At 43.8% G+C, this 260,786-nt stretch overlaps 3 protein-coding genes across 7 annotated transcripts; 1 reads left to right on the top strand and 2 right to left on the bottom strand.

Moving 5' to 3' along the window:
- Nucleotides 1-19,123: 19,123 nt before the first annotated feature.
- On the bottom strand, nucleotides 19,124-123,226 carry STK10 (serine/threonine kinase 10). Its single transcript, XM_084838680.1, has 19 exons — nucleotides 122,380-123,226; nucleotides 87,393-87,557; nucleotides 61,830-61,878; nucleotides 57,970-58,119; nucleotides 50,629-50,701; nucleotides 48,437-48,631; nucleotides 46,018-46,099; nucleotides 44,887-45,021; nucleotides 39,897-40,481; nucleotides 39,391-39,521; nucleotides 32,238-32,361; nucleotides 30,233-30,412; nucleotides 27,365-27,457; nucleotides 27,102-27,231; nucleotides 26,160-26,284; nucleotides 24,454-24,642; nucleotides 23,620-23,745; nucleotides 22,879-22,992; nucleotides 19,124-22,501 (listed from the first exon to the last, which is right to left on the bottom strand). Exons 1-19 carry the CDS (start codon nucleotides 122,533-122,535, stop codon nucleotides 22,361-22,363), a joined length of 2,943 nt encoding a protein of 980 aa, XP_084694806.1. The 5' UTR covers nucleotides 122,536-123,226; the 3' UTR covers nucleotides 19,124-22,360.
- An 18-nt stretch (nucleotides 123,227-123,244) lies between these two features.
- Nucleotides 123,245-135,176, top strand: EFCAB9 (EF-hand calcium binding domain 9). Of its 5 annotated transcripts, none has more exons than XM_084838688.1 (5): nucleotides 123,245-123,809; nucleotides 126,744-127,029; nucleotides 128,052-128,200; nucleotides 131,423-131,599; nucleotides 133,930-134,237. In XM_084838688.1, exons 2-5 carry the CDS (start codon nucleotides 126,894-126,896, stop codon nucleotides 134,068-134,070), a joined length of 603 nt encoding a protein of 200 aa, XP_084694814.1. In that variant the 5' UTR covers nucleotides 123,245-123,809; nucleotides 126,744-126,893; the 3' UTR covers nucleotides 134,071-134,237. The 5 variants fall into 5 exon arrangements, with proteins under 5 accessions (XP_084694814.1, XP_084694818.1, XP_084694817.1 ...); XM_084838689.1 differs by having other exon boundaries at nucleotides 123,276-123,553; XM_084838690.1 differs by lacking the exon at nucleotides 133,930-134,237 and adding an exon at nucleotides 134,265-135,176 and having other exon boundaries at nucleotides 123,625-123,809.
- Nucleotides 135,177-139,274: 4,098 nt separating this feature from the next.
- Nucleotides 139,275-220,623, bottom strand: UBTD2 (ubiquitin domain containing 2). Its single transcript, XM_084838687.1, has 3 exons — nucleotides 220,384-220,623; nucleotides 172,953-173,189; nucleotides 139,275-146,840 (listed from the first exon to the last, which is right to left on the bottom strand). The coding sequence occupies exons 1-3, from the start codon at nucleotides 220,451-220,453 to the stop codon at nucleotides 146,443-146,445; spliced, it is 705 nt and encodes a 234-aa protein (XP_084694813.1). The 5' UTR covers nucleotides 220,454-220,623; the 3' UTR covers nucleotides 139,275-146,442.
- Between the last annotated feature and the right edge of the window lie 40,163 nt (nucleotides 220,624-260,786).

Genomic DNA, 260,786 nt, shown 5'->3' with positions numbered 1-260,786 from the left:
AACCCACGCATTGAGTGTTTGCCTTCCTTTCTGCTTGTCCCATAACCGCTATGGGAACCGCTGTGTGTGTGTGGGGGGTTAAACTAAATACTAAGAGCAACGGCAAATGTAGGTCCAGTACAGCCTTCCTCCAAACTGGCGCTCTCCAGATGTGCTGGACCACAACTCCTAGCATGGTTGGCTGGGGGATGCTGGGAGTTGTAGTCCAGCACAGCTAGAGGGCACCAGCTTGGGGAAGGCTGGTCTAGTTGACTAATATCAGATATTACATTAACCTCCATTTGACCCCAGTCGCTTCGGGGGGGGGCCCCGCCCCCCGGGAAGGAAGAGATCTTGAATTTTCAGCAGCTCTCCTCAGCCGAGGCCAAACCCCGACGTCGCCTTTCCCCCAACGAGGAAAGGCGCTAATTTGAAATATGAAGTGCAAAACTTAAAACACGCCTCTTGAATCTGCCGCGTGAAAGGAGGCGGCGCGCTTTGCTTCCAGCTTTCAGGGAAATGTAGTAAGCACTTTGAGCTCTTCTGCCGCAACACTTTGCGCCCTTTCTCTCCCGCTCCCCTCTCTCTGGAAAAAAAAAGGCGGGGTGGGTTGCCAACTGCAAACTCCAGCCCTCGCGTTCAATACTGAGCCTGAGCCTCTGAAAATGACCCCCGCAGAGGCCTGAAACAAGAAATAGGCTCTTCGCTTTCCTACACAGCCACTTCAGGCGTTACGCATTCAAAGTGCTCACGCGGCTGCCTACAGAGTTTGAAGTTGCTGTGGGCCTTTGGCAGACGTTGTACATTCCCTGGAAAGGTGGTGTCCAGCAACCCCCCCACCAGCGCTCCTTCTCCACAACTAAAGAGGCATGTACAGGGCCAGCGGGAGGGGAGGAGCCTGTCTCTGAATGTTCAGCTTCCATCAAAAGAGTGCAAGTGGGGCCCTGCAACAAAATGCTGCAGTGTGGAGTGCTTCTCTCCGGGGTTCCTGCTGCTCCATTCCACCTCTCTTGTTTTCTTTTGTTTCTCCCCAAAAGTCTGTCCAGCATGCCTTGACCTGAGCATGCTCAGTGCTCATTAGTCTGGTTGGGGGTTTCTTCATTTGGGTCCCCCCTCCATTTGTTGGGGAGTGGATACACTTATCCCAAACCCAGCTACATTAAAATATTGGATTTTTCCATGATGTTTATAAACAGTTCTCAATTCCTTCCCTGACCATATTTAAAAATAGCTTCTCAGGAGGAACCAGGACATGATCTATCCAAACAATGTAAAAGTTCTACCCTTTTTAGATCTATGGGCCTCCTCTTACTACTGCTTTTCCAGCCACTCCACCCCTTTCCCCCCTCCCATGCTGTTGTCAGGTCCCCCCTCCCCTCATAGTCTCTCAACATTCTATATCAGGATGGGCAGAAAGTAGATCTCCAGGTGGTTTGGATTTTAACTCCTGACCATTGGCCATGCTGGCATGGGAGTTGAAGTCTAAAACATCTGGAGATCTACCTTCTGCCCACCCTGTTCTGTACCATTGAGTTCTTATGTATCTGCATTTCCCCCCAAAAGGCTGTTTGAGCATCTGCAAACTTCAGGATTACCCTGAGTCTGCTGCTATCTCCCTCTTGTGTGTGACTGGTATGGTTTTGGCTACATCAGCACAAGCACAGAAAACTGGAATCGGTATTAGAAGAACTTACTAATCACATTAGGGAGAATGCTTGAACAGGGCTTTGGTGAGTTGTTTATCTGTATTGGGCCAAAACTACAGAGGAACTGCGATAAGTGACAAAATGTCTTAAAATATTTTGTAACATTCAACTTTATTTTATTAACATTCAGTACAATTCAGGTGCAATCCTATGCACAGTTATTTAGACAGAAAAAAGTCCTCCAACTCCCAACATTCCCCAGCCAGTATGGGAGTTGTAGGAAGAAACACTCTGCAAAACATCTCTTGTTGTTCTTGATCACCATAGCCAGAAGTTGTAACTCCTTGTCCTACAATTTACTAACGCATTGAGAGTGTTCTCCTAACAGCTCAGATGTATTGTTTATAACCTTGTCACCAGTGGAGGCTGGTGGCTCTGATTTAGGTGGGGCTGTAAAGCCATTCTGGGTTTCAGTCAGAACCAGCCAGAATGCTTAAGGAGCTATCAAAGGTGCTGAACACATTTTGAAGATAGGGTTCAGCACTTTTGGTAGCTCCTTTAGAGTTCTGGCTGGTTCTGACTGAAACCCAGAATGGCTTTACAGCCCCACCAAAGTCAGAGCCACCAGCCTCAACTGGTTGTCACACTATATAACAGGGGGTAACTATAACAAACCTGTATTGTACTGGTTTACAACTTGTGACCTATCAAGCTGAATGTTTCCCACCTTCCCCAGCATCTCTACACAGGGCTGGGGAAGACCCCTGTCTGAAACCCGGGAGAGTCAGTATAAGTGGCAGTACTGAGCTAGTTGGACAAACTCAATATAAGGCAGCTTCCTATGTACTGTTGCCCATCAGATACTTGACAAACCCGTGTTTTTGCAGATCAGGAAGTATCAAGCCCTGGTGGGTTGCGTTATGTGGCTGGTAGGCTGTTTGCTTGGTGAATCACAAGTTATTATGACATCATCATCCAATTAGCTAATTTTGGCATCTCCTCTTTGAAGAGGAAAAACAGAATACACATCTTTAAAGTAAAATAAATAAAATAATATGTTTCTGGAAGGAGGCAGATCAGCAGCACGCGCATAAGGGAGCTCCGCCAACCTGTCTCCTAGAAATGTTTCTGCTTGTTTCAGGGCTTCCCCTAGGAAGTGCTAAATCTTCCTTGTGTAGGTGGTGGGTCCTGCCTGTGCAACAGAATTAGTGGTACCACCGCTTGCGGAAGGGAATTGGTGGGGCAGAATGGAATTAGCAGGGGCATAAGCACACTGTTGGATTCTCCCCGTAGTAAGTTCGGTCTGACCAAGCTTGAGACAAAAGACAACTGCAAGCTTTAAACAGGAACTTTACTTAATATTAACAGGCATCTTCTTACAACCAATGCAGGCAAAATAAGATGGGAAAAGTGAAGCCAAAACCAGCACTCAACTCCCTACATCTATTAATCATTTTGAGGCTTTTCAACCAGTTATTTCTCCCTCCATACAGTGGGCTTAACTAATAGCTGTTGCTTGTTCCAACAATAAGATATTCTAATAACATTTCACTAAACTAGATCACTAAACAAGATGGCCAAAGCCTACACTACTTGAGGACACCACATACAAGGCTAGCATCAGAGCTGTGGAAGAGTCAGAGTATTTTGATTTATATGTCTGCTGTTTGTCTATTGGGCAGAAACACAAGCCCTAGAGACCCAAGCTGTGCACTGCAACTTCTTCCCCTTCCTGCCGTCCTTTCTTACTGCTGTCATCATCTTGAGGACTGCATTATGTATGTGCACACATGCTCAGATGTGTAACAGCTGCTTCACATAAACAGACAGGATGGCACAGTGAAATCCCCAATATGGCAGTGATGGTACACAGCACAAGACACAGACAAGTACTAGAAAAAGCAGCTGGCAGAGCAATACTGGAAACTTAGTAGATAAGCTACATTTGCTGTCACTGAAGAGTTTTAATATTCAAGCTTACTAAAACCTTTTTCTCTTGTTCCTCATTCAAATTTTAGTTAATTGCTCTTCTATGTTAGGGAGTTTAGATGCTATTTATTGCCCAGGAATTTTGTCATTAATCTAAGTAAAGTTTGGCATAATTGTTAATTATCCTGCAGTTCCCTTTACTAAGGGCACAGTCCTATGTGTGTTTAGACAGAAAAAAGTTCTGCAACTCCCAGCATTGGGAGTTGTAGGACTTTTTTCCTGTCTAAATATGCATAAGATTGCACCCTAAATTGTTCATTCTCTGGACAGAACCATTTTTTCATCTCTTACCGATTGGGAACTGAGGTATATAATTTGGGTATTGATCACCTGCAATTTCTCATTGGTACAGATTTTCTTTTAATTGTATTTGCATTATATCTTCAACCTATATTTTTCTTATTTTTAGTTTGTTTGTGGCTCAGTTCATAAAATAACCTTTAAGAGACAGTGCAGCTACTTGAAATAGAGATATTTATAGAGATATAAATAGAGAAGAGGTATTCTGAGGATGTGTCATGTGAAATAACCTGCAATTTTTCTTGGTTTAGGGCACAATCCTATTCAGCCTCCAAACTCGAAGGTGACCACCTATCCAATACAGGGCAAGAGAAGCATGGAGGGGATCATTCCCTCCGTGCTTCTCCTGCCCTGCATTTCCAGCTAGACAGCCGATTGCAGCTGTCTAGTCAAGGGAAGGCAGAGCGAGGGAGGAGGCTGCCGAATGACACATTGGATGTATTGTACAAACATTTCCGCCCTCCCCACCCTGGAATGCCCTCCGGGAACACCCCTTTTCAGCCGCTTTGCAGTCCTCTTGCGAACACAGAGTATAGGGCTGTTCCACGCTGCCTCCGAGGCAGCGTAGAAGTGGGGGAAAGTTGGTTCCCGGAAAACCAGATATCCTATGGCTGTCTAGCAGCCATAGGATTGCTCCCTTAGTTGGGAAATAAAGTATTCTATTTTAATATTTTCCAAAAATGACATGGAATTATCTGACCCTTTTGCCATTTCACATTTGAACTATTTTATCATGTTACATCTGGCTTGTGAGGCTATGTTCTTTCCCTGTCTGTCCAGTTAATTGTCAGTGATGGCCTGAATTTCTATAAACTAGTAATTAAGTCTTCTTTAGACTTCATTTCAGCCCTACCCAACCTGGCACCCTCTGGACATGTTGGACTACAGTTCCCATCATCCTCACCAGCATGGCATTTGGGATGATGGGATTTGTAGTTGCCCAACACATCTGGAGGGTGCTAGGTTTGGGAAGGATGCCTTATTTTATCACACACACACACACACACACACACCTTTAGCAATTTTCTGGTCACTTCCTGATTCATGTTTTCAGATTGGGGGTAAGGAAAAGCAGCTCTTATCCACCAAGAGACACACATACACATTTTTCATGTATTAAGTTCACTGTAAGAGCCATGGCCTTACAGGAATATACAAGAAAAATGTAGTATGGGAACTAGAGCTTAGCTAAGGGATTGCTTAGTTGCAGTTTAAAGTGAACTTGGATTTAGTGCTGGCACATCACTGTTTTTGAAATTAATTGGATTCCCTTATAAACATCTCATCTGTGTCCTTGGCAGCAGCTTCAACATACCATCTCTTTTGTTCACCAGCAACAGCACTCAGTACAAAACAATATAATTTAATATACAGCAGGGCAGATCTCTCTAGCTTCTTTATTTTCAAAGACAGGCTTTGTCTCCATTTACACATAGGCTGGGTAGTGTAATTGCCATTTCCTTTGTAGTTGCTTCCATATCAACTGAGGTCCTTGTAAAGGCTTCTGATTATGTCTAACAGCATGTGTAGCATACCACAGGTGAGACCTGCAACAAAACATCACAGTGTGGACTGCTCCTGTCCAGCAGTTACCCAGTTATGCCCTCTTCCATGACATTCTATTCCATTCCCCCTTTTCCAGTTTTCCCAAAAATGTCAGTTAGCATTCTGTGGCCATTAAGCACACTCAGTCCTCATTGGATTGTTTGGGATTTCCCCTTCCTGCCTTAAGGTTTAAAAAACAAAACACTTTTGTTCTTCTGAAAACCTTAGGGTTCCCCCAGGCCTGCTGTTACCAGCCTCTTCTTCATGGATGGCACCACTTTGGCTACATAAGGATTGACGCTGACCTCTAAACTTGAGAAATAGAGGGAGTGATATAAATTACAAACCTCCTGAAAGGATCAGGAATCACTGCATGGTATGCTACACACAGTATTAGAGGGACCACATGGGTAGAACTTCATACAGTCCCCAACTGGCATGGGAGCCAACAGGGAGATGACAGCAACAACACTGTTTGGGGATACATGTAAAGGAGTCAAGCTAAATGCAGTCACTGTGCATCTGCATTGTTCCACAATCTTGCTGTGTAGCAGATGGAGAAGGAAGATTGCCAGAACCCTGGTGTGCATGAGGCACTCTGATTGCATCATCTCCGAGCAGGAAGATTTAGAAGTATGGGCGCTGCGATGAACTTAACTTATATTGGCCTTGATCTTTAAAATTTGGCCAGCTTGAGATTATGGGCTTCCATTTGAAAGGAAACAAGCTAACTTCAGATAGCAAGCAAAGCAGTCATTCCAAAGGGTTATGCATATTACTGTATCTGTCACATAGGCAACAACTGGAGGAAACTGATCAGACACCCCCAGCGAGGTGTCAGGCAGAAATTCTATTCTTCCTGGAGTTTCCAATTCCAATGCCAATATGTTGGTTATTGGGTAGAAATGTAGTTACCCAACCCAGATGTTTAATGTAATCCATGACATATCCAGTTCTAATTACGTACGGACCTGGAGGCATGATGGAGGTATGATATTTTCTTTACCAAGGTGGGACTTCGAAGATTGACAAAAATTGAGGTTCTCTCTTTTGTGCTCATTCTACCAGATGGCTGCATAGGAGACAAATGGCCAGCACCAAGGCCTAGAGAACTAAGAAGCCATGCAGCCAGAGCTATCCTGGGGCCTGTCTTCATGGGTGATTTGCTGTGGATTGGGATTGTTTGGAGGTTCTTTGCAGCACATGACATTGTGACCAGTACATGGCCAGTCCGCAGCCACCCCGGAATTTAATTGGGGGGGCATTTTTACAGAGTACTTTTACTCCGTTGTTTTTCTTTAATTTGGCTCCCCTGCAGTTCAGCTGCTGCATGCCCATCCCCCCACTTTAAATTCGGGTGTGTCTTTCACCTGGTCATGCCCTCGATAACCTAGCTAACTAACATAACTAGCCTGCCTTTCCAACAGATCAAAGCACTGCAATGCTCTTTCAAACCTTCAGAGTCGCGCTGCGCTTCCTTTTTCACCAGTGGGAGTAATTAGCCTCCATAATTATGCACTTCTCTGATGTTGTGTTAAATCACTTCTCCAATGTCTTGTAAAGTCACTTCTTTGCTGTTGTGTAAAGTTACTTCTGTGATGTTGTGTAAAGTCTCTTCTTTGATGCGAATATGGGCTTTATCACTGTAGAGATCTAGCATGGTCTCGGGAATATGAGAATAGAGAAGCCTGTCCTTGCGAGCAGGGAGAAGTGCCCAGGGAAGGAGAAAGGGGGGTTGGAAGCTATAACTCAGCAACATTGTGCTGGAATGGGATGAAATTGTGTGTGTGTGTGGGGGGGTGTTTTCATAGGGAGCCTTCAGATGCTGCACTGGAGAATCGGGGATCTTGGTTTCTTCATGCCCATTGGGGAAATGGGGGTGGGAGCAATATCTCTGTGACAGTTTGTTGGAATGGAATTGTGAATTAATTACTCTCCATTCATAATAACGTAGTAGAAGGGGGCAGCCTGGACAGGGGCAGGAAACAAGCCTCTCTCACTGGTTGAGCAGCCCCTGCCGGGTTGATAACATTCAGTTCTACTTCCCTCAGCCCACCTGGAAATATGTTCCTTTCAAGCACTGTGTGACCCATGCAAACCAGATTTTAAAGGTATGGTACGCTTGGCTTTTGTTGCGTCATGTGTCCCTGATGGACCAAAGCCAATTCCATGAAAATCCAGGTAATACTCCAATGCGCTTCTAATTCTGTTGTCATGAAGATCCCTCCCCCCCAACTCTTTGAAATGGCCTAAGCAAGAGACTTTTGGAACATGTATGTGAGTCTTTAGCCCTGCTGTGTACTCCCACTGAAAGCAAGCCGTGAAGACAGGCATCTGCCTAAGTCATATTTTATTTTGCTAATTGTACCTGCTTCTTCTCGGTGACCAGTTAACTTTATATAAGAGTTGTATAAAGGAGGTTTTAAGGCTGCCTGCAAGTTAAAGGGACTGCCTTCATTGCTGGGGTACACACTTTCTCAAAAGAGGCTTCATGCTTGGATAGTAAGTGAAAACCAGAAACATTTCTCCCTCCATGCCTTTGCTTCTTTTGAGGTGTCCAGAAAACTCTAGAGCTCTGGCAATGGCAATTATGAAAAACACAGTCCTTGGTAATGCTTAAAATCAGCACAGGATTGGACTGAGTACACTGGAAGGAGAAATCCAAACCCTTGATCCAATAATGGAACTCAATTCTCCACCCCTCCTTCAAATTTGTGCTTTTTAGACATGACCAGAGTGAAAGGGCATATCTGGATATCTGGCCCACTTTTACTCACACGTATGTTGTATGATTAATAAAGCAACATCAATCCTCCTCCTCATCCCAGGCCCATTTCAAGGCACTGTGCCCTATCCCCCCTCCCCACATTTTCCTTCCCCTTTTTGTATATTGTTACTTATTGTATGTCAAAAGAGAAGACTTGGAATAAAAAACAACACAATATACATTGGACTGAATGCTTTTCTCCCATGCAAATGCTGCAACCAGGATTTTAACAGCATAATATTATGCATGTTTGCTCAGAAGTCAGTACCAATGATTTCGTGCATAGGATTGCAGCATAAAAAGCAGTAAAAATAAAAATAAGCCCTATTATATCAGCCGATAATGCTGTAAAATAAATCCTTGCATCCTACAGCATTTTGTACAAGATACAGCAGCTATTATAAAGGAAAATATGATTTCCATTAAATTTGAAAAAAAAAACACAACCACATACATTTGGATTACAGGCCTGGTTGAGAATTAAGGATGTTAATAATACATAACCTTTAATTCTTGTGAAACAAAATATGCACCAGTCATTTTGTTCAACCTGTTTTCAATTACTTTGCCATTACTCAACTTTCATACAACTTGCACAAACTCATCAGTAAACACTGTCTGTAGAGAGAATATATATATTATTTATTGACATAATGTGTTAATTGCAAGTAGGTAGAAGTGTCTGAAATGCAAAATAACTCTTAAGAACATGAGAAGAGCCATGCTGGATCAAACCAAGGGCCCATCTAGTCCAACATTCTGTTCACACGTGGCCAAGCAGCTGCCCACAGGAAATCCACAAGCAAGACATGAGTGCAACAGCACCCTCCAGCTCATGTTCCCCAGCAACTCGTGAACATAGGCATGTAGCCATATTGAGATGTGCTTGTCACACTCACTCCATCTAACTAATTTATCACATCTGAGGCAGGTGCATCGGTGCTTCACCTGACTAGGAGAGAAATTGCAGCTATTGTGGATGGTCCCCAGTCAGATAACAGATGTATAAATCTTATCTCATTGTTCTGGGCATCAAGAAATATAGTAATTTATGGGTGGTGTTCCCTGAAGCACCTCTCAAGCCAGACTATACAAAAGCAGTACCAAAGAATATATGAACAATAATCTAAGAGAGTAACATACTCTTATCATTATTTACTAGTAATACTTATGGAGTGCTTAATATAATAAAATCCCTAAGCAGTTCACACATAAATATTAAAAATCACATTTAAAATACGCGATTAAAAACAATTCCAATTACAATAACAATACAAAACAATACAAGGAGCAGTTATATGGAGCAGCGTATGATTAACTGCAATTCATTACAAGCCAGAGAAAGCCTGGGTGAACCAGTGCGTTTTTAGGTGTTTGAAAGATGCCACATATTCTGCCTCCTGAACTGCACGGGGGAGGGTTTTCCAGAGGGTGAGAGCTGACACCGAGAAGGCCTGCCTTTGAAATATCATGTAACGACATTATGTTGGTCGCAGAATGACCAGCAAGGCCGCCTCTGTTTATCTCGAAGGTCAGCTGGATATATATATATATATATATATATATATATATATATATATATATATATATGAAGGCGGTCTACTAATATCCTGGTCCCAAGTTTTTTAGGGCTTTTTATATTAATAACATAACCTTGAACATGGATCAGTAGCTCATAGGCAGCCAGTGCAGTCCTTTTAACACGAGTGTGTTATGTGAACACAGCTGGGTGTCCCAGTGAGCCCCCTAGCTGCTGCATTCTGCACTAGCCCCAGCTTTTGAACCAGGCCCAATGGGAGACTGAAACAGGGCGCATTTCTGTAGTGTAATCGTGAGGCAGATCACAAACATCCCTACGTAGATGCAGGTTATAATCACCAAAAGTATAATAGAAATAGTAGCAAGCAGTTAATAACCAACAGTTAATAGCAAAATGTTGTATTTACCTAAATAGAAAGCATGGTTGACAGAATTAGCATAAGCATGTTTGGAGGGATTCTCGCTCTCCCAGGATGTCTCTGCTCATCCAGGTCAAAGTTTTACCTTTTATAACATTCTACCTAACATTAGCTCTAGTTTCTTACATCTATGTAGCTTGACTCAAACAGGAGGTTCAGACCTAGTCATAGCTCCTGCACCTACCTCCTGCACGTAACCTAAAGAGGGCTTTCTTCATAACTCAGCCAGGCTTACAACTGACTTAAGAAGCATCCTTATGAAGGTCCATCTCCTAAGTCAAGGAATGTTTTGCTTCCAAGGATTAACCAACCCACCTGTGGCAAGCTCCTTTGCCACAGTTCTAAAAACAATTTTTGTCACTTAATGCTAGGTCATAACACGCATAGAACGAATCACTTGTACAAAATACAAATACATTCTTGTCAACGTCACACATTACAATGCATATTCCATCACAGTCTGACTAGTAGCCATTGACAGCGTTATTCTCCATGAATTTGTCTAATCCCTTTTTAAAGCAATTCAAATTGGTAGCCATCAGTACATCTTGTGGTAGTGAATTCCATAGTTTAACTATGTGCTGTGTGAAAAAGAACAACTTCCTTTTATATGTCCTGGGTTCTAGTATTATGAAAGAGGTAGACAAATGTCTCCCTAGGCACTTTCTCCATATCATAAAAATAGACAGACAGACAGATAGATCATACATAATTTTGTATACTACTGTCATGTCTCCTCTTACTTGCCCTTTTACTAAGCAAAAGAGTCCCAGCTGTTGTAACTTTTCCTTGAAGGGGTGTTGCTTCATTCCCTTGATCATTTTGAATGTCTTTCTCTGCACCTTTTCCAACTCTATAATATCCTTTTCAAGATGCAGTGATCAGAACTATACAAGTGTGATCACACTATAGTTTTGTACAAGGGCAGTATGATACTCACAGATTCTATTTTTTATTCCTTTCCTAATTATGCCTAACATAGAATTTGCCTTTTTCACTGCAGCCTCACACTAGGTTGACATTTTTGTGGAGCTGTCCACCATAGCTTCAAGATCTCTTTCTTGGTCAGTCACTGCTAGCACAGATCCCATCAGCATATATGTGAAGTTGGGATTTTTGCCCCAACATGCATCACTTTACACTTACTTAAATTGAACTGATTTGCCATTTTAATGTCCATTCTCCCAGTTTGGAGAGATCCTTTTGGAGCTTTTTGTTTTAACCATACTAAATAATTTGGTACAATCAGCAAACTTGGCCACCTCACTATTCACTCCTAATTCCAGAAAATTTATGAATAAATTAAAAAGCACTGGTCCTAATACAGATCCTTGTGGGATTCCACTGTTTACATCCCTTGATGGTGAGAATTGGCCATTAATTCCTACTCTGTGCTTTCTGTTCTTTAACCAGTTATTGTTCCATAAGAGGACCTCTCCTCTTATTCCATGACTGTTAAGTCCGGATCACCCCGTCCGCATGTTTATTAACACTCCCAAAGAACTCGAAAAAGTTATTGAGGACTTGCTTTTTCAGAAGCCATGCTGATTCTTTTTCAGCTGGACATCCTTTTATTAATTTTATCTTTAATAACGCTTTCCACCAATTTACCCAGGCTGAGCTTAGGAACATATATTTTTTGTTAGATGATCAGCATTTTTTACATTTGATTTCTTTAAGAAGTCTAGGATAGATACCATATGGACTTGCTGATTTGTTAGCTTTCAATTTGTAAAGAAGCTCTAGATTCAAGTTCTAGACTCTAGAACATCATCTCGTCACCATTATCTGCCTCAGTTCCTCAGACTTTTCCTGAAAACATCAATTCAGGTGTGGGTATCTGACATATATCTTCTGCAGTGAAGATAGTTGAACATTCATTCAGCTTCTCTGCAATTTCCTTATCCTCCTTTAGTACTCTTTATCCTCCTTAGTTCAACCAACTGTCCAACTGCCTCCCTAGCCGATTTAGTGTTTGCCTTGATGTTATTTGCAATATACTCATCAAAATACTTCTTTGCATCTCTTATTGTTTTCTTACATTTCCTTTGTGCAAGTTTGTGCTCCACTTTGTTCTCCTCATTTGAAGAAGACTTCCAGTTTCTGAAGGAAGCCTTCTTTTCTCTAATAGCTTCTTTCACACTGCTCATTAACCATACTGGTGACCTCTTGGTGCTGCTTTCCTATCCTGCAGTATAGATTCTTGCTGAGTGTGATGTTCTTGACTCCAGGTTATTCTCCCTCCTGTTCCCAGACGCTCGAAACTGAAAAATAACCCCAGGATGTCTGTTATGCTTTGTTATACTTGCTTGGCTGGAAGACCATAACCTTATCTCCTATATCAAAGCTGCTTTTGTTTTTGTTGAGCAGTGGCTAAATTTGCCTGTGCCAGTTCCATCATTTCTTTCAACTTTTGTTGGAACTCCATAATATATTGAACTATCAACACCTTCTCCTCTGATAAAAGACCTCCCCAACTTTCTCTCATGATATCCAAAGGCCCCCTCACTTTTCTGCCAAACATCAACTCAAAAGGCAAAAAATCAGTTGAATCCTGGGGCACTTCACGATATGCAAAAAGCATTCAAGGAGGTTTCTTTTCTCAATCATAAGGATGATTGGTTACATATGATTTAATCATATTCTCAAGAGTCCCATTATATTTTTCAACTAACCCATTTGTTTTGGGTGGTAAGCTATTGATGACAGGTGTTTAATATTACAACACCTCCACAAACATTGAATAACTTCTGACAAGAATATGGTTCCCCTATCCGATACCAGTTCATAGGGAAAACCCAAACATGAAAAAACTTTTAACAATGCCTCCACCACTGACATGGCATCTACATTCCTAAGAGCCTCTGTGTCTGGAAAACATGTTGCAAAATCAACCACTGTCACAACATATTTTTTCCCAGACTGTGTAGGTTTGAGAAATGGTCCTACAATATCAACAGCCATCCTATAAAAGTCTTTCCTTACTAAGGAGACTGGCTGTAAAGGAACTTTGATCTTCTCACCTTTCTCTCTCTCTTTCTGTCTTAATGTTTCCAGTTCAATCTCTCTGTTTTGCTCTTTCTGTTGCATCTCTGCTCTCAGTTTCTCTCTTTCAAATTCTAAATACTGAGGTGACATTTCTATATGTGCAAGTCTTAATGGATTTACTTCATCCTCTCCAACACCTCTGCCTCAGAGGTGATCTATTAACATTATTTTTAATTCATCTACAGACTTCCCCTCATAAGAGAGATTCAGACTCTTACATCTCTCCAACAGTCCTTCCTTTTTCATACTTAAAAACTCCATTTTCCTCAGAGTTTTCTCACCCAAACAATGTTGCAACTTGGGTTTCCCTGAGATAGGTTTAAGGATTGATATCCTGTAACACTAGTGTACTCTCTCTTTCCTGTCACTACATAAGTCTCTGTCCCTTTATTATCCAGTGGTTTATGACAAAATAAAACCCCTTTATTTCAGATTCCACTGTTCTGCTACCATTTGTGACATTCCTGACTCCAGGTTATTCCCCCTCCGGTTTCCACATGCTCAAAACTGAAAAATAACCCCAGGAAGTCTGCCTCAGCTTTGGCCAGTTGTCCTCACTGAATCCCAAAGCTTCAGCCTTTTTACCTTGTGTCAAGGAGACAAGCATTAGGTTAACCGGTTTCCTTTAACCGATATAGAAGTAGTAACAGGAAAATTGCTTTTTCTAATTTGGTAGCATTAACAAATCAAGCCGAGAAATGGAATTATATAAATAATAAAATAAATAAAATGTATTTATTGTTTATAAAGGATATTATTTAATAATCTTATATGTATTCCTAATGTACCTACCCCTTCTAAACCCATCACCCAAACCAATCTCACTTAGATGTACTGGATCACTTAGACTGGATACCTAAGCCCTATTTGACTGTTAAACTGTCTTAGAAAGGACTCCCTCTTTAAACTCCTTAGTTTTAAATTCCCCTTGCTCACACACCCTTCCCACCTGTCACGCACTCACACCAATTAACTCTATCTTACCCGGATAACATTCTACAACTCAGACATTTATATTACCATGAATATGTTACCATGAATATGCTTCTATTAATGTGGTTTTGACCTCCAAACACTTTGGAGAGAATTAACCCTCTTAGCTTCCCATTTCAAATCATCATAATCACCACCACCACCACCACCACCGCTAATTTTAAAGTTTCTTCTTTTGAAGTCAAATGTGACTGTGTTGGACTTTTTGGACAATTTTCCACTTAAGATATGAATTACATTTGATAGCATTGTGGCCACAGTTTCCAATTAATTTGTCAACTCTCACAGCTTGCCCTAAGCCCTGGGTAGCACCAGTTAGGATTGAGTACAGGGTCATCTCCCCTCTGGACAGTTCTACGACCAATTGTTGCAACTGGTAAATATACAGACTTGAGTTAACATATACAGACATGTTTCTGTTGACTGTGAAAAAGTAACTGATTTTACATTAATTTCTATGAAGCTCCACCTGGAAATGTGGCAAGCAATATGGGCTGCAGCCCTTGGAGAACCCACAACCTCTTTAGGCAGTATATCCCATTTGTGAACTGCTTTTAAGGATTAGGAAATCCCAACTGTAAACTAAATCTACTTCCCTCTATATAGTTTAATTCTACAACACATATATCTCCCCTACAGGCACCTCTTTAGCCTTCCTTTGGTGACCAACATCTAGTCAGCAGAACCTCAGTTTATTCTAATATTAATTGAGATTAGTCATGTTTAGCCTCACAGCTGCTTGTTAAAATAAACTCCCCTTGCATATCTCTGTGCGCCATCACAAAGCCACTCCAGTTCACCACTTACAAGGAAACTGGCATGAGGCCAAGGCGAAAGGCAAAGATCAATGGGAAGCACTTAAGTATCAGAATGCGTCACAATACTGATTATTTTGGATGAGATTTTCTTTGTCAGACCAGCATCCAACAGTAATGGAAAGCACCAGTGTTTACTGGTACATCTCATGCCTGCTGCATTTACGCTGACAAGAACCTAGACTCCAGGGTATGGTACAGTAAGGAGGGTATTCCCTATAAATACATACATACATGTGTGTGGATTTTCTTACGATCACTTAATGCACTTCACTTGCTGATTTGTGTGTTTATTCAAGAGGTTCACTAGAGGCTTATGTCACGCTGACAACAAAGTACCTTGGATGACTAGTGCTCTGGTCTTGACTCAGGATAAATTACTGGTGCTCTGGTCTTGACTCAGGATAAATTATTGCATCATAACAAGTCAACAGTGGCTGCAGAATGACCCCAGGCAGGAATCAAGATGGTGTGGCTAGCTCCCCCCCCCCAGGACTTCCCCATAAATATGAGTTTATTCAAGATGGCAACTTTGCAAGGGGTTTGGGTATGCTTGGTTCAGTAAACAAACGGCCTCCTGAAATTGCCACTCCACTCACTTCCTGCTAAGTACATTACTTGGCATCACCCCCTATCTGCCAGCAACCAAGACAGCTTTACAGGGGCAAAAAGCGGCAGGGGTGGGGGGAGGGGTTACACACACACCTATGGGATTGTTGCTCTTCAGGTTAAGAACAAAGTAAAAGTTAAGATTACTTAGAGCTCTATGGGCCTGCTTGAATTATTTTTTTCCCCCTGGGTCCTCTTGAATAATCTACATTTCCATTTCTGTCTCCTTTACTTTTCCCTGGTGGTTTTCTTTGAGCCTCAAGGGTGTGCTGTCAAGTACCAGCTCTGACTGCGGTGCTGGTAAGAGTTTCATCCCATACTTAATAATTGGAATGACCTCACTGTTGACTCCATAATGCTGGGCTTTGAGGGGATGGGATTATGCCACAATACAGAGTTAGGATGCCAGTATTTAACACTCCTGCTGCAAAACAGCAAACTGTGTCCTCCTGCTATGTCCCCGTTCAGTTCTTCAGATCAGGCCATCCTATCTAGATAAATGCCTCAAAATATCAAAAACCCTCATTCTCCCATGAAAAATCTGTTTATGGCAAGGCGAGGGATTAAAACTAAAACTAGTGTTTTAATGCAGTGCCATCTAGTGGAGAAGCTGGGAAAGTGCATGGTATGAACTCAGCCATTTAAATTCTTCCATAACAACTATAGGAGGAGCAGCAGAACTGGTCTTTTCAACTGACGGTGTCAGGGCCCGGCTTCAGCACTGCAGTGGCCCTTGTAGGTCATAGCTAAGATCTGAGTGGAAGCAGCCTGGGAGGGCGTGGGCCTGCTCAGCCTCCAGAATGTCAGAGTCTGTGTGAGCTTCCCTCTGTCAGCGTTCTCAGAGCAGAGCCAGGGGGAGCCACCCAACTCCCTGCCCACCTGCTGGCCTGGCCTTGGCAGGCAGGGAGGCTGGAAGCCGTCCACGAGAACCTGGCAGAGGTGGGGTGGGGTTTGCAGAAGGGCGTGTATGTGTGTTTGAAAGACCGAGAAACCTGAGAGGCAGTGTGTGAGAGGGGGATGTGCAGGTCTGCTAGCGAGTGCTCTCATAATTTCCAGTAGGGGTTAGCCCCTCCATGCGACTACAACTTAAGTCACTTTAAAATGCAGCTTTATACTATATGGTAGCCTTCCCCAACCTGGTGCCCTCCAGATGTTTTAGACTTCCAACTACCAGCATTCCTGGCCATTGGCCGTGCTGGCTGGGGCTGATGGGAGTTGAAGTTTGAAACATCTGGAGGGAACCAGGTTGGGGATGGCCATCATAGGCGTTAGGAGTGCTCACCATCAAGAATTCCCCTCTGATCACTTGTGATGTATGAATCCATTCCTCTCCTTCTGTTATTATATTGTGGAGGAAAGTTTACTCCCCAGAGCAGGCTACTATACATTGCCAGAAATGGCAGCAATAGAGAAGAATGCATTCACAGCACTTATTTTTAGTTCTGCATCCCATTCCCAGTCTCCTCCACAAGCCTCAAAACTTTGTTTTAATTTTAATCAAAAAAATAACATGAAAACAGTGTTTGGCACAGGAACACCTGAATGAGAAGGTGTGCACAGATTGGCCACTCTCACACTAAATGAAAATCCACTGAATTCAGAGTTTATAATTCAGTTTGAGGGATTTGTAGGGGTGGAAGAGAAAAGTATTGCTAGGGAAATGCTATGGATTCACAATGCAATATTAAAGTAAAACTATACCTTTGCACTTCCCATTAAGGGCAATCAGGAGTTAAATTCTCTCAAAGAGTAGAATTCGCAATGGGTGAATTGATCCTGTTACATGTAGTTTTTAACTTGATTGTTCAGTTACAAATCCAACATTCTAAACTTGAACAAAAGTTTCCAGTGCTACAAGCTTTAGAAGTATCCTTTAATTTTTGCACATCCATGTCATCAAAGTGCATCTTGGGACTGTAGTGTGTAATTTCGTGTTCTTTTTCCACCATGTGGATCACAACATCATGAATCATGACACATCCTTCTCCAGTTGGCTGTTATCACATGTGATTTGTTTACAATAGTAGATTGTTAGACAAGTTCAGCAAATGACTGAACACACAGAGAAAAAATAAGGCTTTCTCCATATCCTTCCCAATGCCACCCAAACCAAGCCAAATCTTTTACTTATCGATGTCTGATAATACGCAGGAGAAACACTGGCTAAGAAATGAATGCCCAGCCATGAGCAAGAAGGAAATGTTCAACAAAGGATGGATACAAAGACTGTTTTTTCCAGTGCAATTGGTTGTTATAGTATGTTTCAGGCCCAGACTTTTAAACTGATTAGCTCCTTTGGCAAAAACAGTAATTAAAGAGCAAATGTAAAATCATCCCACACATGTGCATTTGCAAAATGGACATTTTAATTTCCTTAAGTAACTGAAGGGTTGCAGCAAGCAACATCTGAATATGTGCAAAGACAGCGATGTTTGGCTGCATAATCATGCCAAGCACACAAACTGCAAAAAAATATATAAATTAACAATCTAGAGCAACATTTAACAATATAAATTAACAATCTGTGGGTAGTATCCAATGGTGTCATTCCACAAACTCAAATGGCGCTAGCAGAGCTTCACTGAATCTGTCCATTGTACAAGCAGCTGCACAACGGGTTGCACAAGCATAATGCATACACTTGCGCAACTGCACTTGTGCAAATGTAACTTGAGTTACATTCTCCTCTTGCGCATAATTCAGAGCCTAGTTTCCGCTAGTGTAATATGATTTGCATTAGCAGAATGACACCGTTGGATATTGTCGTATAAATTAACAGCAGAAAATATATGATCTCAAGAGATGGAGAGAAGTGCTATCCAGATTTGATTTGCAGCCCCTGGCTTATCTCACATGGTGTCCCCAACCTGCAGAGGAAGAAGATTGGAGCTCCAAAACCAAGGGATAGTGTGAGTGCATGGAGACTAAGTTGTAAGCTAGCACAATGTGTGAGACTCTTGAAAGTGCTAACTTCTACACTACATAAGGATTAAGGAAAGGCACAGTAATTTACATGCTATTTTATGAATGTTGAAAATAATGCCAGCAACTCCAATGCATTGTGGGAATTGCTGGAAACCCTACTCAGGGAGGATAACTTACCTGCCGAAGATAATCTATCAACAGGAATTCTCACATGAAAACATTATTCATCCACTTAATGATAAATGGCTGGGTGACTTTAAAATAAAGAGGCCCTTTATCCCAGGACTTCAAATATGTAAGCTAGCATAGTTCTGTGACTGGATTATGGCCAAATCAAATGTATCGGGGGGGGGGGGGGAGTTCAGCGCCAACCACACTGTTGGTGCTAAATAACTGCTAATATAAAAAATGCTAATATCAAAACAATAGAATTGCGCTAAGAAATAGAATGGGAGTTGATGAGAAGTGCAGCTACCAAACCGTGTCATCCTTTAGCTATTTTTGGATGTCTATCAGCAGAGAATTAAAAATGGCTCCAACTGGTTGCAGTTAGTTTCAAGAATTAATAGTTTATTACCAACACATTTCAATACAGATGTTCTCAAATGAAACAATATATATTTTAAGAACAGTTTGGTTCAGAGCCCAAAAACTGTTGACTGGGATGCTTTAATTTCTAAGAAGCAGGATTCTAGTATCAAATTCCATTACAACGAAGCCATGTTTTCTGTACAAATACAAGTCAAGTCAGCACTGCTGACCTAAAGCCATATGCAATAGTTACACAGAGTTCTGGACACACATGCAGGGGGTCACTGTGGTAATGTTATTAGATTATTTACACCATAGTGGTTACCCAAAAAGAGAAAACCTTTTAGAAAAATAATGATTTTCAAAACCCTTATTTAATTCCCCCCCCACCACCACCACTTTATTTCAACAGTCAAAATTAAGTTCGTATTATTTCGGTTAGGGAACAGTTACTTGAAAGAGAGCAAGTGACACTTCCTTGCCTTAAAGGTGTGTGTATGTGCGGGGAAGGGATGGGGGGTGGGAGCTTCCTTGAAACACTGTATGAGGTAAATATTGCACCTTTGTGAAGTTACAGCACCTCTTGGTAGCAGCCAAGACCGGACTGGGAAAGAAAGATAGAAAGGCACAAAAACTTTCAACAGAAGTAGTTATCAATAATGGTTTGATTCCTTGGCCAAGGGATGGAACCATGCATGTGCACACAAACACACAGGCATGTGTGAGACATAGATATGAAGTGTCAACCAGTTGCAACATAAATGTAGAATAGAAACTGCCTGTTAAGATTTGGAGAAAGCTTGGCTTCTCCTTGAATTCTGAGAACACAACAATGTGCAGGCTTTTAAAATAGTACAATAAGGGATTAAAGGGCTTTTCTGGATGCACATTTTCTAGACTCCAAAATTTCTAAAATCCAGAGTCCCTTAAATAGGCATTTTGGTCAGACAGGATTCTGGTTCTGACACTTCTAATGCATTCTTGCTCTTTACTCAATACTGCAGTGAGGCTGTAGCCTGCCAGTAGCCATGTATTTGCTGGACCTCCATTTTCATTCCAGCAAGTTAACCGTGAGCACAGAAATCACGTCATCAGAAACATCACTTTGTAGGGTGATACATCAGAAAGGGAAAACAAAAGCACAGAGGGCAATAAGCAATTGCTGGAAAGGTCCTGAGTTGTACCAAAATGAAACATTGGACCATGTTACCACTGGAACGCATAGTGCCTTGAGATGGCATAATGAATAGTTTGGGACTTCATTCAAATATAAATACAAATTAAGCATTTAATGGCTGGCTGCTCAGATGGAAGGCTGTGTGAACTGTACTGTGCAAAGTAACAAAACAATTATATTTAATTGACAGGAGAATGCAAGCAGGCCAAGTGGACAAAGTCTTCTAACTTCTGAAATATATATTTTACTAAATCAAAACAGGGCAGAAAAATCACACCTCTTTGGTTAAAAACAGTCTTTGCCAGACTTAAGGACTGTGAAATGCTGAACAGCTTCAATATCTGAAATATGTAATATTCTATTCTACTATATATGGCTCCTTTTATGAGGCCCCTACTGGCTCACTGTAGAGCAATGGCAAAGACATACACAATGACTAAAAATATCACATTTGTGTTGAAATCATGTCTTCCAATCACAGCACACCCAATAAGTTTAGCGATAGACTAAGAACTCCCAAAGCAGGCAGTTGCTGTTATGTGAAAGTCACACACATGAGATGTCGCAGAACAAAGTGCCTTCCACCTTACTTATACCAGCCCCAAACTTGCCGCCTCAGACATTCGTGCTTTTCTTGCTATTTGATTTATTGGAAGAGAAATCATTAGCTCTTACCATAACCTCAGCACAGGATTCTCCCTAGACCAATAATACTGGAGCAAGAAATGGAGCTAGGAGAGAGAAAGCTCTGTTCACCACCACAGGATAAGGAACACACTGCATTAGAACTGAAAAGAAGGGCAATCAGCATCAAAGATTATTGTGAAGAGCAGAGAAAGACCATTCTGCCCCTTTCTAGATTGTAATGCCATAGGTAAGCTACTCTTACTTTGAGTAGACCCATTGAAATGAATGGAGTTGAAGTTAGTGATGACTCATTTAAGTCCTGGACACTTCAGTAGGTCTACTCTAAGTAGGGCTTACCTTGGATTTTACCCCATGTTCCCAACAGAACATCAGGAGAACTGATCTTGGAAATTCTGTGCAACAAGAATGGGAAGCCATCGCTTAGCTGGCTGCATCTTTACATTTCCCATCTCTTTAGGATCTGAAATGTGTGGATCTTTGCCAGGCTTATTCATTTAAAATCATTTTGTTTGGAGCAAGGGTGTTAATCTAAAACCTCCCTAAATTGGACAGCCATTTCCACAGCCCTGAAGTACATGCAGCCTTCACGGTGGTGGAAATCTCCTCCGGCCTGTCTACAAGAATCTGACAGGTTTATTTGTCAGACCTGGCCTTGGGGCTGCTTTCAGTTGAAACACTTCTCTTCTGTATTTCAGGCTTTGGTATCTCTATCCCACATTCGAAAAAGGACAGAAGTTGTGTCACAAGTCACCAGGAGAAGTGCTGCGTCACTTCAAAACAAGCTGAGGAGCAGATGCGTTCCGAAGGGGAGGCCCAGAAGGAGAAGGAGTCCTCTGTTTAATTGACAGAGATGGGGGCCACAATAAAGACAGGTAATTTTTTCATTGTCTTCTGTAAGGCTGTCACAACTGAACCTCTTGTGCTTGGAGCTGGCCAAGAGTCCAGCCATTAAGGCAAAGGTCATGATGTGAAGTGAAACCACTGACTCATTACACTGAGCCTAACAGGAGAGCTAGTTAGGAAAACTTAAACAGGCAAGTTTAACAGCAGCACTTAACAGCCACTGAATATCTCTTAGGTCCCTAACATTTTCCCCTTCAGTAGGCAGTAAAAGAGAAAACTACTGAGTGGCTGGGCAACGGGTTCAGCAAGAAGCATGAACTCTGCACACGGCCCCATTCAGTCTTCTACTTGAAGCTCATTCACAGCTCTCCTAGTGCAACTGGTCAACACCCACCAGGCCCTTCACATCACCTAAATGTGAAACTGTCTCATCACTAGAGGAGCAGACCTCAGGCCTCATTGGTAGCCTCACACATAACTGAAGAGGAAACACTGACCAGAGTTGGCAAAGAAAGAAAGGGAGCCCCTGGCAGTCCTTTGTCAACTTTCTCCCAGTATTACTAGCACCTTGTCTGCTAATGCAAGGGTTATGAAGCCTCTGCAGAGCTGAATGGGAGAAATTTGGCTGGCTTGTTTGGTGATGCTGGGGACTGGCTGTCAGCTTCCTCACTGAGTTTGAAGAACATCTCCTGCTCCCGCTTCTTCTGATTCAGCTCATCTTCCAATGCCTGAAGCACAAAGAGAGAAGAAGAGCTGCTCATTTAAAGATAATGCTTCAAGTTGTAATAACTTGGCTTCTCTCAGCTACCTGAATCTCTGCCAGTTTACATGCAGGAGTTGTTAAAAGGAAAATGAAACTGGAAAGGAGAAAACCAATCCAAATACCTTACTCAAACTCACTTGCAAACATTCAGGTACAGGTTTTCCCAATTCAACCCCTCTCCCCATTCCAAATTATAGATATAAGTCAGCAGCTTATAAAGAACATGAAGTGTAAATACTTAATTTGGCAAATTGATCTGAAATTCAGAAGTTCAGAATTAATTCTTGACATTTTGCCATATTTCAAATGTGTGTGAAGTTTTATTTCAGCTTTACTTGTCACCTTTTTTCGTGGCCTCAGCCTATCTCGCCAGTCCTTCAGGTTCAGATTGTGGTTTTCATCCAAGGCCTTCAGTTTCTGGGTCTCATGCTCAACCAAGAGATGACACTTCTCATTCTATATTGATTTAAAGCAGCATGAGAGAGAGAGAGAGAGAGAGAGAGAGAGAGAGAGAGAGAGAGAGAGATGAGAAGAGAAAGCTTTTGCAGGGCAAAAAGGTCGATACCAAACCTACCATCCCGGCTGGCTTGACTGTAAACCCAGCATGTCTTTCCAGGACCAGGAAGGAATAAGATGGAGACTCATCTTTCAAACACAACAAAGGCCCTTCTCATTCTATGCTCATTCCTGAGATTTTGTGTGTCTGCTTAAGTCAGAGTTAGCAAGTGTTGTGATCAGAATGCTGGACCAGGGAGATCAAGGTTCAAATCCTTGGTCAGCCATGAAGCTCATTGGGTGGCTTTTGGAAAGACACTTTCTTTCAGACTAACATATCCCACAGGTTATTGGGAGTTATCCCATTTAATCCTCACATGTACACCACCTTTTGCTCCCTGGAGGAAGGATGAGTTACAAATATCAACACATGCCAATGTTTTTTTAAAAGATTATTTTTCATTTTTGTTCTAGGCTTTACTGTAGTGTAACCCAACTTTTCAGACTGGACGAAAGACCTCTGCATATGTCAAGCTAGTAGCATGCCATACTCCTTCCTCAGATGAACATACACATCTATAAAGTTACCTGTAACTGCTGGAGCTCATTCGTGTTGCTCTCACACTGGGCACTCATGTCCTTCATCTGCATCTCATGTTTATGCTGCTGTTGCAGCCGCTCGGCTTTCTGCCTCTTATCTTCCTGCTGTGCAAACTGTGACGGAAGGGAGCACCCATCATTATCAGACTATGTTCATAGGTGTTTAAAAATGGCTTCCTACAGGATATGTGTATTGGGTGATTATTTATGGAATGTTTTAATATGATTAAATAAAGTTTTTTTAAATGGCTTCCTTCCATCTTTAGCCATAGCAGAACTCGGAACACCGCATAGCAACACATGGAGGGACACTGGTGTGGGAAATAATTTATTTTCATTGGTAACTGCCCTAAGTCAGCTTCTGCACTAGCAGCCCTCAAATCCACGTACTCCTTCGCTATTTGTTTGTATGAACACCACTGACCTATCAGCGTTGATTCCACTATACCTTGTATTAGTTGCACCACAGGTGATGGGGGACTGGAGCTATGACCTTCTCCACCCTTTCAGAAAAACATAAAAGCTGTTACAGAAAGGTTGCTTGAGCCTCCCACTGTTGGAAAACACCTGGTGGTACTAAATTGCACTTTATTTAGCACTGGCACTTAAACGTCAGTGATATGAGATGGAGCTAAATAAATATATTTCAACAGCCTGGGTCTAGTGGCTTCTGGCAGTGCAACCTATTGAGTAAGAGTACATTTTATAGTCTTCCTTTCCATCAACAGTCATATCTTACAGGGATCCTAGTCAATGCAATGCGAACTCCACAAGCAAATATCTTCAGCGAGGTTGCTACCTTGCCCGCTCAGCAAGCTTCACCTGTTTGATCTTCTCTCTCTGTTCTGAGGCACTTCCACTGGAGTTGATGTGGAGGCTCTTCTTATACATGGCCATGCGTGTCTTCCCTTCGCTCCTCTGGATTTTGGGGAGACGAGCTTTCTCTTGCTGCTGCCGAATTTTCAGCTGCTCTATCATTCGCTGGTTATACCGTTGCATTTGCTCACGCTCCTGGAATGGCAATGGCCACAGGGAAAAAAGATTTGTCAATAAAAAGAGATGATATGTTACACTAGGAAGATGATTCTGGTCATTTGCCCAGGATATTGTTCAACAGGTCACAAAGGTAGGGATGGAGAAACAGGTACAGAAGAACAGAAAAATGTAGAGATAGCTAGAGTAGGTTTGTTCGAAGGCTAGCGTAGGTTTGTTTGAAGGCAACAACTCCAACGCAACCAGTTACATGAAGGCTCCTCATATAGTCACAGAGAGCAATGACAACCAAGAGCCAATTTAAGCACAGTGGCCACCAAATAACAGTTCCACGAGGTGGTAGCTCTGCACGGAGGTCACCATCTTTAAGCTACTTATTGCCACAGATATTGACTCAACCATGTAATGGGGCCCACACCTATGTCAGTGGCCGTTAGGAATGTGCATTGATGGCTTCAAAACTGTGCACACAGTCATGATGTTATTTCCTTCCTGGAAGCCTGAGGCCAGAGTTCTATGGGTCTCCAAGACCGTCCTTTAGCAAACTTGTTCACTGTTACCTTCCTAGAGTTTTGAGTTATTAAACAAAGAGGTCTTACACAAAATGTAGCTTCCCTACAATAATACTACGTTGGTTATTTTCTGGAAGGGACTGACTGTGCCCATTGCCTTAAAGTACACATTACGCCTCCTATTAATGCAAAGTATACACACAGTACAGAGAAGGGGCCCTGAATGACAGCAGCAAAGCAACCCGATAATCCTTCATGATATCCAAGGTACAGATATGAATGAGATCAAGTATTACAATCAGATTTTCCTTGCCTTGTGGCTTACCTGCTGCAAATCCATCCTTTCGTCTTTTAACAAATTCCATTTTGCCTCTAAGCATCTGTTTAAAATGCCACTGATGAAACCATTTTTTTCGAGTTCCTCACTTTAACAAATGTTAGTTTTGCTTTGTTGATTCTCAAATAATGGAGTGGCTCCCTTCCGAAAGCCTATTTTGTTACAAGAACAAGGCCTGCTTCTCCTCTTTCTGCCCTCATATTAAGTTTGTAGAGAAGTACTTCAAAGATGATAATGGATGCTGCCCCTTTGTTGCCTATTTGTTTCCAAGCACTGCTTCAGCCTAGAGCAGCCTTCCCCAGCCTGGTGCCCTCCAGAAGTTTTGGACTACAGTTCACAGCATTCCTGATAATTTGTCAGGATAGCTAGAAGTGATGGGAATTGAAGTCCAAAACAACTGGAGTGCAACAGCTTAGCCTAGAGCAGTAATCTCTTCTCCCCAAATTCATAGTAAGTCAATTACTATGTCTGACTGCACAATATTTACCACAGTATTCTGTCACTTGGGCTCTTAGGAACTACTCGTTAGAGTTTCAAGTCTTCACCACGTCTCATAACCACATCAAATTAACATACATGCATGCCAGCAGACCACTTCATGTAGATCTGCTAAAGACAGTTCTTTTGCAGCAATTCTGCTCATCACTAGGAAGCAATAAGAGATAGAAAAACTTAAGATCTGCTACCTTCTCATGTTTCCGGAGCAGCTCATGTCTCTGGAGAAAATACTGATCTTTTAACTGCTGTTTAATAAGCTGGTGTTTCTCCTGTAGGTGGTGCTCTTCTAGCTCCCAGATAGCAGCTTCCCGGTCTGTGGAAGGCAAGACATAAACGATATATGGTTACACATTTCTCTAGAAAGGTGGCCGGGGTGGGGGAGAATAGGCAAAATGTTCCAATCTCAATATGCCAGGAGAAGAAAGACAAAGAGGCACAGAATAAATAATGCTTGCCCTAAGGCTCAACTTCTTCCCCATCTCCCTTCTCTTTATATCTTTTGTAGTCATGGCACTACTGGTTTGTACCTAAGAAGTGAAATAATGAGAAGGGCAGGGTTTTGGGGGGGCTGGGGCAGGTGCTGCAGGAGGCAAGAAAGAAGGATAGGTAAGGGGAGGAAAGTAGATTGAAGAATCCTTATAGTTGTAGCAGAGGTGGGGAACCTTTGGCCTGCCAGATGTTATTGGACTCCAACTAAGATCAGCGCCAGCCAGCATAGCCAGCAGTCAGGGTGGTTGCAGTTGTAGCCCAGCCACGGCTGGAGCACCACCGCTTCCCCACCCCTGAGTTACAGAAGAGCTCTGTACTTCTTTGGTTTCAAGGCTGTATTGTGGGTTGCAAGCTGCTGGAAAACTGTAACTCGGGACTGCTTGGCCACTTTCCCTAAAATCACTTTCAAGATTAAAACATTGATAAGTAATATTACTACTACTGAACACTTGAACAAGACATGGCATGCTTTTCATCACCGCTAGGCACTTCGTAATCTATTCACTTATAAGTATGCCAGCGCTCTCTTGGAGGGAAATGCTAGTTTCAAAGGAAAGCAGGTTCTTCCATGTTTGCTTTCTCTCGATCCACTTACTTCTAGTGCACTGTAAACAAACAAACAAAACCCCCAATCCTCTCACCTCTCATAAGTTGCTGTTTTTTGTTGAGGCACTCTCGTTCCTTGTCACAGATCTCCTTCCGATTTTGGGCTGTAATATTCTTTATGGCCTGTTCCATATCCTCAGTCTGTTTGGCTAAAAACTCATGCTCCTGGAAGGAGACAGTAGCAAAGTGAATGCTCTTCTCAGTATATCATGGCCTGTGCCTCCTTTTGAGGAGAAGGGAATCAGAACAGTCACATGAGTCTTTGCCATACCATAGACTAATTATCACTAGAGCTCACCATGACTTGCTTCCTTTGTGCAAACTCTTCCATCTTCATCTTCATGGTCCCCTTGCGCTGTTGTCGTGGGAGCTTTTCAGTGTCAGTCTTGAGCTTAAAAAGAATAACAGACAAAAGATCTTACTTTTTAGAAATTCAGTATGGTCCAATTTCTTGAAATGGCTGGGCAGAAGAGACCTCTCAAGTTGACTGCATCACCTAGTACTTTGAAGTACTAGGACTAAGACTTAGAATACATTCACCATAAAACTGGAGAATTCAGTCACTTCCTTCATTCTTTTCTGTCTTGCCCTCAACTGTCTTTCTGTCATGGATGCTTGTTCTTTTATTTCTTGTTTGCAGTTTGGTTTTTTACTGTTATTATCTTGAACACCCTTCTCTTACCATGTGATCCTATACATGTTCACTCCAGGCTGGTCTCTAAGTATTTTAGCACCCTAGGCAAGGTGACATTTTGGTGCCCCGGTGGACATGCTGCCACCCTCTCTCTTCTCTCCCCACACGCTCCCTGATCATGCCCCTCTCTTCTCTCCTGCCACTTCTCTGGCCACCACTGCCACCCTCCTCATCCTCACTCCAACCTCCTCTTCTTCTCCAGCCTCTGCCATCTGCCTCCTCCTCCTCTTTATTCTCCCCACCATTTGCCTCTCCTTCTGTCCCAACCATCTAGGGTTCCTTCCTTAAAGTGAGGCAATCCGGCTGAGGTGGCCCTGGGGATTGTCTGTGCCTTGGCAGCATATGTAGTTTTCATAGCCATCTCACCCAGAAACCCTCACTTTAAGGAAGGACCCCTCAAATTAGAACATTTGGGCCTGGTCAGCTTTCCAAAGAGCCTACCCAACTGATCTCACTCTGGGGAGCGAGCGAGAGATGGGGGGCGGGGGGGAGAGATGTAGGCTCTCTGGGCAGCATGGATGGGTGGGTGACTAGCATGGGGGAGGGTTGTTTTGGTACCCCCAGAATTTGGTGCCAAAGGCAGCCACCCTGTTTGCCCCCCTGCCCCGCCCAGCAAGAAATGACCCTGGTTCATTCAGAAATATGCCCCATTAAATTCTGTGGGGATTACTCCCAGATTAAGTGGGTATCAGATTTCAGCCTTAATTTTCCTGTTTTTCTTACTTGTATTCCCTCTTTTCTATTCCTTACTCATACTTACTACTCTCTCCAGTCCTTCTGCATTATGCCCCCTTCCTCTTCCACATAGTCCTTCCCCTCAAATTTAACAACTGAATATTTGTGTCCAGAACAGACAGTGACAGCAGAAGGATAATTCTTAAATTGGACGACTGTTTCATACATTTCCAAGAAGTAGGTAATGTGTCAACAAATTATCTCTGACTGCTTCTCAGTAACAAGTGAAATGATCTTAAGACTTGGAATAGCAGAAGTTGTGCACTGGCCTGCCATCTTATGTTAATATTTATCTTGCATGTGTGCTGAGTGTTAAAATAATTGCATTTAGGTCACTATGGGTCAAAAACAACTCAAACCTTCCACGATCTGAAGTACAGTGGCTGGAAGACAGGAGAGGGTTTCAGTTGTGAGAGATCCTCCCCAGAGGGCCCCAGCTGGCTACTTTGGTTCTTGCCTTTCAGCAACAAAGACATGGCTTTACAAGCAGGGGCTTGGACTGGGGTAGCTGGCCAATCCCCCCCCCCCCACACACACACTTCTTGTTGTTCGATGTGTGACTGTATTTTGAACAATTCTGTTATAATGATTTGTATTCTGGACAATGTTTGCTGTCTTGCGGAACTTTTGACAAAGAGGCAAGATAGAAATGTTTTAGTGAAAAGGAAATCATAAGACTCGAGGACACTGCTGGAATACTAGAGGCCTGAAGCTACCATTGCATCAAATTGCAATTGCCCTCTTAATAATCCTTAAGCATTTGTACAGAGCTTTCAAGCATTCAGAATGGTTCTTTTGCCTTACAACAAGCCTGTCAGGTTAAGTTGGTATTATTATCTCTCATATTGGGGAAGGGAGGACCGAGACCATGAGTGGCTTGCCTATGGCCATCTAGTGAGTCCATAACGGAGCCGAGATTCAAACCAGGGACCTCCTGATTCACAGTGTAGTCTCTTAGCCACTACCAGGCTCAGCACAAGGTCCCTTGTCACCTGAGGCGAGACAGAAGGTACGGTGGCAGTGCCACCACTGCTGCTGCTCCCATCCCCCATCCCATGCCCCCTTGCCTTTGCTGCCACTGCCACATCAGCTCTATGGATTGCTGTGCAGCCGGAGAAGTGGTTGTGGGGCTCTTGCAGAAGTTCACGTGGGGCTCTCACAGGAGCTCCATGGCTGCTTAGACCGGCCATGCATGAAAAGGGAAGGAGAGGGCGGCAGCTACTCCGGAGAGCCCCACCAGCTGCTGTCACGCTGCAGCAAATGCCATGGTGGGAGAGCAGCTGGTGGGGCTCTCCAGAGCAGGAGAATGGCACAGGTCACTGCTCCACTGCCTGATGCAGGCACCTCACCCTGCTTCGTGGGTGAGCTGCCTCTGGCTACTACACTGAACAAGCGTGTCAAACTTTTTCTTCTGGTCTTCTCTTCCCTTGATTTCGGTGCCCCATGCTTACTCTTTTTGGCGTTTCCTAACATGTCACTTCTCAGTGTCCTTTCCTCCTTAAGCCCTCTTTCCTCTTCACCACAGGCCTTTGTTTTACTGTTCACTGTCTGCTCCGCTTCCTTTCTTCAGCAACCCGAGATCTGAACTCTCTTTCCTTAACCTCCTCTCTCCTGAATGGCTTATGACATAACACTATCTCAGCCAGCAGAAGGATTGAGGGGTTTCAAATAAGTCAGAGCCCTAAATTAATCCCAGAATGTCATTGTGCAAGAATTTGGCCCACCACCAGCCTTTACCTCCTTCTTCATTTGCTTCAACTGCTCTTGAAACTTTACAAGATCTCGTTCTTGCTCAGCACGGATACGCTTTGTCTCTTCACGCCGGCGCAGTGAATGATCTTGCTCCATCTTTTCAATTTGCTGCTTCTGCTGACGTTCTAGATTTTCTAGTTCTGTGTCATAGAATTTCTTCTTTGCCTATATGAGACCAAACCAGACTTATCACGCTCAGCCAAGAGACTTAAATAAATTAGCATTTATCATTGGGTAATAAAAATGAAGTCTGAAGAAACCATTATAGACCAAAAAAATGGTTTTGCCTTAAAGCTCTTTTGAATACATTCAAATCTGAATCTGAAGTGCTCCTCTTATTCCATCTCTGAGCATTACCAGTTCTAAACACTGAGGTCATATTGCCAGGGCCTTCTCTAAGTTAGGAGTACCTCTTCCTGTATGAACCCTCCCATCTGTTACAGTAATCAGAAGGGACTCTGCTTAGGACCCCTACAATATATGAGGTTAAGACTAGGGGGGGGGGGGGGATATATGACAGAGCTGTCTTAGAAGTGGCCTCTACCTTTGGAACTCATTGCCTAGGGAAACCTGCCTAGCTTCTCTGGAAGCAGTACTTTCCAAGAATTATGAACAATTGGAAGAACGTCAGAGATGTTTTAAGAAATGATATTGTGGTTTTTATGAAGCGTGTACACTGGAATTTGTATGAATGTTCTTATCTTTGTAAAATGCTAATTTCTGAAGAATTAATTGCATCTGTAATCAACATTGTTTATTTGGATTCCACGCTTTTTGATGTGTTCTTATTCCACATAAGCTGCTTCTGACAACCAGGTGGTTATGCGGCCTAGAAATGGAAAAGGAACAACACACAAGCTGGAATGGCCTTCTAGTCTCCCATACACAGGACAGAAAGAAAGCAGATTGGGAAATTTATGTGTGTCGGCAATTGCTTCCTGCCACACACCTGGATTTCCAAACCAGTATTGCCTTCTTTCTGACATTTAAGCACAGAGATGCCTGGAGGACTTTAGCTGGTCTGAGGCAAGCAGATGTGATGGCTGCATCTGCTTTACATGCTGGGGCTAAAGAAACAGAATGGGGGTAAACTGTCTCCTGTGTGTCGGTCATGGCAGCAGACAAATCTGCCACTGGCAGCACTGGAACCAGTGTACAGAATTTTACTACTATATTTGGTGGGCCTAACTGATTCAGTGAACCACTGGCTGAAGGAACACCCAGTAATGGAACATCCTGCCTTTTAATAAACACTTCTACTGAAGAAACTCTGCACCACTCAGTCTGGTTAAAAGAAATATTTTTCCTTTCCATATTATGGTGTCTGTGTAGCTATTTACACTCCCTACAGAACCAGTCACACCTTCAGACAGCCTTCTTGCAAAGAGAGCTTAACTTATAGAGGGGCTAAAAATGGAAACATTTTTGAAATGCTTTAAGTACAATAGGGGTCAATTAGCAGAACGAAAATGCATTGTATAGGTTGTGCACTGAATAGCAGTAGCTACTGACATACTGAACTCCACTTCAAAGGCATGTTGGCTACTGTCTGCAGTTCCCTTAAACAGAGTGCAATATGCTGTTGTTAGGGATGTTTTTGAGTTCTGTGGGGGGTCTGGCAGGCAGAGGCACTGCCAGATTTTATGGGGAGGTGCTTTCTGGGGGTCCTTTGCTAACCTGGCCACCCCATTTTTATTTTTACCTTCTGTTGGGTGGCAGGCCTGCTCTTCTCGCTCCCTCCATTCCTGGCCACACAGATTTACTAACACCTATGCCCCACCGTACAGAAAAGATAGCCATTCTATCAATATTCCTTCAGGGAAGCGACAACAGTTTCGGTACTAACAGTTAGTATTTTGCCTAGCCTGGTTAACAGGCCACGCAGCACATGCCTTGCAGACTTTTCCCTCCCCACTGCCTCTGGCCTGTTCCTGGTAAGTCCATTTGAATAAAAGGGAGGGAAGCGAATTCAGCTCCTCTTCCCACATACATTCATTTCCTGCTCGAAGCGCTTCAGCATTTGCTCCAGCTGCAGCTGATGCTTGCTAGTCAGCTGGGTCTGGTTCCGGTGCTCCTCTTTCTGAAGCAGACGCAGCTCACGCAGCTCCTGGCGCCTACGGGGTTAAAGCAAAGTATAAGTTTAGGAATGCAGGGCCAGCCTTCCTTCCACAGGCAGGTCAAGCAACATCTGAAAGCAAAAAGCAAGAATAGGTGGCGCACAATCCATGCTAATAAGGATGACTGAGCAAATGTGGCTGCCCTTCCCGTTCCAAGTGTCAGCACTCTGCTTTAGGGCAGGGGTGTAGAACCTCAAGCCCAAATATGGCCTGCCTGGGGGCCAAATCCAGCTCTCCAAGGTTGCCTAGATGGCCACACCCTCTTCCCCAGGCTCCCCACTCCTCCTCCCCTTTAGTGGTGTCCTGGCATTTGTGCAATGTTTTCCCCATTCTAAAAGGGGGAATGTCTCTCCTGAAGCTTAGTTACTGGCAGGAAGAGCTTTAAGCTACAATGTGCTGGCATTTGGGCTATTTCTGGCCCTGCCCACTTTGCCTTTGGCCCCGCCCACCAGCAGAATGCCCCCCCCCCCCCCGAGAGCTTCTCTGAAACTGAATTTAGCCCTTGCTGACTCCTTGAGTCACAGTCAGACTTCACACCACTTACTATAGGGCCACAGTTGCGGCCCTATGTTAAGGGGGAATTGGACAAGTCACCTTCCACCATTATAACCAGAAATTGGGGAGCAGTAGGTTCTATGACGTATACTCAGGAAATGGCTGAGGGGATGGATCTGAAACTTGGCAGTGTGAGAGAGGCTGGTTTGAGGATTGTCCATGCTGATTCTGAGATAGAAAGGGTAAGAAATTGTTGTGCTACTTCCAGAGTTAATGTCTGAACCTAACTTCAGGAAAGGTGAATGATGGAACTCCCTGCTACAAGGAAATCACTATAGCAAAGAATTTAGAAATTTCCAAAGAGGGAAATAGATATCAGTTGAGATATCTACATAAAATGAGCTTGAGGAAAGCTGAATTATAGAACTCCCTCATACTTAGGACTTTTTATTTATTTTATTTATTACATTTCTATACCACCCAGTAGCCAAAATATAACAATATCACACTGCATTCTTGTTGTTATACATATTTCTTATTCACCATAAATATTTTGATCTGGTTATTAGTAAAATAAACCCTATTCCTGTTCTTGAGAAAAGTTCAGAAATGCACTGTTTTTCAGACAGAACCCAGGGTAGAATAGGGATTGAATCCCCCCCCCCCCCCACGGAAATATGATACCTCCGGAGTTACTGTCTGTACTGAACTTGAGGAACAGGGAACTCCCTGATACTATGAAAAATAGGAACTGCAGTGTTAATTCTACTCTAATATATATAGGGCAGCATCCAAAAGTATCATTCCGGAAATTCAAATAGCGCTAGCAGACCTCCACCAGATCTTTCAGTTGCACAAGTGCTTACATATTGCGCTACCAGAGTGTGTACTAGCACAGCACATGCCCCACTCCTGAAAATGGTTGTGCAACCTCTTGCACAAGCAGTTGCACAAGGGGAACTTTAGCTGGATCCTCTCCTTGTGCATAGTTTGGAATCTAGTTTCTGCTAACATAGTATCATTTGTGCTAGTGGAATGACACAGTTTGATACTGCCTGTAAGTTATTTATGCTGTCATTGTTTTATTATACTGCAGGGGTGAGGAACCTAACTGTAGGCCTTTAAAAAAAATGTATAGCTGAAAAGTTAACACATTCTGAAATCTGGCTTTCCCAGAGTTTTCCTTGACACACCCTAAGACTATATATGGAACCATATTTCTTTATTTAAACTCTAGGACTTCTTGTTTGAGAGAGACAGAGTAGTGGGCCCTCCTATGAGATATGATCCCTTAAGAACTACAGGTTCCCGAGTTCCTTAGTTCATGTTGGCATTTTCTGTGTGGTTGCAAGAAGCCCTTTCTGCTGCTAGATTTACAGGCCTCAGAAGGCCTGAAAGGAAAGCCCCCAAAACTTACCGACCCCAAAAGAAGAAAAATATTATTTTCAAATCAGATGATATGTGAGTAAATAAGCTATCCTTAATTTACAAGTTTATAAGCCTATCTATGCCACTGGGATTTTGTGATCAAAGGTCTTTCAGAATTCTGGACATTTACAGAATAGTGCTAAATCCCCTGAGATAATAATTATCAGGTCATATAAATCCATGAAATTTTATTTGATGAGATTAATAATTATCAGGTCATAAATTCATGAAATTCATGAAATTTCTTTATTGGAATAAATGTTCCATTAATTCCTAGCAGCTACAGCTTTTTCATTTTTACTCTAGAATAGGGGCAGGGGGCCCAATCCAGATCAGGATCCTAGCATGGAGGATAGGGGCCTTTAACCCTTTCCCCCTCACTATGGGCCTGATGTGGATTGGAGGCCCTGTACCTGCAATTTCTATTCCAAAATACTGATTCATAAAGCAAATGGATCACTATTTTGCAATAGAAATTGCAGGTGTGCCCCTCCTCTGGATTGGGCCCATAGTAAGAGGGAAAGGGTTAACCCCCCCCCATCCCCACACTAGTGTACCAATCTGGTCTGGGCTCCCTGCCCCTACTTTAGAGTAAAAATGAAAAAGACTTAGCTGCTAGCTACATGGACTCTTCACCCTGATTTCTTATTTATAATGGTATTTCTTCCTTTCTTTTTCCCATTGAGTTTCTAATTTTCAGCTTCAAGTTTGCCTGATCACAGTTGTACGTACAGCCTTGTCAATATGTAATCAAATTAAATTAATAAAATTTCTATTACTCTATACGGATGGTATTGTTTACCAGTTGGGTACTTCTAATGTTGAATGATAGCTTCAGCTGCTTGATCGCTTCAGTTGCAAAGACTCCATGGCCAGCTTTGCACAATCGCAGGGGGAAACCATGCCATATGGGTTGTTTCCCCCACCCCCGTGCACGCTGCTCACGTGCCTGGCATTTGCTTGATTACCCGCACTGTGTCGCGGGTTGCTGAGTTATCCAAACCCGGTGCGTAGTGTGGCAGGGTTGGTGTCAGGGTTGCCTCTGAGCACAGGGAGTGGCTCAGTGGCTCAGATTCTGAAGAGGAATTGCAGGAGGAGGAGGAGGAAATTTCCCAGGCTTGTCCAGAGATAGAGACGCAGACTCCTCAGGCTTCAAAGGCCCAGCTGGATGGAGACGGCCTCTCTTCACACACCCCTATGAGAGATAGCGAACAGGGAGAGGTGGGGCTTGGAGAGCCTGAATTCTTAGACACCAGGCCAAGAGAGACGCAGAGCCAAGAGAGATATGGCGGGGCGGAGCCTAGATGGTCTGCGTGATTGGCCCGACGTGAACAGTGGTGCTTAGAGGCCTCACGAGAGAGAGAGGGAGGTCCCCCACCCCCACCCCACCCCTTATTTTAGGACAGTAGTCTGCCTTTTCTTCAAATGGTGGGCAACTTTCGTAGCTTTCCTCTGAACTCTCTTGAAGGCGTTTCTTTTGTAGACTGTGCGTCACTGACCATTTGCATCTGTATGACCCATTGAAGTAGTGAAGTAAAAGCTGAGAATTGAAGCCTCTTGTCTGTGTTTTGATTTGGGTTCTGAAGTTTACAGCAGGGGCAAAAGGGAATCCTGACAGTTGGCTTCTAAGCTACCCTACAATCCCTACTACAACCCATGGATTGTAGGGTGGTTTAGAAATACCCCTGCTGCGTGGTTTCCCCTGCTGATGGCGCAAACCCGGCCTATGTTTCGATTCCAGTGAGCAGACAAATCTGGGACTTAGGTCCACCACTCTGCCACTGACAGCCATCTCGCTCTAAGGTAGTAGTGAAGCTGGAACTAGCCACGACATAGGATAACATACCATATCCATATTGTCTAAGTAAGAACTAAAATTTCCCAGCACTTTGGAGCTTGGGTGACCATGGAAAACACTTATCACATCTTAAACCAAAAGGGGTTTTGTTAATTGAATGCCTTTCAGGCAGGATATTGGGAAGGAGCCATTTCCCTACCCTTTCTGGCTTGTGTATGTGCCTCTGGCCTTGAATTATTCACCTTCCATACACAGACACTTTGAATAAACAGAAGTATAAAATGACCCACAGTCAACTGCATCCAAGCGTGGACTGAAGCCTATCAGGCTCAGACAAATTCCACAAACTATACAGGTGTGGGTTGTTGTTGCTTAGCGTTTGGTGGCATTTTTAAATCAAGATTTGGAAAATTGGTGTCATTTGTCAGGCTTGTTTAAGCTGAAGACTGACAACAAGGTACCATTCTGAAGGGTATGTTATTGTAGCTGTAGGAAGAAAAATACCTGAATTCAATGCCAGGCATTTAGCAGAAACTGATCTACTCCTAGGCTGATGTCCCCATAAAAACCCTAATGGAGGAAGGCTAGATGTTTCCAGTCTATTCTAGATCCTGGTATATGTTTTCTCCTGCTATCCAACTGTGTTCCTGCTCTGCTTTTCTAACAGGCATAAAATTTAATGTTGAAACATAGGCTATGCAGTTTGGAGAATCAGAGAACGGGACGTCTATAGTGTTAATGTGCTACAATTTCCCTGAGTTTCAGTTGCTAAACTCTTTGCTCCTGCAGCATGAAAGGAAAAACAAGGCACCTTTGCATCTGGCCCCTTGAGATAGGTTTCGATCTCTGGTGAACAGAAAGGTCACAGATAGGCCTTTGTCCTCCCCACCCACACAAGAGCTGACGTTTTACCCTGCACCTCTTTATTTAGCTATCCCTTTTCAGGTAATCTCCCCGAGATCTCCTACACCTCCTACACACACGCATGCACACGTGTGCACGCACACACACACAGTCTTTCCACTAAGAACAACAGTTGTCAAGTCTTTCCCCTTCCTTTGCTCATTCTTATGGGAGTTGGGTGGAGGAAGACAGGGAACTGGACCTAGAAGAGCTAGGCCCAAGACTAGTCATCACCTCTATTGCCCTCTCAGAGTCACTATCTGGCCACCATTTGGTATAAGAAGAATACCAACTCTGCCTACAGTGTACTATAATAAAACTATTTCCATTTGAAATAAGGGCTGTTTCACATGTTATGTGGAAGTCCCGGTACACTTGTGTTTGGTGAGGTAAACTTATGAAGTCTGAAAGAGAGACACATATTCTCAAAGCCCTAGTGATACGTATGACAAATGGAGGATTGTTGGGTTTTATCAGGGATATATATAGTCACACACACACACACTTAGAGAAATATACAGTTATATGCTGGCTGTTATGCAAGAAGAATAGAAAGAAATATACTGTTTTGATTGGCTATGTTGATGATAGAACTTCACTTTGATTGGGCTTTAGACAGCGGGGTTCCATAGGCAGTTGACAGTTGAAGGGATTGAGCACTTATGGCAGTTAGAAGCTAAGGTTTGAGTGGAGAAAAGGAGAAGCCTGTCTATTCTGGTTTGATTATTTACTTGGCTTTGTGAGAATGATGAAAGCTGTTACTTATGCAAAGGGAAATTAAATGCAGTTTCATATCCAGTCTGGCTTGGAGTCAGTTCCCATATGATTTGAGCTGGCAGCTTTCAGAGCAGCAACAAAGTTCCCTTGCTATACTTGAGGGTACAAACATAATAGAAGAACAGTCCTCAAGTTGTGGCAGCAGGCTGGTAATACCAGCAATAGTCATCTCAGCTCTGAGTCACCTCAGCACCTTGCCACGTATCTACTTTACACATTCACTGTGGCTAACCTTGGTGAAACCCCAGTGGACTTGAACTGTTGCATAAACTGTGGAACAGCGGTAGACCAAGTTACAGCTACGGAGATTCCTCTCCATATTTGCACTGGTTGTAGCACTATCCCTTATGTATGGCCACTGCACCTTCACTTCATGGAGCATTCTAAACGTTCCTTATCAGAAGAATGAGTTCAGATTATTTTTATGAATCCTTTACTTCACAAGCAATGACAGCTGAGCACAGTCTCATTTTCTGTGAAAGGTCCTATATGCATAAAGGCTATAAAACTGAATGGTGGGTCATAAAGCTCTGAGCACGTCTTAGCACAATGAATGCAAATGTGGGACTCAGAGTTTTACAATCCCATTACACAGAATTTGGTTGTTGCCGTCAAAACTAACTGAGGAAATATATAAACCCAAGGATTTGAAAAGTACCCCAGAACATCCCTCAACCTCTTTGTTAGTTTGCAGTAATGGAACGTAAAGGTGTCAGATCAATCAAAAGCTTATTGAAAAGAACAAGGACAGTGAGTGTACCCCGCCCTCTGATGAACGCAAAATTCAATTATGAATTTTAACTATCCATAACATGGTGATTCAGGCTCACATTGAGTGCACTTGCCTTGGCCTCTACGGAATTCACAAGTACTACTGCCCACCAAGGCTATGGAGTGGCATAGCAACTATCATAAAAGCAACAAAAGACTACTAATGTCCTAAGTCCACGAAAGCTTATGCCATAATAAATCTTTTAGTCGCCACAAGAGTCTTTTTTATTTTTGCTGTAACAGACTAACATGGCTACCCCTTTGGAAGTAACTGTCATGTGTGCCCTATACACTAGTGGTAGATATCTGGAAGCTGGATGGCCCAATCTAGCCCACTGACGACTGCTTGTTGGCCCAACTTGATCCTCTCCAGTGTGACTAAAAGGCTTCTTTTGGCCTCACAAAGCCCAAATTAACTTCTCTAGGGAGGGAGGAGCATCTTTGTTAAGTGTACCTGCATGACATAATGTTTCTACACATCTGTTTGCTGCATCCATACTTTAGTTTTTAAGGTGTACGTGTAAAAATGGAATGTGTGAAGGGGGCTTGGGTTAAAACTCTATTTCTTACAACTATGTGAAGACAGTTTTCTCTTGTGGAAGGGACCACAAAATTTATCTAGCCTAACTCCCTGTCCATGCAGGAAATCCATTACTACAGCATTGCTAATAGGGGACCTTCCAGCCTCTGTTTAAAACCTCTAATGAAGGAGGCTCCACCACATTCTGAGGCGGTCTGGTCCACTGACAGCTAGCTCACCTAGAAGTTCTTCCTAATATTTAGTCCTTTCACTAATCTCCTGAGAAAGCCTGGTACATTTAAATCCACCCAAACAAAACAGATTTTTTGCTTGCCTGAGGAATCTCATCTCTTCATCTTTCTTCTCATCCTCACTGATGATTTTTGAGGTGGTGACGCTCACTTCCACTCCATCCACTACAAATCTCCTGGTTCGTTTCAGTGTCATCTTCTGCATTTTTGCATCCTATATATTCAGCAAAATAAATTGGGATAAAAGGACTAAAACAAGATAGAGTTCTGGAGATGAAATCATCATATAATGTACATTTAACTATGCTAGGGCTGTTTTATTAAAAACAAAACAAAACACATCAGTGGGGTCAGGTAGATACTGCGGGAGAAAAGAAGAAGAGGAAGGGAACTTCTCTATGAAAGAAACACAGATTCCAAGATGTAACCAGGAAATACAAATTGTATTTTCCACAAGTATGCTTCACTTGCATAATTAGCTATATTTCTAATATTTGAATTTTTGCAAATTTGAAGTAATTTTGGAAACAGCGGGGGTGGGAAACTTGGTTTCTGTGATGATTCCCAGTATTTGACCCCAATTTCTTACCTTTAGGGAGTGGGACCCACTGCCTCTGTTGAGGGATAGATCAGCAGATAAGGAGATGCTTAGGTCCATGCTCTCTGAGGCAGAGGTGCTACCAGAATCGGAGTCTCTCTTTGAGCTGCCATTCTCAAACTGAGAGGAAGAACTCAAACTCCCATTGTGGAGTCTTTCTTCTGTAGGCGTTTCAAGGACACTGCTCACTGGCCCGTTCCCTACATTTAAATCATCCTTGCTTGCTGCTTCAGTGTTTTTATTTTGGAAGTTGAGGTCCTTGTTCTCTGTTGGTTTAATGTTGTTGTTGAATCGCAGCAACTGAGGGCTGTTGCGTGATTTTTCTTGGGCACCGGACAGATCTGGGTAATCCTCTATCCCAGACAAGTTTGAACTACTGGCAGTTTTTGTCATTTGCTCATCACCAATCCCTTCATCCAAAAACTTGTCGCCCTGCCCATTTGTGGCTTCTTTGACCTGTTCCAAAGGCAACTTGGGTCCATTGGCCACAAGTGACAAGCGATTTCCTGGAGACTTCTCTCCTTCCAAACTTAGTTGGCTTGCGACAGACGAGTCTCTCTTGTGAACATCGTGAGGCTGAGTAAAGAGAAGGAGAAAAAAGAGGAAGGTCATGAAAACTGACTTTTTAATTTTTGTCAGAGGAAAAAAAACATAATCAAGAAGTGGAGAGTGAGTATACACAAGAAGAAATCTGTTTAACTTTAACAGGGTCCGATTCTCCTCCACAGCTGAATATTTATACTGTAAGGAGACCATTGAAACTTAGAGCACTAGGCAAGTCATTTGACATGGGAGTGTTCCCTGAGGGGGCTCTTCCCCAGTTAATTCTCGGGCAACTTTTAAAGCACCATGTGGATATTTTTCCCCTTACATTTTGGGGATGGGGGAAGGAGTGGAGGATAGATGTGAAAGTATTGGGAGTTAAGAGGACTAAACAATCTAGAAAAAACTTTTGACTTCAGTATATGCCTCGGTGTTTTTCATTCTTGTGCCTGATCATTTAATGAGAAATAAAGATTTGTATAAAGGTTCCGCACCCCCCTGGCGTGCCCTTTTTATCAAACAGCTAGAAATGCTGTTTGGTTACAGCTGTCCCTTTCAAAAGACAGACCATACTCTATGGTAGAAGTCAAGAGTCCTGTTTTAGGTCAACAGAATCCTGACAGCTCCCTGGCAAGGTGCTTCCAGAAGGTCATGCTTTGGCTTGTTCTCAAGAGCACTGGTACACTGTCACTTGAGGCAGCTCTCACAGCCTCGGCCACAACGCCAGTGGCTCACCCTTTCCCACGCTGTACCCCCTTCTCACTCCTGGCTTTAAGCCTCTTCGATTCCTGTATTCCGCTCTTCCTCTCCATTTGCCTCATTGTCAGGGATATGTGTCTTCTGCACTTTTAAAAAGTATGGAAAAATTCTACACTACTAAATGCGAAATTCTGACAGATCTAAATCATGGAGATTTGCATAAACTACTTGATTGATCTTGGGTTTGCTAGTCCAAGAGGGACAATGAGCGAAAATGAATTTATTATATTTTTATCCTGCCATTCCTCCAAGGAGTTCAGGCTGGCATACTGACATTTCTGCCATCCACCCAGTTTATCCTCACAACAATCCTGGAAGGTAGATTAAGGCTGAAATATAGTGACTGGCCCATGGTCACCCAGCAAACTTTGTGGGTGAGGGGGGCTTTGAACCTGGGTCTCCCTACTCCTTGTCTGACACTCTAAACCAGGGGTGCAAAAGAATAGCAGCTGCACTAAAAAAACAAAACAAACAAAACACCAAAGCAAAATAAAAAAGGAAGGAAGGAAAAAAGGAAAAAACACTTAGGAATGTGTTCTATGGTTCCTGCCATAGAAGTCTCATTCCTAGAGTGTCCCAGAACTTCCTAGAAAGCAGTGCTTCAAGGCTCCTGCCTGCTTCCTACGACATTCTAGGAATGGTGTTTCTATGCCAGGAACCATAGAGCCTGTTCCTAGAGGCTTTCTTCCTGCCAGAAAACAGATAGCATTTCCCACTTGAAATAAAACAGCAACTGGTTCCAGATGGCTGGGGTGCAGAGCAGGCTGTGGTCTCCTCCCTCCCACAGCAACCGCAGTGTGTGTGTGTGTGTGTGTGTGTTTGAGTGTTTGAGAGAGTGGTGAGTGGTGTGTATGTGCGAGTTGTATGTGAACATGCATGCCTGTATGTGTGTGTGTACGCTTACATGTGCGGTAAGTGAAGTGCCAGCCCCCAACCACTAGAACCCTTAGTATCAAACTAAACATTAAAGATGTACGTAGCAGCTATGGCTTTTTTCCTTACAAGTAAACACGGGACCCAAACCAGACCCCCCTGCATGCCACTTGCATTGCCAAAGAAAGAGAATCCATTCAAATTAGTGATATCCTTTTTTGACAAAGCAAATTGGAAGTGTGGGAGTCCTGATCCACCTCGGGACAACGGTGGAGGGGGGAAGGGTTAAAGCCTCTTTACCCCCCTCTACTTGGGCCCTGATATGAATTGGGTCCCCTACTTGTAGTTTAATCCTCCGAAATCAACAACTCTTGCTCTTAAGATTTCACCAGGTGATCACTATCACACATTTCTTCACAACCAAATGAGCTAGAAACTTTTTTTATTTGTTTGTTTGGGGAAGCTGAGGTTCTCTGGAAGCCAAATTCTGCACCCAGTACCACATTCTTGTTGTTGTTCAGTCGTTCAGTCGTGTCCGACTCTTCATGACCCCATGGACCATAGCACGCCAGACCTTCCTGTCCTGCGCTCTCTCCCGGAGCGTGCTCAAGTTCATATTCATTGCATCCGTGATGCTATCTAGCCGTCTCATCCTCTGCCGTCCCCTTCTCCTTTTGCCTTCAGTCTTTCCCAGCATCGGGGTCTTTTCCAGGGAGTTTTCTCTTAGCATTAGGTGGCCAAAATATTGGAGCTTCAGCTTCAGTATCTGTCCTTCCAATGAGCACTCAGGGTTGATTTCCTTTAGGATGGACTGATTTGACCTCCTTTTTTCACATTAGTAACCACTTTACTGGCTTGCGTTCAGAGTTGCTTCAGTACTATTAAGAATGCTCTGGGGGCTATGGAGGAGCAGAGCAAGGCCAGAATAGGAGCTGCTAGAACTATAAAAGCACTTGCCTTATTCTCTACTACAAGTGAAAAACACCCCAGCTCTGTGAATCATTGGGGTTTCCTACAAGTAAAAGAAAGAAAGCCGCTTTGGCTTTACCACACTGCAATTTTCTAGACTTCAGTGAAGGGCACTGGCTGGCAGTGTTCAGACCCACTTTGCTATCCAACCATTTCTGTATCCTGTGCCCTGGAAGAAAGGAGGCCAAAGGCGGATGGGACTGAACTTGCTGCACTTCATGACCCCATTGCAGTGGGACAAAAACCTGTCCACCAACCTGACAACAGGTGGCTAAGCCAGCATAGAAGTCCCCTGCCCCTCAGAGACAGCCTGCTAGTCTTGCTCCTTCTTAAGGCAGCTCCAGAGTTGGGGGGGGGGGCAGGGGGAAGGAAATATGTTTTACACACACTGCCACCCTTTCTCAACCTGCCTTCTCCCAGGAACTGGGCTTGCACTTCCCAAATGCAGCTTCTGAGTGAAGAGGGAGGGAATCCTTTGGGGGCCTCTTTGGTCCAGGGGAACAGTGGACTGGGGTGCAGGTGTAGAAAGCAGAGCAGACACCCCTTGCTCTGCCCCTATGAGTATAGCCACAATAACAGCCTGAGCTAAAACAATCTTTTTTCTTTTGTTTTCATTTTTGTTACCGCTGAAAACCACCTTTCTCCAGGGTTTCAACTGCCCCCTTGAAATTTTGTCTTCCCTTTTCATCCAAGTTCTAGACAATAGAAGGAAGTAGGTAAAAGCCCCCAGGGTCTGGTTTGTAAAGTTCAGCTAGCCCACACATGACAATCTACATACGATTTTCATTCCTTTCTCCACAGAAACCAAATTCCATGTACGGTAGTAGGGAACATGTAGAGACCTACCCTCCCCCGAATCCCTGCCATGGTCTGAACAGACACCTTTCGATTGTAATCCTAGCATTGGCTATCAGCTGCAGATTTAATCTTGCCTGTTGATTCAGCACTGCTTCCATGAATCTTTTTTTTTTTCCCTATCCATCAGCCTGTGCTTCTGTCTGTCTCCACCAAGCCTGACACCAGCCAGCAGAATCCAGGAAGAAACTTGCACGTTTAAGTCCCAGATAGCCCTGAGGACACTTTCCACAGGACAAAGGAGCCAGCAGTTAAAACCTTCCATTAGGGTCATTTTGACCGTGTTGTGAGTGCTACACACTGACAGCCACACACCGCATTTACTCGGAAGACGATCTGACAAGGGGAAAGGGAAGGCTGGCTTGCTGTCCAACACCTTGTTTCCATGGTTTTTGGCTGCTGAGTGAAAAGCAGCCTCTCCCCACTCAAGGAGCCATTTTCCTTGCCCACCTGCACAAAAGAAAAAAAAATAGCTCCCCTCCCAGTAGGTGCATGGGTCAAAGGTGCTCATTTGTTTGCTTTGACAAATCTAGCAAGGTTTATTTGTAGAAGCCTATCTATCTATCTATCTATCTATCTATCTATCTATCTATCTATCTATCTATCTATTATTTGTTTATTTATTGCATATATATCCCGCCTTTTTTCCTCTTGCAAGGAACCCAAAGCGGCTTACATTATCCTCCTGCTCCTATCCATTTTATCCTCACAACAACCACCCTGTGAGGTAGGTTGAGCTGAGAGTCTGTGACTGGCCCAAAGTCACCCAGTGAGCTTCCATGGCCAAGTGGGGACTAGAACCCGGATCTTCTGGCTCCCAGGCCAACACTCTCGCCGCTGCACCACACTGGCTCTTTTATAAAGCAGTCCTAGTATGTACGTGCGCATGCGCGTGTGTGTGTGTTGAGCGTGTGTATGCGTTACTTAGCCTTAGTTCTTTAAATAAATATTTCCTTAATGTAACTAGAAGAATAAAACTTACAGATGCAGATTCTGATGAGTCATCCTCTTCAACTTCCTCTCTATTGTCTTCAATTTCCTCCATCACTTCAGCCTTTGCCTCTGCCACAAGCTCACGCAGGGCTCTATTAGTAGTGACTTTGCTGACAAAGGGATGCTAAAAACCAAGAGTGCATTACCATATTAAAAGGGGTAATCCAGCAAATCAAGAGCATCATGGCTCAAAGTGGACTTGGGGATTAGGAATATAGGAAGCTTCCTTATGCTGAGTCAGACAATTGGTCCACTGTTGACACTGACTGGCAGCAGCCCTACCTGGAGATGCTGGGGATTGAACCTGGGACCTTCTGCAAACAAAGCATGTGCTCTGTCAGTGAGCTACTGCCCCTCTTGTTCAGAGACCATTTCCCTGTGAGAGAAACCCCAACTCAGGATGTTCACTGAGAGATCACTCTACCTATTGCTAACACTACTGCACATTTTCTCTCTGTACACTTTGGCTCTCAGGACACTTCTGCCAAGCCACATTGCAGACAGAACCCCTCTCCCCTCCACTAACTAGATCACTTTTCTTTCATTAGCTTATCAAAGGCATGGTTATCAAAGGTAAAACCTTATCAAAGGTAAAAAAAAAAAGCCCCCACCAACAACTAGGACAGCAACTACAACACACACACGAATGCCATGCAAAACTTAAGATAGTCCAGAATCAAAAATAGTGAGGTAACTAGGAATAGCAGCTGCAACCTTGGTATTGCTAGAAAATATTTCCCCTTCTTTTCCCAACTGTAGTCCAGGAGGAGGTGGTAGGGAAGCAGGACAGGTGAAAGCAATGGGAAGAAGGAAAATTGAAACTTACAGTGAGTCTCAAGTCACCTCAGGAATAGCAGGGCAGTCTGCACTGGATATGTCTCACCCAGGTAGCAGGGACAGCCAAATTAGCATGGTTTATATCTCTTACTGAGGGAGGCGCTCCTGTCCAGTTAGGAACTACACCTACAGCAGTGAAGCCCAACTTTTCTATACAGCAACCACCCAAAATTTGCACTGTGTTACTACAGTCCTACAAGCAGTTGCCCGTGTGTATTTCCATATCCTCAGGGAATGTTATGCATTTATTAACTGAGGGTTGCTGTCAAGAGGCTGCACTTACCTCAAGTAATTGTGCAGCACTTGGCCGTGTCTCAGGGTTCTTGTCAAGTGCAGTCTTCAAGAAGTCTTTGAATTCTGGAGACCTTTATAAATTAAAAACCAGCACAAAGGCCATTAGTGAGAACTTCAGGAGAAGGAAAACTGTTACATCTGCCTTACAGATCACACCACTTACATTCCCAATATTAATCCGAAATTATGGTCAGTACCTATAGGTTGAAAGGAAGCACTATTGAGACAGAGCAGCACAAACATTACGTCTGTCTGTCTGTCTGTCTATCAATCAATCTGAGTACACAGAAAATACTGCCTGGTTAATTACAGACTTAGCACTTCCTTTTAAGCCCAGGAGCAACAGCTGTTCAGAAGCAAGTTACATGCTGTCATTCTATTCCCAATTCATGCCAAAGCCCCAAAGTTAGCAAACTCACGTGAGGACAATTGTAAGCTTCAGCTTGTGCTAATACAAAGCCTTCTGTCAGGCAAGTGATTATACCGCCCCCCGCCCCGCCCCCCTTTTTCAATGCCGGCTTCCATGTAAGGGTAACACTAAAGCACGTACTGGCAGTTTCTGAACACGGTCACAGAAACGTATCACAAGCACATTTACCCATGGATGCTACTGTCCGGTGATTTTTCAGTGACAAATAGCATGTAAATCTACTTGCATGAAATAGATCTGGGGAGGGGAAAAGAGAGGAAATAGTTTAACTGCTGTTCACTCCTTTCTTAACAAGGAGAAGAAGGAGAAGTCTGGCTAGACATTTACTCCAAAGCAGGGTTTGTATACTGGGGCAGTGCATAGAAAATATTCTAAAGAGTGAAAACAAAAAGCTGCATAGGCTGGAGGTTGCAGGGGGTTGTGCGTGTCATTATTAAGATCAAGAAGAACACAATTTGGATGCCGGTAGGAACGTAGGAAGCTGCCTTACACCAGTCAAATTATTTGTCCACCTAAGCCCAGTATTTCCTGTTCTGGCTGGCAGTGGCTCTCCAGGGTCTCAGGAGGCAGAGCGTATTTTCCATCACCCGTGCCTGGATCCTTTCTCTTGGAGATGCCAGGAACAGAGCCTAGGATTTTCTCATTGCAAAACATATGCTCTGCCACTGAGCTTTCGTTCTTCCCATGTGATGCTTGGGCAACCACACTCCACACTGATACTGCAAAAATAATGAAGGTGTTATCACATTTTCCCCAAGTATAAACTACTGTACTCTGAGAGCTTGGAAAATGCAATATTCCTGCACGCTTGAGAATATGACGTGTCTGAGTAAGAAATGGAAAACAATTGTGCATTTCCTGCCCCCAACCTTGGTTATGCTATAAGAAAGAGGGGACCTCTATCAGGGTGGCCACGACGGCTTCAATTCAACCCTTTACCACAAAGGACCACATATGTTTTTCCTTTCTTTGATCTCACCAATAAGTAAGTAAACAATTAAGAGCCATGATAAAGCAAAATACATAGGGAAAGCAGTGGATTCATCACTCCTAGTTCACCCTAGTGCACCCTTCTGCTAAGACATGGTTGGGGAACTTGTGGATGGATGTTGATGAACTACCATGCCCATCATCCCTTACCAGGCTGGCTGGGGTGATGGGAATTGGGGTGCAACAACATCTGGAAGACCCCAGGTGCCCCAGCCCTGCTCTAAGGAGTTCAGGGTGGTGTACACTGGGTTATCTCCTCACATCCTAACACAAGCCCCTTGCGGAGGTAGGCTAGGCTGAGAAAGTGTCTTCTCAAGGTTAACCAGTGAGCTTCATCGACAAGTGAGGATTTGTATAGAATAAAGAAGAGTTTAATAATAAGAGTCATTGTTATAATCTTGATCTAGACCAGGCTTCCCTGATGTGGTGCTCTCTAGATGTTGCTGGATGACAACCCCCATCAACCCCAACCAGCATGGCTAATGGTCAAGGATGATGGGAGTTTAAATCCAAGAACATCTGGCTGGCACCACATTGGGGAAACCTGATCTCACTGAGGCGACCCACAGAGCCAGTGCTCTACAGGACAAACCTCTCTCACCAAGCCCTTCTGCATGACTTCCTCATTAGGTGAGTCCCATCCTGTGGTGGCAACATTTTAAAGCAGAGATGGGGGATCTGACGCCCTCCAGACGTTGATGGACTACAACTCCCATCACCCTTGATTATTGGCCATGTTGGCTGGGGCTGATGGGAGTCCAAACCCATCCAGTGAGCCATAGGTTCCCCATCCATGGGTTTTACAGCCTCTCACAATCTTCTCTATGAATTTTATCCAATTTCATTCCAGATCTGTTTTGACAACTATGGAAGGCTGATTGAATAATTTAGTAAGAACCCCATTTGTCACTGCCTACTCTGGGCAGCCAAAGAGAGAGACACACGCACATACCCACAAGTGCACATACACACAAACATGTCTTCTTACCACTTTGAGGGGTAGTTAAGCGTGGGAGGGTCAGATTTCGCTATTTTCAGCAGGACCCTCATGGGATTGAGCTCATGATGAGGTGGTTCTATCTCAGCCATTTCTATCAGTGTTATGCCCAAGGACCAGATGTCAGCCTTGTAGTCATAGGGGGTGTCTTTCATGGTCTCACACATCACCACTTCAGGAGCCATCCTAAAAAGAAAACAAGGAATAAGTAAGTCCTGCTACCAATACATCACCAGCAATAAGTGGTCCTGAAGAGCAGCCCCTCACCTTCCAACTCATCTATATCTTCAATTGGTCATTAGCCTGAGCTGATTATAAGCCTTGGAAATATGACTTTGCAGCTAACCTCTGAATAAAGTGGGGAGAAGCCTTTTCTTTTGCCCTTGGTATGATACAGCCAAGTTGAGCATTTTAAAATCCTACTGGTTTGGGGAGGAGAGTCAAGCACGTGTGTAACTCTCCCACTGAAATTAATAGGAAGTGAAAGTGGTTAAATGTCTTTGGCTAGAGACAGTATCCAATTCACATGCAGAGAGACATTCATCTCTCCACTCTCAACTGGCTGCGATAACAGAAAACCAGCAGGCCAATGACATCTGGCCTGGATGCTGCTTAAGACAGCAAATTAATGCTCACTGATCGCATCCCTTTAGCAATGTGGCTGATGTAGAGATTAAATTCCTTGAGTGAATTGTTGCTTTCATATACTTGGAGCTGCTTCAAAAGGACATTCCACCAAACAGTAGGGGGTGGGAGAGCGAGAGAATGGCCCAGATTTCATCAACATCCCATTTCAGCCATGGGACTTGTAGGTTTTTCACTGCCCTAAAAGAGGTGGTGGTTGAATATGACACAGAGAACATTGCTACAACTGTGAGTCTATATTCCATCTACACTTTTTCCTCAATGTCCTCCCCACACAAGGATAAAGCCCTCCAGACTCCAAGACTCCTGATAAGTGAAGTCACTTAAGAACAATAATTAAAAGTAACACTGCCTTCTGGAATGGTAGCCCTTCATATATTCTTTTATGTTTTAATTCATTTAAATATATGCAAATAGGCCATTGCATAATACTGAGATTACAGTAAAATTTCAAGCATATGCTTGCACAAACATACGTATCCATTCGTGTGGATAGTTTAAAATTCAGCCAAGTGGTAGGTAATACCTTAACACATGAGCAGGGAAACATCTACTTATATTTGGTCATGGCCTCTTCACAGGGGCAATTTCTTAATAAGGGTGGCAGTGTGGTGTCCTGCCACCAGAGCCATTTTCTCTCCCTTCCCACAGAGAGAGCAAGTCTTACTGTGCAGCAGTGGTCTCCTCCCATCCCAACCTCCATTAGTATTGGCAGTGGGTGAGATGGGGCTGGGCTGGGCTGGCTGCTCTTTGTCTCCTCCTTCCTCCTGCAGCTAAGGCACTCCCCCCCCCCCGCCCCTGATTCTCATGGATTTCTAAAGCAGCAGGCAGAGCATCCAACAGTACAGCTCTGCTGTACTTCCAAATTTGGTACTGATTGGTTCTCAAGAGCCAATCAGGACCCAGGTCTTTGTTTGTGAACAGGGCAGCCTTAGAGGGCATCCACAGCCGATGGAGGTCATTTAAAACCTTTTTACTCTTCCCTCATATGTGTAGTGGGCTCTTGAGAAGGACTGGAGGGAAGCAGCAGCAAAGCAGCGGCCAGATGGGACATTGCTTCCTTTGTGTGTTTTAACTGTGTGTGTGTGGGGGGGGGGGGAGGCGTGCATGTGTATGTACAAGAATTGGTGTGTGTGTGTGTGTGTGTGTGTGTCCTGGGTGCCCCTTGCTATTTTTATTACATTTTTAGGCACTGGAGGCCTGAGGACATGTAAGTGATCATGGGGTGGGGTCCTCAGGAGCCCCCAAACTCTTGCTATCTTTCCCCCTATTTCCCCTCCCCCATTTATTCCCAATTTTTATTTTTCTATAGTTCAGCCTGCTTTGAGCTCATGATCTTGAAATTACTTGCCTTTTCTGTGCTATGGGTTGCTGGTGGAGCAGAAAAATGTCTGCTCAAAGGAGTACTTGTATGGGTTCGAGCCCCCCCCCCCCGCCCCAACTCTCTGCTTTGCACTCATGAAGTTACTTGCCTCCTGAAGTTACATTGCCTATTGTGACCACCTGGCTACAAATTCACTTGGAATTCATTCACTAACCAGTATGGTGTGCCAATGAAGGAATCCCGCCTTTGCAAAGTCTTCATATTTTTGGCAGATACTCCAAAGTCAGCTGAAAAGAGTTTAAATTATATTAAATCCTTTAATGAAGTTGTACAGTGCTTGTGCATTAGGAAACTAAAGACAAAAACTACCCTCAGTCCCATTACCACTTATTTTAATTTATTTCATTCCATTTCTATACCGCCCAATAGCTGAAGCTCTCTGGGCAGTTTCAAGACACCCCTTCAAAACAAGCAAAAAGATCCAAGGAACCGGTAGAATGCTCAGCTGGAGTAGGCAACCTATGATCCTCCAGATGTTGTTGGACTACAACTCCATCATCCCTGACCATTAGCCATGCCGGCTAGGGGCTGATGGGAGTTGCAGTCTACCAACATCTGGAGGGCCACAAATTCCCCACCCCTGGCCTATAGCAATGTTCTGAAACATTGTTATGGCTACATATATGTGACACACTGATAATCTGCAGATGCAAGTCAGAATATGAGTCTGTCAAATTGGGAGCTCTAAGCCACCACAACACATTCATAATTATTTGAAGCAAGATCCACCTCACACTTCAGATATGTCAAGACTGAGAATACTTTCTGAACCAGGACTCAGAAACCAGACTTCTGCTTAACTGTGCCCCTCTCAAGCCAAAGTAATCATCTTTTTGACCCTGCCACAGTGACAGGGGACACTGAATGAAGCCCTTCCATTTCCCATCACATTATGGTAGCATTTTTCTTTATTATAACATTGAAACAGTTGGATAGCACAAACCTCAGCAAATTTTGAACACACCATCAATTGTTTTGCTTTTTACTCTGCTTCCTCTGTTGTCTGCAGTTTCATTTTATGTAAGGGGCTTCCCCCCTCTTCCCAGAAATTTCCTCTGGAAAGGTGATGCAAAGTAGGTAATGTCAACCCTCCACCCCACCCCTCATTCCCAAACACTACACTCTGCCCAGCTCAACAAGAAGTATGTCAGTTCCTGCCAGGGCCCCAGAAGAATGGTATGCATTGATTTATATACAATACCATACAGAGCAACAATAAAACTGCTGAATTCATCAGTCTCTCTTCCAGCATCACCTTCCATTCCTACACCTACCATCTGCAGTTCTGTCAATCTCCTTCTTTTTGACCCGAATTCCAATATTATCTGTAAACAATGGGCAGGTGTCTTCTCAAAATGATGCCACTTTGGGCCCTACGCAACCTACTGTTGTTCTAGACAACTTTCATTCTGGTGGATGCTATCATCAGAAGAACTGGCATAGTTTTAAAAGGTTGAAGGCTGATGTCTGGTATCATGGTAGTTGAAGTGGTAATGCATGACACAGCACCTGAACTTCCCTTCCACTCCTTGTTTCTTACAGCACATTGCCAGGGCAGTACCTTTTAAGATACCGGTCTACATTAAACTTGCTCCGCATACACAGGATTTATGCCCACTTTCGGAGTTAACCAGCACAATCTAAAGGAGGGACTTTGAAATGTGCTCTTCACAAAAGCGTCCAATCCCAAAGCACCGAAGCCTACTGGTTAGGGCGGAGAGTGAAAATGGCGTAATAAGACTAAGGAGAACACAACACCAACACCTGTCCTTGCACTTTATGTGGGAAAATAGAAGGATAGCTTTTAGACAAAGAGGTACTGTAAAAGCGATGGAGGCATTGCTGTACATTTGTGCATCAAGCAATAGGAGGAGAAAATTCATTGGTGGTTGTGCTTTTATCACTGTAGCCAGTGGTACATTCCTGAGAATTAATCAAATGACATAACTGAGCATGCAAACACATAAATCTCTGGGACGCATGAAGGGAGGAAAAAGTAGCAGCAGGAAGCACTGAAGATGTGCAAGCTGAGACCAGCTGCACGGGGACTCCTTGACATGATGGACCCTAGGAAGAGATAGTGTGTCTCTTTCCCCATTCCCCTCCTCTCAAAAAACTTCATTTATCCCACAATCAAAAATCTGAGCTCCAGGGATATAAAAGCCTAGATAAAACACATCAGTTCCAGCAGTCTTGACTCCAAGGCATGCAGTCTGTGGTAGAGTGTCCTTGCAGAGTTGTTATATTCACACACTGAAAGGTTTGCTTTATAAATGTTCTTTTACTTGTCCTTTTATCAGTTTGGGTTGTTGTGTTTAATCTAAGCAGTACTTCATCTACCAGCTTTCTCTCTTAGCTCAATATGCTTTCCCCATCCCATGCAACGTAAGAACATAAGAAGAGCCATGCTGGATCAGACCAAGGGTCCATCTAGTCCAGCATTCCGTTGACACAGTGGCCAACCAGCTGCCCACAGGAAACACACAAGCAGGACACGAGTGCAACAGCACCCTCCCACCCATATTTCCCAGCAACTTGTGTACATAAGCATACTGCCTCTGATACTGGATGTAGCTTATAGCCCTCAGGACTGGCAGCCATCAACAGCCTTCTCCTCCCGAAATTTGTCCAATCCCCTTTTTAAGCCATCCAAGTTGGTGGCCATCATGACATCTTGTGGAAGTGAATTCCATAGTTTAACTGTGCAGCCTGTGAAGAAACACTTCCTTTTATCTGTCCTGAATCTCCCAACAATCAGCTTCATGGGATGTTCTCGGGTTCTAGTATTATAAGAGAAGGAGATAAATGTCTCCCTATCCACTTTCTCCACACCATGCATAATTTTGTACACCTCTATCTTGTCTCCCCTTACTCACCTTTTTTCTAAACTAAACAATCCCAGATGTTGCAACTTTTCCTCATAGGGGAGTTGCTCCAACCCTTTGATCAGTTTAGTTGCCCTTTTCCGCACTTTTTCCAACTCTACAATATCCTTTTTTTTTTTTAGGTGTGGTGACCAGAACTGCACACATAAGTGTGGTTTGCCTTGTGCATCCCTGGCTAAGGGTTGGCTTTTCTGAGTCAGTTATCCAACAACTTTGGAATAAACCATGGTAAGCCTAAGAACTAAGATGGGAGTACCAGACCACCTTACCTGTCTCCTGAGAAACCTGTACGAGGGTCAAGAAGCAACAGTAAGAACCAGACATGGAACAACCGAGTGGTTCAAAATTGGGAAAGGAGTACGACAAGGCTGCATATTGTCACCCTGCTTATTTAACTTATATGCAGAGTACATCATGAGAAATGCCGGATTGGATGAATCACAGGTTGGAATTAAGATTGCCGGGAGAATTATCAACAACCTCCGATATGCAGACGATACCACCCTAAAGGCAGAAAGCGAAGAGGATCTAAAGAGCCTCTTGTTGAGGGTGAAAGTGGAGAGTGCAAAAGCTGGTTTGAAACTCAACATTAAAAAAACGAAGATCATGGCATCTGGCCCTATCACTTCCTGGCATATAGAAGGGGAAGAAATGGAAGCAGTGACAGATTTTACTTTCTTGGGCTCCACGATCACCGCAGATGGTGACTGTAGCCATGAAATTAAAAGACACTTGCTCCTTGGGAGGAAAGCTATGGCCAACCTAGACAGCATAGTAAGAAGCAGAGACATCACCTTGCCGACAAAGGTCCGTCTAATCAAAGCGATGGTTTTCCCAGTAGTAATGTATGGCTGTGAGAGCTGGACTATAAGGAAGGCTGAGTGCCGAAGAATTGATGCTTTCGAACTGTGGTGCTGGAGAAGACTCTTACGAGTCCCCTGGACTGCAAGGAGGTCAAATCAGTCCATCCTAAAGGAAATCAACCCTGAGTGCTCATTGGAAGGACAGATACTGAAGCTGAAGCTCAAATATTTTGGCCACCTAATGCAAAGAGAAAACTCTCTGGAAAAGACCCTGATGCTGGGAAAGACTGAAGGCAAAAGGAGAAGGGGACAGCAGAGGATGAGATGGCTAGATAGCATCACCGATGCAATGAATATGAACTTGAGCACGCTCTGGGAGAGAGCGCAGGACAGGAAGGCCTGGCGTGCTATGGTCCATGGGGTCACGAAAAGTCGGACACGACTGAACGACTGAACAACAACAACAAGCCTAAGAACATAAGAAAGCCCTGCTGGATCAAACTGAAGGCCTTTCTAGTCCAGCATTCTGCTCCTTCAGTGTCCACCTGGATGTCTGTAGGAAGCTCAGAAGCAGGACATGAGTGCAATAGCACCCTCCCACTCATGTTCCCCAGTGACTGGTATTCAGAGGCATACAGCTTCTGATACTAGAGGCAATCTATAGCCATCAGGACTAGAGATGTGAAGGACTGGAAAAAACCCAAAAAATTCAGAAAATGTTTTTTCCCATTTTTTTCCCTGAGGACCGTTTTTGTTTTTTTCTGAAAAATTGAACAGCTTTGGATTATGAAATATTTTCTTTTAGAATTTAAGACAAAGTATTTATATGTTGTTACCCAGACTTTATCCCTCACAAAACGATTTCTAAAAACTATGTAATAAGAACACTTTTACAGAAACACTGGTAATATAAAATGTCTGGAAATAATGAAGCCATGGGGGGAAATGTTTTTTTAATCTTCTGTGTAAGATTCCCAGCATAGTTATTTCTTTCATTCCTTATTATTGATCTAGAGTATATTTTACTGATAGACATTTATGCTCAGTTTCCAAACATGTGAGTAGAGTCACCATTGTGCATTCTTGACAGCAAATGTGCATTCTTGTCAGTTTGGGTTTTGTTCTACAGAGTCCTGTGTTTCTGGGCCTGTTCTAGTTAGATGCCGTAGCAGTCATTTAATGCAGTTCTAACCTATTTAGGCAATAATTACAAATTTTCTGAGTTGATTTTTTAAAGTTGTACAATATAATCATAATTTTATGAGCAAACTAAGTTATACATAAAATAACTTTAGGAACAGAAAGACTGCTTTATGTTCCTAAGAAGCCTTCCCCAACCTACAATGCCTAGCATTCCTTACTATTGGTCATGGTCCCTGAGGCTGATGGGTGCTGAAGTCCAAAATATCTAGAGGACACCAGGTTGGGGAAGGATGTCTTAAAGCAACAAAGTGATTTCAGATCTGTAAGGAGTGCTAAAAAAATAAGTATTACTTATAAAAAATAAGCATTACTTATTACTGTAAAAAAATAAGTATTACTTATTTCCCCCCTCAAATTTCTGTTTCCCCCCGAAAACCCCTGGAAAAACCCATTTTCCCCCCCATGTCCTCAAAGTTTCCTGAAATTTTACATCTCTAATCAGGACTAGTAGCCATTGACATCTCTTTTCTCCATGAGTTTGTCTAATCCCCTTTTAAAGCTGTCCAAGTCAGTGGCCATCACTACATCTTGTGGTAGCAAATTCCATAATTTAACTATGCACTGTGTGAAGAAGTATTTCCTTTTATCTGACCTGAATCTCCAACCATTCAGCTTCATTGGATGACCCTGGGTTCTAGTATTATGAGACAGGGAAGAAAAATCTCTCCCTGTCCACTTTCTCTGCACCACACATAATTTGACAGACTTCTAGCATGCCTCCCTTACTTGTTTTTCTAAGCTAAAATCCCCCCAGCATTGTAATTTTTCCTCATAGAAGAGTTGTTTTTCTGCACCTTCTAAACATGTACAATATCCTTTTTGAGGTGTGGTGACCAGAACGGTACACAGTATTCCAAGTGTGGTCACACCATAGATTTGTGCAAGAGTAGTATGATACTGGCAGGTCTATTAATTTCTTTCCTAATGATCCCCGACACAGCATATGCCTTTTTCACAATAGCTGCACAGTGGGTTGACATTTTCATAAAGCTATTCATCACAACCCCAAGATCCCTTTCCTGGTCAGTCACTGCCTGCTCAGACCTCATCAGTGTGTATATGACATTAGAATTTTTTACCCCAATGTGCAACACTTTACTGTTGCTTATACTGAAACAATTTACCTTTTAATGCCCATTCCCACAGCTTGCAGAGATCGCTTGGGAGCTCTTTGCTATCTGTTTTGTTTTAATCACTTATATAATTGGCTGTCATCAGTAAATTTGGCCACCTCACTTTTCACTTCTCACCCCTAAATCCCTATCATTTATGAACAAGTTAAAAAGCACTGGTCCCAATACAGGTCCTTGGGGGGCCCCACTAGTTACTCCCCTCTATTGTGAGAGCTGTCCATTTATTCCTCCTCTCTGCTTTCTGGTCTTTAATTGCAAGAAGACCTCTCACTTATCCCATGACTGCTGTGTTGGTTCAGGTGTCTTTGGTGAAGGACTTACCAAAGCTTTTGACAAAGTCCAAGTAAACAGTGTCTACCAGATCATATCTATCAACATGCTTGTTGATACTCTCAAATAACTCTAAAGGGTGAGTAAGACAGGACTTACCTATTCATAAGGCAAATTGATTCTTCTTCAGCAAGGTTTAGCCTTACATATGCTTGGCGATATTATCTTTCATAATGCTTTCCATTAATTTACCTGGAAGAGGTGTTAAGCTAACCAAGCTGTGATTTCCTGGATGCCCCTAAAACCCTTTTTAAAAGTTGGCATTACATTGGCCAGACTCCACCTCAGGTACAGAGACTGATCTTGTTATGTTACATAGTTTTGTTGGGTAAGTGATTTTACATTTGAGTTCATTAAGAACCATCTGGATCTGGTCCTTTGTTTTTAATTTTCAGGTAAGGCCTAGAGCCATCTCTTGTCCCCACTGTATGACATGGATTAAACATAGTTTGTCAAAGTCAAACCAATTTTTGGTGAGACAGCTAGTCTAAACCCAGGCCTAAGCAACAGAGGGAGCATTTTGCCCCCATTGACAACTCTGCCTTTACTAGCACCTCTCATCAAGGTGACAAAATGTACTTTACCTTTCTTGACTTATCCTGGGAAACATACTTTTAGTCAATGTTTTTTCAGTGTTTTGTCATGACCAATAAATTAAAAAAAACAAATAAATGAAGCCTGCAATCCTCTGCATACTTACCTGGGAGTAAGTCCCGCTGAGTACAGTGGGACTTACTTCTGAGTAAATATGTATAGGATTGCACTGTTAAGGTCTTCTTGAGAGCAGGCTCAAATCCCTGCTCAGCCATGGACTGAGCACTGGATGACTTTCAGCAAGTTCCTCTCTCTCAGTCCAATTGACGCTGCAAGGATGTTGCAAGGAACAATGTGGCTCCAAGTTGCTCAGAGGAAAAGGGTGGAGGGATACACATCTAACAAATGATTATTACACAACAGCCAAGCATGCATAATTGTCTCATACTTTTTTTAAAAAATACCATCCATGTGGTTACAGAATAGCCGTTACAGTTTAAAAAATATGCTGCATCTACTATTTCCAGACACCCACCCTGCTGTGTACAGAAAGCAGTTTTCCACCCATCTACAATTTCTTATGCAAGACCAAACTGGTTTGTCTCACCAAGCTTGATGTCTCCATCTAGGGTCAGCAATACATTGCCTGCCTTTAGGTCTCGATGGATAATCTTCTTGCTGTGGAGGTAGTTCAGGGCCTCTAGCATCTGGCGGCAGATCACCTGGATCTGGGGTTCCGTCAAGCCTCGATCCAGCTCTGGAAGATAGAGGCAATTTTGGAAAGGCTCCTAAGTTTAGCATTGCTGTGTTGTGACCTTGAATTAGGAATTGCATATACAAAATAGAAGGGCTGATGGCTAGTCAAAGATATTTTAGGGCGAATCCTGTGCATGTTTAGACAGAACAAGTCCATACTGGCTGAGGAATGCTGGGAATTATAGGACTTTGTTGTGTCAAAACATGCAGAGGATTCATTCATTTTGTTCATTTATTACGTTTCTATATTGCCCAATAGCCAAAGCTCTCTGGATGGTTTACAAAGATTAAAAATGATTAAAAATACATTATACATAGTGTAAAAACCATTTATATACAAACATACACAGATAGCACATACATCTAAACAATTTTAAACTATCAACAATAAGAAAAATCCAGGACCTGATTAAAACCTTGATTGCTCCCTTAGTTGATTAAATAATTCTCATTTAGACCAAATTCTCATTTAGATACTTTTGCGGTGCATATTTAAAAGCCTAGTTTGCCTTGAGTGCAAGATAATTTACATATTGTTACAGAAAAGCTGCAACATATGGTTAAAAAGGCCATCTTTAATTCCAGCTATCCCTATTATAGTAGCCTGAGCAAAAACAACTTTAAAATGTGCAAATTCATATCCCATCAGTATTGTGAAAGACCCAGATTTAAAAGAGGTATTGACATTGACTTCAACTGTGCATTGCTTGTTTCAGTTGTCAAAAAAACAAACCACTGTGCAGCATTCCCAGATGGTTTGGATTACAACTCCCATCAGCCCCAGCCAGCAGAGTCAATGGTCAGGGATGATGGGAGTCATAGTCAAAACCATATTGGAGGGGCTGCATTTCAAGGTCACAGTGGATGACCTTGAAATGCAAAATATTGGCTATCTTTCACTACAAAATGTTAGGGGAAACCATAGTTAAGTTTAACCTGCAGGTAAAACGGTCACTGGGTTGGATCCAGAATCCGCATCCCAGAAAGAAAACGGCTCTTTCCATCAGTGAAAGATTTTGATCCAGCAGAGGAATCCCACAGGCAGAATGTAGGAACAGGCCATTTTCAATAATTTCCCCTCCCCCTGCAGTCCCTCATGCTCCGCCCTGCACGAAATCTGAGGATCGGTGGACCCTCTGGAACACTGGTAGAAGCATCACTGGGGGCTGCAGAAGGAGGAGAGAATCAACTAAGTTTACCCCCCACACACCCTTTCCACCAGTGGGAACGTTCTGAGCAGAACTCTGCTCAGGGAATGCTCCAACCAGCAGAATAGAACCCAGTTCTGACCCAATGATTCCGACTAATATAATAATCAGAGCCCTACCATATAGCCCCTAATCTGCAAGTAAAATGGGACACACACATCTAACCCCCATTCTACTAGAACACAGTGAATTTGAATAAGTAGGGGTTTCAGAGAATTGGTTCTGATTGTGGGAAATTTACTGAGCAACGAACATTTTCTTTCTTTGGGAAAGCTTTATTTGTTTATTTGTTATCTCTACAAATGGTTGACTACAAAATAAAAAATTCAGTACTTCTCTTCTTTACTCACACTTTCTTATATCAAATGTGTTTTCCCTAAGGGTTTTGGTTCACAAAGACGAGAGAAGACATTGAGAACAGTTTGCATGTTTTAGGGTAAACCAGCAGTACCTAGCATGAGTGACAAGACCGGCCAGTCCAAGAAGGAGTGGTTAAGTAGGGCAGCTGTCCATCCAGGAGCAAAAGATCTTAAGAGAAGGGTCAATGAAAACTCCCATTTCAGTGTTTGGTTGCTCTCTCATCTACTTCCATTAGAGAACCCGAGATTTATTTCTGTATTAAAATGATTTTAAGCAGGCCCCAAGAGAGAAACAAAAGGCTGCCATTCCCTCGACTCTATACATCTTCAAAATGTTTCTCAAAGATAACAAAACTTGACTGAGAGAGGACTTCCATGTTCCTGATTGCTCCTGCACAACAGCTGTCTGCAATGCTAGCAGTGACTGAGAGATACATGAGAACAAAGTGCACAACTGGAATTCATTCACCACGATGAGACTGAATCTTTTCCCCATGAGTAATCAGGTACTTTATGCCTCTCTCTCTCTTTCTTGGAAGCCACAGGCTGGGTGTTTAGTCCTGTGGTTTCTGTGCCATGCCTCCTCTAACAGGGCGTAGCTTCATCACCTGCTGCCTTGAGCAGAGGAGCCAAACATTTAGGACTTTGAACTATAGCTTGGTTCCTTTCCAAACACCCCTTTCCTCTAAAAGCAAATTCTCAATCTTGGAAGGTATCTGTGAAACAGGAGATGTTGCGCCTGATCAAACTGGAGACTAAACTCCTGAGAAACTGAAAGCTCCCTTTCTCCTCTATCAGGAAGACAGCAAACCCCTGCAACCCCTGCCACAGCCACTGTTCACCTTGCAACCTCAGCCGTAGCGAATCCAAGCCACATTCCATCACTACAAGGCGCTCTTTGTATGGACTTGTTCTTCAAAAGCAGGAGCTGCTGTAACCCCTTCTTCCCTCCCAGCCCTGGCCCCCTCATTCCACAACACGAGGCCATCATGCCCAGGAGGGTCTTGGAGATAAAGCACAGCACCCACATGTTTTCTGGCTATTTTGTGTTTTAAATAAAGGTATGAAAAATAATAACCTTCCTCAATGGCAGATGTCTCCTCTTTACTTAACCCCTCATGTTTACAGAGGACCACCTTCAGGTGATTATATGCACACTTTTTGGCAAATACATGCAAACCTGTGCTCTGACTTCCTGCGAGGGTGGAGGGTGGGATGCAGACATAACCTACAATAGGCAGAGGTCAGTGCTCATTTATCTGCTGGCTAGGGATGTCAGAGAATTCTGCCACGGATCTCAGTGAGGCTGAATGCCAGTGCATTGGGCTCCCTGAAAACTGTGGCGGAATGAAGCCCCCCGGCCCAACCACCCCACAAAAGGCGCGCGAAACGGAGCACTTACATGTTGCCGTTTGCGCTGCTTTGCGAATGGCGGCTGTGTCTGCGGCCGCCATTCGTTTCCCCATTTAGTCCGTGATAGGCTACGTAAATACTTACGTAGCCTATCATGGCTAATGCAGGGATGCCATTTGCATCCCTGCAGAGGCCGTGATAGGCTACGTAAATATTTACGTAGCCTATCATGGCAAAAAAAGGGAACACAAACGGTGGCCGCTGTAGCCACCGCCATTTGCATTCCTGTTTTTTTGCCGTGATATTCGATATTAGACAGATATTAGCCATCTGTCAGGGATGCTCTGACTTGGATTCCTGCACTGAGGAGGGGTTGGACTCGATGGCCTTGTAGGCCCCTTCCAACCCTACTATTCTATGATTCTATTACGGTAAAAAAATAGGGGCACAAATGGCGTAGCAGCCGTCATTTGTGCCCCATCTTTCGCCGCGATAGGCTACGTAAATATTTACATAGCCTATCATGGCCAAAAACATGAACGCAAATGGCGGCCGCCATAGCTGCTGCCATTTGCATCTGCAGGCTCCACACGCCTGCGAATGCACCTGGCCAGCGGCTCCGTGGAGTTGCTGCGAAGTGGAGCTGGCCGGGTTAGGATTTTGGGGGGAGGTGCAGAGCGCCTCCCCCCCACCGCGAATCACCCCTGCGAAAAGGTAAGTGACTTTCGTACATCCCTACTGCTGGCAGACCTCAAAAGGGTTCCATTATTAGCATGTGTCATGGGACTTACCCAGCATAGTAGCATCCACTGCTCCACCAGGGCAAAACTCGATCATGATCTAGCAAAAGAAAAGAGAGAGACAAAGGCTTAAATGGGCAGATAGAATTTATATTTCAGAGTACAGATCATGAACGAGTGGAAAGAACAAATGGATGAAATTGGTTTCCTCTTCCCCAAAATGAAGTTGCATCCCTATTAGCTTTTTGCACAGCTGAGCTGTTCACTAGCCACTTCTGAAACATTATTAAGAAGGTATCCATCAATTAGAATTCAGGTGCTGCTCCTAAGAACGAAGAGATTACCTTCCCCACCCCACTCATTCATATATAGAGAAGGGGGAAGGGGGGAAATCACACACATATTATGGATAGAGACGGATATTTTTATATATTTACTCACACACACACACACACACACACACACACACACACAGAGAGACTGCAAGAGATCTCACACAAAATCAAGTCAGACCAACTTATAATTCTTCCCAACAGAAATAGTATGATTACTGCTTCCCTTCTATAATTTCTCAGCGTTGTTACAACAATCCTGAAGGGCAGGGGTGGACAACTTTGGGAGGTCCAGTATACGGAAGATCAGTAGTATTATCCTCATATTGGGGGGCAAAGTTAAGAGGGGATGATGGCCTGCCTAAGGTTACTAAGCAAATTCAGGTCAGGCAGTGGTGTGATGTGAAAAAGGGCTGTTCTGGTTTGCAGCAGATCCTCTTAGCTATTATGTTACGATAGCTGGCATTTGTATATCCTGAAGAACATGTCCCCTAAGACCTCCCACAGAGAAAATGCAAGAAAGCCCAGCCTTGGCTTCAGCGCACAGGAAACATCCTTTCAGTTCATTTACCCTCAGGCACAAAATAAAAACCAGCCCACCCTCTGTGTACCTGGAGGCCCATCCGAAGAGGCCTAAAGGCTCACACTCCACTTATGTATTTGTTTACAGGGTCTGATTGCAGCTTGTACTGAGGGCTGTTCCAGATACTTGAACTTGCCAACAGGATGAGATAGCTGTCATAGCTGAGAGCTGACGTGGAGACAAGGGCTCGGAAGCATCATAAAACTCAAAATACCCCTTGCTCTTTTTCTGCTTGAAGTTTAATTGGATAATTTGTGATTCTCTAGGGACTTTGCCTTTCAAAATGGAAAAAAACCCACCCAACTTCTGAAGATAAAGCCACAATCAGCTCTTAAGTTTGTGGTTGCTGTTTTAACTGTACTTTCCCCTCCACTAAAAGAAGATGCTTGCCTGTCACCATCACAGCATTCTTTGCAACAAGTCCTTAAGCCACCCCTTGATGTCACAACCAATCAACTTTGCACTTTAATAATTTGGCTTGATCACAACCAAAAGGCAAAACACGAGCTTCTGCTTACAGGAGCAATTACTCCGAGCCTGACTTTAGGGGACAACACGGATATTTTCAGCATATTTTTTATGTCACACACACACTAGCTTTTCCAAGCAGATCTAGGTTTCTGGATGCAGCTAGGAGAGCCACCTGCCCCAAGCCCAAGGAGGCAATCAAGCCTCCAGACCCCAGCACCCTATGCTCAGTCTGGCTTGATCTGTGCTAAAAATGAACTTCTATGATGAGGTAAACTTCATGCCCCAAGTTTTGACTATCAGCTACAAAAAATGTCCTGTTTTGAGATATATCTGGTAATCATTTGGGAGTATGCCCCTCGAGCGATGAGGGAGAACTGTACACGTGTTCCTTGTAGTCATGGTGTCTTGGGACGACCTGTGTATCAAATTTCGGAGCTCTAGCTAATCAGGTAAATTGTCTGTGAGCAAGTCTGAATCAGTGAGGCCGAGCATCATATGCAGCAGGGTCTGAGGGCACATGATGCAGCTGCTGGAATACTAGTGGCAGGAGATCACACCAAATAAAGGTGCAAGGTAAATTTGTGTTTAGAATTTTAAATCAGCAGGCACAATAGCAAGGGTCACTCATGGTGCATAGATAATGGATGGCTCTGGGTGCATCAGAGAGCCTTGGGTGCAAACAGAAGTCACAAGGGGGTCAGGGGGAGGGGGAACATTGCCTAACCATCAGGTGGAGTCAAAGAAGCTTCCTTTCAACCTGGGTTTCCCGTGTATGAAAAGAGTAGCATGTTCTGTACTTTCCATAGCAGAAGTGGTTTAATTCTGTTAGAAACCTGGCCAAATTTGCCCATCACTTGCTGGATTCAGCCTGCTTTATTCAACCATTTCTCCTAAAAACAAACACCTTGCTCACACTAAGCAGTTCTGGCTAGTGCCCAGAGGGAGACCACCTGGGAAACCCATGGACATTGCCTTGAACTCCACAATGGAATAAAGCTGTGATATAAATGGACTAATATATACTTGGACAGTGAAATACATACATGCAAACAGCCAGTAGGAATAGTTCTAGTGGCATTCCTTATCTATCAGGTGAATGTTCAGTAGATTTGGAGAGACTGTTTTTTTGGCATGCTTCCACTGGTAACTAGGTCTCTGGAATTAAACTAGCATTGGTATATGCACATGTCTAGCAGCACTCAGCAACCCATTTGCAGAGAGTAGCCTTAAAAGGCTGATTCTACCACTGCTTAGCCATGGCTAACCTTTTGGCAATAGCTGGACCCCAGTGGCTTGATCTTCACTCATTGTCACATGTTTCAGTTGTGGCAAACATGTTTTCTGATTCATGCATGAATCAATTTTTCATGCATTGCTCACTGCTGTTCATCTATCTATACAGCATGTTCTAGCACAAGCTAGATTGTGGCTAGAAGTAGCCTCTTGCTACAACAACATCAGGATATCACCTTGTTGGTGCTAGACAACTCACAGCACAATACCAATGTCACCATTATCAGTGTCCCCATGACAAGCCATTTTATTGCTGTCCATGCATTGGAAACTTAAATCACGAAAATAAAAATGCAGTTATTTACCACAATAAAAGATATTTGTTACAATGGGGTACTTAAAACCTTATAGGAGAAGTATTCTACCATTATGTCATTTCTAATATGGCTCCTTAGTTCACACTTTCCACAGAGTTTCCACCTGTAAAAAGGTACAACAGTTTCTTGCTTCTGAAATTTAAGTAAGTAGAAATTCTGAATAAAATTATCTTCTATAGTTTATGGCAGAGAGAGCCCTATGGCACTGTAAAGACAACTGATTTATTACGGCATAAACTTTCATGGATTAGAATCCAATTCATCAGACATAGAAATCCAGAACATCTCTGGGTGAACTGTTTGGTTTGGGGTGGAACCATCTGCTCAGAACAAGTACTTGAGAAAAGATCATGACTTAAAACAGGAGCAGACAGAATACAGTCTCTGGGTCTTGAGAGAGACAAAGAAGAAAAGAGTAATGTCAACAACACATTCCTTGCATTTCTACTTGCTTGTTTGAAAAGCAAACAGTGCTACTACCTGGCTGTTCTTTGGCCTCCTCACCCCCAACTTCCTCCCATGATTTCTTTGCTCTCGAAACTTTTTTTGCCCATAGCATAATCGGATTAATAATTGCTCTTGTGGATTTCAAAATATATAGAGAGAGACCAAGCAGTCAAAAGTTTGCCAACTACGTGTACCACTTCCTTTCTGACAGAGTCCCCTATGCCTTTAACAAATGTGTGACAGAAATTCAACATTCCTCCTGGTTGGGAAGCCCAGAGAAACAACTAAGGAGACAGCAGAACCACCAGCTGGCCACCAAGAGGACCTCAACAAGAACCTCTAGCTTCGGACTTCAGGCCACTGAATCTGGTCTTGGTGAGGGTGGCCAGAAAACTGCCAGCTTCCAGGAACCACTGGAGCAGCTGGTTCATCAGAGAAGCCCAGGGAGGTATTGTTATTACTGTCATCCTCTTTCCAGGTGCTGCTTTAGTGAAGATCAGCAGTTTTTACCTGCCAAGCACTGAGAAGACCACCTGGACATGTGTAATTGTATTTTCATGTGTTTTATAATCTTGTAAGCTGCTTTGTATGAGAGCAGTGTACCCTGAAAGGCAGGTTAAGTTTCATACGAACAACAACAACAACATCATTAATATCTAAATAAGAACTAATATTGTTCATAGACACAGCCTCTGTTATAGGCTGAGAACCCTCAAGTTCTGCTCCAGAGAAAGCCTTTGTGGAATGGGCAACACTCAAACTTATTTTAACAGATAGATTAAGTAGTGTGCTACCCATATTATGCTAGCAGATTTGAACAGATGAAATTACTGCTATGTTTGGAAGTACCCGTGGTTGTATCCATACTTTGAGTGTTCTTGGCAAAGAAGGTGGCGATGACCCAGCATCCTAGATGCTTGGACTGAGTTCCAAGGACAATTACAGCACAATCCTATGCATGCATGTTCAGAGGTAAATTTGATCGCGTTCAATGGCACTTACTCCGAAGTAAGTGTGTATAGGATTGTGCACTGTTAGAGGTAGAGCTGTATTTGGTATACTCATACAAGTATAGGATATAGCATCTGGTGAGCAAACCAGCATCCTGAGGATCACAGATTTGGAGACCTGGTGGCTGTGGAAGAGGGTCTGAAGGGATGTATACAATGCATGGAGAGATGGGCCCTAGGCAGAGCTGCCAGGGCTTCAGTGACCTGCAACATGACTCTTATGCATTGGTGCTGTACTCCTGCAAACCTGCCTATCTTCAAATCCCCCCCTCCTTCCACCGATTGCCAGCAACAACATCAACACGTATAAATATATCCTTGTCTTCGTCCACCATATTTTGCTCATTCTGCACAAGTTTCAAACACATTTTGATTAGGAAAATCAATTCGATTTCAGAATTTGGCTTTCTTTGATGCAAAACAGAGCCTCATGTGGCGCAGAGTGGTAGACGGCAGTATTGCAACCAAAACTCTCCCCACGACCTGAGTTCGATCCCAGCGGAAGCTGGGTCTCGGGTAGCCGGCTCTGGTCGACTCAGCCTTCCATCCTTCCGAGGTTGGTAAAATGAGTACCCAGCTTGCTGGGGGAAAGGTAGTCATGACTGGGGAAGGCAATGACAAACCACCCCGCTACAGTCTGCCAAGAAAATGCCAGTGCAAGCAGGCGTCCCTCTAGGGGTCAGCAATGACTCGGTGCTTGCACAGGAGGAACCTTTCCTTTTGATGCAGAACACATCCATGCCTAGAACCCATTTCCTACTCAGCACAACCAGAGAACCTCTCTCTTGCCTACAGACACACACAACTCCAATGTCCACTGCAAAACGTGCCCTCAAACATGCACAACAATTATGCCACCGACATATTTAGAGCAAGCCAGTGGGCACAGGGCAGATTGGATTGGAAGTGATGAGTGGTCCTTCTCTGCAATGACAGCCTACTGCCGCTCCACTTCCTTCACTGAAATGTTTGGCTTGCTTTAGGTCTCTCCCCACCCTCACCAGTGCTGAAATAAGAGACTGTAGATCAGGGGTAGGCAACTTGTAGCCCTCCAGATGTTTTAGCCTACAACTCCCATCATGCGTCATCTTTGGCTATACTGGCTAGGGCTGATGGAGGGTTGTAGGCCAAAACACCTAGAGGACCATGTTGCCCACTCTGGCTGTAAAGATTCAAGATTATCACATCAGTTTGGAATAAAACAACTCAAGTAGCTTTGAACCTTGCAGCCCTTCTGACATGAAGTGGCAAAACACTGTATTCTCACCTTGAGACTCCTGTCTCACACATGTGTGCACATTTGTGTTAGCATCTTCACGTTGCAGTTTGCATTTAATTATCACTTTCTACTTGCAAGGCACACAATCTCCATTATCCTTTTTACTGTGATTTGCCATTTGCCATTGCAATTACCCCCCCAAGTTTGTATAGGGGCCTAGAGAATTAGACCCAGGTTTTTTGGATCCGTTTTAGCTTTCTTAAGATATTCACATTGCCTTGTTTTAGTTTACATCACAGAGGGCTTGAAAAGTGACAGAAAGAAAGGAGAGAGCTAATAAATGTAGTACAACAAAATAAGACAGAACGGTTAGAAAAGCCAGTGCATGCAAGATGCAGTGGGTGAGACAGCCAGGCAGAGAGAACCTGGGAGATTACAAGATGCATGTGCAGTTAAGAATGGTAATGTCCCAGAATAAATAAGGGTGGAGACTGGTTCTTTTAAGCTGCTAGAATGCACATGGCCTCCTCACAGCTTGGAAATCCAGTTTAAGTTGCAGTACAAACTCAAATAGTCCCAGACGTATGAAGCCCAACAACGTTTGCCTTCTAGCACCGGACATAATGTTCTATATGTTCCACCCTGCGGAAGACAGTATTAAGCAGCATGATATTTTGTTTTGTTTTTTTAAGGGCTGACCTATCAGCAAAAATATGTGGGGTCAAATTCAAGTGGAGGAAGAAACCAAGGTCTAGTGAGTCTGCAGAAAATAGGAGTGGATCTAAAGTTAAAAGTGGGCGAGGGGCACACCATTTCCTACCCAAGGCCAAGTAGCAGTTCTGGTGGTCATGCTTAAATGAAGAGCCAGGAAAGAAAGATCTGTAGGTTACGCACACTGATTACTCTTGCAACTCATCTAAACCTTTGGAGCGCATTAACCCCATGACCTCCCTTTCCTGGCTCAACTGCACTTTGCAATTCTAAGCTTGCGGCTGAAACATCCTTCCAGTTGCCAAGTCACCAAACTGGTCCCTGTGTGTACTTGAGTCCTTTCTAAAAAGGCAGCATACCAGATGGCTTCTGTGAAGTTTAAGAACAGCGAACCTAGTCTGGCAAAGAACATAACAGCCTAACTGGGTTATACCCGTGTCCAACTGGACCAGCATCCTTTTCCCAATAGTGCTCAACTAATGCCTCTGCCTCTCACAAGGTATACTGCTTCTGAACATGGATGTTCCCTTTAGCGATCATGGCTAATGGAAGGTGACTGGGGACGAAACATATCAATAATGCATTCTGACCACCACAACCCAGTAATCATCAGCATAATCTTTCCATAAAACAAGCCTTTGGGGGCATCGAATAGATCAAGGAAGGTGTGCCAACCACTCACTCTAGAGTACATCTCTACACATCTCCATGTCCCTAGTCCCTCCTGCTTAGAAAAAAGATAAATCAGAAAATCTTCTTCATACACACAGCTACTGTTTGCACAGCCAGGATAATAATAATAATAATAATAATAATAATAATAATAATAATAATAAACCAATACTCACAACAATAAGCCTGCCAGATGCGCAGTAGCACTGATAGCTGGGCATAAGATAAAACAAGTCACAAGAACAGGTTCCAATGCACATATTTGCAACAGGGTCACTTTACAAGTCACCTCAAGCTGGAAAACAGTTTTTACATAGGTTTTGAATCAGTGCAAAGAGATTTTTCAGAGTCACAGGGCAACAGTCTTTTTTTTTTCAGATGAACAGAGTATCTGCCAATAATCTCAAAAGACTCTTGCATGTTTTGACTGTGAGGAAATGGCAACTTTAAGTACAAACTGGGTTTCGAAGAGGCAGAGGAACTAGAGATCAAATCGCCAACATTCGCTGGATCATGGAGAAAGCAAGAGAATTCCAGAAAAACGTCTATTTCTGCTTCATTGACTACGCTAAAGCCTTTGATTGTGTGGATCACAAGAAACTGTGGCAAATTCTGAAAGTGATGGGAGTACCAGACCACCTTACCTGTCTCCTGAGAAACCTGTACGAGGGTCAAGAAGCAACAGTAAGAACCAGACATGGAACAACCAAGTGGTTCAAAATTGGGAAAGGAGTACGACAAGGCTGCATATTGTCACCCTGCTTATTTAACTTATATGCAGAGTACATCATGAGAAACGCCAGGTTGGATGAATCACAGGTTGGAATTAAGATTGCCGGGAGAATTATCAACAACCTCCAATATGCAGACGATACCACCCTAATGTCAGAAAGCGAAGAGGATCTAAAGAGCCTCTTGTTGAGGGTGAAAGAGGAGAGTGCAAAAGCTGGTTTGAAACTCAACATTAAAAAAACGAAGATCATGGCATCTGGCCCTATCACTTCCTGGCATATAGAAGGGGAAGAAATGGAAGCTGTGACAGATTTTATTTTCTTGGGCTCCAAGATCACCGCAGACGGTGACTGTAGCCATGAAATTAAAAGATGCTTGCTCCTTGGGAGGAAAGCTATAGCAAACCTAGACAGCATAGTAAGAAGCAGAGACATCACCTTGCCGACAAAGGTCCGTCTAATCAAAGCGATGGTTTTCCCAGTAGTAATGTATGGCTGTGAGAGCTGGACTATAAGGAAGGCTGAGCGCCGAAGAATTGATGCTTTCGAACTGTGGTGCTTGAGAAGACTCTTACGAGTCCCCTGGACTGCAAGGAGGTCAAATGAGTCAATCCTAAAGGAAATCAACCCTGAGTGCTCATTGGAAGGACAGATACTGAAGCTGAAGCTCAAATATTTTGGCCACCTAATGCAAAGAGAAAACTCTCTGGAAAAGACCCTGATGCTGGGAAAGACTGAAGGCAAAAGGAGAAGGGGACAGCAGAGGATGAGATGGCTAGATAGCATCACCGATGCAATGAATATGAACTTGAGCACGCTCCGGGAGAGAGCGCAGGACAGGAAGGCCTGGCGTGCTATGGTCCATGGGGTCACGAAGAGTCGGACACGACTGAACAACAACCCCACCTTTCCACCAAGAAAAAGGTGCTCAAGGGAGCTAACAATAATAGGAACCAAACGTTTAAAATAAAAACTTGGTTAAAACAGTCATAAAACAAATATATTAAAACACCACAACAGAATAAAAATGGCACCTAACCCAGCAGGCTAGCTTATATACCAGCTTGAATAAAAAGGTCTTTGTCTGCTGGCGGAAGGACAGCAGAGAGGGAGCCAACCTATCCTCCCTAAGCAGGGAGTTCCACAGCTTAGGAGCCTTTAAATATATCTATTAAAAAATCAGGGTCTTGGTGTCTTAAGCCAAAACACACAAGAGAAGCTCTCTTAGTTGAGTTTGAACTGCCTGCATTACCAGGGGTCCACAAATATGGTTGTCTAGCTGGCAGCAGCAACCATGTATTTGATTTTGGTGATCGGTGGGGAAAGCCTCGCAGTGTATTCTACCAAATCCAGCCAAAAATTATAGATTCCTGCAAGTTAGGCAAACAGTTGTGTCATAATAACCGTCCAGTCACTTACATGATATGTAACAAAGCATAGAAACAGACTGCCATAGTAATCTTACTTTTGTGTCAGCCATATTGATAATTTAAGCATCACTCCAAAAGATTCACCTGGACACCTCGTTTATTTCCTCTTTTAATTCCTTTCAGTAGAAACTGGCTACTTTGTCATTTCATTTCAATGCTATTTCCTCCCCACCCAATTTTATCTTTGCAAACTGCATCACATTAATTGGGATGTTTGTATAGTGCCTCTCCCTATATATACCTGCCCAAGGTTTCAGATCTATCGGAGGGGCCCTCGTCTACGTCCCACCAGTGCGAGACATACACTATGGTGGGATGTGGGGGAAGGCCTTCTCAGCTGTGGCACCCCGGTTGTGCAACACCCTCCCCTTTGAGGCCCTAATGGCACAGATGTTGGTTTTGTTTCGGTTTCCAAGTTATAACATGGCTTTTCACCAAAGCCTTTGAGGGCTAACTGAATTCCCTAAAGTTGCACACTGTTTTAACCTTTTTATTGTTTTAGATTTTCTAATTGGTATTAGTTTGCTTAATGGTTTAATATGATTTTAGCTGTTTAAATTATTCATTGTTTTATACTGTTTAAATTGATTTTATCTGTACGCCACCCTGAGATCTTAATGATACTGGGAGATATATAAATGTTTTAAATAAATAAAAATAAATGCAAAAATAAAATGTGTGTTGTGTACATCTATGTGAGTACATAAAATGAGAGAAAGTAGTAGCATGTATGGAAACATACACAGGCTGGTACTAGAATCATGAGCAAAATGCAATCAGTGTGCTTATCTAAGCACACTTAATACAACTCTCACAATATTTGGAGTTCTTACTAAGACTACATACAGATGATTGCTGTTGCTGTTTTAAATTGCAAGTGGTCTTGCACAGACATCATTGCCCATGGTACACATGCCCATTTGTTGTTGTTCAGTCGTTCAGTCGTGTCCAACTCTTCGTGACCCCATGGACCATAGCACGCCAGGCCTTCCTGTCCTGCGCTCTCTCCTGGAGCGTGCTCAAGTCCATATTCAGCTGTACCAAATCCCTCTTGCAATAGATGTGCATATTTATGACTAGCACCACATTTCCCCTGCCTTCTGCCCCGCTCTCTTCCCTCTCACCTATCAATGCCTGGAGCTGTTTTGGAACTGTGTTCAGGGATATGAAAGGATGAATGCATATCCATCATGTAGCCTTTTGGAAGAGAAAGCTTTCCTTAGGAGGAGAAATAGACTAGACCAGAAGCTGCTATGCAAGCTGCTCCAGTCAATTTCACCACCCTACTGATTTGTATGGGAGTTGGAGAAGTGGTTGCAACTAGGAAAATGGAGCCAACAGGCTCTCCTAGCCCCATCACACTTACAGCATTTCTACACCAGGCTAAAATCCCTCAGCTTTACTGGGGCTTTCTGCTTCCATTTTCTCTGCAGGATTACAGTGGACTCCTTTAGACAGCAAGCACATGATGTGGAACTGTAAACATCCTTTCCCGATAATGCGCAATTAAGGTTTATTACAGCTTTTCTCCAATCCTTCTGAAAGCAGGATAATTGGAGAAAAGCACGGGAGACATCCTGGAGGAGGAGGATGTTGTATAAAGGACCCACAAACTTCCGTGAATGGCCAGTCACAAGCATGCAATAAATCACTCGTGTAGATAAGCTCTACGCATGTTTTCAAAAAGCTACCTATGCTGGCTTCTGGCCAGAATCATATTAATGGTCATAGTGGGAGGTCACTGTCATTGCTCTCACGAAATAAAGATCGATATAGTCTAAAAGTCATTCCATCATTCTGAATATCAGCTTTCATTCACAGGTAGGGGAGGGTGTTATATATATGTATATATAATGTAAATGATGTTCAAACATATCTCAACAATCTGTAGAATACTTTATAAATTATGTTTGAATTAACATCTTTTTGAGACAGCTTTGCAACTTCTAACCAGAGAGATAAAGCCTGTCTTTTCAGACCTTTTCACAGAATCCCCCTACCTTTCAACGAAGGGGATTTAAACTCTTCTGCATGGCAATTTAACTGCTGAGAAAGCAAAGATTAGTGTTGCAAACTTGGCACCACCCTTCCTATGTGAAGAATTCATGACCTTTGGTCGCTCCTCTTACAAACTGGCAACTCACTCAACAATTAATCCTGCAGGGAGAAAATGGAAAACACTAAAATGTAGGGGGGGGGGGGGTGTGTGTGTGTGCAGGAGAGAGAAAGAGAGAGAGTTGCATATTGCTGGGCGTGTTCTCTCTACTTCTCTAAAATTGTCCCAGAACGTGCAACTCAATTCTCTGTGTAAACTATCCTGACCTTTTGAAAATACTGTCCTGCACACTATTAACCTCCATGTAAAAAAAATTAACAAAGCAAATGGCCAAATGCAAGCATTTTGTGCAAAACTGACTATATGTTGCAGCCAAGATATTTCAGGGCAAGGAAAGAGAATCACTGATACCCTGCCTCCTTTTCTGAGAAGTGTAAACAAACAAAACAGACTGTGCTGAATAGCAGCTATCAGCCTGAAGGCCAAACCCTGGGTGAGCCTTACTGGATCAGCAGCAAACCAGATAGGACAGTTACCTCTTTTTCCTGTCTCTGGAATGTTTCATGAACACGGATGTAGGACAGAAAGTTTTCCGGTGCTTTATTTTTCCACGAAAAACATTCTGTTTCATACGTTCATTAGTAAAAATGATGTATGCCAATTGCGCACACAATATTAAGCAAGATTGGCACTTTCAAAGTTGTAATTATGTTTTTCAGGTAAATATTCCTAGCAAGTATGTGAGACAATACACATGTCATTGAAATACATATATGTCTCAGAGTGAAATGGAACTAATAAAAAGTGACAGAGAAACTGAAGATGCCCCAACAACCTTACTGGATGAGTGTTGAATTCTGTTGAAATAGATGAGTATAATAAACATGCTAAATTAGATCCCTCTAGGGTGGGGGTGGGTAACTTCTGGCTCTCCAGATGTTTTGGGCTACAGATTCCATCAGTTCTAGCCAGCATAGATGAGTGATGATGGGAGTTGGGCCCTCCAGATGGTTTGGCCTACATGTTGCCCACCCTAGGGCATCAGAACATTTTCCAAAATTTCCAAAAGTGAGTATTTTCCTATGCAAATGATCCTATGCAAATCAAACTAATTTGCACTGGAAAAGCTACATCACTGTTTATGAAGCATAGCAAATACAGATCAGCACTGCAGATCCTCAGAAATCCTAACTCTGAATACAGCCTTTCCCTGTTGCAATTATATGAACAGCTAGTTTCCACTGTGACATATAAGTCTGACACTTGCATCTCTCCTGCCTCAAGACAGAATGGAGTCAAAATGGTGACACTGAGAAACAAGAGGGAAGTATCAGCATGCTCAGGAGAAACCTGAGATTTGCAGAAGTACCTTATAAAAAAATCTTGAAGAGGCAGCACTCCCAAAGAAACAGCCCAATGATGATGGAGCATGCTCAGTGGCCACAAGGCACCATGAAATGTTCACCATCAGTTGCAAAATACAAAACAGAAAATCAAAGTTGCAGAGGGGGAAATGACTTGGCTTCCTCAAGCTCCTTACAGCTTATTATAGTATTTTAGTGGAAGGGACTGCTGGCTGGCACTCTGAACAGGAGCCAAATTAAAGGTTTTGTGGAATATGTTCAAGTTCAGACCCTCAGGCAAAGGATTATCATGAGGATGGGACCAGTGAGACTACCTCCACCTTTGTCTTTAAACCAAATACACAATGCTATAAGGGTGTTCTCAGATCATCCTTGGGGAACTGTGATGGGACTCAGAAAAAGGAATGGCCTCCATAGTATACCATGCCAATAGCCCCTTTGGATCTTTTAATGGATTGAAACTAGGACTTCAAATTGTTCCTAGAAGGAGCCAGGTCAGACCATGGAATACTGGTGCAGGTGCTTCTGGTTCTCTGTGCTGTGATCAACTACCAGCCATGTAAAGTACACAGAAACTGCTTTCAAGACCACCGCCTTCAAACGTACATTTGGTGGCAACCCAAGATAAGGCCTTTTTGGTGGTGATTCCCAGGCGATGGAACTCTGACAAGGGAGGCTTGGTTTGCTCCCTCTCTGCTGTCCTTCCACCAGCAAATAAAGGCCACTTTATTCAAGAAGGCCTTTGGACATCAGTTGGTCTGTTGGGTTGGGTGCTGTTTTTATTTTTTATTCTATCATTCTTGTTTTTATTGTATTTTGATATATTTTATTGTTTTAATCAATTTTAAATTATGCTTGTAAGTTGCCTTGAGTTCCATTTTTTGGTAGAAAGGTAGAGTAGAAATCAAATCAAAATCAATCAATAATAGAGGGGAGAGAGGAATGAAGACCATATATCTTTCCCCTTTTCTCATTCAGTTCAGTGTACTTTTTCAGGCTGAAAAGAGCAGCCTAGCAGAAGGTGAACAGGATGGAACATGGCCTGCAGTTGTTTTTTTTAAAAGACAGACAGACAGACAGAAAGAAAATGGTAAGCTTAATGGGAGGGGTGGGGAGAGTGAAGTGAAGAGGAACAACACAGCGTATTTGCATTTTTTCATTGTCTCTGTGTGCCCCACACTGCCATGTGTGTATCTGTGTGGTTTATCGTCCACTCCTTGTTCCCTCTGTGTATGTGGTTTTTCTCCCTTGCCAACCCTCTACCTCCAAATATTTTAAGTACCTAACAAGGACCCTGCTTTCTGGCTCCTATAAAAAAAACCTTGCAGTTCAAATTTACTTGCTCTAAGCAGTAAGGAGTCCTGACCTGCTCTTGCTCACTATAGAAGGCCTTCACACCAGCCGATCCTCCCTGAACACGAGCCGGGTCTGACAAGAATATATACTGTGCCTTGCATAAGTATTCCCCTCCCTTTGACTTTTCCACATTTTGTTGTATTGCAACCTGGAATTAAAATGGATTTAATTGCCACTTGTACCAGTTTACACAACATACTTAACACTTTGAAGGTGCAAAACATTTTTATTGTGGCACAAAAGTCAATTAAACAAAAACAAATTGGCATTTGTTGGCTGCATAAGTATTCACCCCTCTGGGTCAATACTTGGTAGAAGCATCTTTGGCAGGAATTACAGCTGTGAGTCTTTTTGTTAAGTCTCTACCAGTTTTGCACATCTGGATCCTGCAATTTTTGCCTATTCTTCTTGGCAAAATTGCTCAAGCTATGTCAGGTTGGATGGGGACCACTGGTGAACAGCAATTTTCAAGTCTTGCCACAGATTCTCAATTGGATTGAGGTCTGGGCTTTGACTGGGCCATTCTGCGACATTTAGGTTCTTGTTTTTAAACCACTCCAGTGTAACTGTGGCTGTATGTTTATGGTCATTGTCCTGCTGAAACGTGAACCTCCGCCCCAGTCCCAGGTCCCTTGCAGACTTAAACAGATTTTCCTCTTGAATTACCCTGTATGAGGGCTCCATACATCTTGCCCTCATTCCTGACCAGTTTCCCAGTCCCTGCTGATGAAAAGCATCCCCACAGCATGATGCTGCCACCACCATGCTTCACCATGGGGACGGTGTTCTCAGGGCGATGAGCACTGTCAGCTTTGCATCACACATAGCGTTTTGAGGTAAGGCCAAAAAGTTCAATTTTGGTCTCATCAGACCAGAGAACTTTTTTCCACGTGTTTGCTGTGTCTCCGACATGCCTTTTGGCAAAATCCAAAGGGGATCGGATACAGGTTTTTTTTTTCCAGCAATGGCTTTCTTCTCGCCACTCTTCCATAAAAGCCAGCTTTGTGGAGCCTCCAGGGGATAGTTGTCCCATGGACAGTTTCTCCCATCTCACTTGTGGTTCTCCCCAGCTCCTTCAGAGTTACCACTGGCCTCTTGGTTGCTTCTCTGACTAATGACCTCCTTACCCAGTCACGGAGTTTTCAGGGATGGCCTTCTCTAGGCAGAGTGGCGGTTATGTCCTATTCTTTCCATTTTGTAATAACAGTTAAATAACAGTGCTCCGGGGATTTTCATAGTTTGGGATATTGTTTTTTAACCCAACCCTGATTGATGATTTTCCAGAACTTTATCCCGGACTTCATTTGATAGCTCCTTAGTCTTCATGATGCTGTTTGTTTAGATATGCTCTCCAACAAAGTCTGGAGCCTTCCAGAAACAGGTGTATTTAATTTGAGATCATGTGACACTTGAATTGCACACAGGTGGACTCCATTCAACTAATTATGTGACTTCCAAAGGCAGTTGGTTGTACCAGAGCTTATTTAGGGATGTCACAGCAAAGTGGGTGAATACTTATGCAATCCAGACTTTTTAGTTTATGTGTAAATCATTTTGTAAAATATGTAGATTTTTTCCCCCCACTTCAACATTATGGACTATTTTGTGTAGATCAGTAACAAGCCATTCTAATTAAATCCATTTTAATTCCAGGTTATAACACAACAAAATGTGGAAAAGACAAATGGGTGTGTGTGAATACTTATGCAAGGCACTGTATGTATGTATACGCACCCACCCACATACCCTGAAACAGAAATATCAAGACTGAAAGCTTCACCCATACTTCCTAGGCACGCATGTGACCTCACAAAGCCATAGCAGATTTCTGGTGACTTCACAGAATACAAAACAATCCTTATTGGGAAGGGGAGCGGGAAAAAATCAAATGTCAACAGCTTGTCTGGCATGCAAGTATTCAGTAGGTGGAATTTAAATAACTAACTCTCTGTAAAACAGATTGCTTCCATTTTACCATTATTCCCTTACAACACAAGAGCACTATTCACCAGGGAGCTCAGGCATAATGCCTTATTTTTCCTAAACAAAATAGCCTACTAGGAAAAATATTTGGGAAAGTCACCCATCAACCCCTACTGCAAGTTACAAGAGGGGGAGGGGGAGAGGACAGACATCAGTTAAACAACCAAACAAAAAATACATTTTGGTATACAGTCATGAATCTTGTGTAGGGATGTCAGAGAATTCCGCCACGGATCTCGGTGAGGCCGAATGCCAGTGCATTCGGCCCCCAGAAATCCATGGCGGAATGAAGGCCCCCCCCCCCCACGAAAGGCACATGAAATGGAGCACCTACCTGCTGCTGTCCACGCTGACTAACGCAGGGACGCCATTTGCGTCCCTGCGGAGGCAGTGATAGGCTACGTAAGTATTTACGTAGCCTATCACGGAAAGCAAAAAAACCAAACGAACAGCGGACGCAAATGGGGGCGGCTACAGCGGCCGCCATTTGTGTTCCCTATTTTTTGCTGTTTTAGCCTACGTAAATATTTACGTAGGCTATTACGACGAAAAAAAAGGGGTACGCAAATGGCGTAGTGGGCGTAATCGCCGTAATTGCCGCCATTTGCGTCTGCTGTTGTTGTTGTTTTGCCGTGATAGACTATGTAAATATTTACGATGCCTATCACAGCAAAATACAGGGACGCAAACAGCGGCGGCTACAGCAGCCGCCATTTACGTCCCTGCAGGCTGCCCAGTGGCCAGATGTCCGGCTGCAGGCAGCCCCAGCTGGCGGCTCTGCGGAATCACCGTGGAGCAGAGCCGGCCGGACAGAATTTCGGGGGGAGGGACGGAGCGCCTCCCCCCCACCACTGTCACCCTTCGAAAAGGTAAGTGACTTTGTACATCCCTAATCTTGTGTTACAGGCTGATGCTGAAGAGGACTATAACCATTTCAGTGCTCAAAAGTGCCATATAAACAATCATCACAACCTTGTGAGGTAGATCACATTAGTAGTAGTAGTAGTATACACATTTCTTCCTCTTACATGGTCTTCAATCTGGATTGCTGACCCATTTCCACATCCATTTGGTCCACCCAGTGACTGGGTATTTCCAGTCCATTTACTGGGCTCAAGTTGAAAACAATCCCCATTTTACGTACAGGGAGGCAGAGGATCAGAGATCATGGATCACACAGAGACATCCAATGCGGTCCCTGAGAAAGGAAGAATTTGAATCCATCTCTCCCAGGTCCACCAACCCCTAGCTACCAAACCACATCAGCTCTTGAGTTGATGGAAAGCAAGGAGGTGATGAGGGTCACTGTAGAAACCGGTACTTATTTATTTAAAATATTTCTTGGCTACCTTTCGGGGCAGAAGCCCTCCCAAGGCGGCTTACAGCAATAAAATACTTTAAAAAGTTAAAATATTAAAAGTTATAAAAACAATAAAAATAACAATAAAAGCCAACAATAAAACCAGTAACAATGTTAACGGCAGTAACAGCAACAATAGCAGTCATATCAAGAGAAGCCCAAGGTAAAATAGTATGTTTTCAAGGCCTTCTTAAAAGTCTGCCATGACTGAGCATGGCAGACCTCCGATGGCAGCTTGTTCCAAAGGTGTGGGGCCACTGCAGAGAAGGCCCTCTCATGTGTGATCACCTGCCTGACTGCTCTCATGGGTGGGCAAATGAGAAGGGCCTCTTGTTCTGATCTTAATGTGTGGGCAGGCTGATATGGGTGAAGGTGGTCCTTCAAGTAACTTGGTCCCAAACTGTTTAAGGCTTTAAAGGTCAAAACCAGCACTTTGAATTGGGCTCGGAAACACACTGGTAACCAGTGCAACTGGTGCAGTACAGGTGTTATATGATCGAATCGCCTTGCCTCCACCAATACTCAGGCAGCCGCATTCTGCACAAGCTGGAGTTTCTGAACCATCTTCAAAGGCAGCCCCACGTATAGCACATTCTGACCAAAAACAGGTAAGAGCCCACTATCGAGCCTACTCTGTGGAGGTGGGGGTGGAAAAGAGACAGTTCTTTTCCACCAGCATTGCATCTTCTCAGTGTTGTCCAGCAGAGATTTTCCGAGTGGTTCGCGGCCTGTTACATTCTGGGCCAGGGCGAGAGACGGTGGAACCCCTGGTGGCACGCTGTGACGAGTTTGCACGGCACATTGAAGATAAAGTCGCTCAGATTTGTCATGAATTGGACATGACGATTAATGCAGTTCCATTGGTAGAGGCGTTCAGAGCACCGTCTGGTCCAGTTTTATTGGATGAGTTTCAGTTACTGAGGCCTGAGGATGCGGACAAGGTGCTTGGCCAAGTCCGATCGACCACCTGTGTGCTTGACCCTTGCCCTTCATGGCTTATTAAATCAAACAAGGAGGGGATGTCTGGCTGGGTTCAGGAGGTTGTAAATTCCTCCTTGAGAGAGGGAGTGGTGCCTGCCACTTTAAAAGAGGCGGTAATTAGACCACTCCTGAAAAAGCCTAAACTGGACCCAGAGGATGTTAATAATTATAGGCCAGTGGCCAACATCCCCTTCCTGGGCAAGGTGCTTGAGCGGGTGGTTGTAGGACAGCTCCAGGCACTGTTGAATGAAACGGATTATCTAAATCCATTTCAATCGAAATGCCTGGTTTTGGAACGGAAACTGCCTTGGTCGCCCTGTGGGATGACCTCTGCCGGGAGAGGGACAGGGGGAGTGCGACCCTGTTGATTCTTCTGGACCTCTCAGCGGCTTTCGATACCATCGACCATGGTATCCTTCTGGATAGGTTGTCTGGGTTGGGAGTTTGAGGCACTGTACTACAGTGGTTCTGCTCCTACTTGGATGGCCGATTCCAGAAGGTGGTGCTGGGGGATTATTGCTCTGTGCCATGGCAATTGTGCCATGGGGTTCCACATGGCTCTATTTTATCCCCTATGCTGTTTAACATCTACATGAAACCGCTGGGGGAGGTTATCCGGAGGTGTGGGCTGAGGTGCCATCAATATGCGGATGACACCCAGCTCTACCTCTCTTTCTCATCAAATCCAGGTGAGGCAGTGGCTGTTCTGAATCAGTGCCTGGGCACGGTAATGGACTGGATGAGGGCCAATAAACTGAAACTCAATCCAGACAAGAAGGAGGTACTGTTAATGGGTGGTTCGTCTGCCTGGCTAGGTGATATTCAACCTGTTCTGGAGGGGGTTGCACTCCCCCTAAAGGATCACGTTCGTAGTTTGGGGGTGCTCTTGGATCCAGAACTGTCACTTGAGGCACAGGTGAACTCAGTGGCACGGAGCACTTTTTATCAGCTTAGGCTGGTATACCAACTACGCCCTTATCTGGACAGAGATCGCCTAGCTACAGTTATCCATGCTCTGATAACTTCTCGTCTGGATTACTGCAATGCTTTATACGTGGGGCTGCCTTTGAAAACGGTCCGGAAACTTCAGCTCGTCCAAAATAGGGCAGCAAGATTGTTAACAGGGACTGGCCTGCGAGCTCATATTATGCCAGTACTTTTCCAGCTGCACTGGCTGCCAGTCCATTTCCGGGCCCGATTCAAAGTGCTGGTATTAACATTCAAAGCCCTTAACGGCTTGGGGCCAGGTTACCTGAAGGATCGCCTCCTCCCATATGTGCCTGCCCGGACCTTAAGATCATCGTCAGCGGCCCTCCTCCGTGAGCCCCTGCCAAATGAAGTAAGGCAGGTGGCTACTAGGAGGAGGGCTTTTTCTGCTGTGGCACCCCGGCTCTGGAATGAGCTCCCTGGTGAGGTTCGCCTGGCACCTACATTGTATTCCTTCTGGTGCCAGGTGAAGACCTTTTTATTTTCCCAGGCATTTTAGCATTTTAGCTTTCTAAACTTTTAGCGTTGCTGTTTTAAATCTGTATTTTAAACTCCTGCACTGCTGCTAGGTTTGATTGTGGTTGTATTGTTATATTGTGGTTTTAATGTTCTATATATTTTCAATTGTTTTGCTGTGTGCTGTTTGGTTTTAATTTTTGTGAACCGCGCAGAGAGCTTCGACTATTGGGCGGTATAGAAATGAAATAAATAATAATAATAATAATACAGTAGTCTAGCCTGGACGTCACTAGTGCATGGATAACTGAGGCACGGTCCGTCCTCTCCAGATAGGGCCGCAGCTGGCGTACCAGCCTAAGCTGGTAAAAGGCACTCCTGGACACCGCAGCCACCTGGGCTTCCCCAGTCAGCTCAGAGTCCAGGAGGACTCCCAGACTGCACACTTGGTCTTTCAGGGGGAGTGCAACCCCATCTAAGACCCACTGTAAACTTCAACATCTGTACAGCTCATGTTGGCAAGGGCTGCAGGCCATTTAGTGGCCTCAAGAATTATCTCTATGATTCAATCCATAGTCTTCTCTCTCTCCCCCTTCCCACCCTCCCTCCTCTCTTTTTAGCTATGTCCACACATAATGATTATCCAGAACTGTGGACAATTCTGGCTTACCGTTCATGAGCAGTGTGCACACAGCCTGATCATGCTTGCTCGGTTTCTTCTGCCAGTGGGAGCAGCTAAACCCAACAGAAACTCACCAGGAAGCAAAAGTGTACGGTTGCTTCTAAACCGGAACTCCTGGCTTGTCGCTCCCAAACAAGCTAGGAATGAGAAACCAACAACAAACTTTCAGTTCAGACTCTAGCTTGTTAGGGGAGCGGCAAACCAGGAGTCCCAGTTTGGACGTAATGATAAGCTCTTGTTTCCCGGGGGGTTTCTGGTTAGTGTAGCTGCTCCCACTGGTGGGAGCAGCCAAATGGGAGTGAACAAGAAGCCAGAGTTCTCTGCAATCCTGGCTTAGCATTATGTGTGAACACGGCCAATCTGTCCACCCACCCCTGCCCCCAGAAACACAGTACTTATTTACCATTTAATTCTTAGAAACATAGAAAAATAGGATTAGAAGGGGCCTATATAGTTATTTCTTTCCTTTCTTGGGCTTAGTTCTTATTAGCTCTTGGGGAAAATTGTAGGTCAGGGCAGGTGAGATGAGGTGTTTTTTGTATAATATAAATTTGTAAAAATTAAAATGACCAAATAAAGATGCACAGTCAGCAACTGAAACCTGCATCTCAGAAGGGGATTGGCCTGACTAGGTGCAATTTGCTTATTCTTTTACAGCATAATCCTATACCCACTTACCTGGGAGCAAGCCCTATTGAATTCAATGGGACTTACTTCTAAGTAGATGTGCCTAGGATTGCACTGTTAGTGTGCTAAACCAATTGTTCTGTTTCTTTTGTACAAATTAAATTTCTTTGACACTTAATTTATCAAGTTAGTTGCTGTACAGGTGTAACGATAACTGATGTTATTTGTGCCACATGCGTGTATTTGGATTATTATAGTTTAGGATTAAGTCAGCAATGACTGAGTGATATCTGTTCAAAATGGATGCTCAGTTAAATCCAGTTAAGTAACATTTTCATAAGGATATCAAGTCTGTATCAGAAACTGACTCACTTCCTTTAAATTACTATTTTGTATTAATAAGACAACGCACAGGGGCTTTGTTTATTCATGAGTATTTACAGGATGGTGCTTGTACAGCAGGCCTGATGTTCCATTTTGACCTTAAAATATTTTGGCAGGATTGACAGGCTCCAAAGTACTACAAAGTGCCTTCTTTCTTAGGACATGCCCACGCTGGATTTTCTAGTATTTGCAATTTCACCTGTACAGGCCAATGTGAACATAAAACCTGCATGAGCCAGAATGTACATTGAAGGTTTCTGTCCCATTAACAACAGCATTCACACATGCAGAGAAATAGCACAAGAGAGGCTGACGTGGTTCACATGCTCATTATGGGTTAAACAAGCCACAGTGACTTGTTTAAGCTGCTGTGTGCGCCAGGCGCAATTTGAATACTCACCACCCAGGTGCAGTTTGGCGGTGTGGCCCGTTGGGAGGGTTAAACAACCCTCAGATAACCCACTGTTGCTGGGTTATTTGAGGGTTACTTAACCCTCCAACAAGCCATGCTGCCTGGGTTTGGAGAACACGACAAGCCGCATCCAGGTGGTAATTATTCAAATTGCTCCTGGCACACGCCATGGCTCACAGCAAGCTTGTTTAAGCCACGGTGATGGTGCAAACTGGCCTGCTGTATGTGAAAAAGCCTCCTGTGCTAGGCAGATAAAAAGCATGAAGAAGAGCTAGCAGAGCTGAAGAGTAAAACAGCTTGTTAGTGGGAGGAAGACACAGACATTCTCAGTTTCAAAACTGACATTACGTGCATAACTGTTCCTGTGTTAGGAGTAAAATAACACCAAAATGAATGAAAAGAGAGTGGGCAAGATGTTACCTGTTCCTTCCTCTACATCCTCTTTTGAGTCATTTTTATGTAACTCCTAAGAACTGCTGAGCTCAAAAAGTCAGTCACTTAAATAAAAAAGAAAGAAAGATCTAATCCTTATGGCTTTCAAGAGATACTGAACAACAGTAGCAGATCTTTAAACAAATGGGGCTTCCTTCCAAGAAAATGTGCTTAAAATCAAGGGTGTAGGCAGCTTGGGGGGTGGAGGCGGGGTGCAGCCAGAGATGTTTTGACAAGTGCTTTTCTCCAGGTCCTATAGTCAGTATTTAAACTGCCAGCTGAGAATCTTCTTCATACTTTAAAATAACACACACACACACACACACACACTCTAAAGAAAAACTTTGAAGACTCTCTGCTGTCTTTGTAAGAGACACACATAAAACATTTCATTTTGGTCCTATGAAATGGCCACATAGCCTAGAGACAGATAGTTGCTTATTTTAGCATCTTGAAAGTAGAATAGTCTGCTGTATGTAATCTGATCCCACTATCACCTCTGGGAGGCAATGCCTTAAAAATACTGTTCTGTTAACTTGAATATGAAAAGAAGCAGCCATCAGGAGGCAGCTGGCTACAGAAATTATAAGAATGGCTTATAAATTCATAACAATGCTGACTTCTTGAAAGAAGTTAGAACTGGATCCAAAGCAGATTAAGAAGTTTGGTCTTACTGGTCAAGGAAAACAAGGCCTTTGATTTATCTAGCCAGTGTGGTCTTCCATTCATTTGTCTAATTTGTAACATGACAAACATTGAGATATTGGACATTGAGACGAACACTGGGATATTGAATGTTGAGATAGTGGGATCAAATTTGGTACACATGTTCAGGACACAGCTCTACATTTCAAGTTCAAATACCAGCTTGACCCGCAAACCCACCTTCAAAAAAAGAGAAGAAAATGCAAAATAAATCATAACACAATATTTGCTTTAAAGACTGAGATATCAGAATGAAAGGGGTTGGAACCCCACACCTGCTTTCAGTGGGGCCAAGAAAGACTATAATGTGATGTTTCTCTTGAGCACTGAGATAACGGAATGAAATCTGGTTTATATTTTAATGGCCTAATTTCTTCATTGCAGCTAACATACCTAGTCAACAAGGGGCAGGGAGAGGAGTTGCAAAATAGATTGCAACACAGTATCTGAAATGCAGCCTCTCTCAAGCACTGTGCTTAACTGTTTAATTCAAGTCATAAGAGAACACTTGACTATTCCAAGCCCAAGTTTCCCAACGCTAGTCCAAAGCATTCGCCAAAAAGCTGAGGCTTGTGTGCTGTTTCCCAGAACTACATATCCAGAAATGAGTCCTGACTTGACCTGGACTCAAAGGGTTCTATACCTGAAAGTGAAAGTTCCTTTCACATTGTACATAACATTCTATGCAACATTTTTCTAGAGAAGTTCATGAACCCCTCCCCAGAAACCAATGTGAAATAAATGCCGCCGCTTGCTGTGCCTTCCAACAGACTTTTGCCATTTTCACAGACGCTTTCTTTATACACCCATGTAGGAAAAATGTCCTGTGTGAAGTGGTTCACTTCCACAGCAGTGGCCTACTAGCCACTTTCAACAAAGCCATCCAGAAGGTTCCATTCCACCTTCTGTTTCCAGTGTTCAGACTGAGTTCCAGTATACAAGGAGCTCCATCCCACCCAAACCCCAGCAACATAAATCTGGAAGATCTGCCATTCTCTCCTACCCTTCCAATTTGGTTCATATTCTGCTCCTGACTGCATACTGAATACAGATTTTAACACAAATAGGCTAATCCTATGTTTATTCAGAAGTCAATCCCAGTAGATTGACTGATTTCAGTAGATTTTATTCCCAACTATATTGTAGACAACGTCCAGTGGATTGAGCATTATCATATAAAGATTCGCATTTTAACTTTAAAAATAATTATTACTTATATTTATTACTATAATTTATTATAATTAATAAAAATATGAGGGACAGACTACCCATCAGAAACAAGACAAATTTGACTTCCCAGTGCCTTGGCAATACGTGTGGAGCTCCTCTAGCATGAGAAAAGCATTTTCATGCTCAAGCTTTAAAATCTCAATAGATGCAACTAAACATTAATACAGGGATAGTGTTCAAGATTCAGTATCTGTTAACTCATCTTGACAAGAGCAGAGAAAAACTGCATAGATACTGGCCTGTTTCGGATGCAAACTACACCACAGTTTTGTGATATATCTAAACTTAAGCAAGTCTTGGGCTCACGTGCTCCCCACCACTCCTTCTCCGGAATCAGCTGCAAGAAGATCAGAAGCATCTGATTCCCATTTTAAATTAACTGGAGTTTATCATTATGCCTGAATTGGGGAAACTCTGATTAGTTTAAATCAATCCCTCCAGACGTTTTGGTCTACAACTGCCATCAACCCCAACCAGCATGGCCAATGGTCAGGGATGATGGGAGTTGTAGGCCAAAACCTCTCAAGAGAGGCCCAGGGTGGGGAAGGCTTCTTTAAACTATGGCTTGTCGAAACAAGCCAAGATCAAACCATAATTTACAGTCTGGGCTTCTTAGAAAATCATAGTTTAAACTAACCAGTTTGGATGTAACAATTAACTCCAGCTTGTTTAAAACAGGAAGAGGGTGCTTCTGATCTCATAGCAGTGCCTGAGGAACATAGGGGAGGGAGACCACAGCCAGCTTCTGCATGTAGTGCTAAACAATAGCTTAGTATTGCGTCCAAAATGGGTGACTGATTAAGCAACCAAAAACTGTCAACTAACTTTACTGAGGGCTTTCCAAACAAACATCACAAGACATCAGAAAAGTGCTAGCTACTAGGGAATGCAAAATCTTGCATGACCTTATTTCATTAATTTCTGAGACAAAGCTTGATGTTAATATGGAAATTGCCTTATGACACAGTGAGCACAACAGAACAGAGGATATGTAGATTTTTTTTTAACAGGAAGGAAGGTAAAGAGATCTTATCCGTCTAGACAAGTAAGGGGCCTCTGGAACAGAGATGGGGAAAAAGCAGATTGTTTTTAAAAATCCAGTTTCTTAACACAAATTAAAGATTAGGGGTAGTCAAAGAGGTCACAAGCTAATGTGAACTCCACATACAACTGTTACTGTATTTATCAAGAAAATCTCATAAGCAATAAGCAGCTCTAAGGTATCCAGTAAGTAACTTTAACAGGACTGCAGGACAAAGCTACTTGGAACCAACATCTGCCCACCTAATGACAAAATCTTAATCTCAAGCTCCCACATTTGTAGCATCCTTGAGAGGCCATTTAGACCTCAAAGGGAAGACTACTGCATTAGAGTCACCTTACCCATAGTTTGCCATCATGATAAAATGCTCCCAGCAGCTTCACGATATAAGCGTGGTCACAAGTTGCGAGGATCTCAATCTCCACCATGTAGTCCTCCAGCTCATCTTCACTCTTGGTCTCAATGACTTTGGCAGCAGCCAAGGCAGCCGTCTCTTTGTTTTTGACCTGTACCGTAAAAGCAAAGGGAGCTCTATAATCAAATACCACCACGGACAACCAAAACAGCCTAGATAGCATCTTAGACATGGTAGCCACACAGTTGTGTACTGTGCTATTTCCTTACAGATGACAGAACAAATTGTGTTATTAGGAGTTATGGTTATGCATCAACTAATCAACCCTGTCAGGAAGAACTGGTCACCACTACCATGGTGTACTAACAATGTTACAGAAATGTCAATATGCAGTTGTGAATATGGATGCTACTCAGGATAAGTTTAAGAGTTAAAATGATAAATTACTAGGGAAAATTACTAGCTTTTACTAAAATTACTAAATTACTAGCATGTGATGGCTGGGCAGCTTCAGACGTTCTTGGAGGAAATGGATTATCTGGACCCATTTCAGTCTGGTTTCAGGCCAGGGTACGGCACTGAAATGGCCTTGGTTGCTCTGACTGACAACCTACTCCAGGTGAAAGACAGGGGGAGTGCTACCCTGTCGATCTTCCTGGATCTCTCAGCGGCTTTTGATACCATTGATCATGGTATCTTACTGGATCAGCTCTGCGGGATGGGTGTTGGGGGCACTGTGCTACAGTGGTTCCACTCCTACCTGCAGGGCCGATTCTAGAGACTGGTATTGGGGGATTCCTGTTCTACCCCATGGCTATTAACCTGTGGGGTGCCATAGGGTTCTATTCTATCCCCCATGCTGTTCAACATCTATATGAAGCTGTTGGGTGAGGTCATTAGGAGTTTTGGAGTGGGGTGTCACCAGTACGCTGATGATGCTCAGCTATTTCTCCTTGTCGTCAGAGGCAGCTAGGGCGGTGAATGTGCTGGACCAGTGCCTGGAGGCTGTAATGGGCTAGATGAGGGCTAATAAACTGAAGCTGAATCATGACAAGACAGAAGCTCTGTGGATTGGTGGTTCACACGTCTGGGAATTGGGTAAGCGATCTGTCCCGGATGGGGTTGCACTCCCCCTGAAGGAGCAGGTGTGTAGCTTGGGAGTACTCCTAGATCTGTTTCTGTCACTGGAACCCCAGGTGGACTCTGTGGCCCAGAGTACTTGGGGCCAGCTTCAGCTGATCCGCCAGCTTTGGCCTTTCCTGGATAGGGATAACTTAGCTACAGTAGCGCATGTGCTGGTAACTTCCCGATTAGACTACTGCAATGCACTTTATGTGGGGTTGCCCTTGAAGTAGACTTGGAAATTGCAGCTACTGCAAAATGCAGCAGCTAGACTGCTGACCGGAACATCTCACAAAGATCACATAACACCAGGCTTAAAGGAATTGCACCGGCTGCTAATATACTTCCAATCAGAATCCAAGGTGCTAGTGATGACATTTAAAGCCCTAAGCAGCTTGGGACCTCGATATTTGAGGGAGCGCCTCCCCCTATATATGCCTGCCAGGGATTGAGATCTGTTGGAGGAGCCCTCCTCTGAGTCCCACCAGTGCAAGACATACACTACGGTAAGACATGGGAGAGGGCTTTTTCTGCTGTTGCACCCTGGTTGCGGAATGCCCTCCCCTTGGAAGCCCAACTGGTGCAGACATTGGTTTCATTTTATCACCAAGTTAAAACATGGTTTTATATCAAAGCCTTTGAGGCTAAATGCATTATCTAAAGTAGCACACTGTTTTAACAGTTTTATTGTTTTAGATTTTAAATTGGTATTAGCTTGGTTTAATATGTTTTTTGCTGTTTAAATTATTTATTGTTTTACTATCTAAATTGATTTTATCTGTATGCCGCCCTGAGATCCTAATAACATAGGGTGGGATATAATTGTTTTAAACAAAAATAAATATAATAATTTCTAACCCATCCCCAACTCAAATGCACAAAACAGGAGCCAAGGAAAGGCAAAGGCTCAAACCCAGGCCTCCAGCAACTAATATCCAGTGCTTTATTTCCTGCACCACCGGTACTCTGGTTCCTCAGCAAACTAGGCAGACTAAACCCTATAGGTCAAGGATGGGGAAGATATGGCCCTCCAGACGTTGCTGGACTGCAGTTCCCATCATCCCTGACTTTTGGTCCTGCTGGCTAAGACTGATGGGAGTTGCAGGACAACATCTGGAGGGCCACATGTTCCCCACCTCTGCTATAAGTCAAGGGTGCCCTCTAGACTTCAGTACCAGCCTGATTACAGTCAGCTGACACCATAAGCTAATCAAGACTCACCAGGCTTTCTAAAGTCTTAACAACTAAGTCTGCTCCTCAGCCTGAAGGACCTGACGTTGGGAAAAGCTGCTGAACAGCATTGCTGTTCATGACCAACAGGCCCCCTTGGACCACAGCATCTGCTTCTGCCCTCTCGGACTGGCAGACCTCTGGCTGCTCTTATGTCTTGAGTTTGACTGAAGCTTGACAAAGAAATCAACAATGTACTTCTTGTGTATTGAACATAACCAGGATGGCAATGCATAAGCCACAGCCTCAGAATGGTGAATTTTAGAAACCTGTTTGTGGACATACTGATGTCTGAACTCCCAGCTCATTGTATGCTGGGGTCTGTGCTCTTTGTCCATCTGCCAGCCCTTCTGACACAATGCAAAGACAGCCACAGTCAAGAGGGTACCTTAAGCAGAGCTCTGAAAATGCATTTGGTAATGTTGTTCCTCCAGTCAGAAAAATGGACCAGGACCTGGGATATCTAGCACAAGAATTCAAATACAAACCAATGCATGCTCTCTTGTCTGTCTGTCTGACTGTCTGTCTGTCTGTCTGTCTCTCTCTCTCTCTCTCTCTCTCTCTCACACACACACACACACACACACACACAGAGCCCAAAGTATTAAGGGCCTTATTAGGTGGCCTTGAGACCTGTTTACATAAATACAGCGCAATACCATATACTCCAGCTCATTATCTAGTACTCTGTACACCATAAACTCCCTAGGCATGCAGGCAGCCGTACTCTCCAAGCAGAATCTCACACAATGCACTCATCAGATGACAAGCAGGGGTGGGCAGTTATGTTTCTAACTGGGAGAATTCTGAGGGCCTGTTTTCATTTACATTATTGCTTTCTCTTTTTAGGTCTATGTTTAGAAAGTCTGTGCAGAGAGTTTATAAAGGAATTACTTCTCAACATAAACACCCAAGGTGTGCTTGAATCAAGCACATGCTATTAATGCGCACACCTACACAGAGCTGCTATTACAATTCTGGAGACAACGTTGAGTCAGTGCATGCATTTGCACCATCCTATTTCTTTTCGGGAGAAAGAGACAGACAGTGGATCCCCCTCCATCGCTCCTCCTCTCGTAATTTTCTTACGGGAGTACAACATGCACTAGCAAAGAGCAGAGTGAGAAGTACTTTGAAGTTCTGCAGTTTGCAGTGTGGAACTTGAAACAGAAGAGCACTGGTGAGCCATCTGATATATCCTCAGGAAGAACGGCAGCCTTTGTTGGATTTTCTGAGGTATGGACCCCCTGGCTTGGAAGGGCTCCAGCCTGGAGACTGGCAGCCCCCCCTTGCTCCAACAGATCCATTCATCATTAAGCTTTCAGGGTGCAACTCTGCCTAGCCAGCTGATCTAGTCTGGAGGAAGCAGGCCAATTCCTTGTGATGCCTGGTTAGGCATCATGAAGAACTTCTCGAGGAAATGGGTCCCTCTTGCATGAGAGTCTCACTTTCTAGCAACACCACATAGAAACAGAGTACTAAATCAGCAACTACTGCTGGGATGGATGGGTTGCAAGTGGACCAGCTTTTACTGGGTTTATGTGCTGGGACAACATCTCCCTAATGGTGAGAATTACATGATGTCCCACCTGCAACTTGTGTGTTCCAGCTACTGCTTCTAGTGCAAAGTATCAAGAAGGAGAGGGTCGCAATTGTTAGTGGAGAAGCCGCAAAGAGAGAGGAGTGTTTAAGCCTTCCTCTACCCAGCTGCTTCCCTGAGCCTTCCACATGCATCCCAGATTCATGTTTGCAACAGATCTCAGGTTCAAATTTCAGCCATAGCCTGCTGTTTTCAGGGAAAGTCATCACAGAGGGAGAATGGAGGCTGAAATCAAATGTGCTAACAGCCTGTACTTATAGGCTTGTTGAAAGAAGGATTTTTTTTTTAAAAAAGTGGTGTTTTTATACCACTTTTCAATTATCTAATTTACAAAACAGTAAATGAAGCTACTGAGGAGTGGGAGAGCTACTTTAGAACAGCTGCTCAGTCAGGGAATAAAGGGACAGAAAAAGATACATGAATTAAGTCTGCAGTAGGCAGTGTCTGTCACCTCATGAATATGCTTCAGCCATTCTAAATGTAAGAGGAACTAAGCAGAGCATTTCCATCACAGTATCGTACATTTTCTGAAACAAAGTGGCAAAAGTGGAATGTAGACCCCTGAAAATTTAGAGAAGGTCAACAAACATCAACAAAAAATTAACCAACATCAAAAGTCCCGTCTCAGGACAAAGTCTACTGGTGCTAGAGTACTCTCATTACAATGTCAGTTATGAGAGGTTTTACAAAAGGCACCAAATTATTATCTATTTTTACCTTCCAACTATCAGTGAAGTATCAGAATTTCATTATCTGACTGCACAGAAAATATGATGGAGAACGAGCAGAACAGAGATGGAAAATTATCAGTCCTGAGTTTCAACTGATAAGTGTGCCATTTTTGGCCTTATTTAAAAAAAAAAAAATTTCTAGAGGGGAGAGAGAGGGCGTATGTGTGTGGGTGTGCATTTGTGTACAACATCATATATCAGCTTTCTATCTATTGTGGAAGTCCCCTAACAAATAGTACCGGGGAGCAAGGCCTAAGCATCTTTCTGTGAATGGTACTCCCACAACCCAACAGTTTGTCTCATGTGTGGGTCAGCTTCCTTTGTGCTGGCCTCTCTTGTGAAATAAGCTCCCTGCCTTGAATTTCAAAGGGAGAGTAGTCAAAACATCCCATGTTCAGGTTTTACTAGAAAACAGAGCAGTTTGAATTACTTTGATATCCCAATCAGAGAACGAGGCTCAAGCATACAAAACAGGCTAGTGGCATTTTTATTTCAACAAGTGAGGCCTGCAATAAAATGTTGCAGTGTGGAATGCTCGTGTTCAGGGTGCCAGCCAGCCAGGCTGTCTTCCAAGGCACTCCATTCCATTTCCATCGTTCCTCATCATTGTGGCCACTGAGCATGCTCAGTCCTCATTCGACTGGGGTTTGGGGGCTGGGGGAGGGATTATTTTCCTAAAGATTTTTGTGTGCGCGCTTCTCTGAAAACCCTGGGGTGTTCTCAAGCATGCTTATACCTCCCCCTTCTGCAACTACATATTACTCTCTTCATTTTCATAAGGATCCAGAATCTGAGTATGAGCTTCCTATTAGTATACAGGATAAAAATAATGATCTGACAGTGGATGTGCAGTCAGTGGATGGGGCGTTAAGGCTGCTTGTCAAGGGTGGGGTATTTTCCTACAAATTGCTTATGGGAAATGCAGCTGCTCCCCAGGCAACACTCCCTTTGGTACCTCTGCTGACATTCTGCAGCCAACTGTTATTTTACAGAGTTTCACTTGTGAGGAACTGTGAGCCCCTTGCAAGAGCCCTGCCTTTCCTTCCGTGGTTAACACGGCTTGTTTTTAGAAGAGAGCCACTAGAAAAGGCTTCCTTTTTAATGAAGCTTGCTGGAAGTCATCCACAGCATAGCAATCCCTTCAGTTACAGGGTCACACTTGAAAGGTGGGAAAGGAAGACTGGTGTGTGTGTTAAGCTCCTTTGGAGTAGGAGCCCTTTGTGCTGCACATGGAAAGCCACACAGCCTTTGGTGAAGCCTGCAGAAAGGCCTGTTGCACACTTGATAATTGTGCAAGATGTGTGTAACAGCAAGGGGACACTACAAGGCATGCGCCTGGGTGGGGCCTCCCCACCCGTCAACTGATACTAATGGGTAGAGACTGTGTGTTTGGTCCTCAACCAAGTCAGGACAACCTCCTTCCTTCCTTCGGTCCTTAAATGATGCATTTGACCACAATCTAAGTGCTGGTTTCAACTCAAGAAGCTTATTGTAGGTCTAATCTTCCCACAACTCTTGCCACTGGTCTTCTCAGAAAGAAGTGATTCTCTTCCCCTCCCAGATACGTGCATCCATTGCCTCCCCACAGCTCCATATATATATGTATCTTGCCTGTAGCTCCCAAAATCTGGACCCTGTCCCTAGATTTGGGCACAAATATCAGTCATCCCCCAGATTCTTGGTGTGCCAGCTTTTTGGATGCTAGCAGTGCTCTGTTTTCTTGAGGCTCTAGGACAGGAAAAAGCTACTAGAATCACAGGCACACATCCGGCTTTAGTCAACAGCACTGAGGCAGCTACATTTTTGGCTTCTTTTCTTTTCCGCATTATTTTAAGAGCTCTTGGCAGGTGTTCAGAGAGAACAACGATCCAGATTCCACAAGTGATGTGAGGGGGGAAAAAAACAAGCCTCTGCCATCTCTCCAGCCCCACCCCCGCAAAACAAAAACAAAAAAACACTGCTGCAGAAATGAGGCTACATTTCATGCCACTAGAGGAAGTTACAAAAGCACATTTCACCGGAAGCTAGTATGGAGCCGGCCAGTCCTTTTGAGCCAGTTGCCCAGGCAGCCGCGCTGTTCTGTTTTCAGGGGAAGTGAAACAATGACTTGGGAAAACAAACCTGTAGTTAGAACACTGTGCTCAGCCTTACAGAATTACAGAAATGCTACTTCCGTGACCACCGAGCACCTACACAACCATCTTAACGCCTCAAAAAATGCACACCGGCAAGGAAGGTTGATGCCATGGCATGGAGAAAAGACAGGGCAGTGATTACAGAGGTCACTTGAACTTAAGGGAGTTAACACTGAATGCCTGGGCGGTGTCACATATGTGACCTTTGGAAAAATGACTCTACATCTCCTTATCTCAGGCGTAAGGCCGGGGCAGCCATAACTTCCTATGGTAACTAGCATAAACAAACAAGGCATCTGAGCCACCTACATACTAAGTTAATAGCAGTCACACGCTTAGGCACCCACATTGCTCAGCACCCACATTTGTAAAAGAGGGCCTTTCCAAGCGATTTCGCCCTAGTGCTAAACTTTTGTCAGTCCCAATCCAGTGCCAGTAGCAATATCCATCTTTTCATAAGGGGGCAGGGGTGGTATTGCTGGAGGGAGACAGCCACGTGTTTTAAAGGTTTGGGAAGATATGTGCTTCAGTGCTGGACAGGGGGAATATACAGCTTTCAAAGAGAGGAGAAAGCAACAGCACTTTATCAGGTGATGGGGAATTGCTACCGGGGGTGGCAGGGAGTATATAAAAAAAGCACTTTTAAGATGGATATTCCCACACTTCAGTGGCACAGCATTTTTATTTTTTAAAAAAATATTTATTTAAAATACTTATAGGACATCTTTAAGGCTAAAAAAAATCCTCTCAAAAACATCAATATCACAAAACTAAAAGCCAAGCCAAGAGTAAAATTAAAACCAGCCCCAAAACATTAAGACCAATAACAAGCTAAAACAAATTCCATTCAGCAGCTCAATAAAGCCCTTAAGAGAAAGTAACTGAGAATAAATGCATATTTAGGGCCTTCTAAAGGACAGTACAGATGGGGCCTGATGCATCCCAGCTGGTAATCGATTCTACAGGCATGGGGCCATTGCCAAAAAAGCCGTTTCTTGTGCCTGACAGTTTAGTTGTTCTCAAAGGTGAACCAATGGCCTTGAAGTGGGGGCTCACAAAATGGTACAGGCAAGGTGAGAGGGGCTGCTCAGTTATCACCAATGTCATCACAGGCCGTATCTAATACAGAGGTGTTGAACCCCTTTCAGCCTGAGGGCCAAATTTCATTTTGGAGCTCTCGGGACCCACATTCCAGTGGTGGGTGGGGTTTAAGGTACAAGGGGCAGGGCTGAAGGCAAAAAAAGGGGCAGGTCAAAAATAGCAGTGTATCTTAGCTTAGAGCTCTTCCTGCCATAACTAAGGAAAGGCATTGCAACCTTTTAGAATGGGGGAAAACTGCAAAAAAAGCCAGGAAGTCACCAAACAATTGGTGATTGGTGGAAAAGGGTCTGGCCATCTGCTGAATCCTGGAGGACCAGATAGGAACCCAGGATGGCTGAATGTGGCCTCTGGGCCGGAGGCTCTGCATCACTGATCTAATATGTGCCCTTGACACGTAAAAACAATACAAAAAACACCTCCTGCCAAACCGCACTCACAATCATGGACATGCTGGGAGAACAAGAAAACCAATTATTTCCAGAAACAAAATACTGCAGCTTGAGCACTCGGGGCGAGAGAAACGCTCCCTTCAACAGAAGTACTGCATTACAGATCACTTCTGGATCCCCTGCAACAAATGCATAGTAAGTGCCCTGCACACAGGCACTCCAGTGGATCCAGCCCTGTGTGTCCACTCCACACTAAGTTAGTTGCACACAGTTCCCAGGGAAATCAGTGGGACCTAACTTAGTCTAGATCCAACCCATAGTGTTTACTTCAATACCATGGAATGTTCCACACATGCTTTTCTCAATACTTTAGTGAATGACATAATTTTTGCTTGAGAGGGGATCAGTGGACCCCCTCAGAGTTCTAAACATGGCTGGCATCAAGGGTAGGCATGGCTGGGCACCTGCCGAGGGCCCACACCCCAGCAGGGGCCCACTGACAAGAGCCCCCTGGAGCTGCAACTCCTCTTTACATTGCAACCTGCTTGTTCACCTGCTTTTCACTGTCCCAAACAACGGTGGTGGTGGTAAGGAGCAACAATAGATGCCACTGCCTATTTGCTCACTGACTCTCTGCCTGCCAAGCAAGCATGTGGCAGCAATGATGAGAAAGAGGATGAGAAGCAATAGCAGCTGGTGACAATGGCAGTGATAGTGTCGACTCAATGAGGGAGGGAGCCCATTAAGGATGTCTTGCCCACAGGTCCTAAAAAATCTGGAGCCAGCCCTGGTTTTAAATCAAGGTTAGTGGACAAAAAACAAACGAACAAATAAATCCCACAATCTGGTGGGGGGAGTATTTACTGTATTTCTCCTTTCCCAGATGTCCCAATGGGTTATAGCCAATTTTGCAAATCCCTTGCTTAAACATGAGATGCTCAATCCATGTTGTGCACCATGGTTATTTCCAAAAAGGGAAGGGAAAGGAAAGAGCACACGACTCTGCAGGCACAGATCTTCTAATAAACTGTAACCTTAAGAGAGTGTTATCTCATATAATCCAATACTTTCACAAACAAGCCAGCATTTCCTACTAAACTGCTTTTCTTAAATTCAAGGCACTTTTAAAAGGTTGTAATCCAAGTCACGTTCTTTACCGTGAGTAGCTCTCTACTGCTTTTGAAAGCTGAAATGCCGTATAAGCCAAATTTAATTTAAAGCTGAGGTTAGCACAGTCTTCCCCAACCCAGTGCCCTCTAGATGTTTTGAACTACAACTCCCAGCATTCCTGACCATTGGCCATGCTGATGGGAACTGAAGTCCAAAACAACTGGATGGCACCAAGAGGTGGGACAACGAGTCCTAATGAGGAACACTATTAGAATGAGACTGGACTGCTATAGATGCAACCTAGCACAGGATCCTGTGCACAGTTGTGACTGTACACACGTTGCATTGCAATGATCAAGACTCTGGCACATCCAACTGCACAGGAATTCTATACAAGCAGAAGAAATTAGTGAAATCAAAAGCATTAGCTGTGTGCAATGAAATAGCGGAAGTGATGAACACCAAACCAACCAAGCAAGACAGAAGTACAGTTAGCTATATTACAGGGATATGGAATTGGTTTATGCCCTTTCCGAAGCTTAGAATCAATTCATGTGGAATGTTTCCAGCTGGTAATCAATCCATCTGCTCAGTTACAATGCTTCTGGGAAGCAAGGATTCACTGCTCTGCAATAACAGATCTAAGTATAGATACACCAATATCCACTTAATACCAAGGGAAGTGGGAAATACCGCAAGTCACTAAGCTCAGGGTTAGCAACTTGCAGAAGAATAGAAAAGACCAGAGAGCGTGAGCCATCTCTTAAATTACCTGCTTTTTGAAATCCTACTGCTGAAGATATGCTTGACCTAAAGTATCCCAGCACAGGTACATTTTTTTAACAAATTAATTAAATGGAAAAGAGACCCTGTAGGTCTGTAAGAAACATATAATAGATGCTGCTTTAATACAGTTGATTGAATTTTGCATAACAATTTCAACATGGCAACAAGAATTGTACAAGAAAGTTGCCAGTCTTCAAGAGACAGATGGTGTTGCACAGGGTGCAACATGGGAGGTGCATTTTTGTGACAAATGGTGCAGCTGACAGGTGGGCCCTGGAGTAACTCCAGCCAACCTCAACTCGTGTAGGAAGATCTTCTACATTTATCAAAGCCAATTCACAACACTTTGCCTACTCTCCCAACAATACTGCACCCTGGGGATGGGTAACTTTTGGCCCTTCAGATGTTTTGATCTACAGCTCCTATCATCCCACACCATTGGCTATGCTAGCTAGGGCTGATGGGAGTTGAAGGCAAAACATCTGTAGGGCCACAAGTTGCCCACCCCTGACTAGACACTATCTAAAATGGAGTCGACTTGATACTTAATTGCTGATGTCATCAGAGACAGGGAACAGGGTTAGTGCATCCCCAAATGCACCCATTTACTTATATCTATATGAAGAGTAAGTGGCTGCCATTAATTCCTATTGGGAAACTGTAAATCATGGTAGCTGGGAACACAGTTGTGGAGAAGGCAAAACTTGTCCTGCGGCCCTGATACTGGGTGACCTGGCCTCCCAAGGATGGGATCCACCAGGGTGTTTATGTGAGCAAATACAGAGATACACTGGACCCTGCTCTAGGGTCTTGCAATACACACACCTCTCTCACTTGTCATAATGACAGACATTTTGTTTGTGCAGGATATAAAAGCAGGGGTCCAATCAAGTAGAGTAGCTTCACATGCCACTAAATCAGCCCAACTCATGGCAGGTTTTGTGACATGCAATAGAGCTGTTTCTTCCAAGACAAGTTCAGTCTTCTGTTAGCTAATCACTTGGTTACCATCCTACCCCCATCATTATGTATGGATGTCAAAAGGAACGATGCACGTTGGGATGGATTCACAGCCCAGGCACACAAAATCTCACCTGACATTCAACCAAGGGCAAAAGCCCAAGCAATAAATACATGTAAGGAATGCTGGCCATTTTAAGCTGCTAACAAAAGGCCTGAGGAATAGTTAAAAGGAAAGAAAATGGGGCACCTGTCCCATGCATAATGTGGAGAAAGACACACAATGGGCAAAGGTCATGTAATATATTGATACATTATTGAAATGAACCAGATTTATCGTGTGTGTGTTTTCTTTCCAGTATGAAATAATTAGACATGTTTTCAGGGTTGTATGTTGTAAATAAAAACTAGGTATCCGCTTGCTCAGAGGTTTCATAAGGGTGCCCGTGCAGTTTTTCATTGATCCTGTGCTGGCAGCCTAACACAACAAAGCACATTTGACCATCAAGTAGAGCAGGCAAGGAAGAAATGATAGAATTGAAGTCCATCTCAGTATGGAAATGGGTAATTCCAGCACTGCAGAAACTAGTTAATTTAGTCTCTCAGGTGTGTGGCTTCTTTAAATGCAATTTATCTACATCTTACTTTTAAATGTTTTACTGCATAAGGGCTTTCTAGAATTTTTGCTCTGCAATGGGGACAATGTTTGCCTGAAGGGTTTTGAATGGGCAGAGAAAGAAAAGGGTAGCTATTGTGATTAAACTACTATAAATGGCATTTGAGATAACTTGAGGTTCCTCTTACTAATTTTTAAAAGGACAGTTTTGTCTGAAAGACTTTTTTTTTTTTTTTTTAAGCCTGGACAGTGCCCCCCCCCCCCGTTAAAAATAAAGGAGTGCTTTATTCAGAAACCCATTCTTTGCTTCATGCCCATTGTGAATAGCCAGCCAGGAAAAATGCTGACATTCAGACTGGAAGATTAAGCAACCTCCCTTTCTCTCTCATTCCTCTTCTCCCTTTTAGCCAGTAAAACTACCTTTAACAGTTTAGCACCAAATCTTGAAAATACCAGGTTTGGTTTGGGTTTTTTTTTATTGTAGTTCAAAGACCTACAGTCATATTGAGAACTCAGCAGGTGAGTGCCCAGGTGCCAAAAATATAAACTGCCCAACGCTAGTTGGATTATGAATAACAGCCGTTTCAGTTTAAGAAACCTTGGCGCGGTCGAACATATGTTCATCCATCATATCAAGCCATTTTTAATCTGGACTGCTCTTTTTGAAACAGAGGAGGGAGGGCCTACAGCACATGAGTGTAAAAGCAAGGCCTGCATCACTTCTACAATCTGAGCAGCACCAGGTATACTGAAGAGACACTTATCTAGACAGTCAAGGCTTGCCTTGTCCCCATCTCATCATGCTACAAGGGAATATGGACAGCTTCAGGTTAGGCCCTCAAAAAGGAACAAGCCAGGGTGTGTGTGTGTGTGTGTGTGTGTGTGTGTGTGTGTTTCCCTGCTGGAGAGGGAAAGAACACAGAGCCTTCAAAGGACTAAAGTAAAAATCCAAAATAAAAGCAACATTTTCAGGAATGTCCAGGCATTGCTACCAGGGCAGGGAGCACATTTAGCCTTACTAGTGACCCCCCTTTAAGTATACAGATGTTCCTGCCCTGTTAAAGCCACAGAGCACTCCATATTTAAGCAGAAATAAAACCTTGAAGTCACAGATTGATATAGGCTAATAGCATTGCTCAGCAGTGTTCTGTTGGCAATTATGAGAGTCACTCATCACAGAAAAATTTGTGGTCTATTTTCAAGAGTTCTTTACTGGTTCATAATCTTTAGCATGTGTGTTAGGGACACATGCCCACTCTCTCATGCTGTGACACCACCACAAAATGCCTAGTCAGTGGATCGCCACTTTGGCATCTACCTGATGCAGCTATGGATCTTAGGCTATGTCTTATTCAGCAAAAATGTTTGTTTCATCTCTATTGGACACTGCAATATCACTTTAATAGGGGATTGTCTAATTTGGCTAATTGCTGGCAGTGCAATACAGCTAATGCTTCTTTTAAACATATGTTTTGGCAAGGTCCAGTAGTTGCTTCTTTTGGGGAGGAGGTTATTACACAGATAAATTTTGTACTGGAACAGTCTTTAATATTCACTAATGTATATCCTCTTTTAAATTATTTGCCTGCTTCATGGGAATTAACAAATGGTCGCCACAGCTTGACAGCTAAAAGACTGATATTACAACACTGGAAGGATAAACACTCACCTCCTGTAATGCAATGGATTGAGGATCTCACAACACTTTCAATATTCGAACGGGTGGCATATAGACACCACCTTCAAATGGGTACTTATTTAGATATTTGGTCCACTTTTGTTGATACCCATGGATAATTGCTAGAAAGCTGTATGCATTTCATACAAATTCATATATATTATATTTAAAAAAATGGAAATTAAAAATAAATAAATATAATTATTTTTTTGGGTGCCCACAGGTACCATGTTGGGGATCCTCTTGCTGGTGCTGTTGTAACCCACTGGTATATTCTTCTTTAAGAACTTTGAGGACTATTCCGGCACATGCTCAGTAAAGAAGTGAGATAGGGAGTGGCCACCATTTTAGGCAATTACCAAAATGCAGTGTGGAAGAAGCTTGTTTTCTCCTCTCTGTAAGACCATGAACCCTCAAGACATGGCTGTTAACGTTGTTCCCATCTTGCTGGATCCTGATCCATATTGAGAAGATTGCTGTGAAGCTGGAGGGAACTGAGTCTTCTCAGTCTTCTCCCAAAAGAGGGTTTATGAGCCCCCTGGCAAAGGCGAAGTACAGGCTGAAGGGGCAGGATTGCAGCTTGAGATCAATAGGCATATGGTCAAGGAACACCTAATTACTTTGAATGAGTTCAAATCTCCAGGGCCAGATGAGCTGCACCCTGGAGTAATAAAGGAACTGGCAGAAGAATTCTCGGAACCGCTGTCTATTATCTTTGAGAAATCATGGAGGGCGGGGGAAGTGCCAGATGACTGGAGGAGGGCTAATGTTGTCCCTATCTTCAAAAAGGGTAAAAAGGAGGAACCTGGGAACTACAAACCAGTCAGTCTGACATCAATCCCTGGGAAAATTCTGGAACAGATCATAAAGCAATCCATCTGTAAGCACCTTGTAAACAGTGCAGTGATTACTCGAAGCCAACATGGATTTGTCAAGAACAAATCCTGCCAGACTAATCTGATCTCATTTTTTGATCAGTCCTTGCGGACTGTGGGAATGCTGTAGACATCGTATACCTCGACTTCAGCAAAGCTTTCGACAAAGTGCCCCATGATATCCTGATGAGCAAACTAGCTCAAAGTGGGCTAGATGAAACAACGATCCAGTGGATCCACAGTTGGCTACAGAATCGGACTCAAAGAGTGCTTATCAATGGGATCTTCTCAAATTGGGGAGAGGTAATTAGCGGGGTACCACAGGGCTCAGTCCTGGGCCCAGTGCTCTTCAACATTTTTATTAAAGACTTGAACAAGGAGGTGCAGAGAATGCTGATCAGATTTGCAGATGACACAAAATTGGGCGGGATAGCTAATATCTTGGAAGACAGAAACAGAATTCAAAGTGATCTTGATAGGCTGGAGTGCTGGGCTGAAAACAACAGAATGACATTTAATAGGGATAAATGCCAAGTTCTGCACCTAGGAAAAAGAAACCAAATGCACAGTTACAAGATGGGGGATACGTGGCTCAACAACACTACAAACGAGAAGGATCTTGGAATTGTTGTTGATCACAAGCTGAATATGAGCCAACAACGTGTTGTGGCTTCAAAAAAGGCAAATGCTATTTTGGGCTGCATTAATAGAAGTATAGCTTCCAAATATCAGGAAGTACTAGTTCCCCTCTACTCAGCACTGGTTAGGCCTCATCTGGAGTACTGTGTCCAGTTCTGGGCACCACACTTGAACAAGGATGCAGACAAACTGGAAAGGGTTCAGAGGAGGGCAGTGAAGATGATCAGGGGACTGGAAACAAAGCCCTACGAAGAGAGACTGAAAGAACTGGGCATGTTTAGCCTTGAGAAGAGAAGACTGAGGGGAGAGATGATAGCGCTCTTCAAGTACTTGAAGGGCTGTCACAGAGGGGAAGGCCAGGATCTCTTCTTGGTCATCCCAGAGTGCAGGACACGGAATCATGGGCTTAAGTTACAGGAAGCCAGATTCCGGCTGAATGTCAGGAAAAACTTCCTGACTGTTAGAGCAATACGACAATGGAACCAATTACCTAGGGAGGTGGTGGGCTCTCCCACACTGCAGGCATTCAAGATGAAGCTGGACAGCCATCTGTCAGGGATGCTGCGACTTAGATTCCTACATTAAGCAGGGGGTTGGACTCAGTGGTCTTATAGGCCCCTTCCAACCCTACTATTCTATGATTCTATGAGAAGAGACTGTTTTTCCTTCTTTGGCTAGCAGAAAAAAATCAAGCTTCAGAGATAAGTTTTATTTATATTTTTGTTGTGGACTCAAGTCGGAAAAAAACCCGGAACTTTGGGAGTGCTGTGCTCTGTTTTATTGTTTTGGTGAGTTATGCATGTAAAATTATTACATGTGCATTATTATTGTTTTCAATTAAGATATTAAAATATATGTTAACTGTCCCTGTACAAAGCCTTTGCTGTGAGTCCCTTTAGAGACCCTGAAGAACAGGCATTACACTGTGTTAGGGACCCCTGGCCTAGACAACGGTGTGATGCTCCTTTTTCTTTCATATACACGGTGCACGATGACATCTTGGCCCGTGATTGGTTACTGCTCTATGTTTACAAACATGGCATATGTGGCAGTGGTGGGAATAGATCCAACGGTAGCAGTGGCAGCAGCTCTGCCTGTTAGGTTCCGAAATCAAGAAAGCTTGGAGGAAGGGAATAGGAGTTCATTTGCGTGTGAAAGGACGTCTATGCAAGCTCCACTTCTGAGACTGAAAATAAATTCCTGGGCTAAGCAAATGCTCAGAGGCAGCTTATTCTGCAATTCTATGTCTACCTTCTGGAGTCGCCATTTTGCACCTGACTCTGGTTGGTGGACTTCAGGGTTCTAGTGAAAAGCAAAGTGGATCTCATAAACCTAAAGTCTGCCCAGCCCTGTTTTAGGTCACATATATCAGCATGCCATGATTGGTGCAATGACACAAATGTCAGTTGTTTGATCTTTACAATTTATTATTTTGTTATTCATGAGCCAGTGGTTTAGTTTTGACCAATGGTCAGATTTGTGACTTCCATTAGAAGTCGAATTTGCATACCTGACTCTTTCAAACTTGGACATCACCAGCCAGAGAAATGTCAGCCAGGGCTGCTGTAGTTAAATGTGCTAAGAGAAAAGTCAGAGCAACAGAATGTGGTTATGAGACGACATCCTGATGTCACAGCTTAGTAAACTGATAAGGAATAGAAACTGTCTATTAGAGGGGGAGAGAGAGGAAGAACTGTAATCCTCCACTGAGCCACCACCTCCAAATTGCCCAAGGTGACAGGCTTGTCTATATTCCAGTAAAGCAAGAAAGAATTTCAAAGAATGCAGAAGTACTGGTACTAGGTTGCACAAGGCTCCGGGTGCAAAATCAGCACCATGATAAGAGGTACAAAATTATGCATGGTGTGGAGAAAGTGGATAGGGAGACATTTTTCTCCCTCTCACATAATAGTAAAACCCAGGGTCAACGCACGAAGCTGATTGGTTGGAGCTTTAGGACAGATAAAAGGAAATCCTTCTTCACACAGCACGTAGTTAAACTATGGAATTCACTTCCACAAGATGTAGTGATGGCCACCAATTTAGATGGCTTTAAAAGGGGATTGGCCAAATTCATGGAGGAGAAGGCTATCAACAGCTACTCATCCTGAAGGCTATATGCTACCTCCAATATCAGAGGCAGCGTGCCTATTTACACCTGTTGCTGGGAAACTTGGGCGGGAGGGTGCTGTTGCACTCATGTACTGCTTGTGGGTTTCCCACAGGCAGCTAGTTGGCCACCGTGTGAACAGAATACTGGACTAGATGGACCTTTGGTCTGATGCAGCAGAGCTCTCCTTTTCTTAGATTTCCCATCCTTCCACTCCAATTCTGAATCACCACACGATTTATGGTAGGATCCAGAGGGAGGAAGGTCCATTCAAAGAGACTGTTCCTAAGATGCAGAATAATTTCCTCCTCACCCGCCAACAAAAAGCAAGATACATTTTGGATTTTAAAAAAATTGAAAAGGAAAGACTTAACAGGAAAGACACCCACTGAGGCCCTGCATGAGCTTTCACCAATGAGCTTTCACCCAAGCGAAAAGAGCCAGAGCAGAAGTCGTGAATCGGAATGTCCACAAAGCCAGAGATTGTTCAGGTCACACTGGGTTGTGTTGCACCAATTTTCTCACATTGTATTTAAATCTTTTAAAACTTATTTGAGTTCTAACATTAAGAAGCCAAGAAAATAGGCAAGGGAGGAACAAGAAATCTTGCCCTCTTTTCTCTTTACGGGGTCATTTTCTGCAAAGCAGGGGAGTAAAGCAGAACATTTGTGCTAATTAGCTAGATCAGGTTTACTTCTTTCTCAGTAATTGCTCAGAAATACAATGTGCACATTCTCCCTGATGTCTCTGCAAATAAAAGGCCTAGATGAGTTTTGTTTCTTTAAAGTGAGAGATTAAAACTCAGAGGGTGGGGCTGAAATGTTCCTGAGGGGCCTAGCCCATGTAGGCCCTGGGAGCTATCTATGGCCGTGCCTGCTCAGCTGATCCACAGAAATAAGTATCATAGAACCTTCCATCTAACCATGTTGGAATAGTGGGTTGTCTCCAATGTTAGTCCTACTTAGAGTAGACCCACTGAAATGAATGGGATTTAAATCACACTAACAGTGGATAGAATCCAATGCAAGTCTACCTTACTTTTTGTTCTTCTTATCCCCTCATAACTTTTCCACACAAGCACACACATTTTGAAAAGGCCCAAAACTGCACTGATGAGCATCTACCTATATAGTATACATTTATGTGTCGTACAGTAGCCTCCTTCCTCGCTCCGTGGTCTGTGCAATTAGCTGTCTACCCGAAAAAGCAGGGCAGAAGGAGCGCAGAGGGAACGATCCCCACTGTGCTTCTCCTTCCCTGCTTTGGATAGGCGGTTGCCTCCAAGTTTGGGGCGGCCGCCTATCTAAATAGGATTGCGCCCTTAACTGAGGAAAATAAACTGTTCTAGTCTGGCAGGTACGTATCCATCATGGGCTTGCTATCTTATTTTTGTGAGGGTGGGGGCTGGGCCAAGGCAGAGTGAAGCAGAAAGAAGAGAAGTCAAAATTGCCCAGTGCGCAGGTTCCTATATTTCCATTTCTCAACCTCACAAACTGTCATGAGTGCTGGTCATAAGAAAGACATAAAATGGGAATATTTTAAATACATTGCTTCTATAGGTAAAAAAAAGGAAATCATGCCAAACCTCCACAGCGTGACAAAGAGATGCAAGGCCTGGACAGAAGAATTAAGCAGTGCAAATAATACTATAGTTGTAAATTAACTTAGTTTAGTTGTCAGATTTGCACTGTTGTTTAGGGAAATATATGAAGCAGTAACAATGGCAAACTTGGTTTCAATCAATGATTGTTTTAAATCAATGATTAAAGCAGCCATTTTCTTGCCAATTTAAATCACCATGATTTAACTCAGAGCACCGTGCACCTTGCTTAGAAGAGATGAGCTCCTTTTCAGTGCATATAATTTATATAAACCTAATCATGGTGTCTTATCTTTAAAAAATGTTAAGAACCGTTAACAATATTACCGTTATAATAAATTCAGCTGCTGACAGCTTTGAACTGAATCACACTTTCACATGAGCCAGAGAATGCAAGGAATGCTCAGAGCCTGGAAGGGAGCTCAAAACTATAGGTAGTAATTTACCTGGTGGCTGGGAAGAAGAACCTGCAAAAGCATTCTAGAATCAATCTGCACCTTTGGGAAAAAATCATATGGTGCCGCCCTTCTGTGACTTCCACTTCAGAATGCAGGGGAGGATCCTATCACTGAATCAGCTGTTAGAAATTCAGTTGTGTGAACCCCCTACCAACATTCTGAAGTGGAACAATCCCAGGAGGGCTGCATCACAATTCTTCTGGACCCCATGTAAATATGTTAGAGCACAGCACATCCATACAAAGCTTCCCCCCACCCCAAGCATACATTGCACACATTCATTGCATATGATCCTGCACGCCTCATGCACCCCAAGCTATGTCTGTGTTGACCTGCCACTCATCTGCACAACTGCAGGGGAGTGTAGGGGGGTGCAAAGTCAGCCCAAGGTTCTCCCTCCTTGCACCGTATGCCTTCCTGCAAGGAGCTACTTCCAAATCTTCAAATTTTGTACTGAATTTTGTACTGAAGCAATACAAAGAGAAAGCCCAAGGTCAGCCTTGCCCAATCTGGCACCCTCCAGATGTGCTGGACTACAATTCCCATCAGCCCCAACCAGCATGGCCACTGGTCATAGATGATGGGAATTGCAGGCCAAAACTTGGGGTAAGGAGAGACCAAGGTTGGAGGAGGTTGACCGAGGTTGGTGTGGCTTTTAAAGAGGATGTTTTTGAAGTGGAGCCAATTCTAAAGTCTCTGCCATCACAGAGATGTTTTTTATTCAGCAGAGCATTTCCTTACACAAAGATCACCATAACATACAGCCCATGGCCAATAACCACAAGCTAGAGCAACAGAATTCAATTTCTTATTTATGTGCTACAAAACACAAACTCACACATTCATTAAAAAAAGAGACATAAAGTGGTATAGCGACAACAAGCATGCTTATTTTGTCTTTAATAAATCCCATTCCACGATGAGTAAGGGAAAGAAAAAGTCCATAAACGTGCAAGCCACTATGTAAATTCCGGCTTGTGGACTGGGCATCCCACTCGGACATTACCTAAAGTGGGTACATGTCAGGAAGCCTCCTAGGCGAGCCTTCCCCAACCTGATGCCATCCAGATGTTTTGAATTACAACTCCTAGAATTCTTGACCATCAGCCATGCTGGCTGGGGCTGATGGGAGTTGCAGTCCAAAACATCTGGAAGGCACCAGGTTGGGGAAGGCTGGGCTACTCCGACCGGCAGTGTCACTCCAGGATTCCAGGCTACCTGGTCCTTGAACTGGAGATGCCAGATACTGAACCAGGGACCTTTGTGGCATGAAAAGCATGGGCTGTACCACTAAGCTATGGGCCCTCCTTAGTAAGAAATCTGGCCTGTAGCTGTGTGTCTGTATGGAAATCTAGGGAGAATCTTTGATCTTCAAGGGCGGACCACACAGACTTGCTAGATGTGTCCTAGTGACTTATTGCAATGGATTTCTTAGAGAGGAAGTAGACTGAACGGCCAGTGTGAGTCAGCGCAAGGGAATGGGGTTTAGACAGCCAACGCTACAGCTTTTTTTGGTTTTGTTTACTCTTTAACATGCCAGAAATGTGTCACATTAAGTAGGTCCTTGCAGCAGGATTAGCTCTCCCATGTCTCCCTTTCCTATTGCAAATCTGTTCCACCATGGCCAGCTTCTTTCAGTTGTGAGCTGGTAGTGCCCAACAAAAGTAGTGATGCAGCTGGGTCATTTTAGACTTTGGATGTAATGGTCTCATAGGCTGCTCCCGTCTTTAGGTGGCCACGTGTATTATTTCACTTATGTCAAAATAAATCAGCCCTGATGCATTTGGGGGCCTTCCTGCTCATTCTGCCAAGTGGGGACCTGCAGTTCGTCCCCAAAGTCCTTCCCTGCCAGCACTAAACTGGCCTTTTTCAGTGGCTCCTATGGTGGGGAGAGTGGTAGTGGGAAGGGTCCTGTTTACAAATGCAATTCCAAATGAAATATACTCAACAATGCAGGATTTCGGAGAGGCCCTCCCATGGGTGCACTTTCAGCCAGCAACCAGACCCCATCTACTCTTGCCTCTTTGGTCAACCTAGCATTTCCCTACTATTGCGAAACTGCATTTTTGGTTCTGAAAGTTATGTTCCAAAATCAGAGGGGAATCTGTTTGCCGATATCAGTAGCCCACTGGCCACAGAAGTGATGTGATGGGTACCGGTTACTGGCTGAAAGCTCACTTGAACAGATGCTTAAGGCCCAACTGGATATGGGAGGAGAGAATGTGGTATAAGAGCAGTCAACATTTTACTATCTGGTACAGAGAGAGGAAGATACCGGTGAGCTTTTTGCTTGTCATCATATAGTTTCTAAACCTGATTTTCTTGAAATTCAGTTGGAGGTGGGGTCATGTTGCTCAGGTAGGAAGACAGCTGGAGATATTAGTAGGAATTGAAGGTGACAAATGGGATGGAGAGATGAATGTTATCTCTAGGAAAGAGGCAACAAAGAGTCTTGTGGCACCTTAGCATAGGCTTTTGCAGAGATTGTCAACTTCATCAGATGCATGAAGTGTTAACCTTAAATTGGCAGATTTATATATACATGCTGGGTGCAGCCCAGGGTGTGGGGAGCAAAAAGTACAGACAGTGATGATTACCTTAACAGCGGCCACTGACAAAACACAGGGTGATAACACAGATATCATTGCAATGATGAGCTGATTAACATATGTAGTTTGATTTAAAAAAAACAAAACAAAACACCTTTGCATTTATTCAAACTACAGGAGTTGAATCTTTTGATGAATTGTACTTCAGCAATTTCATGTTAGTATCTGTCTTTGAAATTCACCAATTTAAAATTATTCACAAGAGTGTTCTCTTGGGAGGTTGAAATATCTGCCCCACTGGTTTCGGAACACTGCCATTCCTGATGTCAGATTTCTGTCCGTTTATTCTTTTGCCTGACCTAGATGGAGGGGGAAACCAAGATAGAGAGGCCCCACTATGGAATATTGTGCGTGTGTGTGTGTGTAAAAGTAACCTACTGAGTGATGGAAGAAAGAACAGAACCAGTGACAAATTCAAAAGAAACAATTGGAGAGATAAGAGCAACCTCAAGAATGAACTGTACCATGAAAAAGCAATTATCAAAGGGAGAACTTAAGAGGATGGAATAGTCAACAGTATTCAAAACTGCAGATAAGGATAGGTGAAAGGACCTTCAGTTTTACGTAGGAAACTAAGTGCAGTTTTGGGAGAATGGATGGGATAAAACCCACAAAAAACAGATGAAAGAGGCCAAAAAGAGAACTGCAAGATTAGTGTGGCATAGACATTTTTAGAAACAGGTACATATTCCCCCAGAAAGGTTGCAATGGTTTTGTAGAAGATGGCATTTCTACCAAGGGACATTCAGAAGGAAGCCTGAAGCAGGCTAGAAAGCATGCAGTAAGTGAATGTGGAGTAGTGGGTTACTACAAACATGATACCATAAAAACACAGCAAAAATGGGGGCAGGCTGTGCACTGTGGCATTATTATTTCTCCAGCTAGCTTAGTTTGGGATACAGAAGGTGAAAGTACTAGCCATGGAACAAAGCATTGGTTACACAACACCCTTTTGTGCGAGAGATTACTAAGACTGCTTTTAAGTTAACAGAGGAGGGAAAACATGGGAGAGGCAAATATCTATTGCCTTCTGGAAAACTGCCCTTGAATTCAAGACAAGAAGAATTGCATCCCGATTCACCTCGAACAGGCCCTCTATGAGCTCCCTGGGATCCTGTATCTCACTGTGAAGTATCTCACTGTGTCCTCTCAACTGGACAGGAAAATGAGAATGAAGTTCAAGGCCTAGAGCCACACCAGGCAAGAAAGACGTGGATTAACTCAGTCAGTTAATCAAACATTGCCATTTAAGCGTTTCAGACCTCACCTAATGCACACTTTAAACTCTGGAAGATTTGAAGCACCTTTTGGTATCAGTGTCAAGTTTGCATTTTCCCCTTAGAGATATTTGCCGAAACTTTACCATAAATGTCAAAAATCTCGAGCTTTCTGTCAGGCTGCTGCAGAAACAGGCTGAAAGCCTAGCTGTTAGAGCACAGGCTGGGCAGTCTGGGATTTAATTCCCAGGGACTATCACTGGCAGCCTGATGCATCCCTCTCTGGCCCAGTTCAGACCACAGTCATCTACAAAGACAGGAGCAACTTCCCAGCACATAGGAACATAGGAAGCTGCCTTAGACTGAGCCTTGGTCCATCTAACCCAGTACTGTTGACACTGACTAGCAGTGGCTTTCCAGGGTTTCAGGCAGGAGTTTTTCCTGCCCCACCTGGAGATGCTAGGAATCAAACCTGGGACCTCCATCATGCAAAGCATGAGCTACAGCCTCTCCTCATTCATTGCCCCAGTCTAACAGCCAGCAAGCTTCTCTTAATATTCATGCCTTTTGCCCTACCTTTATTGTTCAGAATCGGAGAACATCCAGAAGAATCATTACACACTGTTGAGCAAAATGGTTTTCTTTCTCCAATACTCCAAAAGCATGATGTTCAGAATTAGCCCCTGCTATGTTTAATGGCATGCAGGATGCAATTGGTTAGCAGTGTTTCCCACAGGAATTGAAATGTGTTCATTTGTTTTTTAATTTTCAATGGGGTGAAGGCTGAGGGGCAAGAGCCTTAGCCATTAGAGAAAGGCGGTAATGGCACCACAGTGTTTCACGATCTTTCTTTCATTTCATTTCTATACCGCCCAATAGCCGAAGCTCTCTGGGCAGTTCACAACAATTAAAACCAAAGAGCACATAAAAATATAAAATATATGAAACATTAAAACCACAGTATAACAATACAACCAGAATAAAACCAGAATAAAGCCTAGCAGCAATGCAGAGATTTAAAATACAGATTTAAAACAGCAACGCTAAAAGTCTAGAAAGCTAAAATGCCTGGGAAAATAAAAATAAACCTGGCACCGGAAGGAATACAGTGTAAGTGCCAGGTGAACCTCACTAGGGAGGTCATTCCACAGCTGGGGTGCCACAGCAGAAAAAGCCCTCCTCCTAGTAGCCACCCGCCTCACTTCCTTTGGCTCACAGAGAAGAGTCGCTGAGGTTGATCTTAAGGTCCAGGCAGGCACATATGGGAGGAGGCGATCCTTCAGGTAACCTGGCCCCAAGCCATTAAGGGCTTTGAATGTTAATACCAGCACTTTGAATCGGGCCCAGAAATGGACTGGCAGCCAGCACAGCTGGAAAAGTACTGGCGTAATATGAGCTTGCTGGCCAGTCCCTGCTAACAATCTTGCTGCCCTGTTTTGGACCAGCTGAAGTTTCCGGACCATTTTCAAAGGCAGCCCCAAGTACAATGCATTGCAGTAATCCAGACAAGTTATCAGAGCATGGATAACTGTAGCTAGGCTATCTCTGTCCAGATAAGGGCGTAGTTGGTATACCAGCCTAAGCTGATAAAAAGTGTTCTGTGCCACTGAGTTCACCTGTGCCTCAAGTGACAGTTCTGGATCCAAGAGCACCCACAAACTACAAAAGTGATCCTTTAGGGGGAGTGCAAGCCCCTCCAGAACAGGTTGAATATCATGACCACTTCGTTAGAATTAAGTTTTAATTAGAGTTAGCCACATTTACATCCTTCTTGTTTTCTAGATGTATAATTTTGCACAACTCCATTAAAAAACTTCTTGAATGAAGTGTGTTCATTTTTAGTCACTTCTCATGCTTTGGGTGGTTCCAGTCCATCTGTTGGTAGTTTACTAGTTCATTCACATCATCTTGCAGAAGGTGACTTCTTCCAAAACATAAAATTCTATTCATTGATGGAAGAGAACAATTAACTGTAATTTTTATGTTTGGAAGTAGATGTTGAATTCCTACTTTGTTCAGTCCAGGAAACAGAGCACCAAGATACAGCAGAAATGATTCCCTCTCCCCCAACTAGACAACACCACATCTGATATGTTGATCTTGTGGGGTGCAGAGTGTTCAGAGAATTTGTGGGCTGTACATTCCCCTGAAAGGTGGTGTAGGGAATTCCCCGAATTGGTTGAATTATTACATACTTCAATAATTATTTCAGATGTTTGATTTGTAAGGACGATTTTGCATCAAATGGAGGAGGAAGGTAAGAGGACAGTCATAATTACAATATAGGCAAAACGCTACGTGAAATTGAAGTTAGAGAACTGCTATAGTTTTGGAGGAGATGCATTATTAATAGAACAGAGGCCTTTATCAAAAACAGAACAAAAAAAAACAAAAGCAGCAGGAAGTTACTTCAATATACATTGTTTGCTGCAGAAACTGGCAGAGTCACAGACCACAGTACCGACCGACAGCATATCCTGTCCCCATCCTGTCACAGTCAATATATCAGGGGCGTAGGTGTCCTCATCAGTAGCCTCTGGAGCACAGCGATAGCATTTCACAAGAGGCACACAGATGCAGCACGATAACCTCTGCACGCTCTCTCTCTCTCTCTCTGCAAGGGAGACAACCCTTCCATGGGACAAACTAATGTTCAAAATGTGTGTGCGTGGAGGCTGTTTAACCTGACCCCTGAAGCAAGGGCTGATGGTGTGCAATCCAGTCAATATAGCCTTTTATAAAATTTTCTGCTTCACTGTTTTACAAGTGCATTAGATTTTAGCAGGTTATCAGCAGCTTGCACATGCAAGCCATTTTGTTAGATTGTGTTGCTTTCACATCCACGCCTGCAGAATAATTCTGCATATTGGACAAGCTGCCCAAGCATTCTGAACATCAGTTGGCCCAATAAAAGCATCACTAAATCGCTTTGCATTTCACCTACACAACTTTCTCTTGCCTGTTTTACTGCTTATAAAGTCCAATCCACATAAGACTGAGAGTCGTGCTCACCTTCTTGATGTTTCAGGGCATCTATTTATTGATGGAGGAAGGAAAAATAAAATGTTGGCGGCAGCAAGCAGAGTCAACTCCTTTGCTGTGGACTGAGGACTAAACTGCACATTACAAAGAGCATGGGTTCCCCCCCCCCACCACCTAAGTCAATTTACCCTGACCTCTTGATGGGCATTTCTCTGTCCCGACCTGTGGCAGCAATGTGGAATGTGGGCAGGGAAATGCAGAAGATTGTTGGCCTAACCCAGCTAGCTTACTTTAAATGGGTACATGGTTCTATTAATCTCCCAAGTTCTACAGAACTAAGGCCAATGGTCTGCAAAGGGTGCAAATAACCTATGATAAATTTAAGAAGAGATCCTAGTCATCTGTTTATAAAGATTGCCCTTGAAATAAAAGAAGATAGAAGATAGGCTAGTCACTTTACATACATCTGAGTGCAGGCTTCAGAGATCCTCTAAATCAGGGGTCGACAGAAAGCAGATCTCCAGATGTCTGGGACTTCAATTCCCAGTATTCCTAACCATTGGCCATGCTTCCAGGGGCTTCTGGGAGTTGAAGTCCAAAACATCTGCCTTCTGCCCACCCCTTCTCTAAATTACAGTAGATTACCGATGCATAGCTACTATGTTAAGATGTACAGAACTGCAGGACCTAAAATCCTTCACAAACAGCAATTGCTTTGAGTGGAATGCTGACTAGATCAATGTAAATGCATTGCTACTTAAGCTGACTTTGTTTTAGTACCCAGGAGTCCTACTCCTTGCCACTAGGTGCTGCTCCTGTCAGTTACACACTATAAAATGTCTCGAAATATATCTGAAAATAGATCAACCTGAAAAAACCAACGCTTCCTTTGATTCTTGTGTGTATCCACAAGCTAACCAGAAAGTCTGCCTTACTCCATATTGCAAACAGGTTTTCATGGTCTAGAGATAAAACTCAATTTTAAGGAGTGCTTTTAAAAGGGCATCATGTTGATATGGCTCAAGATAACATCTGGTGCTCTTAACCAATCAAACTAGTATTATTGAGCTGAGAAAAGGAGACACCCATTAAAATGGGTTCGACATTGCAATGGTACTTGACAATGAAACCATTTCACCACAGACTCCCACTTCCTTCCCTTTGCAAAACAGCATTTCTCTTGTACCCAGTTTCCGCAATTTGTTCCCAAAATGGGAGATGTGCTTTCTTCTCAAGTTTGCACTTGACACACACATAGGAGCGGAGGAGATGATGAAGCAAGAGACCGTCATTCTAACCTAGACACAGGCTGCTCAAATCCCATTGGCAGTATACATTGGGTCATTCATATGCCATGCAAGCAAAATAGTTTTCTGGATTCAAGCCTCTCTCTCTTGGAATAATTTATGCATCTCTCCCAGGGTCAATTATTGGGGAGAACTGAATGTGTGAGAGTTTTGAGGTCTGGGGTAAAGATTGGAAATGGATTGGCTGACAGTACAGATGCCACCCTCACCATGTCACTCAGAGGGCAGGGAGGGGCCACGCTGTCCTGTGTGACTGAAGACTTACAGCTCTCTAGGCTGTGGCTCACCACCAATGACATCACTAGGCACACACTCCAGCCTAGAGGCCTCCAAGCTTGCCATGGCCTTCTCTTTTCCCAGCAGGGCACACACTGTGGACTTGGAGCTGTCAGGAACACCTGGGTCCTTTCGGACCCTTCAGCTCCATGTTGGACTTCCAGTGATTTCAACCAAATGCCCAAAATGGTGCTGAAAACCTGACTGCCCCCAATCACTTACTTTCTCTCCCTCTCTCACACTCGGTATACCTGGAATCTGCTGGCAACTCAGAAGAGTTCGTTAACTCTATGCACACAAACTCTGCAGTTTTAAAGTTTTCATTTAAAAAGATTCCTCTGCTTATAGCCAATAGGAAATATCAACAATCAATAGCAATCATAGAAGTTATGGTCCCAGGGCTTACAGTCTGAAGGGGGCTCACCCATATCCATATGGAAGTTATGTTTTTCTGAACTTTCAAAGAAGGAGCACACTGGAGCACACAGATGAATCAATCATGTTCATAAGTGCAGTCCCAATTATCGTTCCAACTATCATAAGGGGCATTTTCATGACCAAGTGCCTCAGGAAGTACTAACAGTGGCAACAACTGCAATGCACAGAAGACTTTTTTCATGACCTCAAGGTGCTCATACACCAAAAGGGTAAAGGCAATAACAGGATTGGTGCTTGGCATTTCCATCACCTGGAGGACAGCTACAACAATGTGCATTTTTGTTAATTGCTGCTGCAACAGAGTTTGATTTTACTTTTTTTCTGCAACGGAATACCTAAAAAAAACACTTGCCTCTAAGCCACCCTGGGTTTATTTTATACAAAAAGGGATATAGTAATTCCCTAAAAACAACAACAACACAAAGTGTGGATAGTGGCACCACAGCCTCCTCCGGGATTTGGCCATTCTCCACCTGGAAGATACAACTCCACAGCAACTGCCCAGTTATGCAGCCCTCTGTAGCCAGCCCTGGGCATCACAAAAACCAAACATCCCCATTTTCCTACAGTAGTCTTGCTTATAGCCCAATCCTATGCACATTTAGTCAGAAGTAAGTCCCACTGTGTTCAGTGGGGCTTACTTCCAAATAAGTGTGCACAGGATTACACCCCTAATTTGTTAATTGCTAGTTTTAGAGTTACAAATAAATCCATTTCTAACCCAATATCTTAAGAAGGAGGGCCCTGCTCAGGCTTCAGTACAGCCCATGTCACACAATCCAAACTCAGCGCATTTAAATCCCATTGTTGTAATGGGGAAATGAACTGCAGGTTTAAGACTGCAGTCCTAGGCATAGTTATCTGGGAGCAAAACCCACTGAACAAAGTGGAACTTGCTACTGAGTGGACAAAGAACAGACTGCACTGAAAATCTCTCCCACTGAAACCTTTAGAAGTGCCCACCTTTGGCTGGATTTACAAAAAAAAAAGAACAGGAAAGGAGGTATCATAAAGAGGGCAAGAAAGGAGGTGGAGGAAATGGAAAAGTTTGATGGTGTACACTGAAAAGAGTGGAGGCTGGGTTCGTTCTGTTTGAACAATGAAGCCCTGGTCTGAAGAGAAATCAGATTTAAAAGACTACAAAGAGGAATGAAAGTAAGGATAAGAACTGTATACTGAATATGAAAAGAACACTGAAGGAACTGGGAAGGGGTGGATAATGGAAAATCACAGTGGCCATTTTTGCTATTAACAGGCTATGGCTGCAATCCTATAATTGGTTGCTTGGGATTAAGCCCCACTGAACTCAGCTGGATTTAACTCCAAGTAGACATACCTAGCACTGAATCCTGTGGCATCCTAAAGGCTAAGAAATGTATTGTGGCATAAGCTTTCATGGGCAGAGCCCACCTTGTCAGATGCTTACAATTACTGAGAAAATGGATAAACCTGAAAGCAGAGGTAAATGGGAGTGAGGAAGGCCAGTGAAAAGAAGTGATAACCTAGGCAGGAAATAAATCAGAACATAGTCCTTAAAGCACATTTGAAAGCAAATGCCATTTAAATGGATGTAACATGCCAAATTGTGGAATTGTTTAGTTTAGAAATGCTTCTGGGATTGTTTAGCTTAGAAAAAAGGAGAGTAAGGGGAGACATGATAGAGGGATACAAAATTCTGTACGGTGTGGAGAAAGTGGATGGGGAGACATTTTTCTCCCTGCCATATAATGCTAGAACCTGAGGTCATCCCATGAAGGAAGTTGGTGGGAGATTTAGGATAGGTAAAAGGAAGTACTTCTTCAAACAGTGTATAGTTAAACTATTGAATTTGCTACCACAAGATATAGTGATGGCCACCAGTTTGAATGGCTTTAAAAGGGGGTTGGACAAAATAATGGAGGACAAAGCTATCATTGGCTACTAGTCCTGATGGCTATATGCTACCTTGTACACCAGTTACTGGGGAACATGGGTGGGAGGGTGCTGTTGCACTCATGTCCTGCTTGTGGGTTTCCCATGGACAGCTGGTTGGCTGCTATGTGAATAGAATGTTGGGCTAGATGGACCTTGGTCTGATCCAGCATGGCTCTTATGTTCTTAAATACATATGTTTAATATTTGCTCTCAGAGTGACATATTATTCCAGCTGGTATCAGACAGGAGGTTTGGTACCTCTCCACTCACTCTTTTCACTATCTCATTTGCTCTTTTATTGCTGGGTGCAATACTTTTACAGAACAGGAGTAACAAGCTATGCCAAAGGACATATAAGAAACCAACAGATCTGGAACAAGGGAAGCATTTTTCTCCCACTGTTGCTGTGCGTCTTTAGCACTAGCAGGAGAAAACTCTAAATACAGCCTTCCCCAGCCTAGTGCCCTCTAGAAGTGTTGGATAACAACTCCCATCATCCCCAACCTGCAGGGCTGACCATGTTTGGGGTTGATTGGAGCTGTAGCCCAACACATCTGGAGGGTGCAGGTTGGGGGAAGCTGTATCTAGAAAGAGTGTATCCTTTTCAACAAAGACATCTGTCCATACCCACCACCTTTGAAGAATACCTGAATTTATGATAGCATGGCAAAGATAAACAATTTCCAGGTAGTTGCAACAACTTCTGAGTCCTACAATGGCATCCTCTATGTTGCCTTCATTAATATGCATGTTCAGTGCTTCCCTTTGGCAGCAGCTATCCATTTATCAAACTCCTCATCTGCATCATGCTGGGAAATGCTGCTCATTACTAGAGCTAATGAGACTCCTCAACTCATCCTTCTCTAGTTCAAGCAGCCATACAAATTCTTGTCTTCTAAAGTACCTGGAACATGCATTAATCATATGGCTCCAGACAGTATACATCCCAAGTATTCTTATCATATTGTGTCTAGCCAACATAATTATTGATGAACAAAGATTAAAATGCACTGGCAGAATAACCACAGCAGCCCTCTGCAAGAGTGGACCCCTTGCACATTATTTAAACCTGCCAACACATCTAGAAGGCACCAGGTCGAGGAAGGCTGATATAAGGTTTTGGAAAAGTGCATCCATAGCTGCACTCATCCAGCGCCACCACCTCTCCTTGCCTGTGCCTGGGCTCCAGCAAACGTCATTTGTCAAAACCCTTTCCTCAACCTGGCAGGCTCCTCCCTTGTGCTGTGAGCCTAGCTGGCCTCTCATTAGTTCCTAGTCACAATTACGGATAAGATCTGCAGAGCCAACTCAGTCTCTCCAAGATGTTCTGCCTGGCAAATGTTAAATCTAGCGCTGTCTTCAACAACAGACGCCATTCAGACCCTGAACTTTAAGACAAAAAGAAGTTAGTAAATAGTACTTTAAAAGGAAGTTTACTCTTCTGTGAAGTGCCAACATTTGGGTTAGACAGCAGCTTATCTGCACAGCATCTCCCTAATTAATGTAGCTGCCGATTATCATGAATTGGACTCACTGCGTCCATTCAGCTGAGCAAGTCAATGTAGTAGAGATGATTGTCAATGCTTCTGTCTAGAAATATCTGTTAAAAGGAAGCAAAGCTTGAAGAGGCTTGCTAAAATATACGGGGCAGAGCCACATTCTGGGGGCCCTGCCCTGAGGAGCTTACAATGTAAATGGGAAAGATGATTGATCGGGGGGGGGGGGCGCGGCGAAGGTGAGACACTGAAAATGAAGGTCTTCCTTAAATCTGCACTACCCCTTTAACCCAAGATTATGCCACACCTTCCTTCAAGGTACATAAGAGCCCTGCTGGATCAGACCAAGGGTCTATCCAGTCCAGCATTCTGTTCACAGTTGCCAACCGTCGACCACGAACCCACAAGAAGGACATGAGTGCAACAGCACCCTCCTGCCCATGTTCTCCAGCAGCTGGTGTACAGGCCCACTGCTTCTGGTACTGGAGGTAGCACACAGCCATCAGGACCAGTAGCCATTGATAGCCTTCTCCTCCAGGAATTTGTCTAACCCCCTTTTAAAGCCATCCAAACTGGTGGCCATCACTACATCTTGTGGTAGAGGATTCCATGGTTTAACTATGCACTGTGTGAAGAAGTGCTTCCTTTTATCTGTCCTGAATCTCCCACCAATCAGCTTCATGGGATGACCCCGAGTTCTAGTATATTGAGAGAAGGAGAAAAATGTCTCCTATCCACATTCTCCACACCATGCATAATTTTGTAGACCTCTATGATGTCTCCCCTTACCCTCCTTTTTTCCCAAGCTAAACAATCCCAGCTGTTGTAACCTTCCCTCATAGGGGAGATAGACATTCCAGGCCCTTGATCAGTTTAGTTGCCCTTTACTGCACTTTTCCCAGCTCTACAATATATTTTTTTAGGTATGGTGAGCAGAACTGTACACAGTATTCTAAGTGTGATTGCACCACAGACTTGTATAAAGGCAGTATGATATTGGCAGTTTTATTCTCAATTCCTTTTCTACTTATGCTTAATGTGGAGTTTGCCTTTTTTACAGCAACTACACACTGGACTGACATTTTCATCAAGCTGTCCACGACAACCCCAAGATCTCTTTCTTGGTCGGTCACTGCTAGCTCAGATCCCATCAGGTTACACCTGAACTTGTGATTTTTTGCCCCAATGTGCATCACTTTACACTTGCTTACACTGAACTGCATTTGCCATTTAATGCCCATTCTCCCAGTTTCGAGAAATCCTTTTGGAGCTCCTCACAATCCCTTTTTGTTTTAACTACCCTAAATAATTTGGTGTTGTCAGCAAACGTGGCCACTTCACTACTCACTCCTAATTCCAGATCATTTATGAACAGGTTGAAAAGCACTGGTCCTAATACAAATCCCTAATACAGACCCCACGATTTGCTTCCCTCCACTGGGAGAATTTACCATTTATTCCTACTCTCTGCTTTCTGTTCTTTAACTGATCCATAAAGAGGACCTGTCTTCTTATTCCATGACTGCTAAGTCTGCTCAGGAGTCTTTGGTGAAGGACTTTGTCAAAAGCCTTTTGGAAGTCCAAGTAAACAATGTCTATTGGATCACCCTGTCTACATGCTTATTGACACTCTCAAAGAACTCTAAAAGGTTAGTGAGACAGGACTTACCTTTGTGGAAGCCATGTTGAAGCCCTTTTTCAGCAGGGCTTGTCCTTCTATATGCTTACTAATTTTACCTTTAATAATGCCTTCAACCAATTTACCCGGAACAGATGTTAAGCTAACTGGCTTGTAATTTCCTGGATCCCTTTTTAAAAATTGGTGTTACATTGGCCATCTTCCAGTCCTCTGGTATAGAGGTTGATCTTGGGGACATATTGCATATTTTGGTTAGAGGATCAGCAATTTCATATTTGAATTCTTTGAGAACTCTGGGATGGATACCATCTGGGCCCGGTGATTTATTTGCTTTCAATTTATCAACAAGGTTGAGATACAAGGAACACACAACCTACATATATGATTAACAGAGCGCTAGCATGCCCATCCAGAAAGAGGACACTTGGTCCCCAACTCCATCTCTGCTTGCTGTGGTAAGCATCATTTGCATTAGAAACATGGACAAATCCATAAACCGTACATATGTAGCAGAGGATTTTCTTTCATCCCTCACTGTCCAACGCCTCTCCCACATGGCTAGTAACCAAATGGAAGCAGGATCCCCCTTCAACTCCACCTTCTGGCCAGTATTCCAGGGTACATAAATCCAAATGCCAGCACTTGAAATGGATAGTTGCTATCAATGGCTACTAGTCTTCATGGCTACATGCTACCTCGGGGAGCAGATGCAGCACACCTATAGTTACCAGTTGCTGGGGAACAACAGCAGGAGAGGGCTTTTGCCCTCATGTCCTGTTTGTGGGCTTCCTGGGGGCATCTGGTTGGCTGTGGTGGGAAACAGGATGCTGGACCAGAAAGGTCTTCAGTCTGATGAAGACTGAAGCAGGGCTTTCCTTACGTTCTCTTTCAGCCTTCCAATGCTTTTCAGCCATATACTGTACACATATTGGTAAGTGTGACAATTCTCTACGCACTACAAGTGGGCAACTTGTGGCCCTTTGGATGTTTTGGCCCACAGCTCCCATCAGCCCTATCCAGCATAGCCAATGGTGAAAGAGGATGGGAGTTGTAGGCCAAAACATCTGGAAGGCCACAAGTTGCCCGCCTCCTGATTACATGGCTGTACCACATCCATAGGTAGCAAAGTTTGAGTTGGGCATACATACATACATCTGTATGCACAGTATATACTCAGAGGGTCCATCCACTTGCTAATAAATAAAAACGAGGCAACTGTGAAGTCAGGGGGATACCTGCACAGTCAGATGTGTAACCACGTCAAAAGTTGCCTCCCATGTCTGTGTTTGGGCCGCACCCCGCAGCTATAACTTTCACGTTTTTGAATGGGTGAATAGGCCCTCGCAGAGGAGCTAGAAGCAAGGAAGGGAGAGAAAGGCTCCTCCTCGAAGAAGAGCAGTCAGATCGGCTGGTTAGAATGAAGCACTGCTGGAATAGGTCGGACCTACTTCCTTCCCCCCAGGGTCCTTCTGTCCACCGCAAGGAAACCAAACCGGGAAGGATTTAGGGACATCTCCACCTTACTTCAGTGAATGGGACCGTCCTTTCTTGTTCGGGAGTGGGGTGGGGGGAAAGGTACTCCTGTTCTTACGGTCTGGAAGAAGGGTGCAGAACTAAGACGTACACAACATCTTTTATAAACCCATTCAGAAGTACCTGGTGCGGTTTGCTTCTGCTCCCCGTGGAACCAGGCGTCACCGACGGTAAAATCCGACAGAAGCCCTACTTAGTGTAGACCCATTGAAACGAATGGGACTTAAGTTAGCCATGACTAACTGAAGCCCCGTTATTTCTATGGGTCTACTCTGAGTAGGACTTATGTCGGATTTTACCCCGAGTCCCGTACTTTCTTCAGTTTGGCGGCGCCCCGTCAGGTTCGCGCACTAACCAGACCATGCGCGGACAAGGCGCGCCGTCCGGCCGGCCGGCCGCCAACTCCCGCTCCCCGCGCTCACCTTGTACACCTTGCCGAAGGCGCCGTCCCCCAGCTCCCCGACGATCTCCCACACTTCATTGGGGTCCAAGTCCCGGCGCACGTGCTCATACTCCTTGGATCGCCTCTTCTCAAAGGTAGAGAGGCGCAAGATGCGGCGGAAATTGGCGAAGGCCATGGCTCTGCCCCGGCTTCGAGTCTCCCACCATAAGCGCGTCCAGAGGGAGCGGGAGCAGCCGGGAAACGGGAGCGGCGCGTCCCCTGCAAGTGAAGGGGGGCCAAGAAGTCGCGGCGGTGGGCAGCCACCAAGGGGCTAGTCCGCTGGAGCCTGGCGGAAGGGGCCCAGCTAGCGGAGTGGGCGAAGGAGAGCTCTCGAAGCCAGTGCAGCGGGGGAAAGCCCCAGCCCCGCCTGGCAGATGCAGCTGCGGCGCGTCGGCCGGGAAAGCGACAGGGTCGGCTAGCGAGCTCGGGCTTCCACTGCCGCAGGCAAGACGCCCTGCCCGCCTACTTGCCGGGCTCTCAAGGCAGCTGGAAGCACAAGCACGGTCGGCGGCACTGCGAAGTGGCCACCCCGGGGCCGCGACATCGCCGGCAGGCGCGGGAGAGCGGAGTGGCCGCTCCGGCCGAGCACGTGGACCCAGCAGCAGCGCCGCCGCCTCACCTGCTGCATCGGACTTGGGCCGGCAGCTTCCCCTGCCCGCGCGGGCGGCCCCGCCCCGATCAGGCACTTTCTGGCCCCGCCCCGCAGCCGGGCGTGCTGCGGGATCCGCGGCACCCCCCGCCGCCCCATGCTCGCCTAAGCAGCCCGCCTCTCCACGACCCCTCCAGTCCCGCCGTCTCTTCTCCCCCAAGCACCCCTCGCAAGGGGCAAGGGAATGGCAGTTTCCGCTTCCTTTGGCCACTGAACTGTTTCGGATCGGGAAGAAGAGGGCTCGGTGCAGGAAGGGGGACCCCACCCCTCTCCCAGCGCGCGATCGGCTGCTTCAGCGCCCGAGAGCCCTCGCGGACGACGGAGCGCCAACCATTTTTCACTGAGGTGTACTCGTGGGCCAGCGAGCATTCGGACGAGACGGGGAGACTTAAGTTGGGCTGCAATCCCGTATGCGCTTATCCGGGCGTGAGCCCCATTGAACTCAGCGGGGCTTACTTCTGAGTAGACATGCATCAGGCTGCGCTGTTAATTACTCCTTTGGAAGGTGTTTTTTATCTTTAATTGTCAGAGGGAGCTGGGAAGGAGCGCCTGGTCCAGGTGGCTGGGAAATGCGACAAATCAGCCGAACTGTGCGAAGAGGAATGCGAAAATCCGTATTGGTGTGATATCTTTATCAGACCACAACTTAAAAATAGCAAAACAAAAGTGTGCGCAAGCTTTCGAGCTCTCCAGGTCTCTTCATCAGGGAAGATGTTACAAAAAGCAGGTTGGCGAGTAGTGGAGGCTGACGATGTACTCGGGTATGGTTGGAGTCTTAAGATGATAATGGCGGAGGAGGGGTTACAGACATTCAAATTGGTCTCTGCCTGATGATGTGATCGTTTCAGGTTTAATGCCCCAAGGACCACTGGGAAGAAGAAAGTCTCAGACAATTGTAAATCCTCGATTTTCTGTTCTCAATACAGACTGGCTACGCTAAATAACAGTGTAAATTCTAGCTGTACATTGATTAGCATAGCTGTAGGGCTTAGAATACACCCATACACCTACTACCTCCCCGCAGGGTTGAAGAACTGGGTTAATTTTATTATTATCATTTCACACTATCTGTGGCTTGGCAGCAGCAGCTTACACCAAACTAGCTCATAATAATTTAAAATACATGTAGAATAGCTTATCTTTACCTAGCTTTAAAGCAGGCAAAGTGTGCCCCATTTTAAGTCATTCAAGCTTACTTGGTAAAAGGATCAAACAAGGTGGGGGGGGGGGCACAACAGGCCACCAGGACCACTGATGCTTTGTACTAAGGGTTAAACACAGAAGCATCTAAGAGCCACCACCACTGTAGTCAACCATGGCTGTTACTGAACCTCTCTTCTAAGGCCTTGTGAAATCCGCCCTGCCTTCTGACCGTATTCCTGCAGCTTCCTAGGTCTCTGCACCAGTGCTGGCACAAGCTCTCTTGCTGCCTGAGGCGGGAGGGCGCACATGTGTGGTCACTCATCCCACGCCTCCCACTCACCCCAATTGTCCCCACCCCTCACCCCATGGTCATTGCCTGGGCTCTCTGAAGAGCTGCACTGGCCACTCTGACCAGCTCTTCAGAGAGCTAGTCATGGCCGGGTACAAATACCTGGCTCTGAGGGGTCCTGAGGCACTGGGGGGGGGGGTTTTCCAGGAGATTGCCTGTACTGCGCCCCCCAGTGCCTGGTTCTGAGGAAGGACCCCCTCTGAGCTAGGCATTTGCACTTGGCTGGCTCTCTGAAGAGCTGAGCTGGCTGACACAGTTTTACAGAGAGCCTGCCTTCCCGCCCTCTGGCTTGCTCTGAGATTCTCAGAGAAAGCCAGAGGGTGTGTGGCTGCTCTGGAGAGTCCCGTTGGCAGCTCTCCCACTACAGCATGTGCCACAGTGGGAGAGCAGGTTCGGTGGGGCTCTCCAGGGCTCTGCTCACCTGGCAGCACCACAGCGGGTGGTCCAGGTGGGTCGCAGCTCAGGAGAGTCCTGCTGGCCCCATGCTCCTGCTGCAGTGAATGCCCCAGCAGGAGAACAGCCAACAGGGCTCTCTGGAGCACCCAGCGGGGGGGGGGGGGTCCTGGTAGGTGGGAGGAGTGTGCAATTTGGAGGATTCACCTCATGAGAGGCTCAGCTCTGCTCTGTACTCTGCCTTCGCTGCCTCTTTTGATGTGATCGCTTGGTTTGCTCTGATAGCAGAGCAAGTCTTTGTTACTCTGGCATGTAGTTGTGTAGTGGTACATTTTGAAGTGCAGGCATTCATCATGACAGTCCCCATGGCCTGGCCCAAGGAGTGTCCAAAAATGAAGGCAGCAGTGCCGATCCCTATCAACAAACCAGTTCAAGCAGTTTTCACCTCTATCAGGAGCAGTCCTTTTGTAAAGCTAATGGGTCTTAATTACCCATCCAAGACCAAGCTGCCACAAAATACAAAGGCAGAGCTCACAACCTTATGTTGTTACTGGGAAAATTCATCCGCTGCCCCCCTGCCCCGCCAAGCTACTGGTAGGGTTGCAGCTAACCTCAAAGGGAACAGGGAAACCCAGATGGGTGGTGGTGGTGGCGGCAGATGATCCCTGCTAATCAAGACATCTTGGTGCTTCACCCTGTGAGGCCTGGCTCAACTGCTGGCATGTCAGTTTACAACCTGCACTGTGACCTCAAGACCTGATACAGGCCTGAAATAACACAGCTCTTTGGCTGCCATTGGCTTAGCAGCTCTGATGTCACAATGGGGCTTACGAACTAATAATCAGGCGGTTTATTGCGTAGAGGTAATACACAGAAACCTGTTTTGTATAGGGTAGGCAACGTGGTGCAGCGCCCTCCAGATGTTTTGCCCTACAATTCCCATACACCCCAGCCAGCATGGCCAATTGTCAGAGGTTATGGGAATTGTAGTCCAAAATGTGGGGGTGGGGAGGACCAGCAGGTTGTCTACTCCTTCCAGCGGCACCTTAACCAACCCTTCCTCGACCAGGTGTGCTCCAGATGTGTTGAGGATTCTGTGAGTTGTAGTCCAACACAGCTGGAGGGCACCAGGTTGGGGAAGGCTACCATATTCAGTGAAGCCTTTTGGCAGAAATAGAACTTCTGCTGCTTATTATAGGCAATAGGCCAATAGGGACATCTAGAGGAACTACGTGGAATTACAGCATTTATTTATGTTGCAAGTCATCAGCTTTGCCAATTAAAGCTTGGGGATAGGGGGATCACCTGCCATCCCTGATTATTCCCTATAAAAGGGCAGAGGTTGTAACGGTGAATGTAGAATCTGATTATTTTCTTCCATTTTCAAATTCTGACTCCTCTCCATTCTGCAATATGTGCTTTAATATGAAATTGCAGATTTAATAAATTTTGGCATCAGAAGAGTTACAGTGGAAACCTGAAAATAAACCCACTACCTCTGAAAAATTAAGCTTGGACACTTCATGGTTGTGAAGTGTGGAAACCACTTCAAGGTTTCACAGGAAACCTTGAAAACTGGACTGAATGTCTGAATAATGGAAGGGAATAAGAAAAGAAGGGAGGAAAACAGAGAATCCGTCACTATTTAGGAGAATTAAAGTGCATAGATCAATGCTTAGCCATGCTGATTTCAATATGATGTCATAACTAACCTCAGGTGGACAGCATCAGTAGTATACCAGGTAGGAATACTTACCTTTTGCCCATTTCTGTAGTGTATTAACTCCGCTCCTTGATTCCTTCATGGCAGAAAGCAACAGTTTTGAACACATTTGGTGAAAGTCCAGGAGGCCTTTGCATAACCTTGCTCTGATTCCAAGATGGGATTCTTTGGACTGTGATGTCATCACCTTGACTAACACCAAAGTTCCACAGAACCACAGTATTCATTAGCGGCAAGATGAAACTGAGGCCACAATGTTTCCTGCATTTTCTGTGCTTAGATAAAATGTACTGTTTATTATCGGTCAGAAATGCTCGAGCCCTGGCATACTACTTCAATCTACTCGATGTTCATAAAAAGAATTATTTGAATGGTAAGTGTAGTAGGAGCAGCTAACTCAGGCCACAAAGATGTGAACTTAAACCCCTGCATAACTTCCTGCAGCATTCACTCAGTTGCTGCTGGTCAGATCAGCGAGGCCGGGTTGTTTTTCAACCTCATGGATTGGAAGCAGGGGGATGGGATGAGAGTTGAAGACACCAAATTTGAAGAATGTCTTCGGACATGAAGCCCAGGGTTACCCCACAGTCGCCTTTAAAGCATCTAATACAGTTCTGCTACCATCACAACTAGTTGCACCCTGAACGCTGTAGCCCTGAATTTGTGTGCACATAATCCATCCTGGTCCAAATGTAGTAGGGATGTGTGTGTGTCTTGTGTATATTTCCCAAATCTTTCCTTACATCTCCTGACTTACATGTCTCTTAGGCCGCAATCCTATCTATGTTTAGACGGAAAGGCCTACAACTCCCAGCATGTCCAAGCCAAGATTGCACCCTTATTTGGATACTGCTGGACTACCTGAGAACTCATTAGGGCTACATCAGGCAAAGCAAAGGGCAGGCAGATCTCTTTCCAAGTAATGCAAACCAAACTTTTGTGTTTAAATTACTCCAGAAAGGGGAAGCAGATTTTCATGCAGTGGACACATTTATTTCCAGGAGAGAGAGAGAGAGAGAGAGTTTAAAGGGGTGGTTTGGTGCAACACAGCCATTTGGCCCTTCTACCCCCTCATAACTTATTTTATTCTACCTTGATGGAGAACACACTGTCATTGTTATAGTCACAGCATTATTCAGGTAGACATGTGTTTCAAAAAACAGAAGCAGCTTTCAGACAAAAGTTGGGAAAATACCTGTTTTAAGAGATTATTTTTGTTTCACTGACCTCTGCTAATAAGAACCATTTGGCTTGCCTGTTAATCAGTGTTTTTCTCTGTACTATACGGTAGGTTAGATTATATTTAGTACAACCCCGCCAGAATGGCCTTGCACAGTGAATCCTGTTAACTAGATATTTTGAATGGACCAAGCCTAACGCCACATTATTTTTCAGATCTGCAGTTTTATCACTTTCTTCACTATGTGACTGACCTGTCCAGTGCCCAGATCATGCTAGTATTTGACCTGCTGGACTGGGATGGCAAAGGGGAGGTTGGCTTCGATGAGTTCTACATGTTGGTGTGCATCATAATGTCTCATGAGGCAAGTTAACTTGGATCCCTGATGGGTGGGTTACTTGTGGTGGCAGAAAAATATCTTCCACAGTGGATTCCATCCAAAATCACACACGCAGACTTCCATGTGTGCAGTGGGACTTACCCTTGCTCTCCTCTTCCCTGGAACCTCCTGGCCCCCAGATCTGCTCTTGAGGGTCCCCTACTCCTCCAGAGCAAAGGGGCGGGTGGCATGGGGGGAGGGGGAATCCATCCCAACTGAAGTTGCTCTGATTAGCTGCTGCTGCTTGGGTTTTCTTTCTCTTTTTGCAGGGGTGGGGGACTTCTGTCCAGTTCTGAGGACTGCCAGACCCAGCCACCCTCCACAAAGCCTTCTCCATGTCCTTGCATGGGGAGGGGTCAGTTCCACGCATGTGTGGTATTTGCATGTGTGCAACAAAAATAAGGAAGCCAGCTCACTCATACACAGTGTCAGCACAGTATGCTGGCACCGAGGCAAAGACAGAGGTAATTGTTGGGAGGCGGGGCAACATCCGCCCCGCCCCGCCCCTACACTCTGCAGAGCACCGCCTCTGGTGATGTTCATTCCTCTGGCAGGGAGACAGAATTGAATGCAACCCTATCTGTCCTCTGAGTTGTATTTAAATGAACTGGTGGCCAGTTTGATTTGGAACACTAAATGGAATATGGAAGGATTTGCCTGCAGCTAGAGAGAATACAAATGCCCACCTTGCACTGAGGAGCAAAACCAACCAGCCTCAGTTCATCATAATGGGCTGATTCAGATGTAATGATCCCAGCTTAATAAACCATGGTTTATGAAGCTAGGAACAAGCATCAGGTTCGTGCTGCCCTCTGTTTCCCTCCACTCCCATGGCACACTCCCTCATGCACCAGCTTCAGCAAAGAGATCCTGTTTTGTTTAAACCAGAGTTTTTTGTTCCATCTGAAATAGAAAACTTTGGTTTAATATCAGTTTACTAATCAGGATCAGGTCCTGGCTTAAGATTCTTGTTAGTAAACTGACACTAAACCAGCTGTATCCAATGTTAGTCCTACTTAGAGTAGATCCATTGAAACGAATGGGGTTTAAGTTGGATACAACCCAGCCTCCCACACTAAAGCCAGCACAGAAATGGAGGACCAAGATCTCTGTCCCAAAACTGGGGTGCAAAGGGGAGGGAGGAGTACGCAAGCCTGATGCCCATTCCCAGCCTTATAAACCATGATTTATGAAGCTAGGAATGTTATGTCCAAACCTGTCTGTTAGGTTCGGGTACATCATTGGCTGCAGGATACCAGCATAATGAAAATGGAACCAGAAAGCCCTTCAATAGGTTGCCTCTGATTTTGTGTATGCATACATACAACTATTTTTACTAATACTTGTCTGCATTGCAAAGTGCTCTAATTTATTGGTAGCAAGAGATCAGTCCTCTTCAAAGCAAAAATGGGAGCGAAAATGAAAGTGTGTACAGATTATACAGGGTTTACCTTTTACATTTTTTCTCATCAGGAATCTGCTTCCCTGAAGGAGTCTTTACCTGGGGTCTTACAAGTTCACTCTAGGATTTAATTCTAAGTTCCTTCACTGCCTCTGGTTCCTGTATACTATTTCAGTGCCGAGATAGGAACCTACTTTGGAGAGATTGTGCAGGAGGGTATACTCGGAGCTCAAGGTCCATCACCTTGTACTCTCAGGGTGAAAGGTCTTCCCCAATCACACACTACACTTTCATGCCTATAATGTTGCAGGTCATCTAGCCAGCCTTCTTCCCACCCTGGTGCCCTCCAGATTATTTGGATTACAACTGCCAGCATTCCTGATTATTGGCCATGCTGCATGTGGCTGATGGGAGTTGAAGTCCCAAAACATCTGGAGGTCACCATGTTGGAGAAGGCTGGTCTGACTATACAGATGGGTTATTGAGCATACAGAATTGCACACGTTTAAAAGCATTTAAACCACAGAACTTTTCACTGGTAAACACAGAGGGAGAAAGGCATCAACACATACAGGAATTTAGGAAAGAAACCAGATGATAAAACAATGCTACTAACTTCTTGTCTGCTTTGGCTTTGCCTTGTTAGACATTTGCCAATCCAGCTTTACCTATTGGAAAGTTACTAAGCTAGAAAACCGGCACGTTTACATCTTATTATGAAACTTGACTGACAAATAGCATTTCATCCTGGCTGGAACCAAAGAACATAGGGTGCATTTAAGTGATCTCATGGGAGCTTGCATTCCAAGGCTTGGAAGGGCTGAGGAACTATGTCTGACACCATCGTGACCCTTTCCAAACCCTTTTGGGGTCATATCAATTTACCTTTTTCCTTTACTGTGTACTGCGTAGAAAAGGAACTATAACTAGCTTGTTACGATGGTTTCTCAGTATTTTAGACCACTGTGCAAAATCAAGCCAGCTAGAATAGCCTAGCATTCAGTTTAACTTGAGCCTAGAAGAAATGAGATTACTTCTGGTATTGACTTTTCCCTACACAGAGGCAGCTTGCTCATTCAAACTTAAGAGTTCTGAAAATGGACAAATGTCTGTCATTTATTTTCTCATTACATGGGGATGTTATGCTGATTTTTTTCATTCATCTGTTTGTTGCTCTCCCCCAACAATAAGTGTTTTCACAAAATAGTAGAAGTAGTGGAGTGTATGTGTGTGTGGGGGGCCAACACCCCCATCATAATCTGTAGTACTCTTAAAGCATTACCTGCTCCAATGTTTTGGGGCTCCCTGGACAATGCACCCTCAATTACACCTTTCATTAAACTAGGCTTCTCCAACCTGGTGCCTTCCAAATTTTTTGGATTTCAACTCCAATCAGCCCCAGCCAGCATGGCCAATGACCAGGAATGCTGGGAGGTGTAGTCCAACACATCTGGAGGGCACCAGTTTGGGGAAGGCTACCTTAGACAGACCAGGGCAAGTCTAGGTAGCACTTAGGCTCCAACAGGGCTAAGTCAGAGGAAGAGTTCTGTTTCTGAGATCTCGTTCTCATCAGTGAAGTTTACCCTTGTACAGCAATTTGATAAAATGGTCCCATTGCTCTTAATGGTAACTCAAATAAAACAGAATAGAGACCAGCATGTGTATAATGGGAGCATTAAATGTAGCACTTTCCCCCAAACATCAGGGTAACATGCATACCAATACTTAGTTGCTTTACCCTTGAAAACAAGACTGGATATTGGCAGAAAACCACATTCTGCTTTTACCTTTCTTTCTTGGACCAGAATCGCCTTGAAAAGCAGTTCATGTATCGTCATTCTCACCCTGTTTTTGAGTTGCTGGACATCGATGGAGGGCATACAGTTGGTCCAGCAGAGTTCCAAGCAACTCGCTTCCTCTTCAATATTAGGAAGAGCGAGCTGAGTCAGATATTCAAGGACTTTGACATCTCTGGTGACGAGGTAACAAAAGAAAAAGATTAACAAGTGCTTGGATCCCTGTGCCGACCTGCTTCCCATGCCATGTTTTCTCATCTTAATGGGTGGTCTTGCATGTCATGCTAAGTCACCCTGTGAAAACGCCATGATGGGTTGATTGTTCGTGGAACAACCCATGGTATGCCCGACACATAATCGGGCTTGCTGTGGCTTATTCTCCCCAGCTGGCTCCGGCACGTATCCCAGGGACTTTGTGGCAAAACCCACCTTGTCTCCCCCTCCCCGCTCCTATCACTACCCCTTTTTGTTCCTTTGCTTTTAATTTTTTTTTATTTTTCAGTGCCTCAAAAATGTACAATTCGGCTTGTAATTTGTTTTAAAAAAATTTTGTCAGTCTTTTGCAAGTGTGTACTTAGACTGTCTGATATGTATAGTCTTGCCTGGTCAATTTCCTTGTACGGTTCAGATGTCAAAGTGAATGGGGAAGTGGAGTAGGTAACATACAAGGACATTGACAAGATGAGGTTGCACATAAGCTAATTTGCACACAGTTGCAAAGGACTGGGGAGAAATACTAGCAAGATAAAGGAGGGGCCCAGTAGAGCAATTTAGAAGCACTGAAAATGGGGGTGGGGGTGGGTGGGGAAAAGCCAAAGGAGTAAATGCATCAAAAGGGTGGGGGGATAATCTCTCCCCCTTGGCAATGTGATCCTCTCACTTTTAAGTGATGAACTGACACTTCTCGGTGTCTTCCACCTTTTCAGCACTTCCCTGATTCTCCAGCTACTCCAGAAAGGGCAGATATTAACTCCCTCCCTTTTCATGGCCCCTTTTCGGAGCAGTTACTGCGGTTCCCTGTGCCCCATTTGCTCTGTCACATTCTAAGGTTTGGTTTTTTTTAACTGTCGGGAATACGTCTCTGGTTTTCATTAGCCTGAAGCACCCCTGTTAAAGATTGGGATTGTTTTTCCTCACAGGAAAAACAGCGGTATGCACTCCTTTTCTTGCTTCTGTCCTGCTCGTCCACATTGGGAAGGCACACCATCTTTTCTAACCCCATTCAGAAGTATCCAGTGTGATTTGTTTATGTTCATCAACTTGGCAGCATCCCATGAAACTGCAAGTTCCTCTGTCCACACAGCAACCAGACCACACACATGCAAGGCATGCTGGCCTTGAACTCCTTACCCATCTAAGCTTCAGGGTTAATTACAGCAGGTGTTGTAGAAACATGCCAAAGAAAGTCCACTTGTCCATTTGATAAAACATCTCATAATGTCTGTGAAAATTCAAGCCAGAATAAACACATTAGCTTATCAGACACTCCGCCACTTTTTATCTTTTTGTCATATGATTTTATGGCTGTCCACCCTCCCCACCCCCAATATACCAGAGTAGTCCCACCCATTAGGTTTAGGAGAGGACTATGGCCAGGGATTGCTTCAATACATTTACAAACAGAAAGGGGATGGATGAGGAGATAATAATGTGGAGAGGAAAAGTAGTGGGGAAAATGCTAGAGCAGCTCAGCAGAGCTTAGAAGAACTTTGTAGTAGGAAAAGAAAACTATATCCTTCTAAGAGTTCATCAACGCTCTCTGCCAATGTTTGGAGATCACTACATAAAACATAAGACACTCATTTAAAAACCTACCCCCCACAAATACCACAATTGTTCCAGGGTCGGAAGGGCACAATTCTCTTCTGAAAGTAATCTGATCATTACCTCTGTTGATGATAGATGATGATGGAATACTGATGCACCTCAGTCCCCTGGTGCCAGGAAGCATTTAGGTAGAAGTTATGGCCAGTGGCCAACATATTCTCTATAAAGATATAGGGAAAGCCTGCCTCTTTAATGACAAGGGACGGTATCTAACACACCCCAAGCACCAGCAAGGCCCACTGCTTGCTCAATGGGGATTTAGCACTTTGGATAGCAACCAGAAATGAGCAGAAATGCTAGTTTCTGGCAAGGGGCAGGCCAGCGGAGCTCGCATAATGGAAGTCTGCCAACCTGTCCTGATTCGGAAATGAGTGTTACTGCTCATTTCAGGGCTTGTTTTGTGTAGCGTTAAATCCCGGTTGTGCAAGTAGTGGGTCCCACTTGCACTACGGAATCAGCAAGAGTGCAACGGTCTTGTTGGATACCACTTAAGGTGTTTATTACTTATATTCTGGCAACTCTGATCTGGAGTTCTGAAGTTTAGTTCCAAAAGCAGTAACGGTAGTAGGAAGACTGAAACGGGGGTGGTGTTTGAAGGGTACAAGCCAGGCTCCTTCCATAGATATTACTTTATAAACCAGCCATCACTATTTTACTAAAATACTATTGTATTTCCCTTCCATTATTAGCAACTAAACTACAAGGAGTTCAAGATGTTTACGATTTTCTGCATTGATAGACAACAGAGGAAGGCAAAAGGGAAACTGAGGAAACAGATGGCTAAGGCTGCAGCTGAAGAAGAGGAAAATACTGATTTCTCCAAGCTTTAAGTACATATGGAAGAAAAGTGTAGTGTGTCCCCTGCAGCCAGAAAATAAAACACAAAAAGAAAGCACATAATAAAAAGGATGCTGATAACCCCTCCTGCAACCTGTTCAAAGTGATCACAAGAGACCAATGAGTAATAATAAAATGTGTGCTACGCTATAGAAATATTATTTTTTGTTTTATCCTTCTTTTTCAGACAATTATTATCTCCCAAAATGGCTCACATCAATAAAAGAAGAGGGAGAGGCCCTGTCATCAGACTTGCAAACTAAACCATCAAGACACACCAGGGAAGGGGAGCGGAGGGGATGGAAGCAGAGGGAGATCAGCTTTTCAAGGCCAGAACAAGGTGGTGACCTCTAAGTGGGCGTCTGGATGCACTTCCGGCCAGGCTGATCCTCCCTCACTGCTGTTCTTGCCTGAATGAGGCTCTTGTTCCTTTGGCCGATGGATGGGGCCAGAGCGTTCTTTCCTCTTCCTCCTCAGGCCCAGGGGGCAACTGGCTGTTTCTGGCAGGGACGGGGAAGCAAGCGCCCTGCAACTGCTCCTTCCCTGGCCGATGGATGGGCCAGGTTGGTCTCCCCCTTGGCTTGATGCTGTTCCTGGGAAGCAGGGGGTGTGGCCTCCCAGTGGCCCGAGGTCCCCTGGCTGAGGACAGACGCCTGAGTGTACTTCCCTGCTGCTGCCCAGTCCCAGGGCAACTGTCGGATCCAAGTGTGCTAGAATATTTTTTTTAAGGGCAGTTTGTTTCTCAAAGTGTAAAAGAAGATCTATGATAAATGTTCTAGCCTTTCTGTTTGAAAAGGGCAAAAGAGTAGCCTGGACTCTTCACTACTCGGTTTACCTGTACGTACCATATACCAAACTTGAGCACACTCCAGGAGAGAGAGGACAGGAAGGCCTGGCGTGCTATGGTCCATGGGGTCATGAAGAGTCGGACGTGACTTAACGACTGAACAACAACACCACCATATAACCATTGACCCAAAGTGTCACTGAATCTCCTGTACATTCTTGGAATTTTACCTCTTACCTCTGTAACATGATCCATGTTGCATTGTTACATGTCCTTATCTACACGTGTATATAAACATACACACGTATACTTACATGACACGTGTTGACGTCTTTAACCAAAAACCATTGTGTGCCATGGCAAGAATCAGGGCACCCAGATGGGAAAAGAGCACAGAGACAATCAGACAGACAGAGATATTCAGATATGCAGTTGATTACAAAAATAAGCAGAATACTTGCATGAACAGTGTTCAGATGGAACCCCAGATTATTTGGTTAAAGGTATAGAGGAGATAGGAGACAGGAAAAGGTCTGGGTGAGATGAAGCAGCGTGCAGGGCATATAAAGGGATGGAGGAGGGCAAGTGATGCCAAAAAAGAGGAGGGTTATAGGAGCCTAATCAGGTAGGGAAAAGAGATCAAAATGGCTGGAGGGAGTACAGGCAGTCACTTCAGGTTTAGACAGGAATGAGAGCAAACAGAATTAGAATTGAGGTTGAAACACCGATGTTAACTAGAAAAATGGGTGAACGTACCTCAAAGTAATCTGTTATTCCCTCAGAAAGTAACAAATTCATCTGTGTAATCTTGGTGTGAGTTCTCCATTTCAGAACTCATTCTGTGCAATATCAAACTGCATCTTGGGAGCTGTAGTTCGGAATTGCGGCATGTACCCCCTTCCTGATTGCTTGTTTCCATGTGGCTTTTCTACAAAACCAATTTTTGTGAACCACCCAGAGGGCTTTGGCTATTGGGCGGTATAGAAATGCAATCAATCAATCAATACGTTTACTCACCATTGCCGATCAGTATACGGAGGGGAGACATATGGATCGGTATATACAACCTACATAGTTGTTTCTTCAAACATGATTGGTTTGGCCAAAGAGTTCAAATGCCAACGTTTCCCTAAAAGGCTGAACAGACATCACATTTCCTCATGAAAGAAAAGGGTTAAACCAACCAATTCAGCGCATGTGCAGGAATCCTGTAGTTTAGATGCAGACTGTGCATGCTCTGAAGCTTGCAATCTGTTCCAGAATTAATAACGAATTTGTAAGACAGCAATCCAAGCTCTCTACAAAGGCGAGCATTATGAACACACGAGTTTCAACCAACGATCCAATTAATTACAAAATTCGGTGGCATCACTAATATTCCCCTATCCCAAAGCTGAGGTGGGTAGAAGGAGGCTCTTCCTCAGGGGTCTGCTGTGACCCAGGGGTTCATCTTTTGGACTGTAGCACTAGGGTCACATGGCTATTCCTCATGAGTTATTGGTGGGTGAAATCAGCCTGGCTTACACGTAAGTAGGTGCAGCATGGTATCTACAAACATGTAGGAAAAAGGCTTAGAAGGCTCGTTGTAGGTTCCTTTGGGCCCCATATAGCATGGAACTTAAACTCAAAGGGTTGTGCTGAAAAAGTACAAAAACAGAGTGCAGTGGCAAAACAAGTGACACTCTCTTCCTGCGCAGGTGTAAGAGCACTCTCCTAGAAACAGGTGCACCGACAAACTTGCAGGGCAGATTCTCTGCTAACTATAAAAAAACTCTTTTCAAGACCTTGAGTTTGGGAGGGCTTTTTTCCTAATACAAAAGAAAGGTAGACAATATGGCTGAGATTTGATTTTTCTGCCATAGGTGTTTAGTGCAAAAAGATGCAGGGAGGAGAGGGTACAGTGCATATTTCGGGTGTGTTTCCTAACCTTAATGGGAGCTAATGGATGGCTGAGTGTACTTGATATGGTTTTCCAGGGCTTCCTGAATAGTGCTTTTCCTCATTAGGGCTCTAGATAAACCAATCAATAGATATGCTCTGATGCTCTTGATTGCTTTAGGAGCTGAGTAGAGAATAGGACACTTACACGCGCTAGAGACCCCATGCCTCTGGAGTGAAGGAGCCACTCCTGCCATGCCGTCAGAGGAAAGCTAGCGTACACTGCAATCTCCTTTGCTCTGTGTGTTCATGCCTCAGCTTACCTTACCCTTTCAGGCAAAATGGAAATTTTCAAAGGCAAGGCTTCAGAGAAATACTTAAAATGACAGCAAGGCGCATCCTTTTGGTAACAACATGTGTAGCTCTGCCATGGCTCCTCTGGCTACTATCAGTTTACCTACGCTGATGTGCTAGAGAGAGGTTTCCCAGCCATGGCTTAAGGCAGCTTAGTGCTTATGGAGGCCTCAAAATTTGAATTTTGAGCAATGCACATGAAATAAAACCACTTCATCTATGCCAGCAGCCCACAGGCTCCTGTATTATTGTTTTTGTTTTGTTTACCCTGCCTTTTTAATAAAAAGTACAGAAGATGATTTCCATTATACAAGAGAGAGAAAATGCAACCTAAAAACAAGCAAGCACAACCAATAGCCATCAAAACAGTTTAAAACAGCAAGACTATACAATAAAATCAAGGTTAAAAGCAGGCAATGAGGGGGTCAGGAATACCTCTCTCTCTCAGGAGGATATTCCACATCCTGGGCACCATAGCTATTTCCTGGGTACCCACTCATCTTATCTGACAGTGGGGCCCAAAGAAGAGCCCCCAAAGTGAAATGAAGGTCCCAAGCAGGCTCATATGCTGGTCGGGACGGGGCGGGGCGGGGATGCAGTTCTTGAGATATGCTGGTGTTAGCAGGCTACTTGGAAGTAGGACAGGCCCTGACCCTCCCTGATACTCGTAGCAATGGGTATGGTGCCTTTAAGAAAGTTTGGCTGGAGCCGAGACAGGAGACTTTGACTCCTTTTGAGAACTCCTGGAGAACAGGTGAGGCACCAGAAGACTGGGGATGGGCAAATGTTGTCCTCATCTACAAGAAGGGGGAAAAGGTAGATACAGGAAACCACAGACAAGTTCTCAAGCAGATGATTAAGCAGTCAGTCTGTGAGCAGCTAGAAAATAATGCATTGATTTCTAGGAGTCAACATGGGTTTGTCAGGAATAAGTCATGACAGTCCAACCTTATCGGTTTTGAGTTTTTATGAGTTACTAGTTTGGTAGATCATGGGAATGCTGTGGCCATAGTATATCTTAATTTCAGCAAAGAATTTGACAAGGTTTCCCATAATATCCTTGTTGTCATGTTGGTAAAATGTGGGTTGAACAATACTACAATTAGGTGGATCCACAGCTGGCTGAGCAACCATACTCAATGAGTGCTAATTAATGTCTTGGCATCCTCCTGGAGGGAGGTCTTGAATGGAGTGCCACAGAGTTCTGTCCTAGGCCCTGTGCCGTTCAACATTTTTATAAATGTCCTGGGTGAAAGTTTAGAGGGGTTACGTATCAAACTTGCAGATAACACAAAGCCAGAAGGGATAGCCAACATGACTGAAGACATGATCAAGATTCAAACCAATCTAGACAGGCTGGATTGGGTCAGCCTGACCGAGGGAGAGGTATCTTTTAAACCTTATCCTATTTTCAGGAGGTCCTTCTATACATCACAGCCTTCTGCCGTACTCCCAATTTTCTACGGTGTGTGTGCTAGTTTGATCTATTTTGGGAGCTGGATTTGGTTAGAGCCCAAGGCAATGTGTGCAGCCTTTCCTGGTCAACTAGTGGAGAGGATTGCAGCTGGGATCCCAGTTACTTCCTCCTGTTTCTTCTTCATGCCCCACCTCACTTGTCCAAATCCTCCAGAAGATTTGGTCAAGTTGAGGGTGGTAACTTAGAGGCAGGAGAAAACTGCACAAATGACAGCCCCTGGCGTCATGCCCTCAAGGAGAGTCTATAGCCACCATTCATTGGTGTCCGTAAGGATTTTTCCAGGGAAGGCACTGTAAGGTGTTCTTAGGGCTGCTACACACATAACAAATATAAAACACTGACTGCAGATTTGGGCTATAGTTACAGCCCCACTGACAGAGATGGGTTTTCCTGGGTACTTTTTGATGCCATTTTGATTCCTCTCTCCTCTGGGGTAAGAGACAGCTGGCCATAGGAAATATTGAGAAATACAGGTCTTTAGCGTAGGTGTAATACAGTGTCCCCTGGACCCCTCCTCCTCCCAAAAGAGGCAACAGCAGGAGTTCATGGCTGAATCCAGGTCATTACCCAAAATGGTAAATCAAAATACCCAAACATTTGGGCATCATAGGAACATCCCTTCATTTCATAGGAAGACAACTTTTAGGGGGCATTTTGCTGTTTAGCTTCAGGTTAAGAGAAAAAGAACAGAGCTTGTATTTCAAGGCAAGGCATTTCCAGTACCAAATTTATTTTTAAAAGCAGAAAAATAACCAGAAGTGTTTTGTTTTTCCTTCCTGTTTAATACATGGAATTCTCTATACAGCACATTTCTGACTTTTAGGAAATCATGATGCTTCACTTATAAACCCTCACTTCATTTAAGTGTTCAAAAAGAACTGACTTGTGCTTTATTATAGATTTTTAAATGTCTGCACATACTACTGCAATGTCAGCATAACAGAGGTACAGCATAAATATACAGTGCACCTTGAGAAGGTTAACCAAATGTTCACTGAATTTCCAGACAGGATAAAGATTTGTCCTTTGGCTGAAGGAGCCTGTAAAAAAAGTTTCACACAACCCGTGTGTACAGGTAGAAGGTTCTTTAATTTCATAAAAGTTACAGGGAAAAAGTGTCACATCATGGTAATACCCATCATTTGACTTCCCGTTTTAGCTACTGAAACTGTGTTTCTCTGTATCAGTACCAAATTACCAGCCACCTACGTAACATGAATGCTTCTTTGATACATGGCACACAACAAACACTGTACAAAAAAAGTTTTACCAGAAAAGAGAAGATATTTTATTCAAGAAATACAAATTGATGGTACCAGCCATCTTTGGAAGCCACTACCATGAGGCAAATAGGACATTGAACCCAAGTCCTTTGCTCATCACATTAGAGAAGAGTGTCATTACACACCTCCAGCTGCCTAGTGCACAATTGTAGACATTGCTCAAAAGGCTGTCTCCAGTTTCTAGACATTCCCAGGACATGGAGAAGAGAGGCACCAGTAAGGCCCTTAATAGAAGGCCATTTCATTATTTCAGTTAAAGCCCCAGCAAATTGTGTTTTCAAGAAAACGAAACAATAACCCTTTAAGTTGTCTCCCATCTTTGGCTGGATTCAATTGCCAGGAAAAGGGGAATTAAATAGTCAGATGCATTCTTAGTATCCCCAATGAAATGATCATGCTTGCATTTTCTATTTGACAACATGGTTTGATCCACAGATCATCTGCACAAGATCCAGAAATATCTAATACATAGCCTCATCCATTTCTTCATGGATTGCCAGTGCCATATGGGGTCAGATCAGTGGGGTTCAAACCTCATAATGCAATGAACTGTTTTTAACAAAAACCAAACCACTAACCCACCTTCATACTATTAGTACTAATAAGCTTGCTGACATGCATCACAATATACTCCTCTCTCAAAGGGGGAGTTACAACCCTGGGGTTAGTTATCCTGGGCTCCCTATAAATGGAACCAGAGTCTACATAGCAAATAAAAGGAAGAGGAAAAAAAAAAAGGCCAAATTAAATTAAGAATACTTGGACATATAATTATTTTTAAATCAGCCAAATTAGTACTAGCCAAAATAAGTTGCAAGTGTTGTAGTTTTATATTCCCTTGCTTTGGAATAAAATGATGTTGGAAAGGCAGTTTATGTCTGTCTAAATTCAGTTCAATTTCTCCCATACATCATATTTCTTTGCACCATTTACATACTGTTAGGTACAGATTGTTGTTTTATTTAACATTTGGGGAAAAGGTTGCAAGTAAAGAACACCAAAGTTGGATTATTATTGCCAGATAGCTGAAGAAACCGCACCCCCCCATATAGTTTTAAGCAAATGCTGCCTAGGCAGACACAATCATGTAAAGAAAACCAGGGAAGTGCTCTTTGTTAGAGAACCAGATAATTTCAGACATCTGATATGCTTAACTGTAACAAACAAATTTAAAATAAGATGGAGACAAATTAAGAGATAATATGTCAATGCTTTCAATGCTAAAATGATTTCTTAAAACAGCACAGAACTGCATTAGCCTGGCAGATACATTTTTGTTATTATATTTTCTCCCTAAGGGGTAATGCACTTAATATGCAGGGCCACTTCCTCATCTTGTCAGTGACATTTATCATCTTGTTCTATCAAATATTGTGCCACAGCTGAATATATTGCTCTGTCATATCAGTAAGAATCCTGATGATTTTTGTAAAATGGATTGTGAAACTATTGTATTAAGAAAAGTGATACTATCTTTCCTATCAAGATACTCTTAAAGCCCGGTTTATAACACTGCAGTTTCACAACACAGAATTTCCCTAAAACATCCCTTTAGAGATCAAGGGAATTATAAACTCAGATTTTAACATGAACATTTTCTTAATTTCATAGACAGTTTTTTAATAGAATGGTGAAATTATGTGATGCTTATACCAATACAGTGGATTAAAATTCCAAATGTTTTGGAATTTCAGAATTCCAAAATGTGTTTCTTTTTCAGAATAGGATAAAACACAGTGAGCATTATTTGACTCCTGTTCATTCATTCACTTTCTTTTTTCTTTTTACACAGTGCAGTACAAACAGTGCTACTGTCCTTTTGCCTTTCAAGCTATTCCAGGACAAGCAGATTACAGACATTCCATTACTTCTGGGTCATGTACTAGTGACACCTTTTCAATAACAAGTGTGAAAACCAAAGCTCTCTGCTAAACAGACCTGCTGCCACCATATGTTTGCAGATATAATTCACTAGCAAAGGAAGAATGTTAATCAGAAGTGACACAGACATTCACTGTAGCTGTAATAAAAGCTGTCCTGTTACTGTTTGCTTGTTTGCTCTTGATAGCTCAGAGTCAAGTGTTCTATCTTTATAATGCACACCTCCTAACATACACTCAACTGGGGCAGGGAGAGGAGAGAGGGGGAGGCTCAGCTTCTAGACCAGGAGAGGGTGGGCTGGCAATGGGTCAGACTCCAGTCTCCATACTGATAAACGTTAAATGCACTTAACAGTGCTTGTTCAGATTGATCTTCTGTTAAAGTAATGAAGGAAATTGCTTGGGGTTGGAGATTAACAACAAGGAAAACCCACCACTGGCTTGCTCATTCTAACTCCTGGGTGAAGGTCGTGATGCACGTCCTCAGTGACAAGACATATTCATAACCTACCATCACGTTCTCCCTTAAAATGATTTTTTTCAAGAGGAGTAAAGAGGAGGAGGAAACAAGAAACTTAACAGACTCCCAGTTTGCTCTGAGATGCATGCACTTTCCATTCAAAATAAAAAAAAAACTATTCATACCTGAGGAGATATTTTTGTTTAAAGAGCCAGAGCTCCAGAGGTGACAAAATGATCACCTTGCTTATGAAAGGACAACAATCCTTGAGTGCCTACCATCAGTGCAAGAAGGAGGTATATCAGCTTATCATGTACATACATTTACACACAAGTTCAAAATTGGTCCTTCATTACTGTTAGCTGAATCTTTTCTGCCAGTATAGGCATAATTGATTTTTCCTTCCAAGCTATTCCATTCTAATTGCAAGAGTGGGAGTAGGGCTCCCTTTTTTCAGGGCAGCAGTATCTGGCAATTTGCATATTATCACCTTTAGAAGTGCGAGCTAAATGCACATTTTTATTCCTTCACACACACTGATTTATAAATATTTGTCAGAGAAGAGGAGATGATCATTGCATTAAAGAATGAGCCCAATTCTGTCACGAAGAGCTTTTCACCGCATTCATAAAAGCCATCTAGGGGGCGGGGTAGGAAAGAGAGGAGCTATTCAAATATCCTCTTGTAAATGTTCTTTAAGAACAGTCTAATTCCTCCAGAGTGTTTTACAGCTGCTTACTTTCCAATTTCTTTGCCAAATATTTAAAATACTTGTTGAAACTCAGTCAAGCGTGGCCAGCGCCACAGGTTGGTATCCTCAGGCAGCAGCTGACAGCCCATCTCTGGGCAACAGAGATGACTGGACAAATCTCCATCCTCCACACAGAGGAAGAGGACAGGTGGAAGTGGCTGTTCCTTGCTTACCTGGCCACTTGTTATGGATGAGTGAATGGCAGCAATGGCAGGGGGCAACTGCTGCCACTCACTTACCAGCCCTGTTCTTCCTGGTGGGTGGGTGACTGCCAATGACAGCAAGGACCAGCCACTGCCTGTCCCCACTCAGGCAACAGTGCTATGAGGAGTGGCTCAATGGAGGGCATCTTGCTGAGCCCCCCCACCCCCTGAGCTGTCTTTGTCATCAAGCAACATAGTTTTAAAACATTCTAAATTATCTTAGAGAACACATTCTAAACAGCTTGATTAATTCTTAGCAGCTGTAATTATTCTTGTCCCTTTCTGTAACAGTCTTAGAAAAAGAAAAAAAGCACCAGATACTTTTATTTTGCAAGACATGCTTCTGCTGATTTGTAGTGGCTGTGGCTTGCACAAAATACATTGCATGTTTCTTATTCAGAAAGACAAAGGAACTGTAGCAGGTACTGACTAAATGGATGAACATCTAGGAGACTTCCCAAATAAGATTGCTGCACAAAACTTTGAAAGCTCTCTAATACTCCTTTCACCTCCAAGGTATGTGGGCTGGCTTTGGAAAATTTTGAAACACATTTAGTTTCTGACTTAAATAAGCCATTTTTTTTTTAGTCAATATGCACCCTTAGTGACAAATGCAGGATCTGTATAATTTTGAACTTCATTAATGAAGTGTTTGCTCCTAATATTAGTGCAAGTGAACATGGTTACAAGGGAAAGTGGGAGACTTAGTCAATACCTAGAAAACAGACGTTCTTTTGCTATATGTTGCTGTCAGGGCATTTTAATTACTATCTGGCCTGAAACTACACAAAAAGGTCAGTCAGTAGTAGACAGTGCCCAGAAGCGTGCTGTGGTTCTGATACAGAATAATATACTTGTGTCCATATATGACAAGTGGTTCCAAATGTGAACTCTGGTCCCCGCCTCCCAATATATATATAAATAAAATCAGGGGTAAAGCCCATTGTTTCCCCTTTAAACCCCCTTTTAATTTAGCTGACACTGAAAACCTATAAACCTAATCTTTGTTTCATCATTCCAGTTCTTAGTTGTCATAGCAAGATAATCCATGTAAGGCTAGGTTAGTTATAGGACGCTAAGGGTGCAATCTTATTAGATCTGCCCTGGGTACTTGTAATCTTCGTTTTTGTGTGTCACTCAGAGGCTTTGGAGAGGGGGAGGGATGGAGGCTGGGGAGAGGTCATATCCCTGCTTCCCCAGTCACCTCCCCATCTATGGGAATGCCCCCTTTCCCTCCTTACAAGCTCACATTTGCGAGCTTGTACAGGCAGGTGAAGTGGTTCTCTCCACACTGGCTGCGAGGGGGTGGGGAGCCAGGAATCTGAAAAATCCTATCGCCCTCTCAGGTGCTGTCTAGGGGCCATAGGATTGCTCCCTCCAGTATTATATCTTTTCTCATTGCAAAGAGAAGATGTCCACCCTAGACTCTACTCTCAGTGGACCAGAATGGTTTACGTCAGATAAACTTGAAAAGAAGACAGCCACATGCAAATAGACCAGTAGATTTGGTGCTTGGCCAGAAGAATGTTAGTGAAAGCTGTCTGAAAAATTAATAATAGTGATGCTAACAGGAACAGGGCCACATCAAAAACAATGGGGAGAAGCAATGGTAATTAAAAGTTCAGAGACTCTAAAAAAAGAGAGATAGATGCACTTCTTTTAAAAGGGTGCACATTGCTTTGACAGATTTGATCAGTGTCAATCATCCAAATTTAAACTGGTTATTGTTCTATGGAGGACCACTAGCAATTTTGCCCAGAGCACTCTTAAAAGGATACACCTGCTCCTCTAAAGAATAGCTTGCTTTCACATTCTGAAGGGAAAATGCTGTATGATATTGCTAAGGTCACGCTGAGGCTCCACATAAATGACATGTCAGATGCATGAAAGTGAACACGTGTAACTAAGGCCATGGCAGGTAAAATAAAGACTGCCTAAAAAATGCTACCCTGCTTCAAAGTTTCTGGGATGTGCATTGCTTTTCACAAGCCAACTGAATCCACACCTTTATCAAAACGTCTAGGGATTTGGGGAAAGGAACACAAATATACATGGAATGCAGAGTTCCCCAAAATGTACTGAAAGCTCTAATGGTGAAATGGAAAGATCAAGTGATTAGACAGACTACAATATCTTCATCTGCCAGAGAGTATATTTTCAATCCTTCCTCCCATCTCTCTCTCTAATTGCATGTGTTTATGTGTGCATGTGGACTAGTTAATTGGCAAGTAAATATAAAAGTCAGTGGGAAGAAATAACAAGATGCTGTGAAGTAAGTTGCACACCTTTTACCTAAAGAAGTATATGACCCCGAGAGCTTCCTGAGCTTTTCTCCTAAAATTTGTTCATAGCTACTGCTATGGTTAAAGAGGTTTTAAAGCCACTATTTTGGGTTCAATCATTAGATAGGCTACCATACTAAGTGATAGAGATCCTGTACCTTTTTTTTCTCTCAGCCTAATGTTCCTTCAATAATTCAGTTTTTGACTAGACATAGCAGTGGCCCATTTTTTGGTGCCAGGAAATAATGGGACAAGTTTTCTTGTAGCCAGGAGCTTTACAGTACACAAGCAATTCTACACAATGCATGGATTTACTAAATTATTGCCTGTTTTGCCCAGAAGGCAGAATTTACCACACGCTGAAGCCAGCAATGACAAATCACACTCTGTTGCTAACTTGGAATGTACCATAACCTGTTTCCAAAACCTGAATTTGAGATCAATCATACTATTATCAGAGTGCACCTCCGAGCCTATCCCAGACCCTTCACCATCCCCCTTTAAGTAGCAGCCTTACTGAGCCAGTAAGCAAAACCATAACAGAAACAATCCCTCCAAATATCACAGCGCACTAGATTTACCAGTCCAGCTGCACTGACTGGCTGAACTGTAAGTGATGCTGATTTCATGAAATACTTCAATTTGGTTTAATCCTTTAAAAAAGTGCTTTTGCTGTTCATGGATCAATACTTCACTTACAGTTCAAAATACTGCTTTATCTTTATCTTCCTTAAACTGCAGGCCCAGTCTCTCTCTCTCGTACATTTTTCCCGTTGACTTTGTTAGGAGTTTTTTACTGTGGTGTTAAGAAATACTAAATTGAGCGAAGTCTTCAGGGGTAGTTTAGGAGTGTGTGTGTGTGTGTGTTTTCCCTTAAAGCTCCATCACAGATGGAATTTTTGCTGGTCATTACTTGGAACCAATCCATTAACAGGGGAGTATGAAAATAGTGAAAAACTTCCCACATGACAGAAGAGCAGGAAAAAGAAAGAAGAGGCATACAGGCAAAGTCAGTTCTCCACCGGGGTGGGGCTTGTTAAGGGCTGGCTCACAATGACTTGCACCACATAGTCCCTTGGTATTTTCAGCTCCTCCAGTTTCATTTTGTCTGCCAGTGGCCTGCCTGAAAAAAACCACCGCTGACTGCTGGGCTCCACACCCTCTACTGTGTGCAGTCTTCTCTTCATGTGATATACAGTGTCCATACTACGGACCACAAGTTTGAGGTCTTTGCCTGTTGAGAGGCGTAAACGAAGCTGGCATTCATGACCGGAGTTAGGTGGTGGATCAGGAATGTCCAGAGTCTCTAGGTCACCCTTCTCTTCTATCATGTTGATAGGTGGGGCAAGGCAGTAGACAGGAAGCTGGTATCTGTTTCCCAGTTCATCATAGCACTCTGTAAGAGCACCTTCAGAAGAGAGGGAAAAGAAACTGGGGTAAGTGAAATAAGCATTACACTCCTCGAAGGGTTTGATCTTTGATTCAGGCACAGCTTACCTTTAGGTTCCAAAACAGTCTGTAACAGCTATCCCCCACCTCTCAGCTCCTGAATGTAAGTATTATTACATCTAAACCACAGCAGGTGCCTTCCTCTCCTTGCGAGAACAGAGAGATTTTTTTAAGGACAAAAAATAAAAAATAAAATATGCTTAACTTACCAATGACAAGTTATGATTGATAAATATGAAGGGATTGCAACGAACCTCCACCTTTTTACCTGTGTTTTTTGTGTAAAGGAAGTTAGCAAATTTTGTGCTTATGCCATAATCTTATCTCAGGCTCTGCTTAGGTAAAATGCTACCTCAGGATATTTATGTTTTGCTTCTAGAATCAGGAGAGTGCATTTATGTCAACAAAATAATATTCAGAGGAGATCTGAAAAGGCATAGAATTATCTACAATAGTAAAAGGATGTAAACAGTCTAGGAAGAAGATGAAAAAGCAAGCAGATGAAAACTGAAATGGCTTCCCATATGCCTTCAACTCTCATGGCGGAAGCTGGGTCCCAGGTAGCCGGTTCAGGTCGACTCAGCCTTCCATCCTTCCAAGGTCAGTAAAATGAGTACCCAGCTTGCTGGGGGAAAGGTAGTCACGACTGGGGAAGGCGATGGCGAACCACCCCACTATAGTCTGCCATGAAAAAGTCAGCAAAAGCAGCATCCCTCTAGGAGTCAGCAATGACGCGGTGCTTGCACAGGAGGAACCTTTCCTTTTTTCCTCACAAAATGCATGGCACCCTGACATTAAGGGCAATAAGGTAGCTCATTAGGTATCACTAAAAGAAAAGCATTGCTGTATAACGTATTTAGAAGAGAAACATGACCTTGTAAATGCTCCAGATTTTGCCTATGCAAAGTGGTGTAACAACAGAAAATGTCTCAAAATGGCAGAGATAAAATTCTCTGCCTTGGGTTCAGCAGTGTTGCTGAATATTGGAAGTCTTGTGCCAAACGGCCTTTTAAACTCTGAGGAACTTAAACAGCAATTTGGCATGGGGAAGCATAGGGAATATATCAGAATAACTGCTCTGGGTATGTAAAAATATATGCTCTACCCATGCATCTATGGATCATGGCCATGGTAATTTTTTAAGCAAATCTTTTTATTACTAGAAGAATGCTGATTGCAAATTCAGACCCACAATAAGAATAGCTGTTTTTAAACTTGCAATAAAATGGCAAATATAGCATAAGTCCAATATAATCATAACTACCCATCTAGTTATTGCAAAATAGAGGTAACACACTGGTGATAATCAGGTTGTCCACACCATGCTAATAGATCTGAAACTTCCAGACCGCTGGATGCACTCTGTAACATATGCATAGTCGTGTAAATGTTTTGTATTTTGGGTTGTAGGATTTTATCCAGGTAAGTTAGGGTTAATGGAATGTTGGTACGTGAGTGACAGTGGGAGAGGTGTGAGTGAGGAGAATTCTAAGGGGTTTAAAATGAGGAGTCTTAACAGTTTAATGATCAGATAGGGTTTAGGGATTCAGCTAATAAACATCAAGGGATAAGAGATTAGGTGGTGGTTTTAGAAGGAGTAGGTAGGTAGGATAGGGCTAAGAATAAGATATTTAATAATAATGTCTATATACCTTCTTGTATATAATAAATGTTTATTTGTTTTATTATTTATATAAATTCCATATGTCACCTTGGTTTGTTAACACTACCAAATAACAAAATCTATTTTCCTGCTACTACACCTATATCAGTTGAAGGAAACCAGTTAACCCAGTGGGTGTCTCCTGGACACAAGATAAAAGGGCTGAAGCACTGGGATTCAGTGTGGGCAACTGGCCAAAGCTGAGGCAGATGAGGCAGGGTTTCCAGTTTCAAGAATGTAGAAATCGGGGAAAGAATAACCCAGAGATAGGAACGTTACACTCTCCAGCTTTAGAGATCTTTAGTAACATGCTAAACAGCTGCTTGACTGGATTAGTTTAGAGCAGGGGTGGGCAACATGCAGCCCCCCCCCCCAATTTGACAGTGGCAGAAAAAACAAATTTACAAAAAAGATTGGTGCTAAAGGTGCCAATTTTGTTGTTGTTGTTGTTGTTTAAAAAAGCTATGGAGCACTAAAAGGGCTCTTAGTGGAATGGAGTGGTTTGCTAATAAATTTCAATCCCTGAGGCAGGAAGAATGACTGGATGGCCTTTGGAGGTCATTTCCAAATGCATAACCAAGGATGCCAATCAGTGAAGAAGGAGGGTGCATTGCCTTAACAAGGCGAGTTTTGAGTAGGATTTCTGGCAGAAGACTGGATGACCACCTAGTTGGTCATTTTACATCTAGGGGAAGTCCTTTGTTTATCTTAACACAGAAATTGCTTTTCAGTGGAATTAAAAGGCATGCAACTGAAAAAGACTAGGTAAGATAGTGTCTTTCTGCCTGGGTGTTACCTACTACAAATGAATTTCCAAATTCTTGCCCCTAGGTGGGGCACACACGCTTACAGGATAAGCCATCCCTTTGCAATTACATATATCTGAAGATGAGCCAAGTCCTTCAGCAACAACATATTTTAGAAATACTGACTCAGGAACTCTGCACACACTGCTCAAACTGTTTCTCATTAAAATTTAATGATTAAAAAAACACTAGCTCTTTGTTCATGCAAACAGCAGAATTGTCCTAAACTTCAGCTGATCAGCAAAAACTGCAAGAAAAAATTGTGACTGGAGACACTGTGCTGTGGAACGTCTCTTATTTCTTGGTAGATATCATGTTTGGCACCTAAATTTGACACAGAGTATGGAGAACTGAATTCTAATCTGCAAGACTCCTTTTGGCTTCGGAAAACAGGAGTAACAGCCATGCCTAGGAACAAAGGAGGCTGCCTAGCTTATTATTACAGGTTTGTTAACTGACATTAAGGCAGATTTCCCCTGATTCAGAGGTAATGGGGAACTCTGGCTTAATGCAAGCTCTGGGCTGAAGATGGTGCGCAACAAGAGGAGAGAAGGGAAGGGATGAGTGAGGAGTATGCTGCCATGGTTTCATAAACTATGGTTTATGAAGCTATGGACTATCATCTGAATGTAGCCACTGTGTGATGAGGAAAAAGGAAACCAGATGGCCTGCTCGTGTACTTTTTTTAAGGATGCATATTAGTTTCATAAGAGACCCAATTTTCCTCTAAACCTAGACCTCATGGTCAAAGTGATGCACTATCTGGAGGTTTTCTTACACAGTAAATTGATATTTACCTTCTTTTGTGCTAATATAATATCTGCTCAGGGCTTTTCAGGGAAACTGACTTGACAACAACACAAGGAGTCATCTTTAGCCTAACCTTCCCACAATCTTTTGTAAAAGCCTGCCTTCTGTTGGGTGAGCAAGGGAAGTACCCAAGGTGCAGTGGTAGCTGGCTCCAGCAGAGAAAGACAAAAGGAAAGCATCCCCCCTAAAATGCAGAACAAAAGGAAACCCAAGTACTTCGTCCTATATTGCACATATATCAATATGGGTCCAGATAAGAGGATTTGGGTCCCTGCTCCAAATGACTCAGTCTTCTTTGATGGAAAATGGATTCTAGTATCAGATACCAACTAGAAACTAAGTTTATATTGAAAATAAATGTCATACATATATAAATGAGGACTACACGCATCTTTTGTTCATAACACAAACAGAGCTGTGCTGGGTTTTTATAATGTATTATAAGTTTCTCCTTCTTCTGGGAAAAGTGGACTACGAATTATCTGGCAATAACGTCTGTCATCTGGCCACTTCTAGATGGTTGTGTCACCAGGGACTACTCTTCATTCAAATGGCAAATCTGCATAGCAAGCTGTTGCATACAATGGGGGTTCACTATGTGGAACAGCCTCCATGCAGTGGCATTTTAAGTGGACACCAATCACAGCATACTTGTGTACATCAGCCTTTGTTTCACTGATGCAAAAAAAAGGAGGTGGCACCAAAAGAAAAGATAAAAAGACAAGGCCTCATAATGGTGCTGGATTATAGGATGCTGTTCACTGTTACTGGGGGTTTCCCCAGAGGCAGTTGGTCACTACGTGAACAGATTGCTGGACTAGATGAACCCTTGGTCTGATCCAGCATGGCTGTTCTTATGTTTTTATATGCAAAACGTTACTGTAGAATATAAAAATGCCTGATGTGTTTCAGCCAATGCGTTCTTTGGGGACAAAAAATAATTCTTAGAATATATCAAAAAGGTATATTCTGTCTCAGGAAGGACTGCTCTTGGAGCAAACTTTCCAGTCTCAAGAAGGCACTAGCTAAAACCTGTTGCACTTTTGATATTCTACAATAAAGTTTTTAATATATTCCAGCCTCATTTTTTTTCTGCTCACTTTTGTTTCATGTGCACCTGTAGATTAAAATAAACTCAAGATACACTAAATGTATTTGTAATATAAATTTGAAGCTTTGTTCTTGTTCATTTCTGGAAGATTTTGCATAGGGTAATATATTATTCAGTTCAAAACACTATCTGCCAAAGCACAACGTTTATAAAATGTTAAGATTTTCATAGAACAAATGAAAACATTACACTTTCCTTTACAAGTATTTCCTTCATAAAGGTGTCATGCGGCCTACACGAGTTAAGACAAATCCCATGAGCTACATTAAGCACAGGGCCTTCCTTAATGTTGCAAAACAAACTGAAGATTTAAAACTTATGAATGACACTGCAGTCTTTGAATTTTTCCATCATTACGGTTATTTATTCAGTGCTGACAAGACTTTGTTTATACGTTCAGACAGCTTAAAATGCCAAAATGACTGATGCAACATGTAACAGGAGACAAACAAAGTAAGGGTCTTTATTGTCTGTTAATTGAGCACCTTTTCTTTGTGAAAGAAAATTTTAAGGAAGAAGGGCTGGAGCACATGGGTCACAGTAGGAAAGGAAGGGGCTGAATAAATTGCTGCCATTCTAGAAATTATAGCACAGCAACAAGGAAATCACACAGCTCTAGTATTGCAATCCTTGGCTAGAACTGAGAATTCTGAACTCCCACATTGCTCAATTAAGGTAGAAACAATAATGAATGCTATGAAAGGGGATAAATATGGGGCAGAACAGAATTCGTACCTTCAGTCTACTGTTATTACAAGAATTTGAAATGTAAGAGGGTCAAATTGAGCCCTATTGGTTGAAATCCTCCCTGCGCCACAACCTCGATATCAGAAACTCAGAAAACCAAGTGGCAGAAGCACTTAGGAGCAGTTGATTACAGCAGGGACACCCCTTGTAGTGTATTTCACAATACTGCGTGGAAGTAGGAGCCAATGGGACAGTTCGCCTGTCAAGATAAGCCACACTGAAAACAAGCCCAGTTGGGGGGGTTAATGGCTTTAAGCCATGCTGCCGCCAACACAGGATCAGGTGCTCACTGGCTTGCCATGGGCTTGTTTCCCCCTTTCTCCTCCTGCCTGCTCCCAGCACAAATCCCAGGGGCCTTTGCAGCACAACCCATCTATAATCCTACTGTGATGAGATTCTCCCCCCCACCCCTTTCTTGCCTTGCGAAGTACCTGCATTGACATACATATGCCACATCTTTGGAGTGGAGAGTGGAGCAGAGCGGGTGGGGAGGGGTTTACTTTTTATGACAAGGTGGCTGAGGGTTGTATTTACTTTTTCTTTAACACTTTTAAAAAAAACCCTCCTTGGCTACTCCTCACAGCTGGGGACGAGCAACATTCCTCTTCCTAGCATAGATCTGTGTGTATGCGTGATAGACTTACCTCTGCATAAGCACACATGGTCCCAATTTGGGACCACGGTAATTCAGGAGGGGGGAGGATTTAAGCTTTCCTCCTCCTGTTTTCATGCCAAAATTCCCCACCACTGCATGTTTTCGGACTTTCCTCCCTTTTTAACCCACTGCTGAAGGGGGGGTCGGCATGAAGACAAGGAGGGAAAGTTTAAATCCCCCCCCCAATTGCCATGATTCCAAATTGGGGAGGATCTTGCTTACCCAGAGGTAAGTCAATCATACATACACACGTAGCTCCGCTAGGAAGAAGCGCATCTCCTCTGGTGTCTCCAGGGGGAAAAGCCGCTTACTGTCATTTGAAGTGTGGAACTGGAGGAGGAGGAGCAGGCAAAGGGCACTGACAAAAGAAGAGGGAGCAGGGTGGCAGTAGCCAGAGGTAAGTCAATCACGCATACACACATAGCTCCGCTAGCCAGAGGGACCTTGCTCGTCCCGGCTGGGAGGGGCAGCCAAGGAGGCTTTTTTTAAGAACTGAAGGGCACCCAAAAGCTTAAAAAGAGAGAGAAATCACATGCTTGGGGGGTGGAGAGGCTTCTACTCTTACCGCTCAGAAAACTCTTTGCAGGTGGAGGACAGAGAAAGAGAAGGAGGAGGAAGGTGAACGAAAGCCACTTCTCCAGCAGGTGCAGCAAAAGGCTTTTAAAACACACACATGATTGGTTTAAGTCTTATTTCTCATAAAAGTCTTTGCAGGTAGCAATCTGACAGAGGGGGGACGGGGCGGAAAAGTTTCCCTCTGGAGCCAGCAAAAGCAAAACAAGTCCAGCACACACAGCGTACCAATAGTAAAAAGGACGCTGACGTAGCGAAGCTGCTGCTAGGGCTCCTGGGATACGTGCTGGGAGCAGGTGGGAGGAATAAGGGGAAAAAACCATGGCAATCTGCAGAGCACCTGATTGCCTGTCGGGAGTAATGTGGGTTGGTGAGTGAACAACCAACCCACTGTGGCTTATTCTCAGCATGGCTTAATGTGATGTGCAAACCAGCCCTATGTGAATCTTTGTCATCTATCTACATACACAGCATGATCAAAGGCTGTCACAGAGAGGAAGGACAGGATCTCTTCTCGATCATCCCAGAGTGCAGGACACGGAATAGTGGGCTCAAGTGACAGGAAGCCAGATTCCAGCTGAACATCAGGGAAAACTTCCTGACTGTTAGAGCAATACGACAATGGAACCAATTACCTAGGGCTCTTACCTAGGGAGGTAAGGGTGGGCTCTCCCACACTGGAAGCATCCAAGATGACGCTGGACAGCCATTTGGTCAGGGATGCTTTGACTTGGATTTTGCATTGAGCAGGGGTTGGACTCAATGGTCTTATAGGCCCCTTCCAACCCTACTGTTTTATGATTCTATGAACTTAGAATTGGGCTCAGAAAAAAAGAGCTGTTTCCAAAGAGCTTGGAGGGGTGGATGGGGATGACAGCTCAATTCTAAGTCAAGCTGGGGTGAATCTGCTCATAGTGATCAAACTACTCTACAGATTTGTTCTTGCTTCAGAGCTTTTATTGTTAGTCAATATCCACAGGTATGCTAAATGCTATTTATCCCTATGTTGATACTGGGCAGATGTTGTTGTTGTTTTCATTTCTATACAGCCCTACAGCCGGAGCTCTCTGGGCAGTTTACGACAATAGGGAATTTGTTCCTTACCATCTTCAGTCAAGGAACACCTTTCCTCTCTGCTTATGTTTTATTTGTTACACTTGTATCTCGACTTTTCCTCCAAGGAGCTGTACATGATTGTCTTCCTCTCCATTTTATCCTCACAAAATGCTGTGGCCAGGTTAAACTGACAGTCATTGACTGGCCCAAAGTCACCCAAGGAATTTCATGGCTGAGTGGGGACTTGAACCTGGGTCTCCTCAGTCCCATTCCAACATTCTAACCACTACAGCACACTGGCTTGCATCACGGCTTGCCAGAGAATATGTAAACTGTATTTAATGACATTTAACTGTATTAACTGTATTTAATGACATTTTTAAAGGATTGGGGGTCATAGTGAGGACCACAGATTACTTGTCTACCTATCAAGATAAGTGCATCAGATTTATCACCTTCACTGTAAGCCTAAAAGCTTACTTAAAATTTGAAGAAGTAAACATTTAAACAAAGGAATTAAATTTCATTTATAAACCTGTCAACAAGGCAATTATGTTTCATTTATATTCCTATCCTACCCCATCCCTGGTGGCTCAAGGTGGTGATTATTCCAATACACCACATTATATGGTCAACAAAAAAAATGCTCAATTAAAAAAATAAGAAAATTACTCCAGACCACCTTAACCCCAGTTAAATGCTACCACAGTTATTAAATGCCAGTCCAAACAAGGTCTTACAGCAGCCTTCCCTAACCCAGTACGCTTCAGAAATTTTGGACTTCTACTCCCATTAGCCCCAGCCAGCACAGCCAATGGTCAGGAATGCTGGGAGTTTTAGTCCAAAACTTCTGGGGGGTGCCAAGTTGGGGAGGTTGTCCTGCAGTGCCTCCACAAGGTTATTCAGGATTCAATGTGCCCTCTCTAGAGGAAAGGAGATGCACAGATGTGGGATAGCCACCAAGAATGATGTCCTCCATATCCTCGCTGTTTGAACTTGGTGCATGTAGATCAAGAAGGCCCTCTTGGTTGATATTCAAAGTCACAATCCTCAAGGCTGTGATAAGGACACAAGGGGAAAAGGGGTCTGCAAGGTCTGAGGCTTCAATCTGTTTATGGTTTTGTAAGGCAAAGCACAGTTCTAATGCCATTCCCAGACCAAAAGCCAGACCTTCAGTATTCCAGGAAATGAATGCTACACAGGTATGCTTAAAGATGGAAGGCACCTGCTTGCTCAACAGCCTTCCTCCGAAAGCAAAGCTGGAGGATAGCCATCTGGGGAGTCTGTATTCAGGGGCCAAATGACAACAGATATTAACATCTGATAAACTGGAAGCCCTGAGCACTGCTCCTGTCTTTGCTGCCAGAGACACAAAGTCACAAAATGCAGTAAAAACACAGGAATAGTTCCTTCTACATCAGTCTGGGGAGTGATGTAGAAGGAACAGCAAGTTTACAGGAAGTAAAAAGGAGAGTCCTAGTAGGTATTCCCAGTTGGGAAGCTAGAGCAGTCAGTATCAGGGTGGAAACTGAGCCCATAGAGCCCCAGAGCAGTTCTGATTCTGAGGAAGAACAGCAATCCGTGGGAGAGGAGCTCGCTCATCTCTCACAAGCACAGCAGCTGGCAGAGATTCCTCCTGCCAGCATTCCTGGGAGAGATAGTGACCCTGGCAGTGAGAGAGCGCTGGAGGGGGGCTTGCTGGACGCTTGGCGCAGATGCAGGGAGCGACCACAGATGGAGGGCGCCGAAAGGAGGCGCTCCGCTCGTTTGGCGCTAAAACAACGGTCGCGTCCCGAGGACCCAAGGGAAAGAGGGAGGATCTCTCCATAGTCCATAAGTTCAGAGTCTTCCTGTGGTTCCCCTTCAAATGGGGACCAACTGCCTTACCTGGAGCTTAGGCTACTCTGCTATCTTTTCCCAGTGCTGTTCCTTGCTTAGTCGCTAGTGATTAGTATCTGAAAGAGTCATAAAGTAATAAAGGAATAAAGCCTTGGAAAGAATCCTCGTCGTCTGAGTCCTGAGTTGGCTAATGGAGGGGACTGCAAGAGGCAGCTAGGGTGCTCCTGACAGTCAGTCACAAAACTGTTTGGACTACAACTCCCATAAGCCCCAGCAAACATGGTCAGTGGTCGAGGATTATGGGAGTTGTAGTACAACACATCTGGAGTGCATCAAGCTGCCACTCTCTGGGTGTAGGGAATAAGGAAGGGAGTCCATCATCACACCCTAGGTAGAATTATGGTGGCCATGTCAGGAAACTTGATATAAATCCATGAATCTATGAAAAGGGATGCGTCCAGAAATTTGAATTGTTAGGACATCAGCATATATGAAGTGACTAGCATATCCATGCTTTCATCTTTGTAGCAGTATTACTGCACTGCTGTCAGTTCTCTGCATCACTAAAGTTTAGCTCTAATATATTAGCAGAACAGCTTTCATATTGAAAAAGCATTGCATCTGGATTCAAGACAATTCCCATTTGTTCATAATTGAGTATTAATGGGCTATTCAGCTTTGCTTTTCACTAGAATTATCGGCCATATATACATACTCTTCTCAAAAATATTCCAGTAATTTCCATGGAAGCATTTTGCTATTTACATTTAGAGAACATGCTGCTTTAAAAGGAAGCAGCTAAGAATGCACATAATTTTCTGCTCAAATGAGTTAAAAGCTTAGCAAAACTCAGTGATACAATCTGGTGAACTGTGGAAACTGTGCCCTGTAGTTTTAAAGAAACAGGGACAGCCATTACTAAGACTTGGCTTGTGGGCACAAGTGCTGAAGTGACCAACTGGAAAAGCCAGTCAGTGACACGGGGCGGTAAGGGTGGATAGGAAATACTGAAGTTCTTGCCACTAAGGAGCCAGAAGCAGCATTGAAAGTGGAGAGACTCGGGGGGGGGGGGGAGCGTTGTGAGTAAGCTTTTATAAAAACATTCCCCCCCCCCCCTGCTTACTTAATATGTGTATTTCACTTGCTTCTCATTCAGTCCTGGTGCATATTTTATACGCATGTGACATATTTGAGATGATATGGAAGTTGCGCTACTATGCAAAAATGATCCTTGAATACTGGGAAGCATGAATTGTGAACTCCTGTTATCCAAGAGTGAGTACACTTCACATTTTACCTGCTTCAGTCAAAGTCTGAAGAAATCACAAAAGCATTGCAGAGAACTCTTATCAACCCCACCACACCCTCATAGGCAGTGGAGGCTGTCAGCTCTGATTTCAGTGGAGGTGTAAATCCATTCTGGGTTTCAGTCAGAACCAACCAGAACTATAAATGAGCTATTATTCATGGTGCTGGACCTATTTGGGTGATGGGGTTCAGCGCCTTGGATAGCTCCTTTAGTGGACTGGCTAGTTCTGACTAAAACCTAGAAAGGATTTACAACCCCACCAAAATTGGAGCCACCAGCTTCCACTGCCCATAGTCTAGCAAAGAGAACATTGCCTAATGCTGCTGCTCCAGCAGCCGTCCAAAGAGAACTGAACAGGAAGGTGTTTCCTGCACCCTGAGGCAGGCATATACCCTGGAGACTTCTCCCTCAAGGGGGTACAATGTCTGCTCTTGCCTTTTATAGCTCTAGGAGTTTCTGAGTTGTTGCAATGCATAAGCAGATCCCAGAGGTGTGTGTTTGCACAATACCATGAAGAACCACCTACATTTCACTCATACAATCCTCATTAAGAGTATTTAAGATCTATACTGCAATATGGAAAATATATTCTCTAATTTGGAAGTCAGATTATATATACACAAGGTTACAGAATAATGTGTTATCACTACTTTAACCTGACATGTGGGCTTTACACGGTGATAAAGAAACAACGGGAAGAACGACCTTACAATGGCTCAGAAGGTCGGCTTAATTCTCCCTCCTGTTTTGCCTCTGAGAGCAAAATGCTTCCCTTGTTCCTTTCTCACTTATTACTTTGCATATTATCTGAGGTGAAGGAAAAATGTAGTAGCTGCCCCTAAGAAGGACTGACTACATAATCTCAAACACCATCCCAACTTCCTGCGTAATTATTCCAGAGAGGTAGCCATAGTAATGTGTTGTATCAAATGCAATGAAGTGTCTTGTGGTACTTTCAAGAGAATCAAATTTAGTGTGGCATAAGCTCTCATTGACTTGAGCTGATAGTGTCAGATGCAGTGTTACCCACAGAATCTAATCAAATATATACACCAACAAACAGGGTATATACAAACAAGGTTCCATCTGGAAGCACCTTGAAAACAATGCAGTGATTACTCGAAGCCAACATGGATTTGTCAAGAACAAATCCTGCCAGACTAATCTGATCTCATTTTTTGATCAAGTCACCTCCCTTGTGGACCGTGGGAATGCTGTAGACATCAGATACCTCGACTTCAGCAAAGCTTTCGACAAAGTGCCCCATGATATCCTGATGAGCAAACTAGCTCAAAGAGGGCTAGATGAAACAACGATCTGGTGGATCCACAGTTGGCTACAGAATCGGACTCAAAGAGTGCTTATCAATGGGACCTTCTCAAACTGGGGAGATGTAACAAGTAGGGTACTGCAGGGCTCAGTCCTGGGCCCACTGCTCTTCAACATTTGTATTAATGACTTGGAGGAGGAGGTGCAGGGAATGCTGATCAAATCTGCAGATGACACAAAATTGGGTGGGATAGCTAATACCCTGGAAGACAGAAACAAAATTCAAAGTGATCTGGATAGACTGGAGCGCTGGGCAGAAAACAACAGAATGACATTTCATAGGGATAAATGCCAAGTTCTACACCTAGGGAAAAGAAACCAAATGCACAGTTACAAGATGGGGAATACTTGGCTCAACAACACCACAAACGAGAAGGATCTTGGAATTGTTGTTGATCACAAGCTGAATATGAGGCAACAAGGTGATGTGGCTGCAAAAAAGGCCAATGCTATTTTGGGCCGCATTAATAGAAGCATAGCTTCCAAATCCTTGGAAGTACTAGTTCCCCTCTGCTCAGCACTGGTTAGGCTTCATCTGGAGTACTGTGTCCAGTTCTGGGCACCACATTTTAAGAAGGATGCAGACAAAGTGGACAGGGTTCAGAGGAGGGCAACAAAGATGATCAGGGGACTGGAAACAAAGCCCTATGAAGAGAGACTGAAGGAACTGGGCATGTTTAGCCTTGAGAAGACTGAGGGGAGATATGATAGCGCTCTTCAAGTACTTGAAAGGTTGTCACAGAGAGGAAGGCCAGGATCTCTTCTCGATCATCCCAGAGTGCAGGACACGGAATCATGGGCTCAAGTTACAGGAAGCCAAATTCCGGCTGAACATCAGGAAAAACTTCCTGACAGTTAGAGCGATACGACAATGGAACCAATTACCTAAGGAGGTAGTGGGCTCTCCCACATTGGAGGCATTCAAGATGAAGCTGGACAGTCATCTGTCAGGGATGCTCTGACTTGGATTCCTGCATTGAGCAGGGGGTTGGATGGCCTAGTAGGCCCCTTCCAACCCTACTATTCTATGATTCTATGAGGGTACAGAATAAACAAGTTGACTCTCTTCTTATCTTGTACACATTTGGGCTCTCCATAGAAAAGTGACAGACCAGCTGCTACCATGTGCATTTTATGGCCTTTTAGCCCTACTTGTTTATAAACATTTTATACCTGCTAACAAGGCAGCATTTCATGCACTCATTCATTCATTCATTCATATCCTGCCATTTTTCCTCTTTAAGAAACTCAAGGCGGCGTACATAATCCTCCTCCTCTTCATTTTATCCTCACAACAACAACCCTGTGAGGTAGTTTGGGCTGAGAGTCTGTAACTGGCCCAAAGTCACCCAGTGAGCTTCCATGGCCGAGTGGGGACTAGAACCCGGATCTCCCGGCTTCCAGTCCAACACTCTCGCCACTACACCACACTGGCTCTCCACTTGATGAAACAGGCTCTATGAAGGCTTTGCCCCAATAAAAATAAACTCATTTATTTAATACATTTGTGTCCTACCTCATCAAGAACCCTTGAAACAGCTTCCAATCACAACAGTATTTATTACAATTTATACCACTTTTCTTCCGAGGAGCTCAGCCAATATACATTTTTTCCCCCCTCCCATCCTCTTTATCCTTACAATAATCAGGTAGGTTAGGCTGAGAGATAATGGCTGTCCTCCAGGTCTTCCTGATCTGGGTGGACAGTCTAGCCATTACACCACACTGGCTCTCAAACAATTAAAAATAAAACATGAAAACACAGCAAAAAGATTTAAAAAGCAACAGCAAAGCATTAAGCATAAAAATACAAAAAAATAGGTTAAAATAGCAGCAGAAGACACAGTCCAGCAATAAAAATTAATACGACTCTAATAGGAGAAGGCAATAAAATAGAAGTACAAGGCTTTGGTGAACAGAACTTTTCTATCTGGGGTCCAAAACTCATAAGGGTAGGTGTCAAGGATACAGACCTAGGAAGGGCATTTCAACAGCAGGGTGCCACCACTGAGAAGGGCTGATCCCTGGTCATCACCTGCCTAGTCTCAGTAGGCAGAGGTACCTGCAAAAGGGGCTCCACAGATGATACTAGGGCATGGGCAGGTTCATTTGGCAGGAGGCAGTCTTTGAGATAAAATGGTTCGTCTTCAGGATGCCACAAAACAGCTGCTTTTGATAGTAAGTTAAGTAATTTGCAAACTGCCTTCCACAAGCATCAACGTGCAGAAACATAGTGTTCTGAAAGGCGGCCAAGAAATATTTTAAATAAATAAAATAAGTATAAGCCACTAATGAAATACTGTAAGAAGCCAATGGAGAATAAAGCCAAATAGGCTTTTCTCGGTTTACAGGTTAAACAAGGAACAAAGGAGGGAATTCCCTGAGGAAAGAGTAAAAGCTAGTTCTTGGAAATAACAAGTCAGTCGAGTGTGTGAAATTTAACACTCATTCCTAGCTGTGTGTTTGTGCATCAACAGTACAGGATAGAACCGTACCAGAAGCTGCCACCCACCATTCAGTCAGTAGTAGTTGAAGCTATTGAGATTGCTATACTGCTGGAGGGGGAGGGGGTGGGGGTGGGTAGACATTATGCTAAAGAGCCCCAGACTGTACTTTTCATTCTAGTAATAACATCACCTTATGCGGAATTTCTGTCTCCACACTCACTAACTAATATTTATTTCTGCAATAGCAGCATTTATTTTTAAAATAGGGCAAAACCAGGTAGCAAAATAGGAATAGACAGAAATTTGAGACAGCAATGGCAACATCCCTCATTAATCTAGTTTCACGCAAAACCTGTATGTATATCACTCACATTTTTATTTTTTATAAAATTTTTATCATTTGTCTACTTATCATAACAACTTCCATTAAAAGAGTGACAGCTAAAGGAAATAGGAAGTGCTAAATGGGAGCATTAATTGATACTGAAGTTTCAGTCATATAAGCCTCTCAATTCATCATATTCAGACAAGTATTCACGTATTGCTAACAGAAGATGTTTCCTTCTGTCTGGAAGCCATGTTACCATTTCTAAACTGGTGAATGAGCTGCCAATCAAGAATACATGCCTGCCCACGTACACTCAAACTCTGTCACACAGTTAATTCACACAACTATCTCTATGCAGCTCTGTGTTGTCAAAACCCTCCATACCTTTCATTGCTCTGATCTTGTGACACCCTTCCTTAAATCCCTACACTGGCTTCCTTTTTACTCCTAGACTGAGCACAAACTCCTTGCCCTTACAGAGTCCTCCATAGCCTTCTTCCATCTTTTCTCTTCCCACAAAAAATCTACTAAGGGGCTAAATGCAGAATTACTGCACAATGCCTTCTTGCTTGCTTGCTTGCATTTATATCCCGCCTTTTTTCCTCTTGCAAGAAACCCAGGGCGGCTTACATTATCCTCCTCCTCTCCATTTCATCCTCACAACAACCACGCTGTGAGGTAGGTTGGGCTGAGAGTCCATGATTGGCCCAAAGTCACCCAGTGAGCTTCCATGGCCGAGTGGGAACTAGAACCCAGGTCTCCCAGATCCCAGTCCAACACTCTCACTACTACACCACACTGGCTCCAGTGCTAATTGGTAGCACTAGGAACCCTCCATCTGAAAGCAGCTGAGGTCTCCTGCTCCTTTTAATGACTCTACCTGTCTTTCTTGCTATCTCTTATGCTTGCAGCTTCCTCTCAGAACACCTGCATGATTCCACTTCTCACTTCCTTTATATCCCTCCTCAGAAGGCTACTTTTCCAGGAAGCATTCGGCACAATCCCCTAGATCCCATGCACTACTCTGTAACAGTATGTGCAACTGAAAAAAATGGCGCATTGTATTTACCCCTCTACTCTCCTTCTCTGTGTTAAATTACAGATGCTGTCCTCTGGACAGGGCTGTGGTTTTTTTTACTCTGTAAAATGTCATGCATGCTGACTGCACTCTATAAGCACAACAGCAACAAAAACAATAACAACTATTATTACTCGTGGGCTGAGATATTCTTTGAAAACAGAGCTTTAAATGTGGTCATCAGAGCATTCTTTCTTGATTTAGTGGGCCACTACAAAAATGCTTTTGAAACATTTTCAGTGACAAAGTAAACCTGGATTTGGGCTTAGGGTGACCATTCAAAAGGAGGCACAATAGGCAGGAAGTCAATACAGAAAATCATCTTACATGCGTATACAGGAACATGCACACAATCTCTTCTCTTTTGCACATGCATTGCACATTTCTTCTAACCACCCCTTACTTCCCAATCCCTTTTCCTATATCAACAGGGCCATTTCATGCATTATTTCCTATTTTTGCTCTTCAGATGCAGTTTATTCATATTAGAAATGTAATGATCAAGCTAAGAACTTGCAAATCCTATGGAAGTTGTTGCTACTGAATACTATGAGTTCCTAGTTTATGCCTAGTGAGTATGGGAGGGGGCTCAGAGAAAGAAAGGCTGACATTATTCATCTTTCATAAATTGAAGCCACTATGCAGAACCGTGGATTTTATTTAGGCACACAGAATAAAGCTTTGTGACAATCTAGACAGGTATTTGGCGGGTAGCAGCTGGGGCGCTACATTCTATTTACCCGGTTCTTTAGAAATGCTTTCAGAGCATGTATGGTAAAAACTAGGTAAGTCCTATTTGGTCATTTCTTGAAAGTATCAATACAGTGGAGCTGTTTGCGTGACACAACAGCCCACCATGGGGTATTTAACCCACAGTGAGGCTGTGGTACATGTACGGCCACCATTTTGAATATGCAACCCCTGAGTGGGGGTTATCGTATTGTGTGAATCCAGCAAGCGTGGGTTATGTTTAACTCACGGGCTGTTGTTTAATCCTCACATAACCCACACTGGACAGGTTTGCATGACACACAACCCCTGAGCAGGAGTTGTGTATGCAACCTGGCCCCTGTGGGCACCACAGCTTGTCGTGGGTTAAATAACCTGTGATGAGCTGCAGTTATCATCTGAACCCAGTCAGCATCTTGCCTTATGAAAGTATGCTATATCTGGCCTAGGGCAGAACTGGTTACACTTCACTGTTTGGATAAATATAGCCTAGTAATGAAATAAATATGAACTGGGTGCAATGTTGTACAATATTAATCAATTAAGCCACACTACTATTTACTGCCTTGCTGCTCTAGTGACAAACATTGAACAATGACAAATATCTAGCGCACCCATCTCCATTAACCGTAACAGAAATATTTGTAAATAAGTTAAACTATATGTAGATCCTAAGTCATCAGACATTAACACATAACCTAATATTTTGCCGCAGTGGCTTAGTGGTTAAGACGCTGAACTGCAGACTGGAAGGTCGGCAGGTCAGCAGTTCGAGACCCGAGTGCTGCATGACGGAGTGAGCTCCCGTCTTCAGTCCCAGCTTCTGCCAACCTAGCAGTTCGAAAGCAAGAAATTGCAAGTAGATAAATAGGTACCGCCTTGGCGGGAAAGGTAACAGCGTTCCGTGCACCTCGGTGTTCAGTCATGCCGGCCACATGACCACGGAAGCGTCTTTGGACAGCGCTGGCTCTTCGGCTTAGAAACGGGGATGAGCACCGCACCCTAGAGTCGGACACGACTGGTTGGGGACACCTTTACCTTTTTTTTTTTTTTAATATTTTGCATGCTATTGTCCACTATTTAAACACAACATTATCACAGATTTTTAAATTTATTTTTGGTCCATTTCATGAATTATTTCATGCAAGTTGTACCAGCATTCTGTGTTGATTTAAAAAAGAAGTTTGGTATAGCAATTATATCACTTAGACATTAGAAAGGGCAGTTTTGGGGTCAAATCCCAAGATAATTAGGAATGTCATTGGGTGGCTTTGGGCAAGTCACTCTCAGTTTAACTTCCCTCATGTGATTGTCATAAGGATAAAATGGGATAATACCAAGTGGAAGGGCAGGATGCAAATCAGAACACATAGCTGAATTGTTACTTATAAAACATAGTATTAAAACCTCAGTGCTTCATAAAAAGCATTATATTCTGATCAAGGAAAGATCTTACAATCAAATTCAAAATGTGTTAAAAGCATTAACTTCTGATCTGATCATTTAATTGTAATAATCTTGGGGATTTTTAGCATTTCACTGTTAAGTAAAACCCTTCCAGACTGAAGCCCAAACTTGTCAACATGTATGCATTCATTGCTGGGGGAGAGAGAGAGATTTTATTATACTATACATACTACATCTCCATAGCAACGGAATTCTAAGAAATATTTTGATTAATATTTTGGGGTAGAATAAAGGAATTACCTTTTGGTTTCAGATAGTGATAGTGTATACTGTCACCCTGCTTATTTAACTTATATGCAGAGTACATCATGAGAAACGCTGGGTTGGATGAATCACAGGTCGGAATTAAGATTGTCGGGAAAATTATCAGCAACCTCAGATACGCAGATGATACCACCCTAATGGCAGAAAGCGAAGAAAAAGAGCTTCTTGATGAGGGTGAAAGAGAAGAGTGCAAAAGCTGGTTTGAAACTCAACATTAAAAAAACGAAGATCATGGCATCTGGCCCCATCACTTCCTGCCATATAGAAGGGGAAGAAATGGAAGCAGTGACAGATTTTATTTTCTTGGGCTCCAAGATCACCGCAGACGGTGACTGTAGCCATGAAATTAAAAGACACTTGCTCCTTGGGAGGAAAGCTATGGCAAACCTAGACAGCATAGTAAGAAGCAGAGACATCACCTTGCTGACAAAGGTTTGTATCATCAAAGCTATGGTTTTCCCAGTAGTAACGTATGGCTGTGAGAGCTGGACTATATGGAAGGCTGAGCGCTGAAGAATTGATGCTTTTGAACTGTGGTGCTGGAGAAGACTCTTACGAGTCCCCTGGACTGCAAGGAGGTCAAATCAGTCCATCCTAAAGGAAATCAACCCTGAGTGCTCATTGGAAGGACAGATACTGAAACTGAAGCTCAAATATTTTGGCCACCTAATGCGAAGAGAAAACTCCCTGGAAAAGACCCTGATGCTGGGAAAGATTGAAGGCAAAAGGAGAAGGGGACGGCAGAGGATGAGATGGCTAGATAGCATCACCGATGCAATGAATATGAACTTGAGCACACTCCGGGAGAGAGCAGAGGACAGGAAGACCTGGCGTGCTATGGTCCATGGGGTCACGAAGAGTCGGACACGACTTAACGACTGAACAACAACAAGTGATAGTGTCAACATTGATAATTAACAAATTCATATACAATCAGTCAAGCCTGTAATGCTTAGTGGTATTATGAATCTAGAGCCATTTCCCCCTGAAGTTCCTTCCCAGCTTGGGATGTGAAATGAGATATTGCACATCCAAGGTCAGCATTCAGCATTTGGCTATGCATCCAAAGCCAACAGCTTTGTAGGCACATTTGCAGAAGTTAACCCTATACTCTTGATTCAACTCTTGTTGGCTGCTGTGAACAAAGGGTGTTTCCAGACAGAAGGCTCCTAATGCTAACAATCAAAAGGCCTTGTGCAGCTATTGCACCTCTTCTTCCATAACAGATTTTTTCTAATAAGATAAACAATGGAACCCCTTCATGGATCACTGCCTTGTTGGGGCAAAGGGGCTTGTGTAACTGAGTGAAGCCATAAGCTATGCTGTGCAGGGCCACCCAAGACGGACAGGTCACGGCAGAGAGTTCTGACAAAATGTGGTCCACTAGAGAAGGAAATGGCAACCCACTCCAGTATTCTTGCCAAGAAAACCCCATGGAACGTATCACAAGGCTAAAAGAGATGACGCCAGAAGATGAGCCCCTCAGGTCGGAAGGTGTTCAATATATTACTGGGGAAGAGCAGAGGGTATTTCCAAGTAGCGCCAGAAAGAGTGAAGCGGCTGGGCCAAAGCCGAAAGGACACTCAGCTATGGATGTGTCTGGTGGTGAAAAGAAAATCCGATGCTGTAAAGAACAATATTGTTTAGGAACCTGGAATGTCAGATCAATGAATCAAGGTAAGCTAGAGGTGGTCAAACATGAGATGGCAAGATTGAACATCGACATCTTGGGAATCAGCGAACTAAAATGGACAGGCATGGGCGAATTTAATTCAGGTGACCATCATATCTACTACTGTGGGCAAGAATCCCTTAGAAGAAATGGAGTAGCACTCATAGTCAATAAAAGGGTGGGAAAAGCAGTACTGGGATACAATCTTAAAAACGATAGAATGATCTCAGTACGAATCCAAGGCAAACCATTCAACATCACAGTAATTCAAGTCTATGCCCCAACCACTGATGCCGAAGAAGCTGAGGTTGATCGGTTCTATGAAGACCTACAACACCTTCTAGAACTAACACCAAACAAAGATGTCCTCTTCATCATAGGGGATTGGAATGCTAAAGTAGGAAGTCAAGAAATCACCAGGATAACAGGCAAGCATGGCCTTGGTGCACAAAATGAAGCAGGACAAAAGCTAATCGAGTTTTGCCAGGAGAACACGCTGATCATAGCAAACACTCTTTTCCAACAGCACAAGACGCGACTCTACACATGGACATCACCGGATGGTCAATATCGAAATCAGATTGATTATGTCCTTTGCAGTCAAAGATGGAGAAGCTCCATACAGTCAGTAAAAACAAGACCTGGAGCTGACTGTGGCTCAGATCATGAGCTGCTTCTTGCAAAATTTCAGCTTAAATTGAAGAACGTAGGGAAAACCACTAAACCATTCAGGTATGCCCTAAATCATATCCCTGACGAATATACAGTGGAGGTGAGGAATAGATTTCAGGGATTGGACCTGATAGACAGAGTGCCTGAGGAACTATGGATGGAGGTCCATAACATTGTTCAGGAGGCAGCAACTAAATCCATCCCAAAGAAAAAGAAATGCAAGAAAGCCAAGTGGCTGTCTGATGAGGCTTTACAAGTAGCTGAAGAAAGAAGGGAAGCGAAAAGCAAAGGAGAAAGGGGAAGATATATCCAACTGAATGCAGAGTTCCAGAGAATAGCAAGGAGAGACAAGAAGGCCTTCTTAAATGAACAATGCAAAGAAATCGAGGAAAACAACAGAATGGGAAAGAATAGAGATCTCTTCAAGAAAATCGCAGATCTCAAGGGAACATCTTTGTTTTGTGCAAAGACGGGCATGATAAAGGACAAAGAAGGCAGGGACCTAAAAGAAGCAGATGAGATTAAGAAGAGGTGGCAAGAATACACAGAAGAACTATACAGGAAAGATCTGAATGTCCCTGATAGCCATGATAGTGCGGTCACTGAACTTGAGCCGGATATCCTAGAGAGTGAAGTCAAGTGGGCCTTAGGAAACATTACTAACAACAAAGCTAGCGGAGATGACAGTATTCCAGCTGATCTATTTAAAATCCTAAAAGATGATGCTGTTAAAGTGCTGCATTCAATATGCCAACAAATTTGGAACACTCAACAATGGCCGCAAGACTGGAAAAGGTCAGTTTACATTCCAATTCCAAAGAAGGGCAACGCCAAAGAGTGTTCAAACTACCGCACAATTGCGCTCATTTCACATGCCAGCAAGGTGATGCTCAAAATCCTACAAGCTAGGCTTCAGCAGTATGCGAACCGAGAACTACCGGAAGTACAAGCTGGGTTTCGAAGAGGCAGAGGAACTAGAGATCAAATCGCCAACGTTCGCTGGATCATGGAGAAAGCAAGAGAATTCCAGAAAAACATCTATTTCTGCTTCATTGACTACGCTCAAGCCTTTGATTGTGTGGATCACAACAAACTGTGGCAACTTCTTAAAGTGATGGGAGTACCAGACCACCTTACCTGTCTCCTGAGAAACCTGTACGAGGGTCAAGAAGCAACAGTAAGAACCAGACATGGAACAACCGAGTGGTTCAAAATTGGGAAAGGAGTATGACAAGGCTGCATATTGTCACCCTGCTTATTTAACTTATATGCAGAGTACATCATGAGAAACGCTGGGTAGGATGAATCACAGGTCGGAATTAAGATTGCCGGGAGAATTATCAACAACCTCAGATATGCAAACGATACCACCCTAATGGCAGAAAGCGAAGAGGATCTCAAGAGCCTCTTGTTGAGGGTCAAAGAGGAGAGTGCAAAAGCTGGTTTGAAACTCAACATTAAAAAAACTAAGATCATGGCATCTGGCCCCACCACTTCCTGGCATATAGAAGGGGAAGAAATGGAAGCAGTGCAGATTTTACTTTCTTGGGCTCCAAGATCACCGCAGACGGTGACTGTAGCCATGAAATTAAAAGACGCTTGCTCTTTGGGAGGAAAGCTATGGCAAACCTAGACAGCATAGTAAGAAGCAGAGACATCACCTGGCCAACAAAGGTCTGTCTAATCAAAGCTATGGTTTTCCCAGTAGTAATGTATGGCTGTGAGAGCTGGACTATAAGGAAGGCTGAGCGCCGAAGAATTGATGCTTTCGAACTGTGGTGCTGGAGAAGACTCTTACGAGTCCCCTGGACTGCAAGGAGGTCAAATCAGTCCATCCTAAAGGAAATCAACCCTGAGTGCTCATTGGAAGGACAGATACTAAAGCTGAAGCTCCAATATTTTGGCCACCTAATGCGAAGAGAAAACTCTCTGGAAAAGATCCTGATGCTGGGAAAGACTGAAGGCAAAAGGAGAAGGGGACGGCAGAGGATGAGATGGCTAGATAGCATCACGGATGCAATGAATATGAACTTGAGCACGCTCCGGGAGAGAGCGCAGGACAGGAAGGCCTGGCGTGCTATGGTCCATGGGGTCACGAAGAGTCGGACACGACTGAACGACTGAACAACAACAAGAAGAGTTGGCATATTGCAGCTTCCTTTAAACATATTCAGCCATTGCTTTACATCTGTGGTATATAAAAAATGAACTGCTAAACTGGAATGATCCCATAGAAAGTGTGAAATATCAAATATGACAACTATTAAGCAAATTAAAGGCCCTGGAGCTCATTCCTTCTTAAACTAAACAGAAATTATTAATCAATAATTTACAAACATGTGTGTGTAGGTGTGTATGTTAAACAGATCTATACTTAAAGGACCACCTGCCTCCATATTTACCTACTGGTACATTAAGACTTTCAAGCGGATGTTGTGCCTCCTGCAGGTAGCCAAAGCAGGTGCCCTGCCATCTGAGTCAAGATGGGTGGCTACCAGAGACAGCGCATTCTCGGTGATAGCACTCTAATTGTGGAACACCCCTTCCAATTATGTTTGCCAGGTGCCTACCTCATTGTTGTTTTTTGGTGCCAAGTGAAGACCTTTTTATTTTCCCAAGCTTTTTAAATACAAATTTTAATATTGCTGACTGTTTTTTGATTGTGTGGCTTGCAGTTGTTTTATTCTTTCCTATAAACCACCTTGAAAATATGGATTAAAGAATGGCATGAAATACGCATTTTAGTTTTATTGTATTTTTATCCTGTTTTTCAGACAAATATTTTCCTTGCTTTTCAAACAACCCAAACGTTGCTCACATTAATTACACCCCCTCCACACACACACACATACACACACACACACAAGAGAGAGACTGTCCCTCCTCTCAGGCTTACAAACTAAAAAGGCAATACACACAAGGTAACGGGAGAGGAGAGAGATCAGTTTGACAATGCTGTAACAAAGTGGTCAAATTCATGGAGGTTGAAACTGTCAGTGACTACTAGTCATCATGGCTATATGCTAACTCCAGGATTAAAGGCAGTATGCCTCCGAATAATAGTCACTGGGGAACAACTGCAAGAGGGTGCTATTGCCCTCCTGTCCTGCTTGTGAGCTTCCCAGAGGCATCTGGTTGGCTACTATGAGAAACAAAATGCTGGCATAGGTAGGCCTTTAAGTCTGATCCAGCAGGGCTCTTCCTGTATTTTTATTTTTTTGTTAAGTTTATAGACCACCCAACTGGCGCATGCCCTTGGGATGCTTTACAATCATAAAAAACAAACAAACCCAAACCATAAAATAACAGCCAGAACAAGAAATACAACAATGACCATATTAGAACATTAAATATATTAAAAATATTAAAGAGCCTGTAGCAAAGTTAATGATCAGCGCATAATGTGCTTATGTGAATTGTAAAGAGGCATTTATATCCCGTAGGGGCCAGGGTGATCTTCCCTTGCTGGTGGTCCTGGTTGGACAGAGGTGCTATAAATGACGCAACAGCCCTTGTTCCTCTGGCTCATGGCAGAAGCCAGGGTGCATGAACAAACAGATTTATATTTGAAATACCACCATTATATGATCCTGGCTGTGGGCCCTTTTAGGAATTTCCCACCAGCCAGCCCTTAATTCATTTTACTTTAAACTGAGCAGTCTAAAGCTTATAGGATGCAATGTTTCTGGAATGCATACAAAGAGCTTTTATCTTAAATTATAAATGTGGCTTTACTAAGGTATAAGGGTAACCAACATTAGGCAGGAACAAAATTTAAAAATTCAGCTTACTACATCCTATTCTAGTATCTAATATTAGTATATTAATATTATATAATACTATCCTATTAAGGCAAACTTAATCTTATGAGTTGCAGGTACAGGGTTCAGGAGAGAGACAGCTTCCAGACAGTGTAACTTCCAAATACAGAAGGTATACTCTCCTATGCCTAGCTTAAGCAGGGGGAGAAAGAGATGCAGATGGAATGAGAGCTGAAGAAGAGAACTGACCTCATCCATTGACTATTCAACAGAGGCAGGCTCTACCTGAAGGAACAAAAGGACAGTTGACCACAAGGAAACAGAACTGTGGCCAAGCTGTCCATGGACATACAGCTGATGAGTTTCCAACTGTAGACATTGTGGCATATTAAGGACATGATTCCACAAGTACTTTAATCATATCACACAGAACAGAACAAATGGAGTGCATGGCAATTCCCGCCTCCAGCAAGATGGCTGGTAATGACCCAGTTATAAACAAAAAGAGGAGCTATGAATTAAATGAACTAATGGGCAGAATCCAACACTGCCCTTGTACATGTGGCCAGCCCCGCCAATTCCGTTCTGCAGGCTCCCACTGCTTGTGGAATGGCAATTTAGCTCCATCAACCTGACCCCTTCCAGAAACGAGCATTTCTGCTTGTTTTGGGGCTTGCCCCTGGAAGTGCTAAATCATTGTTCTGCAAGTGGTGGAAGTCGCTTGCGGACCAGAACCGGCGGGGATGACTGCACATAGAGCACAATCAGTGGCTGACTCCACTAGTGGATGGGAAGCATTGGATTCTGCCCATTGCTTTTAGATGGTCATCAGAAAATTTTAACGTCCCAAGAGGGAATCTATAGGGATGTGTCATGCTCACCTTTCCTAGGGCTTTTCTTTGCTTGAATGGAAACAGGCACTGTCTCCCAAACCCAACATGACAATGAAGTGGCAGAATACTTACTGATAATCAATTACCTTGAGCATTTATGGAGCTCTGGTCTATAGCGTACATGCAATTTTAATTTTGGCTAATGGAGTGGGTAAATTTACCCTTACTCCATGTTCAAACCTGTTCAGAATTTTTCCAAAAACGAATTAAACACTTCTACTATTTTTTTCACCACCTAAGTAGCTCAAGAGCTTAAGATAAGTGATTTTCAATTAAGAGACATATGGCTGGTTCAGAATTAATGCTAGACCACAGTTTAGTGTTACTAAAATGACCTGCAGCAAGAGTCAAGTTCACTCATTCCCTCGTCCTCTGGCACAGCTGCAAGGAGAAGCTCAAAGGCTTTTGCTTCCATTTTATATTAACTGTATCTTATTATTTTGTCAGAACCCAGACAAACTATGGTTAATCTCAAACTATGGTTAGTTGAAACGAGCCAACGTCAGTCCACAGTTTATGAAGTTGGCTTGTTTCAACTAACCATAGTTACATTAACCATAGTTTAGAGTTCAGAGAACACACTAAACTGCAGTTAGCCTAAAGCAGAAGCTTCCACTCTCCTCCTTGCAGCAATGCTGGAAGAGGAGAGGGGAGGCAGTGCATGACATCTGAGGCTCACGAAGATTCATTCTTACAATGCTAAATCATGGTTTAGCATTACATGGTAACGTAGCCATTATGTTCATTTGCAAGTGATCTAGTCATTCAGAAAGCTTAGCATCAACAGAGTTATCCAAGTAAAATTTTCCATTCACTACTGCTATATTCCATGCACTAGACTATGGGATACGGACATACTTACCATGGGGTAATGTTATGTTTGCACCATCAATGATTGCTTGTGCCAGTTCATGATCATTGTTCTCAAATGCATGTGCTGCAGCCTTCAGGGCATCCCAGATTTCCTTCCGGCCTTCAAAAGCAGGTGCTGTGTCCCAAAATTCATCTCTCTTGCTCCGGAGCTGTCCATCTGTCATTGGATAATCACTTTTCCATTTTGGTTTCTCCTTTTTCAAGGGCTGATTACGACCTAGTGCAACTGTGGACAAAGATATGAGACACTTTAATAAAGCAAACTTGCTTGTTTTCTCTAGCTGAGAGCTGTTCAAGTTTGAGCAACAACTTCTGGCCATTTTTGCCCACAGCTTCAATGCCTATTCTAGATCCTGTGATTCATTCCAATAACTTCTCTGGTACTGGATGGTTGCTGGGTGTCCCATAAGCAGTCTCACAAGTAATTTCACAAAAGTTACTGGTGTATAAAAAATGTATTAGACAGCTTGCCTTCACATTAGACTATGTTAATTTATGGCCTAAGAGGGAGGAAAACAAGTTTTGTAAGGCTTCTTGACCTGGTAATTTGGAAGTGGTTGTTTCTTTCCACAGAGTGTACTATTTACAAGGTTTCTCTGATCTTCCTTAGCCATTTGGTTTCTCCACTTTTTCTGCCATCTGTTATAGTCTGATTCATTACTCATAACAGAAATGGTATCAGAATGCCTTGGCTCAAGCAATGCAGTTGTCTTTTATTGTCACAAAAGGCAACAATGCATTTCAATCTTCCACTTCTTGACCACAACAGCAGACTGAATGGTTCATCATTAAAAGCATGAGCTTTATACAGAAAGCACTGCCACTATCACATCTTTCTCTTATTTGCTTTGCTGTATGTTTTGGGTCTTTTAAATATTTAAAGCTAGTTTCTTAGAAAAGAAATAGAACTCCCCGAGGAACAGATTTTCAACATGACTACTTCAGAGCAGATATATTTTATGTAGATGAGATATTTGAGAAAGCACTTCATTTAAACTAAAACTATATACATATTACAGAGCCAAACAGATTGCTAATAAATTGTGTTTAGAGATTAGCATTCGTGGGGGGGGGGATGAATTAGGCCCCATTTATTGTTTCATCTGGCACCATCTGATTCCTCAAAAGCCCCATACTAATTTGGTTCCACCCTAATCTCTGTGGGCTATGCGAGATTTCTAAGGAAAACTGGTGGTGACTGGCTCAATGGAGTTTATTGGAGGAAATTAAAGTGACATGAGAAACAAAGAGAAGTGATTCCTCTCTTTCATTCCTACAGCAGATTTCAATAGACCATGTAGATTAAGCATTGTGAATGTCAGTATTTTTTCCTAATGTGCTGTGCAAATCCTAAAAAAGCTGATACTGAAGGAAAGAAAGAAACTGGAAATAGAATGTACATGCAACCACACACACACATAAATATTTTCATGCCTGTTTGTGAAAACAAAAGAACATTTCTGAAAGTGGCAACATGTTCATGCCCATGTGCATAAGGAAGCATATGCCAGTTGTGTCTGAGTGTACATGTGAGTTCTTTAATTCCATGCATGGTCAGTTTACACTTGGAAGGTAAACAAGAGGCAAAAGCCACCACCCCCATCATTGCATTAAAGATACTAGGTTTTGTTTCATTTTTAAATTCATTTTCAGAAGCAGGAAACATGCTCAAGAAAGCAGCCCAAAGGCAGCAGGAAAGCAGGTACAGGATCCTCTTATTGGCAAGAAGAGAATCCACAGACAGAGAGAAAACCAATGCACAAGGCCATTTGGGGCTCTGTCAAGCCATTTTTTAAAAGTTCTGTTTTCTTTAAATTTGCAAACACATGTTCTTATGAGACTACCTATGGAGTCCCCCAACTCCGCGAAAACCACCACCTTATTTTTTTGGGAAGCCCTGTTTTACTTTCAGTTTGATAGGCATGGGACATGCATACCGACAGTCCAATATGTTCTTTCAGGGCCCTGCTTAATCCCTCTAATATGTAACCTGGGTGGTCCCATGCCTATCAGCAAGAACTCTTTTTGCTGCTACCTTCTGGCGGGTGTGTGTGTATGTGGGGGGGGGAGTGGACACACTGGTGCCCAATCCCACTGATTTCTGTGGGCAGCTCTTGGTTCCATTTCTGGAGATATTTAAAAATAGTTTCTCAGTGCGAACCAGGAAGTGACCTATCCAAACAATGCGGTTCTTTTTCTCCTTTATATATCTATATGTGTCTCCTTTCGTTCCCCTTTTCCAGGCACTTCATTCCAATTCCTCTCCCAACCAGTTGTCAATTTTTTTCTTCTCAGTCTCTCAACATTCTGGACCATTATGTTCTTATCGGGCTGTTTTGGGGGACCCCATCCCTTTGGGCAGGGATGGGCAGCTTGTACCCCTCTAGATGTTTTTGCTTACAACTCCCTTCAGCCCTAGCCAGCATGGGAGTTATAGGCCAAAACATCCTAAACTTTGGGATTCCTCAGACTCTGCAGATGTGCATGCTGCCCTCTTGTGTGTGGGTGCTGTCATTTGGGTTACATAATGGCAAGCACTCTCCCTTGATGTTTAGAAAAAGAATTAGAGGGAATGAGGAATGTATTCAATAAGCAAAATAATGACGCAAGACTGAAGCTGATGATTCTGTGGGGTAATAATTGCTTTAAATTCTTTAAAATATTGTGCCATGAATGAGTCAAATAATATTTCCCTAAAGAAGGGATGAGCCTCCCCACACCCAGCATACTCCATATTAATCTACCATGGTGGGCTACGTAACACCTCTTCCCACCTCTGGTAAATTTAAGCTCATGATACTGATTCAGTTACAGATCCTGTCCTCCTATACAAGCAGGGCTAACGTACGTGTGTGTGCGCGCGCGCATCTGCAAAGTAACCGGAAGAGGGTGGGGCAGGGGGATGTACTGTATGTATGATGTGCTGTGTCATTCCTTCAGAAGTCAAACATACCAGGGGTAACATACATCCTTATGGCCTTTTGGCACTTGCTGCATTGAGTAACTCACAAGCTACAAACAAGATGATTGGCATGCTGCACAACACAGTTACGTGAATGGTTACCTAACACCCTTTCCACCTGAACAAATTCAATGCTATGTGCGCTGGAAGGCTTGGAGCTTTTCTACACGATGCATTTATTGTGCGCTTATCATGGTTGGACTCTATAGTCTTGAAGGCCCCTTCCAACCCTACTATTCTATGATTCTATGAAGGCATGTGAAGCAGACACCTTGCTGAATTTTACGGGTTCTTTAGATGATGGTGTGACCCTCCAGTTTTCCTTCTAGTTGTAAACAGCACTTTTGGTGAGTTTTTTTCAGCAGGGAAAATGGGGCATTATTTCTGATGGCAAAAGAAAACACTGTTCCCCTTGTGTATTTCCGCTATACCACTTTGCCACCTAGAAGTTATGTAATAAAAAAGCAGGAAAGGAAATGCTCCTCATGTTGTGCTCAGATCTTAATTCTGCGACGACACCAAAAGTCCAAGATGCAATGGATTAAGAGCCTAATGTAGAAAAGCCCTTTATCATCACCAGAGGATTTAGAAACTAGGATCAGCACTAGAGAGTTCTAAACAGGCTCATATTCTCTTTTGGTGATTTTTTTTTTAGTACAGGAAACTTGTCAAACCAAGGGTACAATCCTAAGTATATTTACTTCCAAGTAAATCCTATGGAAATCAATGGATTTTTTTCCCTGAGTAAATTATTATTATTATTATTATTTATTAAATTTATTAATCGCCCATCTGGCTGGTCACCCAGCCACTCTGGGCGATGTACAACACACCATAAAACAATTTAAAACAATAAAATTCTACCATAATTTTTTTTTTAAATACCCTAACCCACCCCAAATGCCTGCCTGAACAACCACGTTTTTAATGCACGACAGAAGCTCATTAAAGAGGGGGCATGACGGAGTTCCCTAGGGAGGGAGTTCCACAGAGTGGGGGCCACCACAGAAAAGCTAGCTGTCCTGGCTGATGGGACAGAGAGAAGGCCATCCGAGGCTGATCTTGTTAAGCGGCCTGTCTGGTGTTGCTGGAGGCGCTCCTTAAGATAGGCTGGGCCGGAACCATATAGGGTTTTAAAGGTCAAAACCAACACCTTGAATTTGGCCCGGAAAACAACTGGTAACCAGTGCAACTCCTTCAGCACTGGAGTGATGTGATCTCGCCAGCAGCTGCCTTTAATCAGGTGAGCCGCCGCGTTCTGTACCAGCTGCAGTTTCCGAACCGTCTTCAAGGGTAACCCCACGTAGAGCGCATTACAGTAGTCTAAACGAGAGGAGACCAGGGCATGTACTACCGATGGGAGCAGATGGTTGGGAAGGAAGGGGCGCAGCTGCCGTATCAGATGGAGTTGATACAGCGCTGTCTGGCTCACAGCTGACACCTGAGCCTCCATGGACAGCTGGGAGTCCAAAATGACCCCCAGGCGGCGGACCTGGTCTTTCAAGGGTAGCCGTACCCCATTCAATACCAGGTCAACATCCCCCAGCCTCCTCTTGTCTCCCACCAAAAGTACCTCGGTCTTGTCAGGGTTCAGCTTCAGCTTATTCCTCCCCATCCAGCCACTCACCGTCTCCAGACATTTGGACAGGGATTCTACGGCCAATCTTGGTGAAGATTTGAATGAGAGGTAGAGCTGCGTGTCATCCGCATATTGATGACATTGCACCCCAAACCTCCTGATGATAGCCCCCAGCGGCTTCACACAGATGTTAAATAGCATCGGGGAGAGGATGGAACCCTGTGGCACCCCACAAGTAAGTGGCCACGGGTCCGAAACCTCCTCTCCCAGTGCTACCCTCTGGTACCTGCCGGAGAGGAAGGACCGGAACCACCGCAATACAGTGTCTCCAATGCCCAACCCCTCCAGGCAGTCCAGGAGGATACCGTGGTCAACGGTATCAAAAGCCGCTGAGAGGTCGAGGAGAACAAGGAAGGAGCGTTCACCCCTATCCAGAGCCCTCCTCATATCATCCACCAAGGCGACCAAGGCCGTTTCTGTCCCATGCCCAGGCCTGAAGCCCGACTGAAATGGGTCTAGATAATCAGTTTCTTCCAAGTGTGCCTTCAACTGCACCGCCACCACCCGCTCAATCACCTTGCCCAAAAATGGCAGATTTGAGACTGGGCGAAAATTGTTCAGAACTTGAGGATCCAAGGAGGGCTTCTTTAAGAGCGGTCTTATCACTGCCTCCTTGAGGGCTGATGGCATCACTCCCTCCTCAAGGGAGGCGTTCACCACCGCCTTGATCCCCTCACCCAGTCTCTCTCTGCAGCTCATAATGAGCCAAGATGGGCAAGGATCAAGTAAGCAGGTGGTCGGCCTTACAGATGAAAGCACCTTGTCCACTTCATCAGGAGGAAGAAGCTGGAACCGATCCCACAAAACTGGTTTGCCACAGGCCGCCTCTTGCTCACTAACTGTATCCACAGTGTGCAGAGTAACACACCTAATCTGATCAATTTTATCTGCAAAGTGCCTTGCCAAAGCCTCACAGGAGGCCTTAGAATGCTCCAGTGGTTCCGGAGCCACAGGACCGACGAGGCTCCGGACCACTTGGAACAGCCTCCTGGGACAGCACTCTGCAGACGTGATGGAGGCAGCATAATATTCCTTTTTTGCTGCCTTCACCGCCATGTGATAGGCTGAAGATACAGCTCTAGCCCATGTCTGATCGTCTTTGGAGCGAGACTTCTGCCACCGGCGCTCTAGCCGTCTCACCTCCTGTTTCAGAGCTCGTAACCGCGGATTGAACCATGGTGCAGTCCAAGCCCTGTTCAGGGGGAGAGGGTGTTTCGGAGCCACCCAATCTAATGCCCCAGTGATTGCGGCATTCCAGCCACCCACCAGGGTCTCGACCGAGTGGCCGTTGGCATGCCCCAGAGAATCCCCAAGCGCGTTCAGGAATAAATAGGGCTAGGGTTGGACTGCACATATTCAACCAAAGATATATTAATAAAACTCAGCTTAAGTCTTCTAGATTTGGAATGTATACATGACAAGTGAGAAACACAATCTGGATGTCTCTTACCTAACTATCAATCTCTAAATTATGTCCCTAGGAGATGATTTGCATATTTTATTTGTTACATTTCTATACTGCCCAGTAGCCAAAGCAGTTCACAACAATATGGCGCAGGGGTGACTTTTCAACAGGATTTCACTCTTAAATCTTCAGGATGATGGAATAGCTGCATAATTCTATCTGCTTCCATCTCCCACTCTGACTCAGTAGCTTGTCATTCCATATCTGACATTACAGAAGCCAAATTGTTTTGAACCAAAATAAATTTCTGCAGCTGCTGTGCCCACCAAGCCCAGAGAGCTGAGGGCTAATAATCAAGGCTTTCTTCATATAAAAGCTTTACATATATTCAGCTACAAGGTATTGTGCTCCCTGCCTCCCCAGCACCCTTACTTTGGGGAAAAAAACCCCTGCTTCTCAGCTCCATGTAAGGCTTTACATTTGAAAGGCTTATTAACACACTGTTGAGGGAGTCTATGTTCAGAAAACAAGGTTTCACATGCAAGTCACAAGGCAAAGAATAGTAGTTATTTAGAAACAACGATAAGCAATATTATTCAACACTTGGGCTATGTTTAGTTGCCACAACATATGTGACATGCTTTTGTGTTTCTGCTACAATCCTGAGTATTTTATGGTGACTTTCCTATTGTAAGCTGAGTATCCTAATCATGAGGTTAACCAGCTCTAAGGACTGGTTTAGACATTACCACTTGCTCAAGCAGTTTCATGGGAAAGGCCTTGTGTGTGATGGTTTTGCACACAGAAGCAATAATGTTAAATGCTCCTTACTGTACACACCGCATACTACCACACAAGTATGTGTGTCAGCACTGCCACTGTCAGAGTTATGCTGGTTTACATACTCAGCACAATTGGGCAAGGAGCATTTAAACATTACTGCTTCTGTGTGCAATGCCACTGTGAGCAAGGGCTCTTTGGCCTGTATAGGTTAGGTGGCTGGCAACATTTAAACTGGTCTTGTGAGAACTGCTTTATGAAGCAATCATGTTTGCTACTGGTGATCCCTGTTTCAAACACAAAGCGTGAAGGATAGATGCACATTAACACACAGTCACACACACCAGGGATATATAGCTATCAGAGCTTCTGGGCATATTTCCACAATGTTTTTATCACCATACATCTGACCTTCACATTTACATGTTTGCTCTCTGGAACATGGATGTGGCCACAGTAAACATGCTAGTGCATAAAGCATGAAGAAACTCTTAGGACTGTAATGGCATTTTGTGGCATAGGATTTTGAATGTCTGAAAGGAAGGCTTTTATTCCCCAGAGGTTGCTGCAAGATGAGATTACTTTCATCTAGATTCTAGGGGCTTTTACTGATCATGTTTGTGCAAATGCTATACTAATCAATGTGCAGTCAAAAATATGTAGGTTGTCAGTGGCTCTTCAGTGTTGAACAAGTTGCCTGATTTCAATTTCTCTGTTGATTATTGACGTTAGGAAAATAAGCCAACTATAGTCTGAATCTTCTTGCAATGAAGTCTAAATGCTCTGAAGAATATCTAAAAAAAAATGAAGCCTGCACTCTAGTGAGCTGTAAGGATTCTCAAAGAATGTCATTTTCTTTCAAGCATGTTTCACTACAAATAGGCTCACTCTGTATCTATCTCTGAGCAGCAAGAGCTAGGAACAACTTCAATAACAAACAAAAACAATCCTTGAAAATGAAATCTCTTCCAACGCTGGTACAATGAAATGGCACTCACGTAAGTGTTCTCCCATGCAAATAGTTTTATTTAAGATGCTGCCAGTAATCCAAAAGAACTTATTCTAGAAAACTAATGAATTTGGAGTCTCCACAGGCACTGCACAAAGATTTTAAGTCAACACATTTCTCCTTAAAAAGAGAAACACATAACCTAAGATTACAGATAGCAGTTACATTTTTTAACTTTATTAATCCAGTGAAATCTATTCCATGGTTACCAATTCAAACCAGCATTCACATCTTAGAAGAAGTAGGCTGTGAATTCATTAAAATGATATAAGAATTTCAGAGAACATGATGACAGTGCTGAGTACAGCTAATGGTCATAAAGCAAAAGAAAGTCAAGGTGAAATATACAAGTTGAAAGGTTGAGAGTACTGTCAAGAAATGTAAGCTGAATCAGCTGAAAAGTGAGTTTAATTCATATTTTGATATTTGTGTGTGTTCCTCATATTTAATGAACACACAGTGTGGTGTAATGGCTAGCATGTTGGACATAAAAATAAGAAGACCCAGGTTCAAATCCTTTGCTCAGCCACAAAAAAGTTTATTGGGTGACTATTGGCTACCTACTATCTATCAACGTAACATACCTTAGTGGGCTGATTGTGTGAATAAGGGGGCAGGGATGGACATGTATGCTGGTCTGATCTACTTGGAGGATGGGTGGGATAATAATTTTCCCTTAAGAAATTTATCATGGACACCTGCTGCATGGTAAATTTATGGTCAATGTGGCACTAGAAAAAAAAACACTTTTTAAAAGTGCTGACCATCTATACAATCTAGAACAGCAGATGTAACTGTTTACAAAACACTCGTTTTGTTGGCAAACCCCAGTTATTAGAGTTCCAAATTTTGTTGAATACAAAGGGACTGAAAGCTCACTACTCTCTGGTGACATACTGAATTCAGGCAAAATTAACTATTACAGGCAAGTATACTAAAACTTTTCACACACACACCCCTTTTGCATAGTGGGGAACATTAAAAAACACACACCCTTCTATGTATGTTTTAAATTGATCATCTAGAATCACTAGTATTTCATCAGATTCTGAAATGCAAATGAAGCCTACTTTTCTAGCAACCCTTCCAAACTATTCAGTGTAGTTCAATAAGCATTTGCTTCAGTAATTAGATAACCTCGTTTTGTCTGAACATAACCCCTATGAATGCCAGTATATCATAGAATCATAGAATAGTAGGGTTGGAAGGGGCCTACAAGGCCATCGAGTCCAACCCCCTGTTCAATGCAGGAATCCAAGTCAGAGCATCCCTGACAGATGGTTGTCCAGACTCGTCTTGAACGACTCCAGTGTGGGAGAGCCCACCGCCTCCCTAGGTAATTGGTTCCATTGTCGTATTGCTCTAACAGTCAGGAAGTTTTTCCTGATGTTCAGCCGGAATCTGGCTTCCTGTCACTTGAGCCCATGATTCTGTGTCCTGCACTCTGGGATGATCAAGAAGAGATCCCGGCCTTCCTCTCTGTGACAACCTTTCAAGTACTTGAAGAGCGCTATCATATCTCCCCTCAGTCTTCTCTTCTCAAGGCTAAACATGCCCAGTTCCTTCAGTCTCTCTTCATAGGGTTTTGTTTCCAGTCCCTAATCATCTTTGTTGCCCTCCACTGAACCCTGTCCACTTTGTCTGCATCCTTGTTCAAGTGTGGTGCCTAGAACTGAACACAGTACTCCAGATGAAGCCTAACCAGTGCTGAGCAGAGGGGAACTAGTACTTCCCAGGATTTGGAAGCTATGCTTCTATTAATGTGGCCCAAAATAGCATTTGCCTTTTTTGCAGCCACATCCCATTGTTGCCTCATATTCAGCTTGTGATCGACAACAATTCCAAGATCCTTCTCGCTTCTAGTGTTGTTGAGCCACGTATCCCCCATCTTGTAACTGTGCATTTGGTTTCTTTTCCCTAGGTGCAGAACTTGGCATTTATCCCTATTAAATGTCATTCTGTTGTTTTCTGCCCAGTGCTCCAGTCTATCCAGATCACTCTGAATTTTGTTTCTGTCTTCCAGGGTATTAGCTATCCGGCCCCATTTTGTGTCATCTGCAAATGTGATCAGCATTCCCTGCACCTCCTCCTCCAAGTCATTAATAAAAATGTTGAAGAGCACTGGGCCCAGGACTGAGCCCTGCGGTACCCCACTTGTTACCTCTCCCCAGTTTGAGAAGGTCCCATTGATAAGCACTCTTTCAGTCTGATTCTGTAGCCAACTGTGGATCCACCGGATCGTTGTTTCATCTAGCCCACTTTGAGCTAGTTTGCTCATCAGGATATCATGGGGCACTTTGTCAAAAACTTTGCTAAGTCGAGGTATCTGATGTCTACAGCATTCCCACGGTCCACAAGGGAGGTGACTTGATAAAAAAATGAGATCAGATTAGTCTGGCAGGATTTGTTCTTGACAAATCCATGTTGGCTTCGAGTAATCACTGCATTGTTTTCAAGGTGCTTACAGATGGATTGCTTTATCATCTGCTCCAGAATTTTCCCAGGGATTGATGTCAGACTGACTGGTCTGTAGTTCCCAGGTTCCTCCTTTTTACCCTTTTTGAATATAGGGACAACATTCGCCCTCCTCCAGTCATCTGGCACTTCCCCCATCCTCCATGATTTCTCAAAGAGAATAGACAGCAGTTCTGAGAGTTCTTCTGCCAGTTCCTTTATTACTCTAGGGTGCAGTTCATCTGGCCCAGGAGATTTGAACTCATTCAAAGTAATTAGGTGTTCCTTGACCATATCTCAAGCTGCAATCCTGCCCCTTCAGCCTGTACTTCGCTTTTGCCAGGGGGATCATAGACCCTCTTTTGGGAGAAGACTGAGCCAAAGTAGGAATTGAGCACCTCTGCCTTTTCTTTGTCATCTGTTATCGTTTTGCCATCCTTATTTAACAGCTGAACAACCATTTCTTTCCTCTGCCTTTTACTATGCACGTAGGTGAAGAAAGCCTTTTTGTTGTTTTTAGCATCCCTCGCTAACCTCAGCTCGTTCTCAGCTTTAGCCTTCCTGACACCATCCCTGCAATTCTGTGCTACCTGCCTGTACTCTTCCTTTGTTACTTGGCCTTCTTTCCACTTCCCATATGTGTCCTTTTTTTTTTTCAGGTCATCCTTAAGCTTTTTGTGAAGCCACATTGGCTTCTTCTGTTGTCTTCCACCTTTTCTTCTTGTTGGAATGGTTTGTAATTGTGCCTTGAGAATTTCCTTTTTTAAAAGCTCCCACCCATCTTGGACTCCTTTTCTCGTTAGCGTCGCTTGCCATAGGACCTTACTGTTCATTATTCTCAGTTTATTGAAATCAGCTTTCCTAAAATCCAGGGTACGCATTTGACTACACTCGGCTTTTGCTTTCCTTAGAACCAAGAACTCAAGTACAACATGGTCGCTTTCCCCCAGAGTTCCTGTAACTGCTACTTGATCCACTAAGTCATCTCTGTTGGTTAGGATCAAGTCAAGGATAGTCGATCCTCTAGTTCCTTCCTCTACTTTCTGTAGGAGGAAGTTATCCGCCACACAAGTCAGGAATTTCCTGGAGGGGCCATGTTTTGCAGAATTCGTCTCCCAACAAATATTGGGGAAATTGAAGTCCCCCATTTGAAGTTCCCCATTTGAAGTTCAAATGGAGAAATTGAAGTTCCCCATTTGAATATTGGGGAAATTGAAGTCCCCTACATCATGCTTCCTTAAAACATTGGCTATTTGCTTTTCAAAAGTTTCATCCTCGTCTTCTCCTTGATTGGGTGGCCGGTAGTAGACTCCAACCACCAGGTTCCTTTTATTCTTTGCTCCATTTATTTTGATCCAGATGCTCTCGATGGGGCTACCAAGCTCATCCTCCTGTATTTCTGTGCAGAGATATGTATTTTTCACAAACAGTGCAACCTCACCTCCCTTTCTGTTCCTCCTGTTCTTTTTGAACAAGTTATATCCTTCAATTGCTATATTCCAGTCATGAGAGTCATCCGACCAAGTCTCAGTTATACCTATCAAGTCATAATTTCCCTCCTGTATTAAGAGTTCAAGTTCGTTCTGTTTGTTTCCCATACTCTGGGCATTAATATATAGACATCGAAGACCATGTGCTTCATAGGCTGGCTTTCTTCCTACATGTGTCTGAAGACTATTATTGGGCACTATCAGAGCTGTTCTCTCCGTTGCACTGCATGCGCCTACGTCCACTGTTACCCCCAACATTACATCTCCCTTCCCCGTAGGATTCAGTTTAAAGCCCTCCTGATGAAGTTCTTCATGCTGTGGCCAAACACATTCTTCCCATCCTTTGTGAGGTGCAACCCATCCCTTGCCAGCCCGTGGTCCCAGAATCCAAATCTCTCTCGTTGGCACCACCTTTGTAGCCAGTCATTCACCCGGAGTATTTTTCGTTCTCTTCTAACTACTGGAAGGATGGATGAGAAAACTATCTGGGCCCCAAAGTTCTTGAGTTTCCTTCCCAAAGCTTCAAAGCCTGATGTGATTTCTTCATAGCTCTGCTTGGCGGTATCATTTATTCCCACATGGATGAGAAGAAAGGGATACCTGTCGGTGAGCTTTATGAGTGCAGGCAACCTTTCAGTCACGTCTCTAATCCATCCTCCCGGGAGACAACATACTTGGCGAGTCCACGGGTCTTCGCGACATACTGGGTCTCGATCCCACGCAGCAAGGAGCCTCCCACTACTACCACTCTTCTCTTCTTGTTGTTGTAGGCCTGGGTTTCATCGCCTCTGTTTGACTAACCTTCAGCCTCTTGCTCACTCTCATGTAGGTTCCCCTGTGATTCTTCCTCTGCAGGATGTCCTCCAGTCTCATCCGCAAGTACCTGGAATCGGTTCCACAGCTCCACTGCTTCCCCTGGTGCAGAGTGGCGTCTAGTTCTTCTTCTCCTAACTGTCCCCCTTTTCCAAGGAGTATTCTCTACTCCGGTTTTCTTCACCTCAGCATTTCCCATTGCCTCAGCTTGCTGTTGCTCTTCAAGCTTCTGGTCTTCCCTTTGCTGCTGTAGTTCCCCCATTCTGTCCAAGAACTCTTCGTGTTCTCTTATTCCCCGGCGGGTCAACAGTCGCCGCTCCAGTCCACTTTTTCTTCCAGCAGCGTGATCAACTTGCACTTGTTGCAGGTGTAGGCCACGTTGTTCTCAGGCAAGAAAACAAACATTGCACATACATTGCAGGTCACCACCACTGGAGAGTCCTGTCCTTCCATTGCCTCTTTTCCCTTTTTGTGTCTAGCTTTATGATTGTTCTAGATTAGCCTGTGCCTACTCCTCTACTCAGTAGAGGTTAAAAGCAGAGCCCCACTGGTGTGGAAGTGTGTGTTACAAGACAAATAAATGAAAAAAAGTTAGTTAAAAAATAAAATAAAAATCCCACATGATCTTTTCCTTCCTTCCCCAAATATTAATTATAGAGGTGGTTTAAGAGGCAATTCCAACCTTGTTGCTGTTCTTGAACACTTGCTTTTTCTTCTTCTCTCCAGGTATCTACCCTGCTGAGAAGCTTACCCTGCATGCTGTCAGGATACTAAATTTTATGTTTGGAGACTCTCTTCTGTTTAGAGCTTGTTTATGCTATCTTCTTTTACGCAGGTTTTATATTTCATCTCTTTCATAATGATGGATCAGATTACCTAACGGAGTCTCCAATGTAATGCCCGTGGGCACTTGGCACCCATGAGGCTCCCCAACCCTCCAAATTATTAAGAAGTTTTTTTTTCTTTAACTAGGAAGCTGGCATGCTAGAAAACAAAGTGCCAACCTCTAGTGCTATCTTTAATTCTAAGAATGCCTTTCGGGCCCACATGAGTGCCAGAGGCGTTCTTAGAAAACAAAAATGGTGGGTGGCTGCAGTCCAGTGCTTTGTTTTGAAACATGCCCAGCCACCCAGAAAAAAGAAAAAGGTAAGCTGAGGTGATCAGGAGCATCCTGGGTGGCTAGAGAGGATGTTTTGCAGGTGCTATATATGTGTATATGATTTATTTATTTATTACATTTATATACCGCCCAATAGCTGAAGCTCTCTGGGTCGTTCACAGAAATTAAAATCACAAAAACAGCATAAAATACAATATAAAACATAGAAGCTTAAAACTACAGTATAAAAGCACAACCAGAATAAAACCTAGCAGCTGCAGAGATTTAAAATACAATAGGAGATTTAAAACAACAGAGCTAAACGACTAGAAGGCTAAAATGCCTGGAAAATAAAAAGGTTTGCATTTGGCGCCGGAAACAGCACAACATAGGTGCCAGGTGAGCCTCTATGGGAAACTCATTCCACAATCTGGGTGCCAGAGCAGAAAAGGCCTTCTTCCTGGTAGCCATCTGCTTCACTTCCTTTGGCAGGGGCTCCTGGAAAAGGCCCACTGAAGATGATCCTTCAGATAACCTGGCCCCAAGCTGTTTGGGATTTTGAATGTTAATGCCATGTTAATAATACCAGCATTTTGAATCGGGCCTGGACATGGACTGGCAGCCTAAGTTGTTGTTTGGTGTGATCTGTGTAAGCTGGTTTATTTGTTTTGGTGTGTGTGTGTGGGGGGGTGTTTCCTGGGTTGTTTGTGTGTGTGTTTAAGTGTGCTCATTCCCTAAGAGTGTGTTGCCAGGGGTAGTTGTGGCTGTGTGGGTACATCCTATGGATGTGTCTTTTGCCTGTGTTTCTCTGAGCATCACCAATTTGCCTTCTTTGAAATGGGTATTTTGTTGTGTTTTGTGTGGGCAAATATATGATTTGGCATTTGGGGTTCACACCCCATTTCCCTTGTTCTCAGTTTCTTCAGCATGTTACTTGTCTCTAAGCCTCATCTGTTTGCGATCTGTGAAATGGGTGTTAGAATAGAAAACTGTGGGTTCAAAACGAGCGGTTTCATGTTTTCAAGCTCACACACCACCTCTATCTTTCACTTAGATTCTTGGGCAAGCTACTTTTCTTTTAGCCTCACTAGTTTGCCTCCTGGGAATGCTTGTTTTGTGACTGTCCACACCCACCAAGGCAGCCATTTTGTGAATGGGAAATACCCCCCATGATAGCCATTTTGCCAGAGTGCCCACAACACTCGCTCAAAATCTCAAATGTGCCTACCAGCCCCAAAAGGTTGGGAATCCTGACAGCTGAAACCATTTAGGAATAAAGGGGCTTGTGCCTATTCACTATAAACCAGGACAGATCTCCAATTCCTTTCATATAGTTGAAAGCTTTAAAATATAATGGTCACCTTCAGATCTTCCAAGCTGGTTATCCTGATTTGTACAATAATAAAATTTGCACTTCTGTTGTTCATTGTACTCTGTCTAGTATTGCATGGTTTTAGTTAATTTGTGGCAAGTGTAAACTCTTTCTTGACCCATGGAAAACTTTTTACCCCATCCTCACCCTCACCACTCCTTTGTCAAAACCACACTTCCCTTCCTCCCTTGTCTAGTATTCCTTATCCCGTAGACAGCAAGACCTTTGGGAAAATAGCTGTTGCTTCTGTCTTCTGTCCATTGTCTTGCAGACTGACTGCGCCAATTAAATATTTTGCAGCCATTATAAATAAGTTACATATGTATTACACGGGATTTGAGCATGGTAGGATTTTTACAAGTAGCTTTCTCCTGTTACTAAATGATGTTACTAAATAAGCTTCCTATGGGATAGTTACTAGTCAAACAGTTAGCAAACATGAGACTAAATATTCAAAATGTTAATGTAAAAGATAATGTGCAGAATACTCTGACTGGGGCAGTGCACTGAGACTTCTCCAGTCCCTGGCCACGTTGGACGCTTCCTTTGCGTGCCTTGCCATTGGGACAGTGGGCCATGTGTGAAGAGGAATCCCCACTGTTACCTGCAATCACCAATCAGAGATAACAGCAGGGATTCCTCTCCCCTCACAGAGCAAAGGGGAATCCCCACAGAGAGGAGGGGCTTCAGAGGGAAAACTCCACAGGCCAGATGGCACCATTCAGCATTTGGCCTATGTGCCAGAGCTTCCCCTGCCTGCCATAAACGTTAGAGTGCCAATGTGGCGGTTATTTTTATTTAGAAGGTTTAAAGACTATCTGGCTAGCTGTTCTTGGTTTTTTTTTTTTTTTTGCCAAGAACATACATTTCACAAGTGCTATTGATAGAAGTATGGATTTTTAAAAAAATATTTTATGTTCCATGTCGTGAATCCATGAAGTTTATTTATATTCCCATCTGCAGCAAGCCATCCTGGCTGCTAATTGTTTTAGTTATTTCAGTGACCTAAGGCTACATTAATTATGGCAGAGCCCAGCCAGCTCCTTGGTATACACCTGAGCTAAGGGCAATGAAGCAAGAGGGGAGATGGCTAGAACGCAGGTGGAGGAAAACTCGTGCTGAGTCTGACCGAACACAGGTAAGAGCCCGCTATCAAGCCTATTCTGTGGTGGTGAGGGTGGCAAAGAGACAGTTCTTTTCCACCAGCATTGCATCTTCTCAGTGTCATCCAGCGGAGCTTTTCTGAGTGGTTTGTGGCCTGTTACAGTCTGGGCCAGGGCGAGAGATGGTGAAACCCTCGGCGGCACGCTGTGATAAGTTTGCAAGGCACTTTGAAGATAAAGTCGCTCAGATTCGTCATGAATTGGACACCACGATTAATGCAGTTCCATTGGTAGAGGCGTTCGGAGCACCATCTGGTCCAGTTTTATTGGATGAGTTTCAGTTACTGAGGCCTGAGGATGTGGACAAGGTGCTTGGCCAAGTCCGATCGACCACTTGTGTGCTTGACCCTTGCGCTTCATGGCTTATTAAATCAAACAAGGAGGGGATGTCCAGCTGGGTCCAGAAGGTTGTAAATTCCTCCTTGAGAGAGGGAGTGGTGCCTGCTGCTTTAAAAGAGGTGGTAATTAGACCACTCCTGAAAAAGCCTAAACTGGACCCAGAGGATATTAATAATTATAGGCCAGTGGCCAACATCCCCTTCCTGGGCAAGGTGCTTGAGCGAGTTGTTGTAGGACAGCTCCAGGCACTGTTGAATGAAATGGATTATCTAGATCCATTTCAATCGAAATGCCTGGTTTTGGAACGGAAACTGCCTTGGTCGCCCTGTGGGATGACCTCTGCCGGGAGAGGGACAGGGGGAGTGCGACCCTGTTGATTCTTCTGGACCTCTCAGCAGCTTTCATTACCATCGACCATGGTATCCTTTTGGATAGGTTGTCTGGGTTGGGAGTTGGAGGCACTGCATTACAGTGGTTCTGCTCCTACTTGGATGGCCGATTCCAGAAAGTAGTGCTGGGGGATTATTGCTCTGTGCCATGGCAATTGTGCCATGGGGTTCCACAGGGCTCTATTTTATCCCCTATGCTGTTTAACATCTACATGAAACCGCTGGGGGAGGTTATCCGGAGGTGTGGGCTGAGGTGCCATCAATATGCGGATGACACTCAGCTCTACCTCTCTTTCTCATCAAATCCAGGTGAGGCAGTGGCTGTTCTGAATCAGGGCCTGGGCACGGTAATGGACTGGATGAGGGCCAATAAACTGAAACTCAATCCAGACAAGATGGAGGTACTGTTAATGGGTGGTTCGTCTGCCCGGCTAGGTGATATTCAACCTGTTCTGGAGGGGGTTGCACTCCCCCTAAAGGATCACGTTCGTAGTTTGGGGGTGCTCTTGGATCCAGAACTGTCACTTGAGGCACAGGTGAACTCAGTGGCACGGAGCACTTTTTATCAGCTTAGGCTGATATACCAACTACGCCCTTATCTGGACAGAGATCGCCTAGCTACAGTGATCCATGCTCTGATAACTTCTCATCTGGATTACTGCAATGCGTTATATGTGGGGCTGCTTTTGAAAACGGTCCGGAAACTTCAGCTGGTCCAAAATAGGGCAGCAAGATTGTTAACAGGGACTGGCCTGCGAGCTCATATTATGCCAGTTCTTTTCCAGCTGCACTGGCTGCCAGTCCATTTCCGGGCCCGATTCAAAGTGCTGGTATTAACATTTAAAGCCCTTAATGGCTTGGGGCCAGGTTATCTGAAGGATCGCCTCCTCCCATATGTGCCTGCCCGGACCTTAAGATCATCGTCAGCGGCCCTCCTCCGTGAGCCCCTGCCAAAGGAAGTGAGGTGGGTGGCTACTAGGAGGAGGGCTTTTTCTGCTGTGGCACCCTGGCTCTGGAATGAGCTTCCTAGAGAGGTTCGCCTGGCACCTACATTATATTCCTTTCAGCGCCAGATGAAGACCTTTTTATTCTCCCAGGCATTTTTGCATTTTAGCTTTCTGAACTTTTAGCTTTGCTGTTTTAAATCTGTATTTTAAACTCCTGCACTGCTGCTAGGTTTTATTGTGGTTGCATTGTTATATTGTGGTTTTAATGTTCTATATATTTTAAATTGTTTTATTGTGTGCTGTTTGGTTTATTTTTTGTGAACCGCCCAGAGAGCTTCGGCTATTGGGCGGTATATAAATAAATAAATAAATAAATAAGCATCCTGAAAAGTTATAAGGCAGATTTTAGAAAGGGACTATGGACCCTATTAAAGGAGTCCTTTCCTCCTCCAGTCTGCAAGTATAGCACACCTGGAGGGAATCTTCTCCCTTTGGACAGCCTATAGCCTCTGGCCAGCAGGCAGCAGCTCAGCATTATGCCCAAGAAGGAAAGCAATAAATGTACCAAGGTTTTTGCCTATCTATTTAAAAGGGGGATGGGTATGGGAAATTCTCCTAAAGCAGGTTTGGTACTAGGGGGGTGCAGGTGTCAGCAAAGCTGAGGGCCACACTAAACACAGTCATGTATAAGCAATGGTGTGGGTAGGTACATATTGAAGTTTATGGCACAGCAGCCAGGGCTGCCCCCAGCTGATTTTCTCTGCTTGCACCACCACCATGACCCCCTGTGTTCATCTGCTGCTGAAGACTGTAGTCCAAACTACTTCATAAACACAGAAAAGCAAAAAAAATGGGACAAGCTGAACTGGCAATGAAGTCAGGAGGTAAGAGCATTTTAGAAAAATAAACCTTACGAACGACAACAAAAAAGGAAAATTGAAGGGGGGAAACCCACATGTGATGGAGAGGGCCAGGTGGAAGATGAACTGGAAGCTGAAATTTAAGCTGGATGTTCTTCCTGAGTGGACAGCAAGACACTGCATATTTGCCTTCAGCCCTGGCCACCAGTGGAATGTGGCCGCAAGAACATCTCTGAAACTGAATGCAGCCCTCTGCTTTCTCCACACCATGCATAATTTTGTACACCTCTATCATGTATCTCTGTACTTATCTTTTTTTTCTAACCTAAACAGCCCCAGACGTTGTAACCTTTCCTCATATAGGAGTTGCTTCAGCCCCTTGATCATTTTGGTTGCCCTTCTCGGCACCTTTTCCAGATCTACAATATTCTTTTTTAGGTGTGGTGCAAGTATGATCATACCATAGATTTGTATAAGGGCAATATGATATTGGCAGTTTTATTTTCAATTCCTTCTCTAATTATGCTCAACATGGAATTTGACTTTTTCACAGCTGCCACACACTGAGTCAACATTGTCTTTGAGACTACCTCTGTCAGCTCAGATAGGAAGATGACTGGGCAGTGGGGTGACTGGTACACCAACAAAATCCCCAATCTCTCCTGATTGTACCCGTTACTGAGCAAAGACTCAAAACTGGCGGAAACCCTGGTGAAAGACCACAGTAAAACTTCCTCCCCAGCCATTGAATATAGGTTGGAATTCAACTGGGTACCCAGTTGGAGACACAGCTGACAGAGATCAAGTCTTCCCAGTTAGCAGCACCACATAACAGCCATAAGGAAAAGAATACAATTAAGTACTATCCCCCTGCCTCCAGAAAGAATCCTCCACCCAGCACCTACTAGCTCTACTAAGCCAGACCCATTGGTTTCAGTTCACATCAAATTCCGTTTGTCCCTCTGTGACATTTATTAGTAGGGATCAGGTCTCATGTTAGCCATTTAACTAAAAGTCATTAATAGCCTTCTTCAGCTATTTGAGCTCATCAGTTAATTAGAAAATTGGCATAAGCTTGAAGGGGGAATATTAACTGACAAACTCACTAGCAATGATTAAATTGTATAGCTAATGAAGAACACATACATTACATATGCCAGAAAATTACCAAGCAAAAATAATACGCAATACATTGTGGGTGTTCCAGATGAGGCTTTTATTTTGCCATTGCCATGCCTCATTCACAGATGTCAGCTTCCACTTGTAGCCGTCCCATGCTTTCCACCTATTCTCCTATTGCAGAAAATCCACTAAAGAAAAAAAGATGGAATTGGTGTATAATGCGTTTTGATGGCTAGTGCAAGAAACCCTCTATCTAGAAGCTCCCTGTAAGCAAGTTCAAAAGCCACAGTAGCCCTTTTCAGGCATGAAAAAATCCTAATCAAGGAAGGGATATGGGGACATAGGGAAAGTCTGTTGAGAGACTGCAGCTATGTCTGACTGATTGTGGTTGCAGTGTTCAGGATAATCGGGAACACTGCACTTTCAGTGTCCCCAATCACGCAGAGTACCATAACCATGTTCAGCCAAATGCAGTTAATTTCTTTTCAGACTTTCCTGATCAACATAGGGAGGTTGGGGGTGGAGGAGACAGGGCCAATACACGTCTTCATCTCCCCTCCACGCTTAGAATTTTGTAACACCTGAATTGGGATACTTTCAATTGAGATACTACCAACAGAATACTATGTACATACTTTCAACTCAATTCCACTTTTTAAAATTCCAGTGTCACGCACAAACAACTGTTTAAATTTTTGATAGAGCTATGCCCTTGTAATTTCATAAAACATCTGTCACTATGAGACCAACACAGCAGCTCTGCTCTACATGCTGCAACTATGCAGACCACCTGCAGCTGCAAAAAGACTGCCTGTTGAATGTATAATGACAGGATAACATATACACTGTGCTCCTCAAATGTCAGGCTGCTTTTGGTGAATGTCTTTCACATGCAACTACGAACAGTTGGAAGTTCACTTCTCAAATCCCCCTATCCACCATCACTATTCACCTTGGCCCAGTGATTTAAAGGCAAAGGCAAATTTAGACATTTCCCATTTCTCAGGTCAATGGGCTATATTAACAAATTTGTTGCAGTGCTGAATTAATCACGCAAGCCTCAAGGACAGCTGCAGACCCACCACAAAGGAGGGAGCAGTCACTCCTGCAGGGCAAATCCTAATAAATGACACAAGTTCAGCTTTGGAACAAGAATTGGATGTTGCAGGAATGGGAAAAGGGAACAAAAAACTTGGGTTGACTTTGTTGTTGTTGTTCAGTCGTTCCGTCGTGTCTGACTCTTCGTGACCCCATGGACCATAGCACGCCAGGCCTTCCTGTCCTGCGCTCTCTCCCGGAGCGTGCTCAAGTCCATATTCATTGCATCAGTGATGCTATCTAACCATATCATCCTCTGCCGTCCCCTTCTCCTTTTGCCTTCAGTCTTTCCCAGCATCAGGGTCTTTTCCAGGGAGTTTTCTCTTCGCATTAGGTGGCCAAAATATTGGAGCTTCAGCTTCAGGATCTGTCCTTCCAATGAGCACTCAGGGTTGATTTCCTTTAGGATGGACTGATTTGACCTCCTTGCAGTCCAGGGGATTCGTAAGAGTCTTCTCCAGCACCACAGTTCGAAAGCATCAATTCTTCGGCGCTCAGCCTTCCTTATAGTCCAGCTCTCACAGCCATACGTTACTACTGGGAAAACCATAGCTTTGATTAGACGGACCTTTGTCGGCAAGGTGATGTCTCTGCTTCTTACTATGCTGTCTAGGTTTGCCATAGCTTTCCTCCCAAGGAGCAAGCGTCTTTTAATTTCATGGCTACAGTCATCGTCTGCGGTGATCTTGGAGCCCAAGAAAATAAAATCTGTCACTGCTTCCATTTCTTCCCCTTCCATATGCCAGGAAGTGATGGGGCCAGATGCCATGATCTTCGTTTTTTTAATGTTGAGTTTCAAACTAGCTTTTGCACTCTCCTCTTTCACCCTCAACAAGAGGCTCTTGAGATCCTCTTTGCTTTCTGCCATTAGGGTGGTATCGTCTGCGTATCTGAGGTTGTTGATAATTCTCCCGGCAATCTTAATTCCGACCTGTGATTCATCCCACCCGGCGTTTCTCATGATGTACTCTGCATATAAGTTAAATAAGCAGGGCGACAGTATGCCACGTCTGGTTCTTACTGTTGCTTCTTGACCCTCGTACAGGTTTCTCAGGAGACAGGTAAGGTGGTCTGGTACCCCCATCTCTTTCAGAATTTGCCACAGTTTGTTGTGATCTGGGTTGGCTTTACTTGCATGATTTCTGTCCATGCATATTTTTGAAGCACCATAATTAGTCCAGCTACAAACAGAAAATTATTCTATGGATAACCACCAGAGTTATACCAGTTCCCCATGCCACCCCCCGCCCCCTATTGTTTCCAGTTTTTTCCAGACCTTCCCATCAGACAACACAGGTCAGATGTGTATTATAGATGGCACAGTCAATACAGATAACACTGAAACATTGTATAGCAGTGGTGTGGGTTGTTCAGAAAATGTTAATAGGAAAGTTTTCGGGTGCATGTTAATTTTATATGCAGTATGAATCTCTCAAGTTTTTCCACAAGGCAAAAGTAATTGGATGGAAATATCTGCTTAGGAAAAAAAAAACCCAGTAAGTGCATGTAGTGTGGTTTAAATGTTAAATTCAAGCAAATTCAAAGGTTTACTCGGGTGTTATTTTTATTGGAATACTTCTAAGTATTTTAAAACATGACAATTCAATAGCATATACTTACCTTTAACTTATATTGCTCACACACACAGACATATGTATGTTTGGGTAGATATATACATGCTTATAGACATACATATATAGACACATACATTAAAATTATATTTATATATATGCATGCAAGTGCATGGTTTCTATGGATAGTCACCTGAGAAAAATTAATTATTTTATTTATTTATAAATTTATGAGATGCCTTACGGTCCAAATACAACCCCAAGGCAACTTACAATGAAGTTACAACTTTGAAACAGCCCAATTCAACTGAAAGTGTATCAATTCACCGGCCACATATGCACAGAACAGTACGGCAGGAGTCTAGTGAATCCTGGCTTACTGTGAATTGAGCTGTTTGCTGATGTATGCAGTCTGTTCACTCATGGTTGGGCCCTCTCACTACCATGAGTGGCTAAACAAACTAGAAGTGGTTTGCTTAGTGTTTCATCTGAACCCAGGATCCTGGCTTTTTACACCTGTTACAAGCCAGGATCGTAAATCATGTTTTTTCTTGGCTTACACATCCTGGCTTGTAAAGGGTGCAACAAGCCAGGATCCTGGGTTCAGACATGCTAAGCCAGGGATGGGAAACCTCTGGCCCATGGGCTGTGAGGCTCCCTAACTAGCCTGCCAGCTTCTCTGCCAGGCCCTGCCCAATGCTCAGCACTAGAGAAAGGCAGCCTTTCTCTAGTGCTGAGCAGGGAAAAGCAGTCCTTTTCTCCATGCACAGACACATGGACTGATTGCACCATGCCTTTCTCTGCAGAGAAAGGACTCTGAAGACATCAGGGGCAGGACTTTGGGGGAAGGGGTGCAGTTTGGGGAGGAAGTGCCTGTCCCTGACATAATCTGGCCCATGGTGTCCCAGAAGGCAATCTGGCTCCCAGGGCAAGTACAGTTTCCCACCCTGATGCTAGGCAAATAATTTCTGATTTGTTTAGCTGCTCACCCCAGCAAGAGGAATCAAACAGGAGCAAACGGGATGTGCATACTAGCATGCAGCTCATTCATGGTAAGTTAGAATCCTGGCTTGCTGGTTCATGTGAATGTGAGCATTCACATATAATAAATTAATAAATTAATAAATTTTAATTTTATTAAAATTTAATTTTAATTTTATTAATTTTTTTTAATAAATTTTATGGAGCAATGCATTTTTAGGAAAGGAAATTATTTCCGTAGGAAAATATAGTAGTGGAAAATTTTCCACTCCATTTAACTGATCCAGTATGACATGTCCATGGGAAAAACCTGTAAATGCCTTGGATCCTGAAAATGTGAGCAGAAAGAGACTTTCCTATCCCCTCTTCCACCTGCAGCCCCCCCCCCCCCGCCCACTGACATGTGGTCTGAAATAAGGTCCTGGCTATCAAATGTCAAATAATTACTAGTGTTTACTAATTTTACTCTTAGTGAAAACAAAGTGAAGAAACAAGTAAACTTAAAGAAGCTCCCATATTACACACAAACGGAGCAATCCTATGGTCCCTGGGAAAGTGTCCCAGAGAACATAAGATATTCAGAGTTCCCTTTCCGATGCCGTAGACACTGGTATGATCTCAGAATGGGAAATCTGAATGGGGATTGTTTACCCTGCCCCTTGCAGCACTGTGGAAAGTACCACAATGGTTTCCTCACCTAAGGCTGGAGCACTGACCTCAGGTGAGAATGCCAATGAGGGGGAAGGGGATGGGGCACTGGGGATCTGCAACATCCGGAACCCTTCCAGCTCCCACCCCATCCCCACCCTGTGGCTCCACTAGTCATACTCAAAAGCACGTCTAGTGAGAAAAGGAATAGAAAGGAGGACAGAGAGACCAAGGAGCTGCCTTCGTAGCTCCATTTTTGGAATGCTCAGATACTGGAGCGCTCCTTTGGAGAGTGTAGGGTTGCTGTGCCCAGCTTATATAAATTGGAAAACAAGTTAGTTTCATTGGGCTGAATCCAACAGAATCCTTGCATGGGTGGCCCAGGCACGCCGGCAGTGATGTGCGGGCGGCCAGCTCTACACATAAATTGACAGTCGCTATGTAGAGCTTCCATGGGCAAGCACCGAAATGACCAGAAACACTCATTTCTGGAAGGAGCAGGTCACACCCCCAGAAGTAGTACATCACGGGTGCCAGTACATCCCATTGTGGGCAGGGCTATGCCATGTCAATCTCAGCTCTATTAGCAACTATCTTTTTGTGCAAGTAGCATATATCCGTATACATATGCTAAAGGATTAAGATTTTTTTTTAAGTAGCAGAATTTAACAGTCCCTCTCCTACTAAACTGAAGCATGCCTGAATTCATGGAGACAGCTTCATTCCAATTATTACAATGTGCAGAGAAGTCTGAAAAAGTGAGGCTTTCAGGAGTTGGAAAGAATGGTTGAGGACAAAGATAATGACCAAAGGATCACACTATTCTGAGACAGAAGACTTATTTTGCATAAAGAAAAATCAAAACAGCTGTGTGGACAGGCTTAAATTATGAAAACATAATGTAATTAGAGGCACTGTAACAATTTAGAGCAAGAAAAGGTATTTCAGTGCTGCAATGTGGTAAAGACTGATATGTTTCTCCCCAGTGTGCCATGAGATTCTATATACAATGGACTACTCAAACAATACAAGCCATGGTACTATGCTATGAAAGATACCCTCTGTGGACTATATTTTGCACTGACATGATGAAAAACTTCTCTAATATGTTTTGATTATCCATTTCCCTTATGAAACACAGGAAAATGTAGACTGAAACAACTGCAAAATATTTGACATATCATGAGGCAGTTCTTTTTCAGCGGAACCTTTTTAAAAATTATAATCTTGATTTATCATTATACAATCTCAATCAAACAAGAGAGAAAGAGGGAGAGAGGGGAGAAAAATGATATCATTAGGTATAAAATGAGCATCAGTTTAGATAGTCAAGGCAGGATTTATCTTCCCAGACTTGCAGATATGATAACCAATCTGGCAGGCTAACAGTCTGAATAAGAAGGGGAAATTTTTCAGAGAGAACATGTTTAGGTCTTCAGCACACACAATTTGCTCTCTGGCTCTTGCTTTTCTGAAAGGACTTGCAGGATTTAATAACATTTAAACAATAAAAGTAGAAGTTTTCATAATTAGTGTCTGAACCGTTGATTAATCCATCTCAGACTAGAAAGTAATACGAGTTTACGCCCACATTTGTGTATCATAAGTACCTCGCAATGTGAGATAAGAGCTACTGGTACATTAAGGAAATTAGGAAAATCTGGATCAGACTTTCTTGACATGGAATTGTTTAGGCATATTAAATGAGTTTAATTAATTACTTGCTGTTTATCTTCAAGTCATGTTAATTTGAAGCATTAAAAAGGGGCAACAAAAATCCATCACCTCCATTCTTTACATTAATTAAAATGTGTTATGCTATCAAAGAGCAGTCGAATAAGATTTATTTAACATCTTTGTATAAATTTTGCAGCATGTGAAAATATTTTCATTATCTGCACAGATAACAGTATGCAAAGAATAAAACGGCATACCAAACCTAAATGCAAAACAACTCCATTGGTTTCAAAATACTACATGAATCTTCTACCAAGCAGAAATAGATTTTAAATATTCTTAAAGTAAGCACACATTTCAGCCATTATATCTGGCCCACTAGATAACCTGCTGCCTTAATTCATGTTAGTTTAGTATTCGTCTACTGCCACAAGAGTACAAAACTATTTAGGTGCCTCTAGGGCAAATATTTAAGAACTGGCATTTAATATAGAGCCACTTAACACACTATCATTTTCTGTTTAGGTATTTGATCGAAAACACACAACAAGACGTTCTTCCACACATGTGTTAGATAAGCAGACATAGATAATAGAATCATAGGGTTGGAAGGGGCCTACAAGACCATCGAGTCCAACCCCCTGCTCAGTGCAGGAAGCCTGATTCCCAGGCAGTCTCCCATCCAAGTAGTAACCAGGGCTGACCCTGATTAGCTTCCGAGATCAGATGAGATCAGGCGCATCTAGCTTTTTGCTTGTGATCATGATCATCTACATGCTAGTTTCATGCTAATTTATATTAAAAGGTGCCTTAAAGTGTAGGAATTTTGACCAGTTTTATTTTGAAAGCAAAAAGGAATCAGAACTTTTAGCAAAATTTATTTATACCTGAAATAGCTGAATAGCCAAAAAGGCTCCCTGTCTGCAGACTTAAAATGTAAAAGACATGACACACAAGGAAAAAAAGGAGGAGGAGGGAAAAGGAAGAATTTTACGTATTCTTTCAGCAGGGCTGGTGGGATGGACCTGTTTCCCCTCTCACCTCCCTCAGTTACAATCAACAAGCATAAAACTAGCAACCCCAAGATTAAGGCCATCAAAAATAGGTAGGTCTTCAAGAACTCTGAAGACCCGCAAAGAAAGGGCCAGATGAACCCCCAATGGAAGCTCATTTAAGAGATGTGTGTATGTGTACGATCAAAAAGGCCCCCTTTCTCATACTCACCAACTTAACTGCCTTTGGTGGAAGGCAAGTGAGAAGGACCTTTGTTGATTACCTCAAAGTATGAGCAGGCTGGTACAGGTGAATGCAGTCCTTCAAGTTACTTGGGCACAAATTATTTAAAGCCTTAAAGACTAAAACCAGCACTTTACATTGGGCTCCGAAACACACTGGAAACCAGTGCAGCTGGCACAGTATTAGTATCACAGGAGCTGACTGCTGATGACACACTATGGTGAGATGTATTGTATTTCTGTTTTAATCAGGAGAGCAACCTTTTTGCTCTCCAGGATCACACATGGAAATGGGCATGGCCAAAGGTGTTAGTGCGTGTGACCTGGGCAGTGTCCCCCTCACACCCCACTTTCTCTCACATGCAACACACATGCACGCAGCCTAGCCTAGCCTAGCCTAGCCTCTCTCTCTCTCTCTCTCACACATACACACACACACCCTTTCCCCATGACAGACACATGCTCTCCCCACCTCCATCTCAGTGTGCAGGGATGGAGAGTTTTAAACCCCTCATCCCTGCATACTGAAATGTCATAGTACATTCCTTTACTCAGCACCAATCAGCTTGGGGGATGGGACGGGGACAATTTAAATGACATATACGAATGAGTGTCTTCATGCACCTTCCTCTCTATCCCAATCGTGCTCTGGCACCAAACAAGTTTTTGGCGGGCTGGCTGGAATGTGATTTAGCTGGACAGGAGGGTGCATAGGAATGACTCTCCCCACATGCTCTCCTTGTCATCACAATTGTGCTACCCCAGCCCAAACAGCTGTGTGGTGGGCTAGGGAGAGCATGATTTATATGGAGAAGATGGCAGTCAGGAAGTACCATTTCGGTGTTCCTCTTCCTCGTCACAATCTCCCCCCAGCCAACCAAAGAGCAGAGTGTTGGAGGTCCAGGGAGAATTTCACAGGGACTTGGGCACCCATGGCAGGTTGCAGCCAAGGCCTCTCAGGACCACGGACTGACCACCTGTTATTTAAATTAGAGTGATTCCTTCCAAATTATCATATCTATGCAAAACTATTCTATCTTTTGTCTTCTTTTTGGGTGATGTGTTAAGTGGTCACCCTACATGACTACCAATACATGCATTAGGCAGCTAGTAAAATTACAGGTGTCTATGAACATGTAATATTTCCACAGACTGTTACATTACTTTTATCCTTCAATTTGCCAACAAGACTCCAATTAGTACTGAGTTTATTCATGCAGAGCTATGCAGTTAATCATATATAAAGTTGAATTTAATATGTTAACTATATTGAAATATACCACGGTCCTCAAAATCCATGAGCACTGCATGCACTTTGGATGTTTCTCTTTAACATGAAAGCCCTCACATGAATTCAGGGACATGTTTCCACCACAAATGAAAACGTATCATCACAGGATGCAAGTATATTGACATTATCCCTTTATTGCAAGAACTGTGCAAAATGACCTATATATACCAATGAAGGGAATATTTCAGCAAAATGACAGGCATTATGCTTTCAAACGTAACTCTGCTTTTGCATTATGAGAACCTGGCTTACTAAAGGATGGGTGTCTGGCAGATCACAAAATATGATGCTAAAAGATATGAAATTAATAGCTCTTACATTAATATCGCCTTCTAGACTGTACTGCTAAGTTCAAACCACAACGAACATAGACAGCTATGGTCAATGGCTGTCTCTCACTGTGGAATATTATTCCTCTAGAGATTCATCAAGGTCAACCCTGCATGTTTCCCAGAAGCATTCTAAATCTTTGTTTGGGCTGGATGTTAATGGCTGTTCAGGACAGGAGGGGTAACTTTAATTTCTATATTTTACATATGATCTGAATTTTCTGTTTTTCTTAAACTGTTATGCCCAACAAAAAGGATGACAGAGGCCACTTATTTCCTTGCCATTAAACTTCAACATTTGCCCAAACCAGACAAATGACTGGACAAGCAAACATTCCCTTTTACCTACCAAGGGTTAGAAGACAAGAAAACTTCAAAGAGCAACCTATGAAGGTTGCTTCTGAACTTTTATCTACTGTTTATATTTCAAAATAATTTAGGCATAAGTGGATTAATTACTTCCATAAATAAATCACGTAAAACAGGGGGTGGCAACAGTTGGCCCTCTAGATGTTTTGGCCTATAACTTCCATCAGCCCTAGCCAGCATAGCTAATGTTGAGGGATGATACAGAGTTTTAGGCCAAAACATCTGGAAGGCCACAGGTGTCCACACCTGGTGTAGATTATTTGTTCCTTGGTCAATATACTAAAAAATACTGCCTTGGAATTTGGGTCTAAGCACTGAAAGAAAAGCAGGGATTTTTAAAAATCCAATTCTGCTCAATTTAGCTCAGTTTACAAGATTGGTGGATTTATGTAAGCAAGACTGCAGTCCTATGCATTCTTACCTGGAAGTAAGTCTCACTGAACTAAATAGGACTTACTTCTGAGAAAACATGTTCAGGAATACAGTGCAAAGGGGAAACCCTTTGAAACCCTTCAGAGGTATACTGGAATGCTCTTACATGTACCTCTACCAGCCTGAGTAGTGTTACTTTTAAAGCGTCAACACAGAATGATTTCCCACACTGCAGAGAGAACTGCCAAACAGCTACATGCAAGTCAGTGATTTGTATAATATGCTTACCATATTTAAAACGTATAGCCCAACTACCACTGTGCTACACTGGTTCCGATCCTACCTACAGGGCCGATTTCAGAGAGTAACATTGGGTGACTATTCCTCGGCCCCTTGGCAATTAAGCTATGGGGTGCTGCAGGGTACCATCCTGTCCCCAATGCTGTTTAACATCTATATGAAGCTGCTGGGAGTGGTCATTAGGGGATTTGGAGCTAAATGCCATCAGTATGCTGATGACACGCAGCTCTATCTCCCTGTGACATCTGAATCAGGAGAGGCTGTGCAAGTCCTGTATCAGTGCCTAGACTCAGTGATGGGCTGGATGAAGACCAATAAACTGAAGCTGAATCCTGGCAAGACGGAAGCCCTGTGGGTGAGTGGTTCCCGGGTCCAGGAGATGGGCTCACTGCCTGTTCTGGATGGGGTTGCACTCCCTCTGAAAGATCAGATCCATAGTCTGGGGGTACTCCTAGATCCATCATTGTCGCTGGAGGCCCAAGTGGTTGCAGCAGCTCGGAGTGCCTTTTACCAGCTTCGGCTGGTTCTCCAGCTACGGCCTGTCCTAGCCAGGGATAGCTTGACCACAGTGGTACAGGCATTAGTAACCTCAAGACTGGATTACTGCAATGCGCTCTATGTGGGGCTGCCCTTAAGGCTGGTCCGGAAGCTGGAGCTAGTGCAGAATGCAGTAGCTCGGCTGTTGTCGGGAGCTGCCCCTTTTCAGCGTGTAACTCCTCTGCTGAAGGAACTGCACTGGCTGCCTATCTGCTACCGGGCCAGGTTTAAAGTATTAGTACTAGTGTACAAAGCCCTAAACAACTTGGGACCAGGATACCTGAGAGAGCGCCTCCTTCCCTACCAACCTGCCTGGTCACTGAGGTCATCAGAGGGCATGTTCCTGGTGGTTCCACATGGACCTATGGCCCGGTTGGAGTCCACCAGGAGAAGAGCTTTCAGTGTGGTGGCCCCCTTCCTGTGGAATTCCTTGCCTTTAGAGGTCAGGCAGGCGCCAACATTGTGTTCTTTCCGGCACCTCCTGAAGATGTTGTTCTTTCAAGAGGCCTTCCTTGCATGACCAGCCATGGGTTGTTGAATTCCACTTCGTTGGGATTTGTCTTTTTAAAAATGTTTTCACTTTTAACTCTTTTAACCATGGTTTTATTCTTATGTTGTTCACCACTCCGAAATCTTATGATGAGAAGCAGTATATAAATATTGTAAATAAATAAAATACCAGAGAAACACTGGATTTTTCTGCAATGTTGGGGAAAAAATATTAGGAGGGATTATTCTGTCACTGCTAAAGCTATTATCAGAGAATATGCTGGCAGCATATGATGAGCAGGTGTTTTTTTTTTAAATTCTCCACAGAATTTAGTGGCATCTATAATCCTCTAAGCATCCTAATTTAAAAAAAATATATGGACAATTATTGTAATATTCCAGTCAAAAGATTAGAGAAAAATTCATCACACAAGAGCTCAGATTTGATTGCTGCAGATACTGAACAACCTACATACATTAATCATTCTGCTCAAAGAACTACTTAGCTATGATGAAATAACTTGATGGGATAGAATGGACATACTCTTAAAAATACATTTTAAAAAGCTAACAACATATTTATAAGCCATTGTAAAGTTCTTGGGTTTTGGAAAGGATTTTGACTGCCACACCCTTTCTGCAAATGGAAACAAAATTACTTACACACACAACTTGCTACTACAGCTGAAAAGACAATACATACAAATATAAATTACAAAACTTGCTTTAAAGCAGTAACTTTATCAATATTAATAGACCGGGATGAGATTTACTCATCACAAACCTAACATACATGAGTTTGAATTCTATAGCTGTTGATGTCAGTGGAGACACAGGAAACGAAGTAGTCAACTTGATTAATGAAAACCCCACACTGCCAAATTCAAGATCCTATCTTTGACATGAAGAAATACCAATCGAAATACCAATACCAGTCGAAAGATGCTGACAAATAAAACTATGTCAACATATCACTCTAAGTTCTTGTGGTTGTTAAACCATTAATGAAAAAAGAATAAACGGAAGACTGCCAAAGAAATTCATGGTATGTAAGAAACATCTGGAATGGCAGAAGTTGATCCAAACAATTCAGGCTTCCAACTGAAGTTACATTCCAAGAAAAGAAAAGAAAAGAAAAGAAAAGAAAAGAAAAGAAAACCCTGAACACATGCATTCTCTATGACAGGAGGTCCGTTACCTTTTTGGACCCATAGGCACAGTTGGGAATTTGAGAAATTGCTGTGGGTGCCACCACAAAATGGCTCCCACAGAAGATGTGGCTAGGCACATAAAAGATGCCCTGGGAACCTGGCTAGTCAAAAGACAAGTAATTTGCTCAAGAAACTGAGTACAAGCAGAAGAAGGTTCTGAACTCCAAAGCCAATCCACGTATTTGACCCCACAGAAGCACAACAAAATACCCATTTAAAGTTGCAATCCTATACATGCCTACATTGTACTCAGTGGGAATTACTTCTGAGTAGGCCTGCATAAGATTTCTCTGTTTATCCTATCTGTGCACACACATGCCTTTCCCCAACCCCAAAGGAAAGGAAAATGCCCCCAGTCCCAAAAAGAAAGAAAAGGTTTGCCCTACCTCGACCCCAGACTAAACCACTCCATTCCCCACCTCGCACTCCTACCTCCCCCTCCTCTGCCATTAGAACCCCTGCCTGGGAAGGAGCTCTATGTGTGTGAAGAATGAGAAAAGGGTCTGGGGCGGGAGAGGGGGAAAAAAGCAACGCTAGGAGCTGGGAGGAGGAAGGAACAGCAAAAGAAAGAGGTTAGAGGGAGAGAAAGAGCAAGGCTAGGGACTGGGAGGGAGGGGGAAAGTAGTGAGAGAAAGAGCAAGGCTAGAGTAGGGATGTTGGAGAAATGTGCAATGGATTCAGATGAGTTCAGATTTCTATGAATCCAACCTGTGGATTCCTCAGTGGACTGGCTTTTTCCAAGTCTCATGGATTCCACGGACTGCTTTTTCACTTTTGGAGGGGATTTGTGCTCATTCACAATGGGGCTAATTTGCATTAATTAATGTGCACTGGAGAATTTGCGCAAGTGCACATTAGGACTAATGCTAATAAGTGCAAATAGAACAAAGTATTCTACTCTTTCCTTCTCTTCCTGCCCACCGAACAACTGATCAGTGGCAGGTTCAGGAACAGGAAGGAGAACCTGGCGCCCTAATGTTTTCAAGGTTTTTTTAATTAAAAATAATTTTTGAAGGGGGGATTGGAGAATGTGATAGGTGCTGTGTTGGGGACCTATGCCATAAACAGCCTCAGAATGTTTGCAGGAAATCAGGATACATGTATTTTCATAACACTGGCCCTCAACAGTGTATAATATAAGTCCAAACATATTTTATTTGCGAAAGGATTTACCTGGGGATACTGTAAAATTAGACCTTTCCCACCAATCTGTGTCTCATCAAAAGAGATTAAATAATATTTCCTTATGTTATTGCTCCAGAAAATGAACCAAGCATCCTCACACACACTCAATAAATGCAATAGGAAATTGATAACAGACTGGCCTTTATATATCAAGATGACATTGTAATATTTCTGAATTCTGTTCAAATATTTGAAAGTAATCCTTTATTTCACTTGGAACCCCTACACTAGACCAAGGCTCTTGAAACTTTAATAGATACATCTTAAGTCAGGAAAAACATATTCACTTTCCTAGCTTTCCTTACAATAGTAAAAGCATGCAGTCCTGAAGAGGAAGTGACTTAGTCTGCAGTTCTTGGAGAGGAAGCAAGAATGGTCCTGAGAGAAATAAAGCGGACTCTGCACCTCCCAAAACTGCCACCTCTGTAGGGAGGTAATACAATGGATCATCTAGTCCTTCTCCAGAGCAGGAGGCTGGACTAGATCCACCAGATCACTGTAACCCCCAAATTCTATGATTTCTAAATTACTCCTTTAACCAACAAAAGCAAAAAAATTCCTCTGGGTTAATGAATCATATAACACTCACAAGATAAAAAAGGGACAAAACCCAAAGATCCAATTATTAAGCACTTCAGGATATAACACTGTGTGATCAAGAGTATATTAAAATTAGGCACGCAGCTGGCGTTCAACTTTAATGTCTCCGCATACTGTCACATTTAGTACCCTTTTCTTTCTCCTTCATAAGTGCATTAGTGATTCTATTGCCAGAACAGCTGTCTTCCCTCGCTCTCTAGACCTGAAGGTGTTTTACTGTCAAGAGCAAGACAGACTGGCTTCCAAATAATATACCTGAGTGGACTGCATCAAATACATTTGAGGATGCTATGTAGTGATCTCTCTATTTCTACTGGGCTTTCAAAAGAGGTCTAGGGAGTCCTCAGTGCAGCGTATGTTGTATGCAACTGACTGAAATAACTGCTTAATACTTGGAACGTATTGAACAATAAAGTGTTAGAATTACATGCTGTTTTAAATTTGCCATTTTAAAATGATATGTTGACAATGATAACAGAATTGAGGTTTCTTTTTGGGTCGTCTTTTTAAATGCATAGCTGGGATGAATACTAAACTACAAGCAGCATCTTCAGTAGACATGAATGAGGTCCTTCTTACTTTTTCAGCAAACAGGGTTTACAAAATACCTCTCTAAAATGAAAAGGAAGCTTTCCAGGTGAACTCTGAAGCAGAATGCTCCTGGATTAACAACAGACCTTCCAGCTTTCCTTATTTTTTTGTATTGTGTTTTCAATACTATCATTCTTCATTCTATCCTCCATAGGTAATTTTTGGACAGGATAGAACTGATTTGCCAATGAATTAACATCCACGTCCTCACAGCCAATCCGATTTCACCAGCATTTGAAGTTTTATGAAGCAAAACTAAATCCCCAGCCCCCACACCCAAATCCCAGACCGGGAATTGCTGAGTAAACTGGCCACTGGGAAGATAAACCATCCTGATGATCGTAACATAAACATAATGAGAACCCTTAAACCATACACTTGACAACTTCCACAAAATACTTGCCTGCCAAGATGAGACTCATGAGAATATATTCATCAATATCGTACAGGACTGGATCTAGATACACCATACAACAGAGATAGGGAAGCAAGCTCTCGCACATGGGCCAAATCCAGCTTACCAGGCTGCCCCATCTGGCCTGCGGATTCCTTGGGCAAAGCCCCTCCTCTCCCTGAATCCCCTCTCCCCTCAGAGAAGGGAGAAGGCACAGGAGAGCATCCAAGCCACAGCCTCAAGAAGTGCCCCTCAAGGCCACAGCTCAGTTTTGCTCCTCCCTTGTCTTCTTCAACTGGGGAAGGGGAAGTGGGCAGTGAAGCTGGCCTGCAACTCTGCCAGTACTCAAGGTGTCGGCTGAGTTTCCTTTGTCCTTCTCTTGCCTTCCCCAGTCGGGGAAGGGGAGGAGGGATGAAGTGCACAACTCAGCCAGCTCTTTGAGGAGTGACTTGTCCAGGCACTGGCTGAGTCATGGGTGTGTGGCTGTGCATGAGTGTGTGTATGGGGACAAGTGTGTCAGGAGCGCATGCCAGCGTTGAGGTGGCCCTGCCCCCTGCTGGCATGCAGAACCTGGCATGCTTGTTTAGAGCCTTCGGGCCAAAATAAGTTCCCCAGCCCTGCTATAGGGTCTGATGTTTATACATAATTAACTATTTAGTTACCAGTCAAAATAAATAGCAACTATTTTGATGCAGCGTCCCAATAATCCTGTTTAATTGTGCCTCAAATCTTCAATCACTTACAGAGTCCCAATGCTATCTGGTTGGCACAATTTTGGCTAAATGGACCATTGGTCTGGACCAGTATCATAGTTCTTATGATTCTGTATCTCATAATCGGTTTGTGCTCTACATCTACTGCCACAGATGCCATGGCATAATACCACACCATTTACAAAGGCTGCCAATATTTTAGCCTTTGACAACTTGAGCAAGAAAATCCTTCACTGAAAGAAAGCCGATTTTTAAAAAAATCACTATATTATGTTTTCCTCATGTATATTTGATAACCTATTTTCAATCCCACATTTCAAGTTACAGGAAATCCATAATGTGGAAAGAAGTCTAATAATTTGAGAACCACACAGATTGGAAAATATCAGTGAGAACCATCTCATTGTCTAGATAGGCCATTTCCTGATCCACATCGAGAAGCCATTTTTAAATGTCCCAGGGCATAAGTGAGGGCTGACCACAGAAATCAACAGAGAAATCAAAATTTTTAATGTAGCTATGATTGGGCAACAGTGTCTATACCTTGAAATGGTAGCAGCAAAAAGGGGAGCTTGTGCTCTAACCCAGATCTTATTTTGTGTAAACAAATGTAGGTTTAAAAAGTGGTTCAATGTTTTAAAAATAGCCATGCCAATGCAAGTAATTATTCCCATATTGCAGGTTGGAGAGGCCTGTAGCTGGGACAGTCCTGCAGTATAGTTCACTCTGAATGTTACAGGTTGAGGGTTAGGCTGAGACTGAGAATGTAGCTGACAACAAACCTGCAGTGTTTTCCAGTGCTGTTAACCTCATATTGCATATTAAGGCAGGGTCTGAAACAGTGTAGCTTATGACAACCCTGCAATATAGACAACTATTACTATTACAGGTCAGGGGTGAAGGCAGTGATGTCTGGCAGAAAATTTTCCAGTGCTTTATTTTTCCATGGAACACTTCCAATTTCTTAAGATGTGTTGTTTCATAAAATTCATTGAGTGGACAACCATGGCATATCAGGCACAGTTCTTTGTGCTAAAATTAGTGTGTCAGCAATTTTCAGTGCCTTCCTTTTTTTTTCCCCTTTCTTTCTTAAAGTTAAACAAGCAATGTAAGGGAAGTAAATTTTTACAAGCGTTCCAATAAAAATAATTACCACATAAAGCTTTAAATTTGTTTGAATATAACATTTAAACCACATGAACGGAGCAATCCTCCATACCTGCCGGAGGGAGATTTGTGGCAGACATTCACCGCATTCATAACCCTGCTGGCTTACTGTGGTCAGGGCAGAAGAACATAGAAAATAGTAATATTTTCAGACTTCTATGTTCTCTGTATAGCTTCTTTCTTCTCGCTCCTTCATCAAGGAGGGACACTTCTATGTCAAAGTTAAAATGTTTTTCAGAAAACAATCATCTTTCATTCTCCACAGAATTGTCTTGTATTCATTTTTGTTTTAGAGAGTGGTTTATAGCATCTCTCTGTATTGAATACTATGAAGAGTTCAATATACTGACCATCCATTCACTCTTAAAAGACAGTGTTCCAGTTAATGTAACTGAGAAAAATATTAGCAAGATTTTGTTAGATCCTAGCAAATCACAGATGTTTCAGATTACACACATGTGGAATCCACTCTCAAAAAGACCTTACAATATCACTGTTTCAGTAAAAGTGACCGAGTAATAAAGTTTAACTGTTACAAATAGGAAATAAACAAGGTCTTATGTGAGTATGAGTTTTAAAGAAAAAAATGCTTTGGTATTTTAAGAATGTGTAATTTTTCAGATCGTTCTTGGCTATTCAGATGGCCACTTGCACCACAGAGAGCTGCCTGTAAATACCATGTGGTGACTATACGGAGACCTGCCTGCCCGTAGCATCCAGCAAGGTGCATTTACCACATCTCCACAACCATTCAGAAGTGTCAGGTTGCAGATATATGAAAATATTCACCTTGCTATATGGCAAGATGCTACTGACACTGGCTGCCCACATGGCAAGTTTGATGCAGCCACCAAGCTACAAAGAATCACTTAATCCATCCAAGGTGACTCACAGATGTAGAAATGAATGCTTAAATATGTATATCATTCCACCAAGAATAATTAATGATTTTGCCACCTTCACAATTTCCAGTATTGCAGCAGGGAAGCGGTGGGCAGATGGCAGATCAAGATCTACCTGTAAGGCTCTGGGTGATTTGCAGTAGACTGGTAATGGCACTGTAGTTACTGACATTTTTATACCAGATAGCTAGGCATTATTAGCATATTAGTGCCTCTTGGCCAGCAGCATATTTGCTTTCAATACGAGAGGGCTGGGGCAAAGAGGACTGTGGTGGGACTCTACAAGGGTAAGTGCCAAGGTCCTCCAGGCAATGCAATCCACTGTCCCTCTAGCAATCTGAGGCTAGAGGGCATCTCAAACTAAATGAGATGCCATTCACACAATTAGCAACTGCATGAAAGATTTCTAAAAAGTAAATTGCAGGGCCCCCAGTTCAGATCAGGACCTGGCATGGGAGATATGGGGACTAACCATGCGCCCCTCCTATGCTCCCAATCTGGATCCCCCCTGCTATTTGTATCAGAGAAAAGCTCCCACTGGAACAAATCAACATCAGGGCTTTGCTGCTAGGGCTCTGATCCAGACTGGAACGAATGGGAGCTCACCTCCCATGCAGATAGCAGGCACAAGGGTCCTGATCCAGACTGGGACCACAGCAGGGGAGAAGGGTTAAAGCTACCCCTTAGCCTCCACACCAGGGTCCTCTGAAACTGCAATTTATTTTTAAAAAGCCATTTATGCAATTAACAGTTGTGTGTATGGGTCACATCTAATCTGGTCCTCAAAAGAAACCAAATGCACAGTTACAAGATGGGAGATACGTGGCTCAACAACACTACAAGCGAGAAGGATCTTGGAATTGTTGACGATCACAAGCTGAATATGAGGCAACAATGGGATGTGGCTGCAAAAAAGGCAAATGCTATTTTGGGCTGCATTAATAGAAGCATAGCTTCCAAATCCCGGGAAGTACTAGTTCCCCTCTAATCAGCACTGGTTAGGCCCCATCTGGAGTACTATGTCCAGTTCTGGACACCACACTTTAAGAAGGATGCAGACAAAGTGGAGAGGGTTCAGAGGAGGGCAACGAAGATGATCAGGGGACTGGAAACAAAGCCCTATGAGGAGAGACTGAAAGAACTGGGCATGTTTAGCCTTGAGAAGACTGAGGGGAGATAAGATAGCGCTCTTCAAGTACTTGAGAGGTTGTCACAGAGAGGAAGGCCAGGATCTCTTCTCGATCATCCCAGAGCGCAGGACACAGAATCATGGGCTCAAGTGACAGGAAGCCAGATTCTGGCTGAACATCAGGAAAAACTTCCTGACTGCTAGAGCAATACGACAATGGAACCAATTACCTAGGGAAGTGGGCTCTCCCACACTGGAGGCATTCAAGATGAGGCTGGACAGCCATCTGTCAGGGATGCTGTGACTTGGATTCCTGCATTGAGCAGGGGGTTTGACTCGATGGCCTTGTAGGCCCCTTCCAACCCTACTGCTATATGATTCTATGATTCTATGTATGTGCTAGAAAAACAGGAGGAAACAGACCATCACATCTCCTGATCGTAACAATACATTAAAATAACTTAATGCAGTGAGCATGTCACATTATACCGTAGTATAGTTGACTAGCATAAAGGGTTAACTTTGCATTTGATACTTTTGATAAATTTTATGTTTTGGCATTAGTAACATATTGCAACTGCTAATTGCATACATGGCTTCATGGGAAGAGGCAATGGACTTATTTTACTGTTCTACCATCTAGAAGGAAAGAAATGGGAATGCTCCTGCCTTCTACCCCCTCAGATTTCTGTCTGTTAAGCAGTGCAAATGCTTTGCACTTCCAGGTCCATGGCTGCAGTTTGTTCTAGGAAATACTCAAGTTGCTTGACATTTGTTCACAGTTCATGGTTATCTGCAGAGAACCCTCATGGATTCTCTGTGGTGTTCACATGCTAGGTATATGGTCGGTGACTGGTCGGTGACTGAAATGCTAGGTATATGGTCAGTGACTGAAATCCAGTTAAGCATCTAGCCTGCATCTATAATAAAGTAAATTGGGAATGTTAGCTATCACTCAATAAACACCAAGAACATGTAAGCAAGCATTTTACTCTGTACCCTCTCATTCCTGCTAGCATCATGTGATGGATTACTGCAGCCTCTCCCAATGTGGTGCCCTCCAGATGTGTTGAACTACAACTTCTATGACCCACAGCCAGCACCAGGTTGAAGAAGACTGGATTAGTGAATACGTTTTTATTTAAAATTTAGTGTAAATATGAGAGCTGCCAGTATAGCAAGTAGGTGTTTCCTGAACTTTATGAAATTACAACACTTTTGGTCTTTTGTGCTATGCCCACTGAATTCACAAAAATGTACAGGCTTATTCAGTTTCTATACTAGTGGCACCATTTTCTACATTAACTGCAGTGGTTCTTCGGCCTTTGCACTTTTTCATCTCCAGCCTAAGGTTACTAGACCTAGAAGTCACGGACCTACAACCCTTTCACTCATTCTTAGTGGAGTCACAGTTCTGGCTTTGGGAAACATTGGTTATTGATTATTTGGACTCGATGGTCTTATAGGCCCCTTCCAACCCTACTATTCTATGATTCTAGTTATAGTCTTAGTACCCATATTTCTACTTGATTACCATCATAATGCCCTGGTTCATAAGTAATAGTGGCAAATCATGGGTTAATTAATAGTTCGTTCTTCAGCCATTTTGAATATTCAACCCCCAATAGGGTTGACTGGAGGTTGCTATGTGATGTCTGAACTTGGACATGGTAGCTTAATCGTGGCTTAAACAACTCACACTTAACCTACAATAAGTAGTTAGGTTAGGTTGTTTAACCCATGATTAATCTATAGTGTCCAGGTTCAGACGTCACATAACAACCCCTGATTGGGGGTTGAATATACAAAATGGCTGTGGAACGGGCCTGGCATGTGTTGTGGAAAATCATGGGTTAATTAGTCCATGATTTGCTGTTACATGTGAATAGCCTCATTATTTCTTCATTGTACACACACACACAATTCATGAATTGTTTACTTTTGCCTTCTCACACTGCCTTTGCTATGACACCAGCATAAACCTTGAACTGTTAACATTTTTTATTACTTCTGAAAAACTACAGTGGTTTCCCAACAGTCTCAAACTGCAATCCTATGCACACCTATCTGGGAATAAGTGCCACACAACTCAATGGAGTTTAATTCTGAGTAAATCTGCATAGGATTGCTCTATCAATGATGCAGTAGTTAATCTGTCATGTATTATTTATTATTTAGAAAATTTATATCCTGTCTTTCTATTGAGTGATCCTCACGATGGCTTACAATTGATTATATTAATACATACACACACACCCCCAAACCCATATAATCCAACTGTCCTTTGTCCTTTGGCTGATGGAAGAGGCCAGAGTGTGCTTCCTTTCAGCTCTGCAGTCTCAAAGTAAGACTATTGTTATTCTTTGTTGCCATAAAGGAACACACACTTTCTAACAGAAAATGCATCACTGCTTTTAAATGAGCAGAACAACAGATGTAAAATCAAACCGTTAATACACCTTGTCTTAATTATATCTGCTTAACAATGAACAGAAGACTTGGAAACCACCACTCCAGCTAGATTTTTAAAGTCCATTTACTTCTCTTGTTCCAAATAGAAAATGAATACAAAACAATTGCTGGAGTTGCTGGAAACCTAACTGGGGTGGAGTCTGTAAACCACAGGGAAATAAGTACTTTTAGGGCACAATCCCATGCATGTTTAGACAGAAAAATGTCCTACAACTCCCAGCTTTCCCCAGTCAGCCATGGTAGCTGGGGAAAGCTGCAACTGTAGGACTTTTTCTGTTTAAACATGCATAGGATTGTGCCCTTAATCATTTAAGCTTCCTCTTAATGGTATACAGCCCATATTTATTGAAAGAACACATAACAGCACATGGAGAGAGCAGATAGAAAGAAATAATGGAACCCATATTATTGGGCAATTAGCACTATGCCAATAGTTACAGTAACATCAGCATGTAATGTTAAACTGGAAAGTTTCTTTTACCATAAATAATGCACAACAGCTGTTCTGAGACATACATGTAGCCCATTCAGAAGATGCGCAAAGCTAACTGTAAATGAGAAGCGGTGAAGGCATTTTCATACCCAAACATTTTGTACAGTCACTTCTACTGCAGTTTTAGCAGCATTGTCAAGCAATTGGGGCACAGATCTCTAGCTCTTCTACACACACACGGGCACTAAGCATTAAAACCCTTGCTATACTAGTACTAAAGGAACAGCCCTCTCTGACAGCTCTAGAATGCAACACTAGAAGGCATGAGAATTTGTTTGTTAGACCCTCATTACACCAAGTGTGACTTTCCTTCTTCCAGGATAAATTCGAGGGAGTTTGTCTATACAGCTCCAGATTGCTTGGGCTCTACTTGCCTAAGACGCATCTTATAAGATCTTGAAAGGATTCCAAAGTGCATTTAATATATTTCCAGCCTTTACAGTATATATCCAGGGATATGCTGGTACTGCACTGACCCCCCCCCCCCAATAATCTTGCCAGTCCAACTAGAATAAGGATATTAGCCCAGGATCGGCCTTGGTTCTGCAGCCTACAGGACCAGCCCTCTGGTAAAAGAAAGATGATAAATGCACTTGTTTCATAACTCTTGTGTGTTTCAAGTTTAGGACAAAACTGTCAGCTTGCCATAGTGGAAGACTAGCTTCATAATATCCAAGGCCAGCCTTAAATCTATTCTTTTGGGGGTGGGCCTCTACCCTAAATAGAAAATGGCCCAAGAAACTCACTGAAAATAGGGGAGGGGCAATGTTTGCTATAGCTGTAAGAGAGGGAGCTAGGAGAATCCAGCAGTCATGATGGGAGAGGAGGCATAGTTCTTGGTAGTATCCCCTGCCTTGGTATTGTGGCAATCCATTCTCCCACCACCCCACTGCTATGGAAGGAGGTAGGAAGAGCTCAATAATCTCAAATCTTTACTTGCAGGGGCTCAGAAGCTCTTTGTGAATGGAGAGGTGAGTCTTTGATCCTTGAATTATTGGCCTTTAGAAAAACTAAAACATGGGACTTTTGTGAAATAACTAACTCAGGGCACAAACCTATGGGTTGCACCCTGGGGGCTCATAAGCCCTCAAATTCGGAGGCTTACAAGTATCCTATGCAGAGAGGTGCCTCCCGCGCTGCATTTTAGCTAGACAGGCAATTTCACCAGTCTAGCAGAGGCTTAGGGGAGGGAAGGAGCCTGGGACAACGATAGGAAAGGGCGTAAGCCAGTTGACCCGACCTCTTCCCTTCCCACCCCCAGGAATGCCTCATTTCCTCCATCTCTATGCTGTTTTCCAAGCACGGAGAGGCTGCCGGTGCGGTTCTTTCCACACAGGCTACGAGGGGGCAGGGAGCACAGTTTCCTGGCTCCAAGGTCACAGCCTTGTCTTTGAATGCGGAGCCAGGAAACCGAAATGTCCTATGTCCCCCAGATGCTGTTTAGGGGACATAGAGTTGCTCCCTCTGGTTCTTTCTTTGGTGGGGGAATATCTGCAAGCAGAGTTAAAAATGGCCATCTCAACATTCCAGAACTCCTAAGAGTTTATATCAATTCTAATCTTACCCTGGATCTCATTCAAATGGTATTACAGAAGTGAAAAATGTTGGAGCACACATATACAACTGTTATTTATATAGCATACTTACAGCAACACTAAACACTTGACAACAGCACTAATTTAACTTCCTTGCTTTCTTTGCTAGAATCAAAAATAACACTTGAGAATATGAGCTTGTGGGGGAGGTGTGAAGAACCACATAGCTAACTTGGAAACAGAAGTCTTAGGGGTGGAATCATGACCTCAGCTTTATCTTTCTTGATTTTATAAAATGAATGGACATCCAAGAACATACAACAGTGAGACAATTAGAAATCAAGGGGCTGACATGGAGACAGAAAAGTAAAGCTGTTGTTTATGCAAATATGCCCTTCCAACTCATCATATGTTTCCAACATGATCAGTAGTACTGAATAAGTTGCCTATTCCTATTCTGAATTATGCAAGCTTTTTTCTTCTTCTAAACAGCCAAAATATAGCCCAATGGCTATACTTGGCCTAGCAATATTTTTATTATGGCTATAACAGAATATTAGACATTGCAGTAAGACTTTACACTTACAGTAGTAATTTTAACATGCTACCCATGTGTGCAATTATGTGCTTCTATTTCTTACTACTTGTCATTGGTCATCTCAGGATACTTCAGGAGACAAGATGACAAAGAATGAAACTGTACTGTTGGAGAGCTTTTTGCCATGAACAGGCAAGGCATGTGTCAGAAAGAGCAGCAGCAGACAGCTGCAGACCAAACGTTTAATCTGTAATGACTTACAAGACCCATATATCAAGAAGCTGGATCTCTTCTCTCTATTCGCTAAAAGTAACAGAATGCCTTGTTGAACTTTGTTTTCTTTCTTCATTCACAATTTCTACAGGAGATAAACCTATAACAGACAGATCTGAATAATAAAGGGCTTATCAGCAAAAATCCCGATGGGAGAGCAACTGCAAAGCCTATGACACTGCCCACTTCAGCAGAGAGAATTAATATCTTTAAGCAATGCTGGACTAAGCTGAACTGATACTGAATCAGGCACAGAAACAAAACAATCTCGATCACCACAGCACAAGAGAACAGCCCGCATGATGTACAGCAAAGCTTTCTAGGAAGAGAGTGTTTCAAAAGGCATAGTGCCTAAGGTTTGACCCAGTGATCCGATAAACTGAATAAACTTTGAATCTCAGTTCATACAAATATAACAGCAATAGTGATAGAAGGAATAATTGGGATAGAATCCAAATTCATGCCTGTGAACATCATGCATAGACTTCGGTCTCCTTGCAAATAGAGCAGCTACTAAGCAGGTTGAGAAGCAGACTCTGTTCAGTTGATGCTCCACCCCTTGTAACCCAGGTGAGGCAGATAAAGGATCAGACACAGTCTTCAAGCCTGCTTGTAAACAAAGAGCAACCCAATACACACATTAACCCTGATGCCTTCTCTCACTTATACTGGACAAATGACTTCCCCATAAGAAGTCCAATGGTATTCATGTTTTTTATTGAAAACTGCAGACAGCAAAAAGTATACCACAGTGTCTGACAAAGATATATCCCAGTATTTTATGTCATAAGCATACCCACATACTTAACATAAGCATTATGACATCCAGCTGATCTTAATGCCTTTCAAAGTCTACATTATATTGTATATTTGATAGTAGTACTTACAAAGTAATTATTTCAGGAACTTCATTGATCAGTGGTGACTTAATGAACCTTGATAAACTAGTTACCTCAGGGCCCAGTGCAACTGCACAGGCTATATCTGCTTCTGGTTTGAGATCTACATCAAAAATGTTTTCCTAATGCTCAAAATCTCACAATAACTTGTAGGAACCTGTAAGCCGATATCCTGTGATCTGGCACTGTAAATGAAATCAGAGACAGAAGTGACCTAGTGGACTAGTAAACTAGTCTCAAGCTCAGTAGGAGTGTTCCTTGTGCTCTAACAGGAGTGCACATGAAACTTCAAGACACAGCTGCTTCCTTTGAGAGACTTTTACTCAGAATGCACATTTACCACAATCATGTATGTTAGAAAGGTTCTACATTTTGAGAATAAGATTTGACATCTTGACTGGTAGATTATGGCACATTAAACTTATTTTGAGCAGAGTGGCTCAACTATATCTGCTTTTATTTTAAGAATAGGGAAAACTGAAATAGGTTGCTGTGCAAACACACACACACACACACACACTGTAGGAACATTCATGCATTCAAGATTCAAGTCTGAGAATCACAAACTAGAATCATGCCAGATCTAATTTCAATGAAATAGCTTTAAAGTGTATTTATCCTTTGAGCCCCAAGCTTGCTCTCTAGTACACAATTTGCGCAGACACGCAGCCTAGAAAATCCAGCTGATGTATCATGCATAGTATGCTATTTACCCTGAAATACACCGATGCCCAATGTGTATGGAAGATATGAACAAAACCTTAATAGGTAAATCCAGGACAAGAAGCTTCTACAGTTCCACTGAGATTGTCCAGCCTGCACACTTCTATTGAAAATAATGATATGGGATTAAGTATAATGGAATCTCCCTCTGCTGAAAAATTCTAACAGTTCTGCTGATACTCTACCAAATTCAATAGATCCCAAGGTTAAGATAAAAGCAAAGCAATTCACAGTTTAGGCTGTTTCTTCTATGACCTTGCACCGCCTCATAATACCTAGGTAGTGTGGTAGTTTCTTAACAATGGGTAACATTACATAGGCATGGTGAATTATCAAGGCCCAACTTCTGGCTTCAGATGAATGACAGCCTTCACTTAATTTTATTTAAGCCTGATTCATTTTACATTATATTCCACTGTCCTTGGTTTTGATAATTTATTAAATAGGTCCTTTCAAATGTTGTACATTACTCAGGATGTAGGTACTGAAATCTATTTTTTTTTCATGTAAGTTCTATGTATGCCATGTAAGTGACAATTCAGAAATTTATCCAATACATATATTATCCCTGAATGTCAATTGCTCTATAAAGTAGCTTTATGAACCAGAACATCCTGGCACTTAAAAATGCATCTAACAACGGAATACAAGCTCCAAGATTTTCAAAGCAAATCTATAAGCAATAATACGCTGCAAAGAGTAATAGTGATATGGTGACCGAAATAAACATCTTTATAAAGAACAGAGAATGCAAATTTGCTATTGCCACATCATTTGCCCTTTAAAAAATAGATATGGAGTTAAGAAGATCTGGTACACTCAGAGTATTTCAGATTATTTAAATTGGGAGAGATGAAAGGAATGTGTCAGTTTGACTGGAATAGAACAGAGGACATAACCCTGAAGTAGCCCGTAAATTATCTTCACATGACAGGAGAATCATCTCAAGGAAAACAAAACAGAACCCATCATCATTGCTTTGATCATCATATTAATCTATGCACAATTGCAAAACAGGCAGAACATTAATTGCACCCGCCCATAACTTTTGAGTTCAGTCTGCTTTAAGGAAGAAGGCTATTTCCAGTAAGAATACCATCCTTTGGCACAATATGTGTTTCTCTGCTAAGTGTGTGTTAGGAGTGCCAGAGAGCAAGGGAGTTTTAAGAAAAGCCACATTTGTGAGAATGCTTATTTTAACATGATGGGTGAGGGAAGTAAGCTAAGTCAAGAAGGGGGAGATTGGTGGCCCAGATAATGTATTTCTTAAGCGAATTTATATCCCATCTTTCTACTTTCAAGAAAGGCTCATGGCTGGTTACAACATAATGGGTGGTTGTTGTTGTTTTAAACACACTTTAAAAAAAGCTCAAGAAATTAAAACTATTTAGAAGAAAAGGAGAATACCGATTTTCCTTTTTTAAGGGAAGGTGATGGGGGTGATGGAGGGACTGGGAATTGTAGGGCAAACGGAGAACAATTCCCTTCCCATACCTGCACAGCTGGGGGGGGGGGAGAGGGAGAGAAAGGGAATATTCCACCTCGTTCTTCTGCCCCCTCCAGGTCAGAAGAAGCTGCTCCCCCCGCCCGGAGAGTCCCACCCCCTAGGCGAGGGCTTGGCACCCCGTTTACTTCAGGAAAGTTGAAAGAAGGACCTCCAGGAAGGGGGAAGAGAGGCGCTCCCTCCGGGGAGGGGGAGGACTAGTCTGCGAGGAAGAGGGAGGATGGGGGCCCCTCCCGGCCTCTCTCCTCGTCGTGGAGGAGCAGCAGCTGCGGCTTCTCCTCGCCTCCCTTCGCTTCGCCTCCCCGCTCGGCCGAGAGAAGCCCAGCCCCTTCGCGCCGCCGCCTGGCTCACCTCCGGTGCCGTCCGAGTTCTCGTTGAGGCTGCCCGAGGAGTCGTGGTGAGAGCCCACACACCCGCCCATGGGGCCCGGCCGTCCCGGCCCGGAGACCCCCTCCTCCGCCGGCTCGCCGCCCGAGCTGTTCCGTCTCCGCCGTTGTCGTCGTCGTCGCCGCCGCCGGTCGGGCAGGCGCGCTGGCTCCGGAGCCGCCGCCGCCGCCTCGTTGCGCTCGCCCCGGCCCCGCCTCAGCTCCCGCCTCCTGCGCTCCTGCGCCCGCCCCGCCGCTGGCGAGCAGAGCCTGCAGCCGCGGCGGCGGCGGCCTCCCTGTCAAGCCAATCAGGCCGGCCTCGGCTGCAGCGAGACCGCCCGGGCCAAGGAAGGAGCGCTGGAGGCGGCGGCAGCTGGGGGGCTTTTCCCAGGCTCTCCCGCCATGCCGCCGCCGCCGCCGCCTCTCGGGGAGAACCTCGCCTTTCTTTTCAGCGCGGAGAACGCATGAGGAAATGCGCGAGTCGCACAAACTCCGCCGCTTCGCGAAGCCGCGGAGACCTGGAGGGGAGGAGGGAGCATCCCAGTGAGCCCTCCATGCCAGCCCCGCGGCGCACTCGGAGACAATCTCCGCAGGCCCGTTGCTCTTTCCTGCCTAATCAAAAGCGGAGACCTGCAGAAGCGGAACTTCCGTTCCCATCACAGTCACTGGGGCTCCTTTCCATTAAAACGACCAAAACCTCCAAAGAACCCCAGAAGAGGTAGCAGGCTGAACTATCAATCCCAGACTTCCCCAACCTGGCCTCCTCCTCCAGATGAGTTGGACTACAATTTCCATCATCCCCAGTCAGCATGATGGGAGCTGTACTCCTTACACATCGGGAAGGCGCCAGCTTGGGGAAGGCTGGGCCAGCCCCTTTCGCAGTTTCAAAGTCACCACTGGGAAAGCTGTAGGTTGTTGTTCAGTCGTGTCCGACTCTTCGTGACCCCATGGACCATAGCACGCCAGGCCTTCCTGTCCTGCGCTCTCTCCCGGAGCGTGCTCAAGTTCATATTCATTGCATCCGTGATGCTATCTAGCCATCTCATCCTCTGCCGTCCCCTTCTCCTTTTGCCTTCAGTCTTTCCCAGCATCAGGGTCTTTTCCAGGGAGTTTTCTCTTCGCATTAGGTGGCCAAAATAGTTGAGCTTCAGCTTCAGTATCTGTCCTTCCAATGAGCACTCAGGGTTGATTTCCTTTAGGATGGACTGATTTGACCTCCTTGCAGTCCAGGGGACTCGTAAGAGTCTTCTCCAGCACCACAGTTCGAAAGCATCAATTCTTCGGCGCTCAGCCTTCCTTATAGTCCAGCTCTCACAGCCATACATTACTACTGGGAAAACCATAGCTTTGATTAGACGGACCTTTGTCGGCAAGGTGATGTCTCTGCTTCTTACTATGCTGTCTAGGTTTGCCATAGCTTTCCTCCCCAGGAGCAAGCGTCTTTTAATTTCATGGCTACAGTCACCGTCTGCGGTGATCTTGGAGCCCAAGAAAGTAAAATCTGTCACTGCTTCCATTTCTTCCCCTTCTATATGCCAGGAAGTGATGGGGCCAGATGCCATGATCTTCGTTTTTTTAATGTTGAGTTTCAAACCAGCTTTTGCACTCTCCTCTTTCACCCTCAACAAGAGGCTCTTGAGATCCTCTTCGCTTTCTGCCATTAGGGTGGTATGGTCTGCATATCGGAGGTTGTTGATAATTCTCCCAGCAATCTTAATTCCGAACTCTGATTCATCCAACCCGGCATTTCTCATGATGTACTCTGCATATAAGTTAAATAAGCAGGGTGACAATATGCAGCCTTGTCGTACTCCTTTCCCAATTTTGAACTAATCGGTTGTTCCATGTCTGGTTCTTACTGTTGCTTCTTGACCCTCGTACAGGTTTCTCAGGAGACAGGTAAGCTGTAGGTACCTTCCACAATTGCATTACCTCTGCTGCACATCCGCCTCTATCAGACAAGAGATAGAAGAGTTCTTCTTCAAGACCTATCTTCATATTCATTCTCTTCTTTCCCCTCCCCTGCCCCAAGAGTTAATTTCAGCCACTGTCTTAATTTGCAAGTATTTTATCTGCCCTCCTCCCACCCCACCCCGCTCCTGACATAATTTTTTCTTACATTGGTGCCATTTGTGGTACACAGATTCCTGCGTGGTTTCACTGGAGACAACGCAGATATGTATTACAAATGGTCAAAATGTGATTTTGAAATGGCTTGAACAGCAATTGTTGTCAAGCCTATACTGATATTAAGGGATACGTGAGAGTAAATTTATTTATTTCATTTCTATACCGCCCAATAGCTGAAGCTCTCTGGGCGGTTCACAAAAATTAAAACCAAACAGCACACAATGAAACAATTTAAAATATATAGAACATTAAAACCACAATATAACAATGCAACCACAATAAAACCTAGCAGCAGTGCAGGAGTTTAAAATACAGATTTAAAACAGCAAAGCTAAAAATTTAGAAAGCTAAAATGCCTGGGAAAATAAAAAGGTCTTTACCTGGCGCCAAAAGAAATACAATGTAGGAATTGTATAGCTCACTAGGGAGCTCATTCCAGAGCCGGGGTGCCACAGCAGAAAAAGCCCTCCTCCTAGTAGCCACCCGCCTCACTTCCTTTGGCAGGGGCTCACGGAGAAGGGCTGCTGATGATGATCTTAAGGTCGGGCAGACACATATGGGAGGAGGCGATCCTTCAGGTAACCTGGCCCCAAGCCGTTAAGGGCTTTGAATGTTAATACCAGCACTTTGAATCGGGCCCGGAAATGGACTGGCAGCCAGTGCAGCTGGAAAAGAACTGGCATAATATGAGCTCGCAGGCCAGTCCCTGTTAACAATCTTGCTGCCCTATTTTGGACCAGCTGAAGTTTCCGGACCGTTTTCAAAGGCAGCCCCACGTATAACGCATTGCAGTAATCCAGACGAGAAGTTATCAGAGCATGGATCACTGTAGCAAGGCTATCTCTGTCCAGATAAGGGCGTAGTTGGTATACCAGCCTAAGCTGATAAAAAGTGCTCCGTGCCACTGAGTTCACCTGTGCCTCAAGTGACAGTTCTGGATCCAAGAGCACCCCCAAACTATGAACCTGATCCTTTAGGGGGAGTGCATCCCCCTACAGAACACGTAAATAACGGGCATTTGTGGATTTGAATCTGCTATGCTTAGATGGACAGATGCAGAAGAGCTCAGACTGGAGGTTTTGATGTACTGTATTATTTCTCAAGTTTTCACTTTTCTCTACACTTGATCCCAGGGATTCCCATAGATCAAGCTCATTGTATGTAACCAGGGTCTAGATGTTAGGAGATCTGTTAGAGCTGATGAACATCAAATTACAACCATGTGGAAGCCACATTACGTTATTCCTTATGGCAGTTATCCTCATGTGACAAGCCATGTGGCAATATTGTTAGAGCAGGTGGCTGCCTATTGATGCTCAGTGGCTCAGTGGGAGCTAATGGCTAGGAGATGGTTTCTTGAAAGGTGGGGGATCTCTTCCATGTTTTTAAATTAGATATCCATACCCATCAGAGTTTGGATAAGTAGACACCCCCTCCAGCTGAAAGGAGGGAACAGATGTGCATGTGTATAAGCAGCTTTTAGAAGTTTTGAAGGCACAGAGGCAGAGAGACCTGTGAACTGGCTAAGAGTGAGGCACCTTGTGGCCAGGCACTTTGTGGTGTAGGGTCTCTCTATGGTTCTCTTGTAAGGTCAAGATCAGATATGGCCTGATATATAAGGTACACATTCTGCTGCTTTGTAGGAGTTCCTCCAATAATCCACTTATGCTTTGTGCATATATATATATATATATATATATATGCAAATAATAAAGCTATTACAAAGTTACTATCAGTCTTTGATGCTCTCCCAGCCAAAGGAAACCAAGCTCTATGGTGCTGCATATGGAGTTCCTTACCACCCTAAAAGGTGGAGAGTGGACTGGGGACTTTTCTCAATGCCACTGTAATTTTTAGTTATGGAGACTTTTGATAGGGTAAAGAGGGTCCCCTAATGTCCATGAGCCTGGAACTCAGTGGGAGCTAGTAACCCCGCAAAGATCTGGGAGGAGGCTTATATACATGTTGTCAGCTGTCTCTCTTTCTGGTTCAGTGGTAGCAGCTGGGACTTTCCCCTCCTCCTGAGTAGACCTGGGAAAGGGTCTTCTGGCAGCCAGGTAGACATGACAACAATTCTGAATTTCCCATCTGGTCCACCAGCGCCTGTGTTCTGGAGAGCTGTGGGATGAGGGAGGAAAGTCAGGAACTAAGGCAGGGCCTGGGATGAGGCTGAAGAGGTTCTTTGGGGCTCTAGGCAAGGCATCCGTGTGAAGGGACTCCTCAGGCTTCCCCATGTCCTCTGTGGGAGTGTGGCTTGCTGTAATCCCAACCCTCCTCCTCTGAAGAGGTCTCACCTGAGCTCAGGTTGGCCAGGAGTCTGACACCTGAGCAGTGTGGTGAGCTACTACACATGAATGGATTGTGTGAGTCAGAGTAGGTATCAAAATAGAAACAACAATATTTTAAGCTAGCTTCCATGCGGTGTTCTTCCGTGGTTTCACCATCCCCAAATCTGGCCCTGGGAGAAATTTTGAGTGGAATCAGGAAAGGGTACTTTGACAGCAAGGGCTGTCCCCATCTAATGGCAGCCTATGTGCACAATCTTATGTTGAGATAACAGCCCCGGAATCCACTTCAACCTCTGATGTATTCACACATTCAAGAGATAAACTGGATTGAAGTGAACAACACCTGATAGTCATGGGCTCTTGACTCCACTCTTTTCAGTCCTGGTCTGTAGCAAATATGTTATTTCTGATAGTGGGAATCATATGGTAAATTACCTAAAACAGCAAGCAAGCAGTATGGCTGGAGCACCTGAGAATTATTTGAGTCTGTATAAACAGGGGATACTATCACAGAATAACATCCCTGAAATAACAGCTTTTACATCTTGCTTGTGTAAGCAAGTACAAAGCAAGACATAAACCACTCTAACCATTCTAGTGCCATGTTATTTTGGTAGGTATATTGTTGTTGTTGTTGTTATTACTATTACTACTACTACTATTAGTGCTTGCAAATCTGCAAAACTCCTGCATGTCCATGCAACTACACAATGGTCCTTGCAGTTATTGTAGCTCGATTCATATTATGTTTCATGGCTTGAGTAATTGCTTTCCTGACATTTTGAAAAGCAGTCCTCAGGTGACCTATGCTGCATTCAGCAAGTATTCTATATCAAAAGAAGAAACAGTTATCAGATGCATGCCAGTATAGCAACAATATGTTTGTGACACTGGATAAATCAGAATATGCTTGTCCCTGAAACTGACCATTTTAATAGTCCCCATCATTTGAAGTTGCTGATTATCTCAGAATATTCGCTTTTTAAAAAGCCACCACTGCCACCACCACCTTACAACTTAAATTCTAAGAACACAGATGAATGCTGAGCACAGATAAAAATACAATCCAAGCAAAGCTGGGCATGTCCCAGTTCATGTCAGGATTCTATCCCCTCATCTTTCTGCAGATGCTTCTGTCTTTAGTCACTGCCATATTCTGAAGGGAACACTGGAAAGCAAGGAACAGGGTGATATTGATGACAAAGCCCTGGGCTAAACTTGTAGAAGGATGCGGTGACAGAAACCTGATGTGAGAGAGTAGACTGTATTAAAAAATGGGAATACTATTTTTGAATTTTAAAAAAACTATCGCATTTCTGTGTGTGTGTGTGTGTGTGAGAGAGAGAGAGTTCTAATCCAGTCTGCTCCCTGCTGTGATTCTTTTCTACTTGCACATGGTTTTCACACATGCGAGCAATCAAAAATATGACTACCATTTGCATTCTGTAAAGGCGCAGTCCATTCTACCACTTCTGCGCTCTACCATCTCATTCTGCTGCTTGTGTAGTCCTTCTGAGGGCAGAAGGAATGAGAACCAGCTGACCATCAAACCCGCTGAGAGAGCTCTGTTGAGCCTTGTTTTCTATAATCTCAGAAATCAACTTTATTTTCAGCCTGGGTGTATTTAGATCCATTCCATTTTCTAGATGTCATGAGTTTCTCTAATATCACTTGCAGACAAAATGTACTGAATGAACTATGTACAAAATTCCTTTCTTATTTTGCTGATTTCTGCACATTCTCTAAGTTTCCTTGGAGCTTACTGCATGGGCAAATTACAATATAATGATCAGATTATGTTGAAGTATGCACATACACCCATTTTTTTTGGACACTATGCATATTGCCCAGAGAATGTACAAAGTACTGTTGACATATGTACAGGCCTCAAAGACTGTTAGAGACTATGCATATTTACCAAACAATGGGCATATTGACAGAGAATGTACAGTCAGGGCCAGAAATATTGGAACAAGGATAATTGTTTTGGCAGTTGGCCTCTGTATACCACCACATTGAAGTTGAAAGGAAACACACCCAGATGGGAGCGCAGTCAGGACTTTCAGCTGTAATTCAAGGGGTGTGACAAAAGTGGGGCACTACCCATTCAGGAAGTATAGCCAGTGGCATACACACACACCCATCATTGGTGGCTCATAAGTAATGGAACAAATGGTCGACAAGCACCTGCATGGCCAGGTGTGGCCTGTTTCCTGGGTACCCTATGACCAATCAAGCAGATTAAAGGCCTGGAGGTGGTTCTGAGTGTTACATTTGCATTTGGTAGCTGTTCACTGGAACTCCCAACATGAGGTCCAAAGAGGTGTCCATGCGAGTGAAGGAGGCCATCATTAGGCTGAGGAAACAAAATAAACCCATCGGAGAGATAGCAAAAACATTGGGAGTGGCCAATACAACAGTCTGGAACATCCTGAAAACGAAGGAATTAACTGGCAAGCTTGTCAACAGCAAAAGGCCTGGAAGACCACAGAAGGCAACTAAAGTGGATGACCGCAGAATTCTGCTCATGGTGAAGAGGAACCCTTTCACAACACCTAGCCAGGTCAAGAATGCTCTTGAGGAGGTAGGCATGTCATTGTCAACATCTACAGTCAAGAGACGGCTTTATGATTGTAAATACAGAGGCTTCACAACAAGGTGCAAACCACTGGTAAAGCTCAAGAACAGACAGGCCAGATTAGCCTTTGCCAGCAAACACCTAAAAAAGCCTGCCCAGTTCTGGAATAAGATTCTTTGGACTGATGAAACCAAGATTAACTTGTACCAGAATGATGGGAAGAGAAAAGTATGGAGAAGGAAAGGAACAGCTCATGATCCAAAGCATACCACATCAGCAGTCGAACATGGTGGAGGCAGTGTTATGGCATGGGCATGTATAGCTGCCAATGGAACAGGGTCACTGGTGTTTATTGATGACCTGGCTGCTGATAAAAGCAGCAGGATGAATTCTGAAGTGTATAGGGCTATACTTTCTGCTCAGATTCAGCCGAATGCTGCCAAACTGATAGGACGCTGCTTCATATTGCAGATGGATAATGACCCAAAACATACAGCAAGAGCTACCCAAGAGTTTCTCAAGGCAAAGGAGTGGGATGTTCTTCAATGGCCAAGTCAGTCACCTGATCTCAACTCAATAGAGCATGCTTTTCACTTACTGAAAGCAAGACTGAAGGCAGAAAGACCCACAACAAGCAGCAGCTGAAGGCAACTGCAGTCAAGGCCTGGCAAAGCATCTTGAGGGAGGAAACTCAGCATTTGGTCATGTCCATGGGTTCCAGACTTCAGGCAATCATTGGCTGCAAAGGATTTTCATCCAGGTATTAAAGATGATCCTTAAGTTTGAAATGATGTTGGTTTGTTCCATTACTTATGAGCCCCCAACAATGTGTGTGTGTGTGTGTGTATGCCACTGGCTGTACTTCCTGAAAAGTGCCCCACTTTTGTCAAACCCCTTGAATTACAGCTGAAAGTCCTGACTTGGCTCCCATCTGGGTGTGTTTCCTTTCAACTTCAATGTGGTGGTGTACAGAGGCCAACTGCCAAAACAGTTACCCTTGTTCCAATATTTCTGGCCCTGACTGTACACATTCCCAAAGGCCTGTTGGAAATTATGCACAATATCTGGAGAATGTGCACAACTCCCACTACAGATTATATGCACATTCTCCATGTAGCGTAGTGAATGTCTGCAATGGCTCGTTGTTATGCATATTAACTGTTCAGCTCACATTACCTCCAACTTACACATCTCAAAGTGTGTTAATGCAACAAATATTTTTGCAAACATGTGGGTCATACAGGGACCCTGTCATGGAGCTGAGATTGGCTGCAGCTCCCTGACAAGTGTAACCAGCATGTTTAGTGAATACACAGTCATAACTATACTGTGTTAGAACATTGGTCCATCCAACCTAGTACCTTGTAGTATAGTATACAGTTTATTGCTTTTTAGCCAATCAGGCCGTCCGCACACAAAACAAATAGAATTCTCACATCAACCCAAAAGGGAGACCAAAGTACAAATTATTAATAAAATAACTAACAAGAGCAAGTTAAAAACATTTTAAAATCCTAAAACAATATCTGCCAGAATATTATTACCATGTTTACGGATTTAGTTTTTTTATAACAGTCAATGACTTTTGCCTCTCCAGGGCTCGACTGACAAACTTAGCAGTCCTATATGATGTATAATGATCTGTTCCAGCTAATAATAATCGAGTTATACTTGCACCAGAAGTATCCTCAAACACAGCTAATAGGGGCTCAAGATATTGCTTCCTCAAATCGATATACAATGGGCATTCTGCTAAAAAGTGTACCATGTCCTCTACCTTGGGTAGATACACCTGGGCAATCTGCACTCATGCCATGATGGATCCTATAACGTGCCTTCACCTCCATCAATTGGAGTGAGTTCAGTCTACACCTAGTCATGAGCCTTCTCAATTCATGTGAGGTGATGGAAATCAAATATGGGGGAGCCTTCCCCGGAGAGGTCATGATGCTTTTATAGATCTTGTTAGAGCGACTTTCAGCAGCAACAGCCATTGTTGTTTGAATATCAACATCCTGTAACCTCTTTGAAATCTCATCCCTAGCTCTATCATAGCCCCTCGCAAGCAATTATGATTGTGAAAAGCCCAACTCAGAGATAGATGTGGTTATCTTGTCTGCCCATGAGCCCCTTCCCATAGCTTCATATGCTAATAAGACCAAGGGGGAGGCCAGTTGGAACACTATCTTTAACCAGAAGAAAGTGGCAGCTTTTTGAACAAGCATTCCCACTGAGTGACAAGCTGTTTCTAGTCGGACAATGGTCTTAGAAGTGGATCTGGGAACCCTGAGTACACTGGATAGAAATTTATGCTGCACTGACTCCAATGAAGCAATGTTAGCATGGGTCCAGGCAGGTGCCCCATATAATATTTGGGGAGGTAATTTGCCCTTGTATAGCTCTATTAAAGGGGCCACCATCTTACCACCTGGTCCAGCAGCAAAACGAAGAATGGCATTACTAGTTACATTAGTTGTCAGGGCTATTGCATTCAAGTGCTCCGACCAAGATCCTGAACTTTGAAATGTCACTCCTAGGTATTTATATTTGTTGACCTGATCAAGCAGATGGTTATCCAGCTGCCATCGGTATTTTTTCCTCCTTTTGCCAAAGACTAAGATTTTAGTTTTTTCGTAGTTGACCTGAAGGGCTTCTCTCACACAATATGAGCTTAGGGCTCTTAAAAGCCTACGCATCCCCACCTGGGTGTATGACAGGAGAACAGCATCATCTGCATATAATAACACTGAAATATTCCTGTCTTTTAAAAGAGGTGGGAAGAAGTCTGGATTAGATAAGTAGGGAACCATATCATTAAGATATAGATTGAATAAAAGAGGTGCAAGCAAACATCCCTGACCTAGTACCTTGTATTCTGATTGGCAGTGGCTTTCCAGGGTCCCACGCGAAGGTCTTTCCCAGCCTTTCTATCTGACAGCTGTTTTACTGGAGAAGCTAGGGACCAAAGCTGGAACTTTTTGCAGGAAAAGATTGTGTTCTGCTGGTCATGGAGATTTCCCATGCTTTGAAGCTATTTGAAGGGAATTTGCTTGTGTGTTTTTAAATGTTTTTTGACCAGCTGAATCCAAATCTGTCTATGCCTAAGCCAAGAGTGAGCAACTTCAGAGGGTCCAGGGGCCAATTTCTGATCTTTCAAACCCACCAGAGGGTGCACACACCACCCCCGCTGATTTGATGGTGGCAAAAAAGTCACATTTTCACTTTAAAACAAGGCTCACAATGAGCGCACATCTTCTTACAATGCATAATTGCACTCCCCAAAGCCCAGGGTGTAGTGTGAATTTGCATTTAAGGTGTGTGCTCCCTGCACAGCTTGTTTCAAAATGAAAGTGTGGCTTTTTTGCCATCACTGAAATTTGTTGTCAGTGACTTTGGATGGTGGGACCACAAAAAAGACAGGTGGGGGCTGCATGTGGATAGTAGACCATGTGTTACTCACCTTTGACCAAAGCTATACACTTTTACCCTAAAACCAAGGCTAGCAGGCAAGATGGCTGATGCCAGCTCCTTACCATCATGAACTTGAACCTGGAGTCAGGTCCTCTCTGGGGTCGAGAGAGGCTCGGGCCACTTCCATTTTTTGATGCTCCCAATATATTAAAAAATGAAGAAATGCCAAAACAGGGTTACAAAAATTATAGCGTATTGTGAATGTTTACATTTAACAAATTAATGCTTTTAACACCCCCCAATGCAATAAGTTTTAATAAATTTTCCTTTTTTTATTTAACAAGTGCATTTCCAGCCTTTTTCTGTACAAAGTCACCAATTATTCTGGAAAAAATGAGTTTTCTTGCAGAGTCACAGTTTATGTTAAGCACAGCAAGGCCATTCAAATAATCTTGTCCCATAGTTGAACAGTAGTAATTCTTTACCTGCTTCAGCACCTGGAAAGACCATTCACTTGAAGGTACTGATGCAGGTAGACTGAGAAAAATCTTCAATGCAACAGTGACATTATACCAATTACGGTTTCAGTGATAGCTATGTGTCCTTCATAATCTATAGACTTAATTCTGTTTTAAATGTTCCACCACAGATGGCAATGTCCTACAATACAATTGTGCTATTCACAAGATAATTACAAGATTTTTTTTAAAAAAATTAATTCATAGTGCACTATGGCCAGTGTGGCCTGGTAAAAGAACACAAGTTTAAAGCTGTATGATGAATGTCTTCTTCTTTCAATCCTGTCAGTATATCTCTGCCTCTGTATGTATAACCTTATTTGGAGATAATGTGAAGCCTAAATTTGAGGCTGTCTGTGAATGTGAAGCCTTGGCCAAATGGCCCTGCTTTCCCCCGACCCCCTGATAGACCCTGCTTCTCCCCAAAGAAGGATTATGCTGGATCTGACCCATTATGCATATGTCTAGGAACAGAAAGCAATTGCATTATCACTTCTAGGTCTACAAGGCAGTGCTATTCTAATATCCCTTGTCTCTGCTTAATTTCAGCAGTGTCTGTATGTATAACCTCATTTGGAGATAACATCAAGTTTAAATTTGAGGTGAATGTAAGGGTTGGGCCAAATGGCCCTCCTGGCTCCCCATGTGATAGGCCCTGCCTGGAGTCACACCATTTCAATTGTGATGAAATCTTGAGCATGAGCCAATATTAGGCCTAACATTTATCTCACAGGTTTTTAGAAGCCAAACTTGAAACATTACAAAATAACAGCAAATTAGGGCGCAATCCTGTGGCCGCTAGTCAGTGGCTAGACGGCCATAGGATTGGTCGGTTCCCTGAGAACCAACCTCCACCCCCTCCCGCGCTGCCTCATAGGCAGCATGGATCGGCCCTGTGCTCCGTGCTCGTAAGAGCAGCATGGAGCAGTGAAAACGGGGTGTTCCTGGGGGTGGGCCAGGGAGGGCGGAAGTGCCTTTCTGATGCTTCCTGTGTGTCATCTGGCCTCTGTCCCCCGCTCCGACTCCCTGCAGCTACACAGCTGAAATTAGCTGTCTAGCCATGAATGTAGGGTGGCTGAAGTGTGGAGGAGAAGATCACCTCCATGCTGCTCCTGCCCTGCATTGGATAGACAGTCGCCTCCAAGTTTGGAGGCAGCCACCTATCCTAATAGGATTGCGCCCTCCGAATTTATTGTAGGCAACGCAAAATCTGTACAAAATCTGTTATAGAACCAAACATAATATCCATACGGCATCAAATGATGCATAATTTGGTGTTTAAACTAATATTCTGTGACACTGAGAAAATGAAAGTTTAACAAACCAAAATGACTGTCAAAATAAAAATGGAAGTACCTTCTGAGTTTCACTGGACTCAGGAGCAGGGAAGAAAAAACAGTATAGAATTATAGGTGTTTGACATATCTGGTAGCAGTACTTGTAGTAGAAGGGTGGATTCAATATTTGGTGGGGATTTGGGGAAGTTTATTTCATGCTCTTTAGAACTATAAAATGATGTGTGGAGCTTCAGTTACAGTTTACAAATATCTAAGATAGTGGGTGGAGAGGAATCTTGACCAAACAGTGGTAATCAAACTGCTGATAGTGAAATGAGTCATTCATGGCTGTGTATCAGAAAGGCTTTCCACTGAATAATTCTCCAGTAGAATAAATTACACACTGTTTATGACTAAACACATATACAAATTTGTAATAAGGTGGACAATTTATTATAAAAGTTGTAATGGGTCAAGGCGAATTCATTCCTGTCAGGGACAAATCAAATCAAGTATTCCTGAATATGTTTCTAGCTGTTGGAATAGATGATAGTAGGGCAATGACGGAGGGTGGAAATTTCTCCAGTGCTTTATTTTTCTGTGGAAATTATTCCATTTCATACGTTAATTGTGAACAATGAATGGATTCCAATTGCAAATACGATATTAGTCCAGATGCAATTTCAGGTTGTTGATAAGTGGGTGTCAACATATCATGCACAGTTCTTTGGGTTGCTAACATTGATTAGTGTACCAAGAGTTTTCAGTATCTGTGCCCCCCCCCCCCCGTAAACAATGTAAGGGAAATATGTGCTATTGACTTAATTTTTTTACAATTATTACCATAAAAATCTAACATTTCCATTACATTCTGACCAGGTTTGCACAGTTCCAGCAGTCCACTGTGGCTTATTTAAGCCATGGTGGGTTGTGGCATGTGTCAGTGGTTGTTTTGAATATTCATCCCCTGGCAGGGGGTTGCCATGGTTTGCTGTGTCATCTGCATCTGTGCGGCACGGGTGGCTGGAGGGGGAAACAACCCTCAAATAACCCTACAATAGCCCATGGGTTATCTGAGGGTTGTTTCCCCCTTCAACAACCCCTGCTGCCCGGATTTGGATGACACGGTAAATCATGGCAACCCCCCACGCCCCCCACTGGAGGTTGCTGGCCACAATGTGCAAGGCTGTGGTGATCATGTGAACTGGCCCTAAGTTTGATTTAATCCCCCCCCCAATATTTCAGGTCAAATACTTGTAGTTTATTGGGACAAAAAAAAAATAACATGGGGTACTTAAAAAAAGAACCCTGTGTTTACTAAATACAAGTTTCTGGCTTGGATTCCTGCATTGAGCAGGGGGTTGGACTTGATAGCCTTGTAGGCCCCTTCCAACCCTACTATTCTATGATTCTAAGTAAAATAAACATGCAAAATTAGATGACTCTCTAGGGCACCAGAAGTTTTTCTGATGCAATTTTTTTTTTTTGCAATGCAAGTTACCCTATACAAATTATCCTAAGGAGGTAATTCTATTCTTTCTGCCCTCGATGATTGTAAGCCTCCGAACATGGAGGTTTATGACCATCCAATGGGAGGCACAGTGGATATGATCTTTGCCTCCCTGTCCTCCTGCACTGCATTTTTGCTAGATGGGCTTTTTTGCCCATCTAGCTGGGGCATTTCAGAGTGGGGGAAGGGAGACTGGGCAGGCCTCAGGGAAGCTCATATCCTGGCATCTCCTGTCTCCTCCCCTCTCTGCTCACAAAAAGCCCCCTTTCTTCATCTCCCGAGGTCAAGTTCCGGACCTTGGAGAGCAGCCAGCGCAGTTCTTTCTGTGCTAGCTGTGATGGGGAGGGGGAAGGGGGTCGGAGTGCGGATTCCCAGCTCTGAGGTCAGAGCACTGTCCAGCCTCGGATCTGGAAATCTGAAATATCCTATGGCCTCTCAGGTGCTGTCTAAGGGCAATAGGATTGCTCTCTACGTTGCATAGGAAAATTTTCCATTTCAAAATTTTCCAGAAAACCCACATCACAACAGTAGGTTCGACAGATCATTATTTTTTGTTAGTCCATTCCACATGCAATTTCTCTTTGGAAGGCTATGTAAAGAATGGCCTAGAGCAAAATAGTTTCCAGTTGTAGGACCTCCTATTTACTCAGTTGTCTAATCGTTGAATTCATGCTATTGGGACTTTATGCATCCACCTATTTTAGGATCACACCACACAAGTACAGAAATTGATATTGGGTGTAGGATTCAGCATCCCATGAATCAACTTGCTTCCCCCCTTTTTTAAAGAGCAAGTTTTTAGTCCTTAAGTCTAGGAAAGTAGGCTTGAATGTAGACAATCTATAGGGAAACCCTAGAGACTGAAGAGTGTTTAAGGGCTGAATGGTATTTATAGTGGTCAGAGGCAGTATTTCAGTGATGTACACAGTTATTTGCCCCTCAACAGGATTAGCAGAAGCAGGATAAATTAAGCAAATTAAGCAGATGTCTGCAAATCTTGGATGAAATAAACATGCCTACTTTGCATAATTTGTGTGTATCACAGAGTTCAGCTTTCTTGGTACAGATGTTTGGTCTTCCTTAAATTTAGCAACAAAGGAATAGAAATTATATAGCAATATTCATGTGAATCTGCATATTTCGCATAATCAGGAGAATATTTTCTGACTGTGGTCCATGTGTACTCTTTTGGCTTTGCATGTAAACACAGTGGCACTGACTTTCAAATACACATGCATAGGATCAGGCTGCAAGATATGATTAAGAACAGGTGGGAAGCCTGCATTGTGTATTGCCAGTTTTTTCAGCCTGCTACATCTGGTTTTGTGTAGAAGCAAACCAGCAGCACTGGAAACAAAAATGTGGAAAGCTGACTAGCTCTGGGAAGTCCCACCCCAGCCTTTCTCTGTCTCTGCCTCTTGTTCTCATGGCTGTATTTCTCCCTTTCTTAGTATTGGGAAGGGGGCAAATACAATGGAGGACAGAGATTTTGTGCCAAAGAGTACAAACAAAATAGATTGATTGTGGCATAGGTTTTTAGAGCCCACTCAGTCAGATGTATGAAGTGGCTTCAGCTGGCCTGTGGCTGTTATTGCATGTATGCATTTTCATTGAATATTTAGTTATTTATATATTTTCTACTGCATTTGTTTTTGCATGCTTTTATATTGGTTTTATCTTGTACACTGCCTCAAGAAGGCTCTACCCTTAAAGGCAGCTTAAAATCATATTAAATAATAAATAATGAAATGAATAATGTGTACATTTGAGCTTTGCATAGACATTTCACAGACTGTACCTCTAGCATGGCATGTCCCTTTGGCTCCAGTGTATACAATTATCATCTCTCCATACCCATGGCTCTCTGTGTCTCTGTCTCTGTTTATGTATGTATGCAGGACTGGCCTGAAATGTTGTGGTGTCTGAGGCAAAAGATGAGATGGTGCCCACCCCATTCCATGTACAGAAATGAAATGGCAACTGAACCTTACTTCCACACTGGTGATGGGACAGTGTCCTCCACTGCACTTAAGGGCAGCAGGCTAGTTTAGGGAGTGCAGGATAGGATGTATTGTACACACAGCTCTGTCCTTCAACAGAGTGAAATAGCCTGTCACAAAATACTCATTTCCCATTAGGCAAACTGGTGAGACTAAAAGAAGAGTAACTCGCCTATGGCCAGGGGGCTGCCACTGTTGACCCCAGCCACTGCTTCCCCCAGTTGCCTCACTCTGCCTAATGGTAGGGCCTACCCTGAATTTGTGTGTGTGTGTGTGTGTGTGTGTATAGCAGGGAAGAAGCCTCCAGCTGCCCAGAAATAACTTTATTGAGCTCAGTGTGTTCTCTGTATCTTCTTCAAGGCCACTTCTGGGCATAACCAACCTGTGTTTTTGGCCTCTGATGCCATTGTGAAAGGTAAATCTGATAGTCTTTGAGGTATCATGGGACTTGATGCTTTTGCTGCAACAGACTAAGAAAAGTACCCCATTTGGAATTTTGTGCAAAAGATGACATTTCTGCAGGTGCAGGAGTGAGACAAGGTGCTGAAATCCTCTTTTCTACAAAGAGAGCAAAGGTACATGAGCCTTGTCCTCCTTTGCACCTGACCACATACTTATAATTGTCGTGGGATATGCGGAATGATGACTTATAGGTGACTTACCATGTAATTGAGAGAAATAACTTGATTTTTTTTTTAAAAAAAAGACATCCCTCTCCACATAGCCAGGGAAGTGTTACTGGTAGATCAACAACAGGCAGGTACTGACCCAGTGACTGTGGCCTCAGGTTCAGGACCATGGAGAGCACTGCTGCAGACAAGTTACCCTGGCCTGGTCTAGAGCAACTTACAGAGTTTTATAACTAGGCCAGGAAAGGGAGCTCCACCCCCTCAAGTGCTGCATCTGGCTTTTAAAGGACCAGTGTGCCCTTTTGTAGTTGCTGGCTTCTTCTGGGTAGGCGGGGTGTCTGTGTGTGAGATTCTGAGAAGTGAGGAGCTGGTTGTGGGATGCTCTCCAGGGCCTCCTTGCTCTCTGGAGGAGTCTGAGGTCCACTTCTCAAAGTCAGAGGGTAGCGACAGGTCCTGAGGATAGAGGGGGCAGGATCCAAGTTAGAGGGCCTCACTTGCAAAGAGCCAGGAACTGCTTCTGGCGCCTCCTTGGAGTCGCTGCCACTGGAAACTTCAGTCTTTTGGTCTTGGGCCGTGGCATCACAGTGCCAAAGGCTTTATTATCTCTTGAAAGCTAGATCACTGGGGGGGGGGGGGGGGCGGAGAGATTGTTCCATATAGAAAACTCTGGGCTAATCCATCATGTGAGCAGACTTTTGCTCATGCAGCAGGACTTCCCCTTGCTCTCCTGTTCACTCCTGTTCACCCGTGCGTGCCACCCAGATCTGCTCTGGAGAGTCCCCAGAGCAGATGTGTGTGTGTGTGTGTGTGTGTGTGTGTGTATGTGTGTGTGTGTGTGTGTGTGTGTGCAGGGGGAGGAGGAATCCATTCTGCCAGCAGTGTCCATTCAGATGAACACCATTGGATACAGCCCTGACGCTGTGCAGCCATAACAGCAGGAAGCGCTCATATGTAAATTAAGTAGCGTGTAGGTGTGGGTGTTTTAGGCCTCTCTATGTTTGTTTAAGTTGCTTTCCTCTAAAATGTTTTTCAAAGTGGTTTAAAGTAAAGCATTTTAACAAGAGCCTGTCTACTGGATCTTTTCAGTTTGCGACAGCCACCATATTTAGCCAGCCCATGCTGATGTTTTGCTGCACCGCCATGGGGTGAGCTGGCTTTGTGCTTATCAATGTCACCTGCCAGAGTCAGGTATTGAAACTCAGTCATTGTGATAGTATAAATTGACCTTTGGAGGCCCAGGTGCTCTGTGGGAATTGTCTCAAGAAAATGGGAAAGTGCAGGGTTGAATGGGCCTCTTGAGAATATCTGCTTTGTCCCACTGAAATGAGATTCTGCTTCTACAGCTTTTCTCTAAATACCTTTACATTAAATGCTAAGCAGAGCAAGCCTAAGATACTTTCCTACCTGAAGTAGAAAATCCAAATGCATCCTCCTCCTCCCTCCACTTAAGGGCAGTATGTAGTCATACATTAAATAAATAAAAAAACAAAAACAAATTGCCCCCGTTTAACGGCTTCCCAAATGTATTGTCTAAGGCAGTTGCCTCCTTTGGCCTCATGGTAGGGTTGGCCCTGGCTCAAACTCAGATTCAAATAGATCCCAGCCAGTTCTGGAAATTACCACCAGGAAAGGAAAAACTTCAAAGGCTGACAATTAAAACTGAATATTTGCTTCCCTCTTGTGGTGAGTGCACTGTCTTGCATGGGAGAGAACTCTTGTTTTGATTAAATAGAACTTGTTTTACAGTGCTTGTAGACCACTTAAAAGTCTGGACTTTCAAATGCAGGATCCTAGATAAACAAACACCCCATGTTTCATATCACCTACATAGACCTGTGAAATTTCAACCAAGAAAATTTATAAAAAGAAAGAAGAGAAAAAAAAGGACAGAGAAAAGAACACACACACACTCACACTGTATATACAAATACGTGTATGTGTGTATATATTTTTTCTTTTCTCTCTCTCCTTTTCTCTCTTCTTTGTTTTTATAATATTTTTGGTTGAAATTTAACAATAAAAATGAATTAAAAATGTTTCATATCACCTACAAGCAGAGATCAAGGTTTAGTCCTGAAAAGTGGTTATGGATCCAAGGCTTGGGCAGCAGGGCAGCTGGAAGGGTGTATTTCACTTGGGTAATTTCTGGGATGAAACAGTTAGTGTGGTCTGAAAGGCTTAAAGTGGGTCAGCATCTTGTTAGCACACTCTGTAGGTAGAGTGTAAGGGAGATGGGAAAGGCCAGAGAAAGTAGTCTGGGCTGAAGGAAATAAGTCAGCCATAAAGGCCCTGAAGATTGACAGTGTTGCTAGCAAAATGTCAAGGACTATATTTGATTTGTCCCAGCAAGAGTTGACACCACTCTCACCTTCCAGCTCAGCTTTCCTTCAGGCTATCAGCCCATAGCAGCCTGATCCCATGGCCCTACAATGTTGGATGGCCACTTATGGCAGTGTAAACATTGGTGTAATGTAGTCATGTTCCTTTGCACTCTCAGCAGCAAAGTCCACAGCAAAACAAAGATCACTCTAAACAACAGATAATGCAGCCACATGCCAACAGATGACTCCGCCCCCTACGTCCATAGCAACACTGATGACACCCACTGCCAATGGTGCAGTGCTCTTGTGACACCTAGGGATGTCGGAGAAATCTGCAATGAAATTAAATGCAAAATGCATTTGGATTTTTATGAATCTGAGCCACAGATTCTGCAGTGGACCAGTTTTCCCCAGTTGGACAGACTTCTCAGACTTGTGGACCATTTTCTAACTTTCTGGAATTTTGCGCAAATTTGGTAATAGAAAAACACATTTTTGTTTTAAAAAAGGCTGAAAATGCGCATTTTCCCTGCAGGCTAAAGCATGAAAATGCACATTTATGCATTGTGGGGGATTTGCACATTTGCACAAGTGCAAATTTGCACAAGTGCGAATTTGTGCAAGTGCGAATTTGCACAACTTTGGAAACATAAAAAAATCCAATTCCATCCATGGGCAGACAATGGAATGAAAGACACCTGCCAATCCTCAAAAGGCAGATGGAATGGATTTTACACAATCTATACATCCCTAGTGACACCCTCAGCATTCCCATACATGGGAGGGGCCAATCAGTGATGGTTGAATGTACAGTGATGGTTGAACATCTCTATGAAATCATCCTACGTGCCACCCCCACACATACAGTGCACAATCTGGCAGAAACAAAAGACCCCCCTTCCCAGTCTTTAATGAATGTGAGCCACTGTGGCACAGCCAGCGTCAGTCTAACCGCTGAGAAATTTCAGGGATCCTGCAGATGGGCTCTTGAATCACCTTATACCACAAACCCATGCAGCCAGCAAACACAGACCCCCTTCGACAGGAGAACAACAGGGACCCACAAGCAAGGAATTCTATCAGCAGCAACTTTAGAGCCCATTTCCATGGGGTCTCCATGGGGGAACAGTGCACATGTGAAGGGCACCAGGAAGCAATTCCCAGATCGGGGGAATGGGAGACACTAGGACAGCCTTCCCTAACAGGGTGCCCTCCAGATGTTTTCACCTGTGACCCCCATCAGCCCCAGCCAGCGTAGCCAATGGTCAGGAAAGCTGGGACCTGTTATCCAAAACATCTGTAGTTCATCAGGCTGGGGAATGCTGCACTGGGACAAGCACAAAGACAGTCACAACTGCATGTCCACAGGAAGCAAGCCTTTGACCTCCCTGGTTGCTCCCTGGGAAAGAGCACTGATACTGGAAGTTGGGTCTAGGGGTTGAGTCCCAGCATGGGCAAATGTGAAAGTGGGGCCCACAAGGCAAAACTTGTCTTCTGGAAGTTTGGCCAGCAACAATCATGTCAGGTGCCAAAAAGTGGGAAGGGGCAGAATTGCACTCTGTTATTCTGATGTACTGAGAGCAATCTATGCATAGAAATGGGCTTCTGTGTATGGCTCTGCACAACAAAGGCACAACAGATTGCTGTATGACGGGGTGGGCCAATGAATTCTGGTGGGGAGCTGGATGACCCCATTCATCCAGCCTTCCACAGGTTGAATGATATCAGGGAGCAGGGCCATGCTTAGCTGACACACCAAATGGATGATCCGCCCAATGTGTCAGCCAGGAACTAGCTTAGCTGTGCATGGGGCTTCCACATTAGGGAAGACCTACACGCAGCGAAGACCCCCTGACCGCTTTTGTCTGCCCTGCACCTTCGACCACTGGGAGAGGACATGGGCAGGTGAAGTGTAATCAATGGACACTTGCAGGAATTCCTGCTAGTGCTAGCTGAGTGTTCAGCACAGCTTAACTTGTCCTTTGCCTTCCCCACAAGGGGGAGGCAGAGCATGAGTGACGCACACTCAGCTGGCCCTTGCAGAAGCTCCTGCAAATGCCTCCAGAGTGTGCTTCACTTCTGCTTATTTCCCATGCGGGGAACAAGAAGCAGGAGTGAAGTGCTCTCAGTAGGCATTTGCAGGAGCTCCCACAAGAGCAGCCACTGCTCCCCCAAGGGAATACCCTTGTTATCTCCAATCACAGCTAAAAGATAGCAAGGGGATTCCTCTCCTTGCCTCCTCCCCAAGCCCCCAGGAGCCTCCAGACCAGGGCTTGGGGCTTGGAGAAGGGAGTGGGTGTGGCCTGAAGAAGGTGCCCAACCTTCCTTGGCTGGACTGGGAACCTCTGTGGGCTGGAGGCTGTCCACCCATGATGTATGAGGTGGGCCATGACCCTCCCCCAGTGATACGACAATGCCTATTGAGGATGTCTTGTAATTACATCACACTAAAACTCTAAGCCCCAGTTCCTTCTCAAAGCCTCTTCAAAGTGAAAAGTTGAATATACTAGCCCATTCAGAAGCCTTGGGGAGGTGAGCTAATGATACGCAGTCTGCCAGAGAGAAGCATACAGAACACAGAAGAGGAGAAGGAATGGAATGAAGTGGGCTGGCTTCCTTCCCAGTCTTCTTCCATTCCTCCTCCTCCTCTTCCATTTGTTCTCTTCCCAGCCCCAATGGTACATTAAGAGAGAGAGAGAGAAAGTGTGTGTGTGTGTGTGTGTGTGAGAGAGAGAGAGAGAGGCCAGAGTGGCAGAAGCAGCAGAAACAAGCTCTGTGACCTGTCTCAACATCAGGAAAATCCAGATTGTGAGGGAAGATAAGCAGAGAACTCTCATGGCCTCAGATGGATGGATGGAGATGTGTATGGATTAATGAATGGATGGAGGTGAGGTGTGTGAAGAAACAATCCCTTGGGGTGAGTGGAAGAATGGATGGTGCACGTGTGTGTGTGTGGATGAAAGGTGTGTCAGAAAGAGAGAGACAGAGAGAGAGAATATGAGATGCTGAGCGAGGGAGGAGGAGGAAGAGAAGGGAGGGTCATGCATGTGTGTGAATGGATGTGATGTATGTGTGTGAGAAGAGAATGGGGTTGGAGAGAGAGGGAGAGAGAGAGAGAGAGAGAGAGAAGGGTGGCACTTACAAAGTGTTCCTTGTTTCTGAGAGAAAAGGGTGGCTCACCACCAGCTCCACATGCCCCCCAGCACATTTTCTCCAAAGAATGCAGCCCTTAAGAAGAAAAAGCCTCCCTGCTCCTGCTCAATCACTTTTCCTATGTATTCAAAGCACTTCTCATACATTAATTCCCATAACCTTTGCAACAACTCTCTGTGGTAGGCCAGCATTATTACTATCTCTCTGTGGTAGATAAGAGGCTGAGGCTGCTTAAGGCCACCGACGTAAGATTAGCATCAAGGCCCTCACAGTCCACTGCCTCTTCCCTTCCCCATTCATGGTTCGTTAGGGAGCTAAACGTTGTAGTCCAAAGCTCCAAGACTGCATTAGTTGGTAATGACATAGAAGCAATGATTGTTTCTTGCAAAGCAGAACTTGAGTTAAAAAGAAAAGGGATCATCCAAAACCAGAAAACAACAGCTGCTGTAGACACGTATCCTTGGTTAAATTTGATGTCCTACAGTGGACCTTACATTTCCATTTTGCAGAGCGGTAGCCATGTTAGTATCTTGCAGCAAAAACAACAGAGTCTTGTGACAACTTAAAGACTAACACATTTATTCTGGCATAAGCTTTTGTGTAATAGAAAGTGTCCACAAAAGTTTATGCCAGAATAAGAGAACAATCTCAATCCATAGGAACAATCCTATGGTCCCTAGAAAGCATCTGGGGTGGGCATAGGATTGTTTGGATTCTTCTTCGTGGTCTCTGTGCATCACACATATGGGCTCTGTGCCTGCAAGGAGACTCGTTCGGGAAACGTCCAAGGTGTATAGTTTTTTTTGGCAGGAACCCCTCCCCCACCATCTCTGGCATATGTAGCATGGGTTCTCGCCTTCCCCTCAGTTCCTTTCTGACGAAGCGTTACTTCGTGGGTAACTTCTTTCGACATTCTGCCACGCTGTATTTCTATCTTATCTAAACCTCATTTCTTTGTTCATCTTATTTTTCTTCTTTATCTTCAAAATAAGAGAGAGTGAGAGAGAGCAGAGAGAGAAAGAGAGAGAGAGAGATTGATGGTGGTGTTGAGGAGTCTTGTTCACCTCAGCGGCGATATGTTTTTCTTCCTCGGCATATGGCCCCATGCACCTTCTGTTGTAGGAGGTGCATGGCCTGTAGCAGTAAGGTGCCCTCTTCGGATGGCCACTCCTTATGTCTTCTTTGCTTGGGGGAATCCCACAAAGTTGAAACTTGCCACCACTGCCGATCACTATCAAAACAGGCTCGCAAGAACAGGTCCGATCGACTAAAACCGATCCTGTGGCAACAGGCCCTTCAGGCGGTCGACATGCCTAAGGTACAGATACCCAGGGACCAGCCCTCCACAGTCCCTTCTACAAGTACAGGAGTGGTCATTGTGACCCAATCTTTCCCCCCACTCACCACTGAGCCGGTGTGAGTAGACCCACCTACTCCGGGAAGGAGCTTGGCCATTTTGGCGGCAAAAAAGCTCTCAAAATGGGCAAAACACCCTAAATCAGTGGCGGATGCACCGGAAAAGAAGAGGAAAAAGAAATCCTCCAAACAACAGGAAAAAGAGCAGGATCTCCCACCTCCTCCTCGTTTACTGGATTCTCCTATTCGTGTTGTGCCCACCACACACACGACTACTCTGGAACTGGCCTCTATAGTCTTGGAAGGTGAGTTGAGGGATACACCAACCCCACCACCCCGTCCAACTCAGACAGTCAGGGGACAGAGATCCAGGTCTCCTACACCGCGTCGTTATGACATCCAGTCACCTCAGTATCGACTCGCGCTTTCCCCTTGACAGTCTTCTCGATACCCATCTCCGGATTGATACTGTCAGGATCATTGGACGGGACAATACGACCATGATCACTCACATTCTCCATCCTGAGATTGGGACCGTTTTTTGTCTCCCCCCCACCGACAGCATTCGGATGCAGATTGGAGACTCCGTAGGGACCGCAATCTCTTCCTTGACCGCTCCCACTACCTAGGAGCTACTTCACTATCACATGCTCCCTTTCAGTTGGGATGATGCTCTGGCTTCAACACCCAGCATGTTTTCTGCCCTCCTCCTCTGGTACCGAGGCACTTGACATCCTTAGCAATACACCAGACCAGTCGGGGACATCAAGCCCCGCCACCTCCTGTTCCACCTCATGCCTCTGCTGTGGTTCAGTGACCTACTCAATCGCAGGAGTCTGGGGAGGACTGCCAGTCTGACCCCTCCTCATATTCCTTGGTCCCTCCATCTCTCTCATCACCAGATGATGTCATCGGGACACGAGACAGAGCCTCTGTCAAGGGCTCCCTGGAGGCCTCTCTCAGTCTAATCCAGTAGCCAAGTCCAGACACAGACAAATGGATTCTTTTCAAAGCTTTATTCCTCTTTTACAACTTAACTACTCTACCGTTAGCAACTAGATATGAGCAGCAGAGTACCTATGCCCTACGTTGGAACAGTTGGTCCCTGTTTGAAAGGGAATTACTGGCAGACCCCTGAACTTAAGGACTAGGGAGAGTCCCTCCCCTTTTCCCTTGGATCCTCTGGGCGCAGCCGTTGTTTGCGCGCCAACTGGGCACTACGCCTCCTTTCTGCGCCCTCCATTTGGCGTCGCTCTCTGCGTCGGCGTTGCGCGTCCATCAAGTCTGCTTCCCACGCTCTGTCACTCCCTGGACTGCTATCTAAGCTAGGAATGCTGGTGGGAGGAATCTCCATCAGCTGTTGGCCCTGGGAAAGAGGAGCGCACTCCTCTCCCAGGAGCGACTGCTATTCCTCAGAATCAGAACTACTCTGGGATTCTGTGGGCTCAGTGTCCACCCTGACAGCCTCGCCTTCTAAAGACATGGGTCACTTCTGAGAACAAGTGCTGAGAATGGCGCAATCATTGGGCGTCGAGGTCCAATGACCTCCCAAACAAATTCACGATCTGGTATTCGATGCCGTTGCAATGGACCTGTCCACACCGGTGGCCATTCCTTTTCTTCCAGCTCCACTGAGTGCAGTCCAACAGACATGGAAAGCACCTTTGTCCTTGACCCCGACATCCAAGAGGCTGGAATCCATGTACAGGGTTCAAGAGATGGACGCGTCTTTCCTCATTTCAGATCTGAAACCGAACTCCATAAATGTGGAGTCTGCCCAAGGTCGCTCACAGAAAGCACATGCCTCGCCTGTGGATAAGGAGGGTCACAAACTAGATATCATTGGACGTCGTCTCTACTCCTCAGCGGCATTGGGGCTTAGAATTTCCAACTACCAGGTGGTGATGGCCAGGTATCAGCTCTTCCTCTGGGAGAAAATGAACTCCCTCATTGCATACCTTGCTGAGGATCAACATGACTTAACTAGAATGTTTCATGCTGAGGCATCCAAGCTCTCTTGTCAACAGATCAACACTGCCTGTCATCAAATGGACTACAATGCTAACAGCATGATGGGATCTGTTGCCCTAAGGCGGCATGCCTGGCTCCTGAAGCCTGCTTGTGGATAGAAAATCTACCCTTCGACAGCAAGGGTTTATTCAATGCCAACATGGATGACCAGATGGACTCTGCAGAAAGCCAGAATGACTGCTTATAAGCTGGGCATTGGTCAAGCCTAGCAACAACAGCAGCAGCATGCTCCGTACCATCAGTGTCACTGGTACCGAAACCAGACCTATCCACCTTGGCAATCTGGAGACCAGACACCCAGATTCCCACAGCAGCAGCAGCAGCAGAGAAAAAGCTGCTCCTTCCCCAGGTTCCAACAAAAGGTGAAGGGGGAGGGATTCTCTAAATGTCGTCTTTGACTTCAGCCCCGTTCCCCTCCATACTGACAATTACAATCCACCTTTCGGAGACCTCCTGAGCCAATATTACCTGGAGTGGGCAAGAGTGACATTGGACAATTGGGTGCTAACTATTGTCCATCATGGATACAGAATAGAATTCAACACACCCCGGCCTTTGGGTCTAGTCTGGGTCCGCCTTCAGAGGTCCTCCACAAAGACACTCGATCTGTCTTACGAAAGGGCGCCATTCAACACATTCATTCAAACATCGGTACTGAGGGGTTCTACTCCAGGTACTTCACGGTAGCGAAACGGGATGGAGGCCTTCGGTCCATTCTTGACCTCCATGACCTGAACAAGTTTGTCACCCCCAAGAAGTTCAGGATGACAACTCTAGCCACAATTCTCCCACTCCTACAGAAGGGCTCTTGGTTCTCCACGATCGATCTCGAAGACAAGTACTTCCATGTAGCCATAGAATACTCACACAGAAAGTTTCTCCACTTTGTGATTGGAGCGGAATGGTTCCAGTTCAACTGGAACTTACCGTTCGGTCTCTCAGCAGCTCCATGCATATTTACCAAGTGCATGGCTGTGGTCTGTGCTTACCTCTGTCTTCAGGGAGTAGAAATCTACCTGTATCTAGATAACTGGCTATTGGTGGCCTCCTCCCGAGATGCTGTATTGCGCGATATCATCATCTTGGATCTTCTTCGGGCATTGGGACTATGAATCAACAAGGAGAAGTCTCACTTGACCCCCACTTGAACAGTTCAATTTATAGGGGCCGTCCTCAATTCCAAATCGGGCTGGGTGTACCTCCTGACGACTCGTGTCACAAACCTCGTTGCACAAGTCACGTTGATATTCTCTGCCCACCGTGCCAGGGCACACGACATCCAATGTCTCCTTGGCCACATGGCAGCCACGGTATTGGTTGCGGAATGGGCTCGGCTACGAATGAGACCACTTCAACACTGGTTCATCCGGAACTTCGACTTGACCCGCAACCCTCTCTTTGTCACACTCTTGATACCAGAGGTCGCTGCTCTCAGTTTGGACTGGTGGATGGACCCCAGGCATCTGACCCAAGGGATGCCATTCCTTCCTGCTCCTCCATCCAGGGTTCTCACCACAGATGCCTCTCTTGTAGGTTGGGGAGTGCATTGTGGCCCCCTTCAAGCACAAGGTCTCTGGTCCTCCAAGGAAACACTGTACCATATAAATTTCTTGGAGCTGTTGGCAGTTTGGAAAGCTCTCCACGCCACCGTGCCTCCGACATCAACACATCCAGAACCTCACGGACAACACCACAGTTCTCTGGTACCGAAACAAGCAAGGCGGAACACACTCCTTTCTCTCACTCTACACCTTTACAACTGGGTTGTTGCCAAGGACATTCGCTTAACCACTCTCCATATAGCAGGACAAGACAACCCATTGGCAGCCTCTCTCAGCCGCTTCCTCTGGTGCTCCCGTGAATGGCAGCTGGCCAAGACAGTCCTGCAACTAATTTTCAACCAGTGGGGCTGACCAGAGATTGACCTCTTCACGACTCCAGTGAACATGGACTATGGACAATTCTACTCCATAGCCGGAGTTGGCCACAGATCACTTGACGATGCTTTTTTTCTAGAATGGAAAGATCGCCTATTCTACGTTTTCCCTCCATTCCCATTCCTCACGAGGGTGATCTCCAAAATCAGACAGGATGCCACAAACTGCATCCTGATTGCCCCTTGGTGGCCCAGACAACCCTGGTTCACGATGCTGTTGAACTTAGCGCATGGGCACCTCCTACTGCAGATAGACAACTTGATTTCCCGGGACCAAGGCAGGATCCTTCACCCCGATCTCCACACTCTGAACCTCACGGCATGGAGGATCCACCCACCCACCACTTTTCCCCACTGCTCCTCATTCAGATTCCACTGACAGTGCAGGCTGTACTTGATGTGGCGAGGAAACCATCCACGTGCAGCTCGCACTCAGCAAAACAGGCTTCATTGGGTTGGTTCGCGACCGACAACAACTGTAACCCTAATGACTGTTGTCTAGTGGACATACTGTTTTTCCTCCAACATCTTTTCAGCAAAGGCCTGAAGTACTCCTCCATCAGGGTGTATGCTTCAGCGATTTCTGCCATGAGGGGTGCTCCATATTCAGCCACCCTTTATGCAAGCAATTCCTGCGAGGACTCAGAAACTTGGCTCCTCCAGTGAGAGACTTCATTCCTCAATGGGACCTAACCCTGGTGCTTAACACCCTCACGTCGGTACCGTTTGAACTGCTGGCTACCATGGACTTGAGGCTGCTCTCTTGGAAGGTCGCCTTCCTGATAGCCATTACGACATCGAGAGGAGCAAGCAAACTCTCTGCGCTGTGAATAGACTCACCTTACACTGTATTTCACAAGGAAAAGTTGTTCTTGCAGCCGGACTTAGCATTCCTCCCAAAGGTGGTCACGGACTTCCATCTTAATCAACCGATCGTGCTCCCTGCCTTCTTTCCATCCCCAGCTTCTGATTTGGAATGTTGGCTACGCACGCTAGATGTCCGGAGAGCACTGGCCTTCTATAAGTCATGGACTTTACACAACTCACAATGGCTCTTCCTATACTATAGGGGAACCAATAAGGGCTCTCCAGTCTCCTCTCAGAGGCTGGCGTCCTGGATTGTACACACCGTTTGACTGGCATACGAGGTCACCAGGAAACCCCTACCAACTCAAATCCAAGCACACTCAACAAAGGGACTGTCGACTTCCACTGCCTTTGCAAGAGGCGTTCCCATCGAAGACTTGTGTAAGGTGGCCACCTGGTCTAAGCCTTCTACCTTTATTAAGCACTACAGACTGGACATCTGAGCTTGAGCGGACTGTGCCTTTGGCAGGGCTGTGCTTTCGTACTACACTGAGACACCGACCCACCTCCGGTAAGTTAGCTTGTTATGCGTCCATATGTGTGATGCACAGAGACCACGAAGAAGAAAGTCAGGTTGCTTACCTGTAACTGTAGTTCTTCAAGTGGTCATCTGTGCATTCACATAACCCCTCCACTGTCCCCACTTCAGTGTCAACTGGACTGTTGGTACCAAGGTGTTCTTCTCCTCGGTCTGGGACTACTTGTGGTCTCAAGAAACTGAGGGGAAGGCGGGAACCCACGCTATATATGCCAGAGATGGTGGGGGAGGGGTTTCCGCCAAAAAAACTATGCAGCCTGGAAGTTTCCTGAATGAATCTCCATGCAGGCGCAGAGCCCATATGTGTGAATGCACAGATGACTACTTGAAGAACTACAGTTACAAGTAAGCAACCTGACTTTCCTGGATCTGAGATCAGAAAGAGCACTCTGACCTCAGACCCAGGAGTCTGAGCTCCCCTCCCCCTTGCAGCAGAAGTGACCATGGAGAGGAGGGAAAGGGGGCGGTTCTTTGGGCAGGGAAGGAAAGGGACTAGAGAGGCCAGCGTACAAAGAATCCTCTGGCCTCCCCAGCGACCTTCCCCACCCCCGCTCCACAGAGCCCAGCTAGGAAGGTGAAAACGCCCATCTAGCAAAAATGAAGAGCAGGGGGAGCATGGAGGTGGAGAACATCTCCACACTCCTCCTGCTCTGCACAGGATGCCCATCAGCCTCCATGTTCGGAGGCTGACTGGCATCCTGGTAGGATTACACCCTAAATGTGTTCATCTTTAAGGTGCCATAAGACTCTCACATTTCCATTGTGTGTTCTCTCCTGCTGCCTGTCCATAGGTGGCAGCAAGCTTCTAAAAAAAGGTCTTTTTTGAAGCAGAGGTTTTCACTGAAAAGAGGAGGAAGCTGCAAGCATGTGCATTTCAGTGTTTAGATGTAGGATTATCAAATCAGAGAGAGACAGAGAGAGAGAGAGAGAGAGAGAGAGAGAGAGAGAGAGAGCGCACACACATACACACAGAGTTTTGCTGCAGAACAGTTTACTTTAGCTCTCGTGGTCAAAGAAGCACAGATGCTATTCATAGTATATTAATAAATCTTTGCTATGGTTGAGAAAAGGAGACTCATATATAATGCTTATCCTAATATATCACTAGCTTTTGATGGATCTGTGAGATCAGTGGCACTTAAAGAAGACAAGAGTGAATTTTTTTTGAGACCCAGTGTAGTGTACAGCAGTGGTCCCCAACAGGGCTTCCGAGGGCACAGGCGCTCCCTTGAGGCGTTTAACTGCGCCCTTGTGGTGATTTCTATGCATACAAGGCATGTCTGCAAACTTCCTGATTGCTCTATTTTTAAGTCAGTGGACTTGGTTTCTCTATTTTTTAAGTCTATGTACCTCTACCTGCCATTTTGATATGCCCCCTTGCTGTCTGATTGGCCAGAGTAATAGGTTACAAACTGGTCTCCTCACTCCCATTCTGTGCCTGCTAGGATGGGCATGAGTGGTGAGTGGTGGGTGGCAGCGTTGGAAGGGAAACGTAAGTGTTTCCCTTGAATGCAAAGTGGCAGTGTGGGGATGGGACCAAGTGGGCTGGATTTTATTTCCATCTGAGAGGGGAGCACAGGCAAAGGGAGGGCATTTCCTGCCTGCTTGCTCACCCTCCTATCTGAATTTTTGGGAGAGAGGCGGATGGTGCTTGGTCTCCAACCCTTTATTTTCATGTGTTTAGAGGTGTGGTGCTTGTCCTCTGTGCCCTTCCATTTGTTTCTTGGGGTTGGGTGAGTAAAGCAATGGAACATGGCCTGAAGGCACATGAGGCAGCCACCTTGCTGAAGCTAAGCAGGTCTGAGACTGATCAGTGCTTGGAGGGGAAGCCACCTGGGAACTGCATGTATCTACCTTGAGTTCCATGATGGAAGAAAGGTGGGATATAAATTTGAGAGAGAGAGAGAGAGAGAGAAATTTCTAGCATGTTCACTCATCTGCCCATACTGCCTTACCTCCAGGCTTTTGTGTTTGGGGTGGTGGTGATGCGGGGGCATTTCCCATTATCCCCAGTGGCTGCCTGCCTTGTATTTGCTGTGGCACTCTGGATGTTGTTTGGTTCATGTGGGGAGCAAGTGCAAAGTTAAGGATTTTGCCATGTGCTTGCTCGCATGCCTGTGTTTTTTTGTTAATTGTGTGTGCTAGATTTCTGGGCTCACTGGCTGATTGTTTGCTTTTTGCAGTGTGTGGTGATGGAGGCCTTTTATGAGGCAGGGGGGAAGCCAGAGCCTTTCCCTGCTTTCTTGCACACCCAACTCCTTTCCGACCTGAACCACCACCCCCCCCACGGTGGCCATTTTGTGAGTGACAATGCCCCCTCCATGGCAGCCATTTTGCCACTGGTGCCCATGGCACTTTGTCAGTATTCCAAATGCTCCCACAGTTTGAAAAAGGTTGGGGACCCCTGGTATAGAGTATTGGACTAGAGGTAGGAAGACCAGGGTTCAATTCAATTAGTCACGAAGTTCACTGGGAGATCTTGGGTCAGTCACTCTCTCTCAAACTCACCTACCTTACAGGATTGTTGTGAGGATAACATGGAGGTGGAGGATCCATATATATTGCTTTGAGTTCTTTAGAGGAAAGATGGGATATGACTGTAGTAAATAAATATTTATTTTACCTGTTTTTAATTAAACCAAATTCACAGTGCAGTCCTATATATGTTTACTCAGAAGTGAACCCTATTGCGCTCCATAGGGCTTACTCCCATGTAAGTATGTAAAGGATTGGCAGCAACAATTATTCAGATTCTTTGGGATGGATCAGGACTTAGTCATGCTTGGAGTAGATCAATTGAACTCAATGGGACTTAAATTAGACACGGTTAACAAGTCTCATGGATTTCAGTGGGTCTACTCTAAGAGCATTTCTACATGAGGCTGTTATTGCACACTTGTGATTGTGTTACTCACAGAAGTTTGTGGGTCTTTTACATGAAGTTGTCCACCTTCAGGGTGTCTCCTGCGGGTTTTTTTTTACCTTCATCATGCTTTTTAAAAGATTAGAGATAATGCACTATTTAAATGTAAATCCACTTTAATGGCTGTGCGAAATTGCAGAGTTCCACTATAATCACAGCACCATGAGGTAATTATAGGCTGGCTCCAAACGATAAGCTACTCCATCATGGAAGATGGGAAGATACTTTGGGCTAGTGTCCCCCTGCCCCTCCTCTGCCTAAGCTACCTTGTAGGGTTGTTCTATAATGGAAGGAGACATGTATGCTGCTCTGAGCTCTTTGGAAGAATGGCAGGATAAACATGTAATATGGAGCTGATGGAGTTGAATGTTCTGGGTGGTCCTTTCTGACTGAGTAAATTGAGGTGCCCTCTGTGCTACCTCAGTGGAGTCAGCAGGATGAGGAGAAAAAGCAAAAGCACAGCAAATTCTGACAAAGCATCCCCACCTGAGCATTTCTGCCCATCCCCCCTGCTCCGCCCAATTCCTAGACCAAGCAGAGAGAGGCAGCAAATTCTGAGGAAGTGGCAAAGAGGCTGCAGAGAACTTGCTGAGAAAGACTGCTCCGAAAAAACAGCCCATGTCAGCCCATGTAAGGAGCCGATCTTAATCCTGCAACAAATCTGGAAGCAGAAGCCCCAGAAAAACGTGGAACAAAAAGCCTAGTGTGGTGAAGCCCTAAGTCTTGATCCAGCCCATAGTTGATAAGATGAATCAGTTAGGATAATACTTAGCCAGAAGTCATGATTTCCTGCCATATTTATAGAAATTTTCTTGTAATTCATGGTGACAGGAATGGTAACTGTTATACATGATACATTTGATTTATGGAATCTGTATCATATGGAATGAGTAGAGTCATTGATTCGCATGGGGCTAATTTAGAATTAATGGCTTGAGGATTGCACCTACAGAGGATGGCATGTCCATGAACTTGATCATATATCTAACCCATTTATTATTTATTTATTTATTATTAAATTTATTAATTGCCCATCTGGCTGGTCACCCAGCCACTCTGGGCAATGTACAACATACAATAAAACAGTTTAAAACAATAAAATTCTACAATAAAAACATTTTCTAAAATACCCTAACCCACCCCAAATGCCTGCCTGAACAACCACGTTTTTAATGCACGACGAAAGCTCATTAAAGAGGGGACATGACGGAGTTCCCTAGGGAGGGAGTTCCACAGAGTGGGGGCCACCACAGAGAAGGCCCTCTCCCTCATCCCCACCAGTCTAGCTGTCCTGGCTGATGGGACAGAGAGAAGGCCATCCGAGGCTGATCTTGTTAAGTGGCCTGTCTGGTGCTGCTGGAAGCGCTCCTTAAGATAGGCTGGGCCGGAATCATATAGGGTTTTAAAGGTCAAAAACAACACCTTGAATTTGGCCCGGAAAACAACTGGTAACCAGTGCAACTCCTTCAGCACTGGAGTGATGTGATCTCGCCGGCAGCTGCCTTTAATCAGGCGAGCCGCCGCATTCTGTACCAGCTGCAGTTTCCGAACCGTCTTCAAGGGTAACCCCACGTAGAGCGCATTACAGTAGTCTAAACGAGAGGAGACCAGGGCATGTACTACTGATGGGAGCAGATGGTCGGGAAGGAAGGGGCGCAGGCGCCATATCAGATGGAGTTGATACAGCGCTGTCCGGCTCACAGCTGACACCTGAGCCTCCATGGACAGCTGGGAGTCCAAAATGACCCCCAGGCGGCGGACCTGGTCTTTCAAGGGTAGCCATACCCCATTCAACACCAGGTCAACATCCCCTAGCCTCCTCTTGTCTCCCACCAAAAGTACCTCGGTCTTGTCAGGGTTCAGCTTCAGCTTATTCCTCCCCATCCAGCCACTCACCGTCTCCAGACATTTGGACAGGGATTCTACGGCCAACCTTGGTGAAGATTTGGATGAGAGGTAGAGCTGCGTGTCATCCGCATATTGATGACATTGCACCCCAAACCTCCTGATGATAGCCCCCAGTGGCTTCACATAGATGTTAAATAGCATCGGGGAGAGGATGGAACCCTGTGGCACCCACAAGTAAGTGGCCACGGGTCCGAAACCTCCTCTCCCAGTGCTACCCTCTGGTACCTGCCGGAGAGGAAGGACCGGAACCACCGCAATACGGTGTCTCCAATGCCCAACCCCTCCAGGCGGTCCAGGAGGATACCGTGGTCAACGGTATCAAAAGCCGCTGAGAGGTCGAGGAGAACAAGGAAGGAGCATTCACCCCTATCCAGAGCCCTCCTCATATCATCCACCAAGGCGACCAAGGCCGTTTCTGCAGAGGGGGAGGGAAGAAGGCTGCAGAGGGCTGAGGATAGCTTGTATTCCCGCTTCTCCAACCCTCTCCCCTCCCTGCCCAAAGAACTGTGCCCTTTCCCTCCTCTTCAAGGTTGCTTTTGCGAGCTTGGGGAGGCAGCCAGCATGGCTCTCTTTGCACTGGCTGCAAGGGGGAGGAGAGCTTGGACTCCTGGGTCTGAGGCTGGAGTTCTGTCTCTGACCTCAGATCCGGGAATCCAAACTATCCTATGACCCCCCAGATGCTGTCTAGGGGCCATAGGATTGCTCTCTCCATTGTAATATGTTTTAGCAATATTTATTATCCCACCTTTCCTCCACAGAACACAGAGTGTTCTACATGGCTCTCTCCCACCTCCTTTTTCTCTGCACAACACTGCAAGGTAGGTTAGGATGAGAAATGGTGTTTGGCCCAAGGTCACACAGTGAGATTCCTGGCTGAGATCAAATTTGAAGGTGAGTATCCCTGGTCCAAGCCCCACACTTCAACCCAGTCTTCTCCAACCTCCAGATGTGTTCGCTTACAACTCCCATCTGGGCCTGATCTAGTCAGACTTCTATGAGAACCAACTGCCCTCTGAGCAAAAGATGAGAAAGCAGCCAGCCATGCGAAGTGTCGTCACTGCCACCTCTTTAAGCTCACACGCACTTTTTACTGCTTTGATGATTTATCATTGCCACGATGGATCTTACATAAGTTGCTCTGGAAGCCTCATCGGCTGAAGAGCGCTTAAAAAAAAAATCTCAGAATAAAATATACACTTATGTCTTGCTGCATTCAGTGTGGAAACTGAGCACATGCATATGTTTCTAGCAAGTGCTTGGCTTTGGCAACTTCATCCAAAGACAATAGGAAGAGTTAGTAATTCAGGATGTATGCCGCTAAAGGGAGAGCGTTCAGATGGAGGTGCTGTTGACTAATCCTAAGTTCCAGGTTTCCCAAAAGATTAGATCAGCTTCCATTAGGCTTGTCTTCCTAGTATTTAATATGAAGAATCCATTTGGTGAAATTTTCTACTGTTGGGGTGTTTTGCAAGTACCTCATATCAGGTCCCATATGAAGCAGTTTGACCCAGCAGGCTTCCATCATATTAAAACCGTTTACACTGATGTAACATGAAGTCCGCTGCTGTAACAGTTTCTCATTCTTCTGCCTGCAGTCATGACAATGGGTTTAACACGAAATAAAGCAGCAGCAGCAGCTGCAAAATAAAGCAGCAAAGTAAAGCAACTGGTCCTGTCATCTTGTTTTCACTCACCCTGGACAGATCGGAGTAACATGGCAGAAAAGAACCTGGCATAGTGTTAAAATGATGAATGGTGAGTAATAGAATAATACTTTGCATTAGGTAAAAAGTGTTCTCATTGACGATGCATACTATGAAGCCATGCCTATGCTACATATGTGTCAACTCTGTGTTGATATATTGCTTGGGTGGGGTGTGAGTGTGTGTATGTACATGTGTGAAATTTACTCCACAAATATACTAGAATATGTTTTCCCCATCGTTTATCAAGTTAGTGTGAAGGCAAATACACATGGTGCAAATACACATGGTAAGGCAAATACACATGGTACAAAATCAGCCCCACATTTCCCCTATATTGGGATCATTTGGGTCCAGTTCTCATTGCTTGAAAATACCTAGAGTTCACTCCTGAAAAAGGCAAAAAATGAACATAGGCACCTTGTATGATAAATTCTTTTCAGTTTGTTTTTGTCCAGAATTCACCCAGTTCATACATCCCAGAACTGCATGTGGACCCAATCGCAATCTGTGGTTGAAATCTGTACATTTCTGCACTTGCACTGTGAATCATGGAACAAAAAAATGTGGAAAATGCATAAGTTTGAAAAATGTGCATGAAAAACATGCGCTTCTGAAAAATGTGCATTAGCATGCTTTTATCAATGAGAGAAAATGTGCACATTTAAAAAAAATGTGCACAGTTGATGCATACATTTGGAATAATGCACAAAATTATGAAGGAATTTTCATGCAAAAAGAAAAAATAAAGTTCACAATCTGATGTGGACATGAGTCAGAATTACTTCAAGGTGGAATGTAGAGCTCCTCAAAGAGTTTGGGTGTTGCTATTTTGCACATCCTTACCGAGAACGCCCATGTTTTAGAAATCCTAATGCAGCCTTCCCCAACCTGGATCCCTCCAGATGTTTTTGCCCACACCTACTCTTTTCCCTGTCCATTGACCATGCTGGCTGAGGCTGATGGGAGCTATAGTCCTAAATATCTGGAGGGATCCAGGTTAAGGAAGGCTGTTTTCATGGTTTGGTGGTACATAAAAGAGATAGTCAGTGTGAAAGGGGCAGAATAAGTGGGCAAAAATATTTCCCTTGCAACTTAAAGTGGACCCAGATTTCTGATAAAGTATCACCAGCTGAAATGTACAGGGGAAGAAGGTATAGAAGGAAAACGGACATGAATCCGTGAAATACTGAACTGCTTTCATGGTAATAATTCTAAGCATGTGGGGGAAAGATGGAAGCAATCAATGTAGTATTTGTACATACAATTCAGATCTGGTTCAGACTGTTATTTGTGATTTGCGATTCTTGTGCTGCTGACATTGCCATGAGGTCTGCTTATTTCACATTGCAGAGTGGTTAACTTCGTGGCATGGGTTCTGTCAACAGCTTTACGCAGGACAATATTTTGGTGTGTGTTTGTGGTGAGGGAGAGGCTGTCTTCTTCTTCTTCTTGTTTAAAAAACACTATGTCCTCTTGAGAGAGTTTGAAACAGCCTGCCGAATTCTTATGTATGCTTGTTAAACAAACAAGGCTTCTCACGTGAAATGCATAAGATTTTAATTTTTCTGAACCGCCCAGAGAGCTTTGGCTATTGGGTGGTATAGAAATGAAATAAATAAGTAAATAAGTAAATAAATAAATAAGTAAAATAATCAAATAAGACCTCCTGAGCAGTAAATGGCCATGTTATTCCTCCTCAAATTCCTATGAAAAAACAGAAAGCAAAAGCTTTGTCTTGAGATTGTTTATTACTGAACACTGATTAACATACACATGGACTTTGGCGCCATTTTGTGCCCTGAAACAAACAGTGGTCTCTCAGCATAAGCTGAACCCGAGGAAAAGGTGTGGGAGCAACTGCTGCCATAATTGATCCAATGACATGATGGTGGCTTAGAAAACCTCCACCCATGTGGTTTGAGCAGCTTGTGTGATGCTGCAGCCACAATGCCAGAAGAGAGCTGCAAGACTGTTGATGGGACAGTTTTACCACATTCCTTGTTTTGACCTTTAAAGCCCCAAAGGGGTTGGGACCAGGTTACCTGAAAGACCTTCTCTCATATGTACATAGCTGAACCTTAAGATCTTCTTCAGAGGCCCTGCTCCGAGGGCCCCCACCAAATGAAGTGTGGCAGGTGACCACAAGGGAGAAGCCCTTTTGGGTAGTGGCACCCCAGTTATGGAACAGCCTTCCCACAGAGGCATGCCTGGTGCCATGTGTTCTTTTTGGTGTCAAGTAAAGACGTTATTGTTCAGCCAGGCCTTTTAAATAACTGATCTTTTATGGCCTGGTCTCTGCCATATGGGATGTTGCAGCTGCTCAGATAAGGTCTATAAGCAATCCAGCCATTACCACTGGGGAGTGTGTTTTCTCTCTCTCGGTACATCCTCCTTAATATTCACTCCATCCTTAAGTTAAATATATTGGACGTTTTCTCCAAAGCACTCAATATAGCCACAGTTTCAAGCCATGCTGTGCTGTCAATATCTTCAGTGTATTTTTCCAGAACAAAATAGAAACATTTTAGAGGGTGCTTTAAGGAGCATTAGAGTGTTCAGATTTGTTCTCTCCTGCTTGGCATTCATTAGGCAGAATGATTTTATTTAGATAGGGAAACGAATGCCTGGATCCCATTCTGTGGGCAAATGCCCACAGTTCTGAAACAAAGAGCCTAAATCACATTAGGTGTAAAAATATATATCCACTGTGCAAGGATGGGCTCAATTAGTTAACCAGGCCTCCACCAGAGATGCTTTTGAACCAATAAACCATAATGAGACCTTATTTGCATTCAGACTAAGGAACATGATCAAATCAGGACAACCAGTTTTCAGAGCACTGGCTGATCTACAGGATTTTCTGTCTAATATCTGGAAAATGTAGAGACTTCATTACTTCCTCATTTCAGGGTAGCAGAGTGTACCAAGTACCCATGAAGACTGCAACATGTGTATAGTCTGCCAAAGCTAATAGGCAGTCTCCCTAGATACATCCTATGGGTAAACACAGAGTGCAGCAAAATAAAACTCAGAGGGATAAGAGAATCTATTGACACCTCCCCTCCACCACAAACCACCGCTCTGCTGGAAAGGCAGGAAGAAGAACTTTAATCAAAGCATTGTTTTCTTCCCCATGGATTAGTCAAGCATGATGGATCAAATAGGAATCAGCAGGTAGTTTGTCAGGTCATTTCCAGATCTTCATTTAAGTTCTGAAAGGAGAAGATCACTGCAGGCAGAAAGGATAACAATCCCAGTTCCAAGATGTACTGGGAAATGAAAACACTGAACACCATTCTCTGGGAGGCTGTAATATTACACTTATCAAGAAAGAATAGTTTTCCCATGGTTTAATCAGTCTGTCCCAAGTCACTGCTACCAGTTAAGGGTATAAAATGACTTGATAGAATATGAGAAGGTACCTGAGTGAAAGGACTTCTTACCTGAGATAGAGAGCATCTTTTCACCAGCCTAAAATCCCACATTTAAAATGGGGCTTTCTGCTTCTGTTTTAAATGCAGACTCATGACAGACTCCCTTTACACTTGCTTTCTTCCCCCCGCCTTCGCCCTCCTTTCCCCCCTTATCTGAGTCTTCCATATGTTTCATTATACAGCCACTAGATGGTGCTGTGGTCTAGCTCCTCTTATTGAGAGTCCTTTTTCAGGAGGGAACTCAAGCGTAATGCAAGGGCTGTAATTTGATATTTTATTATCTCTGATCTTTTAAAAAATTGATTGAAGGTCATTTAGTGCAGGAGATGCCCTGGAGGTTGAGGATATCATCTAAAGGACCTGCAAACTTCCGTGAGTAACCCATCTCAATGGCAGGATAAAAGCTCCGTGTGAAGAAGCCTACTGTATAAGTGCAAAATGATGAACACTGATACAAAAGAAAACTAAAAAAGTGTCTTCACACATGCAATATGTATCTAATCTTGGAAATGATTGTCTGGAAACATGCTAAAATGGCTGTGGCTATGTAGGAAAGAGATCTAGGGGTCATAATATTAATGACAACAATTCAGGCTGCACTCCTACCCAGCGTACCTGTCACATGATACAGTCCCCTTGTTGAAGCTAAGTAGGCTTGGATCTGGTCAGTGCCTGGATAGGTGGCTTTCAGGGAATCCCATGTATGCCATCTTAAGCAGAAGAAAGGCAGGATATGGTGGAAGAAAGGCAGGATATAAAGAAATAAGTTGCATTCACTGGGATTTACTTCTGAGTAGAGATGTATAGGCTGGTACTATAGGCTCTGGGTTACTATGATAAGTCTTTACTCATTACTAATCCATTACTAATCTTGGCACAAAGGCAATCTACTCAATCTCTTGCATGAAACATGAGTGCAACATTTGATAGACAAAAATCTTATGAAATATGCTGTTGTACAGAAGAAGCAGTACAGTACAGGAAAATGAAAGTTTACTTAGGCCGATGCATTTTCTTCCCTGTTTGGCTGAGAGAGAATGACCAGGAACGTCTTTAAAATGTACAAGTTCCTGAAGTCCTTTGTTCAAAATGGCATTGACTGCATGTTCCCTTGAACTTCCAGGGGTACCCAACCTTTTTGGGCTAGTGGGCACATTTGGAATTTTGAGGGAGTGTTCTGGGCACTCTCAAAAAATGGCTGCTATGGGATGGGAATACCCATTCATAAAACGGCCACCACAGTGAGCATGGTCTGTCACAAAACACTCTTTTCCCAGAAGGCAAACTGGTGAGACTAAAAGCAAAGTAACTTGCCATAAACCTAAGGACAAAGTAGAGGTGGTGGTCTGAGTTCCAAAGTGCAAACCTACTCTTAAAGATGATTCTGAAGGGCAGTCCTTTGTTTTGCAGCATGGCAACCTCCCATTTTTTTAAAAAAAGTATTTTAAAAAATCTTACAAAATAAAATGAAAATCAGGAGGGGCAAGGAGCCTAGCAGGTGCCAAGAGAGATGTCTGTGAGCAAATTGGTGCCCACGGGCACTGTGTTGGAGACCCCAGCTCCATGCCATGGAGCAGCTCAGGCCAAGTCCGTTCTGATCAGATGAAATGCCCAACAGAGTTTTGCCTCTTTTTCAAACCTAAAGCCTTCAAGGTGGGGAAAGATGGTCACTCCTGGCAATCTCAATGTAAATCAATGGATGCACATAAATAAGTAAAATCTGGAACAATCAGTTCTTTATAGCCCATTGAAACTGCGAAGAGGACAGGCTTGTGAAAAGCCAGGCCAGGAAGCTCATTCAAAGAGGAGATCCCCATTTTTCATGCTAATTCAGATTAATAGTTGAAGGAAGAATATTTGATTTTGACCTCTCTA

Source organism: Heloderma suspectum, chromosome 2 (assembly GCF_057233095.1).
Source record: "Heloderma suspectum isolate Gila_16-S chromosome 2, 16-S_ref, whole genome shotgun sequence".
NCBI lineage: Eukaryota > Metazoa > Chordata > Lepidosauria > Squamata > Helodermatidae > Heloderma > Heloderma suspectum.
The sequence above is the reverse complement of the archived record's forward strand: the minus strand, read 5'-3'. Positions and strand labels throughout refer to the sequence as shown.

Bases quoted from the DNA above. Each gene is read 5' to 3' on its own strand.
- EFCAB9 (XM_084838688.1), top strand. From the start codon at position 126,894: ATGAAACTGAGGCCACAATGTTTCCTGCATTTTCTGTGCTTAGATAAA. The intron at 127,030-128,051 runs GTAAGTGTAGTA...ATTATTTTTCAG, and splicing joins TAAAAAGAATTATTTGAATG to ATCTGCAGTTTTATCACTTT. The intron at 128,201-131,422 runs GCAAGTTAACTT...TTCTTGGACCAG, and splicing joins GCATCATAATGTCTCATGAG to AATCGCCTTGAAAAGCAGTT.
- STK10 (XM_084838680.1), bottom strand. From the start codon at position 122,535: ATGGCCTTCGCCAATTTCCGCCGCATCTTGCGCCTCTCTACCTTTGAG. The intron at 50,702-57,969 runs GTGAGACAAACC...AACTCTTTTCAG, and splicing joins AGATGGAGACATCAAGCTTG to CTGACTTTGGAGTATCTGCC. The intron at 23,746-24,453 runs GTGAAGCTTGCT...CTTCCGTCACAG, and splicing joins AGAGAGAGAAGATCAAACAG to TTTGCACAGCAGGAAGATAA.
- UBTD2 (XM_084838687.1), bottom strand. From the start codon at position 220,453: ATGGGCGGGTGTGTGGGCTCTCACCACGACTCCTCGGGCAGCCTCAAC. The intron at 173,190-220,383 runs GTGAGCCAGGCG...CTTTGTCCACAG, and splicing joins GAACTCGGACGGCACCGGAG to TTGCACTAGGTCGTAATCAG. The intron at 146,841-172,952 runs GTAAGTATGTCC...TCTCTTCTGAAG, and splicing joins AAACATAACATTACCCCATG to GTGCTCTTACAGAGTGCTAT.